The sequence below is a fragment of the Taudactylus pleione genome, unplaced genomic scaffold, assembly GCF_031769625.1.
Source record: "Taudactylus pleione unplaced genomic scaffold, aTauple2 ptg000044l, whole genome shotgun sequence".
Lineage (NCBI taxonomy): Eukaryota > Metazoa > Chordata > Amphibia > Anura > Myobatrachidae > Taudactylus > Taudactylus pleione.
The window spans coordinates 8,450,416-8,694,208 of record NW_028284446.1 but is presented as its reverse complement, the minus strand read 5'-3'; the positions used below and the strand labels follow the sequence as shown (position 1 = coordinate 8,694,208).

General features: G+C 45.1%; 1 protein-coding gene and 1 pseudogene across 1 annotated transcript; one reads left to right on the top strand and one right to left on the bottom strand.

Annotated features, from left to right (window-relative positions):
- Positions 1 to 651: 651 nt before the first annotated feature.
- Positions 652 to 113,667, bottom strand: LOC148537788 (calcium/calmodulin-dependent protein kinase type IV-like). The gene is made up of 11 exons (XM_088460376.1): positions 113,570 to 113,667; positions 107,055 to 107,133; positions 96,334 to 96,396; positions 92,007 to 92,089; positions 91,534 to 91,606; positions 68,043 to 68,133; positions 59,304 to 59,378; positions 56,418 to 56,493; positions 53,984 to 54,110; positions 40,522 to 40,674; positions 652 to 1,031 (listed from the first exon to the last, which is right to left on the bottom strand). The coding sequence occupies exons 1-11, from the start codon at positions 113,665 to 113,667 to the stop codon at positions 849 to 851; spliced, it is 1,101 nt and encodes a 366-aa protein (XP_088316502.1). The 3' UTR covers positions 652 to 848.
- LOC148537789 (uncharacterized) lies at positions 77,234 to 83,667 on the top strand (annotated as a pseudogene).
- Positions 113,668 to 243,793: the final 130,126 nt, after the last annotated feature.

Genomic DNA, 243,793 nt, shown 5'->3' with positions numbered 1-243,793 from the left:
TTTTAGTTCTTTTGGAGAAGAGCAATATATAAACAATATATGTACAATATATAAACATTTACTACTATTATTATCATCATAATTTTTTTTATGTTTAATTACATTTTTATTCTTCCCCAGCACACATGGGCCCTCATTCAGACCCGCTCGCAAGCAGGTCGATGGTGGGGCACTGCACACACAAGCCCCGTAGCGAGTGAGAAATTTACTCGCTCCGGGGCTCGCTACAAATGCCGCGGATGTTGATCGACAGCTCGCCCCATTTTGTAGGCGGAGAGGGGGGGGCTGGACAAACGGAGGCGTTCCTGAAGGAACGCCTGCCGTTTGTGGGCGGCCCTACTGACATCACTCGTGATGTCAGTAGTGAGCTTCCTGCTCTATTTGAGCAGGAAGCTCACTGGGGCCTGCGGAAGACGAGACCCTACCACAAGGGTCTCATCGCAAGCCCGATGGTCGCAATAATCGCGACCATCACCTGGCCGCTCGCAAACGCTGTGGGTGGTCACCCACAGGTTAGCGAGTGGCCTGGAGGCCGGTTAAAAAAAAAAAGCGGCCGCCCTCATTCAGAGCGAGCGCTCACTTTTTGCGAGCGCCTCTGAATGAGGTCCATGATTCTTAGAAAAAAAACAACAACAACAACTCCTGCTCTATACATAGCTGCCCTTAGTTTTGGTACATATAAAAGTTTACTATATCTCTCTTAGGTTGTGACAAAATCCTCCTTGCATCCTAAAATAAAAAAATAATACTATACAAATGTTGTGAGGTTGATTGTATTTGCCAGAAACGATGATCTTAGCTGCCCATTTCAATAAATGTCACTAGTGAGATCAGTGGATTCACCTGCTTCACAGGTTCACATGGGGGTCCACCAAGCTACTCTGACAGTCTTCATGTAAAGAGGAACCTCCAGACTCTGCATCTGAAATATCACATCTTTGGACATCATCTGAGTTTTCCATAGCTCTTGAGTTTTCAGAGTGATTGTGATTTCCTAAACGACTTGAAGCTACAACAGCTTTCATAGCAGCCTATGGAACATAACACACATATAAAATAATTTTGACAGTCTTTAGGATGTAAACCCCTCACATCAGGCAGTAGCAGATAATAACAAGGGTGATTGAGGCAATATTACTGGGTTACAAACCTTCCACATAACCCAGTGATACAAGTATGATCTTCACTGAAGGTTTAATCAGTTTGTAGTGTGGATCTGGCTATATAATCCAAATAACTTGAGAAGCTTATTGCACAATACTTCACAGTTATGATGTTTGCTATGTACATAATCTTAAAGTATATATTAATATGCTATAGATGAGGAGTGTGTTTGTATGTTCTATTGAAAATGTGAAACTAAAATTGTCTCACATTGGATATAATCATATGCATGTCATTGGGTGACCTACTAAGTTCTTCCCCTTGTAACAGCTTTACTGATTTACTGATATGTATAAATATTTGTAAGAAGAATAGGCTAAGAATGCACAACCTTACTCATGTTCTGAGAAAAGAATACATATTGTGATAGATTGCCTTCTCATTGGGACTGAAACAGTGATTCACATACATTACAAAACTGCTTTTTGCATGGTAGTAATGTCTCAGCCACTTAAGTCCTTCACCACTTTTTTCTCTCCCATTTATTGGAGCAATAGGATGAATACAATGCATCACTTCCTGGTAGATAAATAGCATAACAAAATTGGAACAAAGAAAAAACAGACATGAAGTGTTACCAAAACATTTATGTATTTGTCGCTTACATTGATTCCCTGCCTCTAGAATTTATCTAAAAAAGGATACCGTCCTAGACTCTATATGTAAAGTAGTCTCCAACCAGTTTATACTGAAAGCATTGAATAATTTGGCCTTAAAAAGATATATAAAGATTGATTATCCTTTTGGACTCACATGTGTAAAATGCATTTACGAGCCACTGTGGATACTATAAACAGCAACTTTTTTACTGTCTCCCAGAACCGAATGTTAGCCGGGGTGATCCTCCGTACAACCACTCTGCAGAGAGAGGAAGCTAACTCAATAAGCAAAATGACAAGAGTCAAAATGAGCAACCAACCCCCATAAATAATCAATAAGAGGATATTCCCACATACAGTGTAAAAACGTTGGGTTAAAGTCATGACATTTAGGGCAATCAGCAGAACTAGATAAGCCCATCAAAAATCTATGATGGGTAATAAGTAAATATTACAGAACAACCCTTGATACATACTAGATCAGACATGTCAAACATGCGGTCCAAATAAACATTTTATGCGGCCCGACAGTGTGGGCCCAAACATATATGATATGCGTCCCACCCCCCCTGCCAGCGGAGCTCCGATCGGGCAGTGTTTATTTAAAACTGGCAATGCTGGTCTCTGAAGCGATCAGACACTAAAGAAGCCGCTGATCGCTTCAGAGGCCAGCGTTCCCAGTGATGTAGCACGCAGATGACGTCACCCGCGTCTCCCGAGATGAGAGGAACCTGCGCCTGCCGCTCTGGATCTAATTAGATCCAGGCAGCGGCAGTGATGGCGTGGACTGGAGCGGTGCCCAGCAGCCACCGTAAAGAAAGATAAGTACTGCACAGGTAAGGGCCTGTTCTATACTGGGAGCGGGCACAACATAAGGTGCATTGCTAGGGGCACAGCATAAGGTGCACTACTAGGAGCGCTGCATTAGGGGCACTACTAGGGACATTGCTGGGGGCTCTGTATAAGGGGCATTATTGGGGGCACAGCATAAGGTGCACTGCATAATGGGCACAACTTCGGGGCATTGCAAAAGAGGCTCTAATACAGAGGGGGAATTGCATTGGTTTTTATTAATAATAAACCTTGAAAAATTGCATATGACTTTTTTTTTTTGTTGCGGCCCTCACACATAGCGATATTTTACCCGATCTGGACGATTCCGACACATTGGAATGACAGATCGTGTAAAATATGGCCAAATCCTGAGTAAATCATGAGTCCCCACTCACGATGCGATGCGCGTCCCCGCTGGTCGCACATCGCATCGTCAGATCTGCCGTGCAGTAGGGCAGATTTGACAATCTAGGAGGTGATGCACTGTGAAAGTCTGGATGCAGGAGAGAGCGTATGAAGATTGGACACCAAATCGTGTGCAGATCATGTGGAGATTGTGTGCAGAGCTGCCGGGGAGAGTTTCAAGGGAAATCGTACACATCGGCTGATCGTGTGCAGATCCCTATGTGTGTTGGCACCTTTAAGACCTTGAACATTCGGGCCGGTTGGTATTTTGAGTTTGACATGCTTGTACAAGATGATAGGGCGTGTTTACAATAAGAGATTTCTAGAGCTTATCTACAGTGAGTGTAGGAAATATTGTCAACCAAGAGGAAAGTCTAGTGCGTACATATTAGTGTAGTCAGTAGTAGTATGTAACAGTTTGTAATAAAGAGAAATAGCCTTTGCATCAGCTAAGGGGTGGGCCAGTAAAGATTCCAGCGGGTTAGACAAGTCATCGGGAAAAAGCACGAAACACTGAGCTCATGTTGTTATGTTCTGGGTTGTTTGTGGACCCGGGGTGGTAGCAGGAGCCATCACAGAAGCGGGTTTGAATATAAAACTAGGTTTGTTAATAGGTGCTTGAGTAGACATAAAATATGGCAGTAAATAAAAGTCCAGGTATATATAAACGTGGACTAGAGTTCTGTGGTGGGAGTAGTGGGTTAATGTCCAAGTAGAAACAATTAGAACTGTCCAGGTGTGCAGGTAGTGAGACTGGAATAATCAACCAGGTATGCAGGTAGTGATGCAGGAAAATAATAAGCCAGGTATGCAGGTAGTGAACTAAGGCAATGAGCAGGATGTCAGCAGGCACTCAGGTATGGGCAAGGGTGGTGGAGGAAGCGGGGCAGTCCAGCGGAAGCTAGGAGCTGACAGGCAGACTGGCAGACAGCGAATTAAACAGGAACAGGATAAGCACAGAGAACTCCCTCAGCTAGGCTGAGATACACGTTGCACTGGCAAAGAAGGAAGGCACTGACCCTTCCTAAATACCCCATGCCCTGCTGTTACTGGCCGGAGGGAACATGTGACTCACCAGGATTGGCCAGCCGCATCACATGGCCAGAAGGCAAAATGGCGGCGCCCATGCCAAACGGAATGGAGACGCCGCCAGGCCTTACCAGCGCAGAGTGACAACAGGCCCGCACAACAACGCGCGCAGCCAATGCCCCCCGCCAGACACCAGCTCTGCCACCAGACAGCCCGTGCCACAACGACCTCACAGGTAACACCCGCCTAGCGCCATGCTGAAATACCCTGGCCGTGACAGTACCCCCCCCTTTTGGGGTGGCCTCAGGACAGTCACCAGGCTTCTCCGGATGGGCAGAATGAAATCTGATGAGCGTGGGACCGTGGAAAACTCGAGCATCGGTCCAGCAACATTCCACTGGACCGTAACCTTTCCAGTCAAGCAAATACTGTAGATGACCTCTGCGTAGACGAGAGTCCAAGACCTGGGCGACCTCAAACTCAACTCCTCTCTCCGTCTGGACTCGAAGAGAAGCAGGTAGAGCACTGTGGAACCTATTCAGAACTAGGGGCTTTAATAAGGAAACATGGAAGGAATTAGGGATTTTTAGGTATGGGGGTAACTGTAGACGATAGGCCACTGGATTAATGACTTCTGTTATGGTGAAGGGACCAATGAAGCGTGGTGCAAATTTCATTGAAGGAACTCTCAGACGAAGATTCCGGGTAGACAACCAGACCTGGCTTCCAACTTGCATGCGTGGAACTATTCTACGCTTCCTATCGGCCTGGGTCTTATAGCGAGAGGATGCCTTCAGCAAATCAGACCGTACTTGAGTCCAGATGGCAGCAAAATTCTGCACTGTGTCCTCCACGGCCGGAACATCATAAATAGGCAGGCTTCGGAATTTGGGAACACGAGGATGAAGGCCATAAACAACCTGAAATGGCGTTTGGTTAGTTGACGAGTGGTAGGAAGCATTATGTGCAAACTCAGCCCAATTGTCCTGGGAAGATGTCATAAAAATTCTTAAAGTCTCTAGATCTTGATTAACTCTCTAGGTGGAGCCGTTACTTTGCGGATGGTAGGCCGTGGAAAGTTTAACTTCACTTGAAGAGCAGAACACAAAGCCCTCCAGAATTTTGCAGTAAACTGCACACCACGGTCAGAGACAATTTCAGCAGGAAGGCCATGAAGACGAAATATATTTTGGACGAACAACTGTGCCAGGTCAGGAGCAGAAGGTAACTTCTTCAAAGGTATATAGTGGACCATCTTATAGAATCGGTCTATTACAACCCAGATAGTATTGAAGCCTTGAGAGACTGGCAGGTCTGTGACGAAATCCATGGAGAGATGCGTCCATGGACGTGATGGAGTGGGTAGTGGAAGCAATTCCCCAGCTGGAGCTTGTCGTGATGATTTATGCTGGGCACAGGAGGAGGAGGAAGAGATAAAATCCATTATATCTACCTTCATAGAAGGCCACCAATAGTGTCTTTTCAGGAACTCCAAAGTCTTCCGAGTGCCTGAGTGCCCTGCGAAGCGAGAGGAATGTGCCCAAGTGAGAAGCCGCTTCCTTAATTCCAGGGCCACAAATGATTTTCCTGTAGGAGGCTGAACCTGTAATGTGGCGAAAACTCTTGATTCCAAGACAGTGGTATTGTTTTGATTTTAAGATTGATCATCACAGAGGAGAGATCTCAATAGGGCATCAGCCTTCTGATTAAGTGCTCCAGACCGGAAGGTCAGGGTGAACTGAAACCTGGCAAAGAATATTGCCCAGCGGGCCAAACGAGGACTCACACATTGAAGGTTTTTGAGAAATAGGAGATTTCTATGGTCCGTAAATACAGTAAATGGAAACTTAGCACCTTCTAGTAAATATCTCCATTCCTTCAACGCCAACTTTACAGCTAGTAGTTCTTGCTCACCTATTTTTAGAAAATTTAGAGAATTTTTTAGAAAAGAACCCACAAGGATGGACTCGATTGTCCTCATAACGTTGAGACAGGACTGCTCCCACAGCTTCAGATGATGCGTCTACTTCCAACAAAAAAGGCCTGTCCAGATCTGGTTGTCGAAGAACTGGTGCTGAGATAAAGGTCTGTTTTAGAAGATGAAACGCAGACTCTGCCTCAGGTGACCATTGGGCAGGATTAGCACCTTTGCGGGTCAAGGCTGTAATGGGAGCCAGCAATGTAGAAAATCCCTTAATGAAGCGTCTATAATAAATGGCGAAGCCCAACAATCTCTGGATGGCTTTCAGTGCCCAATCCAGAATTGCTTGTACCTTCTTGGGGTCCATTTCCAAACTGGAGCCAGAAATAACGTACTGTAGCCGAGAAAAAGTACACTGGGCACTCCAAAGACACACTTCTCCAGTTTGCAGTAAAGGTGGTTTTCTCTCAAACGGGTCAAAACTTCTTTAACATGTTCTTGATGTTTAGCCACAGAGGGTGAAAAAATCAGTATGTCATCCAGATAGACAACAACCGAAACATATAACAGATCCCGGAAAATCTCATTAACGAAACTCTGAAAGACAGCAGGGGCGTTGCACAATCCAAAAGGCATTACTAAATATTCAAAATGTCCATCTCTGGTATTAAAAGCGGTCTTCCATTCATCGCCAGCTCAAATACGAATGAGATTGTAAGCCCCTTTCAGATCTAATTTAGAAAAAATGACAGAGCCCTTGACCCTATCAAGCAACACAGTAATCAGGGGAACAGGGTATCGATTCTTTACAGAAATGTCATTAAGGCCTCGATAATCGATACATGGTCTTAAACCCCCGTCCTTCTTGCCAACGAAGAAAAATCCAGCTCCGGCAGGTGAAGTAGAGGGGCGAATGAACCCCTTTGCCAGGTTGTCCCGGATGTACTCGGTCATGGCTTGAGTCTCAGGCAAGGGCAGCGGATAGGTACGACCACGAGGTGGTATCTTATCAGGTATCAAATCAATTGGACAGTCCCATTCCCTATGAGGAGGTAAGATATTTGCTTGCTGCTCAGAGAACACGTAGGCGAACATCTGATATTCTTTGGGAATGGCAGAAGAAACTAATGGAACTGTCTTTCTTACAGGTCGAATTTTAGGAAGACAGGATTTCTGATAGTCCATACCCCATGACAGAATCTGCATAGAACTCCAATCTATCCTGGGATTATGTTGATGCAACCAGGGTAGACCAAGAACAATTTCATTAGAGGCCTCTGATATCACCAGGAATTTTAAGGACTCAGAATGAAGTGCGCCAATTCGGACCAATACTGGTTGAGTCTCCTTGGTGACTATCCCGTTAGTTAGAGGGCGTCAGTCTATAGAGGTCAGAGAGATGGCATGGTTGAGAGACAAACAAGGAATCTGAAATTTATCTATGAAACTAGACGTTATAAAATCTCCGGCTGCTCCCGAGTCAAGTAGAGCAGTAGCAAAGACAGGTTTGGGTTTAAGATCCAAAGCTAGAGTAATCGTGAAACCTTTAATTTTTGGAGACGGGCTCATAACTCCTAACTTGATGTCTCCAGGGTCAGTTAGGATTTGGCATTTCCCGGTTTATGGGGGCATGAGATCAGCAGGTGACCGGACTCTCCGCAGTACAGACAGAGGTTCTTTTGCATTCTTCTCTGACGTTCTTCTTTGGAGAGGTGTGTATGATTCACCTGCATAGGCTTCTCTTCAGTAGGAGAGGGAATGGGACGGGTAGAAATGGGGGCAATTGACCTTTGCCGGTCAGTTCTGTGTTTTTCAGCCTGACGTTCCCTGAAGCGTAGGTCAACTTTGATACACAACGAAATCATGTCGTTCAGATTAGTAGGAAGCTCTCAAGTGACTAGATCATCCTTTAGTCGGTCTGACAACCCATGCCAGAAGGCCGAGGTGAGGGCTTCCTCATTCCATTTGAGCTCTGATGCTAAAATTTTCATTTGCACGGCATATTGACTGACAGGATGGACCCCTTGTCTCAGTCTCATGATGTTTGATGATGCAGTACGCCCAGGTTCATCGAAAATCCTCCTGAAGGATGACACAAAGCCTGCGTAATTATCCAGCAGCGGATCTGAGCGCTCCCAGAGTGGGGAAGCCCATTCCAAGGCCTGGCCGGATAACAGAGAGACTATATAAGCCACTTTTGTTCTTGCAGTTAGAAAGTTGTCAGGCTGCAGGGTAAAATGTATGTCACACTGATTTAGGAATCCTCGGCAGAGTTTAGGGTTGCCGTCAAATTTACTTGGTAAAGGAAGACGTAAGCGGGGAGATGATCTGCCTCCTGTATTCCCAGACGCTGATGCGGATGTAGTTGCTGGTACTCCAGGGGTAGAAAAGGAAGTTTGCAAACTATCCTGTCGCTTAGACATCTCTTGCAAAAATTGTGCCATCTGATGCTGCATGTTTTCCAGATTTTCTAAACGACCAGAAATGCACCTGAACAAATCCACTCCTGATCCGTGGCCGGCTACATGGGGCCAGTGCAAACTGTTATGTTCTGGGTTGTTTGTGGACCCGGGGTGGTAGCAGGAGCGATCACAGAAGTGGGTTTGAATATAAAACAAGGTTTTTTAATAGGTGCTTGAGTAGACATAAAATATGGCAGTAAATAAAAGTCCAGGTATATAAAAACGTGCACTAGAGTTCTGTAGTGGGAGTAATGGGTTAATGTCCAAGTAGAAACAATTAGAACTGTCCAGGTGTGCAGGTAGTGAGACTGGAATAATCAACCAGGTATGCAGGTAGTGATGCAGGAAAATAATAAGCCAGGTATGCAGGTAGTGAACTAAGGCAAATGAGCAGGATGTCAGCAGGCTCAGGTATGGGCAAGGGTGGTGGAGGAAGCGGGGTAGTCCAGTTGAAGCTAGGAGCTGACAGGCAGACAGTGAATTACACAGGAACAGGATAAGCACAGAGAACTCCCTCTCAGCTAGGCTGAGATACACGTTGCACTGGCAAAGAAGGAAGGCACTGACCCTTTCTAAATACCCCATGCCGTGCTGTTACTGGCCGGAGGGAACATGTGACTCACCAGGATTGGCCAGCCGCATCACATGGCCAGAAGGCAAAATGGCGGCGCCCATGCCAAACGGAACGGAGACGCCGCCAGGCCTTACCAGCGCAGAGTGACAACGGGCCCGCACAACAACGCGCGCAGCCAAAGCCCCCCGCCAGACACCAGCTCTGCCACCAGACAGCCCGCACCACGACGACCTCACAGGTAACACCCGCCTAGCGCCATGCTGAAATACCCTGGCCGTGACACATGTAATGTCCTGAAATAGTGCTGAAGTTTGAGTCTTAGGAATAGACTATTTTTCTCTAATATTGTATATTCTAAGAGGCCTACAGGTTTTAATGTCAACCAAGGCATAGAGATTACAGATTCCTGTAAGAGTCCACAAAGAAAAAGGTAGAGAAGCTCCTCCTTTCTGAAACTCCAGTTCAGGACTAGTGATGACTATTAAAATTCAGGTAAAATGACAGACCTGTCAGATCCATTAGATTATGGATCACCTCATCTGCAAACTTCTGCCTATGAGAGTGGAGTACCAAAATTAGGTGTTTGGATAGTAGGAAAATGTAAAATGTGAGAGTCCATATAAAGATCTATGTAATGCAGCTAGTTCCTGACATATCACAAAATATAAGGATGGCTATATAATTTCAAATTAGGGAGAATAACACCACCATTACAGTATTTGTGGTCTGCTAAAACTTCAGCAAACCAATCCGCGGGCATTTATGATGCCATATAAAATTTTGAAAATCTCAATATAATAGCTTCTCATCACCTGTGGTTAAAAGAATGGGCAACATCTGTAAAGGGTAAAGAAGCTTGGGGTAGGAAATCATTTTAAGTAAATATATGTAATCCAAAGAAGACAGCATCAAGTGCTTACATCAAGATAATTCACCTAGCATGTCACAAATCACAGTCCTCATATTAAGGTCACACAAATCATGGATTTTCTGTGGTAAAGCAACCCCTAGGTAAGTCAAAGATTTAGCATTCTATTTAATCAGGATAATATGGCTCGAAGGAGGTCTAACTGCAGGACCTAAATACAGAGCATCTGGTTTTTCAGGATTAATTTTAAACCTGAACACCATTTGTAATGCAGATTGTAGTGTGATATTACTGACTGAAGTTGCATTGGGAATTCAGGCAATATCACAGGGATTTTATACAAATCCCTTGCAGGGACAGAGCTTGCGATAAAGCTCTGTCCCTGCGAATCCCTTCCGCACACTTATCACAGTATTTTTTGCAAAAAATACTGTGATAAGTGCCGACGTATGCACCGACCATCGCGGACCCCTCCTCCACCCCCCATCCCTTAATTACACTTACCTGTAGTCATCGATGCTCCGTTGATGTCCTCCGTGGCTCCGGTCAGTGCACTGGGACTCAGTCAGGTGATGACCGGGCACCAGTGCAGGCTGGGAGACCAGCTGAACAGAGGGAGGACATCACGGGAGCCCCGGTCCCTGGACTTTTTTTTTTCTTTTTTAAGCAGTGATCAGCATGTGGTCTGTTTAGACCACACAGTTGATCACTGGGGCCAGCTCCGGGCTCTGCTCTGCCCATTAGCAGAGCAGGAGTCCGGTAACCGGGAGAGACCCTGGATAACGCCACCTCCAGGTGGCGTTATTATCAGAGGGCTTTCTCCGGTATTTTTTCACAATTTATTTTTAGTAACTTTGGCCAGATCACATAAAAATAAGTGATAATTAGGGCTTGGAGTAGAATTTTACGAATTCTGCTGCAATTGCCCTGTAGTAACTTTAGGTGATACTAAAATAATGTGAAAAGGGTGTAAAAACACCCTTTTTCACTTTATTTTAGTAAAAATAATGTTAATACATAGAGCCCCAAGTCTGTTAATTGTTCCATGATGTTAGATATTGTGGTTTCAGAGTCAGCTATGTACAAAAGTAGATTGTCTGCAAACACCTGAATTTTAACCTCTCTGGAACCTAGTACTGCCTACAAAGCCATCCCAAGACTGTAACATACAAAGCAAAGGATCCAAGGCTATGTTAAATAATAAAAGAGAGGGATGTGCTATGATTTGTCTACTAAAATCATGTCGACAATCATCTGGTTTACATGAGAATTTCGACATGGATGATATGTAGACACAACGAATTTTAAAACAAACCATCCACAGTGGTCACTTACCTTCTCCCAATGGCAGCTTAAGCATCTTCTTTTGGGTCCCAGTAGCCATGTGACAGTAACCTCCAGTGGGGATCTCTGATGCTGGAGCATTCCGGTAAGTATTTCTCCCCGCATCCCTAATCCTCCTATTAGTCTCTACCGTAACATCCCTCCTCAGCCTAACCTTCCCGGCGGCACCTAACCATCGGCATCCTCAGCATGCTGACATTTTACATGGCGACAGTTCCTCTGTCCACATTATGAACATGGGGAATGGGGTATGTAGACCTAGCACTGGTATGAATTAATTTGTCATCTACCTTATATAGGTACTTAAAGTACATAAGGAAGCAGGTTACTCCCAGGAGTAAAACAATGGTGGAGAGAGGAACACATATGAGTGTGCAGAGTACTTCTAAAGTGGAGCACACTTGACATCAAACATTTAAGAGGTCTATTACATTAAATTTTATTAGTTTATTTACAAACATTTAGACCTACATCACACTTTTGACATATAAACAGAGTAACAAAAAGGACAAAATGTTATGGTGGGTTTTCACCCTGAGATAATTCAATAATGTAAATATTAACATGGATCTCAGTATAGCCCTGGGCGGATTGCCCTCAAACAGATAAATCTATAAGATTCTCAAAATGTAAAGGTGGGCACACACCTAGCAGATATATCTGCAGATCGAGTGATCTGCAGATATATCTGTAGATGATGGTCGCTGAACGACCATCATCTTCCAGGCAGTCTCGAGTTCTGCTGGCCGGGGGGTGGGTCCGCCCCACTCCCTGCAGCTGCTGCTGCATGTGTACGGGCGGTCCTTTTCAGGACACGTCAGGTCCCTAAAAATATCCACGATAAGTACCGGCGTTGGGCGTCACTTCGGGGCTAATAGGATAGCCCCGCTGCGATCAATTACAAGCGATACTTTAGCGCTGCTAATTAGATACCGCCCTTTCTTCTTCATCCACTAGGGGACACTGGAGGCTTAAAGACAGTGGGGTATAGACGTGTGCTGTGGGAGCTGGCACTTTAAAATTTAGAAGTGTGACTAGCTCCTCCCCCTCTATACCCCCCCACAAGCCCAGTCTTAGTTTGTGCCCGAGGCGAACTGGTAGTGTTTTTAACACTTCTCCTCAGAGTCTTTGATTTAGTTTTAGTAAGAGAGCTGCTGCGCTGAAATAAAGAAGAATACATATGAGGAACAGACAGGCAGTAGCTGCACTGCCTGCATCATTGGAGCTACTGGGGGGACCTGCTCGCAGTTCGCCTGTGGTCCCCGACTACAGAGACCACTGTCTCTTAAAGGGGGTTCCACATGCCGCTGCTTGTAGCACGCATAGAGGTCCCCCATTAGTCACACAGGTGAGGTGTGAGTATTCCCTGGCTCCCCGACTAGTGGGGTCGCCACGCTAACATAAAAGGCAGTATTTTCAGCAGCAGGCTGCTCCGAGTAGCGGGGCAGCCAAGCGGCATATACTCTGTGTGAGGTCTCCCTCTCCCTCACACAGCACGCTTATAGATTCAAGTTAAGTGCCATAGCGGGGGTGGTGGATCCTAGCTCCGGAGTCCTGCTCCTTCCTCCCAGCGGTAACAGTGCTTTTCTTGAAGGCGGCCATTACAGGGAGGGACACTGACTGCTGTAAGTAAACAGTGGGGTTTAGACTGGTCAGGAGAGCATTTAAGGCAGATAGTAACTACTTTTACTTATCAGTGGTTACTTCCTTCTATGCCTAGCATTTTTTAGCACTGCTAGGAGCGCTATTAGGGCAAGTGTGGCTCTCTCCTGCCTCTCTGTATCTTAGTTTCTACCTTTCAACCTTTTTCACTACACTTTACTGTTGTTTGTTTGGAGTCTGTATGTATCATGACTGGGAGGGGCTCTAAGGCATCTCAAAAGTCATTTACCTGCACAAAGTGTGCTGAAAAGTTTACACTGGGGCAGTCATCTAACTCCCTATTGTGTGACAATTGTGATCTTGAACAATAATCTTCAGGAATGTCAGATCCGCCATCTTGGATGGCGCAGGTTGCATCTCTCTCTGCTGAGCTGGAGGCTTCTTGGAAAGAGAGAGAGGCTTCCAGGTCAGCTGCTCTAGAGGACCCAGCATGTGCGCGATCCTTAGATAAATCTATGGATGGGATCACAAAAGCCATGGCTCTTTCCCGTACCACAACGGGATCCTCTCCACAGGTCTCAAACAAGAGACTGTTGCTCTCAGTCCTCCAATCGGAGGAGGATATGCCAGTTTTAGAGGAGGGCGAATATGCTCCATATTCGCATGAAGAGCTCCAGGAGGAGCCTGAGCCGGTGTCTGATGGGATAGATGCTTTAATTTCTGCAATCCACCAGGTATTGCAGATAAAGGAAGAGGAGACAAGCTACTGCATTTCCAATTTCATAAGAGCAGGATTCTCTTCTGATTTGAACATCCGGAAAAAAACATTTCAGATGTCTCGGCGGTTATTATCATTTTCCTGCAGCTAGCAGAAAATCTTGTGAGACTCCTCCTACAGTAGATCCGTCGGTGTTGCATCTGTCCTTGAAGACTATGCTACCGGTTCCTGGGGCCACATCTTTGAAGGAGACATCAGGCAGGAGATTTGAGAAAGGAGCTTATTCCGTTAGCAGAGCAGATAGGTGAAGCTGCGGCTTACCTTGGAGAGGCGTCCAAAGACGTTTGCAATATCGTCTCCAGGTCTTCAGCTCTGGCGATTTCTGTGCGCAGGGCGCTGTGGCTTAAACAATGGCAGGCGGATGCAGAATCAAAGAAAGCTGTGGAAGCACTTCCATTCACGGGAAGTGTATTATTTGGAGCGGAACTAGATAAATGGATTTCTCAGGCTACTGGGGGTAAATCCACTTATCTTCCATCTGCGGCTCCAACCCCTAGAAGATCTTACTCAGGACCCTCATTTTGGTCCTTTCGTGCTTCGGGGATGTTCCCATGCTCACTTCAGAGGAGGACCATCAACTTCCTGTGGTTCTAGAGGACGTGGCAGAGCTGCAACAACATCTACTCAACAGGAGTCCACTACCAAACTTAGTGCATGACGGGCTTCCCTCTCACCTGGGGGGCCCCAGAGTGGGGGCACGTCTTCGGGACTTCAGAGAAGTATGGTCTGAATCTTGTACAGACGCTTGGGTCTGGGATCTCATCACTCTGGGATACAAGCTTGTTTTTCAGTTTCAACCTCCACCTCGGTTTTTTTTACCACGGATTTACCAGTTTCCAACAACAGTAGTGTTGTATTACAAGAAGCAATAGACAAGCTTCTTTCTGCGAGAGTGGTGGTCAACGTTCCCAGGAATAAGACTGGAAAGGTTTTCTACTCCAGTCTCTTCGTGGTTCCAAAGCAGGGACGGCTTGGTCAGACATATTCTGAACTTGAAGGATCTCAGGACCTCATTCAGAGTCAATCGTTGCGGCCGCACGGTCGTAAGGGAAAAGGGGCCGGATATGCAAATGATGCACTCGCAAGTTGCATCGTTAAGATGGGATCGTTAGCTGGACGACCAAGGGGAGAATGCGGCCGTAAGACTAAAAATATGCCCCCTGCTCGTTCGCATTACACGTCATCTCCGGGAATATAAGGATTAATCAAGACCATCGGGAACCATCGGAGCTGGTCGCAGAGCTTAAGGTTGACCATACCCTCTCTTAAGCACTATGATCAAGTCAGTGTAAAATCCTCCCATGTCATGTGTGCTATGACACTACTTTGTTAATTATCCACTCCCATAAAACACCGTTTGCATAGTCAGGCACGCCTGCATTCGGATCTCAACACCCCCGTTCACAAGCACCTTCCCCTGTTACCACCCACAAACACCTCATCCTGTCACTCAAACTAACGACCTGGCCAAGTTCAAGGAGAGAGATATTTCCGATCGTAACAGCTAGTTTGCGCATGCGCATTGCGAATTTTACGCATGCGCAGTTTAGCGAACATCGGTGGCGTACAACCGTGTGGCCGCAACGACCGACTCTGAATGAGGTCCTCAATCCCTACCTGAGGATTTTCAAGTTCAAGATGGAGTCCCTTCAGTTGGTGGCATTCAGGCGTTTCTGAGATTCGCAGTTCGGAACTCACATTTCCAGTTTCAGGCCTTACTCTTAGGCTTATCATCAGCCCCCAGGGTATTCACGAAGGTCATGGCTGTGATGATGAGTCTCCTTCGGAAAAAAGGGATCACAATTATTCCTTCCCTGGATGATCTCCTGCTGAAGGCTCATTCCAGGGACCAATTACTGCAGAACATTGCAGTGACTCACAGGCTTCTCATTCGTCAGGCGGATCCTGAACTTTCCCAAGTCTCATCTGCAGCTGACACAAAGGCTACAGTTTCTGGGAATGATCATGGACACATTATGTCAGCGGGTGTTCCTCCCTCAGGAAAAGGCAACATCCATTCAAGAGATGGTGAGGACAGTCCTTCGACATCCTCAGGTATCGGTGCATATCTGCATTTGACTTCCATGGAAGATTTTTGTGGCATTCGAGGCCATTCCTTATAGACATTTTCACTCCAGGACGTTTCAGATAGAGCACATCTCACAATGGACAGGATCCCATCTTTCCCTTCACCAATGTGTAAGGTTAAGTCCCAGTACTCGGATATCCCTTCCCTGCTGGTTGAACTCGGCACACCTAATGGAGGGAAATTTAGATTCGGAGTGTGGGATTGGACTGTCCTCACCACAGATGTGAGTCTGAGAGGCTGGGGGGCAGTGATTCTGGAATACCACTTCCAAGGCCGCTGGACATTACAGGAAGCGAGTCTGCCGATAAACATATTGGAATTAAGGGCAGTGTTCTACGCTCTTCAGACAGCAGATCACCTGTTGTGGGGCCGAGCAGTCAGAGTCCAGTCGGACAATGCCACGACAGTGGCATACATAAACAGACAAGGTGGCACCAGAAGTCAGGCGGCTATAAAAGAAGTAAGCCAAATTCTAATTTGGGCAGAAAAGTTCACGATGGCAATTTCAATAGTCTTCATTCCGGGCGTTGAAAATTGGGAGGCAGACTACTTCAGCCGGCAGGACGTGCATCCAGGAGAATGGGCGCTACATCCTCAGGTTTTTCAACAGCTTGACCAATGGTGGGGTCTTCCGCAGGTCGACCTCATGGCATCCAGACAAAATCATCAACTGCCTCTCTTCTGCTCTCGGATGAGAGACCCAGAGGCAGTGGCAGTGGACGCACTGTCAAAGCCATGGCAGTTCCAATTTGTCTATATGTTCCCCCTATCCCTCTGATTCTGCAATGCATGAAAAGGGAGAGAGCCAAGGTTTTATTAGTGGCTCCGGATTGGCCTCGCAGAGCTTGCTATTCCAACCTTCAACTTCTGCTGATCGACGATTCATGGCTCCTACCTCTGAGAGAAGATCTCTTACTACAGGGTCCTTTAGTCTATCCAGACTTCAAGCGGCTATGTTTGACGACATGGCTGTTGAAAGGGCCATCTTAAGACATAGAGGGATCCCATCCAGGGTAATCCCAACTATGCTTCAAGCCTGGAAAGAGGTTACTTCAAAATATTACCACCATATTTGGAAATCTTATGTTTCATGGTGTGAACGGCGAGGGTCACCTCCTACAGAATTCAAACTAGCCAAATTTCTGCTTTTTCTGCAAGCAGGTTTCTCGGCTGGACTGCGCCTGGGTTCTCTAAAAGTTCAAATCTCAGCTCTTTCTTCCAGAAGAAGCTGGCCTTGATACCTGAGGTGCAGACTTCTGCAAGGTGTTATACGGCTACAACCACCCTTTGTTCCTCCTACGGCTCCATGGGATTTGGATCTCATCCTTTCCTTCTTACAGTCTTCTCTGTTCGAACCTTTGGAGTCTGTGGAGTTAAAATACCTTTCGTGGAAGGTAACACTTCTTCTCACGCTGACCTGAGCCAGGAGGGTGTCGGAACTGGGAGCTCTATCCTGTCGTCCTCCATACTTGGTATTTCATGCGGATAGAGCAGAACTCCATACAAGAATGGATTTCCTTCCAAAGGTGGTTTTGACTTTCCACATCAACCAATCTATTGTGGTACCGGTTCTTCCACAGGATTCACCTTCTTCAAGATCCTTGGATGTTGTTAGAGCTCTTCGGATCTATGTGGAGAGGACTGCAGCCATACATAAAACAGACGCTCTATTTGTTTTGTATGATGCTGCTCGTCCTGGATGGCCAGCTTCCAAACAGTCGCTGGCCCGCTGGATTCATCTGTCCATCAGACAGGCGTATGTGACCTCATCTAGGGAGCCTCCTCCTTCTATTACAGCACATTCCACTTGCTCAGTGGCTTCCTTGTGGGCGGCTACTCGCGGGGTTTCCATGGAGTTACTTTGCCAGGTGGCCACTTGGTCTGGCCGGCATAACTTTATCCGTTTTTATAGATTTTAAACATTTGCGGCCTCTGCAGCACAGTATGGCCGGTCTGCTTTGCAGGGTTCTCAGCGCTCTCCCGCCCGTGATGGAAGCTCTGGGACATCCCCACTGGCTTGAAGCCAGTGTCCCCTAGTGGATGAAGGAGAAAAACAGATTTTGGTACTTACCGATAAATCCACTTCTCTGATTCCATAGTGGACACTGGACACCCACCCTGCGCTGTTCTTTCCTGCCATGAGTGTGGTAATTTTATGACGGTTAGAGGACTGTTTGATGTCTCTTGTTGTGTTAATATTACTTCAAACTTCTAATTGTTCTGTGTACTTGTTTCGCCTCCTCCTCTTCCATTTGTTTTTTCCCAACTCTCCTCGGGCACAGTTTCCTAAGACTGGGCTTGTTAGTGGGTTTAGAGGGGGAGGAGCTAGTCACACTTCTAAAAATTTAAAGTGCCAGCTCCCACATAACACACGTCTATACCCCACTGTCTTGAAGTTTCCAGTGTCCCCTATGGAATCGGAGAAAGGTATTTATCGGTAAGTACCAAAATCCTGTTTTATCTCCAAAATTTTAATATGTAGTGATAACTGGTAGAGTATTAAGTATCAGCAGCAGTAGGCTCTGGCCCCAATCTATGCACTCTGTCAGTGATCATAGCGGTATTAGAGAGCACAACACCCAGTACCTGAGTTAAATCAAACTGTAGATAGTGTAGCAGGGCTAGACCCAGAACCATGCCAGGAATCCCTATAAACCTCAAATTATTATGACGACTCCTGTTTTCAAAGTCATCAGTATTATCAAGGAGTGACTTAAGGGAATCACTGGGGGAGATGTATTAACCGCCGAAGCGGCATCAGCGCACGATATGGGACTGCCACTGTGACTGCTGCGACCACATATCACTATACTGTTATTTCATTTCATCCCTCAGTCTAGGGGCAGCTGGGGCTGTTTGCAGCTGGGGTTAAAAACACCAAGTGTTAAATGCACAAAGTGTGATTACATAACAGTTAATCAAACAGTTGAACAAACATTGACCAACATCTAAGGTAATTTCAGATTACTGATTGCTTTAAAATTTTACTAAAAATAACAAACCTAAAACTCACCATGTACTACACATTTCTTTTTATCAACTCTTTCCTTTGTATTTTCTCTAAGGATTTAACATCCCTAACTCTCCCTGCATCTCCCCTCTCTGGGCACACTGCCGCCCTATTGAGTCACTCACCTCCTCTAAAAACTAATGAGCTTTCTTTTCATCAAAAATTGACAATTACAGCCTCATTGTGTCACTATAAAAAACTTTTACACACCTACAACTATATCTACTTATCCATCCTTCTGCTTTTATTATCTGGTGACATATCACCAAATCCAGGCCCCTCACACATACAGCAGATTTACTATGGAATATATATCCTGCAAACCTCACATGTCTCCCATCACCCTCCAAATCAATAAATGTGCCTTATAGAATTCACACTTGATCACAACTTATTATTTTACATCTGAACATCTCTTTACAATAACTGCTTTCACCAATTTCGACATTTACCTGAGACTGCTGGTTCACACGTTAACCACACTCTCTAAATAGCCCCACATGAAGTGGCTTCTGCCACCCGTCAGACTTCACGTAAACTGATATAACAGCCATGGCTCTCCACAAACACCTACAAAAACTGCCTCTTCAAGTAGAATGTCAGTGGCGTAAATCTTAATTCAAATGACTTCCACACATACTGTAAAAATATGAGATATGGTAAGAACTTACCCTTGTTATCTCTATTTCTACGAAGTCCATAGGGTTCCACAGGATACCTTGGGGTATAGGTGTGACGTCAGTCGCAGAGCACCAAAGAGTTAAGCTTTCAGCCTCCCAGGATGCACTAGGTCCCCCTCCTATACCCCGCCCCCGGGCCAAGGCACCTCAGTTAGTTACCAAGCCATAGGCCGGAGGAGGAGAAGGAAGAGAGAGAACAAAGATCTGGACACATACAAGAATCACATTCTCACCAGAGGGAGACGGAAAACCGGTGACCAGAGCAAAGCCCATCTGCAGCACAGGTGCGACAGGGCGGGAGTCCTGTGGAACCCTATGGACTTCGTAGAAATAGAGATAACAAGGGTAAGTTCTTACCATATCTCATATTTTCTACTTCAGGGTCCATAGGGTATCCACAGGATACCTTGGGGATGTCCCAAAGCAGTATCCTTTAAGGGTGGGGACGCTCCTGTGCAGAAAGGAGAATCCGCTGCCCGAAGGAAGCATCCTGAGAGGCGAAGGTGTCAAACCTGTAATACCTCACGAAGGTATGGACAGAAGACCACGTAGCAGCCTTGCAGATCTGAACTGCCGAGGCACCACGTCGAGCTGCCCACGAAGGACCCACAGACCTAGTGGAATGAGCCTTCAGAGAAGGAGGGACCGGTAGGCCTTCATGAAGATAAGCTTCAGAAATAGCCATACGGATCCAGGCTGCCAAAGTTTGCTTTGAAGCAGGCCAACCCTTTTTACGGAAGCCATAGAGGACAAACAAAGCGTCCGACTTCCTAAACGAAGAAGTGCTGTCAACATAAGTCCTTAAGGCCCGCACAACATCCAAAGAGGCCTCACCCACGGGAAAGACCCGGTGAGTTAAAGGCCGGAACAACTATTTCCTCGTTAACATGAAACTGGGAAACTACTTTGGGAAGAAACTCGGGCCGAGTGCGGAGCACTGCCCTGTTCCCATAAAAAACCAAGAAAGGGGGTCTACAAGAAAGAGCCCCTAACTCAGAAACACGTCTGACCGAAGCAATGGCCAGAAGGAAAACAGTCTTAGCTGTTAGCCATTTAAGATCCACTGAGCCCAGTGGTTCAAACGGCGGTCCTTGGAGAGCCCTCAGGACCACAGCCAAATCCCAAGGCGCCACAGGTGGAACAAAGGGCGGCTGAATGCGGAGAACACCCTGCATAAAGGTGCGCACATCCGGGATTGTAGCAATCCTACGGTGAAACCAGACAGATAGGGCCGAAACCTGTACCTTCAAAGAAGCAAGGCGAAGCCCATGATCTAGTCCCGCTTGCAGGAAAGCGAGAATCCGAGACAGACGAAACTCCCGCGGTGCATAACCTCTCGGTCGACACCACTGGAAGAACGTATGCCACACGCGATGGTATATCCTCACGGAAGACGGTTTCCGAGCTCGTAACATGGTACGCACCACAGAGCTGGAAAACCCCCGGGACCTCAGCATGGCCGTCTCAACAGCCACGCCGTCAAAGACAGCCGAGTCAGGTCCGGGTGAAGGCAAGGACCCTGAGACAGAAGGTCCGGTCGTAGCGGCAACCGCAGAGGACTGTCCACGGACAGACCCTGAAGGTCTGAGAACCAGTGCCGTCTGGGCCATGCGGGAGCTATCAACAGGAGCGTCCCTCCTTCCTGTTTGAATTTCCGGATTACCCGTGGAAGAAGGGAGACCGGAGGGAACAGCTATGCGAACCGGAACGTCCACCGGACGGACAGAGCATCCACCAGAGACGCCCCTTCGTCTCTTGTGCGAGACCCGTACACCGGCAACTTGTTGTTGTGCCGGGACGCCATGAGGTCGATTTCTGGAAGACCCCACCTGTCCACCAGTAGTTGAAAAACGTCCGGGTGCAGGGACCATTCCCCCGGATGAACGTCCTGGCGACTTAGAAAGTCCGCCTCCCAATTTAGCACTCCCGGGATGAAGACCGCTGATATGGCCGGAAGATTGCGCTCCGCCCAAACCAGGATCCGAGAGACCTCTACGAGAGCCGCCCGACTGCGAGTTCCTCCTTGCCTGTTTATGTAGGCCACGGTGGTAGCGTTGTCCGACTGGACCTGCACCGGGCGACCCTGGAGAAACCGCTGTGCCTGCTGGAGAGCATTGAAGACCGCACGGAGTTCCAAGATATTTATTGGAATCTCCGCTTCTGTCGGCGTCCACCTGCCCTGGAACAAGTGTGGACCCGAAACTGCTCCCCAGCCCCGAAGACTGGCGTCCGTTGTCAACAGGACCCAATTTGGAACCCAGAACGGACGTCCCTTGTTGAGGTGGGTCGTCTGTAACCACCACGCAAGGGACAGGCGAACCTCCTGGGTGAGCACAATCGTCTGGGACTTCAGAGACTGAGTCAGCCCGTTCCACTTGGACAGGATCAGGTGCTGCAGAGGTCTGGAGTGAAACTGGGCGTATTCCACCATGTCGAACACCGACACCATGGAGCCCAGTAACCTCATCGCCGAGTGTAAGGACACCCGGCGGCTGTGCAGGCAACTGCGCACCCTTGACTGTAAAGCAGAGATCTTGTCCTCCGTCACGAAGATCCTTTGCTGTCCCGAGTCCAATAAGGCTCCAAGATGCAGAATCCTCCGAGACGGGATTAGAGTGGACTTCTGCCAGTTGATTAGCCAGCCGTGCCGTTGCAGCAGTACAATGGTCAGGTCCAAGTGGCGTAACAGGAGCTCTGGAGATCCTGCCACCAATAACAGGTCGTCCAAATACGGCAACATGCGGACTCCCTGCAGCCGCAGAGAAGCCGCCATGACCGCCATCACCTTGGTGAAAACACGTGGTGCTGTTGCCAGGCCAAAAGGTAACGCCCGAAACTGGAAGTGGTCGCTGCGGATTGCAAACCTGAGGAACTGTTGATGGCGCAAAAGAATAGGGACATGCAGGTAAGCGTCCTGTATGTCCAATGACACCAAGTAGTCCCCAGGTTCCAGCGCCAGAATGATGGACCGTAGGGTCTCCATCCGAAACTTCGGGACCCGCAAAGACTTGTTGAGTGCTTTGAGGTTGAGAATCGGACGATATGACCCATTGGGTTTCTGTACCAAAAATAGATTTGAATAGAAACCCTGGCCCCTCTGGGAGAATGGAACAGCCACTATAACTCCAGCCTGGAGCATAGTGTGCAATACCTTCCGCAGCTCTGTAGCCTTGTTCCGGTCTGATGGGAGACCCGTGGTGAAGAAGCGAGCCGGGGGTCTGTGCCGGAAGGAGAGGGCGTATCCGTGGGAAACCACCTCCAGAACCCAAGTGTCTGTCGTAGTGGTCGACCAACACTGGGCGAACTGTAGCAGGCGGCCTCCCACCCTGGGATCCCCCAAAGGGAGGCCCGGACCGTCAGGCCGCAGGCTTGTCATCTAGCTTGGGGGCCGGACGTCTGGTACTCCATGCCTGCTTCCGGGGCTTGACCGATTTCTTAGGGCCAGCCTGTCGAGGAAACGACTGTGGTTTGGGCCTGCCCTGGGCCCTAGATGACCGAAAGGACGATGGTCCCGAACCAGAAGGAGCAGCGGCCGACGGGAGACAAGCAGATTTGGCTGCCGCCAGCGTGGCCACAATCTTATCCAGATCCGGACCGAAGAGAACTTCTCCGGTAAACGGCAACGCTTCCAGACCTTTCTTGGAATCTGCGTCCGCCTTCCAGGATCGCAGCCACAAGGTGCGACGAGCAGCCACCGCTGCTGAAGAAATTCTAGACACCAGAGTACTAATGTCTAGAGCCGCCTCGTTGATGTAGGTGGCCGAATCACAGAGATTGCCAATCAACTCCACCTGTTCGGCCGGACAGTCGGATTCAAAAGAAGCCTCTAATGAATCCGCCCAGCGCTCCATCGCACTGGCAACCCAGCAAATGGCCATAGCCGGCCGTGCTGCCCCCCCTGCAAGGGAATAAGCGGACTTCAGGCAGATTTCTACCTTGCGGTCCGTAGCATCCTTAAGGGAGGACATGGATGTCATCGGCAATGTGGCACTACGGACAAGACGGGTCACGTGAGAATCCACCTGTGGAGGGGATTCCCACTTAGCAAAATAATTATCCGCGAACGGATAAGCCACCGCCAGGCGTCTCTGCGGCTGGTATCTTTTGCCAGGTTGTTTCCACGCCTCCTCTAAATGGTCCACCAACTGACCCGAAAGAGGAAAGACTGTGGCATCGCCCTTCACATCTTTGAAAAAGGCATACTTAGATTTAGCCGCTGGGGGAACTTCGTCCTCAATCACCAAGGCTGTGCGGACCGCCCGAATAAGTCCAGGAATATATACTTTGGACTTAGCATCAGCGTCCTTAGTATGGAGAGGTTCCTGATCGTAAGGATCCAGAATCTCCCCATCATCAGACGTCCCTTCGTCATCCTCATAAGGAGCGGACAGAGACGCCACCGGCCTTTTATGAGGCCGCATCACAGACTCCCCTTGCAACACATCCGACAAGTGCTGTACAGAACTCGTCAGGGAGTTAACCCACGCTGGCTCCTGAGAACCCGGGAGCGGGGAAATAGGGAGACTGTGGGGTACCACCAATTGTCGTGGGAACCCCTGCATGGGTGACGACACCACAGACTGCTGGGACAAACCCATCGGAGTAAACGCGGGCTGCGGAGCTAACTGGCCCACTAAAGCTGTTAACGCCTGAGCGAAACAAGCCCAGGGCGGCTCCTGTACCGGTGCTGTAACCGTAATAGGCCGCGCCATGGACAAACACTGCCGGCAAAGGCCCTCCGCGCTACCCTCCCCCTCCGCTAACGGTACTTTGCACGTGGTACACTGTAGCCGGAGGGGAAAATCACTTTCAGACATGATGGCACCACGTATGTGACCTCTCTCACCAATTAAGTATTAAATAGGCGAGAGACCACCCTGCAGCACCGCACCGCAAGGGCTTTAGCAGAAGAACAGGGACAGTAATAAAGCTGACAGTTTAGAGAAGAAAAGTTACAGGCAGCGCTAGCACAGTCACATACAATGCAGAGAAATAACAATTCCTGCACTAACAGCGCTGATCACTCAACTACACAGACACAGGGCCTGGTAGGACACAGCGCTGCATACACAGACCTGAGCCACAGCGGAGGAGAGGTATGCGGGGGGACCCAGACCACGATGCTTCCATCCAGCGCTTCCAGCAGCGTTCACCATGCGTTCTGGAGAAGATGGCCGCCGAGGAGCAGAGAGGAGGCTGGCCTGGGGGAGGAGCGCTGCCACAGGACCAGTCGGCAGCATGCAGAGAGGGCTGTGTGCAGCGGGGGAGGCGCCGGCTGTGAGACAGGGAAGGCGCGCTCCCCTGGCATGCATTTAACCCCTGGGACGCCGCAGCGCTACTGCTCTGCTGCGGTCCGCTGTCCCAGGGGGTAGTGGAAGCGCAGGTTGGTCGCCTGGCTCCACGCTGCAGCCAGTCCCCAGGGAGCCCCCTGCCTGGGGACTTAGGACCATGTGATCAGCGGGGACCCACCGCGGGACCCCGCTGCTTACCTCTGTCCCCCTTGAATCCGGCCATGGTCCGGAGCATCTGGGGTCACCGCTAGCTGTGACCCCAGACGCCCACCAGCATCCCCGGATCAGTACCGGCGTTCTGGTACCGGCGGGGTGTAGGGAAGACAGCATGGACGTCAGGACTGACGGTCCATGCTGTTCATCCAGATGTGCAGCCACAGCTGCATGAAGAAGAAGCTTCAGGGGCTCTTCTAGCCCCCACTCCAACAGGTGCACCCGACTCCGGCCGGGCACCAAACTAAACTGAGGTGCCTTGGCCCGGGGGCGGGGTATAGGAGGGGGACCTAGTGCATCCTGGGAGGCTGAAAGCTTAACTCTTTGGTGCCCTGCGACTGACGTCACACCTATACCCCAAGGTATCCTGTGGATACCCTATGGACCCTGAAGTAGAAATAGGAATCCAGCCATCTGTCATCCTAACCCTCTGTCCCACGCTCACTGTCTACCCCATCTGTGTCACCCCTGTCTGTCCATCCCCTTTAGAATGTAAGCTCTCACGAGCAGGGCCCTCTATCCTCTTGTGCTTATCCTTTCTTTACTTATACTATCTGCTCTATACTCAATAGCACCTAACCCGTGTCTTTTGCCATCCTGCTTCTGTTGCAGCAGTGTTTATATACCATGTACTTGTCTTGTAGTGTCTTAAACTGTATGACACTGTTTTCTTGTTCTGTTCAACTGTTTATGTACTATGTTTCTGTACTATGTAAGGCGCTGCGGAACCCTTGTGGCGCCATATAAATAAAGGATAATAATAATAATACTGCTGCCTTTTTTTTCTCCGCTGAGAAATATTTAACTTGGGGCTCCTGTTCTGTTACCCTAAATATATATTTAAGTTTGTATTCGGAATTCCTTATATAGGATATAGGGCCTTATTCAGACCCGGTCGCAAGCACTGAGCGCTCGCAACTGGGTCGATGTTTGCCCACTGTGCATGCGCACGTCGGAGCCGGCTCTGATGTGCGCATGTGTGAGACCCGGCTAGCGACGGGCGCTCCGTCGCTACGGGTCTCGCACCAAAGGGGGCGAGCTGTCGATGGTGATTGACAGCTCGCCCCGTTTGGGAGGCGGGCAGGGGGGGTGGCCGGCCAAACGGAGGCGTTCCCGACGGAACGCTTGCCATTTGGGGGCGGCCCCACTGACATCAGCAATGATGTCAGTGGGGAGCTTCCTGCTCGATCAGAGCAGGGAGCTCCCTGGGGCTTGCGCTTGCCCAGACCCAACCTTAGGGTCTTGTCGCAAGCCCCGATGGTCGCGATGGTCTTGACCATCGCGACCATCACCCTGGTCGGTTGCTAAGCTGTGGGTGGTAACCCACAGCTTAGCTAGCGACCAGGAGGCCGCACTAAAAAAAAGAAGCGGCCGCCCTCATTCAGAGAGAGCGATCGCTTCTTGCGACTGCCTCTGAATGAAGGGCCATAGCGTGTATTCCATTTAGTTTGTTTTGATTATTGTGATATTGCTGCCATCCAGTGGCGAGTTTTGCGATTCCCCTTATTTATTTTTTTGCTCTCCACAACTCTCCTATTTTGGGACTTTTTTTCTGTGTTTAAGGACCGCAAGAGTTTGGGATTGCCTACTGCCTATTGCCGTCTGTTTTGGCTCTTTACTCTCTCCTGGCTGGACGTTTTATTCCTTTCTGCCTTATTTATTCGTTTCTCTATTTTCAGGTGATTTTTTTTGTGGGATTAATTTCTACTCACTTAATATTAGATATTGGTAATATATTGGTAATGTGCAGGAGGAGAACAGATGCCGTGCGCATGCGCACAGCATCTGTTCACTTTTGTACGGAGAGCCTGGGGGCTGCCCAGCATCTTGGAGAGTGCCGGGCACGCCCCCACAGTGATGTAAACGGGGGAAGCCGCGAGGCTCCGCCCCATTTTCCATAGGCACCACCCCTTTTACAGAAGCTTTGCCTATTCCTGATGCACACGCCTTCGGCACGCGACCTGTCCCTCCCCTGGATTCCTAAATGTTGGGAGGTATGTTTTATGTCATAGTCCCTCTACAATCTGTATTTTTTCTACTGCGGTTATCTTGGGTATGCACAAATATTTCACTATGACCAGAAAATCCATTAAGGGCACTGCCTCTCAGGCGAAGCCATCTACTTCCATGGTATCTTGCCCCTCTAATTCTCCTGGCCCTTCCATCACTCCCCCATCGTCACCCTTTTTGGCCTTGGGTGGGGATACTCGGCATTCTGTGGCTTTGGTCGCCCCGTCAGCTATGGGAGTGGCCCAGGAGATGATACTGGTCATTAAGCCCCTTATGGAGCAACAATTCAAAGAATTCAGTTCCACCCTTACATTGGTGGTTTCACAATTAGAGTCCCATACGCAGAGACTTGATGCAGTAGAACACTGCACAAGCGATGTGGAAGACATTGTGTCATCCCTCCAATCATCTTCCACCTCTCAAGGGGGATACTATTAAGGCTCTCCTAGATAAGATAGATGACTTGGAGAATAGAAACCGACAAAATAATCTCCGGTTTTTGGGTATCCCTGAAACTGAAGGGGTTAGCCTTGCTTGACTATTTACAAAATGATCTCAATAATGCCTTAGGCATAACTCAGGTGTCTCCTACTATTCATTCTTTTCCTCTTAAGTTTAGATTAATCTTTCCATAGATGTTATATTACTCATCACCCTTGTATTAATACTGCCAATTTTGTCTCTGTATTCAGTTTTTCTTTTTTTCCCTCTGGATGTTAATGTTATACAGGTTGAACATTCTGCCAGATGTAACCTATTCAGTGCACCCAAGATGGCTGCCTCAAATGGTGCTGACATTGGCAGGATGAGCAACTTGTGGATCTATTCATGCAGTACATATCGCACCACATGTTTCAGTAACCCGTATTTGTTCCTTGTATGATATCTTACACACTGTATCCTTCGTAGTGCGCCTAAGATGGCTGCCTCACCTGGTACACCTGTGGATAAGATAAAAAAAACTACTTGGATCTCCTGGCTATGTAAGGTCTCTGCTCTTAGATTTACAAGGCTGCAACTTCCCCATTTTGTGTTATCTTTCCTAAGTGTTACCTATTCCACCTAGTGTAACTTATGTAGCACGCCTAAAATGGCTGCCTGTCTTGGTACCCTTCATGAGTGGGATATATAACCCATGAAAGCTATTACTCAAAATGGCTCCACCAATCCTGCATTATGTCCCTCATGCCCATTATGTTGACTGTTTTCAGTTTGTTTTCTTCTTTCTGTAATACTAAACCCCTGAAATTGTTTTTGATGTTGTAAAGCGACTTTGAGTCCTGATGGAGAAAAGCGCTATATAAATAAAAATTATTAATATTATTATTATTATTATATTATGATTATTGAACGGGCACATTGGTTGGGACCTGAAAGATCTACCAGTGATTCTAGGCCAGGTGCAGAAATGGCTAAATATCTCAGCTTCAGAGATAAAGAGTTAGAGTTTCGTTCCTATAGACGTCAGGGCTCCCTGGTTATTGATGGCCACAAGCTTTTGCTTTTTCAGGATTTTTCGGCTGCAGTATCTCAGAAGAGGAAAGAATCCTCTCCACTGTGTAAAATTCAGTTCACTCTATTATTCCCCGCAAAATTGAAAGTTACTGTAGAACGAGTAGTCCGTATGTTCAATGATTTCAACAAAGCCAAGATGTACCTGCACTCTCTACTAGATCTGCTAGTCCAACAGGGTCAAATACTTGATGTACTCATTTTTTTAGCTCTTTGTTTATAAAAGAGGGTTATATATTGTTTTATTTTGCACAGTTATGTTGTGGGTTGAAAGATGCCCTTGGTTTTGGGTTCCACTTTTTCCCATTTTTGTTATTGTATTAATTTTATATGCTGTGGAAATGTGTATTATCATACATGTTTCCTCGTTTGAATGTTTGGAGGAAAAAAAATAGAAAATGGAGATTCTCAGAGCAAATTTATATGCTAATGGTTTTATTTTATTTTCGATATGTATATATTGTAAGGTCTGGATTTGGCAGGTGGCACCCCCTTTTTTCTTTTCTGGCTCTACCCCCCACTCGCTGGGATTGGTGGATAGCACAGTGGTTTACAGTATCTGCATTGGGTCACTTTTTAGATTGGGGGTAGCTAGAATAAATGACTGATTGCTGGTTCTGCCCCGTACTCTGCTGTCCATAATTCTATCCGCATAGTATCCTGGAATGTACATGGGTTAAATTCTCCTATTAAGCGAAGAAGAGTGGCTACACATCTTAAACACCTGGGATCAGATATCGCATTTTTATAGGAGACACATTGGGCAACCTCGGATAATATGTGTTTGCGCAGCTCCTGGATTAAGGAATGGGTCTCGTCTTCCTTTGCTACCAAAAAGAAAGATGTGGCTGTAGTATTTCACAAACGCTTAGATTATTCCATTATTGGTTCAGAATGTGATCCAGAGGGCCGATATATTTTGTTGGACGTGCTTTTACGAGGTGAACCTTATACTCTCCTCAATATATATGCCATAATTCCCCTAATTTGGATTTTTTCCGTGCAATCTCTAATTTACTTTTAGGTCGTCCCACTCCGAACCTGCTGTTGGGGCGAGATTTTAATAGTGTAGCTAATGAGACACTTGATCGCTTTGGATCCTCGTCCTCTTTAACACCGCTCGGACTGGGTGGCATAGGTTTATTAAGCTATTCCATGGTTTATTTGATATATGGAGACTCCTCAACCCTACTGACAGGTCCCACTCTTATCATTCTGGGTACACATGCCCTGATTCAGAGACGGACGCTCTGAAAGAGCGCTCGCTCTGAATCTGGCCGTTTTTGTTTTTTTTGTGCGGCCTTCTGGCCCCTCGCATAGCTGTGGGTGACCACCCACAGTTATTGCGAGTGGCCAGGATGATGGTCGTGATGGTCAAGACCATCGCAACCATAAGGCTTGCGACGAGACCCTTGTGGTAGGGTCTCATGGCTGCAAGCCCCAGAGAGCTTCTGGCTCTAATAGATCCGGAAGCTCTCTCACTGACATCATTGGTGATGTCAGTGGGGCCACCCACAAGCCATCCCCCCGACACGCCTACAAAACGGGGCGAACTGTCGATCAACATCGACAGCCGCCCCTTTTGCAGTGAGCCACAGAGTGAGAGATTTTCTCTCTCGCTCCGAGGCTTGCGCACACGCAGTGCGGCCGCTACACGTAGACAGAGCACACCATCGACCCGCTCGCGAGCGCTCAAGCGCTTGCGAGCGGGTCTGAAACAGGCCCACAGGTCTTTTTCATCAATTATTTACTAGTAGATGATAGATTGATTCCCTTAGTATTCTCTTGTGATATTCATAGTATAGTCATATCAGATCACGCTCCGGTTTCTTTGGATATTCAGACTAGGTTTTCTGGATTGTCGTGTGAGTTTTGGAGGCTTCCGTATTTTTTCTACCAATTTGACCACTTTAAACAATATCTTCATTCCAAATGGATGGAATTTGTTGATGACAATCTAGAACATTGTGAGGACTCTTCTCTTTTGAGAAACTTCAAAAGCGGTAATGAGGGGCCATATTCTGGTTTATCAAGCTAGGAAGAGATGGGAATATCGCAGTAAATATGATAGCTTGCATAGTGCTATGCATACAGCTTATGTTACCTATGAGACTGACCCCTCTGATAACAATTTCGAGGTTTATAAACAACATCGTTAATTGCTGGAGGGTTTCCTGTTGACCAATGCTCAGACCCATACAGATTATGCAAAAATCGCTACTATAGATGGGGCAATAGATCTGGGCATTTATTGGCTAATATGGTGAAATTACAACGTCCTCGTCAATCTATTAAGGCATTACGTAACCCTTCTACATCCGCCCGTTTGGTATCCACTCCTGATATAGTATCCACATTTCAGCGTTATTATGAGTCTTTGTATAGGTCCCCTCCAGAACTTCGATTCAGGATATTACAGAGATTGAGATCTCTGAGGTCATTTCCCATCTCCATACCATAATAATACATTTTCGATGTTTTTTCAGGGGAGTATTATAAGACGTTGCAGCCACAAATAGTCCCGTTTCTCACTACTCTGTATCAGGGTATATTGGAGGGCTGCCTCCATTATCCAAATTTTAATAGAGCATACACTATAGTTATACTCAAACCTTCTAAAGATCCAGAATTAGTTACATCCTATAGGCCTATTACACTTTTGAATCAGGATTTTAAAATATTGACCAAAATAATGGCCAATCTCCTCCAATTATTTTTACCTTGAATCCTAACACACTATCAGTTGGGATTCACACGTGGTAGATTTTCGGTAAAAGGGGTTAGAACAGCTCTAGCAGCTATAGTGTCTCACTCCAATTCCCCATCCCTTTTGGGAGCAATGCTTTTGAGCTTAGATGCAGAAAAGGCATTTGACACAGTGTCTTGGGGTCATTTGCTTTAAATCTTTGAGATACGTGATTTTGGTAGACCTTCCTAGGATCTGTTTCACTTTTTATATTGTTTGCCGATTACTACCCTGATAATTAATGGCACCTGTAGTTCCCCCATTACAATGATGAGGGGCACTAGACAATGATGTCCTTTATCACCATTGTTATTCAATATAGCTTTGGACCCATTACTGCGTATTCTAAACCTCCTGGACAGATTTTAAAGGTATTCTGGTGGGTTCCCAGGAGCTTAAAGTCCAAGCCTTTGCTGATGACTTATTACTTTATATCTCAGATCCACAACAGACCTTACCCAACATTTTTGATAAATTGTCAGATTTTGCTAAAGTATCTGGCTTTAATATTAATTAGGATAAGTCAGAAGCCCTGTATTTGGGTTCCATGGTGAAACCACACTGGGGTGACTTCTATCTGGTGGTGTGGGCTGCTACTTCCCTTAGATATCTGGGAATTGAATTACTACATTATATTAGGGACTTATATGATCTTAATATGAGGTCCCTTTTTCGAGAGTTAGTGGGTGAATTGTCCCGGTGGTGTCACCTTATGTTGTCTTATTTAGGTAGGATTAATTTATTAAAAATTATATCTTTCCCTAAACTCCTCTACCCCTTACAGATGTTGCCGATTTTGCTCTCACAGGTGGATGAAACATTTCGGGACTTTATCTGGAGGAATAAACATCCTCGAATTTCTGAAGCTCCAACAAACCCAGGTTAATGGAGAGGTTAATTTACCTAATTTAAAATTATATAGTCATGCTGGAGTTTTGAGATACATACGGAACTGGATGCACAGGACGGACTTATATACTGATTCAAAGCCTTGGTCTCTCCTACCTGTTCAGCACTTACTGGTGTTCCTCCATTCCCATAAACAAGAATAATCTGAGGATGTTATTAGTAATCCCCTACTGATGGATGCATGCCGAGTTTGGCACTTTGCTAGAAAGCAAAGGAATTTAAACTGTCATCATTCCCTCTTCCTTCCATTACTTTTAACCCCGAGTTTCAAAATAGGATGGCGTCTGCGCCTTCTCATTATGGCCTGATGGGGAGATTCCTTACTTCCGAGCATTGGTTGACACTGAAAACTATCGGCCCTATCGAGTGGCGGAATTAGTGGATAAATATGGATTACCTCAAACCCACTCTCTGGCGTTATATCAGGCACAACACTATGTGAGTTCCATGATACGGACTCTTTCCCCAGAAGATTGGTCCAACTCTTTGGATCTATTATTAACTAGACCTATGGGTGGAGGGGGGGCAATTTCTCTCCATTATAAAATTCTTCAGATTCCTTTAGACCGTTCTAAAATATCTACAGGGTTATCTACCTGGTGTACTGTATTCCCTCACATTACCATGGAAAGCCTGTTACGCTCATTCCTCTATTCTTAATCAGTGCTCTCATCCAGCATGTATAGAGAAATGTTCTATAACATTTAATCACAATGGATATCTTTCCCCCCACCGCAGGTTCCTGATGGGATTGTCAGATACTAGTGTTTGTGCTAAGTGTGGGGCTTCTGACGCAACCTGTATACATTGTATGTAGGAATGCCCCCTTATACATAGATTTTGGTAATCGGTCAACAGATTTGCATCTTGGTGTTTAGTTAATTATCTTCCGCTATCGGCGGAGTGAGGTTTTTTGGGTATCTTGCCACTGTCTGTTTTGGGTAGGGGAGATAGTAAAAAATTATTATTGATTATATAATCTGTGGCTCGTAAATGTATATTACAGATGTGGACCCATGCAGATCCCCCATCTGTTTCTTTATTCCGGGCTAAACTATTTTTGCTTTCCAAACGGATTGGCTAGAAACCACACTGTATAAAGAGACTAAGATAGCTGCTTTTTTCCAACTGTGGGAAAGTATTATAGACTCTGTTACATTGGTCTTACGACGCCAAATATATTTGTGCTTCCGAAATACTTCTTGGTACGAAACCCGGATTTTACTGGATGATCCGCGCCAGGTGGGATCTGTTTCTTTCTGAGTCTCCTCTCCCCTGTTTTATTTTATTGGTAAATTTTTAGGGGGGGTGTGCTTGCCATGTTTAGACTGCTTTGGATATTATGTGCCATTTTTTGTTTTTGCCTTTTGATGGAAATATTTTTCTGTACTTATAGTGTATTATTAATATATTGATACTCTTAATGGGTCTTTGTTCTATCTATTATTTATTTTGTTGTATGATATATGTGTAATGTATTATTGCTCTGATGAATAAAATACATGTTAAAAACAAGAAATTAAACAGTTTATAAATATATACAATTTACAATGACTATGTAAAAGTCCCATTTTTTATGATTAGTTTCTATGTGACATGATTAGTGAAAATTATTAGGTAGTCTCCGATAGTATGTAAATGTTGTCTAACTCAATTGATGGCCCAATGCTCAGATGATGAATTGCAAGTAATGTTTGTTGCATTTTATTTGTCATTTTAAGATATATTAATTTAATGTTCTCTTACCTATTTCAAAAAAAGATCTGCCCAACTGAGCTGTCACCATAACTTTGCTGAAAAATAAAGAACGTTAAAAGCGCTCAAGTAAAGGTGCAAGTAAAGTAAGAATATAGTGTTGTCCAATTGACATACAATAGTCACTTGTTTATAGTTCAACTGTTGTACATCCTTATTTTCTTTAGAGTCAGCAACCTGGTTTCTCCACTTGGTTTTTCACACTAATACCCCTCAGCATCAAAAGGCCATATAAGACAAAAAGAGGGGAGAATACATAGTGTAAAACCATAAAACATTTATTCAAAACAACATTAATAAAAAATGGTCGCGTACCATCCAAAACCTTTACAGAAAGGCACAGTTTTAGGCATATAGGGGTAAATTATCTGCTCCCCCTATTTGAGCAATACCTTCCCACAGTCAGGGTAGATGGCAGCAACACAGGATACAGTACCAACGCGTTTCAACCCAAATAAGGTCTTTTTCAAGGTGTGTTTTATTAAGAGAACTGACCAGGTTTTATACCCAAAGTGACTCCTCCCCTTCTTTAAGGGTTTTTTTTTTTTTTTTTTATACATCTCAGGTGTGTTGTTTCTAGTATCTGTGTACATTCTTATCCCTAAAAATAGACAGACTGCATTTCCTTACTGTGTAGTCCCCTCGTTTTTGCAAAATCCAAAAGTGCTCCGGATCGCAGATTTAAGCGGTGCGTTCCACGCCGTGGAACGCACAGTCAGTTGTGTTTTCATAGTCACGTGGTATTAACCACGTGACATCAGCCTGATACCAGGAGCGCAGCACGTCTTACACTGCTGACGCTGCGCTCCAAAGTCTCGTGTGGAACGCAGCGGGTATATCTCAACTAGCGCTGCGGTCCAGAGCCCGCCGTGTCACTTGACCTGTGTCTCGTATGGAGTGCATCGGATTTATCTCAATTAGCACTCACGTCACGTGATCTGTGGCAATGCATTACATTAGGACTTTTGGGGAATCCCTTTGTTGTAGCTTTCCCATATGTCCAATACGGGCCTATAAGATGAAATGATCGCTTCTTTACTAGTCTATACAGCAAGTTTATATCATTACTAGTCCATTTAGAGGAATTTTTTTCAATTTTGTTGGTTCAATTTCAAAGTATCTGTATATGACCCTTGATATGTCTTGTATTCCGCATAACAATACTATACCCAGTGGGAACACTGATCTACACTACCATTACATTATATCAATCCATTTCAACAATGAAGGTCACCTATACAATCCTTCGTTTTTTCAACCACACTTCATGCATATTTAAATAGTTGATTCAATACATACATTATAACATAAAGATAAAACATGTGTGGTAATATTCAAATCTATAGAGCATAAAAGGAGATATATAAAAAAATATATAATTAAAATATTAAAAATATTAGTAAAATATAATAATAACAGTCAAATAAAACAGTGATGAGAACATATGGTAAAATGGAATAAAACATAAGGTAAAAAGAAGTGAGGCTCCAATGAGGTCATATAAAATAATAAAATAATAAATATATATTATTTTATAAAAATATATTATTTTATAAAAACCACTTGAGTTCAAACTCGGAATTTAAACCGTATGGTTCGAGCGTTTTGGCTTCATATATATATTTCATCTCAGCTTTAGCCAAAAATGTTTCTAGTCCCTTGGTCCTCCAATTGCCTTCAACTTTTTTGATACCTTTAATATATCTTATTCCATTAGTGGAACTGTGGTGTTTTTCCAGAAAATGTTTGGATAATGTATGAGTCGTAACACCTCTCTTGATGTTTCGGAGGTGTTCTACCCATCTTACCCTGAGTTTTCTCGATGTTTTGCCTATGTATTGTAAACCACAATCACACTCTCTTACATATATGCAATTTGTGCTATTACACGTAATGAATTCATTTATCTTAAATGTTATCTCATTTGTGTTTGATTTGAATGCTTCAATTTTTGTAACTTGTTTAGTGTGCGTGGTACAAATACTACAGGAGCCGCATCTATGGAACCCTTTGGTTTTGATTCTCCCTGTTCTTTTCTCTGGTCTGGCACTTTTTACTAATTTATTCGTAATATTAGGTGCTCTTCTGTATGTAAAAATGGGTCTATCTGGAATGATATCTTTTAAAATTGGATCTTGTTGTAGTAAATGCCAATTCTTTTTAAATATGTTTTCCACTGACTTATATTTATTATTATAAGTGGTGATGAATGAAATCCTTGGTTTATTTGTGGAATTAATATTTGTTCCCTTTTTATATTGTATAAGGTCTTTCTGGGGAATATCCCTCACTTCTTTGATGGTATTTTCTATTTTCCTCCCATCATAACCTTTATCAATAAATTTGTTCTTCAGATTTCCTATTTGTTCATCAAAAATTTCCTTACTAGTACAGTTTCTACGGACCCTTCTAATTTGTCCCTTAGGAATATTTTTAAGCTATCTGGGATGATGGTGGCTCCTCATGTTAATATAGGAATTGCTGTCCGTAGGCTTTTCATAATTCCTAGTAGACAAACATTCACCTGTTTTACAAATAATAAGATCTAAAAAGTTAACCTCGTTAATATTAAAGTTAATGATATTTTAAAACTATTATTATTAAGATCATCACAGAAAAGTTTAAGGTCATGTGCGTTGCCACTCCAAATAAAAAAGATATCATCTATAAATCTTCGCCATATTAATATATTATTGCTATAGGCATTGTTATTCCATATTTTGAGATCCTCCCACCATCCCATAAAAAGGTTGGCATACGCCGGTGCCATTCTACTCCCCATTGCTGTGCCCTTTATTTGGAGATAATACTGTCCATTAAACCAAAAATAATTATTTTTTAGAATGAATTCAAGAGACTCTTTAATAAATTCAAGCTTGTCTCTATCAACATGTTCATGATTCTTCTTTATAGAATATTCTACCGCACTAATTCCCATCTGATGATCAATAATGGTATACAGAGATGATACGTCTGCTGTAACCAAAAAATACTGAGGAGTGACTTTTGTATCTCTTATGTTTTTGATCACATCTATGGTATCCTTAATATAAGACTTATTTTTAATGACTTCTGGTTGTAGAAGAAAGTCAATGTAATGAGTGAGGTTAGAAGTAATTGAATCAGTTCCAGCTATAATTGGACGGCCTGGGGGGTTATTGATATCTTTATGGATTTTTGGCAGAATGTATATGACGGGGAGTACAGGATGTTCCTTAATCAAATACTTTCTCTCCTGTGTTGTAATACTCCCTTTGTCCTCATACTTCTTAATCAACTCGATATAGTTTTTCTCTATTCGTTCTGTTGGGTTTCCTTTTAAAAGGGTATAAGTGGACCTATCACCAAGCTGTCTCAGAATCTCCTGATTGTATTGATCTGTGTCCATGATGACAATCCCACCCCCCTTGTCTGCTGGCTTTATTGTTATATTATGATTTTTCTCCAGACTCTGTAGGGTCTCATGCTCAGCTTTGGTGAGATTATACTCACTTGTTTGTTTCAAGTTGATTTTTTCAATTTCAGAGCACACTATTTTATTAAAGCTCTCCACAAAGCAGCCACGGCTAAAAGTTGGATTAAATGTGGACTTAGGTCTAAACATATTATTTCCTTCTTCATTAGTACGTGTCTTGATTAATAAAATATTTCTTTAATGACAAATTCCTAACAAACTTTTGTATGTCTATATAGGTGTCAAATTTGTTCAATTTATTGACTGGAGCAAATTTGAGTCCCTTTTTGAGGAGATTCACTTCGTCTTTTTGTAAAACGTGGGTACTAAGGTTATAAATTTTAGTTGTGTCTTTAGATTTATCATTTGTTTCATCAGTTGTGATCTGTTGAGTTCCATTATTACTCTTTAGTCAATTTTTTTGCCCTTTCCCCCTTTTACCTCTATGTGAGGGTTTCTTAGTTGTTCTTAATCCCACTTGTTTCTTCTCCTGTCCCTCTCCAAAAAAGCATCCCTATCCAATGGGTCATAGCGATTGGAGGTGGGAACATGTTTATGTGCTTGGAATAGATCGTTGTCTCTATTCCTCCAATTTATTTGGATAGGCCCATTATATCTATCTTTATATCTTCCTTGTGTATCTCTCCTAAATGTTTGACCTGTGAATTTCTCATGAAAATGAGAGTTATCTTCTCTATTATATCTCCTATCTATTTCATTATATGCTCTCCTTTTCTTTCTAAAATATGGAGTATTTTTTTTGTAATACTCTAGATTCCTCTTTCTAGTAAACCTGAGATTGGGAGTATATTGGAATCTGGCTGTGTGTATGGGGCAATCTTGCGGGGATTCAGGCTCTCCCTCACTAAGATTATTCTCTTTCTCTATATCCATATTGATAAGTATCTCTTTTTTATCTCTAATGTATTTCTTTTGTTTCCTGTTGATTAATTCTTTTTCTCTGCGTATAATTCTTGTTTCCATTTCACTTTCTAGATCCTTACACTCTTGTAATTCTCTGAATCGATCTATGAGTGCAGTGAGTTCGTTGATTTATTTCTCACTTTCCACAAGATCTGATCTTCTCTCTTTAATAATAAGATCCATTAATGAAAAAGCACATCTATCTAAAATGATCTGCCAGTCTTTCTCAAAATTATCATTTTTAGTTTTAAATGTGCATGGTTTCTGGATTTGTAATCCTTTGGGGATTAGATCTTCAGCTATATATCTCTCTAGAATTGCAATTTCCCACCAAATCTTACTTTCCAGAGTAAGTGCTCTCTCTAATTTTGATAATTTTGATGTTCTACCTCCGAAACATCAAGAGAGGAGTTACGACTCATACATTATCCAAACATTTTCTGGAAAAACACCACAGTTCCACTAATGGAATAAGATATATTAAAGGTATCAAAAAAGTTGAAGGCAATTGGAGGACCAAGGGACTAGAAACATTTTTGGCTAAAGCTGAGATGAAATATATATATGAAACCAAAACGCTCGAACCATACGGTTTAAATTCCGAGTTTGAACTCAAGTGGTTTTTATAAAATAATATATATTTATTATTTTATTATTTTATATGACCTCATTGGAGCCTCACTTCTTTTTACCTTATGTTTTATTCCATTTTACCATATGTTCTCATCACTGTTTTATTTGACTGTTATTATTATATTTTACTAATATTTTTAATATTTTATTTATATCGTTTTTTATATATCTCCTTTTATGCTCTATAGATTAGAATATTACCACACATGTTTTATCTTTATGTTATAATGTATGTATTGAATCAACTATTTAAATATGCATGAAGTGTGGTTGAAAAAACAAAGGATTGTATAGGTGACCTTCATTTTTTAAATGGATTGATATAATATAATGGTAGTGTAGATCAGTGTTCCCACTGGGTATAGTATTGTTATGCGGAATACAAGACATATCAAGGGTCATATACAGATACTTTGAAATTGAACCAACAAAATTGAAAAAAATTCCTCTAAATGGACTAGTAATGATATAAACTTGCTGTATAGACTAGTAAAGAAGCGATCATTTCATCTTATAGGCCCGTATTGGACATATGGGAAAGCTACAACAAAGGGATTCCCCAAAAGTCCTAATGTAACGCATTGCCACAGATCACGTGACGTGAGGGGCTTTGGAACGCAGTGCTAATTGAGATAAATCCGATGCACTCCATACGAGACACAGGTCAAGTGACACGGCGGGCTCTGGAACGCAGCGCTAGTTGAGATATACCCGCTGCGTTCCACACGAGACTTTGGAGCGCAGCGTCAGCAGTGTAAGACGTGCTGCGCTCCTGGTATCAGGCCGATGTCACGTGGTTAATACCACGTGACTATGAAAATACAACTGACTGTGCGTTCCACGTCGTGGAACGCACTACTTAAATCCGCGATCCGGAGCACTTTTGGATTTTGCAAAAACAAGGGGACTACACAGTAAGGAAATGCAGTCTGTCTATTTTTAGGGATAAGAATGTACACAGATACTAGAAACAACACACCTGAGATGTATAAAAAAAAAAAAAAAAAACCCTTAAAGAAGGGGAGGAGTCACTTTGGGTATAAAACCTGGTCAGTTCTCTTAACAAAACACACCTTGAAAAATACCTTATTTGGGTTGAAACGCGTTGGTGCTGTATCCTGTGTTGCTGCCATCTACCCTGACTGTGGGAAGGTATTGCTCAAATAGGGGGAGCAGATAATTTACCCCTATATGCCTAAAACTGTGCCTTTCTGTGAAGGTTTTGGATGGTACGCTACCATTTTTTATTAATGTTGTTTTGAATAAATGTTTTATGGTTTTACACTATGTATTCTCCCCTCTTTTTGTCTTATATGGCCTTTTGATGCTGAGGTGTATTAGTGTGAAAAACCAAGTGGAGAAACCAGGTTGCTGACTCTAAAGAAAATAAGGATGTACAACAGTTGAACTATAAACAAGTGACTATTTTATGTCAATTGGGCAACACTATATTCTTACTTTACTTGCACCTTTACTTGAGCGCTTTTAACGTTCTTTATTTTTGACCATACATACATCTGTGATTGGTGAATATCACATTGTGCAGCGTGGAGCGCGAACATCTATTTCTCTGTTTTACCATAACTTTGCTGTACAAGTTTGTGTGGTCAGGTGCGGCGTTAAAGTGTATTGAACCATCATATATTTCACACAATACCATAATTTACAGTGTTAGCCAATTGTAGCAATCATTTACTTAGGTTTGCAGGCCTCACCTTAAGCTTACGCCTAGCATTGAATTCTTGTAGTTTCTTTTGTGTGCGGTCCATGTGGGAAAATTTAGCAGCTCTTCCTGTTACCCATGGATGCTGCAAAGCCTGAGACACTGTTAGTCTCTTCTGTGGATCCAAAACAATCAGCTTCTTAATCTGCAATGATAATGTCCTTGTAAGGTTTACAGATCATAATTGTGCATTATATACTGAGCAGTGGCGTAACTAGGGCAGGGCGAGTGGGGTACGTGCCCTGGGCACCATGGCAAGGCCTGCAGAGGGGGGCGCCGCCGGCCAGGACATCGTACCCGCACGCCCTCCCCCGTACCACCATTGTGTCCTGAGTTTGGTTTTCAGCGAGCAGGCAAGTGTGCCTGCTGTTGGCTTGGCTGCCTGTAGGGGGAGCTGCAGTGGCGGCTCGCAGCCCCTCCTAGGCAGCCTTCCTATCAGCTCTATCCTCCCCTCCTCCTGATCTGCTGGAGTCCTGGACTAGAGCCAGAGCTGCCGGGTGAGGAGTGATTCTTCCCTCCCCGGCGCTCTTCATCTCCGCTGCCCGCTCTCACTACAGGTAAGGTCTTGGGAGAAGGGGGGAGGGTGGCTAATGGATCAACTGCTGCTGGGGGGAGGCTGTATTGGATGGCTAAACTGCCGCTGGATTTTGGGGGGGTGTTCATTTTTTATGTGGGGGGCTGCTGGCTGCATTTGTGTGTAAGTGTCTGTATAGGCTGTGTGTGTGTGTCTGTATGTAAGTGTCTCTGTATAGGCTGTGTGTGTGTGTGTCTGTATGTAAGTGTCTCTGTATAGGCTCTGTATGTAAGTGTCTCTGTATAGGCTGTGTGTGTGTGTGTGTCTCTGTATAGGCTCTGTATGTAAGTGTCTCTGTATAGGCTGTGTGTGTGTCTCTGTATAGGCTGTGTGTAATTGTCTCTGTATAGGCTGTGTGTGTGTGTGTCTCTGTATAGGCTCTGTATGTAAGTGTCTCTGTATAGGCTGTGTGTGTGTGTGTGTGTGTGTGTGTGTGTGTGTGTGTCTCTGTATAGGCTCTGTATGTAAGTGTCTCTGTATAGGCTGTGTGTGTGTCTCTGTATAGGCTGTGTGTAATTGTCTCTGTATAGGCTGTGTGCGTGTGTAATTGTCTCTGTATAGGTTGTGTGTGTGTAAGTGTCTCTGTATAGGCGTTGTGTGTGTTTCTGTATAGGCTGTGTGTGTGTGTGTGTAAGTATCTCTGTATAGGCGTTGTGCGTGTGTGTGTATATTTGTCAGTGTGTGTGTGTATATATGTGTCAGTGTTTGTGTGTATGCAGTGTTCGCAAAATACGCGTTACAGACAATGAAGGACTGTTTCTTAAATGAACGGGTCCTGTAGGAACGCGCTGTGTGCTTGCCGCCGCAGCAGCTGGGCCAATTACATCCTCAGCAGCTACCACACCAATCACCATGGGCGGCAGCGTCTTCTCCTCCAATCGGCATCAGAGTCTCCGCTTCGCGGTCACGTGACGCTGCCAGGCTTTCTCTACTCAAGATCTCTGCAGCACCGAATCCTGCCTCCTGTTCCCTGACACCCTGCACGCATACTGCGGGCAGCACTGACATGCAACACTGGCTGGCATGTGACACTGTGCGGCTACTGGCTAGGTGACTCAGGATCCCCCCTTCTCCTCCTGGGCCGATCCTCAGACCCCAGCTGTGTCCAATATTGTCTGCCGAGTTCATGGGCCCCAAGAACAGGCTGCCGGGTGCTTATGAGCTTGAAGTCTTCCCCAAGCTGCAAGTGTGTGTGGTGGGAACTTTCTGTGTGGTGCCAGGGTGCTCCCCCTGTGAGCCTTCTTTGCGATGCCACTATGTGTTGGGACCCTACTGTTTGGAAACAGGGTGCTGCCAGTGTAGTACCAGTGTGTGGTGGGACCCTTCTGTGCAGTGCCAGGGTTGTGCCATTGTGTTTTGGGACTCTTTCTGTGTAGTACCAGTGTGTGGTGGGAGAGGACCCTTCTGTGCAGTGCCATAGTGGTGCCATTGTGTTTTGGGACCCTTCGATTTGGTGCCAGTGTGTGATAGGGCCCTTCTGTCTGGTGCCAGTGTGCTGCCAGTGTTTGCTGGGATCCTGCTGTGTAGTGCTAGTGTTTGCTGAAACATGTTTGTGCAGTCCCAGGGTGCTTTCAATGTGTGGTGGGACCCTTCTGTCTAATGGCAGTGAAATGCAGTAACCCCTACTTGTCCCCCAGTACTGCATCAGCTGCTATTTACTCTTGCCCCAACCCTACCCCCAGCCCTGCCTGCCCCTTGTCTCCTCCTTGCCCCCCAAGCCCTGTCGCAACTGCTGTTTGCACCTACACCCTCCCTACCCCTAGCATTACCTGCCCTTACTTCCCTCTACCCTCAGCGCTACCCCATCTTCTCCCTGCCTTTACCCCCCCAGCTCTATCCCAACTGCTACTTGCCCTTAACCCCCTCTACCCCAACTGCTACCTGCCCCCAGCTATGTCGCGACTGCTGCCTGCCCTCACCCCCCATAATATGTGATGGGACCCAGAAACAGTGTAGGACCCCAATTTTCTAAAATGAGGGGTCTCCGGGACCCACAAATGTTTACGCTCAGCACGATCACTGGTATGTATATATTATATATATAATCTATATCAGAGTGTGTGTACGTGTCAGTATGTATGTGTGTGTGTATATATGTATATGTGTCAGTGTGTGTGTATATGTAAATGTGTCAGTATGTGTATATTTTCGGTGTGTATGTGTTAGTGTGTATCTATGGTAGTGTGTGTGTATGTCTGTGTCAGTGTGTATCTATGGCAGTGTGTGTATATGTCTGTGTGTATGTATGTGAGTGTGTCTGTGTGTTGAGAGACAACGCGGGGGGGATGTGATGGTGTGCTGAGAGTTGATGCAGGGGGGAGATGATGGTCTGCTGAGAGATGACACAGGGGGGGAGGCGATGGTGTGGCTAAGAAAAGATGACACAGAGGGAGATGATGGTTTGGCTGAGATGATGCAGTGAAATGATGGTGTGGCTGAGAGACGCAGAGGGAAGGAGTCTGGTTGAACTGCTATCGTATGATGATGATCTTGTTAATATTCCTACACAAACAGGCATCTTCCGGACAATGTGACCTACATGAATATTGAATACCGACTGAAGACGCCGTCGTCCCAGGGAGGATGTATTTCTTCAGAGGTTCCACAGTGTGAGAAACTACCATATAGGTAAGGTGCGTATGGAATAGAAAGGAATGTTTCCAGACTGACAAGAAATTGGTGGCGTGTCATGTTGGCCCGCCGTATTTTCAATAGCCACACCCCTTTCGGCATTTGACCACGCCCATTTTTGCCGCGCGCTAAACTTGGTGGGGGGCTCCAATCTTAAATTTGCCCTGGGCTCCGAAGACCCTAGTTACGCCACTGATACTGAGACAGGTTGTGCTAAAAAAACACAATTATACTTCAATAAAATTTACTGGAATTTACAGGATAAGTCCACCTCTGCAATGTGCCTAGTAGACCCTGAAGTGCATAACATCAGCCCCCTGAACTGTGATTCCCAAACTTGGATTAATGACATATCTGCCTTTAAATAGATAGTTCAGTAATTCAGTTCAGACATGCTTAGGGGAAAGCATTGTATTTATAAGTGAAGTTTATCTTCACATTCACCCTTTACACAGAACATTTGTAGATGTTTGTTCAGTCACAGATTGGGAAGCCAATCCCGAACCATTTTTTTTAATCCCGGGATTTGGTATTGAAAAAAATCTCAATCCCAGGATTGAGTTGAGCAATGAAATTATTATTCTACTTTTTTTAAGATAAAAATGGCCCAGCACAGGCTTATAGGAAAAAAATAAAACATTCATGCCCACTCCCCTCCAACACCACAGGAATAAAACAACTAATCTCATAGCGCCTCCCCCCCACCAAGCCAGCCCAGCAGCACCACACTAAGAAAAAAAAACATTAATTGACCCTCTAGACAGTGCGCACACAACCAGGACAGCCTCCGTTCTCTTGCCAGTCCTCTGTCCTCAGCCTCCTTCATATCAGTTGCACTTGCAGGGGGCCAGTGCAGTTAGACAGCAGCTGGCAGCTGAGCAGGTATGTAGAGGGTGGGAGTTGGCGTCGACAGTCCATCTAAGACTTAGAGGTTTATTTATCAAGTAGTAAATAACAGAGAAGTGGACCAGTGGAGAAGTTGTGAGCCACGCTGTGACCTTCACCAGTGTCACAGTCTGGCTCACAGCAGGCAGTGGCACATATGTGACCCACGGCACTCCAGTTTGCCCACCTCCGCTGGCGGGCAGGAGTGGCTGTTGAGGGGGTGGGCTGTCATGGGGCTGCGCAGCATGACCTCTGATGTCACACCTTCTGAGCCACACTACCATGAAGCCTGCCCAGCCCACCGCACATGCCTGCCCGCCGACCAGAGCAGCGCTAACTGAGCCTAAGTACTCAGTGCTGTCTGGCTGCAGTTCAATCCCGTAAATCCAGCGATTGGAAGCAACTTGATTGCACAAGAATATGACAGAACTGGATGAGCCAGTGGTGAAGCGAGTTGGAAATCTGCACTGAATATTACTAATGAGGGAATCCGCAGGAATACAGGAATAATCACACAGCAGGGCTGAGGACAATATTGCATTGGCAAGTGCTGTGTGCAGGAGGAGACCTTATATACCCCTAGCTAGGCAGGGATTGGGCAGGAGTTTCAGATGACTGTAGGGATACACTCAATTGGAAATTGAACAGTCCGCTAACAGTTACTGTCATAGCGATGCTCAGAACCCGGGCCTGGCGGGAGCCCTTCCACATGGGATGCCGGAGCACCGGACATGCAACTACCACCGGAGGCTGAAAGGACGGATCCCCCATGAGAGGAAGAAGGAGCACACCACTGCACCAGCAAGTGACATACGGCAGATCGGAGCCGCGAAAGAAGCCACAGCTGCAGAAGAGAGGAGGACACTCCGAACACTCCGGCATGCTGACTCAGACACCGCAGAGGTAAGTGCCTGATGCTATGGTTTCTAGGTGGGATTGTGACTCTCGTTGCTGTATGTTCTTGCTTATAGGGTTCTATTCTTGATGTAGTGGAAAACCTCTTTTTAACAGAAAACAGGGCTTTTCACTGCTTCGTTCTATTCAGGAAGCAGGTTACCATGGAGAAGTTGATCATTTCTCCTGCAGTAGTATGGGGAAAGCGACTCATAGAAGAATGGAAAGCTCAGTTTTCCGTTCCTCTGCTGTGTACAGATTCGCCATCTCAGGCGTAATCTGCACTTCAAAACTAAAACAGCAGGGAGGTTGAATACTTCTCTGTCCCTCTCCCAGCCCTTGCTACACCCCCTTTTTAGACCAGCGTCTTTTGCAGCAGATCTGACATAGATCAGAGGACCGCAGGAGAAGACAGGACCGCCAGAAGCCTGTTTATTGTTTTGCTTTGCCCCAAACATGTAACATGAATTACAACATAAAACAGCGGCTCCCAAATTTTGGATAGTTTTCCTGGACTTCTGGGAGACCAGTCTGCCCTTCTTGATTCCACCCACTGCCCCAGTGAAGTTGGCAGGGGCTTGATGATATGATTTGCAGCAAATTTCTTCATCATAGCCCACCCCACTCTGCACAATGGCATAAATCACATGATGTCTGTGTCTGGGATCCGAGGGTAATATATATATTATAAACATCTGCTGATGAAGCATTCGTGCATGTTTGTCTCCTGGAAACATTGTGATAATTTTATCCTAATATTATTATAATGAAGTATATCTTCTAACATTGATGTTCATTATATAGGAAGAAAACCATTTTTTTTTAATTAAAGACAGCTTTTCCTATGTGTCCAAATAGTAATTAGCAAGTAGGCATAACAAAGGTTTAGCTGCATTCCAATGGCAGCGACCAATCAGAGGAGTAAAATCATCAGCACTGATTATGAGGCAAGATGTATATATTATTAAAATAAATGTTTTGATCAACGTGTGACCTAAATGCCCATGCTTTATTATGGTGAATGCAGAGCTTCTGTGATTATTGTTTAAACAATGTGCTCACATACCACATGCACCCCAGATCTAGGAGTGCAGTGCACCCAATGTCTTTTGTGTACTTGATTTTTTTAAATTAATCTTTTTGTGATCACAATTTCTCATGCACCCAATTGTTAGCTCATTTATTTGAACTTGTCAGGTGCTGTCCTAGGTATGTTATGGCTGATATGCTTGGTGGATGTCTCACGTTTAAAAGCCTGTGTGCAGGTGAGCTTCAAACAAGGAAGCATGTCTCAAGTTTAATTCTAATATGATAGCAATTGCCATGTTTATAATTCTGAGTGATAGAGTAGGATCTTGCAGAATATTAGGGTCCCTTGATGGGGGCTGTAAGTTTAAATGTTTTGATCAAAATATGAACTAAGGGCCTCATTCTGTAAGGATCGTAATTGCAAAACTGCACGCAGGCTATAGATACTGTATATGATGAATGCCCGCAGGCAGCTTGGCAATTGCGATCCTTGCAGATATGGTAATGCAGCAGGAGGCATCACGCCTCCTGTGCATTACTTAACCGAGCTGCGTTGTCCAACGCAGCATCGGTTAATCTGCGTACCATTGGCCGGCTGTAGTGACCCATGGGGTCTCGCAGCCGGCCGCCGCAGATTAGGGGAAGAGGCCAGGAAATCTCCATCAACCGACGGAGATCCTGGCTTCTTCCCTCTGCCGCAACGACAAGCCTCCGTTTAGGGGAAACGGAGGGCATCGCTGCCCCCTCCCCGCCCACAAACAGCAGCAGACTGTTAATCACTAACAGTCTGCTGCCAGTTTGTGTGCAGTCTCGCACTCGTTCTGAACAGGCGCAGAACGGGTCTGGTGCCTGCGCAGATTCCCAAACTAAATCACCAGAGCTACTGTGATTTTTGTTAATGTGGTCACATAGCACATGCACCCCAGATCTAGGAGTGGCGAGTGCAGTGGGTCAATGCCATATATATAGCACCCACACACAATAATTGTGTAAGGTCTGTCCTGTTTTCTCAAAGTGCATGGAGTGGAAGCCAGGGCGCACACCCAAACAACTCCAACTGCAAGGGAGATGGGACTGATTTAGAAGAGGAGGCCCTGCTGCTGGGTATGGGGCAAGTATGGGAGACAGGAAGGGGGATTCAGAAGAGAGGGGGCCAGGCCCAGAGTGGAGGACATGGTCCAATAAACTAGTGTGTGTGTGTGTGTGTGTATATTATATGTATAAACACACACACACACTAATTGTTCAAGGGCTATTCTGTATCCTCAGTGCGCATTCAGAAGAAAGGGGGCCGGGCTGGACAGAGTGGAAGACATGGTCCAAAAAAGTAGAGTGTATATATATATATATATATATATATATATACATACATACATACATACATACATACACACACACACACACACACACACACACACACACATTATTTTAGCCCCGCCCCCTCCTTTTGGACCGCGATTCCCGGTGGTATTATCTGCTACCTTCTCATATCTGTCCGATGATGTGCAACAGCGTAAACATTGGGGACACCGGTGCAGATCGGGCAGCCATGCAGCTTCTGAGTAAGTCTGACCTGTCTTAAACACTGCGGCTCTCATGACATGCTGAGAGCTCCCATGCTGCGAAGATTGTAATGGCTAATTTGTGCACATCCATGAAACGGAGTTTAAAGTTAAACGGTCCCAAAACACCTGCGTTTGTCTAACTGCCCCCCATTACCTTCCCCAAACGCTGACTACCTGTCACTCACATTGCAAGTGAATATTCTGTGCGAGCCTAATCGCATGCACAATAGCTAACAATTGCTCAATCTGCGTAAACATTTGCATGTAGATCTGAATCACGCTCAATTACTCTATTATTCCTCAGAACATACAATAATTTTCCAAACTTCAACTGTCCAGATTTGGTTAGCTCAGAGCAGGGGCTTCTTAAGAGAGGAGGGGGCCTGTGTGCACTCCCCTGTGCAGGGCCACCTCCTCTCTTCACGGTGGCCGGCAGCTGACTGACACGGCTGGCCAGCCACCGGAGCATTAGTAGACTACGGGCACTAGAGTGTGCCCGAAGTCTAGTGCGCATGCACAGAACACCGGGAAAATGGCCGCGTGGCCATTATTCGGTGTTCTGAGCAGCACTGACACCCGAATCGGGACCACGGACAGGTAAGTTTAAAATAATATGGGTGCAGGGTGTGCGGTGCGTGGCCCCCCTGGACCCGGGGGCCCGTGTGCCCCGCACACACTGCACCCATTATAGATATGCCACTGGCTCAGAGGTTCCCAAACTCATTCCTCAAGGCACCCTGCCAGCCCAGCTTTTAAAGATACCCATGCTTGACCACAGGTGACTTAATTAGTACCTCAATCAATTTGATTTAACCACCTCTGCTTAACCATGAATATCTCTAAACCTGAACTGTTGGGGTGCCTTGAGGACCACATTTGGGAACCTCTGGTTTAGCCTGTGATACTGTAGCTTCAGTTTCCTGTTCCCAGCTAACAAACTGCTGCTGTAGCTTATTCACTTCCAGGTTTGCTGGCTGTGCTCTTCTGCATACCACTGGTTATTTTAGTTATTGTTGCCTTCCTGTCAGCTTGAACCTGTCACGATCCGGTGCAAGTGTTCCTCTGTGGAGGATGGTGTGCCGGGGGGTTCGGCTGACTAGGGAAGTGACTGTAGCTAGATCTCCTAGTTGCGGCTGAACCCAGGTTTGGCTAGACCTGCCCAGAGGCGCGGAGCCTAACTCACTTGGTGGTTTTCTCCAGTGACCCCTCCAACTGGGATTTGTTTTTCCGCTGCACCAAGTGAGCAGGTCGCGGCCGTCTGGACAGGTACCTGGGAATGGCAGGAGACCGGAAACTATATTAAATGAAGCAAATGCTAGAGCACTGGAGATAAACTGGATGCTTGAATATTAGAACAGAACAGAATACTGGAACACAATTAGAAATCCTGATCACAGGCTTGCATGAGATTACTGAGAAATGTACTGAGAATCGCTGAGAAATCCAGGTGCTGATTAGCACAGTAGCTCAGGGAGATGTGAACATTGGCTGATACTGGAGTTTGCTAAATATGCAGGTGCTGGCTGCACAGACAACCACAGAGCAGAGTGGACAAAGGCTTATTCTGGGAAAGCTAGAAATGCTGGTGCCGATTCGCACAGCAACACATGGAGACGTGGACACTGGCAAGTACTGGAGATTGCTAAATGTGCAGGTGCTGGATTACACAGACAAACATAGAGCAGACTGGGCACATGCATATACCGGGAATAGTCACATATGCAGGTGCAGATTTGCACAGAAAACACAGAGATGTAGACAGGCTGGGAGTGCTAAAAGGTGCAGCTGGGAGCTAATAGTAATAGCAGGTAATCTGACACCTCAGTGACACAGGGTAATAGCCACAGAACTAACAGCACTTAACAAGACACACAAACATAGAAAACATGAAAGACAGGATACTGGGAGAAAACTGATCTCTCAGACTGAGAATAGCATGGAAGCAAATACTGGAAACTTTAGAGAACCATGAACAGGCTGAGCAACACTCTGAAGGAAATAGCACAGAGCAACAGTGGTGAGTATCACAGGCACTGGAACAACGAAGTTGAACAGCAGCATCCTGTTCCTGTAGTCAGACTAAAATACCCCTGGGTAGCTGATCAGAGGATCAGCTGAGCGACCACAGGACAATCACTGGAAGAGACTAGTCAGGTGATATGAGCCAACATGGCTGCGCCCATGTCCGGCACCCCGGAAACCAGGACGCAGGCACGGAAGCCCTAGCGGCCCCCAGGGAGAATACTCAGTCACCACTCTCCTACACTCCCAGCGTCTGGACACCTAAGCCCAAGGAAACCAGCGCAGGGGTGAGTCGTGGCCGATCCCAGGCCACATCCTGACAGAACCAGTCTGGACAATCTCCCCTGACCTCTCATTAACGAGACATTTTCACCCACAGAACTGCTTTTGTACAATTATTGTTTTGTGCACCAGTCTCTACAAACTCCTTAAACCACCCCATTTTTAAACAAGAATCATTTTACAATCAAAGTCACTTAAATCACATATCTTTCCCATTCTAGTGTCTGGTCTGAACAAAAATGGAATCTCTAGGCCATAGGTTCTCAAACTCGGTCCTCAGGATCCCAAACAGTGCATGTTCTCCATGTCTCACAGAATCACAAGTGAAATTATTAGCTCCACATGTGGATCTTTTAAAATGTGTAAGTGAGTAATGATTACACCTATGCACCTTCTCGATGACCTGGAAAATGTGAATTATTTGGGGTCCTGAAGACCGAGGTCGAGAACCACTGCTCTAGACCATGGAGCTGATTCAGGGCCGCTCGCAAGCGAGCCAATGTTTGCGCACTGCGCATGTGCCGGGTCCGGGGTGCGCGAGCCCCGCTGAGCGACTGAAGTTCAGTCGCTACGGGCTCGCAACAATACAGGGGGCGGCTGTCGATGTTGATTGATAGCTTAGCCCGTTTCGTGGGCGGGTAGGGGGGGTGGCTGCACAAATGCAGGCATTCCCTTAGGAACGCCTGGCGTTTGTTGGGCGGTCCAACTGACATCACTGTTGATGTCAGTAGTGGACTTCCTGCTCTGTTAGAGCAGGAAGTCCTCTCGGCCTTGTGGCAGCTAGACCCTACCCCAGGGTTTCGCCGCAAGGCTGATGGTCGTGATTATCGCGATGGTCTCCAGCCCACACACACAAGCTGTGGGTGGTCACCCACAGCTTTGCGAGCAGCCGGAGACCAAAGAAAAAAAAATAAAAACACGCCCACATTCAGAGCGAGCGGCTCTGAATGAGCTCCAATGTGTGCATGCTTTTATGCATTGAGCTCCTGCCATATGATTGACTGATTAGATATTTGGATTAATAAGTGAATTAATAAGTACCTGATAAAATGGACACATAGGGCCAAATGTAATAGGGTGAGAGCTTAGAAAAAGTGAGAATTTAGCAGTAATCTCTCACATTGGTTGAGTTTTATCTTCATAATGGGAAAACATCTGGATGAGATTTTAAATTGTGAACGTTTTAGGAGTCTGAAAAACATGCGAGTTTGCTCTGTTGCTTTGTTTTCTATTATGTTGGGCCGAGTTTAAAAAGTGTGAGAAAACACTCACATTATCTAAACTCTCACCCTATTACATTTGGCCCTGAGTGCCTGATTCTGAGTTATGTGAAAGTCTGAATGCTGCTGAAACTGGTGATTTTTGGCAAACAAAACATGTAGTGCATCTCAGTGCAGCTCAAAGTGATTCTGAGCTGTACTCATTGCAGGATGGGTGCTACTAGGTGGCAACAGGGACATTCACAAGTAGAGAAGTAGACACGTGGGCGTGTAACCAGAGATGCTACTTATTCTGTGTCATGTGTATGTATTGCACACACTATTTACAGTCACATCTTCTGCACCTTGCAAGTAATAGTTGTAAGTGCGGTTATTAGTGATGACGGCTTCACATGGGGCCAGTGGGCTGGGGGTGGTGGTGCATTCACATAGATTCGAATGACTCAATATGTGTATATGGTCGCATAGGATGAAGCAAAGACAAGTCCAAGTTCAGATCCAAAAGGTCTGGTACACTAGAAGTGTAATTAACAGAGGCCCTGATTCAGAGCTGGACACTCTGACAGAGCGCTCGCTCTGAATCAGGGCCGTCCCTGCTCCCTTATGGAGCGGCCTCCTGGCCCCTCGCATAGCTGTGGGTGACCACCCACAGCTATAGCGAGCGGCCAAAATGATGGTCGCGATGGGGCTTGCGACGAGAGCCAAAAGCACTCCCACTGACATCACTAGTGATGTCAGTGGGGCCAGCCCCAGATGGTAGGCGTTCCCATGGGAACGCCTCCATCTGGGCAGCCACGCCCCCAGCACGCCCACCAAAGGGGGCGTGCTGTCAATCACCATCGACACCACGCCCCCTTTGGTGCGAGACCCATAACGACGGCTTGGCCGTCGTTATTCGGGTCTCGCTCATGCGCTCGACGGAGCCAGCTTCCTCATGCGCATGTGCACTTGGGCAACATCGACTCGCTTGCGAGCGCTCAGCGCTCGCGAGTGGGTATGAATCAGGCCCAGAGTCCAATTAACAGAGCAATGTTGGTCCACAGGAGGATCAGCAGGCAGAAAGAGTAGTCAAACTGGTAGCCAGAAGGTAACAAGTAATCTATCACTGGAGCAAGGTATACATGTCTGAAGTAACAGGATGCAATCACTTAACACTGACTGCTATGTGAGATTCAAATTTATGGCATTAGGGGTCGGGGGTCCAAATTTAGAATAATTCTGGCTTACGCATGCATGCCTTAGATTCCACTGACACAGAACACCGTCTCCCCTCCTGCAGCTGCAGACAATGGCGCGTGAAAGCCCAGGACCCGTATCTCTTGGCCAGCCTACTCAAGTAAGTGGCCCTGACTTCATAGGAGCATTGCAGAATATAACGCTGAGCCTGACATATACAGTATGCTTTTTAGCTTCTACTTACAATGAGCTCTAAATTATGCAAAGCAGAACACTCTACTATACCACAACATATCTAAAATAATAAGTCTTAAAAACAAGTTGTGTGTGTGCTCACAGTAGGCCTAATTCAGAGGTGGTTGAGGTGTCAATTTCGGTCACAAACGACCGACGTTTTCAGTCTGTGCATTCGTCAGAGCCGCACTGGGCATGTGTCACGATGGTCTTGTCTGGATTAGGATGCAGAGTGACCATTTTGGGCAGGCAACGGGGGAGTGGCGACTAAAATGCAGGCGTGTCAGGACCGTTTTGGGTGGTGTGTCGCAGTTAGCGACTGCATCCTTATATGTATCTATATGAATCTGTACTGGCCCAGCGGCTTAGTTGTGATTCTGAGAAACCATAAGTCAGAGGTCCAATGATGTGACCAACGTTCGTCCGATGCTGAATCTTTGTAAGCAAGCGGCAGATGTGAGAAGCCGGTGGTGAATATCTCTGTACTGTACAAAAGACAGGCTACAACATTTGCATTCTTCTTAGATCAGCTGCTTACGAAGACACAGCAGTGACGTGATTAGCGTCCACCTCTTAATCAAGTCCAGTGTTACGTATTGCACCAAACCACCCTTGGACAGGCTGTATGGGCTTGGGTTACATGCTTGATTTGGTTGGTTTATGGCATCAGTCTGGTCATCTTCCCTTTGCTTGGTATTGCTTTGCCAAACATGGAGGACAGAGCAGGAACCAAGAGAGTTTATTTATAAACCACATATTGATTTTAAAAATATAGTGAATGAAAGAAACAACTGATCACTTGATTATTATATGTAAGTCTGAGTATTTCAACACTAATAACGTTAATTCTTGCCTGGTCATTTTACATGGGTGATGTGTGATTTATCACTTGGAAATAATTAGCTAAATACATATTTAGGTGGCTACTTTTGTGTTTCTTACCAAGTCCTTGGCATTCAATGAGATTTCATCCCACCAGGGAGAAATGAACTCAAAGTCACAATTCAGGATCCTTCTGTACATGTACTGATCGCCCCTTGCATCAAAGAATGGTTCGAATCCACATAACCTATAAAGACCAGACATTTATATAGTTTACGTTATCATTATTAATGTGTATTGATTTGTCACTATTATTACTAAAAGAACACTGTGAGAATCAGAGTGAAGACATGTCTTCCTAAACCTGGGTATCCCCTCTATCTGATCTGCTTATTCAGCATGTACACTGAGGAGCTGATGCAGAGTTGAAGGCAAGTTGGCTGTAATTACACCCACACTGTGGGCCTGATTCAGAGCGGCTGATGTTTCCAGTATGCATGCTTCTCGATGGTTACCACTTTAAGATGCAGGCCGAAATTCAGCGCAGTGAGATTTATTTTCAGTTGGCTTTCCTGGGGGGTAATGGGGTGGCTAGCCAGACACGGGTGTGTCACGGTCTGGTACAATCTTCCATGTTGCATCCAATGGTGCGTCTTGGTGCGCGCCGCAGCCAGTGGCTGAGAATCGGTTGCGGCATTAGCATAAAGACACAGCCGCTATTGCAGAAAAAGAGCTGCGTCTGCGTGCACCTCTGTATCAGGCCATGTGTGAGCAGTTAAAGATACAGATATTCAGCCAAATGCAGACTTTCATGCATCTGTGTGACCGCACCGCCTCTATCCATACGCTTGATTTCATAGCCTTCATAATCTCACTGCACACCTGTACCAAGCCTATCCTTGGTGCAAAAGATGCTTGCATATGAAGCTGAATTGCATGTTGAAGCATGCGCTTGGCTATGGCGCATGCAAGTGCGTAAACACACAAGATACATCCACAAAACTGACTTGTGTTCAACTGTGCGTCGGCCCCTGAGTGTCTGTGTTTGTACACAGTATGGTTACACAGGTGCAGGGTCATATCGTCACTGTCACATACTTGTCAGTGTCCTGGATTCTCTACTTTTAAGTGTAAGTAAATATGGTTGATTGGTGGGTCACAAGACCCCAATGGCATGTCAAGATTTCTCACACAACAATTATCCAAATTCTGTGCAGTTCAATTGGATATTGATTTAATTCTGCAAATTGGAAAGCAAAAGCATATTGGGTATGGCCAGATGAATAGATGTATATGAAGATGAAACCTGCAGTGTGATTTTACAAAGAACAATCTAAGTAAGGTCAGACCTTGTGCAGCTGTGCGTGGTACTCAATGTTACAGATGGTTTTGCTATTTTGCAAAGTATTACAGATGTAATTAAGGGGATGTGGGCCTCCGTATGTTAGGCTGCGATTGCAAACAGCATATTTCGCAGTGGACTTGCGTGTGTAATCGCAGCTGCAATCGCAATAGTGACCCATAATGAATCAGGCCCTAGGTTTAATGATTCCAGTTGCTTTTGCTCATTATTAAAATAATTGTGAGTAAAATACTCTGTAAATGGCAGTTTTAGAGTATTTCCCACAAAATATAAGTATGCCTATGATGTATGTAGGGGACACATCAGCATCTTGGATATCTGCTGTTGTTCCCCCATTTCTGATCGCAATAGCAACCTCTGTAGGTTTCTATGGTGACTGCTATATTGTGAGATTTACCAAGCTCCATAGGATTACTCCCTGGTAATGGCTGCTCACACAGACCCCAAACTTCTTCATACATCACGGCTGTACATAGGGCCTAATTCAGAGGTGGATGCTAATGCAGCCGAGACTGCGTCGTTTTCCGCCGTGCGACTGCTTCTTTATGTTATTGACGCAACCAATGGGATTCACGCAGAGACACCCACTGGCTGTAGCATTTATCCGACACTGCATATTTAGACGCACCATTGGCTGCACCATCACATATTGCACCAGTCCTATGGAGGTGCAGAAGGTCCGTTTGAACATTGACGCCACAATCAGTGCATGCAACATGCCCACATCTGACTAGCCACCCCCTTGTTACCACACAGGAATGGCCATTGAACATGCCTCCAAATTTGTTCAGTGGCTCTTGGCGGTAACCATCAGGACACATGCATAGTGTTACTTGGACACACGGCTGAAAACATTGGGCGCTTGTGCCCAAAATCGACACTGCCTCTACCTCTGAATCAGGCCCATAATATCTAATTGTTACAATAAGTAGTGATAAGAATCTATAGTTATCGGGTCTAAAACCCAATAATTCATAAATAGGTCTTTGAAAAACTTTTTTTCTTTAATATGTCCGTGTCTGAATATAATTGTTGGGATGTCAGTATATACATATGAGATTTAGATGATATGGTCTTCACTGATACAATGAACAGAAAAGCATGATAACACAACTAATGTAGCTAGGATTACAGGATTGTCTTCAGTGTTTATTACAATACAATACAACACAACAACACAACAACTCTTACAGGATGTATGTAATGACTCCAACAGACCACATATCAACTTCTGAACCATAAGGGGAACCATGAAGAATTTCTGGCGCTGAAAGTAGAATTGAATGGAATAACGTGTAAGTTCAATTTTTTTCTCTCTTTCCAAAAGTATTATGTTTGAAATAATTCATGAATAATATCAGTTTAGCGAATATTGTACTAGAAATAAGTGTGATCAAGACAATTTAGAAGAGTGTGATCCTGTTCTAGCAATAAATAAAATAGGGGACCTACTTTAAGTGGAAATGCATTTAAAGTTAAAAAATAAAAAATCAATTGAAAAGAATAAACATTAAAAAACATAAATAAACTATATTGGTGTGTAAATACAAAATTTCAGTAAACATCAATTATGGAAAAAAGGGGTTGTTGTTTTTTTTTAAAGCTAAAAAGAACTTATATTGGACAGCAGTACAAATAATACAATTGGGATTTAAATCTTAATACAACAAAATAAGTTGCAGCCGCTACTGCATTAGCGTCCACCTCTGAATCAGCCATGATAGATTTATGTGCATTTTGGTAAATAATTCTTACGGTTAATGGCAGTAGATCATCCTCCAACTCTTGCATCCAAGACTGTTTCCGTGCTGCCAACACTCCTCAGGAACTTGCTCCACCGCCCTACAAGACTCTCTACCAGCCTGTAAGGCTTAAAATGTGCCCTGAAAACGCACCTGTTCATCAAAGCCCATCAAACTTCTCACAATCTTAACTCGTGCTCTCTGTCCGCCCTCCTTATCTCGTCCCAAGTCATCTCCCAGCTTACCGCAAATTCCCTAGACCAGTGGTTCTCAGGGCCTCATTCAGAGGCGGTCGTAGGATGCAAGCGGTCACTCAGAAATAGGGCGGCCACTTGCATCCTGAACGGCCGCCTCCATGTCGGTTGTTAGGCTGTGGGTTAACACCCACAGCTCTAACGACCGCTAAGGGAGATGGTTGCGATGGTCTAGGGTAGGGTCTCGTCAACCTTAAGCCCCAGGGAGCTTCCTGCTGTGTTTCAGCAGGAAGCTCCCCACTGACATCACTGGTGATGTCAGTGGGGCCGCCCCCAAACGGCTAGCGTTCCGGCGGGAATGCCACCGTTTGGGCAGGCACGCCCCCTGCCCACCCAGCAAACGGAGCAAGCTGTCAATCAACATCGACAGCTCGCTCCGTCTGGTTTGAGCCCGCTAACGACGGATCACCCGTCGTTAGCTGGGGTTCACGCATGCGCACGACGGAGCCATGATATTCAACCCCCCTCCTGATGGTGCCTCTTCAAGTATTGCCAGTATCACCTTCATGTATCGAAAAACTTAAATTGGAGAATCACACAATATAATCAGTGGCGGTTCTATGGGCAAGCAGGTCTATTGCCCAGGGCACTGTGGCCTGAGGGCGCGCCACAGTCACCCTACTCTTGCCCACTGTGGCGCCGCTGTCTGAGCCTTCAAGCTGGCAGCACCAAAGATGACCAACGCCTCCCTCCCACTGTCTCCCAGAATGCCTGTGACATCGTTGTGGCCGTGCCTGGCATCCTGGGATGCAGGGGAGAGAACTTTAGACCAAGATACGGAGAAGCAGCCTGCAAGACCAGGCCATGGAGGACCAGCCTTAACCTGGAGGGACACACAGGAGGAGGTGAGTTGCTGGGGGATTAGGTGGAGGTGAGTCGCTATGGGGAGGGACTGGGAATTAGGGGGAGGTGAGTTGCTGGGGGGAGGTGGGCCATTACAGTGTGGCATAATAGTGTAAAGAGCAATATAGTGTGGCCTAATGTGTAAGGGGCATTGCAGTGTGGCATAATGTGTAAAGGGCATTACAGTGTGTCATAATGTATTATAAATGGCATTACTGTGTGTGTGGCATAATGTGTAACAAAGGGCATTACTGTGTGTGTCATACTATGTAAGGGGCATTACTATGCGCAGCATAATGTGTAAAAGGCATTACTGTGTGTGGCATAATGTGTAAGGAGCATTACTGTGTGCGGCATACTGTGTAAGGGGCATTACTAGTGTTCCCGCTAGGCTAATTTAGCAGGGCACTGCGCCCTTCCCGATTTTAAAAGGGCAAAATGCACCATACAGATCCCTCCGCAACTGCCCGGCTCCTTCTGCCGGCAGGGGCTTTGTGCGCCTGTTGAACCCAAGTTCATGCAGGTACACTAGCAATGCTGATTCAGACTTGGCAGTGCTAATTTTTACTGCTAAAGAAGCAGCAGTGAAAGGATTCGTGGGACAGCTGATTTTCAGAATTTTATTTTAAAACGATGATGTTAATAATAGCTATTTAAACCTGATTCCGTATAAGTCTACAATTTTTTCTTTTTTATTCTAACCCTAATCTTCACCCTAACCCTCCCCTTGGTGCATAACCCTAATCGCTGGGGTAGGTGCCTGACCCTAACCATTTGCCTAACCCTCTGGTAAGTGCTTAACCCTAACCCTCCCTTCTGGTGCCTAACCCTTACCGTCAAGGTAGGTACCTAACTCTAACCGTTGGGGGTAAGTGCCTAACCCTAAGAAAAAAAAAAAAATGTGTCGACCATTTTAGTGTTGACCTTCTGACCCCATCGACCATTTGTAACTGTCGACCTTCTTCCATGTCGACCTTTAGTGTGTCGACCTTTTTGTCCCTGTCGACCTACAGTATTTGGTGTCTATCTAGACATTGTCTACCTTTTAACTGTTTATCTATAGTCTGTTTTCCGGTATTCTGAATGTCTGTAATAGACATACTTACTTTATTATTTACTTGACTCTTGAATAAAAAAATAAATTAATTATATAGATGTTCTAAATGTCTCTTATTAGATATTTACTTTTTACATTGACAGATACAAAGAACCTGTTGTACATTAGGTATTCTACTTACCACAGTAGCCTGGTGTTCCGCATACAGTCTTCATGGCTACTTGGTCATCAACAATTTTGGATAGGCCAAAGTCCGCTATTGCAATGAATAATAATTGTTGATTAATGTACAACACAAAAATGCTCAAAAGGCGAATTAGAGCTGTAATTTTCAGGACATGAAGAGACATTGGGCCTGATTCAGAGCCGCTCGTAAGCGGTCTCTCGTTCGCTCCGAGCGATGTTTGCCCAACTGCGCATGCGTACGGATCGTTATACGCATGCGCGAACCAGTCAGTGCGGTCGAAATTCATGTGCTCGCTAAATAGCGAATGACTGCTAATTTGAGTGACAGAATGAGGCGTATGGGGTTGTAACAGGGGAAGGTGCTTGAAAACGGGGAGTGGAGATCAGAACGCAGGCGTGCTTAAAGGTCAAAACGGGCGTTTCATGGGTGTGCATAATTAAAACAGCAGCGTCATTGACCACGTCACTGGGTTATTTTATAGCCAGAACTGCTCACAAGATTGTGGTAGCAAAAACCAACCACAAGAATAGCGAGCAGTTCATACGCTGGTCGATGTACTCGAATAATCTAATAAATAGCGGACATGACGTAGGATGTGAGCGGCCAGGGGGCGTATTTTTCAAAAAAACGACCGCAAGTTTTGTTAGCTCGTTCAGTCCTAGAGGCGTGTACAGACCGCAAAGAGCGAACGGTTCATTTGAATAGCCACCCCTATTTTCTGGACGAGCGAGCGCTAATTGCGTCCGGCTCTGAATCAGGCCCATTGAGTGTGACACTTGCAATAAGTTTTGTACTGTTTTTAGGATAAAGTAAAAATGACACTTAAAGTACGTTATTACTAGTTGTGTGCAAACCTAAAGTAAAACCATAGCACAAGCAGCAATTGATGTCTAATGGTTTAGTGCAACTTAGATAATGTGGATATGAGATTTAATAATAATAATCCTCTATGTTTTTGTTGATATGGTTGCTTGTCATGAATTTAAGTTTACATTTAAGACCTTGGTATAAACTGTAGTTGTTGTCATGCACAAAAATTCTTATGGCCGTATTCAATTGCTGGCGAATAAGCCGTTCTCTGCGAAAAGTTTTCAACGATAACGTCATTTCGACTGTCGGAAACATTCCGCCGTATTCAATTGCAAAGACTTTTCGCCGGTGTGAAACGTCTGCACCTTGTAACCAGCGGAAAAGATTCGCCTCTGAACGGAGGCGGAAAAAAGTGCTGAATTGGGGGTTTGAGGTGCAAAGTTGCGGGAATACACCCGCAGCCTTGGGACAGTCCCCTAAAGGTAAACTGCGTCAAAAAAAGTACAAAAATTACTTTAGATCACCCCCAAAACGTACTTTAGTTTTGGGGACAAACTTAAAAACTAGCGAAATACACTCCAGGGAGTCCCCCAAGTATGCCCAAGCTGTTTTTTGGATTGCAGGTGTTGCTGAAGGTGCATTTTTTTACGTTTTTTAAAAATGCACTTTAGCGATTTTTAACCATGCTTTTCCCCATTTTCACGTACCCCAAATTTGATGGGACTACTAATTTTTGCAAAAAAACCTGCTAAATGCTATTCTTCACCACTTGTGTAAAGACGCTAAATAGCACCAATTGAGAGAATTTAAGCACCCCGAATACCTTCAGCAGGGTTATTCGGGGTATCCATAGTGATCCCCCATGTCAGTGCATCTTTTGGGGGGGTGTCAGGATGATTTCCCCAAATCTGTCAGGCGAAAAGCGGTGACGAGCGCGATACTTTTCCGGAGGCAAAACAAGCGATGACGGCGAAATCTCTGGCATGCGAAAAGTTCGGGACTTTTCGTCGGCAATTGAATACAGCACTTTTCAAAACCACCATGTCTTTGGCGGTTTCACCTGCAGAACTTAAATAGGCAATAATATTAAATACAAAACCAAGTGTGCTTTGTAAGTAATATTAGCCTTAGGGGCACACGCTCGCAAAGGGTCATGGTTAAGTGTCAAGGGGGTGTTCCGCGAGTCACAGGGTCTGGCCTCGCAGCACACCCCCGTCTCTTCCCGGCTAAGCAGAGTGCACCGGCCCATCACTGCCGCAACCTCTTCCCTCCCCCTGAGGTCATACCATGAACTCCAGTGGAGGGGTGGAGGGCAGGGACACCTCCGAAACCCAGAAGGTGACTCCCGCTCTGTGCAGCGGCTCTGCATGTCTCGAGCAGGCCCTGAGGCCATCGGCCCTTCTGGCATTTGCCAGAAGTGCAAGATGGCCAGTCCAGCCAGGGCTCTTCTGTCCATAATGGTCTGATTCAGTGTTTCCTAAGCCCTGTCCTCAAGTTACACTGACAATCCAGGTATTAAGGATATTCATGCTCAAGCACAGATAACAAAATCAAAATGACTGAGGTACTGTTATGAAACACCCCTGTATATGTATAAGACCCCTAGAGCCTCCTACTGAGATATTCTACCTATAACAAACACCCGTTGTTCCCATAGAGTTGAATACACTCACTGGTGCTTAGGCGGCCGCCAGGTCTTAAGCTCAGGCACTAGGGTCTTATACAATACAAGGGTGATCACAGGATATTTGCTGGAGTAGATACAGAAACTTTACAGGGTCAGAGTAATTGCAGAATCAGAACCAGCATTCACAGGGTTAATTGCAGGACAGTTAGTATGGATAGCAAACAGGTTAATTAGCAGACAGCCACAATGATGCACACAGCAAGACTTGTATCAGCAGCACAGAATACAACACAGCATATATATATATATATATATATATATATATACACACACACACACTAGTGCAAGGCAAATATTTGTATATGCAGAAACACTACAGCAGAGATGATATTCACTGTGTCAGCATAGGTGTGCAAGACAGATATTCACTGTGTTGACTTGGTAATACTTGCAGTTGGTAGAAACAATAATTAAAGTTCCACAAGAACGTAGCAAACTGGGAACAGACACGGCTCAGCATATGCAGAGCAGGAGACCAGAGCACCGATATACATGGAACGAACCAGGCAGCAAAATAAATATAAGCTATCACCGGCAGGGAATGCTGTGAGTGAATGCAATATAACAGGAAGAGGAACCAATGCAACCATCCTAATTACAATACAACTGAACTGCACACACACTGATAGCTTGATTGCAAACTGGTTGCAGCTAAATGCTCCCACAATACTGACAGCTTCCCTGCTGCCTAGCAACAGCCCGGACTAGAAACTGCTGAGGCTGTCAGAAATCCTGGTAGCGGATTGTAACAGGTACTTATTAAGCCACTAGTGATCAAGCATGGATATCCTTAAAACCTGGGGGCCCATTCATCAACACTAACATAACGTTTTTAAGGACATTTTCCTTAATTACCGTTATTTTTGTATTTTAGTATCTCCTGGATAAGTCCGCCTGCTTTAATTTCCACACTCCCCGTACATTAGTATGGGGATACGGAAATTATGCTATTCATCAAATTCCGAAAATTATGTATTTTTGGAATTTGATGGAGTTACTATCCGCCACTGTGAGGTGGCATATAGTAGGTGACACTTACCTGTGTCAGCGTGGGCAGGTCCTCCTCTGCTCCCTCCCGCGCTTCCTGGTCTCTCTTCTGGCTCCGTTGGCTGTTCTGACACGTGTTCTCCAGGCCAGAGCCGGCCCTAGGCATAGGCATAATAAGCAAATGCCCAGGGCTGTGCCACGGTTCCCCCACCACCACCGACGCTGCATGCCCCTCCTCCCTACCCTGCTGTGGGCAGCGCAGTGGCAAGTTGAGCCGCCCAGGTCAGAATGAGTTTCTGGGCCTGATTCAGAGCCGGACGCTCTGAACGAGCGCCCGCTCTGAATCAGGGCGTGTTTTTTTTTTTACGAGGCGGCCTCGTGGACGCTCGCATAGCTGTGGGTTACCACCCACAGCTTATGCGAGCGTCCATGATGATGGTCGCGATGGTCAAGACCATCGCGACCATCGGGCTTGCGACGAGACCCTTGTGGTAGGGTCTCGTCTGCCGCAAGCCCTGGAGTGATTTTGGCTCTATCAGAGCCAAAATCACTCCCACTGACATCACTAGTGATGTCAGTGGGGCCGGACCCAGACGGTAGGCGTTCCCATGGGAACGCCTCCGTCTGGGCAGACACGCCCCCGGCACGCCCACCGAAGGGGGCGTGCTTGTCAATCACCATCGACAGCACGCCCCCTTTGGTGCGAGACCCATAACGACGGCTACCCCGTCGTTATTCGGGTCTCGCGCATGCGCACGACGGAGGCGCCTCCGTCGTGCGCATGCGCATTTGGGAAACATCGACCCGATTGCGAGCGCCCAGCGCTCGCGTGCGGGTCTGAATGAGACCCACTGTCCAGAAGCTCATTCTGGCTACAGGAGGAAACAAGATGGCCGCGGGAGGGCCTACTGCGCAGGCCCAGCCGCGTCCATTCCTCCCATGGGCCTTTGCGGAGCAGAGCCGTGACTGACACGGCTCTGCCTCCGCCTCCATAGGACCAGGAGCACGGCGGTAGTGTGGACCGCACATAAGTGCAGTCCGCACTTACACTGCCAGGAACAAACACACAGCCGCCGGCGCCGGCAGCTGTGTGTTTGTTTTATCAGCCGATGAGAGTCAGACAGACTCTCATCGGCTGCTGCGCCCACTGCCGGAGCCGGGCTTCCGGCTCCCGCAGTGGCTGATGGGAGATACATCATGACGTCTCTCCCATCATGCAGAGCGGGCCGGCGCGGGAGAATGCTGGACGGAGGAGCGGACGCCGGAGCGGGGAATAAGGTAAGTGGAATTTTTTTTTTTTTTCGTGTGTGTGCCTGTCGGGCACTGCTGGAAGGGGGGGGGACTACTACTACTAGGGGCACTGCTGGATGGGGGGGACTACTACTACTACTAGGGGCACTGCTGGAGGGGGGACTACTACCAGGGGCACTGCTGGGGAGGGACTACTACTAGGGGCATTGCTGGGGGACGACTATATATATATATATATATATATATATATATATATATACACACATACTGTATATACATACACACACATATAAATATATATATATATACATACACACACATACTGTATACACATACATATATATATATATACATATACACACACATACTGTATATACATACATACATATATACTGTGTGTATATATATATATATATATATATATATCTATATATATATATATGTATGTGTGCGTGTGTGTATATACATATATATATGTGTGTGTGTGTGTATATATATATATATATATATATATATATATATATACACATATACACACACACACATACATTCAGCCCGACACTCTGGATACATTTGCTGGTAATCTCGTGGGTGCCCTCCTAGCATAGTAAACAAATTCCTATACCGAGCTGAACAGCCCCTCAGGAAAAAAATAGGCGGCACTCCTCAGTTGTACCAAAGTGATATTCGGTCACAAATCACATCGGTTCTGTTGATGTTTCAAGACCCATTGGTTTTTTCATCATGACATGTCCTGATGAAAAGACAGATGGGTCTTAAAACGTCGACAGCACCTACTGAGGAGGGCCACCTGTTTTTTTCCTGAGGGGCTGTTCAGCTCGGTATGGGAAGTTGTTAGGGGGCACCAGTCCAAATTTTTCCTAGGGCACCAAATGGGCTAGGGCCGGCTCTGCTCCAGGCAGAAGGGTAGGGGGGGCACACAGAATGTAACAGCGCATGGGCACCACTGATTCCAGCTGCTGTAAGTTAGTGTAGAGAGGGAAAAGTATTTCCTGAGAAGCTGTCATCGCAGAAATGACAGCTTTTCGAAATAGATAGTTATAGGGAGGAGGAATGATGAATTCCTCCGGTAATTAGGTAGAACTCCATTCGGGTTCTAAACCTAATTACCTCCAGAGAAATTTTGGTTATGATGAATAGGCCACCTGGACTGGTAGGGTGCCTTGAGTATCGAGTTTGGGAAACTGCTCAAATTTAGACTTTTTTTTTTCCATGACAGATCAAAATCTATTTGTGAACTTTAAGATTTTAATCACTATCAATCTGTTTCCCTTTTTTTTTACATGCTTATATTCATGTTAATTTTTAAGATTTTCTATATTTTTTTGTATGACATCAAAATGCCATACATGTGGAACTTAAAAAAGAAGACAAAGTGAAAGACATATAGAGGAGTAGATGTCTTGTAGAAGAAATCAGGGACAGAGGATTACAATATGCATACATAACTAGGGAAAGTGCAATCATGTAAAATAATTGTGATAATTTGGGCTGATGAAAACACGCATTAATTTATAAGAATTATATATTGTCAGTGGGAAGTTCAGTTTAAACTAGAAACCACAAATTTTCTGCTTTGAGTTGGCTCAATATGCGGCATGCCAATATTCTGTGAGCGACTGCCGTTATATCTCCATGCTACATTACACTGTCAGCTGCTGTGACACTGTATCATAGTATTTTGAATGCAGATGCACCCGCATTTGCACACAGTGTATAGGCATTCCGCATATCATTTTAATCGCATCCCTGTGAGAATAAGACGCAATTAAAGAGAAAAGTTGCACTAAAATACGCTCTGCGCTTCCAAGTCATTCCATGGCATGGCGCGACTAAAAGTGCTGTTTAACACGCAAAGATGCTAGATGCATACCTCGCAACATGACCCTCTCCAGGAGGGACACAATGCTCTGGTCCTGGACTTCCCTGGTAATTTATGATTGGTGGAGGCTCCAGAGGTGGGGCTGCAGTACAGTCCAAAATTCAAATAGGGGAGTCACACCAACTGCCTGTGAGTCCCAGCCAGTGATGTTTGGCAGTGTGTGAAATGACAGTTGGTGTGGCTCCCCTATTTGAATTGTGAACTGTGCTGCAGCCCCGCCTCTTACCAGGGAAGTCCAGGACCAGAGCATTGTGTCCCTCTTGGAGAGGGTCATGTTGGGAGGTATGTAGATGTATGAGCACACATCTGTAAATGACCCGCAAAGATTGTAGCATTTTCAGTCCAGATGAAGAAGATAAATATAATGTCAGACATAACTTACTGCCTATATTCAGATAATAATATAGTTGAAGTATATACTCATTCTGGATTTGTAAATCTGAACAAACCCACAATCCTAAAACTAAACAACAAAAGTTCAAAGCATCCTTATATAAGTGATTAAACTGAAGTAGTATTCCTATATGTAGTATTTGTTTTGGAAAGTGAGTTTCTATAATCTGGCCATGTAGGCTGTCGTTCAAGTCTTTCATGTAAGTGGCTTATACTGACATGGCTAGTTGGCCCTTTCTATGTTCTGCCAATTGCACCAAAGCAACTAATTTGTGACTTTCTTTATCCTTTGTGCTAACAAGACTTGGATAATTTCTCCACCAAACTGTGGTAAGGGTGTTTAATCCTCCGTGCCCTTACAAAAGCACCAACTTTTGACATTCGTCATTTGAAAATCATGACACAGGGTCAGTCCTCTAATCTACCCAGGCCACATATCTGATCTACACATCAACATAATTAGGATGTAAGACCGTTTGTGCTGGGCCATCTCTATACCAAATCTAATACGATAAAGTCACACATGAAAATCTATGCTTTTTGCCACAGCTACATTTTGGTTTATGTGTATACCTGCCAACAGTCCATATTATTCCTGGACTTTGCAGATTCTGATGTATGAAAGAGGTGTGGTCTTCCTAATAATGGGTGTGGTGTTGACAGAGTGAGCATGCACGCACCATGCAACATAAGATTATGTAAATGTAGATGGTATAGGGGCATATTTTTTAATTATCGGGCTTAGACCCAATAATTATAATTACTTATCGCCGCTGTTCCTGGCAATAAGAAATTATGTATTGCTCGGATGTATTAATAATCATAGGGACAGGGGCTAATGCAATCCATTCAATTCTCCCTCAGGAGCCATGCGAACTAATGTGCATGTACGGTCTGCTGACCAAGCATGTGCAGTGAAGAGTGCTGGTGAGTGACCCAACGGCTAATGCCATCTGGAGTGTTTTTCAGCTACCAGGGCCAAGCACTGGAATGCATTCTGGAGCTTGGTAAATGCAGCAGAAAAGCAGCCCACATGGGGGTTGCTTTTGCAAGCAAAAATGGGCGACTGCAACAGATATCTCTGATTTGGCAGATAGTTATTATTTGCAAGCACCCCCCGAAAATATCTGTAAATAATAATTTATATATAGGCCCCTTAGAGTTTAGCTTATATTAAGGGCTTGATGCAGAGCTGAAAGCAAATTGGTCGTAAATTTCTCCAAAACCACGTAGACAGATATGTATATATTCCCTGTAAGCAAAGTTGTACACATCTTGCTTCTATTCATCATCATTATCATCATCTGTGTGCACTTGCACCAACCCTATCCTTGGGTAATAGATACAATAGATATGCCTCCAAAGTCCAAACAGGTGTATTTTGGCTCATGTTAAGGTCTGCATAGCCCGCAGTTGTATAGATACACTCTCATTGAGCTTTGCTTATGTGAGAACATTACACCTCTTCATATGTAAGTGTAGATACAATTTAAATGCATGCATCACCTGTACTTGGTACTCTCCTGGAGCATGCACATTGCAATATCATGCAAGATACACTCTGCAACAGTTGTATGTTCAACTCAGCATCAACCCTTATGGTTTATAGAGTATATTATAGATTTATATGCGATATTTTAAACATTTGCTTTATTACATGCACTAATTTGTTTATAGAATATGTCCATTGACATCACTTTACCAATTTTAAGAAGAGAATTTGGAGACAAGTCTGCATAGAGGAGATTCTCTGGTTTCAAGTCACGGTGAACTACCCCATTCGCATGTAGATACTGGAAATATAAAGAAAATATATTTACTTTATTCGTCCAAAACTGGTGTAAACCTTGAAATAGCAATGAGATTATATGTACATTGGTATTTCCTACCTCTCTGCTGCCTTTGTCCGCATTCTTGTCTTGCCAACTCTCCATACATGCAGGCCATTGCGCTACTACTTTTCTACATCTACTCCTGACACTGCACCCCACCCTCCTTCCCTTACCTAACATGAGTCACCCAATGATCTGGCCCCAATACCACCTGTACGCTGATTATACCGAAATTTCTCTCTCCTGCTTTGGCCTCTCCTCCTGTGTTTTCAGTTATCTATTGGACATGTCCTAGCTCTTCCTGAAACTTGATATGTATTAAGTTAACATGATTGCCTTGCCTTTCCCTGTATTCCTCCTCTCCTAACTTTCCCTCCTGTTCTTTGAAAGCAATACACTCTCCTTTGTCTCTCAAGTCCGCTGTCTGGGTGTCATCCTTGACTCCACCCTCTCCTTCACTCCCATATTGAATCCCACTCCTGCCAGTAACATCTGCATCTGTAAGGTCCATCCTTTTCTCACTTTCTAAGCATCACAAACTCTGATTCACTCTCCCATCATCTCTCGCTTTGATTACTGAAATTCTCTCTGGTCTTCCTAAGTCCACTCTATCCCCCTTCTCCTCCTAAATCTCTCCAGCATGCCAATGCCTACCTTATTTGTCTCTCTCGCTGCTCTACCTCAGCTTACCCACTCTGACAATTACTACAGTGGCTCTCTGGTTCCCACAGAATTTAGTTCAAACTCCTCACACTGACCTAAAAAGTCCTCAGCCACTCCTATCCCAACTATATCTATCAGAGTTACATACAGGTACAAGAACTTATAATGCCTGCAGCCCTCAAATGGGTCTGAACATGAGTTAGAAGTGAGAGAATGTTGTATAATGAGGTTAAAAAGCATTTATTATTGTGACGAGAGCAGGGCGTCAGACGGGTGTGTTACAGAATGCTGAGATTCAGAATGTCAAAATGGACAGGAGGTCAACATGTGAAATGTAGACATTGGCTTAATGTTGACAGTATGAATTTCATAATTTGGTTTATCAACCATGCGGTTTTCCATTGCTGAGGTAAGTATCCCCAACCCTAAAGTTAATTCTAATTACAGCCTAACCCTTAACCTAAGCCTAACCCTAAAATCGTTAAATAATCGGCTGTGGACATTCTACTCTGTCATTGTTGACATTCTGAGCATCGATATTTAGACCATGTCGATATTCCGAACGTATACCTGTCAGGCACAGCTGAAAATAAAGGTTAAACCCACATAGCATTCCTGAGGCAGGCTGGGCCGGGAGGAAGAGTTGCATCTGCCCCCATGAGCAAGTACAATTTTAGTGATTGACTGTGGGCCTGATTCAGAGACGGATGCTAATGAGATCGCAACTGCGTTTCTGTATGCAACGCAGTTGCAGAAATATGCTAATGTTAGCAAAGATCACCTGAGCATAAAGACGCCCACTACTGACTTCTCACCTGCGTGCGACTACGCATACCTACTTAAACATCAGTACCATTGAAGTTCATCGGCGGCCATTTTACCCTTGTGGAACGTCTGACCTGCCGCAGGCCAGGGAGCTCTTCAGCTACACAGAGCTGCATATGCAATTGTAGTGGCTAATTTTGAGCACATCCACGTAACAGCGTTAAAACGGCCAGGCACGCCTGCGTTTTGCTAACCACCCCCTGTCAACACCCCCAAACGGTCTATTTCTGTCAATCAATCTGCAGTGGGCCTACGTGATCTGCGTGAATGCATGGCGATCACACTGCTGCCTTCGCGCACGCACACTGTGATGCATGCGCAATGGCAATCACTCGATCTGCGTGCGATTTGTAGTTGCGTTCATCTCTGAATCAGGCCCTGTGTTAGGCCGGGTACACATCAGAATGATATGTATCCCAACCGACCCAATGCTGATAGAAGGATATATCGGGTGGATGTACATACTGCACGAGGCAGTGTACGGCCGCGCAATATACCCTTTCATCCTGCATTCACCTGCAAGCAGTCAGCGACGTCGTCCCATCTGATATGCAGCACATCAGATGGGACAATGTTACTGATGACGCATTTGAACGCACGATTGAGGGTACACACCGAACGATATGGATGATATATCGTTCCCATCCACGTCGGTACGATAAACTTTAATTTGATGGCTGTCATTTTTCAACCATTGATAAACAGTGCAAAAATCAGCGTTTTGACACCTTTTAAAAAATCTCCAGTACTTATGGCCACTACCAGCCTTCTGTATGCTACTGCTATCTCAGTTGTCACTTTTTGGGGGTCCAGGATAGTTTCTCCAATTTTTCATCTACTCCTTCCAGGTCGCATTATGTAGAATAGCCACACCCCCCCGCTGTGAGTACCACAAATGTGTATTTCTAATTGGATCTAGCATTTCTTTGGTGTGCAATGTCTGCAATTTTTCCAGAAACAAACTGGCATTTCCAAACTTTAGGGGGGGACGGACTACTGCTGGGGTACTACTAGGGGCACTGATGATGGTACTACTATGGGCACTGTGGACAGGGGCTGGCTGGCAACTTTTAGCCTGGGGGGCAAATGTATGCAGACGGCCCTGGCACAGGAGTAGCGTGTAGCCAGGGTGCCCAAAGAACGTGCGTGCGCGAGAGGACCCCCTTATGAAGGCCTCCAGTAGTGCCCCCAGTAGTGATCCCCCCTATGCAGTGCCTCTTATACAGTGCCCCCAGTAGTGGTTCCCCCTGTGCAATGCCCCTTGTGCCCCCAGTAGTAAGCCCCTTATATAGTGCCCCCAGTAGCAGTCCACCCCCCATGCAGTGCCCCCAATAGTGGTAACCCTTATGCAGTGCCCCTTAAATAGTGGCACCAGTTGTAGTCTCCCCCTATGCAGTACCCCAGTATTGCCCTTTTTATAGAGCCCCCAGCAGTGGTCCCTCGATGCAGTGCCCCCAGTGGTAGTCCCCTCTCCCCTATGTAGTGCCCCTAGTAGTAGTCCCCTAGTCCCCTCCCCCCTATGTAGTGCCCCTAGTAGTAGTCCCCTCCCCCCTATGCAGTGCCCCTAGTAGTTGTCCCCTCCCCTTGTAGTGCCCCTAGTAATAGCAGTCCCCCCTTGTAGTGCCCCTAGTAGTAGTAGTCCCCCCCTTGTAGTGCCCCCAGTAGTAGTTCCCCCAGTTGTAGCCCCCCCCTTGAAGTGCCCCCAGTAACAATCCCCAGTAGTGGTCTTCACCGTACAGTGCCGCCAGTAGTGGTCCCCCCTTGTAGTGCCCCCCCTTGTAGTGCCCCCAGTAGTGATATCCCCCTTGTAGTGCCCCCAGTAGTGGTCTCCCTCTTGTAGTGCCCCAGTACTGGTTCCCCCTTTGTAGGGCCCCCAGTATTAGTAGTCCCCCCCCCTTGTAATGCCTCCAGTATTGGTTCCCCCCTTGTAGTGCCTCCAGTAGTAGTAGTCCCCTCCTTGTAGTGCCTCCAGTAGTGGTTCCCCTATTGTAGTGCCCCCAGTAGTAGTAGCCCCCCCCTTGTAGTGCCCCCAGTGGTAGTAGTCCTCCACCTTGTATTGCCCCCATTAATAGTAGTCCCCCACTTGTATTGCCCCCAGTAGTAGTCCCCCCCTTGTAGTGCCCTCAGTATTAGTAGTCCCCCCCCTTGTAGTGCCCGCCCCTCCCCATTAGACACACGTAATACAAAAAATAAAAAAAACACTTACCTCAATCCCCGCCATCGCCATCCGCTCCTCCGTCTGTCCTTCCCGGGCTGGGCCGCTCTGCATTATGGGAGAGACGTCATGACATCATGACGCCTCTCCCATTGCCCACTGCAAGAGCCGGAAGATGGAGCGGCTCCTGCAGTGGGCGCAGCAGCAGCTAATGAGAGTCTGACAGACTCTCATTGGCTGCTGATCAAAACAAACACACAGCTGCCGGAGCCGGCGGCTGTGTGTTAGTCAGTGTAGCACTGACCGAACTCCGTCCGGTCAGCGCTACACACGCGGTGCAGCCTGTGTCACAGAGACACATGGCACCCTGCCCCCCGGCCCAGCCTGTGTGTTTGTCACTTGTGTAGCGCTGACCGAACTCCGTCCGGTCAGCGCTACACGCGGTGCAGTCTGTGTCACAGTGACACAGACTGCCCACGGCCCGCGGCCCGAATGACGCTGCGGCCCGGGGGGCAGAGTGCCATGTGCCCAGCGGGACCACTACTGGGGGCACTGCATAGGGAGGGCTGCTACTGGGGGGATTACTACTGGGGCACTGCTGGGGGGGAGACTACTACTGGGAGCACTGCATTGGGGGGACCACTACTGGGGGCACTGCACAGGGAGGGTTACTACTGGGGTCACTATATAAGGGGCACTGCATAGGTGGGGGGGCACTATATTGGGGGCAATGCATGGGGGGGACCACTACTGGGGGCACTGTATAAGGGCTTGTCTAGCTATCAAGGGTGGGGGCAGGGGGGGCGTAAGACTGAAGAAATGCCTAGGGTGCCAAGAAACCTTGCACCGGCCCTGCTTGCACCTAATAGGATTGAGCCCACTCTGTTTGATCAATGGCTGATTTTGTGAAGCTGATTGCTGCAGCATCATTACCCACCACATGTCTGCACTTTACTGGGGATTAAATTAGGGGAGGGGTGGACGTATGTAATTTGTCTGGAAAAATCTTATTTGAAGGGGCGAATTGGTAGGGTCTTAGGCCCTGATTTAGAGCCGAACGCTATTAGCGCTCGCTCGTTCAGAAAAAGGGGGTGGCTATTCAAATGAACCGTTCGCTCTTTGCGGTCTGTTGCCGCCTCTATGTCTGAACGAGCGAACAAAACATGCGGTCATTTTTTTTATAAAAACGCCCCCTGGCCGCTCGCATCATACGTCATGTCCGCTATTTATTAAATTAATTGAGTACATCGAACAGCGTATGAACTGCTCGCTATTCTTGTGGTTGGTTTTTCCTACCGCTATATTGCGAGCAGTTCTGACTATAAAACAACCAAGTGACGTGGTCAATGACGCTGCTGTATTAATTATGCACACCCATAAAACGCCCGTTTTGACCTTTAAGCACGCCTGCGTTCTGAATTCCACTCCCCATTTTCAAGCACCTTCCCCTGTTACCACCCACATACGCCTCCTCCTGTCACTCAAAATAGCAGGCATTCGCTATATAGCGAACAAACGATTTTCGTCCGCACTGACTGGTTTTCGTGCATGCGTATTACAAACCATACGCATGCGCAGATGGGCGAACATCGCTCGGAACGAGCGTACGGCCACTTACGAGCGGCTCTGAATGAGGTCCTGAATCCGGCTCTGATGCAGGAACACACAGGTTTTATTATTGGTCTGCCTTTCACTGATTTGTCTGGTTTGATAAAGTTAGAAAAACAGCCTGCTTTGCATTGCATGATGGTCTCCTAGGGGTAAATTTACTAAGGGTCGATTTTGTGTGAGTTTGCAAACTCAGGTGAGTTTAGGCATGTTTTTAATCTCGCAAAGACAAACTCGAGTGCGTTTGAAGTGAGTTTTCTTTTTTCACTGTTAAAACTCATGTGAGTTTGCAAACTCGAAAAAACTCACCATCGGCCAAAATAGGAAGAACTTTAGATGAAAAAGAAGCAACTCGCAAATTTACTAAGAATCGAGTTTCCAATCTCGTGTGAGATTGTAGCAAACTAACTGTAAAATAGAAGTTTCAAATAGACCACCTCCTGAGCTGCGAGTTTGGCAGAAACATACACAGATCAGTGTGATTTGTGTATATTTCTGCCTTTATATGTAATATAAAGTGTTTTTATTTAAAAAAAATTACATAGGGTCCTCCCCTAAAGCATAACCAGCCCCAGACTTGCTAGCAAGTCCTTGTTCCTAAAATTATGGGGAACAAAATGAATAGGGTTCCAACATAATTTAAGAACCAGCACCAGGCAGCAGGGTCAGACCTGGTTTTAAATATAGGGTTCAAAAAATTGCTTGAGGTTCACCCTATATTTAAAACCAGCTCCAGACCCTTTCTAGCGGGGGGACTGATGCCACAGCCAGGGGAGCCCTTTCACCGGGCCGCCCAGCCGCAGCATCAGCCCAGACCGCTACTCAGACCAGGCCAGGGATCCCTGGGGAGTTGGGGACCCCTCCAATAAAGGGGTCCCCCTGTCAAGGGCACCCCTGGTCGAGGCTGATAGCCTGGGGCTATCCCCGCCACCTGGGTGGTGGGTGGCGGGTTGATAGTGTAGATGTAGTGTGTAAAAATTAGAATAATTCACATTGTCATTACAGGTCCCAGCAAGCCTCCCCCGCATGCTGGTATTTGGAGAACCACAAGTACCAGCATGCGGGGCATTAAGGGCTTATTGGTACATGTAGTTCACCTATAAAGAAATGTGTAAAAAAACACAACACACACCATGAAAATAGTATTATTACATACATACATACATACTTACCTGTTCCCATATGTTCACGTCCCCTTCTCAACGTAAAGTATCCAATGGTTGTACCTGAAAAAAGATCCAAAACTCTCTTTTTGTCCCACGATGTTCGTCATACAAAGTGTTTTGTCCCACGATGTTCGTCATACAAAGTGTATTGTGAGTGATATGGCAGCGTGAAGACAAAATGGCGGCTGAATGAAACCATTGCTGATTGTTTTTATATAACTTTAATGCCTATAATGAAAATGTCTAATATGTGCAAACATTTCATTTTTTATGCAACCATTGCAAGATTTGCAAGGCTATAAGGAAGTATACCCAGCTGCATGCTATGTCTAGGCTTAAAATACCAGGTTGTGGTCGGCCATTTATCGGAATCTTGAGGAACATAGAAGTATATATAAATGTTAAACGTCCGTTTTGATGTCTGGATCATACACTCGTGAATAGGGCTACGTGACTATAATAATGAGATTGGATTTCTTCCAATTAGAGAGTAAAATAATTACTGATTGGCTTAGATCTTAGGGGAGTTCATGACAATTGTTTGAATCATTTGATTAGTTTATATGTAAATTCATTTTTGGTATATAATTTCTGTACAATGTATGAGCAGCTTGCAATGATGTACTGCCAGCTCTGTATGTGCGTACATAAAAATAAAATCTTCATCGTATATTTGATCATTCCGTGTCAATTTTGGAGGTCCCACCGAGATCATTCCAACATTGACACACGAAGAAGGAAGGCAGGCATGGGGCTAGGAGATTTGGACCAACTGTGGCCACAGGTCAGAACACGTTTTCTTGCTTCTGCTCTGAATTTTCTGCCTCAGGTCAGCTGCCTTTGTGTGTCATTGCTGGTTTGTGTCTTATTGAAGTCTTGTTAAAGACTGTAAGTATGGAACCAGTTTTATATAATTCTTAGATGTGATAAGATACATGCTTTAAGAAAATTGCAGTTTCTTTTGTTTGAAGAAATACATGTTTGCATTTTGCCTGCCATATCTTGCTAAATAAGGAAGTGAATTGTTGTGAGATGCCAGCAGAGTCTGGACAGGAACCAGAGTGAGGGGGGAAGCTACGGTTAACCTCCCACATGCTGGATAGTTAAGGGACATTCCCTATTGTGAAAACACTGTATACACTATAAAGCCGAGTTTAATAGTGTGTGTAACAAGTGTGCCTGTTCAGAGCCTTTTATCTGACAAGATAACGAGGTTTCCAAATAAGTGGAGTAATTTTCCTTAAATAGGGGAGCGACCCTGTTACCATTGTATTGGCTACTGTATGCTGGACTATAAAGAAAAGATAAGCCTTTACAATGGGACAAGGAAAATCCTCGGTGGATAAATCTCTAATTGAGATCCTGCATGGCAGTCCAGCAAGTGTGATGTATCAGGAGTATGGAGGTGTGACAGTAAAATTTCTCAGGAGATGGCATGCAAAATATACTGATATACCATTGGTTGGTACCTTTTGATATAGATAAGTGGAAGGGTTTAAGAGATAAATTGGGAAAAAGTAGAGGAAAGTGGGGATCCTATGCATTGTGGCTGAAAGCATCTAGATATACCCTTTCACAAGCCTATGTAGCACAATATTATATGAAGTAATTGACAGGGGAATTGTGCAAATAAAGCCCAAGCATGTTCCTTCTCAGATAAAACAGACAATGCCCTTAAAATGTTAGTGTCAGAAAATCCAGACCCATTAGAACATGCACTCCCTGCAGTAATGGCACTAGATGAACAACATTCCCCAGGTGCACCTGCTCTGGAATATGATAAAGCATTTCCCAAGGGTCTATAGAACCATAAAACACATGTATGTGATTACTATGTTAAAGGGGATGATGGCATTTGGAGGTTGCATTACAGATCAAGAGAGGACACAGATGGGGAAGGTGTATACACCTATAACCCAGATACAAACATATAAGACACCACATATACTGAGGAGGGCATAGATAATTAAGCACAGGCTTTACAAAGATACTTGTCCTTTGTAAAAAGAGATCTGATTCAAACATGAGACCATATTATGCTAACTTGAATCCATTGCATACAACACACTTTGGCCCTGATTCAGACCCGCTTGCTGCCTGAGGCAGCTCACAGGTCTGAAGGGTGTTTTTTTTTTTTTTCTGTCTAGCCTCCTGGCCGCTCGCTAAGCTGTGGGTGACCACCCACAGCTTTAGCGAGCGGCCAGGTGATGGTCGCGACAGTCGCGACCATCGGGGCATGCAACGAGACCCTTGTGGTAGGGTTTCGTCTGCCGCAAGCCCCAGTGAGCTTCTGGTTCTAATAGAGCCGGAAGCTCACCACTGACATCACTCGTGATATCAGTGGGGCCACCCCCAAATGGCAGGCGTTCCTTCGGGAACACCTCCGTTTGGCCAGCCACTCCCCCGACCCGCCTATCAAATGGGGCGAGCTGTCGATCAACATCGACAGCCGCCCCTTTTGGATGCGAGTGCCCGAGCGAGTGATTTCTCGCTTGCTCCGGGGCTCATGCACACGCAGTACGTGCGCACTGCCCGGCCATCGACCCGCTTGTGAGTGGGTCTGAATCAGGCCCTTTGTCCCTTCTCTCAATTTGATGATAGCTTTTACAGAGCAATTTCCATGCCAGCCTAACTGGGGAAAATCATGATGATTAAACAAAGTCCTACAGAATCAGCTCAGGAATATCGGGATAGGTTCAAATTCAAAACTGAAGTGCAAAATTATGGGAGAGTTGATGACATATTTGTACACAGGGCACTTGCTCCCATGCTAGAAATAAAAGCCAGGTTGATGACTACAAATGATCCACTATGGTGTAAGAAAGTCCCTGAGGACCTGGCGAGTTTAGCAGTTCATCATGAAGATAATTTGGTGTCAAAGAAAATTAACACAGAAACTAAGCTTATGAACCTACAGGTTGAAGCTGCCCAAGCCACTTATGATATGGCAAAACTACAGAGAAACATGAATAGTGGTACCAGTCGACAAGAAAAACAAATATATACAAATCACAGATCATTTGTTATAATTGTCAAAAGAAAGGACATTTTGCACGATATGAAATCCTATTTATATCTCTACGGCTGTTGGTGCCAAGTGGACGCACCTGGCGTATGATGAAACGCAAATGAGGATGAACAGTGTATGCAACGTGTGATGCATACGCAATACCTTCCTTTACTGTAACTCTAACAATATGCATAACAGTCTCTATCTTATTTCATAAATACAATGTGAATTACAGTGTAAAATATATCACAATATAATAACCTTATGTGAAAGGAAGTGAAAAACACACACACACACACACACACACACACACACACACACACACACACACACACACCAATTTCTGTGGCCCAAAGCACAAAAGTAAATATTGTATTGAAAGAATATATAACATTTATATTACAAGCAATTCAGTGGTACAATACAGTTCAAGAAAGAGTTACAATACCAGTATAACTTACATTCGCATGCGACCCCCTGGAATCCAGAGCTCAGTCGTCACCAGATGACTGGTAGAAATTCAGCTACTGGTTCCTGGATCAGGGGAGCGCATTCTTATACTGTTAAAATATGGGTGTGCCTAAGTTGTGACAAGTTGTGTCTCCTTACATTGGTCCAGGGGCGGGATGCTTCCAGTTCACTGGGGGTCATTGGCTGATTCAAGCAGTGGGTGATGCCTAGGCTCTGGGTGTTGTTTTACTGGAATTCACCACTGGATTCCCTCCAATAATTAGTTCAAATCAACCTACTGTTTTAAGCTATATTTGAACATAAAGCCGGCATTGCTAATATCTGTTTGCCACAATGTGTGATAATCTATTTGCAAACACTGGATTATTGCTAGCATAATTCTGCACATTTTGACCCCAGACATGATATTAATATATGGTTTTATCCCTGAACTATAATGTATTTTGTGAACCATAAACACTGGGATATATAATAATACATTGGACATGTAATATATATGTCTACTTCTTCCTATATACATATACTGAAATTTCTAAAGGGTAAGATAAAGGAAAGATTAGTTTTACACGAAATGCTTCAAAATGCATTTGGATATATCTAAGTTAACCAATCTCTCACGGCCTCAAGGGAAAACCTTGGTACTGCAGCTAGCTGGTATATTACTTGCAAAAAATCTAATATATCTCTAGGAATCTGAAGATTGAGAGACATCGCTAAAAACAACACATCTCTAATTGCTATTTTAAAATCACTGCACATATATATATATATATATATATTTATATATATATATATATATATATACACATATATATATATACATATATATTTCAATACACATATATAGTAGATGCATTTCTCTTACTTGTTTAACCATGGTTAGTAAACAAGTTTCCCTGCTTATCTCATAAGACAATGGACTGGTCACTGGTATACACAGGTGTGTGTGTAGGCAATACATATACTTAAGACCTGGAGTGATCATAAACTAGTTCATCCATTGTCCAGTTAGGGTCAGCTTTCTTGTACCACAAACACAGGGAATGTTGGTGAATAGAAATTGCACATTTTATGACACCATTGTTGTTTGTTCCAACCTGGGCCAGCAAACATTGATTTTATATCTCCTTGGGGGTTACTGGCTAAACTATAATTATCTATTACATTTGAAATCTGTAATACTAGGCTAGTTATTGCATAAGATTTTTGGATATAAGACATTATTTTTGTATTTAATATAAATCTGACTTTGACAACAACAATGTAGATCCCCTAAAAAGCCAGTGCAAACTCAGCAAGGAAAAAGTGTTATGGATAGTGATGAGGATCTGCAATGACGGGATGATGCAGTTCCCGTTGATACCATGAATTTGATATGTTGAGAGTCAAGAGAACCAACTATTGATTTAACAATTGGCTGCCTATACTCTTAGAATGAACATTGTAGCTTGCTGTAAATACATTGAGACAATAGGAAACATTTATGAACCAACTAACCATGAGTGGAGATCTTTTCTAGGAGCGACACTGCCAGCTGACAATGTTTAAACTGCCACCTGGGCAGCAATGGGCATTAACACAGATCACTCTGTATCTATCATGCGTAACATCTTGAATATTAATAACATTGTTTCTCAACTAATTATTCTATTCCCACAGAAAATTGACTCCCAGAAATGTTTAAAAGCTAGACAAACAAATCAAAATTTGGTAAGAAATTATTTCAAAAGGTCTGTATCAACTATGGACAGCAGCCATAATTCACAGTATCCAACTAAACGTTACACTTTAAATCAGTGGGTAATGAAAAATGGAGGTTAAAAGGCACGCTACAAGGACATACCAGATTATTTTGAAAGGAGTCCAACTCATGATGTTAACCCTTGTCAAAGCTCTCCACAGCACAGTGCAACTTATGATTAATGGACTGAGGGCCTGATTCAGACCCAGTTGCAAGTCGATGGTGGCCCAGAGCGCATGTGCACGACTGAGTCGGCTCCGTAGTGCGCATGAGCGAGACCCGGATAGCGACAGGCAAGCCATCGCTCCGGGTCTCGCACCAAAGGGGGCCTGCTGTTGATGTTGAGTGACAGCATGCCCCCTTTGGTGGGTGGGCCGGGGGAGTGGCTGCCCAAACGGAGGCGTTCCCATGTGAACGCCTCCATTTGGGGCCGGCCCCACTGACATAGATTCCGGCTCTGTTAGAGCCGAAATCTCTCTGGGGCTTGCGGCAACGAAACCCTACCACAAGGGTCTCGTCGCAAGCCCGATGGTCGCGATGGTCTTGACCGTCGTGACCATCTTCCTGGCTGCTCGCTATAGCTGTGGATGGTCACCCACAGCTATGCGAGTGGCCAGGAGGCCGCTCTAAAAAAAAAATAGCCCGGCCCTGATTCAGAGCGAGCGCTCTGTCAGAGCGTCCGGCTCTGAATCAGGGCCCGAGTTTTTTCTGCAATTACTTTGTTATAATTACTTAAGTTTTGAGAAATATTTTGATATTGTTTTATTTCTGGATACTTTTAAAACTTGATACCTATCCCAGAGGAGTGCGGGAACTGCCAGAACTGTGTATATTAACGTTAACAGGGTGTAAGTGGCCACCCAAGCATTTCCTGCAGCACCATTGTATTGGCGCGCTTATTTCATTGTGAATTATTTGTTATTAGCTTTTAAAGTTTTTTTTTTTTGCTATATGCTAAGTATATATTTACTTATGTGGTTTATTTTTTTGGTATATTTAGTATAACAGTAAAACTCCGGAGTATAATAATATGATTAATTAATTAAGAGGTACCTCTCGTAATGAATGCATTTAACAACCTTATGCAATTTTATATTTGCAAGTTAATAATTAAATGGTCATGATCAAGGTTTTAATGTGTTAATATGCCTAACCTATTACTATTTTCAGATTGATCCCTGTGGTTCTGCAATTGTTGTATTGGAGGGTCTCACACAGAAAACCCTTTTGCTTTCATTTTTAACACTAAAGCAAATTACCATATACCTCATTTGTAGAAAAATATTCTGTTACAGAAATATTGCCTTAAAGAAATGATTTAATTTACAACCTATCTGGGCAAGGAAAATGTCACTGTTGAATGACAGATGTCTTGGCATGATCGGGAGATTCCTGTCTTACTGAAAGTAAGCAGTGAAGTTGACGCTTACCTGTTGCATGGAAAGTGTTGCAGGTGTTGTTTAAAAGTTCTAAGGAATTTGCTTTTTTTTAGTTTATCTTTCTATTTTATGGATTGCAATGTAGATATTACTCTGGTCAAATGTGAAATTATAAACCCACTATCTTGTTACAGATTAATGAAACTATTGAGTTTCAGAGAAGGGAGTGGGGACAAGAAAAGTCTAACAGTTTAATATGTTAATAGTAGGATTGCAGCAGTATAATAATAATAATAATAATAATAATAATAATAATAATTGATACATGTAGTATATGTATAACAAGTGGGAAGATGTAAAGTAAACAGGCTTGTGGCGAAGCTCTGAAGGTAAGCCTGTCGCCCCCAAATTACTCTTGCAGGCATTGGCACAGATGTCCCATGGACTGACCCATGCAAGTAAGATGGCCATGATAAGTCTGATTCAGACTTACTGGTATGCTCCAGGTTCTGCACCAGAAGCAGCCAGATATTGCAACTCTTGTATTATCTGTTTACAGAAAAATGCAGGGTGATCAGTTAAGACAATACCTTCTCATATTCCCCAGACAACTGGTCCTTTCCAGATTATACAGATTGATTTCATTCAGCTTCCAAAGGTTAGAATGCTACAATATGCATTGGTTTGTGTGTGTGTGTTTTCGGGCTGGGTCAAAGCTTATTCTAAAAGGGTATTATGTTTCAGTATGTTTTGTTATATTTAGTCATGTTTTGACGTGTTTAGATAGCATAAATAAAAAATGCCAAAGAAATTGTTAAAATTTGTCTATAGGTATAGTACATTTTATATAATATTGTTGGACCAAGACACACATTACACTAGACTTATTTTTTTAGTCAAAATCTCGGAATAGAGCAACAGTTATATACCTCAATTAAAAAGAGAAATCCAAGGTTTTAATGAGACTAATAAAAAACAACTTTCTAACATATGCAAAGAGACTGATTTGCAGTGGCCGGAAGTTTTGATATTATTACATTCAATCAGAGTCACCCTTTAAGAAGAACTGAACATTTTCCCATTATGAGATACTGTATGGAAACAACTCAATATTATTTTGCAATATGAACTAAGTAAGAAAAATGACTTAACTGTGAATCATCTTATCATATTAAGTAATCAGCTAAATAAGATACAGACAGCTGTGATAAGCACACAACCAGTTCCTGTGGAAGGTGCTTGTCATATCCTAAACCCTGGTGATGAAGTAATGGTCAGGAATTTCCTGAGATCAGGCTCACTGACTGACCGGTGGGAAGGACCTTACCAAGTTTTACTGACAACTTCAATGGCTGTTAAGATAAAGGAGAAGACTGCATGGATCCACACCACGCATTGTAAAAGAGTCACTCCTCCTGAGACAGCCCAAGCAGAGGAGATTCTTCAAGACACAGCTTCAACACTCCGCCAGTGAAAGCAACAAGTGAGTGGTCTTTACGGGCACAATAAAAACCCTGTGACACTTGCCAACGCAGTAACTCTGAAGAGATACGCAACTCTAAAGAGTACTGTGAAGATCCGGACCATGCTGAACAGAGCAATGCTAATGTGTCCAAGGCCAGATTCAGGACTTCGGGGGTGCATTCTCTCCTGGGGAACTCTGATTGTATTGACTTTTGCTTTGGTTGAATTTTCCATGTACATGTCAATATTTACTGACAATGTGAAGAATGACACAGATATTCTACATAACATATCAAAGGGAAACACGACTGATATTTTCCATTCATACATTCGTGGTATGTCAAGTAAGAAGCGTGTCCGCAAAGTGTTTTTCCCTTATCTAGTATGTTTAGAAAATGTTATTTAATTTTTTTTTACTGTGATGGACCAAATGGTGGACGAATTGATTGTTTGTATTAGTCAGACAGTGGAGGAAGTTGCTCAAGATTAAGAAAGTGGTTTTACAGAATAGGATGGCATTAGAGCAGTTGTTGGCAGCAGAAGGTGGTACTTGTACAGTTGTAGGACAGGAATGTTGCACCTATATTAATGATAACAAAGCAGAGATTGCTGGACATTTGACGAAGGTGGCAGACATGCAGAAGGAATTATGGAAGATTGGAGGAGGAGCAGATGGTTGGGACCCTTGGGGATGGCTAGGTATAGGCATTACCAAACTAATTTCAGGAATTATACAGTACATTGTATTTGGGACCATGGTAATAGGTATAGCGTACATGAGTATCAAATGTGGGCCTACTATATTTGTATGATGTTGTAAAACGATACAGAAGATAGAAACACAGCATGAGATGACCATTGTGGTCATAGATGAGGAGACTCTGTTAGGTCTGGATTCATTGACAGAGGAGAGATCTCAGGTTCTGTATAGTGAAATGATGCAATCCTATGAAAGTCTACAAACAACACTGCCTGCTGATACATATCAGACTTTGTGCAATGAGGTGAGTTAGGTGATGAGGGAGGTAATAAAAATTATGATGAATATGTTACCCATGAATTAATTGCTAGCTTCAGCTAGCTATATTATTCCTTTCATAGCCACACCAGAAGGTTCATTTAAAATATAGGGACCCCCATTGTCTGGTACGGTGAGTATTAGCATACAATCCTATCCTTATCCAAGTTACCCGTCCCATTGGTGTATGTCTATCTACTCCTCCTTCGTGATTATTTGAGACGAAGCTTCTTGATTTGTGTATGTAGTATGCTCAATGAATGAGCAGAGAAGGGATTGATATGGCAGCGTGAAGACAAAATGGCGGCTGAGTGAAACCATTGCTGATTGTTTTTATATTACTATGCCTTTAATGATAATGTCTAATATGTGCACACATTTCACTCTTAATGCAACCATTGCAAGATTTGCAAGGTTATAAGGAAGCTGCATGCTATGTCTAGGCTTAAGGTTATGGTCGGCCATTTATCGGAATCTTGAGAAATATAGAAGTATGTATAAAGGTTAAACGCCTGTTTTGATGTCTGGATCATACACTCGTGATTAGGACTATAATAACAAGATTGGATTTCTTCCAATTAGGGGGTAAAATAATTACTGATTGGCTTAGATCTTAGGGGAGTGAAATAATGACAATTGTTTGAATCATTTGATTGGTTTATATGTAAATTCATTTTTGGTATATAATTTCTGTACAATCAATGTATGAGCAGCTTGCAATGATGTACTGCCAGCTCTGTACGTTCGTACATAAAATCTTCAAGGAGACTTCATCGTATATTTGATCATTTCCGTATCCGTGTGTCATAATTCCAGCGTATACAAGACCAGCGATCACAGTACGCCATTATTTGCTGAAGTAGGGCCATTCTTCCTGGGCTGAATGTTATTTCAGTTGTGGGCACCATTCCAGAGCATTAGATCAAGTCCGGGAGTCTGGGGGAGTAGCAGAAGAACCTAGCACTGCCCTGAACATATATGTACATATTGGCCTTGTTATGCACTGGATAATGTATTATTATATAGTATTAATAATTAGCCCTATTGATGGTCTATAGCAATGCACCACTAACTGTGCATGTTTTCCAGATCTCCTAGTTGGAGCACAGGTGTATTTATTACTGACTGACACGTTAAAAGATCCAGAGCAGGTGCTAATTATTTAATTTGTGATACTGAGAAGAACATGCAGCACTAGTAAAATTCGACAATATTACTATTTCTATTGTCATGGTGTGGGCTGCGGAGGTGGGTTTCCAGGCAACTGGAACCCCCCCTGCGTTTGCCTATGCTGAGACATGGGACCTGGATGCCAGACAAATGGGGGGTACTGGTGGCCCTAGAATGACATCAGCTCCCAGCTGTAGTATGTACCCCCCTGGCTTGGAAAAAAACTGTAGCATCCCTAAGGTGAGAGGTGGCAATGCCTGCTGAGAGATGCATCCATCCAGGGTGGAGTGGTCTAGGCTGCTCCTTGCACGGACACACAATGCATTATGATAATCAGAGGAGCAGCACCATTTGATATAACATCATGGTCGCTGACTGCAGTGGGAGAGAGAAGGTCTCCTCCCAACCTGGGGACTAGTGAGCAGAAGTTGTACGATGATGGGGGGATGAGGACACAGCAGTGGATGGCACAGAATCAGGGTGCTTACTGGCTGGGAGAGGACGCAGTGTTCCTAGTTGCTGCTCCTGAGTGGAGATGCACTTGGATGGCTCTCAGCATGTGGCAGGATCATTGGAAGTCCCTGCTGCAGCCGCTCTCCCTCTGCATACATATTTATATGCAGCGTCCTCCAGGGCCGCCATCAGGGGGGGACTGCGGGGACTCCAGTCCTGGGCCCGGAGAGAGATGGGGCCCGGGTAGCGGAGGTGTGAAATGCAGTGATTTGCGGTACCACACGTCACTGGTGGAATGCACCGGGGGCAGCCAAAGAAGTAAATAGACTTGGTGGCATTTAATACATGACGCCGGCCGCGAGCGAATCACAGCTCGCGGAATGGCAGCCAGCCAATCAGCAGCAGCCGCTGTTGATTGACTGCAGTTCCGCGAGCCAGAAACAGCTCGTGGAACAGCATCCAGCCAATCAATATATGTATTGTGATAACTTGGGGTAATTAGCTCGGTAGATTGGAGTCAGTGGTGCAGTGATTAGGTGCAGAATTAGAGTCCACACATGGCATTCCAGAAAAATAAAGAAAATGGTGCTTTACTTCAGCATGGTAATCAGGATACAAAAATAGAAAATAACAACCTAGCCCTCTCTTAGGGCACTAGCTCACTTCTTGAACCCTCTCTATCAAGGTACAGCTAGTCTGCCAATAAAGTCTCTGCCTGCTTCTCTGCAGGTCTATTGCCAGCTCCAGCCTGGCTTGGCTTGCACAGCTATACAAACACCATCAGTCTTTGTGGCCTTCCCTGTATCCTCCAGGTATACAGTAGGCCCTGGCTTCCTCAGATTGCAGCCCAGCTGCTTCAATGTCACACAGTCTGAGAGGTTTATTGTCCCCCAATGGCTCGCTTAGCTTCACTGGGCTCTCTAACTGCCACAGTCCCACATAGACTGTTTCCAACAGCAGCCTGACTGGTCTGCCTCCTCATCAGCCCACATCCTGAGCTCTCTCCACAAGGCAACCACAGGTGTCTCACAACTCAGTATTAAAACCCTGTGTGGAGGGAGCTCTACAACCCCACACAGAATCTGCTGCTCACCAACGCCACCTCTGGTGATGACACTGCCACAGTATATATATATATATATATATAAATTCACACACATATGTGTGGGTAAGTGCTGTTACGTTACTTGCTGTGCTGACACTTACATTTGCATGCTTTTAATTTAATATAGCCAAGCACAAAGCACCAGAGGCTTTTTTTTGTGTATGTATGTTTATATATATATATATATACACACACACACACACACACACACACACACAAAGCATCTTGTGCTTAGATATATTGAATTGAAAACATGCAAATAAAAATGTCAGCACAGCAAGTAATATAACAGAACTTATGAACGATTAATCTGTGCCCCAATAGGTTCAGCCCTCTCTGTCTCTCACCCCTTAAGTAGCTCCACCCACATCCACAGCTCCACCCACTTCTGCACCATGCCCCGGGGGGGCCCTGCCTAATTTGTCAGTACTGGGCCCCACCATTTCTGATGGCAGCCCTGGTGTCCTCCACACAAAGGCAGGGTCCCCTGCCCGCACACCAGCCTTCTCTGCCAGTTGAGCCCCTCCCAGACAGGCGTGCTTCCAGTGCCAGGTCAGGTGCAGGTGTCCGCCCAGTCCCCTGGAAAGGTGTCCATCGTGTCCCTGCCACGCCTGCAGAGGGGACAGACTCTAGCAGTGCTAGTCTCCAGCAGCAGCAGGGCAACTGTTGCAATGCTGCTGCTGGAAGAGCTGCTGATGGTGCCAGAGCTGGGTTGGAGCAGCTCTTGCTGAGGGGGCCCTGAGTGAGGAGGGTCCCTGTCCCCCCCCTTAATACAGCTCCTCTGAAAAAGCAGTGGTGTCCGCATACAGAGCCAAATCAGCAAAAGCAAAGACCCCTCAGGCTTACTGAGATCTTTCATCAGGTAGATGGTGTGGAGGGCTACTCCAGCTCCCCTGAGGGGGTGGCGCCTCTGCTGAGCAGAAAAATAGCTAAAAATAAACCTATATCTACAAAATAACCATTAAGGTAACAGACATTCTTTAAAGCTACCTTGTATCTGTACCCCTGCTCTGTCTGCATAAAGTATGTTATTTTAATATCAGTCCTGAATTTTATTGAGAGATTTGCTTATATGTGTCATATGTTTATTGTGCTCAGAAGTTTGCATGTGTGTGTGTGTGTGTGCACATGTTCCTATGTGTGCGTGAGTTGAAATACAAGCAAAAATGACTTTCTTTAAGTAATACTAACCCTTTCTCTGATTCTATTAAAATATTAAGTTAAACACAACTTACTCCAATTCGAGGAATGGATTATTATCTGTAATACTACATCTTATCGAACACATGAGCTACTTTGGGGAATTGTGTTTGGGTTCCTGATAGTATTTATTTAAACAGGTTGCTTATAGTCCACCACAAATCGCTGTATTAACCAACTACATAAAATATACTTCCCTTTAGATCATACTCATCGAGGTAGCATTTATTTTGATGTTCTATTATGCATATAATACAACTACTTTTGAACCTATATTTCACCTAAATACCACTGCTTTAACATATATGATAAAAAATTACAGATTTACTTTAATAATCAACTTTTGGTAAAAATTGGATTTGAAAAATGTTGTATTGTCCTTTTTGTGTGTTTATAGTAAGGAACTCACTTTAGGAGTAATATCTTCCCCTGTATTTTAACTAATTATTACTTTTAAAAATGTGTACCCTCAGTCATATGAAGATGGGTGGTAGAACTGCGCTCTCGTTGACCAGGGGGTGGTGTGTTGTGGTTTCGGGGTGCTGCACCTTTGTGTGGGAGTACCTTTCCCGCACTGAATACGTATGGGGGTAGGGGGGGTAAGGTGCGCTCTCCCTGCTAGTGGTGGTGATGGTGATGACTTGTGTGTGTTTGTGAGTGGTGTTAATTGGAATATTTCTTCTGGTGGTAGTGGTGTTTTGGGAGTGAGAAGGAGGGTGTGATTGGGTATGGAGTGTGGTTTGGTGTAATGTGAAAAAGGGGGATGGGATAGGATCGAAATGAGGCCAGCGAGACACAGTAGTTTGGGGCAAAATCTTTTATTGAGTAGTCATAATGCTGCTCAGTTGAGATCCCGCACAGCCAACATCACCAGTGACCAGCTCCATCCCGGTCACACCCTCCTTATCCCCCCCCCTGAACCGCACAGGAAGGAGCCCCATTAAAGGGTCCACATACCTCCCCAGTCTCATCACCACTCATCACTGAACCTCACCCACCTGCCCGGGATCTCAACTGAGCAGCATTGTGACTACTCAATAAAAGATTTTGCCTCAAACTACTGTGTCTCGCTGGCCTCATTTCGATCCTATCCCATCCCCCTTTTTCACATTACTCCAAACCACACTCCATACCCAATCACACCCTCCTTCTCACTCCCAAAACACCACTACCACCAGAAGAAATATTCCAATTAACACCACTCACAAACACACACAAATCATCACCATCACCACCACTAGCTACCCCCCCACCCCCATACCCTCAGTCATAGCTCACACTAGCAGCTGAGGCTGTAACTCACTGCAGAATACTCATAGAGATAAGAAGACACTGTGATCATCCCGCTGGGGCACCACCAAGGGGCTCATGAGCAAAGACAGCAGAGGATCCTAAGCAATAACAGTAGTCACAGTGAGTGCAAAAAACCACTGTCTTTCCTCAGCAACTCCTTTGTGGTCCCCCGGCAGTTTGAGGTGACCTGCAGTGAAGAATGTGAGATTTATAATTTACAATCCATGGCAGCAGGAGAGAAGACCGTGATCCAGGAGCCTCCCACGCTAGGCAACTAGCCATTAACATGCTGGAATTAAAGTTCTACTGCACATTCCAGAGCAGTAGCTAGGCAGTTTGTTGCCCTGTGCCAGAAAGAGCATTGGTGCCCCTCCATATTTTAAACAGGCATAGTGCACGGTAAAGACGTGCGCCAAAAATAAAGGGGGCGTGGACTCACTGGGACGGGATGTAGCCACACAAAAGTACCAATTCACATTACACTGCACATTAGTGTCCGTTATTCACATTATGCCACAAAGTAGTACCCCTTATACACATTATGCCACTTAGAGCCCCTTATACACATTACGCTACACAGTAATGCCCCTTATACATGTTATACCACCCAATCACAGCCCACACTGCCCCCCCCACAGTTAACTGCCCCCAATTACAGCCCACACTGCTCCCATCACACTGCCCTACTCTCACAACCCCCACTTATAGCTATTACTGCCCCCAATCACAGCCCACACTGTTCCCTGTCACATATCCCAATGCCCCCACTCTCACTGCATATAGCTATCAGTCCCTCAAATCACAGCCCACACTGTTCCCACTTATAGCTATCACTGCCCCCAATCACAGCCCACACTGCTCCTATCACACTGCCCCCACTCTCACAACCCCCACTTATAGCTATTACTGCCCCCAATCACAGCCCACACTGTTCCCTGTCACATATCCCAATGCCCCTACTCTCACTGCATATAGCTATCAGTCCCTCAAATCACAGCCCACACCATACGTGCCGACTATCTGGCTGCCCCTTCCGGGAGGGAGCAGCCAAATCGGCATTACTGGGGGGCGTGGCCAGCAAACGGGGGCGGGGGCGGCCAGATGACACATTTTGTGGGCGGAGCCACGCAAGCGCGTCATTTTGGCCCGATATTACAGGCAGTGTGAAGCAGGGGGCGGTGCCAAAATGACGCGAATCGCTTCACCGCCCCCCTTCGCTGCCGGGGTTTTGCAAACAATTGGGGTGGGACAGGAAGGGTCGGCGGCAGCCGGGAGACTTGCCTGCCTTCCCGGGAGGTCGGGAGCGGCACCCGATTTTCGGGAGGCTCCCGACCAAATCGGGAGGGTAGGTAAGTATGGCCCACACTGTTCCCACTTATAGCTATCACTGCCCTCAATCACAGCCCACACTGCCCCCCCTCACAGTTCACTGCCCCCAATTACAGCCCACACTGCTCCCATCACACTGCTCCCACTCTCACAACCCCCACTTATAGCTATTACTGCCCCCAATCACAGCCCACACTGTTCCCTGTCACATATCCCAATGCCCCCACTCTCACTGCATACAGCTATTAGTCCCTCAAATCACAGCCCACACTGTTCCCACTTATAGCTATCACTGCCCCCAATCACAGCCCACACTGCTCCCATCACACTGCCCCCACTCTCACAACCCCCACTTATAGCTATTACTGCCCCCAATCACAGCCCACACTGTTCCCTGTCACATATCCCAATGCCCCCACTCTCACTGCATATAGCTATCAGTCCCTCAAATCACAGCCCACACCATACGTGCCGACTATCTGGCTGCCCCTTCCGGGAGGGAGCAGCCATATCGGCATTACTGGGGGGCGTGGCCAGCAAACGGGGGCGGGGACGGCCAGATGACACATTTTGTGGGTGGAGCGGGGGGGCGGAGCCACACAAGCGCGTCATTTTGGCCCGATATTACAGGCAGTGTGAAGCAGGGGGCGGTGCCAAAATGACGCGAATCGCGTCACCGCCCCCCTTCGCTGCCGGGGTTTTGCAAACAATTGGAGTGGGACAGGAGGGGTCGGCGGCAGCCGGGAGACTTGCCTGCCTTCCCGGGAGGTCGGGAGCGGCACCCGATTTTCGGGAGGCTCCCGACCAAATCGGGAGGGTAGGTAAGTATGGCCCACACTGTTCCCACTTATAGCTATCACTGCCCTCAATCACAGCCCACACTGCTCCCCCCTCCCAGCTTACTGCCCTCCTCACACAGCCCCACTCATAGCTCACTGCCCTTCTCACACAACCCCCACTCATAGCTATCTCTGTCCCCAATCACATCCCCATACTGCTCCCACTCTCATGGCACCCCGCAAAGCTTACTGTCCTCCTCCCACTCCCTCCACTCATATTTCATTGCCCCCAACTCACTACGCACCACCCTTGTTACGGCCCTGGCACATATATAAGTATCTAACCCACCAATATCTGTTTGTGATTGCAGCTATACTATAAAATCTGAGAAATGAACGCGCTTTCAATGAAGGAGTAGTCTTGAAATAAAGGTAGCAGCACAATGTAGAAGAACGAAGTGTAACATTTCTTAGTAATAACATTTAAAACATTAACATGTCGTTGACTTAAAGCATAATAATCTCAACTCACGGCAACTGCTTCCAAGATCTGCTGTACAACACAGGCTGCATCCCGTTCACTGTAATATCCACGTTCTACAATCCTGGGCAGGAAAATGTGTGAATCAGTAAACAAAAACATTTTTTTTGTAAAATATTATAGATTTAAAATATATATTTTTGATTCACTTCAAAACAGAAAGTTGCATGCATACAGACGGTTTTTATCGGTCATAAACCCGGAAGTCAGTACTTCGCTTTAACAGCTCTACGTTGGAAGCAAAAAACACTGGTATGCATGTGAATAGGGATGGGATGTATTGCAATCTAATTCCCTGTCCTAAGCCTGATATGTAGCAAACATAGGAAGGGTAGAACTTCTTGATGATGGACTCTGACAGGCTGTTAACTGCTTCCTTCAAAATGAAAGTGGTTTCATGTAAGGGGTTGAGAGATCTTCTTGTATGACAGTGGCAGTTCTATTTAATATAATGGATCAATTACCTGTCAAATAGTTCTCCTCCTGTTACCAGCTCTAGAATCAGCACAATATCGGAGGGGGTTTCAAAGATATCTTTAAGTTTAATCTAAAACAAAGACAATTACTTGCTTAGATTATATTCATTCTTATGAACTTTCCTATAGGACAATTGTGAGGTAAAGTAAGAAAATAATTTTTAAATGCTAAGCAAAAACTAAAATGACTAAAAGTTTATACAAACTCCATTGCTCATGATCAGATTTGAGCAGGACAGCTTTTTTTGTTTTTGGCCCTACACATACAGCAATCTCTCAGTAAATTTGACAATGTGGTACAAATTGTGTGAAAAGTATTACATTTTCACACAGGAACTGTAATGTCTCCATCATCCGTTGTCTGTCCATATTCCAGTCATAACATACCACTGATACCTGCACAGCACAGCATACTAGGCCAATTTCCCAAGTCCGGGAAAAGTGGGCAATTCCCCCACAACTCAGTGGCCCGCAGAACTTACTTACGAAAGTTGGTGGGGCAATGATGCATGATGACCCGATTCACTATGAATCACATCACGGCCCCACCCCCAGCTACATAAAGTCAACAATCACAGCAAAACGTCATGGGGGTAGGAACTCTATGATGTGATTTGTAGTGCCCCGCCTCCATCCTGCCTATCTGGCCCTGTCCTATATAGGGAAGTGACCTGCACAGAAATATCAATAGGTGCTATAATAGTGGTGGCTGAATGCTTCTGCCTTACTGCAGATAGATGCTCTTTTCCTACCACCAGCTACACCACTACCACCAACTTACAATACTTCTCTCCGGGAGCAGCCTGGAGAGGAGATGCTGCTGACAGTTTCTGGGGGCGGGGCTGAACAGTCAATGCCATTAGGCCCCGCCCCTTCAAGGAAAGACCGTGATTCGTGGGGTTAAATGACACAATTCATGTAATTTTGTTCCCCTCCCCTCCCTACGAACCTGCAAATTCCCAGGAAAATCTCCCCATCTTGCCACTTCTCTAGGATCCCCTGTCTCTCTCTCTCTCTCTCTCTCTCTCTCTCTCTCTCTTTCTCAGCTCCTCACCAATAATGTCACTCCAGAGACTGACACTAAGGCAACGCACATGCAGTGAGTGCCTGACACTGGGATGTAGTCAGCATCCCAGCGTGCAGGATGGTGACAGCGTCAGGATCCCGGCTCCAGTATCTCGACCGCTGGCACTAGAGGGAGGGTTAGGTTTAGGGTGTGGGGAGGTTAGGTGTAGGCACTAGGGGGGGAGGTTAGGGTTAGGCACCGGGGAGCAAGGGTTAGGGTAGGGGTTAAGGTTAGTGGTAGTATACTTACATAGCGCTGTCGGAATTTTCACTGTCGGGATGCCGCTGTTGGTATTCTGACCAGCGGCATCCCGACCACTGGGAACTGCAGGGTTAAACATTGGAACCATCTGACCGTTGGTTCCGATGAAACATCAAATGATTCCTATCGCTAATTGTAAGCACCACTGAAGCAGGGACTGATTTGAATGACTACATATACTTTGTAAAGGGCTGCGGAATAGGTTTCTGCTATTATAAACATCTTAATATATAAATAAAAGTCATCATATGTTACTTATTTGCATCATGATTTCCTCAGTGTATAATGCTACATGATATATTGGTGATAAATAAAAGATAATAATTGTTTGCTGCCAGCTACAGGAAACCTACAGCATTTACAGAAAATGTCCTGCAATCAGAGCTGGATTTAACGACAGGCTGAGTAGGCTATAGCCTAGGGACCCCCACCACTATCCCACTAAGAGGAAACCCTCCACGCACAGCCAGCAGCCATGGGTGCATGTGACACTACAAGGTCCATGGATGAACTTTGAAGTATTGCTACTGTCCATGCTGCAGCATGGTCTACTAGTAACTACTCTGCCCCTCCCGGTCTTACCTTGACATCACAGCCCCACCCACAGGTGTTGTCGGCAGCAGGGAACTGCACACGCCTTTCCTTGGTACTGACCACGGCCTCAGCGCCTCCTATCAGCCTGGGGAAAGGGTAAGGTATATTTCCCCTTCACATTCTGTACCTGGAAGTGACGTAAGTGAGGGCAGAAGTGCAGTTTTCTGCCCATACTGTCCACCGTCCTCTTCTTCCTACAGCCAGTCTAGCGCTGTGCGTGTCTGGCTGTGACAACTCCAATTGTGACGCGGGCAGCAGGTGCTGAGCAGGGTGAGTGGGCCCAGCTTAGGCACAAGACCGCACCACCCTCACCTCTTTCCCTCAGCCAGCGCGGCCACTTTTAGACACTGAGCCTGCATTGGCTTTCATGCATCAGAGATAATGGGAACATTGTGGTGGGTGCGCTCGCCACTCTTGGGCTCGGTTTCTTGCTACGCTCACTACAAGATTATATTCCCCCCCTATGCCCACGTGGATGGTAGGGAATGACGTTGAACAGTAACTGATGACGTCAGGGTCAATCTACGGAAGGGGATCTAGCTGTAACCCTGGGGAAAGGATGGAGGCCCTAGGATCCCCCAGATAGAGCGATATTGGCAAACAAGAGGAATACCCCATCTTTCTGGGTTGAGCTTCTACACCAATGGGGTGTGCAGGCGGCTCAGAGTATCAGTATCACTTTTGCAGTGAATGCTATTGCATAAATGAGTCAAGCCAAGTGACTGGAATCTTATCTTGGGCTGTTGAACTTGTCTGTAGCTGCTGCTGTTGAGGGAGCACTGGTGAGCCCTCTGGCCCCTGTTGTAAAAGATGTCCCATCCAGCCACCACAACCAGATTAGTAACTATACTGGACAACCAATACAAGTCTGTGCCAGCAATGAAATAGAGGGCATCAAGTCAAGTACCACTGGCCGCAGCATAATCCTCACTACTTGAGGCAAAATACCCCTATACCCCATTATCTAGATACTCAGGTACCCTTCACTATTAGAGAAAGCCTCTTGTAAGCTGAACCAGATGGCATCCCCTATTAAAACATGTCACAGTATTAGTACTTACCAATTTTCTGTTTAAATTCTTTAAACTAATGATAAAATAGGCCATCAGTCTCTATTATCAATGGGCACCACATGCCCAGGTACTAGTCATGCTTAGAGGCAGGCTCCTTCAATCTCTATTATCAATGGGTACCACATGCCCAGGTACCAATCATGCTTAGAGGCAGGCTCCTTCAATCCCTTGTTACCCCACTACTGGAGGCAGAATTCTCCAAATGCCCAGGTAACTCTTACCACTGGAAGCAGACTTCTCTACATACCCAGGTACCTCTTGCCACCAGAGGCAGGTGCATACACATACCCTGGTTTACTGGTTTAAGAAAGGGGGGTTTCCTGCTGCGGGCCCCCCTTTTTCAGGGGGACCCCTACTGTCTGCCACTGACCAGATCACCGTTCTGCAGCCGCTGACAACTGTCACACTCTCATTGCCCTAGGTCCATAGGTCCCCCACACCTCCTCACACCTCCCATAGGTGCCCACACAGTCCTTAATCCAGCACTGTCTGCCGTGTTTGCATTTACCTGTGATGCTTCACTTTTAGTACAAAGCAATTGAGATACAAGTCTATTTAGTTTATGTGCTTATTGTTCTTTCTAGTCTCCTCTCTCCTTCCTGGCATGCAGCAAAGAACAGGTCATTCCAAAGAATTAAACACTATCAAATGTTGATTCTGGAAGCTTTAAGATGTGTGTTTTGACTGGAGTTGGTGTTGTTTTATGTTGAAAAAAAGTTATCTTCAGCTCCCTCATAGCCAGGCAAGGGCAACTAGGTGAATGTAGATATCAAGAAGGGCCCACATTTTATAAGCCGTATAAATGAGGAATATTTTGATCTTTTTATTTAAGCCTTCCAAAACCTCTTTAGGGTTAGGTACGGGATCCTGGCGGTCGGGATGTCTGCGGTCAGAATTCCGACCCAATTATGTAAGTGTCCTAACCCTAACTCTCCCCCTAACCCACCTTTCCTGCAGCCTAACCCTCTCCCCAACTGCAGCCTAACCCTAACTCTTCCGCTAATGCTTAGCCCCTAAACCTAATCCTCCCACTAACCCTAAAACTTATTGTTGGGATGCCAGTGGTCGGGATTCTGGTGCCAGGATTCCGAGTGCTGTCGGGATTCCGGCGTCCCAACCGCCCGGATGGTAACTACATCCCCCTCTTCATGTTGATCATACTAAAAACTGTTTTCTATTTTATACTGTATAAATGTTAGAGTTTGTAACAGGCTATTGCCTTGCCTTAAAAATACTGCATGTGACACAAGACAATTTATTACACTTTTTTTCCATTCTGCTGTCTATGACACTCTCTGCACTTGGAAAAAAGCATACTTACAATGTTAGGGTGTGATAGGCGAAGTAGAACTCCAATTTCAGTTCTTACAATTTTTTTGTCAATCTATAAAACAAATTAAGAAATGTATTTATATATTTACTCAGTTTGTGTAACAATGAAATATCTGTCGAAGCTGGATAATTGGCTGAGACAAGATCAGCTTAAAATTAGATCGTAAAGACGCCATCTTGCAACTGGCCGCAAGATGCCATTTTAGAAAATGAGATCGCAAGACGCCATTTTGCGAATGGCCGCCCAAGCGCCATTTTAGGTAAACTCACACTTAAGTACATATGGCGATATTACTTTTAGCATCATGCGATTGCATCTTTCACCATTTCTCGTACACACATTAATACGCACAATTGCGCTGTTAACTAGTCGCATATTAGCGAATGCATAAGATCCTGTATGAAAACGCTGTTTATTAGCTTCATGAGCACGCATCTGCCCCAAGTTAACTAGCGTCTTTATATCAAACCCCAAATACTTACACAGTACATATTCACATAAAAGGTCTCATAAGCTTTAAAGTATAAGATTCAAGTTTGTTCATTTATTATAATTGCTGAGAAATAAAGGTTATTTGGTAGCTAAGGTTTAATACATGATAAGTAAGTCATGTTTGATATTATACTGATCTGCACTCTTTCAACAGCATTTTGATATCGTCAGTGTGAAGATCGCAACATGCATTCTCAAATTATGGACCGTAGAGACTTAAAGCACCAAAATGTACATTATATGACCAACTGTTAGGATGTGCATGAGGCAGGAAACCAGAGACAACCAGTTGTTAGAGGCTGGACTGTGTCTATTTGAATCAACCTGTTAAATGCTCTGCAACAGATGCATCCTCCTGGGAACCAATGGCATCAGCGACAAGCCTCTCTATTGTGTTGTCTGTTTCTGTGAGAGTATAAACGTGTGTGTTGTGACCCCAGTCTGAGTCTTCTTGCTGAATGCTGATTGACGGGGGTTTCTTGCTGATGCCTACATCTGGTCCAGAAGCGCTGCGTATGTATAACTGTATTTGGGTCTGTATAATTCTTTGCGCTAAATTGTACTTAGATCATAGCGTGTAACTGACTGTACTTTTACTTGAAATATCACTTTGTGCTTTGGAACCACAGGTAAAAGGTCTGGAGTCTTTATTTACTATATGACTGCGTACGCAAAATAGCGTCATCCTTAGAGGTTTATAGGCAGGATATTAGAAGGTATAGGCAGGATATTAGAAGGTATAGGCAGGAGTGTATAGAGGTTCTAATTCAATATCCTTAGTTGGGGGCTGATAGTGAAGTCACTTACCTACTCACACGATACATATGGTTATAGATATCTCACCAAAGGGTGGAGTGGCAACATGCAGGGTTTACCTGCAACCGCTCGGTGCTGAGAAATCGCTACCTGTTTTCGTGTGAGCAGGGACGCTGACTAGAATCCAGGGACAAGAGAGGAAAAAAATTGTTTTCCTTTGTTGATAGAACCTTATGTTTAGAGGGGTGCCGCAGTATTGAGGACGCAGCTGAGTCGCAGTTTTGCACACAGTCAAGACGCACTTTTGTGTACGCAGCTAAAGGTTGTCATACGGTTGTGTGGTAGTCGCATTATTGTGTATGCAACTGGTCGCACAATAGTGTATACGTACTTCCGGTTGTGCTGCCACGTGTTTAAACAAAGCCGTTGAGGTTTACATTCTTTTCAATTGTTGTCAATATCTGGGTTAACGTGTATTTTTCTGCGCAGGAAAAAAGTGTGTAACAGTGAGTATTTGTTGGTAGGGGTAACTTGTTCCCTAAAGTTAGAGGTACCGTATGACCTTTAAGGGCTAAGTGCTAGCCGCTCAGTAAGCAGCTTACCGTTCTATACACAGTAGCAGGTGTACATGTTGTCTTTGTTGTAGAGAGGTGCGTGGAAGTAGCCGACTTAAACTTCCATAGGTGTGGAAGTTGCCTTCTTAAATCTTATCCGGGTGTGTGGAGTAGCCTTCTTCAAATCTTCACAGGTGTGTGGGCGCTGCCGTTTAAATTGTCCACAGGTAAGTGAAAGTATCTTGACTGTCTTTCACCAGTTTAAATCTTTATTGAAAAACGTAGGAGTTTTCTCAGAATGGGAGCCATGCAAACAATAGAGATGTTAGACAATGATGTGCTGCTAATGGAAGCTCCGCTTGGATCGGCCCGTCGTATTATGCATACTAAGTACGGTACTTATGCAATAAGGTATTGTGATGTATGGTTTAAAATGACGATGAAGAGTGTTAGACCGTTTCCCAGAATTGGTAGTTTTGATAAAGATGTATTAGATAATGTCCGGGACCACATCAGTCTGATGCGCTCCCGAGAGAAAAAGGTCAAATATTATGAATGTTTAAAGTTGTGGCAGCATGAAGGGGATGCGTGGCTTAAAAATGTGCAAGTGACGCAAACTAGCATTGCGAGCGCATTGCCAGAGAATACATCCGCGACGCAAAATTGCAATGCAGGTGAGTCGCAAAATGGCGTGCACGTGCAGCAAGGTAGTGTTGTGGAAAGTATTGCCAGCAGTTCACGCGCACCACCTCCACCTTATGTGGATGGAGCTGCAAGTACAGTTATCAAAAATACCCATAAAAATTTAACAAGCAATTTGTACCCTCTCTTAAGCAACCATAAAGAAAATGTTCATGATGTGGATGATGAGCCTATTGTAATGTCTGCCATTTCCCATGCTGTGCAAATGATAGATGCTGCACCACAACAATCACGAGTGGTGCCGCCATCTCCATCGGTAACAGTAAGGGAAGTGCTAGCCCCCTCTGCACCCGTAGAGGAAGTCGTTAATACCATACATAGCAGCAGCAGATTAAACCCCCAGCCAGGTAACAAGGTCAAAGGTAGCAGCGCTACCGGTCTGCATCCCATTCTGACAATAACTGTTCCGAATAGAAATGCAGATGCGAACGGTATAGTGCCCACGAGGGAAGTGGTAATGCATTGTCCTTGGACAAGAGCAGAACTGAATTCCATCATATATGATTTCCCCGATCCCAAAAAGGAACTAGCCAAATGTCAAAGATTTTTGAGGAATTTGGGTAGTTCTCATGAGCCAACTAATAAAGATTGGTGTGTGGTGTTAAGGGTCTGTCTACCACGCAATACCGACGTGACAAAATTTATCACGGATTGTGTATTGGATGGTGACGTTCCCTTAACAGACCAAGTAAACCAAGGTAACATTTCCCGCATTGTAACTCAATTGGGTATATATTTTCCGGTAGTAGTTAACTGGTACAAAATTTTCAATATAAAGCAAAAGGAGAGTGAATCTGCAGAAGATTATTGCGACCGGGCTCTGCAGTCTATCACCCAGTACGCTGGGATAGAAGATATTAAAGATAGCACTCACCACAGGGGAATGATAGTCACAGTACTCATGGACGGTCTTAAAGAAAACTTAAAGACTCGGGTTCAGACCTCACAACCTGGCTGGAGGGGAGTCACAATAGATACACTCATAGAATCTGCCATAGAACATGATAAGAACATCTCAAAGAAGAGAGAGACCCAGAGCGAAAAACTAATTGCTGTCAGTATCCAGGCTCTGGAAGGAATGACGGTAACATCATAGCCAGCAGACACACTTGCATCTACACACACACTTACACCTGAACAGTTATATGCCCTCACTAATCCCACGCAACAGCAAACACAGCTCTATTCTACTAATCCTACACATCCACAGGTCCCATACTACTCACAAACTTCATACCCCCCACAATACCCTTATCCTCCATATCCCTACCCATATCCATCACCTTTTCCCCCTGCTCAAACCTCACAACAACCCATTTCTTCATCCGATCCACGAACATGTTTTAATTGTAACCAGCAAGGACATTTAATTAGAAACTGCAGAGTAAAAAGGGTAGGACACTCAAATCAGGGAAAACCTGCATATCCCCATAAGGGATATGCACAGAGGCCAGCAAATATCCAGAAAGCACCAGCTCCAATTGTGGCCGTTAATGCTTTATTGGAGAAAGGTAGCCAATGCTAGGGGTCAGGTCATACCTGTAGTCTACAGATAGTCAGGTTAACGGGAAGTACTAGGGAAGAACCGGTCATGATGGTTGATGTAGCTGGTACTGAATATCCTTTTTTTGTAGACACAGGGGCGACCAGGTCAGTGATAAAATCTCCCGTTAATTTACAGGTGACCAACGAGACAGTACCAACAATGGGTGTAACAGGTAAAGCGCAACATTATCCTTTAACAAAGTCCACAGAGGTTACTATTGGGCCGTTGCATACCAGGCATTCTTTCCTTCTGGCTGCTGCGGCTCCTACTAACCTACTGGGTAGAGATTTGTTATGTAAGATGGGATGTGTCATATATTGCACCCCTGATGGTGTATTTCTAGATATCCCAGAAAGAGTTGCGCGGGATATGTTAGACACTCCCCAAAGGATAATGTATCACTCTACCAGCTTAAATGAAAATCCATCTCAGGTAGATCAAATGTCCCAAATTCCAGATTCCCTTTGGACTAAGGATGGACAGGACACTGGATTAATGGCAAACGTAAGCCCCATAATGGTAAATTTAAAAGGCGGTAGGCAAGCTCCAAAAATTCCCCAGTACCCACTAAAACAGGAGGTAGAATTAGGTTTTTTTCCAATAATTGAGCGATTATTACAACAGGGAATTGTAGCCAACAGTCCCATCTTCCCGGTGAAGAAGAGTGGTGGGAGGAGTTATAGGCTGGTACAAGACCTTAGAGGTGTTAATAAAGTAGTAGAGAGCCAATTCCCTGTAGTGCCAAATCCAGCTGTCATTCTTATGCAGATCCCTCCAAACGCAACCCATTTCACTGTCATTGACCTCTGTTCTGCTTTCTTCTCTGTGCCTCTCCACCCTGACTGTCAGTATTTATTCGCATTTACATACAGAGGTGTACAATATACATGGACACGGTTGCCCCAAGGTTTCATAGACAGCCCCAGTATCTTCTCCCAGGCCTTGCACGACTGTTTACAATCTTTTCAACCTGCCAATGGATCTGTTCTAATTCAATATGTGGATGATTTATTGCTATGCTCTGATTCGTTTGTGTCATGTTTGAATGATACTAAACTTTTGTTGCTTCATCTCTCGCAATCAGGACACAAGGTTGCTAAGGACAAACTACAGCCATGCCAATCCAGAGTAAAATATTTGGGACACTGCCTAACCCAGGGGTTACAACATCTCACAAATGATAGAATCCAGGCCATACAGAACATGACACTGCTGCAGAATCAACAGCAAATTCGTACCTTCTTGGGAATGTGTGGATACTGTAGAATGTGGATCCCAGGTTTTTCTATTTTGGCCTTGCCTTTGCAGGACTTAGGGCCTAATTCAGACCCGCTCGCGAGCGTAGGATGCTCGCAAGCGGGTCGATGGTGCCCTAATGTGCATGCGCACGACGAAGGGAGCTCCGTCGAGCGCATTCGCGAGACCCGCATAGCGACAGCCAAGCTGTTGCTATGGGTCTCGCACCAAAGGGGGCGTGCTGTCGATGGTGACTGACTGCACACCCCCTTTGGTGGGCGTGCCGGGGGCTTGGCTGCCAGACGGAGGCGTTCCCACGGGAACGCCTACCGTCTGGGCCAGCCCCACTGACATCACTAGTGATGTCAGTGGGAGTGATTTTGGCTCTGATAGATAGAGTAGTCCCAGAAGTTATGACCCTCACACATGTTGAAATGCTGGGTATACATAAAAACACACCATCACCATACTTTCACATGCAATATGAACACAGAGACAAACGAAATATGATACCTGGTGACATGCATAAAGCCACTCAGTTAATTAGTGAGACAACTGGCTTCCAAGTTTTAGTCGCACTGGATCTCACCAGGATCGCTCGGGGTACATTAAATTTTAGATATATTCAGGAACTTGCTAAATTGATAGATAATATCACCGAGATGTATGATGACACATTCAGGTATACAGGGAGAGAATTGCAAGCGTACAAGAAAGAACTGGTGCAACACAGGCTAGTGTAAAGTTATTTAACTGCTGTTACTGGAGGGTACTGCGTAACTTTGGCCACCCAATTTGGAGTAAAATGTTGCACCTATGTCACCAATGATACCAGCGACCCCAAGGAGGTGATAGACCGGAAGATGGATGAAATTCTGCAGCTAAAATGGGAGTTTCGTAAGAACCATAATGCTTCAGTGGCTGAAGTAGGGGAGAAGATAGAAGGATGGGTTTCATGGCTGAACCCAGTGAAATGGTTCTCAGTTCTAGGGGAATGGGTCCAGGAGGTAATCGCCAGCATAGGCAAATTCTTGATCCTTATACTGATTGTCATAATAATAATTGGCATATGTGTCCGGTGTGTTCCTATTGTATTGAAGTGTGGAAAATGTAAAAATAAAGTAAAACGAAAGAACGAAATTATGATGGTGGTCAGTAATGACAATATGAATACCGAGGTAAATATAGAACTGCATTACAACCCTGAACTAGGAAATACCATAATTTAACGTATTATATTTAGACCTGCATAGAATGTATTATTGAAATGTTATTTTAAAACACCTCAGATAATGTAAAGTCTCAAATTCCCCTTCAAGACTGCATTTATAGGACTGGTGTATCCCCACACCTTTCACATGATCTTCCAAGATCCGCGGTGTGCGTATAATAGTAGTTTTATGTCCCCACTCAGAGACAAATTATTGATCGATTAAGAACCACCTTGTGCCATCCCATAATAACACTAAATAATATATAAATGTAAGCCTAAATTAATTTTTAAAATCAGATTGTGATAGCATGTTGTTCGCTATCAAAGGGTGGACTGTCGAAGCTGGATAATTGGCTGATAAAAGATCAGCTTAAAATTAGATCGTAAAGACGCCATCTTGCGACTGGCCACAAGACGCCATTTTAGAAAATGAGATCGCAAGACGCCATTTTGCGAATGGCCACCCAAGCGACATTTTAGGTAAACTCACACTTAAGTACATATGGCGATATTACTATTAGCATCATGCGATTGCATCTTTCACCATTTTTCATACACACATTAATACGCACAATTGCGCTGTTAACTAGTCGCATATTAGCGAATGCATAAGATCCTGTATGAAAACGCTGTTTATTAGCTTCATGCGCACGCATCTGCCCCAAGTTAACTAGCGTCTTTATATCAAACCCCATATACTTACACAGTACATATTCACATAAAAGGTCTCATAAGCTTTAAAGTATAAGATTCAAGTTTGTTCATTTATTATAATTGCTGAGAAATAAAGGTTATTTGGTAGCTAAGGTTTAATACATGATAAGTAAGTCATGTTTGATATTATACTGATCTGCACTCGTTCAACAGAATTTTGATATCATCAGTGTGAAGATCGCAACATGCATTCTCAATTTATGGACCGCAGAGACTTAAAGCACCGAAATGTACATTATATGAGAAACTGATAGGATGAGCATGAGGCAGGAAACCAGAGACAACCAGTTGTTAGAGGCTGGACTGTGTCTATTTGAATCAACCTGTTAAATGCTCTGCAACAGATGCATCCTCCTGGGAACCAATGGCATCAGCGACAAGCCTCTCTATTGTGTTGTCTGTTTCTGTGAGAATATAAACGTGTGTGTTGTGACCCCAGTCTGGGTCTTCTTGCTGAATGCTGATTGACGGGGGTTTCTTGCTGATGCCTACATCTGGTCCAGAGCGCTGCGTATGTATAACTGTACTTGGGTCTGTATAATTCTTTGCGCTAAATTGTACTTAGATCATAGCGTGTAACTGACTGTACTATTACATGAAATATCACTTTGTGCTTTGGAACCACAGGTAAAAGGTCTGGAGTCTTTATTTACTATATGACTGCGTACGCAAAATAGCGTCATCCTTAGAGGTTTATAGGCAGGATATTAGAAGGTATAGGCAGGATATTAGAAGGTATAGGCAGGAGTGTATAGAGGTTCTAATTCAATATTCTTACATCCTAAATATTAAGCGCAAATTAAATCTACAGACTTGCCTTATGTAAAAAGCTATTATCAGGATTTATGCAGGGCCATATTAATGTATGGGCAATCTGGGCAATTGTCCAGGGCCCCACAATTCTATGGACCTTCGAACGGTGAGGGTTGGACCGAGGGGCATCTGCTTCCCACGCTGGTGGAACCGGAGCTTCTTGGGAGACAGGTAAAGAATGCTGCCCAGGTGCTCTGATTGTGAATTACACACAATCAGAGCTGCCAGGCAGCATTCTTTACCTGCCTCCCAGCCTGCAGCCAGATAGTGAATGGCTGTCAGCATGCTGATTCGTGGATGGCTGAAATTTTTCACCAATTAGAGTGCAGCATTCTCTACTTGCTTCCCAGCCTGTTGCCAGACAGTGAATGGCTGTCAGCATGCTGATTGGTGGATGACTGGAACTATCCACCAATCAGAGTGCAGCATTCTCTAGCTGCTTTCCAGACCGCAGCCACACAGACACATACATTGTGATACAACCAAAGGAAAAGTCTGGTGGACAGAAGCCAATTGGCAACATTGGCTCTTAGAGTACCTTATGAGAGGCTTATATAATGTGTGTCAGTTGCTAGTCTCAGTCTCTCACTACCTGGGGAGCAGGCAGCAAGCCTGTTGAGAAACACTATAAATACTGACTGTAAGTACTGTGCTAATACTATTGTTTTGTGAAGTATACCAATAACCTGGACTGGTGTCCTACTATTCACTGCTATGTGTCCCTCCACCAACGCGTTTCAATCAGCAATAGTGATCTTTTTCAAGGTGCATGGGACTTCAATAATCAGTTGAGCTCTAAATACCCTCCCCAATGAGGCCAAACATTACCAGCTGTGGAAAACGTCCTGTAACCTGTATAAGTCATTACTATATGAGTCTGCACTATACGTGACACAACAGGGAAATCGGAAGTTGACGATGCCGGAACCACGTGGAAGACTCGCGGCCGCGACCTGGATGGAATAATCACATGTATAGTGCAGACTCATATAGTAATGACTTATACAGGTTACAGGATGTTTTTCACAGCTGGTAATGTTTGGCCTCATTGGGGAGGGTATTTAGAGCTCAACTGATTATTGAAGTCCCATGCACCTTGAAAAAGATCACTATTGCTGATCGAAACGCATTGGTGGAGGGACTTTTATGGACATGGTATGGACTGATTTATGCCTGTATTTTTTTCGTCTTGGACATATTTGATTTGAGTCAGTGGTGGGGGGATAATCTGGATATCCAACTATACTGTACTTGAGCCCATTTATACCAACCTTTGTCCAATACTTGATTTTACAAGGAAAATCATTTCACTGTTTTTTAATTTTAATAATTTTCTTTAATAATTATCTTTGATACATGGTTCGTTCCTCTTCCTTTTTATGTTTAATACCTATATGAGGGGAGGACGAATCCTTTGGATGGTGGAAAAACCTTAAAGTTCCTTTTTTTTGAAAAGACAAAGAAACCTTGATGAGAATAAAGAACTCAAATTAATTGTGAGTGAAGGTATCCACCATCACATTGTGTAAAGTCTTTTGGAGTATCTTCTGGGGGAATTGTCTTGGACGGAAGGGAACGATATGTTTATATAACTCTTACTATATGTGAGTGGGGTACGCTCTGATAATACATCTTATATGGACTTTTGCGACCGTCTTTTTCATTTCATTTATGTGCAATAGACCCTGATTGTGCCATTCTTTTTGTCCTTCTTTTTTCTATATTGTGAAAACTTACCTCATATGAGCTGAAGCTCGAAGGGACTAAAAGGTGGACATCAACTATTACATCAAGGCAACACATAAGGGGTCTAAGTATCATTGTGTATTGATATGTTTTAAGCCAGCGCCGAACAACTGTTCTAAAAATACTTTTTGATTGTTGGTTATTTTATTTGGAGTGTGGTGAAGCTCCTTTTTTTGGAACGGTAAACTAGGCTGCAGGTTTTTATACGCGCACCTGTTAAAGGATCATAATTTTTTGTCTAAGGTTTGTTCTGTTTGGTATTGAGGTGTATGGGTCCTTTATAAATAGATTGCTCCTTGATCATCTTGATGGGCTCATTCATAGGTTAGGTGAAATGAAGTAATGTAAATCAAGTGTTACAACTGCTGTTTCTGACTATGGTAGGGCATATTGATATTAATGGCAGCCAGCCCCCGATGTCAAAGATTCCCTATCACCACAATTCACAGCAATAAGAAATCTTCGATTGCAGGAATGTATCAGTCGCCGTGTCAAGTACTTCGGCTCCATGCTGCACTACTGCGCATGCGCCGACTAGTCCCCCGTACATACATTCGGGTTATACTTAATACGCAAATATGCCTTCATAAATATGCTCCTATTTCACATGTATCTGAATTTTTCTGTTGACATTGAAGTGCAATAATGAGTGACTCTTAGCGATTGCACCTTTCACATGTTTTTGTTTCTATGTGAAATATAAAATGGGAAATACTAGGGGTATATTTACTAAAGTGACAGTTTTTCGAAGTGGAGATGTTGCCCATAGCAACCAATCAGATTATAACTATTATCTTCTAGAAGGTGCTAGAGAAATGTTAAGTAGAATGTGATTGGTTGCTATGGGCAACATCACCACTTCTAAAAACCAGCACTTTGGTAAATATACCCCCCAAGTGTGCAAATGTGTTACTGCATATTAGGCATAATTACTTACTGTTTTTTTCATTAACTTTGCAGCATAAGTCTTCCTTGTTCCTTTTTCTTCACATTTGAAAACAGTAGAAGTGGCTCCCCTGTACACAAACATTTTTGAAGAAAGGATTATTTAGTGAACTGACACAAAGCTATAGCATACTAGTACACAACAAATATTCATTCTCCTGTTGGCTGCAAATTAAGCTCAACCTGTGGGTGGCTAAACTGTATAGATCTTACTGTCAGCTGTACGCTGATCATCTGGGTCCCAGGAGGCTCCATTAGAGTGGCTGGCTGATGACCACACACATATTGCTAAAGCAGTCACAGGCTGATTGTGTTTTTTGCTGGTGAGAACTGAAATCTTTACAGATATCAATCGTTCTTAGCCATCTTTATTGGTGCCATTTCTGTCAAATATGTTCTAAATTGACCACAAATGAGGCAACCTTGTGACATGGATATTTTCATTCACCCATTAATAGCAGGGAGATGGCAGCCTTTTCATCACAAGGGATATTAAATGATCACTAAGTTCTAAAGATGTTACCTAACCCATAAAACTTGCAATATCATAAACAAATTTAGGCCTCCATTTACTAACAAGTTTTATCACCAAAACGAGTGATAAATGTCACTGTGTATGATAAATGGTGCTCCAGCCAATCAGCTCCCAACTGTCATTTTTCTAACAGTTGACAGTTGGGAGCTGATTGGCTGGAGCACCATTTATCATACACAGTGACATTTATCACTCGTTTTGGTGATAACACTCGTTAGTTAATGAGGCCCATAAAGTGTTAAATTCCCGTGAAACACTTTGCCCATTAAAATGAATGAGAGAAGCTCAGTCAATCGCAAAAAATATTTAAATGTTGGCCGCTTGTGATTGGCTGAATGACTATAAATTTATAGGCACATAGAAAACACTGTGGTGGGCAAAGCAATGAAATACCTCTGTGGACATGACTCGCCAAGACATGAAGATCCACAAATTCTAGCAATCCCTGGAACCTGTTATTCCACAAGCGCCAGCATGTCCTAGCAATCAATGGCCGCCAGGGCTTGCTGGGACTTGAACTTATTTTTGTAGATTTTCATGGTGATTTTGCAAATCACCATACATTTCCCCTGTTCTACACTTCATGATGCAGAAAACAATTATTTCTGTGATTATATGGAGATTTTTGGATGGAGATTTTCAAATTTTTTACTATAGTGTGAAAAAAATATGCAAACTTTAATAAGAGGTAGGTTATGAATTTGTACTGTTTGTTATATCATTTAAATACATCTATTAATTTCATAATATAGATGAAATATAATACTGTTCTCTCCATTAGATCATTTGCTGCAAAATGGTGGCAGCTTAATTATTAAAGGGGCTACACTACAGTTAGTGGTTTGCACTTTTTCACATGTGAATATACAGTGCATCCGGAAAGAATTCACAACGCTTCACTTTTTCCACATTTTGTTATTTCAAAATGGAATAAATTAATTTTTGTTCTCAAAATTCTACACACAATACCCCATGATGACAACGTGTAAAAAAATTTTTAGCGATTTTTGCAAATTTTATTTTAAAAAAACAAACTAAGAAATCACATGTACATAAGTATTCACAACCTTTTCTCAATACTTTGTTGATGCACCTTTGGCAGCAATTACAGCCTCAAGTCTTTTTGAATCTGATGCCACAAGCTTGGCAAACCTATCTTTGGGCAGTTTCGCCCATTCCTCTTTGCAGCACCTCTCAAGCTCCATCAGGTTGAATGGGAAGCGTCGGTGCACAGCCATTTTCAGATCTCTCCAGAGATGTTCAATTGGATTCAAGTCTGGGCTCTGGCTGGGCCACTCAAGGACATTCACAAAGTTGTCCTGAAGCCACTCCTTTGATATCTTGGCTGTGCGCTTAGGGTCGTTGTCCTGTTGAAGGAGGAACCATCACCCCAGTCTGAGGTCAAGAGCGCTCTGGAGCAGTTTTATCATCCAGGATGTCTCTGTACATTGCTGCATTCATCTTTCCCTCTATCCTGACTAGTCTCCCAGTTCCTGCCACTGAAAAACATCCCCACAGCATGATGCTGCCTCCACCATGCTTCACTGTAGGGATGATATTGGTCTAGTGATGAGCGTTGCCTGGTTTCCTCCAAACATAACGCCTGGCATTCACGCCAAAGAGTTCAATCTTTGTCTCATTATGGTCTGAGAGTCCTTCAGGTGCATTTTAGCACACTCCAGGTGGGCTGCCATGTGCTTTCTACTAAGGAGTAGCTGCTGTCTGACCACTCTACCATACAGGCCTGATTGATGGATTGCTGCAGAGATGGTTGTCCTTCTGGAAAGTTCTCCTCTCTTCACAGAGGAATACTGTAGCTCTGACAGAGTGACTATCGGGTTCTTTGTCACCTCCCTGACCAGGGCCCTTCTCCCCCAATCGCTCAGTTTAGACGGCCGGCCAACTCTAGGAAGAGTCCTGGTGGTTCCGAACTTTTTCCATTTACGGATGATGGAGGCCACTGTGGTCGTTGAGACTTTCAAAGCAGCAGATATTTTTCTGTACCCCTTCCCCAGATTTGTGCCTCGAGACAATTCTGTCTCGGAGGTCTACAGGCAATTCCTTGGACTGCATGCTTGGTTTGTGCTCTGACATGCACTGTCAAGTGTGGGACCTTATATAGACAGGTGTATGCCTTTCAAAATCATGTCCAATCAACTGATTTTACCACAGGTGGACTCCAATTAAGCTGTAGGAAAATCTCAAGGATGATCAGTGGAAACAGGATGCACCTGAGCTCAATTTTGAGCTTCATGGCAAAGGTCATGAATACTTATGTACATGTGATTTCTTAGTGGTTTTTTTTTTAATTACATTTGCAAAAATCTAAAAAAAACTTGTCATTATGGGGTATTGTGTGTAGTATTTTGAGGACAAAAATTAATTAATTCCATTTTGGAATAAGGCTGTAACATAACAAAATGTGGAAAAAGTAAAGCGCTGTGAATACTTTCCCGATGCACTGTATAAAGTGTGCAGCAATGCAGATGGGTCGATGAACAACCGCTATGCATGCAAGATTGTGTATACACATTATAAAATCCGCACAATATATTGTTCCGATCCGTGCTGGAAATATATATTGTAGAATATATTTTTTGTAGTGTGTACTAGTGTTCCTGCTAGGCTGTTTCAGTGGGGCGCCACACCCTGACGGATTTGAAGTAGCTAAAAAGCCCCCAGGCTTATAGCAACGCACCGCTGAAACAGCCGTCCTCACCTGCGGGCCGCAGTGTCTCGCAGGGGGAAAAGTTAAGGTGAAACCATCACTGGCGAGTGAATAGATGCACACGCCATCTCTATACACTGCAGTGAATGCTTGAGGGCCGCCTGGCATCTCTGTGAGTGCTGGACACCTCCACCACAATGATTAAAACGTAATATATCCCATTATCTAGTGACCACTCCCCTTTTACCAGCAGGCAGATGAGTGCCTTTCAGTGATAGCCGCCCTGCCCCCTGCCCACCCTAGAATGAACACTAGTGTGTACCCAGCTTAAAAGTCATCTATAAACCAAGTGTTACGGTTTCCTAGGCACACTCGGGTAAACCCGCTAGAACTCAAGCTACGAGGTCTTCCGCCAATTACAACCACCTGTTGTTCCCTTAGAACTCGTTACATTTACTGGTACTTAGGTGGCCGTCTAGACTTAAACTCAGAGTAATAGTGGTTTACACATGGGCCTAGGAAGACCAGAGTTTCTCGGAAGAGAGTAGGTACTTGATGGGAAATCATTTGATTAATACTGCCGGGTTTAAGATGCTACTTGGTAGTTGACAGCAAAAGAGCCGATGGTGCGGCTTGAGAGCTGGAGGTGCAGCTTTGTGAGCAGGTGATGCAGCTTAGAGAGCCGGTGTGGTTTGAGAGCCGGTGATGCGGCTTAAGAACTGGATGTGTGGCTTTGTGACCAAGTATTGTGACTTTTAGAACCGGTGTGGTTTGAGTACTGATAGTGCGGCTTGAGAGCTGATGGTGCGGCTTGAGAGCCGGTGGTGAAGCTTAAGAGCTGTAGACGCGGCTTCGTGAGGAGGTGAAGCAGTATTGAAAGGCGGTGATGCGGCTTGAGAGCTGGTGATGCGGCTTTGAAAGCCGGTGTGGCTTGAGAGACGGTGGTGCGGCTTGAGGGCCGGTGATGCGACTTGAGAGCCGCTGCTGTGGCTTTGGGTGTCGGTGGTGCGGCTTGAAGAGCTGGTGTGGCTGGAGAGCTGGTGGTGCAGCTTGAGAGCCGGAGGTGCGGCTTGAGAGCCAGTGATGCGGCTTTGAGAGCCAGTGTGGCTGGAGAGACGGTGGTGCGGCTTGAGAGCCGGAGATGCGGCTTTGAGAGCCGGTGTGGCTAGAGAGCCAGAGCAGCTTGGGAGCTGGTAAATGGAAGTCCGTGAGATATAGGACACAACAACACAGACCATCCGTAGAGCCGAGGGATCCAAAAGGAAACACTATAGTCGGCGAGGCGGCAAAAGACCAGCCAGAACAAATAAGGATGATATGTTGTGGTTCACATGTGGGTATGCAGTTGGGAAGCCGGCGGACCTAATCCCGACAGCCGGCTTCCCGACTGCTTTATCCCGGCGAGGGTTAAATGACAGGCGTCTAAATTTAGACGCCAGTCATTTTACCAACGCCGGGAGACCGGCGCCCGGCATTCCGATCGAAGTGATGCCGAGCGTGATAGCCGCGCGGGGGGGAGGGTTAGGTTTAGGGCTCCCGGGAGGGACTTAGGGTTAGGCACCCCCTGGGAGGCTAGGGTTAGGCTAGAGGAAGGGAGGGTTAGGCACCCCCGGGGGGTAATTAGGGTTAGGCACCCCCCCGGGGGACTTAGGTTTAGGCGATGGGGAAGGGGGGGTTAGGTTTAGGCACTTAGAGGGGGGAAGGTTAGGGTTAGGCACCCCTAAGGACGGTTAGGATTAGGGGGGGGGTTAGGTTAGTTAATACTTACCTTGGGATGATCAGGATTTTCAGCCATGTCGGCCAGCCGCTGTCGGGATTTGAACTGCCGGACTTGCGTCCGGCGGTAATTCATACCGATTCCCACATGTGACTTCCTGCGGCATCCGGATAGCGTAGCAACCGACGGAAGAACTCCAGGAGAAACATTGGCAGATGAAGGTATATTGCTGGGAAACAAGTCGTGGCCGCGACTTGTAACACCAAGTAGAAACTGTTAGTTAGCTGGACAAAATGAGAAAGTATTGGTAATCAACTCTCGGCACTATAGGGGATAGGGGAACTTTTTGCAATATATTATGTACCCTATACTGTACATTCTTTATGATGTTTGGATTTTGCAATATTGTCAATGTAGTTTCAACACAAAAAGTAAATGAAAAGAGACAACATAGTGTATTGTCCTAGGGATAGAAATGGCAGTATAAACGTCTCTATGTACCTTAACAAATGTTAGAGGAAAAGTAAGACAATCAAAATTTATTGATGTAGAAACAGGAACAAATAAAACATAAGCACATACAGAGCAATTGTCAAGTAAAACACACAAAATTCAGCTCATATAGAGCTGCTGTTTGCTGTTATTTACCACCCCATCACAGAGGAGACTTCTCAGTTATACTGTTTTTCCAGCTAAGTCCCGGATCTGACCCTAGATTTGGAACACAGGGCTCAATTCTGACCCGCTCGCTAGCTGCGTATGCTCACTCGATGCGTATGCAAATTCGGCTACGTTACAGCAAGGCAGTCGATCACACGGCAAGGCATAAGCACGCCCTTTATGTCTTGGCGTGCGATCGCTCTGTGTATGCAGATACCCACCAGCCTGTCTTAAGACACCAACTTGCATACGTCATCTCCAGGATGTGTATGCAACCATCGGGTACGATCGGAAGCGAACGAAGCGCTTGTGGTGGGCCATACCCTACCACAAGCACTGCGAGCACTTCAGTGCACAATCCAGCCAGGTGTCGTGTACTATGACGCTGCGTCTTAATTATGCATGCCTCTGAAACGGCATTGAGACGCTCAGGCATGCCTGCGTTCGCACCACCACTCCCCCCCTTTAAGACCAACCCCTGTCACCACCCACAAATGGCTTCTCCTGTCAGTCACTCGGCTGAGCAGTCTATGCGCAGCAAGCGTACGCTTCCCGATCGCTTGGACTGGATCGTGCACGCGCACTGCGATGCATGCGCACAATGCAAACATCGGCAGTCTGCGTGCTAGCGCTTCCTAGCGAGCGGGTCTGAATCGGGCCCACAGTTCCAAAACGGGTCAGACATAAAACAGACTCCTTTTCCACAGCAGCGCTGATCTGGGTTATTCCCGGATCTGCGCCATTCACACTGCAAGCGGGTGCAGTGGAACACTCCTCCCGGCACTTGGAGATTGCATCGATTGTTTTAGTATCCACCACTGAAAGTATAGAATCATGCCTAAATTGAAGTTGTAATACAAAGCACAGCCAGATGAGTCAGAAGATACATATAATCTGCTTCCTATTTCTTTGTGAGTTGCACAGTACCTTCCAAGTTCCTGTCCCAGAGTGTAGAAATGTTCAGATCCATTTTCTCGCTGAGATCCCTCTATCCAGTACATATCTTCTGGTCTGTAGGATAGCATCTTTATGTAGTTTCAAATATATTAATGACTGCTGGAAACATCCAACCTGAACAGGAAAAAGGTATTACATCTTATTTAACTAATGGCTGAGGGCCTGATTCAGACCCGCTCGCGAGCGCTGAGCGCTCGCAAGCGGGTCGATGTTGCCCAAGTGCGCATGCGCACGACGGAGGCGGCTCAGTGGTGCGCATGCGCGAGAACCGAATGACGACGGCCAAGCCGTCGTTATGGGTCTCGCACCAAAGGGGGCGTGCTGTCGATGGTGATTGACAGCATGCCCCCTTTGGTGGGCGTGCCGGGGGCGTGGCTGCCCAGACGGAGGCGTTCCCATGGGAATGCCTACCGTCTGGGGCCGGCCCCACTGACATCACTAGTGATGTCAGTGGGAGTGCTTTTGGCTCTGATAGAGCCAAAAGCACTCCAGGGCTTGCGGCAGCGAGACCCTACTGCAAGGGTCTCGTTGCAAGCCCGATGGTCGCGATGGTCTTGACCATCGCGACCATCATTTTGGCTGCTCGCTATAGCTGTGGGTGGTTGCTCTGAATCAGGGCCGTCCCTCTTCCTTTTTGGAGCGGCCTCCTGGCCGCTCGCATAGCTGTGGGTGGTCACCCAAAACAATGCGAGCGGCCTGGAGGCCGATCCAAAAAGGAGGAGGGACGGCCCTGATTCAGAGCGAGCGCTCTGTCAGAGAGTCCGGCTCTGAATCAGGGCCTGAGTATTAACTGTCCAGAATCAATTAAATGACAACCAAACCTAAAATACAAAATTACTTATGTAAAAGGTATAGATTTGTATCTATTCTTATCTACCTGAATGTTTGTAAAGCGCTCGTGCCCTACATTTTAATCTGGAGGGGGGGTCCAGGTGGGAGGTGTAGGGTACGTGCTGCCTTGACTTGCATCATCGCTTCACTTTGCCTCACTACTGAATTTTATGATATGTGCCAAAGAGCAGCAGCGAGATGGGATCATGATGACATAATTCACTGCAAATTGCGTCATTAAGCCCTTGGGCAGTGGAGTGGGCAGGATCCGGGAAGCAGATCTACCCTCTGGTGTCCGGGAGAGCTCCCTGAGATTAATGAGTTTCCCAGACATTGCGGGAGATGAGGCAAATATGACATAATGTACAATGTCATTTTCCACCTGAATGAAACACCCTTATTTGCACATATTCTGCATGAAATATTGTATATTTACAATGCAGCAACATATTCTGTGGCAGTGCACAAAAAGGAGGGTACTATAATAACTTTTAAAACAGCTTTTGACATTATATAACTTTGATTTATTGTCTTCCAGCTTATGAAATAAAACTTGCAGGTATTCCTCCATTATCTTGTCTCTGTAAAATAATGAACAGCAAGTTCTAGAGACAAATGCAGGTTCATTACTTTTACCATTTTATTTTATTTTTGTGTTAAGAAAGCTGTGACTTTTTTTTTTTTTTTTTTTTACCTAACTATATGTGTTTCTCCTTTTTGGAACAAATAAGGCCAATGTATGTGTTAGTTTTATTGTTAACTTGGTGTATCCTTTATCCAGCATGTTTCTATTTTATACATGTTTATTAACTGTCTTAATCCGTTCTAGCATGAGATTACGTTACATAATGCACTTTGCACATAATGGAGCCTGCACTAAGCGCTGTATTTAGTTTGGTGCATATAATCACTGTATTTGTGTAGTCCATGGGAAGGAATCGCTGCTCAATCTACAGTGTTCTAATATTAATTGTCAAAGAAATAAATGCAAATGAAACCTGGTTAGATGTTATATTTAAAATAGACAATGTTTTCCTGAAATGAGTAACACTTACTTGCTTCTCCTGTTTAGCTCATTTCATAATGTAGTTAAATATCTGATCATCCAATGAGTATGATGCAAGGATAAGAGCTGTTGTTCTCCTTTGTGACTTCTTCACTATAGTTTATCCATTCAGTGCTGTGGCCATTCTCTGCATATTTTCCTTCTCAAGAACCTATTTTCATAAATATATTGTCAATGTGTAGTTCTTTTATTGTTTTCTTCATATCCACTTGTTACTGATTCCCCAGAGGTACCAAGGTTTTCATCAGCAGAACACAGAATAGCACATCTCCATCCCTACACACCCTTAAAGTGCTCCTCCCTTCACCGTGACATATTTGATTGAGGATTGAATTAAGAGCTCTGGCTCCCTCCAGTGTACGTAGCTGGCATTACTACTTAAACTTCTTGAGCTACAATGCTGTTGCCTGCAGCAGAGGTTCCCAAACTTTTTTGAATCACGGTGCCGTAGAGTATCAGTATTGTTTTCACGGCACCCCTAAGCCAAACGTTTGTTATTGAGAAATTCTGAAAACATATAGTAAAGTAGTAAGGTGAAGTAGATTGTGCTTACCTGTCATCCATAGGCTCAGGTATGTGGTTGTGGACAGGTTTGAGCTTCTGTTTGTCTTCATATTTACATTACATTGACCATAAATAATTTGATTTGGTGCTGGACCACCAACCTGAGGCACCCCTGCAAGTGTCCCGAGGCACCCCAGGGTGCCACTGCACACAGTTTGGGAACCACTGGCCTACAGTATTTCATAGCATAGAATAAATAACAATTACAAAACTTTTTCAGCAATGTTTGTATATTTGATACTCAGCAATTAATAATTACACAGTCTGAAATCATTATTATTATTATTTTGGCCTCTGCCATTGTATATCTAACATTGTATGGAAATCACATAAGTGAAGATGGTAATCTATCAGGCATACATTGCTGCCCGCAGAGCCGACCCTAGCCAATTTGGTGCCCTAGGCAAAATTTTCAGTGCTGCCCCCTAGCAGATAACCCAACCACCAATCTAAGGCCCCCATTTATCTACGAAGCATAACCCCTTTAGCGATCATTAAAGGAATTATGCCTTCTTTTCTGGATTTAACATACAGCGGGAATCAAATATTACTGCTGTTGATCAAGCATCACTCTTGCTATCTTTTAGATGGCGAGTGTAATGCGGCCCCCATTGCCTGCAATGAGACTCAGTGCTGTTTTTACGGCTTCGACGAAGCCTTTCGGGCACTGCCGGGTCCCCGTGTTTTGCACATGCGCAGACGGACTGTTGCGTTTGCATATAACACCACAGCCCTGACGCTCCCAGCGTTAGGCAGCCAGCAGCCCAGCGGAGGAGGACTTCACAGGACCTCGCTGGAGTGTAAATACCAGTACATTTTTAGTTTGTATCACAGTGATACTAAACAAAAAATTGCGCTGGTGTTTATACGTGGACGCCAAAAATATCACAGTGGCATATATACAGTATATATATATATATATATATATATATATATATATATTTTATACACACAAAAGGTGCAATTAAAAGCTACACCTAACATTCTCCATGTATGTACACATTGTCTGTTTGTTTTGTTTTCATTTTTTGTTGCCTAGCAACGCACCCTTTACTCCGTTCATTCATTTTATTTGTTTCCCTTCTGTCCTTTTATGTTTGTGGTGTAGTGTCTAGTTACATCTCTGCAGACCCTTTCTTAATGTTTGTACATTTTCTTTTCTTTTGTATAGGCATACTGTGTTATTTTTGCCTATACAATGATCGCGTATTTCCCCCACCGGTGGGAGTGTCAGTTACCCGGTCAGGTGATGTCAACAAGGAGCACCAAGCTCCAGCAGCGTGTGACTTCATCACGCGCTCCAGGATGCTTGAGTTGCACATGGATGACGTCATCTGCGGGGAGGCACCAGCTGAGAGGCGGAAGTAGGACTGGTCTGCAGCAAACGCTATGTTTGTATAAAGGTATGTGGTTGTCACTTTTTTCACTGAAGTTCTTGATAAAAGTCGATAAGACTGAAACGTTGAATGAACGTTCCCTGAGTTGGAGTTATTCTTTCTTCACAAGACCCGTGAGTGCCACAGCATTGCTTTCTAAACAATAAGTATCCATATACTTCTGATGGTACCTGGGCATTTTGCTGTTCATGTGGAGTGCTAGCCCCATTTTGTTTTATATATATATCCATCTATCTATCCATCCATCTATCCATCCATCCATCCATCCATCCATCCATATACACGAAAGGTGCAATAAAAAGCATCTGAAACATTGATATAATCTTTTATTTATGTGAAATCTGAGGAGTGCAGCCCATGTCGTATATGTAAATATATTTATATATATATATATACACACATACATATATTAATGTTTGTGTGTATATACATATATAGTTATTTGAGGGAGTCATTGGTTCTAAACACCTATGGTACATGACACACACACACACACACACACACACACACACACACACACACACACACATATATATATTTCATTCAAAGGTTTTTGTTTATTTAAATTATTTTCAACATAGTAGATTAATACTGAAGACATCACAACTATGAAAGAACACATATGGAATTATGTTGTAAACAAAAAAGTGTTAACTAAATCAAAATATGTTTTATATTTTAGATTCCTCAAAGTAGCCCCCTTAAGCTTGGATGACAGCTTTGCACACTCTTGGCATTCTCTCAATCAGCTTCATGAGGTAGTCTCCTGGAATGGTTTTGAATTAATAGGTGTGCCTAGTCAAGAGTCAATCTGTGGAATTACTTGCCTTCCTAATGTGTTTGAGACCATCAGTTGTGTTGTGCAGAGGTAGGGTTAGTACACAGTGGACACCACTATTTGACTACTATTGTAATCCATATTTTTGGCACCAACCACTCAACTCAATAAAGAGAAACGACAGTCCATCATTACTTTAAGACATGAAGGTCAGTCGTTCAATTTCAAAAACTTTGAATGTATCCTCAAGTGCAATTGCAAAAACCATCAAATGCTATGATGAAACTGGCTCTCATGAGGACCGCCCCAGGAAAGGAAGACCAAGAGTTACTTCTGCTGCAGAGGATAAGTTCATTAGAGTTACCAGCCTCAGAAACCGCTACTTAACAGCACCTCAGATTAGAGACCACATAAAGTCTTCACAGAGTTCAAGTAGCAGACAAATCTCAACATCAACTGTGTTAGAGGAGACTGCGTTAATCAGGCCTTCTTGGTCGTATTGTAGCGAAGAAGCCACTACTAAGGATGAACAACAAGAAGAGAATTGTTTGGGCCAAGAAACACAAGGAATGGACATTAGACCAGTGGAAATCTGTACTTTGGTCTGATGAGTCCAAATTTGAGATTTGTGGTTCCAATCGCCGTGTCTTTGTGAGACACAGAGAAGGTGAGCGGATGGATTCTGCATGCGTGGTTCCCACTGTGAAGCATGGATGAGGAGGTGTGATGGTGCTTTGTTGGTGACTTATTCAAATTTCAAGGCACACTTAACCAGCAGGGCTACCACAGCATTCTGCAGCGCCATGCCATCCCATCTGGTTTGCGCTTACTGAGACCATCATTTGTTTTTCAACAAGACAATGACCCCAAACACACCTCCTGGGCTATGTAAGGGCTACTTGACCAAGAAGGAAAGGGATGGACTGCTGCATTAGATGACCTGGCCTCCACAATCACCCGATCTAAACCCAATTGAGCTGGGATGAGTTGGACCGCAGAGTGAAGGAAAAGCAGCCAACAAGTGCTCAGGCTTAATCCACGGCACTCAACCATCTGGGGTGCCCTTGGCATGTGACCACACCATCTACATAAAAAATATCATACAAACTCGGCACTCACATGCTTTTCAAACTGCAACTCCTTTGAACATAGGGAATGTTGGTTTCAAAATATTGCAATAATTTGTTAAGCTGACCACCGCTTCACGGTCATTCCCATCTGGGCAGGTGCTTATTAACTGATAGCCCTGGGTGTGGTCCTGTCTCTTTAAGGCAGGACCCAGTTTCATGTTTAAAATGTATGCAGCTTGAGCCAAAGGTGGCAGATCAAGTTCATTTATCTGAGAATCAGTGTAGGGACTGGCCAGATGGGAATGACCGTGAAGTGGTGGTCAGCTTAACAAATTATTGCAATATTTTGGAACCAACATTCCCTATGTTCAAAGGAGTTGCAGTTTGAAAAGCATGTGAGTGCCGAGTTTGTATGATATTTTTTATATATATATATATATATATATATATACACACACACACACACACGGATGCACATCCAGAGACCAAAGCTGACCCCTTTACACAAGCGCAGAAGCACAGCACTCCATGGACTTCAAGGAGATGACCACACCACAATGCATAATATTACCAACATTAAGCCTTGTGCTGTGATTAGTTCATTGAAGTCCATGGACTGCTGCCACTCTTCTGTATTTTACATATATATATTATAGATATGTATATATGTATATAAAATATATATAGATATATATATATACACATGACACAGCTGCTCAGCCTCCTCTCTGCCCACAGTGCCTACCTGCTTGAGCAGGTTACACCTACTTTTCGATGCAGTTAATGCTGCTGCTCTTGACGCCTGGTCCAAGGGCTGGGCGCTGGGCACTGCAGTGGCGGGCGGCGGGCCGGCGGCTTATCTGGAAGCAGAGGCATGAGGTCACTCACAGCTCTGCTCCGCAAAGGCACATGGGAGGAGTGGCCGCGGCTGCATGCCCTCCCATGGCCATCTTGTCTCCTACTGTAGCCAAGAGTTGTAATGAGCTTCTGTGCAGAAGCTCATTCTGACCTGGCTCACAGGCAGTCAGTACGTCACCTGACCGGCTGACTGCTGTACTGCCCGATCAGAGCTGAGCTGAGTTCCGATCGCGGCAGCAATGGGAGGGGGAGACAGCGGCGCGAAGGGGGGCAGCGTCGCAGAGGGGCGGGGGCAGTGTTAGAGCCCTGGAATGCCCCAAGGCATTCCAGTCACCCCTAGGCATTTGCTTAGAATGCCTATGCCTAGGGCCGACTCTGGCTGCCCGATACATCTCTTGTTGTTTCATCTGTAATAGCTACTATAAAAGAAAAAAATATTCATCAAATGCGCCACAAATCCCCCCCAATTCCATTCTTCACCACCTGCAAATACAAACATAAGGATATCCTTGGAATAAGTGAGGTATATGAGCCTTGTTTCATACAGAGACAAGTTTCACAGATGCACTGTATTTCTTTGCTGTTGCCTCTGACTTCAAGAAGCAGCAGATAGAAGCTTCTTACTTGTGAAGCTGTCGGTTACGGCTTCTCTATGTTAGCTTTAGATGGGAATGTTGCGCTTGGCCGTGATGTCATAGCCAGGCACCACACTTCCAATAAGGAGTTCCACGATCCAAGTCAGAGGAAATCAGAAAGAGGATGGAGAGGGTGTGCAGGAGCGCAGAGGATACTAATTACCTGGGTTTGTTGGAGGGGCTTGGCGGGGACCGACTTGCATTGCTGCTGAGGGGGACAAATGTATGACTTTGCAGCCTGTGGCACCATGTATAGTATAGTTTACATTTTTTTTGGAGAGGGCATTCAGTTTTTGGCGCCCCTGAGGTTGTGCGCAACACCTGAAAGGATAGGTGAGTTGCCATTTATTTCAAGTGGTCATAGCTCTGCTTGTTGATTTTGGAAATGGCTGATGACCTTGTTTCCCTGCAATACAGCTCTCACTTACTGGTTTCTCTGCGTTTGTCGAAGCTGATTAATTAAGTGAGACAAGTTCAGTTTAAAATGTAATCGCAGCGACGCCATCTTGCGAATGGCTGCAAGACTCCATTTTAGAAATGCGATCGCAAGACGCCATTTTGCGAATGGCCGCCTAAGCGCCATTTTAGGTGAACTCACAATATAGTACATGTGGCGATAGTTTTATTAGCACTATGCGATCGCTTCTTTACCCATTTTTCATACGCACAATTATACCCACAAGGGCGCTATTAAATAATTGCATATTAGCGAAAGCATGAGACTTAGTATGAAACCGCTGAAAAAGTAGCTTTATGCGCACGCATCTGCCCCAAATTATCTAGCGTCATTATATCAAACCCCGAATACTCACACACTACATAGTCGCACACAAGGTTCCATTAGCATCAAATTGTATGATTCAAGTTGGTTAAGTTAGTTTAAATGCTAAGAAATAGAGGTTTTTGATAACTAAGGTATTATACATGATAAGCAAGTTCTGATGCGTACGCTTTTTACAGCATCCCGGTGTTATCGGTGGAGAGATCGCATCATGCAAACTCAAGTTACAGATCGCAGAACTTACAAGCAACAAAATGTTTAGTTGATGGAATGTTACAGGAGGCGTTACCAGAAAGACTCCGGCTGTTAGAGGCAGGGAAAGTCTATTTGAAACAACCTGTTAAATGTGTCGTAACATATGCTTCTCCTCTGGGAACCAATGAGATCAGCAGGAAGTTCTCCCTTTGTCCTGTTTCAGTCTGGGGGGGAATAAATACATGTGTCCGAACACTGGTTTGCCAGTTCATGCTGAATTTTGGGTGAACTGAGGATATCTAGTCTGAGGTCTATCTCTGGGTCCAGAGGCGCAGCGTATGTATAACTGTACTTGGGTCTGTATTATTTCCTTTTATGCCTAACTTGTGTATGTATAGATTGCGTGTAACTGACTGTACTTTTACCTGAATAATACTTGTGCATTGGAAACACAGATTCCACTCCTGTCTTTATTTGCGGTTATACTGCGTACGCAATTAGCGTTCTGTTTAGAGGTTTTAGGCAGGGTTTTGTCTTAGAGGTTCTAGGCAGGTGAATCTTAGAGGTTTATAGGAAGGAATATACTAAAGGTTAATACTGATGATTCAACAGTTGGGGGCTCGTAGGTTTATCACACTATCTCATACACGATAACACTTGGTCAGTCCTCTCTCAGCAAAAGGGTGGAGGCGCCTTTTGAGAGACGCATTAGTCTTTCATTACCACAGTGTTGCTGAGAGCGTACTGCCGGTTATTGTGTAGAGGAAGCGCTGATCAGAATCCAGGGACAAGAGAGGAAAAAAAAAAAAGTTTTTGTTTTTCCTCTGTTGATAGAACCTTGTGTTTAGAGGGGTGCTGCAGTATTGCGTACGCAGCTAAAACGCATTTTTGCGTACGCAGTTAAAAAAAGTAATTATACGCTTGTGTGGTAGTCGCATAATTGTGTATGTGACCGATCGCACAATAGCGTATACGCACTTCCGGTTCTGCTGCCACGTGTTTGAACAAAGCCATTGAGGTTTACATTTTTTTTCTATCTACCAATATCTGGGTAAACGTTTATTTTCTGCGCAGAGAAAAAGTGTGTAACAGTGTGTGTATTGTTGGTAGGGGTAATTTATTCCCTAAAGTTAAGGGTACCGTATGATTCTTAAGGGCTAGGTGCAAGGGTTAGCCTAGTCGCTCGGTAAGCAGCTTTACCATTCTAAACACAGTAGCAGGTGTACATGTTGTCTTTGTTGTATAGAGGTGCGTGAGAGTGGCCGACATATAAACTCTCATAGGTCTGGAAGTTACCTTACTAAAGCTTATCCGGGTCTGGAAGTTGCCTGTTTCAAAACTTATCTAGGTGTGGAAGTGGCCTTACGAAATCTTATCCAGGTGTGTGGGCGCCGCCGACTTAAATCGTTCACAGGTAAGTGAAAGTATCTTGACTGTCTTTCACCAGTTTAAATTTTTATTGAAAAGCGTAGGAGTTGTCTCAGAATGGGAGCCACGCAAACAGTAGAAATGTTAAGCAATGATGTGCTGCTAATGGAGGCTCCGATTGGATCAGCCCGTCGTATTATGCATACTAAGTACGGTACTTATGCAATAAGGTATTGTGATATATGGTTTAATATGACGAGAAAGAGTGTTAGACCGTTTCCCAGAATTGGTAGTTTTGACAAAAATGTGTTAGATAATGTCCAGGATCACATCAGTATGGTGCGATCCCGAGAGAAAAAGATTAAGTATTTTGAATGTTTAAAACTATGGCAGCATGAAGGGGATGCTTGGCTTAAAAATGTGCAAACGACGCAAACTAGCGTTGCGAACACATTGCCAGAAAATACATCCACGACGCTGAGATGCAATACGGGCGAGCCGCAAATTGCTGCGCACGTGCGGCAAAGTAGCATCGTGGAGAGTATTGCCAGCAGTTCACGCTCACCTCCCCCACCTTATGTGGATGGAGGTGCAAGTACAGTTACCAAAAATACCAATAAAAATGTAACAAGTAATTTGTACCCCCTCTTAAGTAACCATAAAAAAAATGTTTATGATGTAGAAGATGAGCCTATTGTAATGTCTGCCATTTCCCATGCTGTACAAATGATAGATGCTGCATCACCACAATCACGGGTGGTGCCGCCATCTCCATCGGTAACAGCAAGGGAAGTGTTAATACACTCTGCACCCATTGAGGAAGTTGTTCATACCATAAGTAGCAGCAGAAGATTAAACCCCCAGCCAGGTAACCAGGTCAGAGGTGGCAACGCTGCCGGTCTGCATCCCATTCGGACAATAACTGTTCCAAATGGAAATGCGGATTCAAACGGTATAGTACCCACGAGGGAAGTAGTGATGCATTGTCCATGGACAAGGGCAGAACTAAATTCCATCATAAATGATTTCCCTGATCCAAAAAAGGAATTAGCCAAATGTCAAAGATTTTTGAGAAATTTGGGTAGTTCTCATGAGCCCACAAATAAAGATTGGCATGTAGTGTTAAGGGCCTGACTGCCACGCAATACCGACGTGACAAAATTTATCACGGACTGTGTATTGGATGGCGACGTTCCCTTAACAGACCAAGTAAACCAAGGTAACATTTCCCGCATTGTGACTCAATTGGGTATATATTTTCCAGTAGTAGTTAACTGGAACAAAATCTTCACAATCAAACAAAAAGAGAGTGAAACTGCAGAAGAATATTGCGACCGGGCTCTGCAGGCTATCACCCAGTACACTGGGATAAAAGAGATTAAAGATAGCATTCACCACAGGGGAATGATAGTCACGATATTAATGGATGGTTTCAAAGAGAATTTAAAAACTCGGGTTCAGACCTCACAGCCTGGCTGGCGGGGACTTACAATAGATAACTTCATAGAGTCTGCCATAGAACATGACAAAAACATCTCAAAAAAGAGGGAGACCCAGAGCGAAAAATTAATGGCTGTCAGTATACAAGCTCTGGAGAGAATGACGTTAACATCACAGCCAACAGACACGCTTGCACACACACTCATGTCAGAACAAGTTGCTCTCACTAACCCCACTCAACAACAAACACAACTCTATCCCACTAACCCAGTGCAACCACAGGTCCCAGGATATCCACCCACTTCTTTTCCCCCACAATACCCTTACGCTCCCTATCCTTACCCATATCCACCACCTTTGCCCTCTGCTCAAACTTCACAACAACACATGCTTTCACCTGAGTCACGGACATGTTTTAATTGCAAACAAACAGGACACTTAAGTAGAAACTGCACAGTAAAAAGAGTATGGACCCCACACCAAGGGAAACCTGGATATCCCCATAAGGGATATGCACAGAGATCAGCAAATATTCAGCAAGCACCAGCTCCAATTGTAGCCGTAAATGCTTTATTGGAGAATGGTAGCCAACGCTAGGGGTCAGGTCATACCTGTAGTCTACAGATAGTCAGGTTAACGGGAAGTACTAGGGAAGAACCGGTCTTGATGGTTGATGTAGCTGGTACTGAATATCCTTTTCTTGTAGACACAGGGGCGAAAAAGTCAGTGATGAAATCTCCCGTTAATTTACAGGTGACCAACGAGACAATACCAACAATGGGTGTGACAGGTAAAGTGGAACGTTATCCTTTAACAAGACCCGCAGAGGTTAGTATTGGGCCGTTGCATACCAGACATTCTTTTCATCTGGCTGCCGCGGCTCCTACTAACCTGCTGGGCAGAGATTTGTTATGTAAAATGGGATGTGTCATATATTGCACCCCTGATGGTGTATATTTAGATATCCCAGAGAGAATGGTATACGAGGTGCGGGATATGTTAGACACCCCACAAAGGATAATGTACCACTCTACAGTTTTAAAAGAAAATCCATCACAAGTAGATGAAATGTTGTTCCAAATTCCAGATTCCCTTTGGACAAAAGATGGACAGGACACTGGATTAATGGCAAACCTAAGCCCGGTAATGATACACTTAAAAAGCGGTAGGCAAGCTCCAAAAATTCCCCAGTGCCCACTAAAACAGGAAGTAGAACTAGGGGTGTTTCCAATAATCGAGCGATTATTGCAACAGGGAATTTTAGTTCGTACAGCTAGTGTAGCCAACAGTCCCATCTTTCCAGTAAAGAAGAGTGGTGGGAGGGGTTATAGGCTGGTGCAAGACCTTAGAGGTGTTAATAAGGTAGTAGAGAGCCAATTCCCTGTAGTGCCGAATCCAGCTGTCATCCTGATGCAGATCCCACCAAATGCAACCCATTTCACTGTCATTGACCTCTGTTCTGCTTTCTTCTCTGTGCCTCTCCACCCTGACTGTCAGTACCTATTCGCATTTACATACAGAGGTGTGCAATATACATGGACACGATTGCCCCAAGATTTCATAGACAGCCCCAGTATTTTCTCCCAGGCATTGCATGACTGTTTACAAGCTTTTCAACCTGCCAATGGATCAGTTCTAATTCAATATGTGGACGATTTATTGCTATGTTCTGACTCTTTTATGTCATGTGTGAATGATACTAAACTTTTGTTACTTCATCTCTCGCAAACAGGACACAAAGTGGTTAAGGACAAGTTACAACCGTGCCAGCCCAGAGTAAAATATTTGGGACACTGCCTAACCCAGGGGTTACGACATCTCACAAATGATAGAATCCAGGCCATACAAAACATGACACTGCCGCAGAATCAACAGCAAATTCGTTCCTTCTTGGGAATGTGTGGATATTGCCAAATGTGGATACCAGGTTTTGGCCATGCCTTTACAGGAACTAGTCTCTTCCTCAAAGCCCGATCGCGTCACACACACTGAGGAATCAGAACAGGCTTTTCTTAATCTTAAGGATAGCCTGACAAAAGCTCCTGCATTGGGAATACCCGATTATGAAAAACCTTTTGATTTATATTGTACGGAAGCCGATGGTTGTGCTGCAGGTGTCCTTACACAAAAACATGGTGATGCCAGTAGGCCCGTAGCATACTACAGTGCCCAATTGGACACGATAGCAAGATCACTCCCCACCTGTTTGAGAAGTGTAGCAGCTACCGCTTTATTGGTGAGTAAAAGTGAGGACGTAGTATTGGGCCATGATATGATTGTCTACACTCCCCATGCTGTATCTGCTCTGTTGAACTCAGCTCAAACCAGACACGTCTCCTCGGCTAGGTTCACCAAATGGGAACTAGCCCTAATCGCTCCTGCAAATATTACAGTTAAACGTTGCAGTACGCTGAATCCAGCAACATACCTGCCATATGTACAACATGATGTACAAAGGGTGGAAGGAGAGGAGTTGCTGGCGGGAGGGGAGTTCAGCAGACATGATGACACTCACGATTGTATGACATATCTGAATCAGACCTTTACTGCTAGACCTGACATACATGACACACCTTTAGAGAATGTGGATGTGACTTTCTATACGGATGGGAGTTGTCATAGACAAACAGACACAGGTGAATTATGTACAGGTTATGCTGTTGTAAATGACACAGACATCATGGAAGCTAAACCTCTTGGTCCTCCTCACTCAGCCCAGGTGGCAGAGTTAGTAGCACTGACTAGAGCATGTGAACTGGCAGCAGGCAAATCTGCTAACATTTACACTGACTCGAGGTACGCGTTCGGGGTGGTGCACGATTTTGGGGCTCTATGGCGTCTGAGAAATTTTATGACAGCAGCAGGCACACCAGTTGCACACTCCCGACACATAAAACATCTCTTAGAAGCAATCCAACTGCCCAAAGCAGTGGCAGTAATTAAATGCAAAGCCCACACATGTGAGGATGACCCAGTGTCACTGAGCAACAACAGAGCTGACGAAGCTGCAAAATGGGCAGCGGGGTTAAAAATACCTTCTCCAATTGAAACAATTATGTAATTCCAAACCATTGATATGCTGAAATTAATTGAGATGCAAAATTTGTGTTCAATCCAGGAAAAATCCATTTGGAAGTCCAAGGGATGTGGGCAAGAGTCCTCCGGGCTCTGGAGGGACGGACATGGTAAGCCAGTAGCCCCCAAGGCATATTACACCAGCCTGGCTGAAGCAGCACACGGTCTGACTCATCTAGGTAAACAGGGCATGTGCAAGTTGGTTAGGGCATACTGGTGCGCACTAGGGTTTTCTTCACAAGCAGAGAAGATAGCAATGTCCTGTCTGACCTGCTTGAGAAAGAACATAGGGAAAGCGATCACCCTACCGAACCATCCCACATTCCACCGACTGATGGACCTTTCCAGGTGATACAAATTGATTTCATCCAATTACCACCCTGCAGGAACCTTAAGTATGTATTAGTGTGCACAGACGTATTCTCTAACTGGGTTGAGGCCTACCCAGCAGCCACTAATACTGCTGCATTTACTGCCAAGAAAATAGTTCAGGAATTTGTATGCAGGTACGGTATCCCTAGAATCATCGAAAGTGATAGGGGTACCCATTTCACAGGTGATGTTTTCCAAAATATGTGTAAGCTGATGGGTATTAATAGCCGACTTCACACCCCCTACCGACCGCAAGCCAGTGCCAAGGTAGAGAGGATGAACGGGACTATTAAAAATAAGCTAAGTAAAATCATGGTGGAGACTGGACTAGGATGGCCAGAAGCTTTACCTTTGGTCCTACATAGTATAAGTACCACTCCTAGATTTCCTCTGAACCTGTCCCCATTTGAAATATTGTTTGGTAGACAACCTCATTTGATTATAAGTCCACAGGAAGATCTAAAGGGTAACAACGAGGTAACTGTGAAGTATCTTATATCAATGAGTAAGCAGTTAAAGCAACAGCAGCAGAAACTGAAATTGTTGTCCCATGATATGCCTGAAATGGACTGCCATGATGTTGAACCAGGAGAATATGTAATGATCCGAAATTTCTTACGTTCAGGTTGTTTGACTGATCGGTGGGAAGGTCCGTACCAGGTGCTGCTGACAAGTACTACATCTTTGAAGGTGGCCGAGAGAGATACCTGGGTCCATTCCACTCACTGTAAAAAGGTCAATCAACCGGTGGAGAAACAGGTCGGAGACAAAGCTGATAGTGTGGATCTGTCACTCGCGAGCTTGTTCCGGGAGGATTGAAAAGGGTTGTAGTGAGATACCTGAACTGAGAGAAATTTGCAGGTCTTGTTGTGACAATGGACGGGCCTGCTGTGTTCATTTTCATATTCTCTTTTAGAGTGTTCACCATCCTGGTCAGTTCGGGAATATCCAGTGTCTGTGATGGGGGACCGATTGAGGAAACAGGAGCTGATGGCAGTGCTGATGGAGTGGAGAAAGGAGGAGTGCAATGCCAATCAGGGGAGTGTCTGACCAATCTTAGTACTGTTATTGTTAAGAGAGCTGTCATTCCGGATACTCGGGGAAGGTGTGAAGGGTTATCGTCTGAAGATTCCTGTATTTGTGAGTTTTGTGGGTCCCTAGTTGATGAGAACTGTATTCAACGGTGCCAACCTAAATATAACCCGTACTGGGGAGGGTATCCTTTAGAGGATTATCACAGCATGGTAGGCAAAGTGTTAAATCAAACCGATTGCTGGGTATGTTCACATGTGCCACAGGGACAGCATAATGTAGGGTTGGTGCCATTTCCGCTGAATATCACAGAAATTTTAGAATTACAAAAGGGGAAAACATTGGATGGAAAATTCCTCTCATCCAAACCGCCTCATTTCAAACTCTATCAATTTCAAGTAGATAAATCGCTTTTGTGTTTAAACATAACTAACCCCAATAAACCCGAAGGTTGGGAAGTGACGGGGAATAATCAGACGATGACCTTCTCACAAAGAGCTGATAATGAGTCCATAAACTATGATCTGCTACGCTCAATTAAATCAAGTGGGAAATATTTTAGGTACCGGTATACATTGAGTTCCACCAAAGAAATGATTGGTAAAGTACCAGATGGTTATTGTGCTAAAATAATACAACCAGAAACTTGCATATACCAGATGGAAGAGCCTGAGATAGGATTGTTTGCAAGAGAAATGTGTTTAATGATAATGATGCATACCATTCCTTATATTCTCCCTGATAATGTATATTTTATATGTGGAAGAAAAGCGTATAAATGGCTCTCCCCGAGTTCCGAAGGTTTGCGTTATCTGGGAAGAGTAATCCCAGAAGTTATGACCCTCACACATGTTGAAATGTTGGGAATACATAAAAACACACCGTCACCATATCTTCACACACAATATGAACACAGAGGCAAGAGAAATATGATACCTGGTGATATGCATAAAGCCGCTCAGTTAATCAGTGAGACAACTGGCTTCCAAGTTTTAGTCGCCCTGGATCCCACCAGAATTGCTAGGGGTACATTAAATTTTAGATATATCCAGGAACTTGCTAAATTAATAGATAATATCACCGAGATGTACGATGACACATTCAGGTACACAGGGAGAGAATTGCAAGCGTACAAGAAAGAACTACTGCAACACAGGCTAGTGTTGAATTATTTAACTGCTGTTACTGGAGGGTATTACGTAACATTAGCCACCCAATTTGGAGTAAAGTGTTGCACTTATGTCACCAATGATAACAGCGACCCTAAGGAGGTGATAGACCAGAAGATGGATGAGATTCTGCAGCTAAAGTGGGAATTTCGTAAGAACCATAACGCATCAGTGGCTGAAGCAGGGGAAAAGATAGAAGGATGGGTGTCATGGCTGAACCCAGTGAAATGGTTCTCGTGTCTAGGAGAGTGGGTCCAGGAAGTGATTGCCAGCGTAGGCAAATTCTTGATCCTTATACTGATTGTCATCATAGTAATTGGCATATGCGTCCGGTGTGTTCCTATTGTGTTGAAGTGTGGAAAATGTGAAAACAGAGTGAAACGAAGGAATGAAACTATGATGGTGGTCAGAAATGATAATATGTATACCGAGGTAGATACAGAACTGCACTACAACCCTGAGCTAGGAAGTACCATCATTTAAATGTATAATATTTAGACATGCATAGAAGATATTATTGAAATGTTATCTATAGAACACCCAGACAATGAAAAGTCTCAAATTCCCCTTCAAAACTACTGTTATAAGACTGGTGCATTCCCACATCTGTCACATGATCTCCCAAGATCCGCGGTGTGCGTATAATAGTAGTTTTATGCCCCCGCCTAGAGACATATTGTTGATGGATTAAGAACCACCTTGTGCCATCCCATAATAACACTAAATAATATGTGAATGTAAGCCCAAAATAAATTTTTATAGCAGATTGTGATAGCATGTTGTTTGCTATCAAAGGGTGGACTGTCGAAGCTGAATAATTAAGTGAGACAAGTTCAGTTTAAAATTTAATCGCAGCGACGCCATCTTGCGAATGGCTGCAAGACTCCATTTTAGAAATGCGATCGCAAGACGCCATTTTGCGAATGGCCGCCTAAGCGCCATTTTAGGTGAACTCACAATATAGTACATGTGGCGATAGTTTTATTAGCACTATGCGATTGCTTCTTTCACCATTTTTCATACGCACAATTATACCCACAAGGGCGCTATTAAATAATCGCATATTAGCGAATGCATGAGACTTAGTATGAAACCGCTGAAAAAGTAGCTTTATGCGCACGCATCTGCCCCAAATTATCTAGCGTCATTATATCAAACCCCGAATACTCACACACTACATATTCACACACAAGGTTCCATTAGCATCAAATTGTATGATTCAAGTTGGTTAAGTTAGTTTAAATGCTAAGAAATAGAGGTTTTTGATAACTAAGGTATTATACATGATAAGCAAGGTGTGTTTGGTTTCGTTCTGATGCGTACGCTTTTTACAGCATCCCGATGTTATCGGTGGAGAGATCGCATCATGCAAACTCAAGTTACAGATCGCAGAACTTACAAGCAACAAAATGTTTAGTTGATGGAATGTTACAGGAGGCGTTACCAGAAAGACTCCGGCTGTTAGAGGCAGGGAAAGTCTATTTGAAACAACCTGTTAAATGTGTCGTAACATATGCTTCTCCTCTGGGAACCAATGAGATCAGCAGGAAGTTCTCCCTTTGTCCTGTTTCAGTCTGGGGGGGAATAAATACATGTGACCGAACACTGGTTTGCCACTTCATGCTGAATTTTGGGTGAACTGAGGATAACTAGTCTGAGGTCTATCTCTGGGTCCAGAGGCGCAGCGTATGTATAACTGTACTTGGGTCTGTATTATTTCCTTTTACGCCTAACTTGTGTATGTATAGATTGCGTGTAACTGACTGTACTTTTACCTGAATAATACTTGTGCGTTGGAAACACAGATTCCACTCCTGTCTTTATTTGCGGTTATACTGCGTACGCAATTAGCGTTCTGTTTAGAGGTTTTAGGCAGGGTTTTGTCTTAGAGGTTCTAGGCAGGTGAATCTTAGAGGTTTATAGGAAGGAATATACTAAAGGTTAATACTGACGATTCAACACGTTAGTCAGCGTCAGTCTTGTGACCATCCTGCTCTATAGCTTCTGAACACTGTCAAATCCAAGGTGACCAATGACTGTGACTCAGTTGTCAACATTGCATAACAGTGCTCTGTGTCAAGGATGTACAATTGCGGACATTGTGCCTGTAGCTATGATGGTCCCTTTTGATGAGACGAGAGCTAAATAAGCTTAAGACTATATGAGTCCTTAGTTTTTTGTAATTGGTTAGAATTTTGGTCAACTGTTGCTAGGTAGAGTAGTTTGAGGGGTTTATTTGGTTGGTTGGTTTCTGACCATGTGTGAGTTTTTGGGAGTGGTATATGTGGACCTTATAAGGCTGGTGTGCACCCAGAAACTTCCTTTCTGGATGGTGTTTGTCCCACAGTGCACATCTGGACAGTAACTGGTGACATTTATTTTGCTTTCACCTTGTTTGGGTGTTTTCTGTCACTTTTCTTTCTAACCTTTGCCTCCCTGTGTTTTTTCCTTTTATCCTCTCCTCCTCTAATTGTTTATTGTTCCACCCCCATCTGTTTCTTCACTCTTCACCCTCTGTCTACATGCCTCTCCCTAAGTTCTCTCCCCCCTTCCCATCCATTTCATGTACCCACCTACCTGTCCTCCCCCTCCTGCCTGGCGCCACGTCAGCACCCAGTGCTGCCTTTTCATCCCGGGGTCTCTACCCGGCCTTGAGCTCGGCCATGCACCCCGATGTACCTCACGCCGAGTTCCTCTCCTTCTTCAGGCAGCGGGCCCCGTCTCCCATGGGGTCGTCACCCTCCTTGGCATACCCCCTGATTCCTCTTGTGCATGCCAATGCTGCCAGCGGCTGCGGATGCTCTCGCGGATCTCCGACAGCAGCGTCCTGCCCTGCCTTCCGCTCGGGGGCTGCATTAGCCGTGGTGGCCATTTTCTTTCCTGGCCCTACCTCCCTACACGCAATGCCAGTCATTTTCCTTGCCTTGGGGCTACTTTTCTGGGGGGGTTCCTTTTCAAGCATCCTTTTTTCCCATGGGGTGGTTTGTCCCCCGCCCAGGGGCAGAAGTATGGGAGACAATGGAGGCGCCTGCCGCCGGGCGCCAGTGCTGGAAGGGCACCTCCTCCATCACCCATAATATATTTACCCCACTTAGGGCTGTAAATATGGGGTATAGGGGGCACTAAATGATAACTTGCCTCCGGGCGTCTGGGATGAACTTACGCCACTGCCCTCGCCTCCCTTCCCACGCCCTCCATTCCTGCCAGCTTACATCCCCAGCCTCTCCCCCTTTTCTTTGCCATCAGTTCTCCCATCTTTACCCTGCCTGGTCCTTCCAGTTTTTCCCCTGTTCCCAAACATCATTTTCCCACCTTACCCTAGCCCCGGTTCCTCCCTCCTTTTTCTACTTCGGCTGGACTCCATTCCATTATCAGCAATCCTCCCCCCCTCCCTTTATTTTCTCACCCTTACCCTTGTTTCCCATTATTCTGCGTCAGTTTTGCTGGTTTCCTGAAACCCCCCCCACCCCCCGGGTTCCTTGTCCGGAGCATTTTGCTTCATTGCATGTTGCAGCCCACCTTCACTCTCCCCAAGATATGTAGTTTTCACCACCTCTCCTCCTTTACCTCTTTCTCCTGCTGCACCTTCTCCTGTTTCTGCACTTCACCCATCTCTGGTTCCAGGTATCCCTGCTGTGGTGTACGGTGATTTAACATTATCTGTTTCTTGCCATAGTATTTTGTCTAGCGTTCCCACTATGACTTCTGCTGGTGATGGGATCTCGAGTGGAAGCGCGGTAGCAGGTATTGCCACGTGTGAGGTGATCATTGCCCCTGATGTTGCAGTGCCTGTGGATGGTGGTGATGGAATGCCGGGGTCGGCTGGTGGTGGGTCTGCTGTCCCTATTTTGCTGTTTAATTCCGATTCTTCAGGGTCTAGCAATAGTAGCTCTTCATCAGGGTAGCCGCCACGCCCGCGTAAATTGTTTAACATGGTTGCGCGGCGTTTGGTTAAGAAGGCAGCTAATCGTTAGTCAGCTCCTGTATCTATTGTGGCACCAGGTGAGGATTCTGGTATGGTGAACTGTGCTAATATGGCATTGGGCAGTGGTTTGCGTAAGTGAATTGAGGACAAGATCCACAAGAGTAAGTTTGTGGATGTTTTTCCATTATGGATATCCTTAGTAGAGGTCAAGAAACCTGGGGGCGGGTGAGGATTTCTTGCCTATCACCAATGGCTTAGTGGCATCCTGGTTCTTCGGCCTGCTACCTCGAAACTCGCCCTTAGGAACACAGTAATGTTATTAAACATATTCATTTGTGCATTTTATGTTTGTGAGATCCAGGGGCTTTGTTTGGAGAGATTACTACGAACAGTTTTGTTGGTAGCGGGACGGTTGGCTGGTTCTGCCACTGGGCCGTACGTCGTTTTAGGTGGGTTAGCAGTTACTTTGTAGGCTAAAGCGCCTGCGGAGTAGGCACAAGGAAGGCTAATCCTCCTTCTCGTGCAAGTGTGAGTGTGCTTACCAAGGGGAAATGTTTAGCATATAATTATTCTCGGTGTTCCCGGGGAGCTGGGTGTCGTTTTCGTCACCCCTGCCACGTATGTAATGGCAGTCACCCCACCAAAGACTTTAAATCAGGATCAAAGGGCAGTTCAAAGGGTAGGAGTGATGTTTCCGGAGTTGACATATAAGGTTTTCTCCCTGTGGTATTAGATGAGCTGTCTAAGTGGTTGGGCTGGTAAGAACCGTAACTAGACTTTTTGGTGCCATGTGCCAGAAAGAGCATTGATGCCCCCCTATTTTTCAATAGGGACATAAAGCACCCAAAAAAGGGGCATGGCCTCATGGAGGAGGGCCAGGAAAGAGATAGGGGAGTCCAGGAGATGCTCGGGATAAAATAAGAGGAAGCTACAAGTGAGAATGATAATAAACAGAAAAATTACAGGACCAAACAGTACCCCTTGGCACAGGTCGCACTACCCTAGTTACGGCCCTGGGGCTGGTATCCTTTGCGGGAGGACTCCCAATTTTTCTGGAGGTTTTTAGTGCGGGTTTCTTGTAGCTAGCACATTGCATGTGGTCACACCCCTCTCCCCCCCCCTCCCTGGAATTTGCGTTCGGCCAGAGTGCTTCCCCATATGGCATGACAGAATGTGTTTGCCGAAGTTGCTTTGGCCGTATGTCCGGGCCTTTTCCCATTCCCTCTTTGCCGGACCTGTGCATTTCCCCTCTCGGTGTCGTGCTTAAGCAGGTCCAGGATAATTTACGTTTATTTAGCATTTGTTGTGTCCTCATGGGGGCTCTGTGAACGATGCAATCCATCACTTGCTTTGCGCCAGGTTCAGTGCCAGTTATTCGATGTGGCACTTGCATTGATATAGGGTTCTGGTCCTGGGGCTTTGATGGCAAAATTAGATGTTATATCTGTTTCTTGCCTGCTGCTGTTACACCCTTAGTCCCAATGTTATCTGGGTTTAAGCAAAGATGAGCGGGTCTGGTTCCCTGAGAACCGGACCCACCCGAATTTCGGGGATCCGGGGCGATCCGAGTGCAGCTCAAATCTCCCTGCCTGCCCCGGATCCCTGACCCGAGGCAAAACCTTGTGACCCCTCTGTCGAGTCGCGAGGTTTTGTTTTCAGCGGGCTTAATGCTGATTGGCTGAGAGAGCCGTCTGTCACGGCTCTCAGCCAATCAGGTATAAGCCCATTGAAAACACTACAAAAGAGGAAAAAAAGATGGCGCCTGCCATCCCCCGCCACCTGACACTGCCGGCACCCCACGCTGCCGACACTACTGGCACTCCCACTGGCAGCATCCCCTTGTCACGGCTGGGTCTGAGTTAGGAGCCGGTGTGGAGACAGAGGACGTTAGTGGACCGGTTTGCTGGTACTGGAAGGAAGCTGGTTTCAAGGGGGTGCGAATCATGAATGATGAGACGACAAGAAGATCCGGACAGGTGCTGCAGAAGCGAAGGTTCGTCGGACCCGGGCACCGGAGTGGAGAACTAGGACCAGAGTCTCGAGGACGGCGGGCCCTCCTGGGAAGCAGGACAGAGAGCGACACACAGGAACTGGGGACAGCAGTAGACAAGCTGGAGCAGAACTGTGAATGCAGGCAGACTGTGACAACCTGCAGCGGATGGGAGCTCAGGAACTAACACACAGCTCACGCTGTGTACGACGTTGCACTGGCAAGGAAAGAGCGTGCAAGGCACTCTTAAGTACCATAGGTAGTGCAGGGATTGGCTGGAGCTCAGGAGCAAAGCAGGGATGGGATAGGCTACCCCCAGCTCACGTGTCTTCCGCAAGATGGCGGCGCCCAGCAGCCGCCGGTGAACACAGAGGCCCGCTGCCATCAGCCCCCCAGCGCCCGGATCACCTCCAGGAGCCGCCGTAGGAAGGACCCTGCCAGGGCGCCCGGACAGGTAAGGTCCGAGTGCTCCGTGGCAACGCCGCCCGGGTCGTGACACCCCTGCTGCAGACACCACCGCTGCGACACTCCTGCACTGCTGCCCAACATACTGAGGACACCGTCAGCGACCCCCACACTGCCGACACTCCCACAGTGAGGACACCACCAGCACCCCTGCACTGCTGACACAGTCAGCAAACCTGCACTGAGGACACCGCTGGCATCCCCGCACTGCCAACACAGCCGACACCGCCGGCACCCTGCATTGAGAACACCCCTGCACTGCCGACACAGTCAGCAAACCGGCACTAAGGACATCACTGGCACCCCTGCTTTGCCAACACCGCCAGCACCCTGCATTGAGAACTCCCCTGCACTGCCGACACAGTCAGCAAACCTGCAATGAGGACACCGCTGGCACTCCCGTTCTGCCGACACCGCTGGTACCCTTCACTGAGAACACTGCCAGCACTGCCATTCCATGTACTGAGGACACCGCCAGCAACTCCCGCACTGGCAACACAGTCAGCAAATCTGCAATGAGGACACCGCTGGCACCCCCGCACTGCCAACACAGCCAGCAAACCTGCACTAATGACACCGCTGGCACCCCCACACTGCCAACACAGTCAGCAAACCTGCACTAACACACCGCTGAACTGCCGACACAGCCAGCAAACCTACACTAAAGACACCGCTGGCACCCCCGCACTGCCGACATCACCAGTACCCTTCACTGAGGACACCGCTAGCAACCCCGCTCTGACGACACTGCTGTCACAGTAAGTGCACTATTGGTGTATCCAACCCACACTGTATAACACACTGTATCTGTTTTGGAAATTAGAAACTGAACTGCCACATGTTAGTGCCTCCCACTGTGTCACTTAGCTTAGTCAGCCAGCTAGCTGGATGCAACCTTTTGGACTTAACTAGCTTAAGCAAATAATATTGTGATGTCGTCAAAATTGATTGGAAATTACTGGAAATAAATGTTATTGAGGTTAATTATACTGTAGGAACAAAAACAGGCCCATTTTATGTGATTTTAGCTGTTTTTATGATTTTTTAAGAAAAAATCCAGATCCAAAACCAAAACACGAAAACAAAACACGGAGGTGAGTTTTTGGCAAAATCAATCCAGATCCAAAACCAGGGTAGATCCAGATCCAAAACCAAAACACGGGGGTCAGCGCACATCTCTAGTTTTAAGATGGATGGTCATTTTTTGTTGACAGGTGCCTTCCCATGGGCTGCGCTATCTTGTGTGCATATTTTGAAAAGTTTGGTACAGGCCATGTGGGAGCAGCGCATTATTTGGACGATTTTTGTTCATCGGCCCAACAGATAGCGCAATTTGTGGGGAGGTTTTGTTTTCTGTGGAGGCCCTTTTAGGGGTGAATGGCGTTGTAGTTGACTCGGACAAGGCGGAAGGCCCGATTTCCTGCTTGTCTTACCTTGAAATTGAAGTGGATTCATTTGCTGGGTGCTGCCGGTTGCCGGCTGATAAGGTGCAGTGGCTGCTAGTGTGATTCAGTGTTGTTTTACTTCTCGGCGGGTTATATTGCACCAGGTGCATTCGGTCCTAGGTAATTTAGTTTTGCTTGCCGGACTATACCGATGGGGCGGGTGTTTGCAGTTAGCTAGAGCGTGCTATTGCGGGGGTCTCCAACCCGCATTTCTGTGTCTGCCTTTCCAGGGAAATCCTGGTTGACCTGGGGGTGTGGGCTTAATTAATGTTGGATTTAAATTTTGGAGTTGATTTGGCCCTAGCAGCCGGTTGACAACGCTGAGTTACAGTTGTTCACTGATGCTGCTGGTTGAACTGACGTCAGAGCATTCATTCAATGGGACTGGTGCACTGCTCCATGGCCTGTGTCATGGATATCACGTGTCTTCTGGTCCAACCTGCTGTTATTGGAATTTTTCCAGTTATACTGTAGTTGCTGTGGATTTGTGGGATGATAAATTGTCTAACCGGAATATATCTTTTGGTGTGGTGAGCGAAGAGTGATGCATGCTATTTATAATCAGCCTTCTTCTTCCCCTATGGTGCTGAGTCTGTTGAGGTTTTTGGTTTTGCAATGTTTGCAGGCGATTATCGTTTTTAGGGCGGGACATGTGCCGGTCGTTGTGAATGAGATAGCGGTTTACCTATCCCATTTTTCAATTTGATTGGTTTCGGATGTTGGCCCTGAGGCTAATCCGATTGGGAAGACTTGTCCGTCTTCTGTCTGGCAGATTGTCGAGCCGGGCTATTTGGTCTGGCTCGGAGGTCCCTGGCTCCGCCTACTTTGCGGGTTTGTGAGGCAGCTTGGCTCTACTGGGAGACTTATAAGGTAGGTACCCTTCTGCGGGTAAGTCTCTAGATCAGCACTTGGTTGGGTTTGTGTGGTGTGATTATCAGAGGGGCCGCTCTGAGGTGGCCATGGCTTCCACCTTAGTGGGTATTGCTTTTTCTATCGCTTTCATTGGCAGTCTGACCCCACAAAGTCATTTGTGCCGTCTAAGACCCTTGAGGGTTGGGCTAAGGAAAGCCCCATGCTGGGTGATTCTCACCGCCCAATTGATGTGGCACTGCTGCAGTGTTTGGTAGGGGTGATTTCGTTGATTGTTTCTTCCGACTTGGAATCTGTTTTGTTCCAATTAGCATTTGCGCTAGTGAGCTTGTTGCGTCTAGGGAGAGGTCTGCTGACTCTGGGCTATTATTTTAGCAGTTGGTACTTCAGGCCGGGGCTGTCCTGTGCACAATCCCCCGGTCTAAAACTGATCAGTTGGGGCACGGGCATTGGGTTACCATCAGGCCTCATCATATTACTAAGATTTGCCCTTTGCTCTTGGCTGGTTTACATGCGGGTCTGCATCCGTCAGCCGGCTCGCAATGGTTATTGCATGCTGACTCCTCCCCTTTGACTAAGTTCCAGTTTGCTGCTGGGTTTAAGCACTGTTTGGGACAGTTGGGTTGGAATGTTTCACAATGTGGTACTCTTTCCGTATCGGCGCAGCTACTTGCGCAGCGGCCGGTAGGTTGCCTCAATCTGCCATTCAAGATATTGGTAGCTGGAGGTCATCCATCTATGTTAGATGTGATAAGCTTTAAGTTGTGTTTTTCCTACCCAGAAACGTTGTTTACCCGCCAGTTTTTGAATGGCTAGCATTCAAAAATTGAAGATGTGAAGGGATTTTTTTAACATTTCCTCCAAAAGGGCCGCAATTCAGTTGGCTTATTATTCACGGCTCAGGGGATGTTTTTTAGATTTTCTTCTTCGCTTGGGTATTGCTACTAACATTCTCCTTCTAGGTTATCACTCTATCATTTTTCTTATATATGTTCTATTACTGCAGCGTTTTAGTTCTGTTTGTTCTTTTATAGCTTTGTCCGTGTCTTCTGAGCAAGTGTGGCTTGTGGACCATTCATTTATTTATTGGTCTGAGGAGCATGGTATGGCAAGAAGGGCAGCACTGTTAGGTGGCCGTCAGGTTCGGTGGTTTTGGGGTCCGAGGTATGCAATAGTCGGCTCTTTTGGACCTTATGGTTTATCATGAGAAGTGCTATGGGCGCCCGGCATGGTTGGCGATTCACCTTGGAGGCAATGTTATTGGACAGTCAGGGGTATTGATCTGATCTTGCAGATGAAGGCTGACTTGGCCGACCTACGGTCGCTGTGCCCTGAGGTGTGCTTGGTGTGGTCAGATATTGTTCCTCACCATGCATGAATGGTTTCTAGAGACCTTTTGGCCTTGGATACGGCTTGCAGGAAGATTAAAAAAGCTGTTTCTCGTTTTGCCTCCGGGTCTGGTGGTTTGTTGGCATGGCACCCAAGTTTGCGGCTGATGGGGTGCATTTGTCAGAGTTATAGTAGGTGTGTGTTTGGGTGCTGTTTTTTTTTTTCATTTTTGTATGCGGGCTAGTGTTTTGGTTTGGGTGGCAGGCTGGGGTTCTTTGAATCTGGCATTAGCGGGAAGGTGCTACAAACCAGCAGCCAAGTAAAGTGTAAGAAAATGCTGTGGAGCACATTTCCTTTGAAGAGTCATAGTATAAAAGCTCAGGTTCATACAGTGCCTTCAATAAAAGCAAGTTATGACCATTTAACCAAAGCAGTCTGTGTCCGTGTCTTTATTTTAGTATAAGTTAGTTGTAAGTTGTTATATTGTTTTTAATTGCAATAAAGTTATGGACGCCTTAGATGAGATGAGAGCTGAATAAGCTTAAGACTATATAAGAGTCCTTAGTTTATTTTAATTGGTTAGAATTTTGGTCAACTGTTGCTAGGTAGAGTAGTTTGAGGGGCTTATTTGATTGGTTGGTTTCTAACCATGTGTAAGTTTTTGGGAATGGCATACAATATGTGGACTTAATAAGGCTGGTGTACGCCCAGCAACTTCCTTTCTGGACGGTGTTTGTCCCTCCCTCCCCTATCTCTTTCTTATGCTCTTTTTATGTTGTATACTTGCTAACACTATGTTGTATTATCATTTTGGGCGGGAAAGTGCTACAAGCCAGCGGCCACATAAGGTGTAAGAAAACGCTGTGGAGCACATTTCCTTTGAAGGTCATAGTATGGCCTACCTCTGCAGGAGGACTTTGGGCATCCATCTCTGAGGACACGCTCATACTATGCAATATTATAGGGAGTTGTGAATCTTCACAGCTCAGCTTACAATGACCACAGGGGAGCGTTTCAGTCGCTCCCTAATATTAGTTAAGTAATATATGGCTGGAGCTGAGTGTTTGTAGCATGCTTTGTTGCCTCCCAAAAGTAAATTAAAAGCTCAGGGTCATACCTTCAATAAAAGCAAGTTATGACCATTTAATCAAAGCAGTCTGTGTCATGTCTTTATTTTAGTATAAGTTAGTTGTAAGTTGTTATATTGTTTTTAATTGCAATAAAGTTATGGACACCTTACTGTTTCTCACAATGTACTTTCTTTAGCAAAGTGAACTCTGTGGCTTCTCTGTTCTAAGACACTGATGGCGATAAGATTTGTTCCCAGTTCCGCTACATAAAGCACATGTGGATCTCTGACTTTTGTTCTTGCCCCAATTTTTAAGCAAGTTTTAATTGTCCCAACTTTAGTAGCTGTAAGGACTTTGTGAGGATACGGGGTTCTCTCAATCACCCAGACACCGAGCAGATGAAAGCAAAGTGATGGTTTATTTTTCACGGCACACAGAAATAGGGAATATGCAATGGCAAGAGGTAAACACAGCGAACAGGCAATATGCAGGTAGCAGTCAATGACAGATGCAGTCCCCGTAAAGTATAAAGTTCCAGGACAAGTCCACAAAATAGCCAATGACACACAGTTTCACACAGTAGTAACTATCACAGTTCACACAGAAGTGATAGTGTATACGTCCACACAACCGTTTCCGGAATACCACACAGTCAAACTTACCACAGTTCACACAGCAGTGATAGAGTTCAAGTCCACACCGGAGAACGAAGATCTCCCCACAGGATTTTCCAGATGTATAAATCCACCCAAGCATTTTCGGGATACTACACAGTCGAAACTACCACCGTTCACACAGCAGTGATAGCCCATATGTCCACACAGGACTGCTCATGTGTTCCACTAAGCACCTTGGAAATGTTAACTCTTAGCCAAGGTCAGTGACTAACATGCGGAGCTGCCTTCGGTGACTTATTTTGAAAACTTCCAAGTTCCCACGGTCCTTGTGACCACCCAGGGGAGTTGCACCGTTTTCTGATTGGTGTGAGTCCCTTATACGGTAACTTCATCCTATCTCCGTCAGATATTACTACCTTGACGAACACCCGCTGGATTGGCTCCGTTCTGTCTGCTAGACTCCAGTGAGGGATAAAGGCAGGCAAATGAAAAGAGGTATAAGTCCTGAGTGTGAGTGTCACCTGTGGAGGTGGAAATTAATCCACAAGGTCGTTTGTTCTGTGAGGTGTTACATTGCTCTACTGGTTATGAATAAAACAGGCATATGGACAAGGGCTAAAAATCAAGGGCTAAAAAGTATTGCACATTACATTTTTAACACACATCTCATGTCCTCACAGACTTGATTACCAATTCCTTTTGATAGTGATAGTGTCACATTTGGTTAACTTTGTGAACCATTCCTCATTGCAGCTGAAATGCTATGTTGCACCTGAATCAATATACCAGTACTCCTTTATCTGGCTATATGTAATACTCAGAGCTGACTCATCTCTGCCATTGCATTTCTTGCTTTGTATAGGATTCACATTCTTTTGTTTGTACTTAATTGCTTTTTGACCTATCGTACGTCAATTATAACACTTTTCTAAATTTTTCTTTTTTGTATGCAATGCAGTTGTCTCAACATTCATATCACAGGGCACATGCTCCTGAAACTGTAATAACTTTGCTCTGACAGTGTTTATTGTTAACTTTGCTGTATTTGCCTCCAACACCACAACCAGGAAGTTAAACTCAGGCGTCAAGTTCTGCAGCATTGCTGTAGCAATCTCCTCATCATCCACTTGCACTCTAGTTGCTGAGAGACAGACATCATTTTGTCTATGCAATCACTCACACTGCTGCATTCAGTCAGTCAATTCTGTGTTATACAATACACGTCTTAAATATCCTCCTCATGAGACCTCCACACTGCTTGCAGTGCTGTCCACATTTCGTTTGCTTCCCATGTATTAGAGTACACATTTTGCTCTCTCTATATTCCACAACTTTTCACTTTTTAATCACATTTCCATAGCAGTCTTCCAGGTTGTATAACTTTCTGCACCTTTTAGCTTGATAAACCCCAATATAGGTGTAGCTAATGTAGTTATGTTTCTTACAACATAACTGTGCAGCTTCTGTACTCAACTTCACTCCTGCTATGCTGCACTCGAAACACTTTGTGCTGTCTTCTCTCTGTGCTCCTATGCAGTCTGCACTACACGTGTGCCTAATATGGTGTCTGTATACTGTCCTTGGTACTTTACACCTGTGTGTTGGTTTATTTAAGTATAGTAGGTACAGCATGCTCACTGTTACATGCAGAGCTTGAGCGAAGCAGGGTTCTCACCGGCTGGTGAGTGTATGCTGCAAATGGGTAGTGGTGCACGGATCTTCAACAGCTTTATGTGCAGGTATTAACCAAGTGTCCCATAAGAGCTAAGTAGGATACTTCTGTCTCAAATGGGTTCCGGACTGTAGATAGACAGTAATTAGTTAGACAATGTCTAGATAGACCCCAGATGTTAGACAGTCAATAGGTCGACAGGTACAAAAGGTCGACACACTAAAGGTTGCCATGTAAGAAGGTCGGCAGGTACAAATGGTCAACAGGGTCAAAAGGTCGACATGAAAATGGTCGACACAAAAATGATAGACACATGAATTTGTTTTGTTTTTTAGCTTTAGGGTTAGTCACTTACCAAGATGGTTAGGGTTAGGCACCAGGAGGGAGGGTTAGGCACTTACCGAAGGGTTAGAGTTAGGCACTAGAAGGGACGGCTAGGGTCAGGCACCTCCCCCGATGGTTAGGGTTAGGCACCAGGAGGGAGGGTTAGGCACTTACCGGAGGGTTAAGCACTAGAAGGGACAGTCAGGGTCAGGCACCTACCCTAATGGTTAGGTTTAGGCACCAGGATGGAGGGTTAGGGTTAGGCACCAAGGGGAGGGTTAGAGTTAGGGTGAAAATTAGGGCTAAAACCCCCCAAAAAACATGTCAACCATTTTTATGTCGACCATTTTCATGTTGACCTTTTGACCCTGTCGACCCTTTGTACCTATACAAAAATAAGGGAAAGGGGGAAGGGGAGTAACGACGCACAATCGGTAGTGGCGGTGCTCACTAGAGTTAAATACAATATTGGAAAAGACAAAAAAGAAGAAAAGAACTCTGTTTGCTGAGCACTCCTTAAGTTGATGAATAATGAAGAAAATTAAATCTTAACTTTTAATAAATATTCTCTAAAAAAGGAGATAAATATCATATGTATGCGTATTCAACATCCAATAGACATCAATCTATACAAAATGTGTTACACATATATGACACAACAAAACAAAAAATGTTTAACATAAAAAATTATTAAATCACTATAATTGCTGATAATGAAATTATGACAAAGCAGATCTCAATGTGATTTTCACTATCAAAATTTGTCCATCTTTTAATAGGGCAAAATATTTAGATCATTAATATGTATGCGCATAAATCTTAAGACAGCAATATCATGAAGTATTAGCACAAGCAATCTATTAATGTTATATATAATGCATCCAAGTGTACCCTTCGTTTCGTCATACCCTAATAAAGTGGCGGGCACAAATTGTAAGGAAGGTCAGGGTATAGAGCTACTACTCCTCATTCTACTGCTCTTCACCTGTGCAAGATGCTATCTGTGAGGAGTGAGAGATTACTGGAGAGCAGTTTACCCTTAGAAACAACAGCATAACAGGGACGTTACTCACATTTCATTTCTACTGTTAGGTGTCGTACTTGACGCATTGGACACTCAATGAGAGAACTACTCAATAGAGATTGTCTGCAGTTAATATAGGTAAAGAGAACATACTATTAGCAAAAAATGTTCGGGTATATCAGGTGAAAAAGCAGTACATCAGTCAAATAGGTGCATTTCTTACTCATATGGTTGCAAATAATAAAATTTGACCTTCGGTTCAATGTCTAAATGAACACCCTAAATATTAATAGTTTGAGCAACCAGAAAAAAACATCTATCCATTAGTGCAAAAACATTTATGGTACATAAAGTGGATTTCACAAAGGTTGCACTCATAATATTCAAAGAAAACAGATTACAGGGTAGTCTCAACTAAGATCACCAAACTGTGGGTCTGATTCAGACCCGGTCGCAAGCGCTGAGCACTCTCAACCGGGTCGATGGTGGCCCACAGCGCATGCGCACGACGGAGTAGGCTCCGTCGTGCGCATGCGTGAGACCTGGCTAGCGACAGGCAATCCGTCGCTCCGGGTCTTGCACCAAAGGGAGCGAGCTGTCGATGTTGAGCTCTCTGGGGCTTGCGACGAACGAGACCCTACCACAAGGGTCTCATCGCAAGCACGATGGTCGCGATGGTCTTGACCATCACAGCCATCATCATGGCTGCTCGCTATAGCTGTGGGTGGTCACCCACAGCTATGCGAGCGGCCAGGAGGCCGCTCCTAAAAAAAAAGCGCCCGCCATGATTCAGAGCGAGCACTCGCTTTTTGCGAGTGCCTCTGAAACAGGCCCTGTGTTTCTCTGAAAGATAACATTAAACCAAATCTGGTTTATATTTATTATTTATCTCCTATAAAGGCTAGAATCATGCTTCAGAAACATATATATCCTGTAAGAGCATCATATCAGGATTGCACAGTATTAGTAGATTGCAATGGATGACAGAAAAAAAGGTGTATGTTATTCACCAATCTATTATGTACCCACTATGCAACAAGTGGGTTACATAGAGATTGCACTCGTAATATTCAAAGAAGACAAATTACAGAGCAGTATCAACTTAGATCATGAAACTGTGTTTCTCTGAAAAATTATTTTCAGCAGATCGTATTTATATACATTACTAATCTCCTATTATAGGCTAGAATCATACTTGAAAGTCATATCCTGCAAAAACATCATTACACGATTGCACAGTATCGGCAGATCGCAAAGAGTGACAAAAGAAGAAATGTTATTCGCCTATCTACTATGTATCCACAATGCAACAATAAATGCAGTCTATCCTATTGGTGTCAGAGAAGGTATTATACATATGTCTTCTTCTCTGACACCAATTGGAGACTCTGCATTTATTGTTGCATAGATTTATGCGCATACATATTAATGATCTTAATATTTCGCCCTATTAAAAGATGGACAAATTTTGATAGTGAAAATCACATTGAGATCCGCTTTGTCATAATGTCATTATCAGCAATTATAGTGATTTAATAAATTTTTTATGTTAAACATTTTTTGTTTTGTTGTGTCATATATGTGTGTAACACATTTTGTATAGATTGATGTCAATTGGATGTTGAATACGCATACGTATGATATTTATCTCCTTTTTTAGAGAATATTTATTAAAAGTTAAGATGTAATTTTCTTCATTATTCATCAACTTAAGGAGTGCTCACCAAACAGAGTTCTATTCTTTTTTGTCTTGACCATTTGTACCTGTCGACCTTCTTACATGTCGACCTTTAGTGTGTCGACCTTTTGTAAACCATAAAATACAACCTTATAATCCAGCGCTTGTAGGAAATTCCAACATATGTTCAAGTAGTTCAGTTGTATAGTGTCAATCCATACACAAAGGGGAAGGAAAAAATAAAAAAGGGTGCTGGTTATAACAGTCCTTGAATATAATATATCACACCCTTGATGTAGATATAACAGTAGGTGAGAGAATAGTCCAAAATTCAAATAGTTTTCACAGTGTCCAGATTCCCAGATGCAGACACCTCACACGTGACTTGATTAGAAGCAGGTGCTCACATGTATGCTTACTTTGTATAAGCTCTGTATAGGCACGTAGCAGTTTCTTTATTTTCACCTCTAATATGTCCAAATAGTGGAACTCCACATCCGAATACATAGAGTCACAAAATAAAAAATCAAATCACTAAAACTATTGTGAAATATACAATAGTTTATAAAAATGAAGACACAATTAAACACATACCCTGTAGTGTATCCACTTATACTGAGGTGGAAGATGGAACCCAGCTATATCACCTATCAGGACAGTGGTTCACAAAGGGTGTGCAAATGATGTATAGCTAATGAGAAACTTTCAATGCATTTAGACACTCTGCGATGTCTTTCTCAAGATTCGTGTCTCTATAATCTAAAATAACAATACATGCCAATAAGACAAAAATATATTTAAAAAATCATTCCACTTAAGGAATAAAGCTGGCCACACACTAGACCAACTTACATCCAACCAGCCAACTTGTTGATTGGTTGGAATGAAAATCTGGTAACGTATGGGAGTAAATGATGATCAGCAATTTGCTCCTAAATGCCAGAAAACAGATGAAAATGGTCGTTCAGACAAGTTTGTTAAATGTTTGATCTAAACTATTTGTTCATACAACAGTTTTGGTCCATTTTCCAGCGTTTGGGAGCAATTTGCTGATTGTATACCTTACCAGATTTTCATTCCAACCTATCAACTAGTTGGCTGGTTGGACAGATAATCTTTAGATGTGTGGCCAGCTTAAAACTTGCCAAACAAGGACAAGTTATTCGACCAGGAATTTCACGGGTAGACACTGTAGATTGAAAGGGGGGTCACGACCAAATACCCAGGAGAAATTCCCGGGTCTGAGCAGGAAACTTCCCGGGTTGTATGTCTGAAAGGGGTATTAGATGAAACATGGCTGATAATTGAACAGATCATTAAAAAGTTCAGCTTCAATGGTGCAGGGACTGATGTTAATGATTGCATATTCTCTGTACAGAGCTGTGCAATGTGATTAAAATAATAATATCTCTATACTGTAATGTATGTTGCAAAATATGCTTCTTTGTTCAAGTATCATACATGCTTGGAACATTGCAAGATAGTCTTTATTGTAAGTAACCAGTACATGCATACTTCATAACATGTATGATTAACAGGATATAAGAGATTACACAGACATAACAGCACAGCTTAAACCACACATAGCTTCCAAGCATCTTAGGTAGTTTTTGTTATACTCCAACAGTTTTTACTATATTTGATTGCAATATACTTTATACATTTTAAGTATTCCATTTTTAATACATATTCAAATTATAGATATAAAAGTTAGATGAAAAGAATCTAAACTATCCAGAGACAAATCTTTAAAACCTGGGACTAACCCTGGAAAATGAGGACAGTCCGCAAAACTGAATCAACATACCTCTCTTCCCTTGTCTCAAAATATCTTCCATCTCAACCTTTGATAAATCTGAGGACTCAATTCAATTAGTTCCCCTCATGGCCCGATCTTACCCCAGACTTGTGGATTTTTGTACCCAACCTTATGGGCATATAGCCGCACTTACTCTGCTCCGAGGGGACTCACGGGTAATTGAACTGACCCTAAGAAATTCATCAACACTCATTACTGGCAGTGGTGTCACTAGGGGTGTGCGGGCCGCACCATCTCAGGGGATGACAGCAAAATAACAGATGGTGACCCACGAAAAGTGCTGCAGCTGTGATGGATGAAGTGCGCATCCACACTGTGCTGGGTCTTCCCGATGCAATGGGCAAGCCCCCAACGTGATGAAGACGGCACAAATCAGGGGGCATGGACTTGCAGGCACTAGGCCACATCCCCTTTTGCACCAGGTGACATCATCCAATGTGGTGCCTCTGATTACTGGCTCGTATTTTTGATTACAGGTCTTTAAGAGGGTTGCACCATTATTGTAGAATTCCACTCCACAAAAATGTGCACCAAAATGCAATAATTGACCCTTATCCTCCAGCATCAAACTCCTTTTTCCTCTTTAAATTGTTAATATCTGTAAATATCCAGTTTTTTTGGTTTCATTTCTATTTCTCTATAATCCAGTAAAGTGTTACAGATTGCTAAATGAATGCTAATAATTACAATGTCATATATGGGTTATTTTAATTGTCCACATATTAAGGAACTTGTTGAGCTTTATAATTACAATGGATAGCAAGACAGCTGATATGGGAAAACTTTATACTTCCCTTGCGGTCATAACTATGCACTGTGGGCCTGATTCAGAGCCGCTCGCTCTGACAGAGCGCTCGCTCTGAATCAGGGCCGGGCTTTTTTTTTTTGGAGCAGCCTCTTGGCCGCTCGCATAGCTGTGGGTGACCACCCACAGCTATTGCGAGCGGCCATGATGATGGTCGCAATGGTCAAGACCATCGCGATCATCGGGCTTGCGACAAGACCCTTGTGGTAGTGTCTTGTGACCGCAAGCCCCAGAGAGATTTCGGCTCTAACAGAGCCGGAATCTCTCCACTGATATCACTCGTGAATGCCTCCGTTTGGGCAGCCACCCCCCCTGGCCCACTCACCAAAGGGGGCGAGCTGTCACTCAACATCGACAGCTCGCCCCCTTTGGTGCGAGACCCGGAGCGACGGATTTCCCGTCGCTAGCCGGGTCTCGCACATACGCATGACAGAGCCGGCTCCGTCGTGTGCATGCGCTGTGGGCCACCATCGACCCAGTTGCGAGCGCTCAGCGCTTGTGACCGGGTCTGAATCAGGCCCTGTATTCAATTTATATACTTGGTAGTGGGGACATATAACACCTCTCTATGTTGGCTCCCTCACATATTTATTTGCACACTTCCCTGTCTGTGGTTGATATCATTGGCACAAATCCACTTTTTACCAACCAGATGTAGTGGCAATTCTACTTTGAACCATACTTACCTATTTTCCCAGAACAGCTGAGAGGCTCCCGAAAATTGAGTGTAGGCCCGGCCACCCAGATGAGAAGCAAGTCTCCCGGAGCCGGCCAAGGGCGCGATTCCAGCTGAACCGTGTCATTGTCACGTCATCACGCCCACCAGCCTGCCCACTTTGCCATGACATGCCCCCCTGCTGATGCCCCTCCAAAAGCAAGTATGGCCAATCCAACCCTGGCAGTCTCGAACTAGGGCTGTTTCAATAGAGGAGAGGGTTCGCTGTCTCATTTTTAAGTGAATTATTTACTTATGCACAGTGCTTTCCAGTGGGATTTCTACTGTACATGTGTGGTACCCTGGGTGTTGTAGTGGGCACAGATAAATTAGGTTTAGAAGGTATCTCACAGCTGAGACGGCAGCTCCAGCAGATCTACCTTCTCCTTTGGCAATGACTCCACAAGCTTTACCCACATCAGGCTGCAGCAGAGAGGCTAACCCCATACACACAGCAAAATTACATAATGTTGCAGCCTCTGTAAAGAGAATATTCAAGTAAATGTATTAAATGGGGTAGGAGATCGTAGATCCAGGACAGGTCACTGTATGAAATACATATATAGTAAGAGGAGATTACAGCACAATTGGTACTGTAATAATTTAAACTAGGACCTACCAGAGCTCAGTAAGACAGGCCCGACCTCTGACATGCGCTACCAGGGGCGGCCCTACCATTACACTGGGTACGCAGCTAAGTAAGGCGCCACACTGAGAAGGGTGCTGACTCTCACTGTGGTCTGTAACAGGCTGAGACTCTGAGGGTAGGAGGAGTGGACTTGAGTAGAGGGAAGGTGTGGCCATCACAATGCCTGCATATTCCATGTAACTTACTGGAAAGAGTGCAGTGCGGTTTCGAGGTGGCAGAGTGATGTTTGAAGACTTATCAGAAGAACCTTCCTTAGTGTCAGGAATCTGCATTCAGTGACATGGAACTTTCAGGCAGTGTGGTGACCACCCCATTCCCTCACCTCAGGTCCTCTCCTCCTGACCTCAGAGTCCCAGCCTGTCGATCACATGAGAAGCTCCACCCCTCCAGACGACATGAACTGAGGAACTGCTGCTGCTGAATTACTTCTTGGTGAAGGTTATTGATGTGTATGTGTGAGTATGTGGGGGGGAGGGTTATAAGTGCTGACAGAGTGAGTGAAAGTGTTAATGGATCCTGGGAAGGTGAAATGAGTAATGAATGGGTTAATCAGTACTGGATGGGGGAAATTATTAGGTGCTGAGTGGGGGTGCTAATGGGTGAATAAGTTGAATGGTGCTGTGTGGATCTTTATGGGAGCTGATAGAGTGTACGAAAGTGTAAATGTGTGCTGGGAGGGTGAAATGCTAATGGATTGGAGAGGAAAAGAGTGATGGATTTTCAGGGGGGGATTGATGGGTTCTTGAAGGAATGGTTTAATAGGGGTTAATTTATCTAGTGTTCCCGCAAGGCTGTTTTAGCGGGGGGCTGCGCCCTACCAGATTTTAATGGAGCAAAATGTGCCCTGCCCTGTGCTTTTCCCACCCGTGGGCTGCAGTGTCCTGTGTGTGGGAAAAGTTGCGGTGTCCAATCTCCGCCGGGTGAATAGATGCTGTGTGACATCTTTTCACTGTGAGGGGAGAGCTTGGGGGAAGCCCAGCACCCCTTCGTAAGTGCTGGGCAAATCCCCAAGTGTGATGAATCAGGGGCATTCCACAAGGACATGCCCCTCCATAGTCTGCCATACCCCCTTTTGGTGCATGCAGAGACTACCTGTCTGTACCCTCAGTGCCCTGCCCTGCCTGCGCTCTAGTGGGAACACTAATATTCATGGATTCTTGAATGGAATATGTGGTGGGAAGGTAATGGTTGTTCAATGGGTGATTGGATGCTGACAGGATGGGTAAATGGGTTTGCTGAGGGTAAATGGATGTCAATGGGGTTGGAGGTTAAAGGGCATATTGGGTGCTCTGAGTATGCAACAATGTTTACTAGATTTACAGATAGGATGTTTGATGTTTAGGTTCATGCCAGGTTGTATGAGTAGGGCGCTGCTCCATGCCCATTTTTTCAGATGAAAAATTGCACCATGACCCCTTTTGGAGCACCACGCTGTGCTCCGAACGAAAGTCATTTGGATTGGAGGAGGGTTGTGCCGTGCCGCCTCCCATACTGAGAAACTGGGTGTTGGGCTTGGATGCCAGGCTTCCCATGAAGATCTCTTCTGCTCTATGGGCATTTCGAAATATCGGCTCCACAGCCACCATGAATCCACACCACCTGCGCCAACCTTGTCTGAGGTAAACAGATGTATTTATATGTGCTATAGCATGATTAATAGATTGAAGACACCTTTATGTGGCATAATTATGTATTGCGGCACTGATTTGTGGTATAATTACAAATTGTGGCATATTTACATATTGGGCACTGATGTGTTGCAAAACCGCCTTGATAAATGGGGCACCAAAACCTATTCAGTGGAGTTGTAGATAAAAATGTCATCAGCATAGAGGTGAAACTAAAAGCTGAATGAGTCGATCATGTTAGGTGGTGTAAACACAGAAGAGCAATGGTCCAAGGTAAGAGGCTTAGGACAAATAGAGGAAGAGAAGGAGAACAGTCATCTGAAGAAGATCCTGAAGGAGATATCAGAGAAGTAGGAAGTAAGCTTGGAAATAAAGGACAGGGAAGTGAAGCATGATAAAGAGCAGAGGGTGTTCAACTGTGTCAAAAGGAGTGGAGAGATCAAGGAGTAGGAGCAAGGTGATGTGGTCCATCGATTTAGCCAACAATATATAACTTGTCATCTTGCTGAGGAGAATAGGCTTGGAGTAGAGAGGGTGGAAGCTCGATTGTAAAGGATCAAGGAGTAAGTGAACAGTGACTAAGGGGCCTATTCATCAAAACTAAACTAACATTTTTAAGGACATTTTCCTTAATTACCGTTATTTTAGTATTCATGAAGACACTTAACACAGGAGATTTCACTGATATCTCCTGGTTAAGTCCGCCTGCGTTATTTTCCACACTCCCTAGACATTAGTGTGGGGATATCGAAATTATGCTATTCATCAAATTCCGAAAATTATGTATTTTCGGAATTTGATGGAGTTACTATACGCCACTGTGAGGTGGCAAATAGCAGGTGACACTTACCTGTTTTCAGCTGGGGAGGTCTCCCGGCGTCTCCCTCCATCTTTGTGGTCCCTCCTCTGGCACCGGTGGCTGCTCTGACACTGTGTTCTCCCAACAGAACACAATAAAGTTTAGAAAAAAAACCCTTTTTTTCCCTAAACTATACTGTGTTCTGCCGAGAGAACACATATCAGCACAGCAGACGGAGGCGACTGCAGCGGCCAAGTAAGTCGGGGACAGGGGAGATGTGTGCGGAGGGGGGAGGGGGGGACACAAAATTACCGCAGCTGTAGGCAGTGCTGCACATGCGCTGGTTTTACGGAGGTATCAGCGCATGTGCAGCACTGATTCCAGCTGCAGTAAGTTAGTTTAGAGAGGGAAAACTATCTATTTCCTGAAAAGCTGTCATCGCAAAAATGACAGCTTTTCGAAATAGATAGTTATGGAGATGAGGAATGATGAATTCCTCCGGTAATTAGGTAGAACTCCATGCGAGTTCTAAACCTAATTACCTCCAGAGAAATTTTGGTTATGATGAATAGCCCCCTTAGTGTACTACTGTAGATGGTTGTAAACTAATGTTTGGGAAAAGGAATGGGCGTAAGAATTTGGGATCATAACTGGTCAGAGATGCCGGGTCAAGAGATGGTAACTCTACAATTGGAGTGATGGCCATGTGTTTGAAAGAGGAAGGGAAGATGCAGTAGAGAGGGACAAGTTAAAGATGTGGGTTAGGGAGCACCAGTGGTGCATAAATGATGAGAGAGGAAAAAGGTAGTATAATGAGTACCAAGGTTTAGGATAGAGAGAGGAAAAATAGTGGTAGAGAAAGGGAATAGAGGTAGACGGATGGCACATGTTAATAATGTCTGAGGAAAGTGGAGTAGAGAGGATGGAGAAAAGAGGACAGATCTCCTATGGGAGTAACAAGGGGGTAGAATAATAGGTAGAATGGTAAAAGATAGAGAGGATAGGTTTGTCAGTGGAATTTTTTTTGCAGAGCCGATATTTATGAAGATTGAGTGATTGTTTGCAATTGCGCATGTGCAAAAGCCGCACTGCGCATGCGCATTGCAATTATGCTCGTACAGAGGAACCACTCACAAAGTCAGTGACAGGTAGTCAGCGTTTAGGGTTGGTGACGGGGGGTGGTTAGAAGAACGCAGGTCTGTCTAATCATTTAAACGCTGTTTCATGAGGGTACAAAGGTGAACTGCAACGTTTGCAGCTGGTCAGATATGATATACAAACTGCATGGCTGCCCGATGTGCGTCGATGTTACCGATGTTTATGCTGTTGCACATTGTCAGATGGATATGAGAAGGCTGTAGTTGGTGTCCCTAAGCTCGTCTATGCTTTGGAAGATATTAGTATATTTTAGCATACCTCCCAACATTCAGCCATCCAGGGGAGGAACAGTTCGTGCGTCCGAAAACTGGCGTGGCTTCTGGAAAAGGGGCGGAGCCTCACAGCTTCACTTGTTTTCGTCACTATGGGGGCGTGCCCAGCACTCACCGAGATGCTGGACAGCCCCCAGGCTCTTCCTACACGAGTGAACAGATGCCGTGCGCATGCGCACGGCATCTGTTCTCCTCCTGCACACCCTCCCAACTTCCCCCCCACCGCGGGACACTGCGGCCCGCGGGTGGGACAGCGAGACAGTCCCAGATAAACGCTGGATGCGAGACAGTTGGGAGGTATGATATAGTAATGATGGGTGTTTTAAAGAACAAGGGCCCTATTATTCAAATATTTGCAGGATATTCTGCGAAAACACCTTTTTTCGGGGGTTACCTGCAAACATTAAGGATCCCCCGAACGTATGAAGGAGGTACCTGCGGTGGGTCCTGGTATTTTGCTGTTGCTGATCAGCAGCTGCAGAAATCTCAGCTGCCTATGCAGGGTGGGAGCGATCACACTGATTGCCCCATTATCTGGATTTGCCCTTGGCTGAGGAGCACACAGCACCCCCTGTGAAACACATGGCGCAGCAAATACTATCTTTCTACATTTTTTTTGTGTGTGAGTGGGTGTGGCAACACCTCTTTGCATTAGGTCACCCCCCATCTCCGAAAGTATCCAGGCCCAGCACAGCTCTATGTTTGATCAAAATCTATTGTGTAACAAATTGCAGCAGAAGGTGTCTGGCAGCTCCTTCCTGCATCTGCGATCCCAGTGCTGCAACCAAGGTCGCATCCTGAGGAAACCATCATTACCGATGGTCACGATGGTTGACCCTTTGGTCAGGCTTTATAAACTGAAGCCTTCTGCAGCCTCCCTGGGTCCTGACAGCCAGTAAGATCAGGAAGTCTGCATCCATGGATGCAGACCCTGGCCTTGCTACTTACGTAAAATGGGGTGATACCCCCCCTTTACCAAAAACGCAGGCCGTCCCCCCACCGCCCCACAAATGCCTCTGCCTGTCAATCAGACAGAAGCATAAGCGGGGCTGCAATCTCACAGGATCTGTCCTGCACATGCACAGAACGGTCCTGCACATGCGCAGATTCCCAATAATCGTGAATCTGCGTTAGGCTCCTTAACTGCGTCCTTTACTGAATTAGGGGTCTATTTACTAAGCAGTGTTAGGAGACAGAGTGAAAAGTGATAAGAAAGTGATAAGGTGCCAGCCAATCAGGTCCCAACTGTCATCTAACAGGCTGTGTTTGAAAAATGATAGTTGGGAGCTGATTGGCTGGCACCTTATCACTTTTCACTCTGTCTCCTAACACTGCTTAGTAAATAGACCCCTTAGGCCCTTAGTAACCATATTTAGCAAAGGAACGCCCTCACTTCACTCAAGTCCTGTCAGCCGGTGAACATTTCTGTGTCTGCGCAAATGCCACCATCTTGATCTACAAGCTATGTGCTTTAGAAGAATCTAGGTGCCCATGTGCAAATTGAAGGGCAAAGTGTACCAAACCATGACCATTCTGTGTTTTATAATGAAAACCTGTATTGTTTAAATCATTATTTCATTGGATTGATTTGTCACTCAAGTAAATGTGAACCTTGTCAGAAGTCAAACAGAGGTAATGGTAAATTACATGCCTTGTTAAATCATGTGGGGTGGCCTTTTACATTGATTTTAATGGTAAGTGTCATCTTAAACAATTTCATACCACAGATGATTTATCCTTGGTCTCAGCATGAATTTGTAGAGGGTTAAAGGGGCTCTTTAATCGATCCCTTTCCCCTGAAGTAAGTCTAGCTCATAAGCTGTCATTACACGACATGTGCTTTAATATAAACCTGTGATGTGCAGCGGATGTGAATGACCATCAAATATCATTTGTGCATTTAGCACGTACATCGGTCTGTAGGGCACCTCAGGTGTTAAATCACCAATTCATAAGGAATTATGATATGATTGTAGCTGCAACACCTTAGGAGGAGGTGTTGTGACGTCTGTCTGCTACAGATCTACAGCACTCCAGTGTCGCTGGTATATCCCAGCAGTGAAATGGTAAATATTTATAACACAGTTTGAATAAAACTCAATCTTCAAGTCAGACCATCCAAGAATTTAACAAAACAAATTACTAACTTGCTATTGTTTGCTTCATGGTTCACATATATTTATTTCAAATTTCATACAGTGAGATATATAAGCTTGAAACAAGCATTTATTTCAGATTTGTTCCATGGTTCAGATTTGCTGGATAAGTGAGAAATCAACCCAATGAAATAATGGGTAAGGAAGGATGACTGCAGCTGTGAGAATTGATATAACTGGTGGGCTGAAAATAGGACCATTTAGCCTGCAGTGAGAGATTAAACGGCAGAACTGCATCTACACTGTGTTTCTGTATCCTTGTACATCCCGATAAAATAGGACACAGCACGAAGTCTTTTGTTTCCTGATCTCCATTTCTGAGGCAGGTTATTGTTTTACTGTTCAGCCTGCCTGCAATGATCTACACCAATAATGCAGTCAGGTATAGCTATCTGATTCCCCACAGCTGCATATTATTACTTGTAGCTGTGTCCTAGATAATCAGCCTTCCATATCTCTAAAGTCTTGTGATTCACTTCAGCTTTTATTTTGTATTTATTTGTACTATGCATAGAAAGCCATATCGGAACACCAGCTGCATGATGCCACTGCCAATTAATATTAAATACTGAGTATCCTGGAGGAAAATATCCCCCAGCTAGTTTTCAGATACTGTGATAATTAGCCATTGGATATCCCTAAGAGTCTGTAACCTGTGTATTGTGGAACCAGCGATATACGTAAATGGGGCATTAACATGGTAAGGGTGGAGGATCAGTATCATTGTGGTGAAGAAAATAATTTCCCAACACTATGCTTTTTGTTCCAGGACTGATTTTACTTTACACAATCAGTGCTTGAGGCAGCCATCTGTCAGATGACACACTGGCTCTCTAGTAACAGTGGTTCCTCTTCATTTTTACTTCATTTCTCTTATGTCTTTCTTTTCTTATTGTCCATCTCTTCATTTATCAATCTGACTAGATAAAACAAATAACCAGATTCAGAAAATGCCTATTTCAGTAATTAAAAACAATGTCCACTCCATATTTTACTAAAAATTGTTTTAGGGATGTATTGGTTAAGTTTATAGTTAATGTGGAAATAATTGTCATTTTTTAATTGTTGCTTATTGCAGCTATATAAACCTGTGTTGGTCCAGACATTTATTAAATTATATATATACTCAGCTCACCTATTCTGGTGATACTGTCATGGAGTGCTAAGATTTACCTTATAGTTTAGGTTTTTAGTTAAATTAGTTAAAAATAAATAAAAATAATGTTTTAAACAACACAAACAAAATCACTGTGAAATTGAACATAGTACTTAATGTTGTTTTTTTGTAACATACATTTATACATGTTATGTCATATCCAGATTAGCAATGGGGCAGATGGAACTACAGCTCCAGGCCTCCAAATAAAAATAGGCCAATCATCATGACAGCATGATGACCAGCAGACTAGCTGGTCATATTGTCAGCCGGAAATAAGTATTAAAATTGTATTTCTCGCTTCCTCACAAAATTATGCATTTTTTTTTCTAGTTTTAAGTATTTAGGGGTCTATTCATCATCCCTTAATTTCTACCAAGTAGTTGAAAAGGTAAATTTTGACTTATTTTTGTAGAAATTAAGTGTCAGAGTTATTCATCATTCATGTAACGCAAGAGATATCACTGATATCTCCTGGTTACAATTCTCCCCTGATAATTTCCATACTTTAGTATGGGAATGTAGAAATTATGTAAGTCATCAAGTTCCAAAAAAGCATTTTTTTTAAAACTTGGTAGTGTAACTGTACGCCATTCTCCCCCGAAAGTGTTCCCAAGCTGCCGTTTACACGGCCAGCATCCCAGATGTTTCCTACCTGCTGTCGAAGTCAGATAATTGGATATGATCACTTGCAATTATTATCTGACGATTTAGTCATCTATGGTCTGATGACTAATTGCTTGGATGCTACTCTGCATCAGTGCAATTCCGATACGCACAAATATATATTTATATTACTACAAGGTTTAGTCAGAGTGTGGAAAACAGGTTTAATGTGTATGTCTGTGGGTGTTTGCATATGTTTTGAGAAACTCTGCATACTGATACAATATGCCTGTAACAAATAATTAAAATGTAACACAGATAGTGATATGATCAGAGAAGGGTTCTAAATGCAAAGTTAGGAATCATTGTAAGGAACCTGCAAATCATTAACTATTGTATACCTTTTGTTTGATACTACTGCTGTTCAAAGGAAATGGCATTTAGACTTTGAATAGGCAGAAGAAAAGCCTGTCACAAGCTACCAGACAAGGTGGCACAGCAAACAGCTGTGGGTCTCCCCCTGCTTAGAAAGAAACCTTTATTTACACCTTCGAATGTAGTTCAAGCAACTTATTAAAATATGTCAGAAATGGATAATATATATGAATCCATCACAAATACACTGAATTACATAACACACACACATAGACTTACATGCAAACACATACGCACCCACACATACGCGCAACGCAAACTAGCGAAACTACACAATATTCTCACACTTACACATACAATAACTTATAAAAAGGTTCCTTCACATTAAACGTAACATATAATTATGTTGTGAAATGTATGTATATGGTATTTAGGGTGTAGAATATTGTAGACAAGTCATGTTTAGTACCATTCTAAATCCCTGTTTATTTGCAGATCTCCGATTCTATTGGCAAGGAGACCGCATCATACGCCTGTAAGTTATGAATTATAGGTTAGAATGTATCTCTGTATGTAGTGTCTTTTTTATTAGTTCTTCGGCGGGAAAACCATACAAAGCAACATCTGAAGATCTGGGACATGAAGCAAGAACCAATGAGCATCTGTTATTCTGTGCCTTTGTTGTCTCTGAAACCTGTACCGAATATAGGCTTGTGAGCTGGGGCAGTAGTCAGTCATTTCTCCATATCCTTGGGTGACGGTGACCGCAGATTCAGGATTGAAATACTGCATACTGGGCCAGTGCGCACACGTATGTATCGGTTTGTACCTTTGTATTTACGTTCATTTTGCGCTAATTGTGTTAGATCTAAGCGTGTAACTTTCTTTTTATTGCAATATAACTTTTTGTGCTTTGGAACCACAATTGGATTGGAAAGCAATTATTTCTTATGCGACTTGTTGCGCTAAATAGCGACATTTTGGGTATATAGATTTAGGGGTATCGATACTGCCTGCGGCTACCAGCTCCACTTCTGTCCTTTCTGCCCTCTACACACAGCACCTGCATGAGGATTATTCACTCCGGGGGTCTCACCTCTCTACGCCGCCGAACGGGGGCCTCACATCTCACATTCCTGTGGGGGAGAGGGGGGCTTCGTGGCTGCAACGATAACCCTGCATTCACTCCCAGCCAAGCAGAAGGGCAGCAGCTGCCTGACATGTCACTGCCAGCTGGGCAGACCTGGCGGGGGTGCTCCACGGCTGCAGCAATCACCTGCCCTTCCCTTCCAACTGGGCAGACCCAGCAGTAGAAGGTCAGCAGCTGCCTGCCACGTTCCTGCCACCTGGGCAGACCCCTGAGGGAGTGTCTGTGTGTGTGGGGAGGCTCTGCGGCAGTAGCGATCACCCACATCCTGCTTTCCTTCCCAGCCAGGCAGACTCAGCAGCAGAGGGGTAGCAGTTGCCTGACATGTCCCTGCAGGGTACACGTACAGGTGCAAAAAGTCATGGATGCTGCTGCAGGTATGCCGAGAGGTTAATGAAACTTAACACACTTCCGAAAAGCTGTCTTTTCAGAAAGAGCAGCTTTTCAGAAGTGATAATTAAGTAAAGAAGCATGATGAATGCCTCTGATACTTACATTGAACTCGCAGCGAGTTCAATCCATAATTATCGCCACTTAATTTTTTTCATCATGAATAGGCGCCTTAAGGGTCTATTTATCATCACTTAATTTCTACAAAAGCAGGTGAAAGTGAACATTTTCACCTGCAATTGTAGAAATTAAGTGTCCGGGCCATTCATCAAGAATCTCCTGCTTACCTTTCTCAGCCCGGAATGCCCTGCTGTCCCCATACACTAGTATTGGGATGGAATTCATAAAGCTTAGAAAATACAATATTTTCGAACAGGCTTGTCTAACAGCAGTGTGGGCCCTGAGCAAAGCAACGTACTGGGGCCCCCACCCACCCATTCATGGGAAAAAAATGTAAATGGTCAATAAAATTAAACCCCCCTGCATGCCCATCAGACCTCCCACACATGCAGAGAGACTGTGTCTGGACCGGCGGATGAAGTGAAACTGGGACTGAGGTGAGTATTCGTCATGGCGGGGGAATGGGGTGGGGGAGGTTAGATCAGAATACAGTGCACCGGCGGCCGTCTTATAAAAATACCACAAATTTACCAACTGTCGGCGGCTGCAGGGGGGCGGGTTGGTGGGCCCCTACAAGCTTCAGGCCCTTGGGCAACTGCCTAACAAACCCAATGGAAGAGATGGCCCTGTTTTCGGAGCTTGACTGCAGGCAGGGCTGGATTAAGGGGGGGGGGGCACTGGGGGCATGCAGCCGCTGTCTAAGACATCTTTTACAGTCCCCAACGGCACCGCAGAGCAGTGCTGGGTTGACGGGCCGTCAGTGAACCAATGAGATTACAGGTTGCAGCCTGCGGCTCCCAGTGACTATATGGTGCACAGGCTGCAGGAAAGAGGCCGGGACTTGGAAGGAAGGGGCGGGCGCCGGGCACACCAAACACACAGCCGCATATGGAGACAGAGAGGGTGGAACATGCCACTGTGCAGCTCAGGGCGGCTGTGTGTGTGTATATATATATATATAAATTTATATACAGTATATGTGCATGTGTGTATATATATATATATATATATATATCTGGTATAGCTAGAAGTGGTATGCTTGTACTTTAACACAATAATTGGAGATGGGGTTGTGTGTCCCTATGGCCAAGTACCTGTTTTATTTTACCCCCTGGACAAGATAGGCTTTACCTACTGTATGCCTCTGCACTGTTTACACCTTTATTCGATATTTGCCTGCATGATACAAGTTTTTTGAGCGCTTATATCTGCTTCTTTACTGAGATTGTGTATTTATCATGTTGCATAGCAACTCTCGTTTAAAGTGCCCATTCGTTAACACTAGGGGTGAGCGGGTTCGGATTTCAGAAAGGTACCCGCGTCGGCGCCATTTTCTCACTCGGCTGTGGACAGTGAAGAGGGAGGGTGGGAGTTAGGGCTGGCTGGGCTGTGTAGTGTAGTGCAGTGTAGTGTTGTGCTGTGCTGCGCTGTGCTGCTGTTGTCCATAGGGGCTGTGTCCACTCCTTCAAAGTCCATAGGGGCTGGCTGGACTGTGTTGTGCAGTCAGTTGTCCATAGGGGCTGTGTCCACTCCAAAGTCCTGTGCAGTGTCCCAGTCCTAAAGGGTGCTGTAGTGTTGTCCAGGGGGTGCTCTGTCCGTCAGGGGTGCTCCCCCCAAATGCTAAAAAAAAAATTATTTTTTCTGTGTTTGTGAATTGTGTGCACCGTGGCTGCACGTGCATCAACAAAGGAGCAGCGCCAAGCGTGCGCCTGTGTCCCATAAGTAAAAGGCCAGCTGGCTTGTCCATTAAAGGGTGCTGTAACCCCCAAAGGGCACTCCAAACAAATAAAAAAATATATTTTTTCGTGTTTGTGAATTGTGTGCGCAGTAGAAGCATGTGCATCAACAAAGCAGTGCCAAGCGTGCGCCTGTGTCCCATAAATAAAGGGCCGGCTGGATTGACCGCTAAAGGATGCTGTAACCCCCAAAGGGCACTCCAAACAAAATAAAAATTTTTTTTCTGTGTTTGTGAATTGTGTGCACTGTGGCTGCACGTGCATCAACAAAGGAGCAGCGCCAAGCGTGCGCCTGTGTCCCATAAGTAAAAGGCCAGCTGGCTTGTCCGTTAAAGGGTGCTGTAACCCCCAAAGGGCACTCCAAACAAAATAAAAAAATATTTTCTGTGTTTGTGAATTGTGTGGGCTGTAGCTTCACGTGCATCAACAAAGGAGCAATGCCAAGCGTGCGCCTGTGTCCCATAAGTAAAGGGCCGGCTGGCTCATTTCTTAAAGGGTGGTGTAACCCACAAAGTGCACTAGTCTCCAACAAAAATAAAAAAATATTTTCTGTGTTTGTGTGCGCCTTAGCCGCACATATATATCAATATAACATAAATGGAGGACCAAACTTTCTCCGATAAAAATAAAATAGGGAAAGATCAAGAACCACTTCCTCCTAGTGCTGAAGCTGCTGCCACTAGTCATGACATAGACGATAACATACCATCAACGTCGCCTGCCAAGGCCGATGCCCAATGTCATAGTAGAGGGCACATACAATCCCAATTGACTAAGTTCAGGAAAATGACCTTGAAAAAAACATTGAAATCATCTGAAGAGAAACGTAAACTTGCCAATATGCCATTTACGACACGGAGTGGCAAGGAATGGCTAAGGTCTTTCCCTACATTCATGACTAGTGGTTCAGCTTCACATGACGATGGAAGCCCTCCTCCCACTAAAAATATCAAACGAGTTAAGCTGGCAAAAGCACAGCAAAGAACTGTGCATTCTAAGAAGATATCACAAATCCCCAAGGAGAGTCCAAGTGTGGTGGTGGTTGCGATGCCTGACCTTCCCAGCACTGGACAGGAAGAGGTGGCTCTTTCCACCATTTGCACGCCCCCTGCAAGTGCTGAAAGGAGCACCCACAGTCCACTTGCTGATATGCAAATTGAAGATGTCACTGTTGAAGTACAACAGGATGAGGATACTGGTGTAGCTGGCACTGAGGAGGAAGTTGGCGAGGAGGATTCTGATGGTGGTGTGGTTTGTTTAAATCAGGCTCCGGGGGAGACAGTTGTTGTCCGTGGGATGAAAAAACCCATCACGGTCATGCCTGGGCAGAAGACCAAACATTCCACCTCTTTGGTCTGGCAATATTTCTATCCAAATCCGGACAACAACTGTCTTGCCAAATGTACCATATGTAAAGGTGAAATAAGTAGGGGTAAGGACGTTAACCACCTAGGAACGTCCTCCCTTATACGGCACCTGCAGCACGTTCACAAAAAGTTACTGTCAAGTTCAGAAACTTTGGCTAAGACCGTAAGCAGTCCAGGGACACCTAAATCCCGTTGTCCTGTTGTATCCAAGCGCCTGCAAACCACACCGTCAACTCCCTCCTCGTCAATTTCCTCCTTAGTCAGGATCGGAAGTAGTCCTGCAGGCCATGTCTCTGGCATGACTGACTCTCCTATCCGGGATTCCTCCAGAGGATCCTGCATTGCTACGCCTCCTGCTGCCGCTGCTGCTGTTGCTGCTGCTGGGAGTCGTTCATCATCCCAGAGAGGAAGTAGGAACACCACTACTTTTACTAAACAATTGATCCTCCAACAGTCCTTAGCGAGGAGGATGAAGTACGACAGCAGTCATCCTGAAGCAAAACGTATAACTGAGGCCTTGACGGCTGTGTTGGTGTTAGACGTGCGTCCGGTATCCGCCATTAGTGCAGTGGGATTTAGACAATTGATGGAGGTAGTGTGTCCCCGGTTCCAAATCCCATCTAGATTCCACTTCACTAGGCAGGCGATACCGAGACTGTACAGAAACGTCAGAAAAAGTGTCCTCAGTGTCCTCAAAAATGCGGTTGTACCCAATGTCAACTTAACCACGGACATGTGGACAAGTGGAACAGGGCAGACTAAGGACTATATGACTGTGACAGCCCACTGGGTAGATGTATCACCTTACGCAGCAACAACAGCAGCGTCACCAGTAGCAGCATCTCAGAAACGCCAGCTCGTTCCAAGGCAGGCTACGCTGTGTATCACTGGTTTCAGTAAGAGGCACACCACCGACAACCTCTTAGAGAAACTGAGGGAAATCATCGCCCAGTGGCTTACCCCACTTAGACTCTCCTGGGGATTTGTGATATCTGACAACGCCACCAATATTGTGCGGGCATTACATCTGGGCAAATTCCAGCACGTCCCATGTTTTGCTCACACAATAAACTTGGTGGTGCAGAATTTTCTGAAAAGCGACAGGGGCGTGCAGGAGACGCTTTGGGTGGCCCGAAAAATTTCTGGCCAATTTCACCATTCAGCAACTGTGTGCCGAAGACTGGAGCACCAGCAAACACTCTTGAACCTGCCCCGCCATCACCTGAAGCAAGAGGTTGTGACGCGGTGGAACTCAACCCTCTATATGCTTCAGAGGATGGAGCAAAAGGCCATTCAAGCCTATACATCCACCTATGACATAGGTAAAGGAGGGGGTATGCACCTGACTCAAGCGCAGTGGAGAATGATTTCCGTGTTGTGCAAGGTTCTCCAACCCTTCGAACTTGCCACATGTGAAGTCAGTTCAGACACTGCCAGCTTGAGTCAGGTCATTCCCCTCATCAGGCTTTTGCAGAAGCAGCTGGAGAAAGTGAAGGAGGAGCTAAGACAGAGCGATTCCGCTCGGCATGTGGGACTTGTGGATGAAGCCCTTCATTCGCTTTGCCAGGATTCCAGGGTGGTCAATCTGTTGAAATCAGACCACTACATTTTGGCCACCGTGCTCGATCCTAGGTTTAAAGCCTATGTGGTGTCTCTCTTTCCGGCCGACACAAGCCTGCAGAGGTGCAAAGACCTGCTGGTGAAAACACTGTCAGCTGAAGCGGAACGTGACACGTCAACAGCTCCTTCTTCATTTTCTCCTCCGCAACTGGGGCTGCCAGGAAAAAACTTAGGTATCCTAAGCAACCCGCTGGAGGTGATGCAGGGCAGGCAGGACCAAGTTTGGACATCTGGTCCGGACTGAAGGACCTGGCAACAATTTCTGACATGTCTACTGTCACTGCATATGATACTGTCACCATTGACAGAATGGTGGAGGATTACATCGGTGACAGCATCCAAGTAGGCATGTCAGACAGTCCGTACCTGTACTGGCAGGAAAAAGAGGCAATTTGGAGGCCCCTGTACAAACTGGCTCTATTTTACCTGAGTTGCCCCCCCACCAGTGTGTACTCCGAAAGAGTGTTTAGTGCAGCCGGGAACCTTGTCAGCGAAAGGCGTAGGAGGCTGCTTCCACAAATTGTGGAGAAGATGATGTTCATAAAATTGAATTACCAACTCTTCCAGGGAGACCAGCCTCCAGAACGTACAGAGGGACCTGTGGTGGTGGATTCCAGCGGGGATGAGTTAATAGTCTGTGAGGATGAGGATGTACACAACACTGAAGAGTGTGAGGAATCGGTGGATGAGGAGGATGAGGACGACATCTTGCCTCCGTAGAGCCAGTTTGTGCAGGGACACATTAATTGCCAGCTTGTTTTGTGGGGGCCCAAACGAACCAATCATTTCAGCCACAGTCGTGTGGCAGACCCTGGTGCTGAAATGATTGGTTTGTTAAAGTGTGCATGTCCTGTTTATACAACATAAGGGTGGGTGGGAGGGCCCAAGGACAATTCCATCTTGCACCTCTTTTTTTTCTTTGCATTATGTACTGTTTGGGGCCTAGTTTTTCAAACTGCCATCCTGTCTGCCACTGCAGTGCCACTCCTAGATGGGCCACGTGTTTGTGTCGCCCACTCGTGTCGCTTAGCATAGCCTTTTGGACATAAAAACACTATTGTGAGGTGTGAGGTGTTCAGAATAGACTGGAAATGAGTGGAAATTAAGGTTATTGAGGTTAATAATAGCATAGGAGCAGAAAAACCAACACATTCTGTGATTTTAGCTGTTTTTATTCTTTTTTAAAAAAAAATACAGATCCAAAACACAAAACCCAGAACCCAAAACACGGAAGGGTTGTATTTGGCAAAACCAATCCAGATCCAAAACACGAAGAAAGATCCAGATCCAAAACCAAAACACGAAAAGTGGCCGGTGCACACCCCTCATTACAGCTAGTATCCTGAGTAGCTGGCCTGCTACAACCCAGTCCGTATCCTACATAGCAGGTTCAGCTACAATCCAGCTAAAATTATGAGTAGCTGGCCTGCTACAATCCAGATTTGTATCCTGTCTGATTCTGTGCACATCCAGCCTGTGGATGCATGTTGGAGCCAAATATATTCACCCCACCTGTGTCTGTACTAGGGGTGAGCGGGTTCGGATTTCTGAAATCCGAACCCCCCCGATCCCCCCCGATCCGAGTCCAATCCGAGTCAGGCTCGACTTTTCCCGCCTGACTCGGATCTGAAATCGAGGCAAAACGTCATCATCCCGCCTTCCGAGTCTCGCGGGTTTTGGATCCTATATAAGGTACCCGCGTCGGCGCCATTTTCTCACTCGGCTGTGGACAGTGAAGAAAGAGGGTGGGAGTTAGGGCTGGCTGGGCTGTGTAGTGTAGTGTAGTATAGTGCTGCTGTTGTCCACTACTTCAAAGTCCATAGGGGCTGGCTGTGTTGTGCTGTGCTGCTGTTGTTAATAGGGGCTGTGTCCACTACTTCAAAGTCCATAGGGGCTGGCTGGACTGTGTTGTGCAGTCAGTTCTCCATAGGGGCTGTGTCCACTCCAAAGTCCTGTGCAGTGTCCCAGTCCTAAAGGGGTGCTGTAGTGTTGTCCAGGGGGTGCTTTGTCCATCAGGGATGCTCCCCCCAAGTGCTAAAAAAATAATATATTTTCTGTGTTTGTGAATTGTGTGCGCAGTAGCCGCACGTGCATCAACAAAGTAGTGCCAAGCGTGCGCCTGTGTCATAAGTAAAGGGCCGGCTGGCTTGACCGTTAAAGGGTGCTGTAACCCCCAAAGTACACTCCACTCCAAACCAAAAAAATATATATTTTCTGTGTTTGTGAATTGTGTGCGCAGTAGCCGCACGTGCATCAACAAAGTAGTGCCAAGCGTGCGCCTGTGTCATAAGTAAAGGGCCGGCTGGCTTGACCGTTAAAGGGTGCTGTAACCCCCAAAGTACACTCCAGTCCAAACCAAAAAAATATATATTTTCTGTGTTTGTGAATTGTGTGCGCAGTAGCCGCACGTGCATCAACAAAGTAGTGCCAAGCGTGCGCCTGTGTCATAAGTAAAGGGCCGGCTGGCTTGACCGTTAAAGGGTGCTGTAACCCCCAATGTACACTCCAGTCCAAACAAAAAAAATATATATTTTCTGTGTTTGTGAATTGTGTGCGCAGTAGCCGCACGTGCAACAACAAAGTAGTGCCAAGCGTGCGCCTGTGTCATAAGTAAAGGGCCGGCTGGCTTGACCATTAAAGGGTGCTGTAACCCCCAAAGTACACTCCAGTCCAAACCAAAAAAAAAAATATTTTCTGTGTTTGTGAATTGTGTGCGCAGTAGCCGCACGTGCATCAACAAAGTAGTGCCAAGCGTGCGCCTGTGTCATAAGTAAAGGGCCGGCTGGCTTGACCGTTAAAGGGTGCTGTAACCCCCAAAGTACACTCCAGTCCAAACCAAAAAAAAAAATATTTTCTGTGTTTGTGAATTGTGTGCGCAGTAGCCGCACGTGCATCAACAAAGTAGTGCCAAGCGTGCGCCTGTGTCATAAGTAAAGGGCCGGCTGGCTTGACCGTTAAAGGGTGCTGTAACCCCCAAAGTACACTCCAGTCCAAACCAAAAAAATATATATTTTCTGTGTTTGTGAATTGTGTGCGCAGTAGCCGCACGTGCATCAACAAAGTAGTGCCAAGCGTGCGCCTGTGTCATAAGTAAAGGGCCGGCTGGCTTGACCGTTAAAGGGTGCTGTAAACCCCAAAGTACTCTCCAGTCCAAACCAAAAAAAAAATATTTTCTGTGTTTGTGAATTGTGTGCGCAGTAGCCGCACGTGCATCAACAAAGTAGTGCCAAGCGTGCGCCTGTGTCATAAGTAAAGGGCCGGCTGGCTTGACCGTTAAAGGGTGCTGTAACCCCCAAAAAACACTCCAGTCCAAACCAAAAAAATATATATTTTCTGTGTTTGTGAATTGTGTGCGCAGTAGCCGCACGTGCATCAACAAAGTAGTGCCAAGCGTGCGCCTGTGTCATAAGTAAAGGGCCGGCTGGCTTGACCGTTAAAGGGTGCTGTAACCCCCAAAGTACACTCCTGTCCAAACCAAAAAAAAAAATATTTTCTGTGTTTGTGAATTGTGTGCGCAGTAGCCGCACGTGCATCAACAAAGTAGTGCCAAGCGTGCGCCTGTGTCATAAGTAAAGGGCCGGCTGGCTTGACCGTTAAAGGGTGCTGTAACACCCAAAGTACACTCCAGTCCAAACCAAAAAAATATATATTTTCTGTGTTTGTGAATTGTGTGTGCAGTAGCCGCACGTGCATCAACAAAGTAGTGCCAAGCGTGCGCCTGTGTCATAAGTAAAGGGCCGGCTGGCTTGACCGTTAAAGGGTGCTGTAACCCCCAAAGTACACTCCAGTCCAAACCCCCAAAAAAAATATTTTCTGTGTTTGTGAATTGTGTGCGCAGTAGCCGCACGTGCATCAACAAAGTAGTGCCAAGCGTGCGCCTGTGTAATATGTAAAGGTCCGGCTGGCTTGGCCGTTAAAGGGTGCTGTAACCCCCAAAATACACTCCAGTCCAAACCAAAAAAATATATATTTTCTGTGTTTGTGAATTGTGTGCGCAGTAGCCGCACGTGCATCAACAAAGTAGTGCCAAGCGTGCGCCTGTGTCATAAGTAAAGGGCCGGCTGGCTTGACCGTTAAAGGGTGCTGTAACCCCCAAAGTACACTCCAGTCCAAACCAAAAAAAAAAATATTTTCTGTGTTTGTGAATTGTGTGCGCAGTAGCCGCACGTGCATCAACATAGTAGTGCCAAGCGTGCGCCTGTGTCATAAGTAAAGGTCCGGCTGGCTTGGCCGTTAAAGGGTGCTGTAACCCCCAAAATACACTCCAGTCCAAACCAAAAAAATATATATTTTCTGTGTTTGTGAATTGTGTGCGCAGTAGCCGCACGTGCATCAACAAAGTAGTGCCAAGCGTGCGCCTGTGTCATAAGTAAAGGGCCGGCTGGCTTGACCGTTAAAGGGTGCTGTAACCCCCAAAGTACACTCCAGTCCAAACCAAAAAAAAAAATATTTTCTGTGTTTGTGAATTGTGTGCGCAGTAGCCGCACGTGCATCAACAAAGTAGTGCCAAGCGTGCGCCTGTGTCATAAGTAAAGGGCCGGCTGGCTTGACCGTTAAAGGGTGCTGTAACCCCCAAAGTACACTCCAGTCCAAACCAAAAAAATATATATTTTCTGTGTTTGTGAATTGTGTGCGCAGTAGCCGCACGTGCATCAACAAAGGAGCAGCGCCAAGCGTGCACCTGTGTCCCATAAGTAAAGAGCCGGCTGGCTCATTTCTTAAAGGCTGGTGTAACCCACAAAGTGCACTACTCTCCAGCAAAAATAAAAAAATATCTTCTGTGTTTAGCCGCACGTATATATCAAATCGATATAACATAAATGGAGGACCAAACTTTCTCCGATAAAAATAAAATAGAGAAAGATCAAGAACCACTTCCTCCTAGTGCTGAAGCTGCTGCCACTAGTCATGACATAGACGATAACATGCCATCAACATCGTCTGCCAAGGCCGATGCCCAATGTCATAGTAGAGGGCACATACAATTCCAAATGACAAAGTTCAGGAAAATGACCTTGAAAAAAACATTTAAATCATCTGAAGAGAAACGTAAACTTACCAATATGCCATTTACGACACGGAGTGGCAAGGAACGGCTAAGGTCGATCCCTAGTATGTTCATGACTAGTGGTTCAGCTTCACATGACGATGGAAGCCCTCCTCCCACTAAAAAAATCAAAAGAGTTAAGCTGGCAAAAGCACAGCGAAGAACTGTGCTTTCTAAGAAGATATCACAAATCCCCAAGGAGAGTCCAAGTGTGGTGGTGGTTGCGATGCCTGACCTTCCCAGCACTGGACGGGAAGAGGTGGCTCTTTCCACCATTTGCATGCCCCCTGCAAGTGCTGAAAGGAGCACCCACAGTCCACTTGCTGATATGCAAATTGAAGATGTCACTGTTGAAGTACAACAGGATGAGGATACTGGTGTAGCTGGCGCTGAGGAGGAAGTTGGCGAGGAGGATTCTGATGGTGATGTGGTTTGTTTAAATCAGGCTCCGGGGGAGACAGTTGTTGTCCGTGGGATGAAAAAGCCCATCACGGTCATGCCTGGGCAGAAGACCAAACATTCCACCTCTTTGGTCTGGCAATATTTCTATCCAAATCCGGACAACTGTCTTGCCATATGTACCTTATGTAAAGGTGGAATAAGTAGGGGTAGGGACGTTAACCACCTAGGAACATCCTCCCTTATACGGCACCTGCAGCGCGTTCATAATAAGTTACTGTCAAGTTCAGAAACTTTGGCTAAGACCGTAAGCAGTCCAGGGACACCTAAATCCCGTTGTCCTGTTGTATCCAAGCGCCTGCAAACCACACCGTCAACTCCCTCTTCATCAATTTCCTCCTTAGTCAGGATCGGAAGTAGTCCTGCAGGCCATGTCACTGGCATGACTGACTCTCCTATCCGGGATTCCTCCGGAGGATCCTGCATTGCTACGCCTCCTGCTGCCGCTGCTGCTGTTGCTGCTGCTGGGAGTCATTCATCATCCCAGAGAGGAAGTAGGAACACCACTACTTTTACTAAACAATTGACCCTCCAACAGTCCTTAGCGAGGAGGATGAAGTACGACAGCAGTCATCCTGAAGCAAAACGTATAACTGAGGCCTTGACTGCTATGTTGGTGTTAGACGTGCGTCCGGTATCCGCCATTAGTGCAGTGGGATTTAGACAATTGCTGGAGGTAGTGTGTCCCCGGTTCCAAATCCCATCTAGATTCCACTTCACTAGGCAGGCGATACCGAGACTGTACAGAAACGTCAGAAAAAGTGTCCTCAGTGTCCTGAAAAATGCCGTTGTACCCAATGTCCACTTAAACACGGACATGTGGACAAGTGGAACAGGGCAGACTAAGGACTATATGACTGTGACAGCCCACTGGGTAGATGTATCACCTTACGCAACAACAGCAGCAGCGTCACCAGTCGCAGCATCTCAGAAACGCCAGCTTGTTCCAAGGCAGGCTACGCTGTGTATCACCGGTTTCAGTAAGAGGCACACCGCTGACAACCTCTTAGAGAAATGAGGGAAATCATCGCCCAGTGGCTTACCCCACTTAGACTCTCCTGGGGATTTGTGATATCTGACAACGCCACCAATATTGTGCGGGCATTACATCTGGGCAAATTCCAGCACGTCCCATGATTTGCTCACACAATAAACTTGGTGGTGCAGAATTTTCTGAAAAGTGACAGGGGCGTGCAGGAGACGCTTTGGGTGGTCCGAAAAATTTCAGGCCACTTTCGCCATTCAGCGACTGCGTGCCGAAGACTGGAGCACCAGCAAACACTCTTGAACCTGCCCCACCATCACCTGAAGCAAGAGGTTGTGACGCGGTGGAACTCAACCCTCTATATGCTTCAGAGGATGGAGGAGCAGCAAAAGGCCATTCAAGCCTATACATCCACCTATGACATAGGTAAAGGAGGGGGTATGCACCTGACTCAAGCGCAGTGGAGAATGATTTCCGTGTTGTGCAAGGTTCTCCAACCCTTCGAACTTGCCACACGTGAAGTCAGTTCAGACACTGCCAGCTTGAGTCAGGTCATTCCCCTCATCAGGCTTTTGCAGAAGCAGCTGGAGAAAGTGAAGGAGGAGCTAAGACGGAGCGATTCTGCTCAGCATGTGGGACTTGTGGATGAAGCCCTTCATTCGCTTTGCCAGGATTCCAGGGTGGTAAATCTGTTGAAATCAGACCACTACATTTTGGCCACCGTGCTCGATCCTAGGTTTAAAGCCTATGTGGTGTCTCTCTTTCCGGCCGACACAAGCCTGCAGAGGTGCAAAGACCTGCTGGTGAACACACTGTCAGCTGAAGCGGAACGTGACACGTCAACAGCTCCTTCTTCATTTTCTCCCGCAACTGGGGCTGCCAGGAAAAAACTTAGGTATCCTAAGCAACCCGCTGGCGGTGATGCAGGGCAGGCAGGACCAAGTTTGGACATCTGGTCCGGACTGAAGGACCTGGCAACAATTTCTGACATGTCTACTGTCACTGCATATGATACTGTCACCATTGACAGAATGGTGGAGGATTACATCGGTGACAGCATCCAAGTAGGCATGTCAGACAGTCCATACCTGTACTGACAGGAAAAAGAGGCAATTTGGAGGCCCCTGTACAAACTGGCTCTATTTTACCTGAGTTGCCCCCCCTCCAGTGTGTACTCCGAAAGAGTGTTTAGTGCAGCCGGGAACCTTGTCAGCGAAAGGCGTAGGAGGTTGCTTCCACAGAATGTGGAGAAGATGATGTTCATCAAAATGAATTATCAGCTCTTCCAGGGAGACCAGCCTCCAGAACGTACAGAGGGACCTGTGGTGGTGGATTCAAGTGGGGATGAGTTAATACTTTGTGAGGATGAGGATGTACACACTGAAGAGGGTGAGGAATCGGTGGATGAGGAGGATGAGGATGACATCTTGCCTCCGTAGAGCCAGTTTGTGCAGGGACACATTAATTGCCAGCTTGTTTTGTGGGGGCCAAAACGAACCCATCATTTCAGCCACAGTTGTGTGGCAGACCCTGGCGCTGAAATGATTGGTTTGTTAAAGTGTGCATGTCCTGTTTATACAACATAAGGGTGGGTGGGAGGGCCCAAGGACAATTCCATCTTGCACCTCTTTTTTTTCTTTGCATTATGTACAGTTTGGGGCCTAGTTTTTCAAACTGCCATCCTGTCTGCCACTGCAGTATCACGCCTAGATGGGTCACGTGTTTGTGCCGCCCACTCGTGTTGCTTAGCATAGTCATCCAGCTACCTCGGTGCAACCTTTTGGACATAAAAACTAGGGATGTGCAGGCTCGGATAGGTTCGAGTTTGCACGTGGAGTTCGGATTTTTCCCTCCAAAAAAACGGAACTCAGAACGAGGCAAAACGTCATCTTACATGGACGAACATCATCATTCCTGGACAAAAGACCAGGAATGATGATGTTCGTCCATGTAAGATGACGTTTTGCCTCGTTCTGAGTTCCGTTTTTTTGGAGGGAAAAATCCGAACTCCACGTGCAAACTCGAACCTATCCGAGCCTGCACATCCCTAATAAAAACACTATTGTGAGGTGTGAGGTGTTCAGAATAGACTGGAAATTAGTGGAAATTAAGGTTATTGAGGTTAATAATAGCATAGGAGCAGAAAAACCTACAAATTCTGTGATTTTAGCTGTTTTTATGCTTTTTTTCAAAAAAATACAGATCCAAAACACAAAACCCAGAACCCAAAACACGGAAGGGTGGTTTTGGCAAAACCAATCCAGATCCAAAACACGAAGAAAGATCCAGATCCAAAACCAAAACACAAAACACGAAAAGTGGCCGGTGCACACCCCTAGTCTGTACATTGCAAGTCTGCATTTTTATCTCTCAGATTATTCAGCAAGTCTACCAGTAGCAGACTCCAGTACACACATGCACCTGTTTGCTCCTACAGTTACTTTTGCCTTGCCTAGTCTATCTGCAATTAACTCCTACCTTGCCCGCTGCTATACTCCAGGTTAATTACTCTGTGGATCCCTGCCTATTTCATGAGCCCCATCAGTGAACTCTAGGGGTCTCATGCAAATAGTGCAGGTTCATCCCTAACAGTACAGTACTATGGGCCTGATTCAGTGCCGGACGCAATTAGCGCTCGCTCGTCCTGAAAATAGGGGTGGCTATTCAAATGAACCGTTCGCTGTTTGCTGTCTGTTCATGCCTCTAGGTCTGAACGAGCGAAAAAAACTTGCGGTCGTTTTTTGAGAAAATACGCCCCCTGGCCGCTCACATCCTACGTCATGTCCGCTATTTATTAGATTAATCGAGTACATCGACCAGGGTATGAACTGCTCGCTATTCTTGGGGTTGGTTTTTGCTACCACAATTTTGCGAGCAGTTCTGGCTATAAAAAAACCCAGTGACTTGGTCAATGACGCTGCTGTTTTAATTATGCACACCCATAAAACGCCCGTTTTGACCTTTAAGCACGCCTGCGTTCGGATCTCCACTCCTCGTTTTCAAGCACCTTCCCCTGTTACCACCCACATATGCCTCATTCTGTCACTGAAAATAGCAGGCATTCGCTATTTAGCGAACAAGCGATTTTTGGCCGCACTGACTGGTTCGCGCATGCGTATTACGATTCGTACGCATGCGCAGTTGGGCAAACATCGCTCGGAGCGAACGAGCGGACGCTTACCCGCGGCTCTGAATCAGGCCCTATGTTCCCCCACCGCCCCTTGTCTGTACTCTCCTCATACTGCTTATCCTTATCTGTAATATCCTAATAGTTCCCCCCTAGTCTGTATTCTCCTCATAGTGCTCTTGCTTATCTGTACTCTTCTCATACTGCCCATTCTTATCTGTACTCCCCTCATAGTCCCCCCTTGTCTGTACTCCCCTCATAGTCTCCCTTTGTCTGTACTCTCCTCACAGAGCCCATTCTATAGCTGGCAGTGCCGGAAGCCCCGTCTGTTTTTACTTGTGCAACAGTCTCACATAGTGATGAGGTCCTTTGTCTAGGGATGGCCATTGGTAGGTTAACCTTCGATAGTACAATTGGTGGTTGACATTGATGGTATAAAACTATCTGCTATGAACTATCAATGGTTTCATCCACCGTTTTAATACTGGCCAGGTTTATCAGGGAGTGGTGGCAGGGCTTTGCGGGTTTTGTCTATGGGTGGAGTTAAGCTCCATGTCCTGGCTCCTGGAAGGGAAAAAATCCATAGCTTGGCTCTGTGCCATCAATGGCAGCAAAACATTTGATTTCTACCATCGATAAAAAAAACATCAGCCATTGGTCCTTTGGTGATTAACCATTGATGTTTGTTAACCATCAATGGTAGATGGCCATCCCTACCCTTGTCAATTCAGTTCCAGCTGGCTGTGGCTAGAGCTCAATGGGTGGTGCAGTGGCCTGCCTGGGTGAGAGACCAAGGGCTCTATTTACTACAATCCGCATTTGTAATGCAGATTGTAGTGTGATATTACTGAGTGAATCCGCATTGCGAATTCAGGCAATATCACAGGGATTTACTACAAATCCCCTGCAGGGACAAACCTTACGAGAAGCTCTATCCCTGCGAATCCCCTCTGCACACTAGTCATGGTATTTTCGCAAAAAAAATACCGTGACTAGTGCCCCACGCATGTGCCGACCGGCCACCGCTGCTACCCCCCCGGCACTAAGTTCCGCCCTCGCGAACGCGGACCCCCCCTCCCCCAAGCGAACCCCCGTCTCCCTTAATTACACTTACCTGCATGATCTGGGCTCCGGTGATGTCTTCCATGTCCTCTGGTCAGGTGATATCACTGGGACCCGATCACCTGATGACCGGCCTGCAGTGCAGCATGGGAGACCAGCTGACCGGAGGGGAGACATCACCGGAGCCACGACTACCGGTCCCTGGAGTCAGGTAAGTTAATTTTCTTTTTACTTTTTTTTACACTGTATCAGCTTGTGGTCTGTGTCACTGGCTGCACCTGTATAGCAGTCCAGTGTCACATTGGACAGTGAGAGAGAGGAGACTGCTGCTGACCAATGTGCCACTGCACCTATGCTGCTATACAGGGGCAGCCAGCAGTAGTGGGTAGAAAGAAGTGTCCCCCTGGAGCTGCCCCACTATCCTCTGGAGCCGCCCACTGTGCTGAGCTTGAAGCGCCGTCAGACGCACAGTAATTTATGCAGGTTTCTTTTAAAGGGGGTGTGGCTACATTTCCATGAAATTGGACACATCCCACCATTACCCAGGCCCATCAGAGCTTTTGATGGGCCTGGCAAGAACTGCTAACGTCATCCTCAGATCACATTAGGTATCAGGGTCAAGCACTGAAAAACTAAGTTTCTCCAAGCATGATACATTTTTGGGATCTTCAAGATATTGCATCTGGACTTCCAGTGCATAGCATTGCACTGAAAGTTAGTGTTCCGCTCATGCTTCTGCGGAACTTCACTGCATCGGAACCCGACTTAAAGTCACTGCTCTACAGGAACCTAATTGAGGCACAGATTCTAACGGGATCCGGCGCAGGTGAAACTGTGTTTATACCAAGTATACCCCTTATCAGAGGAGTAGCGTGTAGCCAGGGTGCCTGGAGCATGTGCATGCTTTGGTGCCCACCTCAAGTGTTTCAGGGAGGAGGCGGGTCCATATGGGATTAAAGTAAAGAGATATAAAAATAAAAATTAGGGGCAGCCCCCTGTAGTAGTGCCCATATGCACTGCCCCTTGTAGTGGTGCCCATATGCAATGCCCCCTGTTGTGGTGCTCATATGCAGTGCCCCCTGTTGTGGTGCCCATATGTAGTGCCCCCTGTAGTTGTGCCCCTTAAAGTAGTGCTATTGTAACTCTGCCCCCCCATACTGTGCCCCGTGTAGTAGTGCCCATATGTAGTTCCCCCCTGTAGTGGTGCCCATATGCAGTACCCCTGTAGTGGTGCCCTTATGCAGTGGCCCCTGTATAGGTGCCCATATGCAGTGACCCCAGTAGTTATGCCCCTTAAAGTAGTGCCCCTGTAGTTCTGCCCCCCATACTGTGCCCCCTGTAATAGTGCCCATATGCAGTTCCCCCCTGTAGTGGTGCCCATATGCATTGCCCCCTGTAGTGGTGCCCTTATGCAGTGCCCCCTGTATAGGTGCCCATATGCAGAGCCCCAGTAGTGCCTCTGTAGTTCTGTTCCCCCCTGTAGTTCTGCCCCCTCCCTCCCCCCAGTACTTATCTGTCACCCGCGCACTGCATCACTGGGAACGCTGGCCTCTGAAGCAATCGGAGGCTTCCTTAGCCTCCGATCGCTTCAGAGGCCAGCGCTCACAGTTCAATGCTGGCACCCGGCAGGCTGTCAGCTAAGACAGCTGCCTGGTACACAGCAGCGCGCGGTTTCTTCGGACACATGTGGCGCCTGGAGCTTGCGCTCCACTGGAGCCACCCTCCCTATGCCCTTGCCCTTATCCCCAACAATTTTCCTTTTCAATTCAAGCGCCTGCAGTTTCCTGTAAGCATCTGCTTTGCTATGATGATCAACAAGTCGCAGGGACAAACGCTCAGGGCTGTAGGCGTAGATCTCAGGATCAGCTGCTTCTCCCATGGGCGGCTTTATGTGGCTTGCTCACTAGTTAGTAGCCCCAAGCATCTTTTTGTGTTAATCCCTGAAGGAAAAACTGCAAATATTTTTTACAAAGACATTTTGTGATCAATGTCTACAATATAAAATATACATCACAATATTAGATGCCACTATTGTCTTTGTAAAATTAGTTCCGCTGAGAAATAACAGACATCCACGCGAGCGAAGCTGCAGGAAAACGCTAGTGGATTGATAATTTGGCCCCTTACTCTAATTGATGATGAATATTCAAACAATTACACAGTCTTTCTACTAGTTTAAACCATGTATAATCCCATGGAATTAGCTGTAGGTACCTGAGCAAATCTACCCCAAGCAGTCTGAAGGTGAAACTGCAAGTATCATAAATTACACATACCATGCACTGAAATATCTTCTGCAATCCCTTATATATGCTTGAGATGAACTTGAAGTAGCAGTAAGTGCAGGAATAGGTGGAATGCTGCAGTCTGATTAAATAGCAATTGAGATGAACTTGAAGTGGCAGTAAATAAAGGTATCAGTGAAATGCTGCAGGAATAGGTGAAATGCTTCAGTCTGATTAAACAGCATTTTAAGATTAACTTGTAGAAGCAGTGAATGCAGGAATATGTGGAATTATTCCATTTGATTAAGCAGCAAATTGGGATGATGCAGAAATTAGTGGAAAGCTGCAGTCTGATTAAGGAGAACCCTGTTGAACTTGAATTAGCAGTGAATGCATAAATAGATGAAATGCTGCAGTCTGATTAAATAGCAATTTGAGATGAACTTGAATTAGCAGTGAATGCAGGAATAGATGAAATGCTGCAGTCTGATTAAATAGCAACTTGAGATGAACTTGAAGTAGCAGTGAATGCAGGAATAGGTGGAATGCTGCAGTCTGATTAAGCAGCAACTGGAGATGATCTTGAAGAAGCAGTAAAACCAAAAGTATGTGGGATGCTGCAGTCTCATTAAGCAGCAATTTGAGATGAACTTGAAGAAGCAGGAATAGGTGGAATGCTGCGATTTTATTAATCAGCAATTTAAGATGAACCTGACAGGGCCAGTTCTAGACCAAGTTGAGCCCAGGGCAAGAAGGTTGTTTGTTATTTCACCAGCATGGTGTAATGCCAATATTTACTGCTTTGTTTCCTTTAGAATTCAAAAGATACAACATTGGTCTCTCCGTGTTCTCTGCGGAAAGCACAGGCTGCGGCACAGAGGACAATTCTGCCTTACTTCTATCCACTGTGCAATGCAGAGGGGATGGAATAGATGTCTGCAAGGTAAACCTGTAACCTACTCCCCATTGTCATAATCCAAAACACAAATTGCACAGCATTCCCCCGGTTTCACTCTTGGTGATAATGCAGCATGGAAGTCTATTGAATTGTTGCGTCCAATGGCCGGCCGAGATATTATGCCTATTTTCAAATTGTAATGTCCAATGACCGGCTAAGATATTCTGCCAATTTTCAGCAAGTACCTGATGGTGTGGTGTGGGAGAGGCTGAATTGGCCCAGGGCTGGGGGTTGGTAGAGGCTGACTTGGCCCAGGGCTGGAGGTTGGTAGAGGCTGACTTGGCCCAGGACTGGGGCTTGGGAGAGGCTCATTTGTCCCAGTGCTGAGGTTTTGGCTTGGGCTCACAGTTATAATGCCTTCAGATTGCCCAGAATGTAGAGCAGGCTATGTTCTCATGGTTTGTGAGCGCCCATGATGCTGTGGAGATCGGCTCCTGCATCTAGCATTTTGCTGTCGATTCCTCATTTCAGCTCTTCTCCATTCTGATCGCAGCCTCTCATCATATATGATAGGATCATCTGAAAAGATATGTTAGCTATAATAACTACCCATAGATAACATGTAAACATCAAATTGTTGTTCAGTATCATGAACTACAGCAATAATAATTACATTTATTGGGCCTGATAGAGGGATAAATGTACGCTTGTTTGTGGAGGGGGTTTTGCATATTTTCGTACTCCAAATGCTCAAAAAATTGGTGACATCATGCAAGTACAGGCTATGCAAAGTGAGACATATCCTGATGATATGTACATTTTCAGGGTACATGGCTGGGAAGGAGCATTCTTGCAATTTATAGTACGCATAGTATAGTATATATCTTTCAGATATATTGGCGTCAGCTGTGCTGCAGGGCCGACCTGATATGTCAGTAAACGACGTCATTCACAGAAATATCGGGTGTACACACCCGCAGATGCACTTGCGATATATATCGTTCGTCGATAGAACTAGCGGTATATCGCCAAGTGTATCCCCTAGATTGTAAGCTCCTAGGAGCAGGGTCCTCCTCTCTACTGTCTCACAGCCCTCTTCTCTAGCACTTCAATGACAGCCTTCACCTGGTGCTGATTTGTTACTTGTGCTCTATTTAGGTTTTGGCTCCTGTATTGTAATGTTTTGTGTACCCTGTACTGACCTACTATTGATGTATGTACGGCGCTGTGGACTACTTGTGGCGCCCTATAAATAAATTGTAAAAATAATAATAAAGTGTGTACCCAGCATTAGACATGTGAGAAACGATTCTAAAAATTTAACTAAATACATATATGTCACAGTTTATATAAACAAGACACAAAAATTGTTAATGTATCAAAATATATATAGACAGTGATAGTGTTATGTCTATTCTGGGGAACCTTTACACGGATGTGTGGTGAGAAAATGAATGCCTAAGTCAGGGATGGGGAACCTCAGGTCCAGGGGCCGTATAAGGCCCCCGGAATCATTTGGTCTGGCCCTCTGAGCTTTTTTATGCTAGCCTCATGTGGCTAGCAGGATGCCTAGAATGGCACCCTGCAGCCAGAATCTATGCTGTAGTGCTGACTGGAGCATCCTTAAGACGCTTTAGACGGTCACTCGCTGCTCTTACAGCTCCCCGGAGCATCCTCAGGATGCATTGGGCATTGCTGTAATCACCGGCGATTGTGGCCACGCCCCCCTGTGACATCACATGGAGGGGGCGTGGCCTGCACTGGGCCCGCAAATAATGTTATATATATCAAAATGGCCCTTGGCAGAAAAAAGGTTCCCCACCCCTGGCCTAAGTATATAATAACTGGCATGAGAATAATCAGCACACTATAATAAGTTATAATCTGGGAGAGGAGTTTGAAAGACAAAAGCTGGGTACACACCTGTCTCGCGGGAAGGCCATTAGGCCAACCTACTGACCTATCTAACGATTAGTAACTGTATACACATTTACCAACTGTTTTGTTTTTGTCTAGGCAGTTAGGATTAATTTTTTTTAGTTGCAAAGGAATTGGTACAAAGTCACAGGTTAAACATAATGAAGCATTGCACATGTAACTCATATCTGACCTCTCAATTTAGAAATATATAAATGTATGTGCTATTATTATGTACAATGCATAAATGACACAAAGTGGGTGCTATTATTATGTAGCATTGTGACCACCAAAAAGCAGAGATGCCTTGGCATGACTGGTGGCTTAACCATATAACGATACTGACTTTAAACCTCTGAACAATCCTGCCTATACCGTCTAAACCTTTATACGCTCCTGCCTATACCTCCTAAGTTCACGCTATTTGCGTACGCAGTCATACAGTAAAATAAAAACCTTCAGACATTGAAATGTGTTTCCAATGCATAAAGTGTAATATTCAATATAAAAACAGTAGGTTACACACTGTGATCTAAAGACAATTTAGTGCAAGGAAATTATACAGACCCAAGGTACAGTTATACCTACGCACGCGCCCTGGAACCAGTTACCAACGTCAGCAAGAAACCTCCGTCAACAGCATCAGCAAGAAGACTCCAGATTGAAGTCTGTACGCACATTTATACCATTGCAGGGATTGGGAATACAATAGATAAGTTTGGCGTGATTCCATTGGTTCTTCTTAAAGTTGTCTTGGTTACAGGATCATTTATTGGACAATTTCAAATGGATACAAATGGTCTCCAACCTCCCTTTGTAACCTTTTTCTTGCCGTATGCAAATCTAAGCTGCTAACATTACACAGTACATTTTAGTGTTTTAACTCTCTACCGTCCGTAAATTGAGAATGCATGTTGCGATCTTCTCACCGATGATACCGGAAAGCTGTTGAGACAGAGTAGATCAGTATGACACTAAACACGGTTACTTATCATGTACTAAACCTTAGTTGTAGAAAACAGTCATTTCTTTACACGCTGGCATTGTGAATGAATCATGTAATAATAACCCTTTTGCGCTACGGAACTATTGCTTTAAGAGTATGTATGCAGACGCACAACGCTATTTAGTGTCGTTCTCCCACACTACTTAGCGAGCAACACTAAGCTGGAAAGGTATCTCTGAGTGTATGGGACTAAGGGCCTGATTCAGAGCCACTCGTTAACAGCAGTACGCTCGTTGCGTTCCGATGTTGAGAAAGCGCGCATGCGTCGGTGTAACACTGCGCATGTGCGTACGGCATATTGCGTTTTTTTGTCTCGTTCGTCAAATAGCGTACAGGAAGTGACATGTCAAATGTGATTGACAGAACAGGGCGATTTTGGGCGTTGACGGGGGTGGAGATGGAAAAACGCAGGCGTGGCGAGGCGTTTTTGGGGCGTACATACATTATCAGATGCGAACGTCAAATGTGTTCGTACCAACTCATACGTCACTGGATGATCCTCTTTCCGTTCAAAATGCTCGCACAGCTTAGGGTCTGGATTACTCGACCACATTGGCGATGGCCTTCTCCTCCGTCCCGGCCCTCCACGATGTTGCATCGATTAATCACGGCTTGTCAGAAAAACAATTAGTGTTGTATTGAAAACCGGCTTGGAATGTGTTTTGAAATCAGTTTTTTGGGTTAGCACAAAACCGTACGCAGGTAGAAATCAATGCTGCTAATGTCAGGATTACACAATCAATTAGCGTACATTTGTTGGTGTTTTTTTTGGGTTGATATTTGGTTTTTGGGCTATTGTAACAATAATGTCATCATGTTTGTGTGTTTTTTTCCATTTTGCTTTTGCCTGGAGAATTTGCATCCTTATGTAAATTTTAAAGTGTTCCTTAAAGAGCCCTTTTTTTTTTTTTTTGGTTAAATTTTGGGGGAGCTCGTTTTTGCCTTGTGGGCCAGGATTAAATGTAAACCATTTCTACAATAATGTCAGAATACAATGTCGAACATTTTTAAAAAATTTATTGGAAAATAAAAACATTTTCATGCACATTTTTGGCCCAAACATTTTTTGCAGTGTTATTCCCCAAATTTTTTTTAATTGTGCAAACATAAAAGGTATGGAAACTTAAAGCTAAAAATTAAAAACAATTCACAAGAAAGGAGAGGGAAGTTTTGGCCAGAAAGGAATATGGGGCAAGCACAGAAGGAGTGTGGGAAAAGTAGCCAGTGCTGTCAACGTTTTTCCCCCCGTTTGGCTGGGGGAGGGAGGGCGCCAGACCGGGTCCGGGATGTCATCGGGCTGGCCTGTCCAGAGGCAGATGTTGTGGCCTCTGGACTAGGCACAGGGCTAGGCACATTTGGAGGATTGGCTGATGTTGTGCCAGAGGTGGAGGATCCTGATGTTCCGGCAGGAAGGGAGGTCGGCTCCACCATGTGCTGGCGAACAAGCTGCTCCAGGGCATTGGCGATGCGGATGTTGGCCCTGGTATTTTCCGCCAGGACCTGACCAATGGTCATGTTGGCCGCAGCATTTTGCTCCAGGGCCTCAGCCACCCGTACCAGACTGGCGTCCATCCTCTGCAGAATCTCCGTATGGAAATCCGATTTAAAATTGAGTTCTGTGAGGAGGGACACTGCCTGCGAGGGGGATTGCCCTGGACTGGCTTATGCAGGGTCCTCAGCCGGATGTACTGGTTCCTCCCCTGCAGAGCCAGCAGAAATTCTGCGGCCAAGGCTCCCCTCTGGAGCAGACTCATCCGCCTGTGTCTCTGTTGGAAAAATGAGAAAATAGTCACATGAGAATCTACATATTGGCACAATAACATTTCAGAGTTGGTGACATCACACTATTTACCTTGGACAACATGAGGAGCCGCAAAGTCTGGCATGTCCGTATCCATGTTGGACACGCCAAACACCTCCACAGCCTGCACACACCCCTGTGCCAGCTCTTCTAAATCATTCAACTCCAATGACACAGGGGTGGGTCCCCCACCTGTACCCCTTGCATGCCTAGCCCTGTCCGCCAGTTTTTGCTTCAGGCGATATTTGAAGTCGGCCCATCTGTGGGTGAAATTGGAACCATTATCCTTTTGTTTTAAATGGGTTTTGGTTTTAGGGGGGTCAAGTTTTTACTTACCGCCGTTTGACATCCCGGGCTAGACGGACACTATCACCCACCCTATTGACAGCACTGGCTACCTCCTCCCACATTCTCCACTTCTGGCTTGCACTCATATTCCTGTCTGCCTGTGGCAGGATGTCCACACACTTCTGAACCAAAACCTCCATCTCCTTTCTTGTGAATTGTGGCTGCCTTTTCTTTTTGCCAGCTTTGGCCGGAATACTGGGCCCAGCAGCCTCTTCCATGTCATCCTCCTCACCTATTTGTTTAAATGTTGAGAATTTTAAGCTTCACAACTTGCACTATATTATGTTTCAAATTAATCATTGTTTTGAAATGCCTGAAATACTTACCGGCAGACTGTTGGCCATTGTTTCCCTGGTCTGTAGCCATGTCTTATCTCCAAACAAGAAATACACCAGAACGTTTTTTTGGGCTCGTGACGTATTTATACATGCGTCCTTATTTTTCGGCCGCATCATTGATTGTGCGTTCCTATGATCCCTCCTTAATTTGTGCGGGAAACTAAACACTATTCATGGCTTGGGGCGTCTCGAGTCGAGGTGGCGGTTGTTGGTTGTTGGAGGTTACGTTGGTCGGAATGGATTGTTGGCGGGTTTTGGATTTGGCGTTGTTGGGAGTTGTTTTTGGTTTGTCTTTTTCTTTAATTTTTTTCCGTTCGCTTTTTTTCTGGTGTTTTTTTTTTTGGCGTATATTTATTTGATAAGTTTATGGCCGTCTAACTTTTGTTCAATTTGTGTCTCCTTCTTTTCGTGAATTTTGGCTCGTTAATGTTTCCAATTTTCGCCTTTGTTAGGTTTCTTTTGGCTCTGCCCCAACGACCTTTTGATCCGGAGACTTATATATTCTCTATTGGTAAGTTTTTTTTTTCACTTGTTTATTAAATGTTCATGTTTGTATTTACGCAACTTTGTTTGACCTTACACTTTTAACCTTTGGTTTTGTTAGTCAGAAATATATGAAATAATTCGTGTTTTTATATCTGCGTATTTTTGGACTTGTATTTGCGAACTAATTAGCGCATTTTTATCTGTTTCTATTGTGACTTGTATTTGCGAACTAATTAGCGCATTTTTAAATGCTTATTTAGACCCGTGAAATTGGTTGTGTTTTCCCTTTAGGATTTGTTTAATACATTTGGGCCCAAATTGAGGTAGTCTGCGCACTGTCGTTTTGCTCTTTGCCCAAATGTGTGTTTCTCCCCTTTTATGTTTTGTCTTGCACCCAATTTAGATTTCTAAATGCCCACCCTAAATTGTTGCATTTTTAAATTGTGATTATTTATAGGTTTGGCCAATCATGACAATACCCCGGCATGTAAGCATCATTGGATTGTATCATCAAGCTAAGTAAAGTGTCATTTTTTTGGGGGGGGAAAAAGCCATACATTCAAATCTTGCCATTTCAGTTTGATCTTGGTCGGATTGTTCTGGCCATGCTCCCGGAAGCCGACCAACCTCAATCTCGTCCCAGGCGTAGGCATCGTAGGCGTGCAAGGCCCCAGATATATCGAACACATGTCACCCTTTTTGGAATGCCCGATGATGAGGTGTTAAGACGCTACCGTCTTCCGCCCAAAATCATCATAGACACTCTCTCATTAATAGAGAGTGATCTTGAGCGGCAAATTGACAGTCCTACAGCAATACCACCACTTACGCAATTTATGGCGGCGTTACATTTCTGTGCCTCAGGATCGTTTCAAACAACGGTGGGAATAGTGGCGGGAATCTCCCAATCCTCCTTTTCCCGGATCCTGAGGGCAGTGATGGTGGCACTTTTCAAGCACCTCCATCATTTTATTCAAATGTCTTTGGATATGAGTGCCCTTAGTGTGGCCAAGGCCAATTTTTACCAAATAGCTGGCTTCCCACACATCATAGGGGTTGTGGATGGTACTCACATACCACTTCAGCCTCCAGCACGGCTGGAGGCCATATTTCGCAACCGTAAACACTATCACTCCCTGAATGTAATGGTGGTATGTGATGTCTCCCTCCAGATCCTGTCCCTGAATGCAAAATTACCCGGAAGTGCACATGACTCATTCGTCATCCGGCAATCAGGGATATGGCACAAATTAAACAACCTACAAGCTGGTGATGCGTGGCTTCTGGGTAAGTGGAGACCTTTAGTACATAACAATGTTAAGCTTGATACACAGTGATCCTGATGTTGTCACTTCTTTTTCACAGGAGACAGTGGCTACCCTTGCACGCCCTGGCTGCTCACTCCTTATTTGGCTCCCACACCAGGGCCACAAAGTAATTTTAATGCCGCACTTACAGCCACCAGGCAAGTGGTGGAGCGCTGTATCGGCCTTTTAAAAGGCTGATTCAGATGCCTCCACTGCTCTGGTGGCGACCTCATGTATTTGCCGGATATGGTTTCGAAAATTGTGGTCCTGTGTGGGATATTTCACAACATCGCCATAAGAAGTGGTGTCTCAATGCAGCCAGAGGATGCCTTACCTGAGGATGGCCCCCCCGAGGTTTGTCGGAGGTCAGTATGTGGGGGGGCCATACGCGATGATGTGGTGGCCAGATATTTTAGGTAATTATTGGCAACACAACAGTGTTTAGACACAATGTGGTAAGGATTTTTGGAGAACATCTAATTATTTTCTTTTTTTTTCCACATCTTCTGTTTGATTTCATAATCTTTGGGACTCCAACGATGACTACTTCCTGCTACCCTAAAAAATCCTTCATGGGGACACATTGGATATATATTCTGGAACCCATATTGCAACGCAACATTTGTGGAATCATGTTGGCATGGTCCTTCGTCAACCAGTTCTTGATTTTTAATTTTTTTTTATCAAATGTTGTTTTATGGGTTGTATTTTTGTTTATCACTGTGTGTATTGTTTGTGAGTGAACACTTTGTTATTTTAGTTATGTTGTGAATAAATGTTTTGAGAGTGTAATTTCGGTCATTTTATTGCCCATTACAAGCAAGTGTAACCAGGTTCACCCACGTTAAAATTTAATAAGGGGTAACCCTGTAATGACGCAAGTTGAGCTAAATTTAAAGATGTTTTCTGGGTCAAAACCAACACCAAAAGGAATCCTGTACAATCAGTTGGCTTTCTAATCTCGGCCTAAGCAGGTTGCCCCCCAAATTGGAACCTGTAAAATGTAGTAATATATAAATTGTCAAACACAAAAAAAGGCCAATCAGATTGTTACTGTTAGGTGTTTCTTGTGCCTGTTTTCCTACAAAATACAACACACAATCTTAGTGACAATAATTGCAAATACTTGCTGGAAGAGTCTACTTATGTCAGTGTAAACAATCTCAGATTTGGAGACAAGGAATGAGACAGAACGTTAAGATTAAATTTTTATTGTAGACAACTATTTTTAAAGGATAAAAAAAAATTAGGGACGCAGGATGACAGACATATGGTCAAGGACCACCAGCAGCCCGATGACGTAGGCACGCATCCGTTCTACACATCCGGCTAAGTCCGCCATACGCCTCTGTTCCTCTGTGGGTTAGAAAAGTGTGGGGCTTAATACATTAAAAAACAAGCCAAACAAAGCTAACCAAAAATGACAATATTGTGACCAAAAGCAGAATTACCCCAAAAATACCAAGGCCCCAAAAATGGACCCCCCAAAAATTGCAAGAAAAAAAATCAGATTCTGACAGGTGTGATATGTGTATGGGGAAATCAGCAGTAAAAGGTAAAGACAAACAGAAATCTACACCAAATTCTCACAAACCACACAAAAAAAGGCACAGACACAGGATTACATACAAACAGTTTTTTCTAAAAACGAAAAAAAAAACAAAAACATACCGTTCAAAATAACGCCCGCTACAGAAGCCACTCCCTCGTCCTCCTCGGAGGTGCCAACATTCCCCAACGAGGTTGGTGGGGTGATTTGGGATTCAGGGGAGGGGGTAGTTACGAGAGGGGTGGTTGGAGGAGAGGGGGAATTGGGATGGAGGGGAAGGAGCCCCGAAACATCCTCAACAGGGTCTGTGCAGGCTGGGGAGGAGGGGGAAATACGGGAATTTTGGGGTGTGGATGTTTGGCTTGGGGTTGGGGAGAGGGGCAGAGAGCGCCGTCTTTGACGCCGATGACGCCGTAGTCTTCGCTCTGCCCCCAGAAGATGGGAAACAAATTGTGGTTATTTTCAACCCAGACCTAGTTAAACACTAATTTTTTAAAACACAAATATGTAAACATGGCCATGCAGATATGAGTACAATGAATAAATAGGACATACATGAAAACATGGCCATGCAGATATGAGTACAATGAATAAATAGGACATACATGAAAACATGGCCATGCAGATATGAATACAAAGAATAAAGAGGACATACATGAAAACATGGCCATGCAGATATGAATGCAAAGAATAAAGATGACATACATGAAAACATGGCCATGCAGATATGAATACAAAGAATAAAGAGGACATACATGAAAACATGGCCATGCAGATATGAATACAAAGTATAAAGAGGACATACATGAAAACATGGCCATGCACATATGAGTATAATGAATAAATAGGACATACATGAAAACATGGCCATGCACATATGAGTACAAAGATAAACATGAAAACCACAGTCACAAAAATGTACTTTCCGCGATCTGCATGCGAAAGCATGCCAGCAAGCGGGGCGTCCGCCGTTGCAGGTCGGACCACCTGCGCTCCAGCTGGCCGATCTGGCGGCGTGAGCCGAAGGAACGCAGGCGGCCACGTACCTCCGCATATGCGGAACGCTTTTCTCTATTGGTGATGGGGGGAGGCTGGCTGGTGATCCGCCTGTCCATGACCTCGGTTAACACCAGCAGCTCGCGCCTGGTGAATGCCGAGGCTCTCATGATGGCAATGGTGTATTTTCTAAAAATCATTTTTAATAAAGACCCGAAAATAAATTTGATTGGCTAATGTATTTGGGTAATTAACAGGACCAATTCTATTGGTTAGTGTATGAGTAATGTGTTCGACAGGGCCACAAATCTCTTGAGAGTTATGATAGGCTTGATGCAGTGACATGCGTAAGCAAATTTAAATAAAGAAATGAACCCAGGAAAATATGCGTGGTTACAAACAAATAAAACAAATGTTTAATTGGCTCAAACATGTATTTTGACAAAGAAAAGCGAATGTTTAAGCCGTACGTATTCTGCGGGTAAACACAAACACGGACAAGAGTAAAGTTTATTGCATTGTCCAAAAAAAAAACCCAATTAAGATAATTGATATATTGATTGGCATGATACGATTGAGGGAGGTAGGCAGAATAAAGGAGCAGGTAATCGGAATCTGACAGACCCACTTCCGGTTTGTACTTGTGCGTGCGTTCCCTTCAAGCCACATTGGGGATGTACGCTCGCTATTTGGCACGCTCGTTAGTTAGAGGAGGGGTCGGTAGAGTTTGGGGAGGAAGTTTAGATGCGTTCGAAAATACGAGCGAGTGCTTGAATTAACATATGTGTGTACGTACGCCGAACGTACGAACGGCCACTTGCGTCCGGGTCTGAATGAGGGCCTAAGTCGGTATTGGTTGTGTAGGGATCGTTAAAAAGCTGAACGTGCTAATAATTAGCTATTTTGCGTTGTGCACAGTTTATCATCACGTGTATGTGTTAATGTGAATGCAGGGAAAACACCTCTAATTTGCTACTTTTTAGTGCTGTTCATATTTAAGTCTGTGGTGATTTTAATATGTTGGAAAGTCATCTACGATAGTATGCTAATCTATTGCTATTCCTTTGCGATCGCAATGCTCTGGCAGCACTGCACAGGTTATGCCCACTTTACCTTACACACATCCGTAATACTTAGCAGAATAGTGAAACCATCAGTACAATCGAGTACCATTGCAGCCTCACGCACAGTTGCACAAGCCCTGACCTTACTCAGAAATTGCTAACAACCACGCACGCTATGAGACCTCAGGCTGCGTAGGCTGTCGCAATGTATAATTTATGCACACACCTGAAACGGCGTGCAAACGGACTGGCACGGCTGCGTTCCACAATCACCCCTCTCATCATCACCCACAAACAGCATTTCCTGTCAATCACTCTGCAATGGGTCTGCGTAGCCTCTGTGATCGCAGTCCTGATCGCAATTACTGGTTCGCGCGCGCACACTGCGATGCATGCACACTACACAACAGTCGGACGATTGCATGCGTATTAGCAACTGCGATCCAAGCTGAATCAGGCCTTTCATACACACTTCCATCACTCTCTGTCCTACCTCTCTAAGTGCAAGGAGCCATAAGCTCAAAGTGTCTACCAGCTGCCGTAAGGATAAATGAGTAAGAATATTTGTGTGTATGCGCTATAGAAAAAAATGCAATTTGCAGAAAAAAATTACCCACTTTATCCGAGCCCCATAATATGTTTCTAAATATAGGATTTATGTCCTAAACATCTGATAAATGCATTAATCAGTCTTATTCCTGCTCTTTGGCAGACCACTGTAGGAGAATGGATAGAGGGCCTGATTCACTACCGTACGTAACTGCTTTTACGAACACAATCGGCCTATTGTTTCGCACTGTGCATGCGTACACATAGCGATTGCAGGGACTACGCAGGTCCATCGCAGAGTGATTGACAGGAAGTGCCATTTGTGGAAGGTGAAACGCAGGTGTCCCAGTGCATTTGGATGCCGCTGCATGGGTGTGCATACATTTTTTTTAGGAACATAAACATATCTTATATCTGATGCAACTCACTACAAGGTTCAGCACTCACAGCATTTGTACTCCTTTGTATTGGCTTAGCCAGTGGCGTAACTACGGAGGGTGCAGGGGGTGCGGTTGCTATGGGGCCCGGCGGTTTAAGGGGCCCGCCGGCCCAGCGATCGCACCCCCTGCACCCTCCATTTGCTGGGCGCCCGCTGAGATTGTGTTACCAGCGGGCGCCCGGCTCCTTCTCTTCTCTCTCACCCCCCCAGCGCCAGCAGAACCCGGACGAGGGAGCTCACTCCTGAGCTCCGGCTTCCGGGTCCTGCAGTGCACTATGGGAGTGACGACATGACGTCACTCCCATAGTTCTGAGGAGCGGGCGCCGGGGATGGACATCAGCAGCAGGCACTGGAGCGGGCTTTAAGGTTAGTATGTTTTTTTATTTGTGTATGTCGGTGTGTGGCGGGGGGGCCTCACTACTGGGGGCATAATAAGGGGGCATTACAGGGGCCTGTCTCACTACTGGGGGCATAATATGGGGGGATAATAGGTGCTTTACTACGGGGGGCATAATATTTGTCACTACAGGGGGCATTACAGGGGCCTTACTACTGGTGTCACTGCAGGGGGCACTACTACAGGGGGCATTACTTTTAGGGGCATTATTACCAGGGGGCATTACTACAGGGGGCATTATTACTACTGGGGTCACTGCGTAAGGGGCACCATTACAGTGGCCATTGCATAAGGGACACCATTACAGTGGGCATTTAGGACCTCATTCAGAGGCGGTTGCACGGAGCGATTGGTCGTAGCGAGCAATATTTTTTTCAACTTCGCATGCGTGTACATGGCAGTGCGCGTGCGCAAGCCTGTCTTTCCGACCGCAATCCTCTTGCTCGTCAGTCACTACGAGGTCGTAGCTGTGATTGACATTTCGTGCCGTTTGTGGGTGGTTACAGGGGAAGGTGCTTGTGAACGGGGTTGTGGTGGTGCGGACCCTGGCGTGGTTGACCTTAAAAAGGGCATTTTAAGGGCGTGCATATATTACTGAGCGAGTCATCACACATGTCATCTCGTTGCAATAACAATGCTACTGCTCGCAGAGCTAAGGGTAGCCCAGGGTCTACCTTAAGCACTGCGAGTGCAGGCGATGGTTTCTGCCTCAACTGATGTCTGTAGGCAATTAACACTGTAACATGTGTTAATCGTGCTGACGTAGTTTGCCGCCTGCGACCGACTCTGAATTAGGCCGTAGAGATAGGAGGTGTGCTTTCATTATTGTGGGTGTTTCCGCGCTTACGATGTGTGTTGCGACTGAGCGCTCGTTTTGCATATTCTCGATCACTATGGGTGCTACCGATCGCTCCCGAGTGACCACCTCTGAATGAGGTCCTTAGTGTTTTAGGGGAACTACTGTGGGCAATATGTAAGACCTAAAAATGTTGCTATTGGGCCCAAAAAGTTCTAGTTACACCCCTGGGCTTAGCATATACTGGGCACGCTTGTTTCTACACTGACACTTGCAATTGAGCTAGGACAGAGTATAAACTCCCCCTGCAGTGCAACATGGTTTTGCCAAGATGCAAATTTGCTCCTTTTTGCTTTGTTCCTAGCTCCGCATAAGCCACATTGTCTCACAGTGTTATGCCTGAAGACTGACTGGACTTTTCCCCGGACGCATCTCCTCGCATTCTAGATGCTGACTAACTGACTTCTCTAATTAAAGACTACCCTAGCAGGGCCATAGGGAGGGGTGTGCAAGCTCCAGGGTGCAGGACACCCCTGTCATCCCTGACCTGGCCTCCCTGACCTGGTCCCGCGTAATTTCCACCATTAAAGAACCACCTAGGTGGAAGGCGATTTGCAACCAGCAGTGAAGTTCAACAAGCCATCATGTCCTGGCTTCAGGCGCTCGACACTGATTTCTTCTATACTAGGATAGATGCCTTAGTGTATCATTGGAACAAATGCTTAGACAAGTATGGGAACTATGTGGAAAAACAATCTGTACCAAGGCCAAACTATTGATTATTCTATATATTGTGGTGAGAGGGGTTGTTTCTCACCTTATTTTCCCACATTCCTGTGGGGTCAGCTCCCCCCAAGGGAGGCTGGAGTGAAGCCTGTGCATTCTATAGTAGCAGTGGAAGTGTGGAATGTCAGGTTTTCACAGTTGCACAAACCCAGCTGGAATAATCACTGGAGAATAGGGAGAGTTTAAAACTCTCATCTGCCTGAAGCTTTTTGCACTGATACCTGTTAGAGGTCAGTTAGTAGGCCAGAGTGTTGTGGTGCCAGGGACCAAGGGCTTTGCTGGGAGAGCATGGCCGATTGTGGCTGCAAGTCACTGCTGGCGGCTAATCACGAGGAGTGCTGGGACCTTTTATGTTTATTTGTTTATTTTCTGTATATTCCTGTGTTTCCAGGCCTAAGCCTGAGTATGCTATGTTACATTTGGTGGCCCGGACCGGGATCGAACCCGCAACCTTGGCGTTATCAGCACCAGTGACATTTTAGTGTGCCATAGATCACCTGCTGAGGCCACACCAGGGGTATGCTATAGCCTATCTAGACGACATTGTCATCTATACAGAAAATTGGGAAGAACACTTGCCCAAAGTCCAAGAAGTGCTAAACAGCTTAAGACAGAACTGGTTTATGACTAGTCCAGCCAAGTATACCATTGGACTTTCAGAGGCCAATTACTTAGGGTATGTGATTGGCATTGGACAAGTAAAACCCCAACTGCGGAAAGTGAAGGTGATTCAGTCCTGGCCAAGACCCTCCACCAAGAAACAAATTAGAACTTTCCTTGGACTGCTAGATTATTATCACCGTTTCAATTTCAATTTTGTGTCCAGAGGTTTATCCCTGACTGAGATCCTTAAGGAGGCTCAACCAGAAATAATTATCTGGGCCAAAACATCTGAAGCAGCCATGGTAAAATATGAAGATGGCACTGTGTTCCAAACTGGTTCTACAGTCACCGGATTTCCGAAAACCCTTTGTCCTGCAAACCAATGCCTCCATGACAGTCTTTGGAGCTGTTTTTTTCAGAGTCCATTGCGGGCAAAGAAAAGCCGATCCTCTACTTAAGTAGAAAGCTGTTGCCATGAGAAACAAAATGCGCCATAGTAGAGTTAGAGTGTTTGGCAATACAAATTCTCTTCCCAGAAGATAATACTTTATTAGTCATAGATCACTCACCAAAGAAGTTAACCCCAGAGTGACGCGCTGGTTCTTGACCATCCAGCAGTACAAGTTTGTCATACAGCATCGGCCAGGAGCTCAACATAGAAACACGGATGCGTTGACCCAGTGTAACGATTCCTGAAGGGAATCGACACCAATGACTGTAAAGTGGAGGATTTGGTAAGGAAATAGGTTGGGGGTACCCCTTGTAGACTGGAGATGATAACCACTGAAAGAAATAGGAAAGTCCAGCTACATCCTTGAGGGCTGGTGAGGTGTTACAGCCTTGAGGACTGGCAAGTCTGGGTGAGGAGCTGCCTTTGGGCTGAGAAGCAAGATGTGGCTTTGTCCGTGTAGCAGCCTTGAGGGCTAGTAAGCCTTGGTGAGAGGCAGCCTCTGGGCTGAATTGGATGCGGTTTTGGCCATGTAGCAGCCTTGAGGGCTGGTAGGCCTTTGCTAGAGGCAGCCTCTGGGCTGAATTGGATGCGGCTTTAGCCATGTAGCAGCCTTGAGGGCTGGTAGGCCTTGGCTGGTAGACGCTGTTGTTGGTGCACTTAATTGCACACTAAGGATACTGAGGTATGGCCTATGTCATACATACAAGATGGCGCCATGGATAGCTGCCTCAGTGCTGCTCTCCTTGTGCTGTCTGTTTATATGCCTGGTTCATCCGGTATCAGCAATGCTGCTTAAATATACAAGGGACGAGCTTATGGGGCTGAGTGATTTTACCTTAGCCCTGCCGTTCCTTGCCCGGCCAGAGGTTTTGGAGGTGGTAGCCGTAGGTGCAGCTGTCTTTTGCGGGTCCGGAGGTGCGGAGGCTGCCTGGAGTGTGCATGGAGGCGGGGAAGCTCCCTAGAGGATTAGAGGTGCTGAGAGTGGTGAAGCTAAGGCGGCTCTTGGTAGGGCTGGAAGGGGGAGCTGGAGGACTGAGTCAAGGACTCGGAAGCTGCTGCCAGAGTTGGTGCTGCCAGGGACTGGAGGTGTGGAGGAGGACACTTCTGTGGTTCCTAGCAGGTTGGTGGGGCCAGGCCATGTGGAGGGAGACATTGCTGCTGGAGGTGTGGAGGGGGACACTGTTGCTGTTCCTAACAGGTTGATGGGACCTGGTCATGTGGAGGGGACATTGTTGCTGTCTCTAGAAGGTTGGGGCCAGGACATGTGGCTTCTGGCAGAGCCAGAAGGAAGCACTGGAGGGGGAGGGGGAGGCGTGCTGAAGCCCTGGTAAGGTGGAGGAGGTGAGGGCATTGGTCTGCGCTCCCTGCTGTGTTCGTTCCCCGTGTAACAAAATGGATGAATTGCTGCTGCTTCTTGGTAGGTTGCAATTTCTGGGTTAGCTGTGTTATGCTTTACAGAAACTTGGCTGGGAGAGCATGTCTCTGAGAATTCATTGCAGCTGCTGGGATATGGGCTATACAGAGGAGACCGTGACCAGAAACTGTCTGGAAAAACAAGGGGAGGGGGAATTTGTTTCTATATTAATGAAGTTGGTATACGGATGTCATGGTATTATGCAGGTCATCCAACCCTCATTTGGAGTCCTTTTTTATTAACTGCAAACCTTTTTATTCATCAAGGGAGTTTGCCTCATTTATTTTGGGGTATATATCCCCCCGCAGGCTTGTGTTAATGAGGCTTTACAAAATCTAGCTGCCTCTATAATGGACATAGAGAAAAAGTGCCCAGACTCGCTGCTTATAATATTGGGTGATTTCAATAGAGCAAACCTAAGTCAAGAATTACCAAGGTATAAGCATCATATCAATTGTCCAATAAGGGATGCTAATGTATTAGATCATTGTTATACCATCTTGAAGGAGGCCTATCGTTCAATTCCCTTGGGTGGCACTGGGCCTCTCAGATCACTGTTTAGTCCAGTTGCTTCCAACCTGTAAGCAGAGAGTAAGATCTGTAAAGCCTGTGGTAAAGACAGTAAGGAAATGAACTAACGAGGCAAAATTGGATCTCCAGGCGTGTCTTGATTGCACTGACTGGAATGTTTTTGAAACTGCTGCTGTTGACCTGAATGAACTTGCTGATACTGTGTCATCATATATCAGTTTTTGTGAAGATATGTGTGTGCTGTCAAAAACATTTCGTAGCTTCAATAATGATAAACCTTGGTTTACGGCGAAGCTTAGGCGGCTTCAAAGGGCAAAGGAATAGGCTTATAGGAGTGGGGATAGGGTTCTCTATAATCAGGCTAGGAATACCCTATCTAAAGAGATTAAGGCGGGTAAGAGATGTTTTGCTGATAGATTAATTGAGAATGACTCTGTGTCAGTGTGGAGGGGTCTGCAGGCTGTCACTAATTATAGGAAGACACCTGTCCACCCTGTCATGAGCCAAGATTTGGCTGACGAGCTAAATGGCTTTTATGGAAGGTTCGAGGAATCTGACTTCATAATAGCTATTAATTCAGATCCCATTGTTCAATTAGAGGATCCTCTAGTTATTTCAACGGGAATGGTACCTGCAATTAGAGTGAGGATGGGGGATGTAGAAAAGTTGTTTAGAAGCCTGAGGTCCAGGAAAGCTCCTGGCCCAGATGGGGTATCACCATCAAGTTTAAAGATTTGTGCAGAACAGCTGGCACCAGTTTTTACGATAATTTTTAATTATTCTTAGGAATCATGTGTAGTTCCACTTGTTGGAAGTCTTCCATGATTGTTCCAGTACCAAAGAAATTCTCCGTAAAGGGGCTGAATGATTATAGACCAGTGGCGTTGACGTCTGTAATCATGAAAACGTTTGAGCGATTGTTGTTAACCCACCTGAAGGACACTACAAGGCCCCTATTGGACCCTCTGCAGTTTGCTTATCTGGCAAATAGGTCAGTAGATGGTGCAGTTAATATGGCATTGCATTATGTTCTTCAGCACTTGGATTTGCCAGGAACATACACAAGGGTATTGTTTGTGGACTTCAGCTCAGCGTTTAACACAATCATTCCACGTTTATTGTACCCCAAACTTGTTAGTTTGGGAGTCCCAGTGGGAATGGGTATGAAATACCGCCGGCCGCAGGCCGACATCAGCAGAGTTCCGAGCAGCAGAAGCCCGACAGTGCTGGAAATCCCGATCGTGGATAGGTGAGTATCTACTAACCTAACCTAACCCCCCTAACCCTCCTTAGGGGTGCCTAACCCTAACTTCCCCCCCAAGTGCCTCACCCTAATCCCCCCTCTAAGTGCCTAACCCTAACCACCCCCTTCCCCGCTGCCTAAACCTAAGTCCCGCGAGGGGGTGCCTAACCCTAAGTCCCCCCCAGGGGTGCCTAACCCTAACCCTCCCTCCCCCTAGCCTAACCCTAACCCTCCCGGGGGGGTGCCTAACCCTAAGTCCCCCCCGGGAGCCCTAACCTAACCCTCCCCCCCGCGGCTGTCCGCTCGGGGCGCCCGGCATCTCTACGATCCGGATGCCGGGCGCCAGTCTCCCGGCGTCGGGGAAATGCGGGCGTCTACATCTAGACGCCCGGCATTTCACCCTTGCCGGGATATGACAGTCGGGATGCCGGCTGCTGGTATTTAGGCAGTCGGCTTCCCGATTGCTTCCCGTCCCAGTGGCTACTTGCTGCTGGATTGTTAATTTCTTGGAGGACAGGAAGCAGCAGGTTAGGCTTGGGAAATTTACATCAAGTGTAGGGACGATTAGTATGGGGGTACCTCAAGAATGTGTCTGATGCTTTTCTCCATATCTATGAATGACTTCACTTCAAGTGATCCATCCGTGAAGCTCTTGAAATTTGTGGGTGATACCACGGTTAATGGCCTCATCCGGGATGGTGAGGAGTCCACTTATAGATGGTAGACTGAGCGGTGTAGTCGAAATAATCTAGAACTGAACCTGCTTAAGACGGTGGAAATGATAGTGGATTTTAGGAGGCACTCTCCTGTGGTGGCACTCTCCTGCCTCCACTCACTATTTTAGATAGTGTGGTCCCTGTGGTGGAAAACTAGGTTTCTGGGTACTGTGATATCCAGGGACTTGAAGTGGGTGTCCAACACAGATGCCATTGTTAAGAAGTCACAGCAAAGGTTGTATTTCTTGAGGCAGCTCAGGAAGTATAACTTGCCAAAAGAATTGTTAATTTTTTTATACGGCGATAAACCAGTCTGTTCTGTGTACATCGATCACTGTATGGTTTGGATCGATAACTAAACAAGAGAAGAACAGACTGGGCAGAGTGATTAGGGCAGCAGAAAGAATTATTGGTGTCAATCTGCCTCCTATTACAGAACTGTATCTAACTATTGTTGAAGGGTGAGCAAAAAATATTGTGGGGGATGGAATGCATCCCGGCTATGACTTGTTCCAGCGCCTCCCATCAGGCAGGTGTTATAGATCGTGTCGGGTTAAAACCACAAAGCACTAAAACAGCTTTTTTCCACAGGCAGTTATTGTAGGCAGTTATTGTGCTGAATAATCAGGGATTAGCCTAAGGAACAGTAGGGCTATGGCATCTGGGATGTCCTGTATTATTAGCAGATTTTTGTTTGTTCTTATGGGTGTGTGATGGTTGTTGTTTTTATGTTATGGGAGGAGAAGCTGCCAAAATGAATTCCTTGTATTTTATACTTGGCCAATAAAATCCGATTCCGATTCCAATGTCGCCGGGTTGACACAGGTGTTGGTGCACAGGATTGCTCAATTAGGACGCTGAGGTGTTGGTGCATTGGATTGTGCACTTAGGATGTTGAGGTGTTGGTGCATTGGATTGTGCACTTAGGATGTTGAGGTGCAGCCTATATCGCCGAGTTGACATAGGCATTGGTGCACTGGATTGCGCACTTAGGACAGCAGGAATGCACACTGTGTCACCTAGATGACACAAGTGGCAAACAGCAGATGTTATGCGGACTGTGCCGCCTGGATGGTACAAACGGCAGACAAGAATAAAGCAAACAGGAGCAATGGAACTTGACCAAAACAAACAGACTGGCCAAAACCAGAAACACATGGAAATGCTATCACTGGCATGCAGTGAAGGACTGGCCGCAACTTAACAGATACAGGGCACAATCAGAGCAAGCCCTGCAAGCCTCCTTAATGACAGACTCCTGCACCTGGCTTGTGCACACAGACAAGATAATCAATTAGTGGGCAGCTGATACTGCACAGAGACAGACAGTAATTACTGAACACATGAGATCAGCACACAGACAGACAGGAATAACTGCAGTGTCTCAATAGCAACTAAAATGATCTGCTAACTGCAGATCCTAACATTTGGAAGTTTGAGAAAGCTGAGTAGAGTAGGCCATCGTGAAAGAAGATGTGCGCTTTCCCAAGATTGGAAAACCGAAAGGGGGGAATGCGTGGTGTGTAACCAGTGTGTTAAATAATTAATTTCTACATAGGCATATAAGTTTGTAACACACAACCCTTTCTAGGCCCCATTGAGGTGTGAAGAAGATCATTGTATTCATATAGCTACAGTCTGCACATACTGGTTAGATATAACCTTTTGGGGTCAAACAAGACATAATTTGAGGGGCCTATACGTACCTGTCACTATCAGAGATGTATAATGAGCCATTCATAGCTTACATGGTCTTATCAGTAGACAGTGAGTCACATTCCATTGTAAGATGTGTAGAGAAGCTAAGTATTATGGGTAACTAATAGTGATGTCCATATTCTACATAAAGGAGCTTTGAAATAGAGCTTATCTCCAGACATTAGGATACGTTATTACTGTATTTCTTTGTCTGGTAGTATATAGTGCTTACGGAGCATGTGCAAGCGAGATAAGTTTGGTCAATGCTATGCCTGAACCAATAAGTGCTTGGCACAGTACCCAGTATGTAACTAATATGGGCTTAATATCCGGACAGCCACCACCCCAGACTAGGGTATATAAATCAGAGGTAGACAAAGGCTCTTAGCTCGTACAAGGATCTAAGACTGCAGTTAGGATGCCTTTGTATGTTAATTGTTTGTTTGTTACTTGTAAATAAAGTGAGTTCATTTGTACTCACTCATTTTGGTCACATGTGTACTATTTATTTCGATCAGATTGAAACCCACCGTTATGCAGTGGTGAGAGGGGTTGTCTCTCACCTGAATTGCCCACATTCCTGTGGGGTCAGCTCCCTCCAAAGGAGTCTGGAGTGGTGTCTGTGCATTCTACAGTAGCAGTGGAAGTGTGGAATTCCAGGTTTTCAGAGTTGCACAAACCCAGCTGGAATAATCATTGGAGAACAGGAAGAGTTAAAAACTCTCATCTGCCTGATGCTCTTTGCACTGATGCCTGTTAGAGGCCAGTTAGGAGCCAAAGTGTTGTGGTGCCAGGGACAAAGGGCTATGCTGGGAGAGCATGGCTAACTGCTGACTACTAAGCACGAGGAATGTTTATTTGTTTATTTTCTGAATGTACCCGTGTTTCCAGGCCTAAACCTGAGTATGCTAAAGTGTAGTGTCTGCTGCTATTAAAGGACATTGGTTTACTGAGTACCAGCCTCTCTTGAATCCTCATTTCTACACCCTGTGTTACAATATGTACAAGTTGAAGTAGTAGTTTCCGTCTTCATTAAGTCCCACTTTTCTTTTTTTGACCTTGCTGCTGCCATTTATTAATTGAGATATATTTATATCTATCAATATTTTTTGATAAACGCAATATTAGAGCTATAGCCATCTTTTTAGTTTTCATTTTTCTTTTTTGTCATATTAGGGCCATTAAAACTTTCTATGATATGGTAAGTAACCATCGCATAAAAAGAATTAGAGGAAAAACATTGCAATGGTTCATGCATTTGCAAAACCCATGTCTGCATATGTGTAACAGCCACCTGTGGCTACTCTTGATGTTAATCATCTGAATTCAGCTGTATTTTAATATCAGCAGTGATTGCTCTGAACTAAAATAATTATGGGTCCCGGAAACAACTCACTTGAAAAAAATTGGGGTCCTACTTCACTGTTTCTGGGTCCCATCACATATTATGGTGGTGAGGGCAGATAGCAATTGGGACAGTGCTGGGAGCAGGTAGCAGTTGGGGTAGAGGTGGTTAATGGCAAGCAGCAGTTGGGGTAGAGCTGGGGATAAAGGCAGAGAGAAGTTGGAGTAGAAATGGGGGTAGAGGAGAGTAAGGGCTGGCAGTACTGGGGGTGGGTAGGGAGGAGAAAAGTACAGACAGCAGTTGCGACAGTGCTGCGGGGCAAGTAGGGGGCTAGGGCAGGCACTGCTGGGGGTAGGGAAGGGGGCAAGGTTAGATAGCAACTGGTGCAGCACTGGGGGGCAAGGAGTGGGTTAGGGGCTTTCACTGGCATTGCACAGAAGGGTCCAACCACACACTGGCAGCACAGTGGGGATGTAGTCTGGAAGCCGACGGTCTAAATGCCAACCGCCGGCTTCCATACTACTTAATCCAGGCCAGGGCCGGATTAACAATGGGGCGGGTGGAGCTGCAGCTCCAGGCCCTCCCATGAAAATAGGCCCATACCACCAAGAAGGATCCGCTGGAGACAGGAATCTTTTTTTTTTTGCTGTCGGAACAAGCGTCCGTCCGATGTCCTACCCTTTCAAACCCCATCCCCAACAACCACCTGCAGTGCACACCCCCCCCCATCCTGGAAAACCTAGTCCTGGCTGCCTTGATTATGTATAGAGCGGCGCAGTAGAAGGCCTTCACAACCCCTCCCTGCGCCGCGTAGTGTGCCCTCAGCTCCTCCTCTTTGCCATGTGATGTCTAGCCACGTGACATCACATAGGCGCCGCCGCGCCGGGCTCTCGTGAGTGGTTGCTGGAATAAGGAGGAGACGGACCTGACACCACCAGCACTGACCTTCCTGTCAGTGCAGTGCCAGTGGGGAGAAGTCCCGTGGAAGCCGAAGGTGCAAGCATTGAAGAGGGGCCGAGGCAGAGGAAGAGACAAGAGAGAAGAAGGTAAGTGAACTACGGAGGGGGGTGCAGAGAGAGGGGGGAGGGGAGGAAGCAGAGGGGTGCAGAGAGGGGGGAAGGAATGAACACCATAATGTACACAAAGAGGGGTTCATGTTAATGGATACAGAAGGAGGAAGGACATAATGCAGACAGATGGGGGACCATAATGATAAACACAGAAGGGGGCATAATAATGGATACGGGAAGGCACATGAAAATTAACACAGGGGGGTGGCACAAACTAATGGACAGAGGTGGGGCATGATAAAGAACATAGAGGGGGGAACATAATAATGGACATGGTGGACGAAGACAATATTGGATACAGGGGGGATGGTGCATACTAATGGACACAGAGGGGAAATAAATAATAATGCACACAGATGGGGGACATAATAATAGAAACAGGGGGGCATAATAATGAACACAGGGGACACACACATAATAATGGATACAGAGGGGGTGCAGCACATCCTAATGACAATGTGGGGGCATAATAAAGAACACGGGGGAACATAATGAACACAGAGGGGGGGTGGGGCATACTAATGGACACAGAGGGGGAAGGACATAATAATGCACACAGATAGGGGGACATAATAGACACATAGGGGGGCATAATAATGGACACAGGGGGAAATGGCACATACTAATGTACACAGAGGGGGGAATAATAAATAACAGGGGGGACATAATAAAGGACACAGGGGGGAATGGCACATACTAATGTACAGAGGGGGGGACATAATAATGGACACAGGGGGTATGGCACATACTAATGTACAGAGGGGGGGGACATAATAATGGACATAGGGGGTATGGCACATACTAATACTAATGGACATTGACCGTGGGCATAATGAAGAACACACAGGGGGCATAATAATGGACACAGAGGGGGGAATAATAACACAGAGGGGGAACATAATAATGGACACGGGGGCATAATAATAGAGACAGAGGGGGTATGGCACACATTAATGGACACAGACTGAGGGCATAATAATGGACACAGGGGGGATGACACATACTAGTGAACAGAGAGGGGGGGCATAATAATGGACAAAGGGTGGGGGACACAATAATGGACACGGGGGACATAATAATGTACACATGGGGGGCAAAATAATGGACACAGAGGAGGGGGGGAGTACATAATAATAATGGACACAGGAAGGGGCAGCACAACACAGACCATACAGATCAGGGGGTAGCACAACACAGAACCAGGGGTATATCTAGGGGTCCGAGCGCCCCTGGCAAGCAAGGGACTGCCCCCCCCCCCTTTTGTCAGTTAGTTAACTGATATGGATAATATGAGATATGGTAAGAACTTACCCTTGTTATCTCTATTTCTACGAAGTCCATAGGGTTCCACAGGATACCTTGGGGTATAGGTGTGATGTCAGTTGCTGGGCACCATAGAGTTAAGCTTTTCAGCCTCCCAGGATGCACTAGGGTCCCCCTCCTATACCCCGCCCCTGAGCCAAGGCACCTCAGTTAGTTATCAAGCCATAGGCCGGAGGAGGAGAAGGAAGAGAGAGAAAAAAGATCTGGACACATACAAGAATCAAATTCTCACCAGAGGGAGATGGAAAACCGGTGACCAGAGCAAAGCCCATCTGCAGCACAGGTGCGACAGGGCGGGAGTCCTGTGGAACCCTATGGACTTCATAGAAATAGAGATAACAAGGGTAAGTTCTTACCATATCTCATATTTTCTACTTCAGGGTCCATAGGGTATCCACAGGATGGGTGGGGACGCTCCTGTGCAGAAAGGAGAATCCGCCGCCCGAAGGAAGCATCCTGAGAGGCGAAGGTGTCAAACCTGTAATACCTCACGAAGGTATGGACAGAGGACCACGTAGCAGCCTTGCAGATCTGAACTGCCGAGGCACCACGTCGAGCTGCCCACGAAGGACCCACAGACCTAGTGGAATGAGCATTCAGAGAAGGAGGAACCGGTAGGCCTTCATGAAGATAAGCTTCAGAAATAGCCATACGGATCCAGGCTGCCAAAGTTTGCTTTGAAGCAGGCCAACCCTTTTTACGGAAGCCATAGAGGACAAACAAAGCGTCCGACTTCCTAAACGAAGAAGTGCGGTCAACATAAGTCCTTAAGGCCCGCACAACATCCAAAGAGGCCTCACCCACGGAAAGACCCGGTGAGTTAAAGGCCGGAACAGCTATTTCCTCATTAACATGAAACTGGGAAACAACTTTGGGAAGAAACTCGGGCCGAGTGCGGAGCACTGCCCTGTTCCCATGAAAAACCAAGAAAGGGGGTCTACAAGAAAGAGCCCCTAACTCAGAAACACGTCTGGCCGAAGCAATGGCCAGAAGGAAAACAGTCTTAGCTGTTAGCCATTTAAGATCCACTGAGCCCAGTGGTTCAAACGGCGGTCCTTGGAGAGCCCTCAGGACCACAGCCAAATCCCAAGGCGCCACAGGTGGAACAAAGGGCGGCTGAATGCGGAGAACACCTTGCATAAAGGTGCGCACATCCGGGATTGTAGCAATCCTACGGTGAAACCAGACAGATAGGGCCGAAACCTGTACCTTCAAAGAAGCAAGGCGAAGCCCATGATCTAGTCCCGCTTGTAGGAAGGCGAGAATCCGAGACAGACGAAACTCCCGCGGTGCATAACCCATCGGTCGACACCACTGGAAGAACGTATGCCACACGCGATGGTATATCCTCGTGGAAGACGGTTTCCGAGCTCGCAACATGGTACGCACCACAGAGCTGGAAAACCCCCGGGACCTCAGCATGGCCGTCTCAACAGCCACGCCGTCAAAGACAGCCGAGTCAGGTCCGGGTGAAGACAAGGACCCTGAGACAGAAGGTCCGGTCGTAGCGGCAACCGCAGAGGACTGTCCACGGACAGACCCTGAAGGTCTGAGAACCAGTGCCATCTGGGCCACGCGGGAGCTATCAACAGGAGCGTCCCTCCTTCCTGTTTGAATTTCCGGATTACCCGTGGAAGAAGGGAGACCGGAGGAAACAGGTATGCGAACCGGAACGTCAGAGCATCCACCAGAGACGCCCCTTCGTCTCTTGTGCGAGACCCGTACACCGGCAACTTGTTGTTGTGCCGGGACGCCATGAGGTCGATCTCTGGAAGACCCCACCTGTCCACCAGTAGTTGAAAAAACGTCCGGGTGCAGGGACCATTCCCCCGGATGAATGTCCTGGCGACTTAGAAAGTCCGCCTCCCAATTTAGCACTCCCGGGATGAAGACCGCTGATATGGCCGGAAGATTGCGCTCCGCCCAAACCAGGATCCGAGAGACCTCTACGAGAGCCGCCCGACTGTGAGTTCCTCCTTGCCTGTTTATGTAGGCCACGGTGGTAGCGTTGTCCGACTGGACCTGCACCGGGTGACCCTGGAGAAACCGATGTGCCTGCTGGTGAGCATTGAAGACCGCACGGAGTTCCAAGATATTTATTGGAAGCTCCGCTTCTGTCGGCGTCCACCTGCCCTGGAACAAGTGTGGACCCGAAACTGCTCCCCAGCCCCGAAGACTGGCGCCCGTTGTCAACAGGACCCAATTGGGAACCCAGAATGGACGTCCCTTGTTGAGGTGGGTCGTCTGTAACCACCACGCAAGGGACATGCGAACCTCCGGGGTGATCACAATCATCTGGGACTTCAGAGACTGAGGCAGCCCGTTCCACTTGGACAGGATCAGGTGCTGCAGAGGTCTGGAGTGAAACTGGGCGTATTCCACCATGTCGAACACCGACACCATGGAGCCCAGTAACCTCATCGCCGAGTGTAGGGACACCCGGCGGCTGTGCAGACAACTGCGCACCCTTGACTGTAAGGCAGAGATCTTGTCCTCCGTCACGAAGATCCTTTGCTGTCCCGAGTCCAATAAGGCTCCAAGATGCAGAATCCTCCGAGACGGGATTAGAGTGGACTTCTGCCAGTTGATTAGCCAGCCGTGCCGTTGCAGCAATGCAATGGTCAGGTCCAAGTGGCGTAACAGGAGCTCTGGAGATCCTGCCACCAATAACAGGTCGTCCAAGTACGGCAACATGCGGACTCCCTGCAGCCGCAGAGAAGCCGCCATGACCGCCATCACCTTGGTGAAAACACATGGTGCAGTCGCCAGGCCAAAAGGTAACGCCCGAAACTGGAAGTGGTCGCTGCGGATTGCAAACCTGAGGAACTGTTGATGGCACAAAAGAATAGGGACATGCAGGTAAGCGTCCTGTATGTCCAATGACACCATGTAGTCCCCAGGTTCCAGCACCAGAATGATGGACCGTAGGGTCTCCATCCGAAATTTCGGAACCCGCAAAGACTTGTTGAGTGCTTTGAGGTTGAGAATCGGACGATACGACCCATTGGGTTTCTGTACCAAAAATAGATTTGAATAGAAACCCTGGCCCCTCTGGGAGAATGGAACAGGCACTATAACTCCAGCCTGGAGCATAGTGTGCAACACCTTCCGCAGTTCCGTAGCCTTGTTCCGGTCTGATGGTAGACCCGTGGTGAAGAATCGAGCCGGGGGTCTGTGCCGGAAGGAGAGGGCGTATCTGTGGGAAACCACCTCCAGAACCCAAGTGTCTGTCGTAGTGGCTGACCAACACTGGGTGAACTGCAGCAGGTGGCCTCCCATCCTGGGATCCCCCAAAGGGAGGCCCAGACCGTCAGGCTGCAGGCTTGTCATCTGGCTTGGGGGCTGGACGTCTGGTACTCCATGCCTGCTTCTGGGGCTTGGCCGATTTCTTAGGGCCAGCCTGTCGAGGAAACGACTGTGGTTTGGGCCTGCCCTGGGTCCTAGATGACCGAAAGGATGATGGTCCAGAACCAGAAGGAGCAGCGGCTGACGGGAGACAAGCCGATTTGGCTGCCGCCAGCGTGGCCACAATCTTATCCAGATCCGGACCGAAGAGAACTTCTCCGGTAAACGGCAACGCCTCCAGACCCTTTTTGGAATCTGCGTCCGCCTTCCAGGATCGCAGCCACAAGGTGCGACGAGCAGCCACCGCTGCTGAAGAAATTCTAGACACCAGAGTATTAATGTCTAGGGCCGCCTCATTGATATAAGTGGCCGAATCACGGAGATTACCAATCAACTCCGCCTGTTCGGCCGGACAGTCGGAATCAAAAGAAGCCTCTAATGAATCCGCCCAGCGCTCCATCGCTCTGGCAACCCAGCAAATGGCCATAGCCGGCCGCGCTGCCCCCCCCGCAAGGGAATAAGCGGACTTCAGGCAGATCTCCACCTTGCGGTCCGTAGCATCCTTAAGGGAGGACATAGATGGCATCGGCAATGTGGCACTACGGACAAGACGGGTCACGTGAGAATCCACCTGTGGAGGGGATTCCCACTTTGCAAAATAATTATCCGCGAACGGATAAGCCACCGCCAGACGACTCTGCGGCTGGTATCTTTTGCCAGGCTGTTTCCACGCCTCCTCTAAATGGTCTACCAACTGACCCGAAAGAGGAAAGACTGTGGCATCGCCCTTCACATCTTTGAAAAAGGCATACTTAGATTTAGCCGCTGGGGGAACTTCGTCCTCAATCACCAAGGCTGTGCGGACCGCCCGAATAAGTCCAGGAATATATACTTTGGACTTAGCATCAGCGTCCTTAGTATGGAGAGGTTCCTGATCGTAAGGATCCAGAATCTCCCCATCATCAGACGGCCCCTCGTCATCCTCATAAGGAGCCGACAGAGACGCCACCGGCCGTTTATGCGGCCGCATCACAGACTCCCCTTGCAACACATCCGACAAGTGCTGTACCGAACTCGTCAGGGAGTTAACCCACGCTGGCTCCTGAGAAACCGGGAGCGGGGAAATAGGGAGACTGTGGGGTACCACCAATTGTCGTGGGAAACCCTGCATGGGTGACGACACCACAGACTGCTGGGATAAACCCATCGGTGTAAACGCGGGCTGCGGAGCTAACTGGCCCACTAAGGCTGTAAGCGCCTGAGCGAAACAAGCCCAGGGTGGCTCCTGTACCGGTGCTGTAACCGTAAGAGGCCGCGCCATGGACACACACTGCCGGCAAAGGCCCTCCGCGCTACCCTCCCCCTCCGCTAACGGTACTTTACACGTAGTACACTGTAGCCGGAGGGGAAAATCACTTTCGGACATGATGGCACCACGTATGTGACCTCTCTCACCAATTATAACTTAAATAGGCGAGAGACCACCCTGCAGCACCGCACCGCAAGGGCTTAGCAGAAAGAACAGGGACAGTAATAAAGCTGACAGTTTAGAGAAAAGTTACAGGCAGCAGCGCTAGCACAGTCACATACAATGCAAAGAAGATCAATTCCTGCACTAACAGCGCTGATCACTCAACTACGCAGACACAGGGCCTGGTAGGACACAGCGCTGCATACACAGACCTGACCACAGCGGAGGAGAGGTATGCGGGGGGAGCCAGACCACGATGCTTCCGTCCAGCGCTTCCAGCAGCGTTCACCATGCGTTCAGGAGAAGATGGCCGCCGAGGAGCAGAGAGAAGGCTGGCCTGGGGGAGGAGCGCTGACACAGGGCCAGTCAGCACAGTGCAGAGAGGGCTGTGTGCAGCGGGGGAGGCGCCGGCTGTGAGACAGGGAAGGCGCGCTCCCCTGGCATGCATTTAACCCCTGGGACGCCGCAGCGCTACTGCTCTGCTGTGGTCCGCTGTCCCAGGGGGTAGTGGAAGCGCAGGTTGGTCGCCAGGCTCCATGCTGCAGCCAGTCCCAAGGGAGCCCCCTGCCTGGGGACTTAGGACCATGTGACCAGCGGGGACCCACCGTGGGACCCCGCTGCTTACCTTTGTCCCCCTTGGATCCAGCCATGGTCCGGAACATCTGGGGTCACCGCTAGCTGTGACCCCAGATGCTCACCAGCATCCCCGGATCGGTACCGGCATTCTGGTACCGGCGGGGGTGTAGGGAAGACAGCATGGATGTCAGGACTGACTGTCCATGCTGTACAACCAGATGTGCAGCCACAGCTGCACTGAAGAAAGCTTCAGGGGCTCTTCTAGCCCCCACTCCGACAGGTGCACCCGACTCCGGCCGGGCACCAAACTAAACTGAGGTGCCTTGGCTCGGGGGCGGGGTATAGGAGGGGGACCCTAGTGCATCCTGGGAGGCTGAAAAGCTTAACTCTATGGTGCCCAGTGACTGACGTCACACCTATACCCCAAGGTATCCTGTGGATACCCTATGGACCCTGAAGTAGAAATACTGTACCTAGCACTGCACATACATAGCACACATACTGTACATAGCACACACACACACATTGTACACACATACAGTGCACACACATACCTCGCACTGCACAAACATAGCACATACTGTACATGGCACACAACACACATATAGTATACACACATACCTAGCACTGCATATACATAGCACACACACACACATTGTAAACACATACCTGGCACTGCACATACATTGTACACTCATACCTGGCACTGCACATACATATACATAGCACACACACATTGCCAATACATATACATATAGCACACATACTGTACATGGCACACCACACACATACCTAGCACTGCACATACATAGCACACACATACTGTACATGGCACACCACACACAGAGATCATACAAACATACCTGGCACTGTACATACATATACATAGCACACCACACACACACATACAGTGCACACACATACGTAGCACTGCACCTACATGTACATGGCACAATACATAATTACATACCTGGGGCTTAGGAGAGGAGATCGGCAGTCGCAGCAACACATACTGGGGTAGATGTACGAAGCCTAGAAGCGGTATCAGCGCACTTTATGTGTGCTGATACCGCTTCTCCCCGATGTATGATCGGGGGTCTGGGCGGTAAATGACAGGAGAGCGCCCCTAGCATTATCGGCGCTGCTATCTACAAGATAGCAGCGCCGAGCAGTAGGGCCATGTACGAACGGTCATACCGCATGACCGTTCGGCAACCTGTAGCTGTTGTTATCGACAGCTACAGCCTGGCGTTAGCCTATCCCCACAGCAAGGACAGCGCTGTCCCTGCTGGGGCTGCTGCCGGCTCCAGGGCTGCATGCGGGGATCTCGCGATACTTGCGAGATCCCGCGCATGCTCAGTGGAGCCGGCCGGGACAGAGACACAGCGCATCAGCACTAGGCTGATGCGCTGCTGTCTCTAGCGGGTAGCGCCGGAGGGGGGAGTTAACGCTCCCCCACTCCGGCTGATGAGATGTTCTTACATCTCATCAGTAGTGCTTCCTGCTTCGCCTCGGTAAAAAGTCGAAGCAGGAAGTGGTATAGCGACACGTTAAGTGCCGCTATCATACATCTACTCCACTGTGAGGAGGGAGAGGGAGCAGCTGTGGCTGGGCATGCGCAGCAACTCCCCAGCTCCCTCTGACATTCGGAGTTCTCTGTAGCTGTGATCGCGACAGCGTTTGTCATTTGTGTTATGGAGACACAGCTGTCTCCATCTAAAAAATAAATAATAGGAATCATCGGTGGGTTTTAGCTGCGGGTGGCATTTGCCAGGGACACCGGCTGGTGGGGGGCCCCCACAGGCGCCCCTAGCAAGTGCCACCCTGGCCAATAGGAAGATACGCTCCTGCACAAAACATGCAGATGAGGAGGTAGCACATTACAGAACATACAGATGAGGGGGTAGCACATTACAGAACATACAGATGAGGGGGTAACACATTACAGAACATACAGATGAGGGGTTAGCACATTACAGAACATACAGATGAGGGGGCTGCACATTACAGAACATACAGATGAGGGGGCTGCACATTACAGAACATACAGATGAGGGGTTAGCACATTACAGAACATACAGATGAGGGGGTAGCACATTATAGAACATACAGATGAGGGGGCTGCACATTAGAGAACATACAGGTGAGGGGGCTGCACATTACAGAACATACAGATGAGGGGAAGCACATTACAGAACATACAGATGAGGGGGCTGCACATTACAGAACATACAGATGAGGGGGTAGCACATTACAGAACATGCAGATAAGGAGGTAGCACATTACATAACATACAAATGAGGGGGCTGCACATTACAGAACATACAGATGAGGGGGTAGCACATTACAGAACATGCAGATGAGGAGGTAGCACATTACAGAACATACAGATGAGGGGTGATAACGCCGGAATATGTGACCGTACATATTCCTTCAGCAATTCATGGATATATGCATGCTTATGTCTTTCATTATTTTCATTACAATTAAGAGTACATAGAAATGATTTAGAATATATATTAGTTGTAAGTTGCGGAGGACCGACATGTGTCGAATGGCCTCAGGCCTAGAGATGAGGTTTACCCTCTCTCTAAAGTAGGCAGGTGTGTGTCTGAAGCAACAAAGCAACAGTTATTATTGGTTAATAATATTGTTTAATCTAAAAGGTATAAGTGTTATTACGGAAATAGGTATAAATCAGAACTGTGGAAAACTATTTCTTTACTAGCCAAGACAGAATCATGGGTTAGTACTAACAGACTAGAAGACAGGATGTCTCAGATCTGTCTAAGCAAGAAGGGAGCTAATCAGAACAGCCTTCGCCTATAAGCGGTTACCAATATTTTGAGAACATAGAAAGGAGATAATATGTTTTAATCATAACAAAACCTATAATCAGTGAAATGTTTAGTGCGCATGAATATTGAATTAATTAATTAATATTCGCCATTTTAGAATATGTTAGTAGCAGAGAGGAAAAAGTATAAAAGATTGATCAAAAAGGGGAGGGGCAGGCAGTCGGGCTGAGCAGGAGAGATCGTAGGTCGTGAGAGTTGCGGGGCGCTGGGCTGTAAGTATAAACAGGGCTGACTGTCACCTTGTGCATCTCTGCTAGGCATTGCACATAGTCATTTTCTCACTGTTGCTGAACTTGTTTGTTTTTTTATGTTGTAAGTCTGCTTTGACATTAATACCATAATACATGTATAATTGATTTGCTTTTAGAGTAAAACATTGTCCTTTATTTTAAAGTTGGTATTGGTGTGAATTATTCCATTTCTTCTTATAATAAGTAAGGTTTAAAAATAATATCCAAAACACCTCGCGATTTCAGGGGGTAGCACATTACATAACATATAGATGAGGGGGTAGCACATTACAGAACATGCAGATGAGGGGGTAGCACATTACAGAACATATAGATGAGGGGGCTGCACATTACAGAACATATAGATGAGGGGGCTGCACATTACAGAACATACAGATGAGGGGGCTGCACATTACATAACATATAGATGAGGGGGCTGCACATTACATAACATATAGATGAGGGGGCTGCACATTACAGAACATATAGATGAGGGGGCTGCACATTACATAACATACAAATGAGGGGGCTGCACATTACAGAACATGCAGATGAGGGGGTAGCACATTACAGAACATATAGATGAGGGGGCTGCACATTACAGAACATATAGATGAGGGGGCTGCACATTACAGAACATATAGATGAGGGGGCTGCACATTACATAACATACAAATGAGGGGGCTGCACATTACAGAACATATAGATGAGGGGGTAGCACATTACAGAACATGCAGATGAGGGGGTAGCACATTACAGAACATGCAGATGAGGGGGTAGCACATTACAGAACATATAGATGAGGGGGCTGCACATTACAGAACATACAGATGAGGGGTTAGCACATTACAGAACATACAGATGAGGGGGTAGCACATTATAGAACATACAGATGAGGGGGTAGCACATTACAGAACATGCAGATAAGGAGGTAGCACATTACATAACATACAAATGAGGGGGCTGCACATTACAGAACATATAGATGAGGGGGCTGCACATTACATAACATACAGGTGAGGGGGCTGCACATTAGAGAACATACAGGTGAGGGGGCTGCACATTACAGAACATACAGATGAGGGGAAGCACATTACAGAACATACAGATGAGGGGGCTGCACATTACAGAACATACAGATGAGGGGGTAGCACATTACAGAACATGCAGATAAGGAGGTAGCACATTACATAACATACAAATGAGGGGGCTGCACATTACAGAACATATAGATGAGGGGGCTGCACATTACATAACATACAGGTGAGGGGGCTGCACATTAGAGAACATACAGGTGAGGGGGCTGCACATTACAGAACATACAGATGAGGGGAAGCACATTACAGAACATACAGATGAGGGGGCTGCACATTACAGAACATACAGATGAGGGGGTAGCACATTACAGAACATGCAGATAAGGAGGTAGCACATTACATAACATACAAATGAGGGGGCTGCACATTACAGAACATACAGATGAGGGGGTAGCACATTACAGAACATGCAGATGAGGAGGTAGCACATTACAGAACATACAGATGAGGGGTGATAACGCCGGAATATGTGACCGTACATATTCCTTCAGCAATTCATGGATATATGCATGCTTATGTCTTTCATTATTTTCATTACAATTAAGAGTACATAGAAATGATTTAGAATATATATTAGTTGTAAGTTGCGGAGGACCGACATGTGTCGAATGGCCTCAGGCCTAGAGATGAGGTTTACCCTCTCTCTAAAGTAGGCAGGTGTGTGTCTGAAGCAACAAAGCAACAGTTATTATTGGTTAATAATATTGTTTAATCTAAAAGGTATAAGTGTTATTACGGAAATAGGTATAAATCAGAACTGTGGAAAACTATTTCTTTACTAGCCAAGACAGAATCATGGGTTAGTACTAACAGACTAGAAGACAGGATGTCTCAGATCTGTCTAAGCAAGAAGGGAGCTAATCAGAACAGCCTTCGCCTATAAGCGGTCACCAATATTTTGAGAACATAGAAAGGAGATAATATGTTTTAATCATAACAAAACCTATAATCAGTGAAATGTTTGGTGCGCATGAATATTGAATTAATTAATTAATATTCGCCATTTTAGAATATGTTAGTAGCAGAGAGGAAAAAGTATAAAAGATTGATCAAAAAGGGGAGGGGCAGGCAGTCGGGCTGAGCAGGAGAGATCGTAGGTCGTGAGAGTTGCGGGGCGCTGGGCTGTAAGTATAAACAGGGCTGACTGTCACCTTGTGCATCTCTGCTAGGCATTGCACATAGTCATTTTCTCACTGTTGCTGAACTTGTTTGTTTTTTTATGTTGTAAGTCTGCTTTGACATTAATACCATAATACATGTATAATTGATTTGCTTTTAGAGTAAAACATTGTCCTTTATTTTAAAGTTGGTATTGGTGTGAATTATTCCATTTCTTCTTATAATAAGTAAGGTTTAAAAATAATATCCAAAACACCTCGCGATTTCAGGGGGTAGCACATTACATAACATATAGATGAGGGGGTAGCACATTACAGAACATGCAGATGAGGGGGTAGCACATTACAGAACATGCAGATGAGGGGGTAGCACATTACAGAACATATAGATGAGGGGGCTGCACATTACAGAACATATAGATGAGGGGGCTGCACATTACAGAACATATAGATGAGGGGGCTGCACATTACATAACATACAAATGAGGGGGCTGCACATTACAGAACATGCAGATGAGGGGGTAGCACATTACAGAACATATAGATGAGGGGGCTGCACATTACAGAACATATAGATGAGGGGGCTGCACATTACAGAACATATAGATGAGGGGGCTGCACATTACATAACATACAGGTGAGGGGGCTGCACATTAGAGAACATACAGGTGAGGGGGCTGCACATTACAGAACATACAGATGAGGGGAAGCACATTACAGAACATACAGATGAGGGGGCTGCACATTACAGAACATACAGATGAGGGGGTAGCACATTACAGAACATGCAGATAAGGAGGTAGCACATTACATAACATACAAATGAGGGGGCTGCACATTACAGAACATATAGATGAGGGGGCTGCACATTACATAACATACAGGTGAGGGGGCTGCACATTAGAGAACATACAGGTGAGGGGGCTGCACATTACAGAACATACAGATGAGGGGAAGCACATTACAGAACATACAGATGAGGGGGCTGCACATTACAGAACATACAGATGAGGGGGTAGCACATTACAGAACATGCAGATAAGGAGGTAGCACATTACATAACATACAAATGAGGGGGCTGCACATTACAGAACATACAGATGAGGGGGTAGCACATTACAGAACATGCAGATGAGGAGGTAGCACATTACAGAACATACAGATGAGGGGTGATAACGCCGGAATATGTGACCGTACATATTCCTTCAGCAATTCATGGATATATGCATGCTTATGTCTTTCATTATTTTCATTACAATTAAGAGTACATAGAAATGATTTAGAATATATATTAGTTGTAAGTTGCGGAGGACCGACATGTGTCGAATGGCCTCAGGCCTAGAGATGAGGTTTACCCTCTCTCTAAAGTAGGCAGGTGTGTGTCTGAAGCAACAAAGCAACAGTTATTATTGGTTAATAATATTGTTTAATCTAAAAGGTATAAGTGTTATTACGGAAATAGGTATAAATCAGAACTGTGGAAAACTATTTCTTTACTAGCCAAGACAGAATCATGGGTTAGTACTAACAGACTAGAAGACAGGATGTCTCAGATCTGTCTAAGCAAGAAGGGAGCTAATCAGAACAGCCTTCGCCTATAAGCGGTCACCAATATTTTGAGAACATAGAAAGGAGATAATATGTTTTAATCATAACAAAACCTATAATCAGTGAAATGTTTGGTGCGCATGAATATTGAATTAATTAATTAATATTCGCCATTTTAGAATATGTTAGTAGCAGAGAGGAAAAAGTATAAAAGATTGATCAAAAAGGGGAGGGGCAGGCAGTCGGGCTGAGCAGGAGAGATCGTAGGTCGTGAGAGTTGCGGGGCGCTGGGCTGTAAGTATAAACAGGGCTGACTGTCACCTTGTGCATCTCTGCTAGGCATTGCACATAGTCATTTTCTCACTGTTGCTGAACTTGTTTGTTTTTTTATGTTGTAAGTCTGCTTTGACATTAATACCATAATACATGTATAATTGATTTGCTTTTAGAGTAAAACATTGTCCTTTATTTTAAAGTTGGTATTGGTGTGAATTATTCCATTTCTTCTTATAATAAGTAAGGTTTAAAAATAATATCCAAAACACCTCGCGATTTCAGGGGGTAGCACATTACATAACATATAGATGAGGGGGTAGCACATTACAGAACATGCAGATGAGGGGGTAGCACATTACAGAACATGCAGATGAGGGGGTAGCACATTACAGAACATATAGATGAGGGGGCTGCACATTACAGAACATATAGATGAGGGGGCTGCACATTACAGAACATATAGATGAGGGGGCTGCACATTACATAACATACAAATGAGGGGGCTGCACATTACAGAACATGCAGATGAGGGGGTAGCACATTACAGAACATATAGATGAGGGGGCTGCACATTACAGAACATATAGATGAGGGGGCTGCACATTACAGAACATATAGATGAGGGGGCTGCACATTACATAACATACAGGTGAGGGGGCTGCACATTAGAGAACATACAGGTGAGGGGGCTGCACATTACAGAACATACAGATGAGGGGAAGCACATTACAGAACATACAGATGAGGGGGCTGCACATTACAGAACATACAGATGAGGGGGTAGCACATTACAGAACATGCAGATAAGGAGGTAGCACATTACATAACATACAAATGAGGGGGCTGCACATTACAGAACATATAGATGAGGGGGCTGCACATTACATAACATACAGGTGAGGGGGCTGCACATTAGAGAACATACAGGTGAGGGGGCTGCACATTACAGAACATACAGATGAGGGGAAGCACATTACAGAACATACAGATGAGGGGGCTGCACATTACAGAACATACAGATGAGGGGGTAGCACATTACAGAACATGCAGATAAGGAGGTAGCACATTACATAACATACAAATGAGGGGGCTGCACATTACAGAACATACAGATGAGGGGGTAGCACATTACAGAACATGCAGATGAGGAGGTAGCACATTACAGAACATACAGATGAGGGGTGATAACGCCGGAATATGTGACCGTACATATTCCTTCAGCAATTCATGGATATATGCATGCTTATGTCTTTCATTATTTTCATTACAATTAAGAGTACATAGAAATGATTTAGAATATATATTAGTTGTAAGTTGCGGAGGACCGACATGTGTCGAATGGCCTCAGGCCTAGAGATGAGGTTTACCCTCTCTCTAAAGTAGGCAGGTGTGTGTCTGAAGCAACAAAGCAACAGTTATTATTGGTTAATAATATTGTTTAATCTAAAAGGTATAAGTGTTATTACGGAAATAGGTATAAATCAGAACTGTGGAAAACTATTTCTTTACTAGCCAAGACAGAATCATGGGTTAGTACTAACAGACTAGAAGACAGGATGTCTCAGATCTGTCTAAGCAAGAAGGGAGCTAATCAGAACAGCCTTCGCCTATAAGCGGTCACCAATATTTTGAGAACATAGAAAGGAGATAATATGTTTTAATCATAACAAAACCTATAATCAGTGAAATGTTTGGTGCGCATGAATATTGAATTAATTAATTAATATTCGCCATTTTAGAATATGTTAGTAGCAGAGAGGAAAAAGTATAAAAGATTGATCAAAAAGGGGAGGGGCAGGCAGTCGGGCTGAGCAGGAGAGATCGTAGGTCGTGAGAGTTGCGGGGCGCTGGGCTGTAAGTATAAACAGGGCTGACTGTCACCTTGTGCATCTCTGCTAGGCATTGCACATAGTCATTTTCTCACTGTTGCTGAACTTGTTTGTTTTTTTATGTTGTAAGTCTGCTTTGACATTAATACCATAATACATGTATAATTGATTTGCTTTTAGAGTAAAACATTGTCCTTTATTTTAAAGTTGGTATTGGTGTGAATTATTCCATTTCTTCTTATAATAAGTAAGGTTTAAAAATAATATCCAAAACACCTCGCGATTTCAGTTGGAGGCCCCAGCGAGATACACCTGTTGACGCCCGCTGTATCGGTGATTGAGAGAGAGTGCACGGCAGTGAGTTATTTTGCTCATTAGATCATTTTTATTTTTAAAACGTGCAGTTTTTGTTTTTCTCTATGAAAGAGTGACGTATGATTGGTTGAATGACGTGTGTTTGGGCAATTGGCTGACCTTCACGGCAGCAGGGTCTGGAAAGAAGCCCACCCGAGTATCGCTTACGGCTTCCGCTTGGAGTTGGGGTTAGATTAGGGTCTTGTGTCAAAAAAAAAAAAGACACTAAAAAAAACCTGTAGACAGCAGTGTATGCAACTTGTGTGAGTGATCTATAACTTTTTTCCTCCTTAAAATAAATAAATAAAAGAGGGTGCGCATACTGTCTTTTACCTTTCCCCAGTCAACCCTACCTTTCCTCATTCTTCTATCTTTTTCTTTCATTGACAGCCCCATTGACAGGGACCCCTGATGTGTCTTAATTGTGCATATGTTGCTGTGCTAGAGTTAGTAAAGGATTTGATTACCATAGATGAGTTTTTTTAATATTTTATAATATATGCACTGTTGATTTGCTTTTCTTGGAGATAGAGGAGGTTTTAGGATTTCAATGCAATAGCGTCAGTAGAGAGTGATTTGCCATTTGATTAGGTTTTACCAGAAATTGAGGAAGGGGGTTTTGACGGAAGCAGTTCATTAGAATTGTTGTTTGATTTCTGGTTTCCAGAAATTGGAAATTGTAGTTGAGTAATTTTTTTCCTCTCTCCCCAGAAATTAGGGCAGTGCTACTGAGTTTTTGTTGATGGTTGCTTTTGTGGTTATAAATGAGAGATTTTAGTTTTAGTGTCAGCAGGGCATTAGGACGGAGGGCGTTTTGGTCGCCTGGCTTTTTCCCATTTTCCCCTGTAGTATCCTTGTATGAGAAGTGGAGTAGAGAGGCATGAATCTGGTTATGTGAATTGCGGGGTAATATTATAAACAAAGAAGAGAAATCCACGTGGTTAGTTATAAATTTACAGATACCTGATAACGAGGGCAGGTATAGACTTGTGTAATTAGAAGTGATGCAAAAGGTGTCCTGAACCCTAATAAAGGGGGACACAAGGTAATTGAAGTACTGAATCTGTTAACGAGGTCAGATCGTACCTGAGAGGTGTTTAGCCTGATAACGAAGGACAGCAAACACAGTTAGGGTAGTATTTTTGAGGATTTTATTTTGACAGACGTGTCAAGAAGAAGAAAACAGTTAATCTCATTTGGTTTTGAAAGGGCAGTATTGGTTAAAGTACTTGCATGGGATTGCAGTTTGGTTTTGTAAGTGATGGAAGGTATGAGCAAGTGATTTGAGGGTGAAGAGGTTGTGTGTAGCCTGTAAAAGGGTTGCAGAGTATAGGGAGGAGGGCGTGTGACGCACCTGGATGGTACTGGTCATTTGAATGAAGGTGAAGGAATTGGTTTGGTAAAAAACGGAAGATTGATGCTAGGGTAGTTTACCAAGTTGTATCGAATCCCACTAACCCGCCTGTGCTTAGGGAAGCTTCTTATTGCAGGTGTAACACTTGTGTGAGATGGAAAGACAGTATACCCCTTTCAGAATCAGGAGATTGGGTGTTTGGAGAATAGAAAATTTTATTTTTATTTCTAGCAAAAAGAAAAAAAGGTCTCTTATAATGACATCAAGTGAGTTACCGAGAGCTAAGGGGTTAACGAAGTCATTTAAAAAGAAATTGTTTAGAGCTTGGCAAGAGAAGGTAGGAGAAGAGGTTAATCCAATGAGAGACCTAGGAGAGAAAAGTGCTTATATGATTATGAAAGACAAGTACGGAGATGAGAGTGTGAGGTTTGCTGAAAAGCGAGATGACCAGATGGACCTCTGATCATTTCCCGATGGCAGGCACATTTAACCAGTCTGTTTTGGAGGCTTTAAAGGCAACAATCATTTTATCTAAGTTACTGAGGAATAGGGTTAAGCATTTGCAATGTCTTGCAGTATGGCAACAGGAGGCTAAGAGGTGGACACTAGTGGATCGGGGTGACAGTCAGCCAACAGCACCGGCGGCGCCCCCAGCTCTCACGGCTAGCCCGGCTGCCCCGCTTTTTAACATTTCCCCTTGCAAAACCCCCCTAACTGTACCTGCTTTTTCTCTTTACCCTGTGATACCTAAGGGTCTTTGATGAAGACAATGTTGATGTATTGCCTGAATTTGCTGCTATAGCTATGCTTGCGTATCCTAATCGACAATCTGGTTATGACCATTCCCAGGTAGTGCAGGGTGCATCAGGTGATGCTATTAAATCTGATTCGGATGATTCAGACCCTGATGTGGTGGTGGTTTAAGACGACGAAGCCCTTGTGTTGGATGATGCTCCTGATTCTGAGCGGAAAAAGAAATATGTTAAAAAAGTTTTAGTTACTGAGCCACAGAAAGTGCCTCATAAAAAGGACGAAATTGTCCCAGGTCCTTCAGCAGAATCTTTGATGATGCCCCTACGAACTATGTCCCTCCCAGGAGAAGGGCAAAATCCAGACCGAACGGTAATAATTGACGTTCCCTGGACGCGCACTGAGTTGCGCTCAATGCTTAATGAATTCCCTGATCCACGTAAGGATCTGACTGCATGTTGTCAATTTATTAAAAACATTGGGCATGCACATGAACCCACAAATAAAGATTGGAGATCATTGTTAGGTGCAGCATTACCAGATATGGTCGATATGAATACTGCTTGGGGCACTATGGGTATTGCTAATGATAACCGCTTACCTCCTGCAACTAATCTTACTGTCATAACCGGTATTTGTAATGCTTTGATGACTATGTTTCCCCCCAGAATGGATTGGCAAAAATTGTTCACTATTAAGCAGATACCACAGGAGTCGGTAAGAGATTACTGCCACAGGGCAATCACAGAGATGAAATCTTACACAGGTGTTGAGGACATACACACCAGTGTGGCTCATAGAGCATTGGTTGTAAGTGTGTTGGTGGAGGGACTGATTGAGCCTATTAAGACTAGATTACAGACTGAGAGCCCTGCATGGAGGGCTGAGACCCTGACAGTTATTACTGAACGGGCTATTTTACATGATGCTAATACAACCAGGCAAAAAGACACGCAGAAAGCTAAGTTATTAAATCTGCAGATACAAAATTTACAGAAAAAGCATGATGTGGATGTATATAACGCGAGTCCACATACCTCTATTGAGGATATGCGCCAACTCCAGAAGTATCAAGGATGGCATTCAGTACCATCAAGACTAAAACCCTGGGGAACCCGTCAGCGCATGCCTTTACCTGGTGCATGCTATAATTGTGGCCAACAGGGACACATTAGTCGATATTGTAAAGTCCCTGTGCGAGGGCGAGGCCCTGTATTTCAGGATGATCCCCCTTCACAAGAGACAGAGTGGGATCCTCGCATAGAGTTCCGTAGTAACCCTTGCAGATTTAAACCCTCACAACCCAAAAGGAGAGGTTTTTTTAACCCACATGCTGCCCCTTTCCAGCAAAGGCCTTTTCCCCCTTAATGAAGGGAGGGCCATGCCTGTGTTCAAAATGTTTTTTCTGTGGATCCAGTAACAGAATCATTTGTAGATCTTACCATACAGGGGGAGGATTACAAATTCTTGATTGACACAGGTTGTGCCAAATCGCTAATTAATGATTTACATGCTTTACCATTGTCAGCTAACACCATCTCCGCAGTGGGGGTGACTGGACAGTCACATAATTACCCTGTTACTTCTCCTGTAACAACAACGATAGGGCCTCTAACATGTGACCATGCTTTTATTCTAACTGAACAAGCACCAGTTAATTTATTGGGACGTGATTTGCTCATAAAAATGAACTGTGTGATTTATTGTACCCCGGATGGTATTTTCCTTGACATGCCTTATGAGGATCATCAGGCTCAATGTGCCCTGGATACCTTGCACTTGCCTAACCATTTAATGTTTGTAAGTACTTTGCAGTTTCCTGAAGTGGTTACCTGAATGTTGTCGCAGGTTCCTAAGCACCTTTGGACCACTGATCTACAGGAGGTTGGGCTCATGCATCAGGTAAATCCAGTACATATTGAACTGAAACCAAATGTGAGACTTCCACGGATTCCACAGTATCCCCTTAAACCAGAAGCAGAGATTGGTATCTTTCCAATCATACAAAGGTTTTTACAACAAGGTATAATTATTCGCACACATAGTCTATGCAATACTCCGTTGCTTCCTGTATCTAAACAAAATGGCCGCAGTTACCGAATATGTCAGGATTTGCGAGCCATTAATAAAATAGTGCAATCACAATTCCCGCTGGTGCCAAACCCTGCCACTATTTTAGTTCAAATTCCATCGCAGGCCACCCATTTCACTGTTGTAGATTTATGCTCAGCATTCTTCTCTATCCCGGTACATTCAGATAGTCAATACCTGTTTGCATTTACTTACAGAGGAGTCCAATGTACGTGGACTCGATTGAGTCAGGGGTTCATTCATAGCCCTAGTATCTTCTCTCAGGCATTACACGATTGTTTGGCAGGGTTCTTGCCACAAGGTAATTCAGTGCTGATTCAGTATGTTGATGACCTGTTGCTGTGTTCAAACTCTTTGCAGGAGTCTCTTACTGACACTTTTTTGTTGCTGCTATATCTTTCTGAGACAGGACATAGGGTTTCAAAGGATAAACTACAGCCCTGCCAGACCAAGGTAATTTATTTGGGTCATTGCCTTACAAAGGGGAAGCATCATCTTACACCAGAAAGGGTTGCGTTTTTTCTCAAGCACCCACTTCCTTGTAACCAAAAGCAGGTGCGTGCATTTTTAGGTCTTTGTGGATATTGTAGACAGTGAATCGCAGGATTTACGGCACTGGCCCTTCCACTTCAGTCCCTGGTTTCACAAAATCTCCCTGACAGAGTATAACATACTGACGAATCCATTGCAGCATTTGAGGCTCTTAAACAAGCATTATCAGAGGCACCAGCATTAGGTATTCCAGATTATACTAAGCCTTTCTGTCTCTTTTGTAATGAACAACAATCCGCTGCTTTGGGAGTTTTGACACAAAAACATGGGGGATCATATAGACCCATTGGGTATTATAGTTGTACACTTGACAGGGTGGCTTCCGCTTTACCCACATGTTTGAGAGCTGTAGCGGCTGCTGCAGCCTTAGTGGAGAAAGTGCAGGATATTGTATTGCAGCATCCCCTTACACTGTTTGTCCCTCATGCTGTTGCTTCTCTCATGAACTCCTCGCAGACACGACATGTCTCGAGTGCACGATTCACTCACTGGGAGGTCAAGCTCCTAGCTCCACCAAACCTGACCATTGTCAGGTGCGGAATGTTGAATCCTGCTACTCTGCTGCCTTATGTGACTCAAGAGTCCCAGAGGATGGAGTCCGGAGAGTATCAAGGTTTGGATCATGATTGTGAGAAATATTTGCAGCAAAATTTCTCCATCAGACCAGACATCTGTGACACACCACTGAGTGGAGCGGACCTTACACTCTACACGGATGGCAGTTGTCACAGGCAAAATGAAACAGGATTACTCTGTACGGGATATGCGGTAGTATCATACAGAAATTCTGGAGGCTGGTCCATTAGGCCCACCTCACTCAGCTCAGGTTGCGGAACTGGTGGCTCTTACCAGAGCCTGTCACCTGGCTGAGGGCCGGACGGTTAACATTTTTACAGACTCCAGATATGTTTATGGCGTCGTGCATGATTTTGGTATGATATGGGCTATGCGGGGATACTTGACTGCTTCGGGTGCCCGAATATCTCAAGCCGGACAAGTAAAAGAGCTTATTGAGGCTATACAACTCCCTGCCCAGGTAGCAGTTGTTAAGTGTCTAGCTCACACCTCATGAAATGACCCTGTGTCATTGGGTAACAAGAGGGCGGATGAAACCGCCAGAATGGCAGCTGTCGTGAATCACACCACTGTAAAAATATATATTTTTCAGACTATAGATCAGCAAAAGCTAATAGAAGTGCAGAAGGTATGCACTGCACAGGAACGTGCCATGTGGAGGATGAAGGGATGTGTGCAAGAGGGTGATGGTCTGTGGAGAGATGGTAAGGGTAGACCTGTGGCTCCTAGATCCCTCCTTCCAGCGCTGGCGGAAGCTGCCCATGGGATGACCCATGTAGGAAGAGAGGGAATGTGTAAAATTATTGGGAGCTACTGGTGTGCACCTGGGTTTTCATCTTACGCAGAGGGTAAGTCTCGCTCATGTCTCATCTGCCTAAGGGCGAATCCTGGGAAATCGATTCCCACAGAACCATCCCACATTCCTCCCTCCACTGGTCCGTTTCAAAGATTGCAGATTGATTTTATTCAAATGCCTAAAGTAAGAAATTTTCAGTATGTCTTAACAATAACCGATATGTTTTCAGGTTAGGTAGAAGCATTTCCCGCTGTCTCATGTACTGCGTCATTCACAGCAAAGAAATTGGTACAGGAATTTGTGTCTAGATATGGTATACCATTTGTAATTGAAAGTGATAGAGGTACACATTTTACAGGGAAGGTATTTCAAGCAATGTGTCAATATATGGGTATAAAAAGTAGCTTGCATACGCCATATCGACCTCAGGCGTCAGGGCGAATTGAACGAGTTAACATGACTATTAAAAATAAATTAGCTAAAATGGGTATGGAGACTGCCATGAATTGGCTGGAGGCTTTGCCCCTGGTTTTGTATAGCATCCGCACCACTCCGAAACGGCCACTTAACTTGTCACCTTATGAGATACTTTTTGGAAAACTGCCTAACATGATTGTAAGTCCAGCAGTAGACTTGTCATTGTCACATGATTTAACTATGGACTATGTTATACAATTCTCACAGCATCTGAAGCCGTTGCAAGAAAAGCAAGGAAAGCTTATGAAAGGACTCCCAGAGGGACCTTGTCATGATGTCCAGCCTGGAGACTATGTAATGGTGAGAAATTTCTTGCGTTCTAGTTGTCTCGTAGATAGGTGGCAAGGCCCGTTCCAGGTTCTGCTAACCACCTCGACGTCCCTAAAAGTGGCTGAAAAAGACAATTGGATTCATGCGGCACACTGCAAGAAGGTTTCCGACCCAGCGGTGAGGCCAGTTACAGCAAAAGGGGACGCAGATAAAGACATTGACTGTGGTTTGAATTTAATAAATCTATTTGGCGATGGGCCTGAATAAAGTCATAGTTCAAACAACCAAGATGAGGTTCACGGAATTGGGAAATATCCTTTGTGATGTTTCTGCGGGTTGTGAACAAAGAAAAAGAAAGATGGCTATCGGTGATCAAGTCTCTGTGTATTCATTGATTGGGACAATTATTTTTGTTGCATTTTTGAATTTTTTATTTTTGCATAAGGGCTGGCAAGCATTGGTGACGGATGAGGACGGTGTGGAGAGTTATCCTAAGGGTACTGCTGGGGTTATGATGATAGACTCCACTCCTGTTTTAAAATCCATGATTGTAGGGGACATCATAAAAGACACACACACTTCTTTTACTACTGATACTCCCAGGTATAGGTATGGATCAGAGGATGGTCCAAAGACAGAGGTAAAAATTCTTAAAATGGTTGAAAAGAAAATACAGGTAATTAAAAATTTAAATACTGCAACCTGGTACCTGGCAAAAGATCGAAGAAGAAGAGCCGTAGTAGAAGGGAAAAAATGTGTGTTGTCTCCAATTCCAAGGTGTATATGTGAATATTGTGGTCTAAATACAGAAACAAGGTGTGTACAATGGTGTAAATATAGTACCTCTATACAAACTGACACTTCTTCACTGGACACCTATCATGAGTTGATTGGGAAAACAATAAGGTTAACTGATTGTTGGGTATGCAGTCATCTACCATACCATTCAGGGAATGTTGGGTTAATGGCTATTCCACTACACTCAAATCAAACAACATTTCACTCGTTATGTGGAACCCACACACTTGAACCTTATAATGTGAATGGCTCCATGGGTTTAAAATTAACAAAGTATCAGAGGTATAACCAAGGTAATATTACATGCATTAACAAAAGGGTATGGGAAGAGGGAGCCGAAGGGACCTATTTGGGAACCAGTGTGTATAACACAGTCTTGCAGGAAGGTCCTTTTAAAACCAAACGTGACTGGGGAAAGGCTCTTTTAGAAATGATTAAATACACAAAACCTAACAATAAAGAATGTGTAAATGAATTGGTGAAATGTGTGATGGCAGAAGGAGTGTTGGGGTACAATAAAACATGCAGTCATCGTATGGTGGAGTGTGCACAGGAAAAAAAAGGTACAGATGAAAAGAGTGCCCGTTGCAATGTTCCTTATGATACTTTTTCAAACATATTGTCTAATAGACCATGGACATTGCCACAGGGGTTATATTACGTGTGTGGACAGATGGCTTATAAATGGTTACCGGTAAACTCTTTTGGAATATGCTTTATAGGAACATTGCTACCTGATGCAGTGGTAATTAAACATAAGGATCTAAAAGAAACATATATGCAACATTCACTCCCGGAAAAAGGGAAAAAGGGTAAAAAGGGAAATAAAAATAGTACATGAGAGGTACAGACAGCTTTTTTCATTGTCACAAGGGTACAAGGTTGGTTTGGGATTTGGTAATATAATAACATTTGGTACATGGGGAATAACTGCAAATCAAAGAATGATACAGGAACTAGGAGATCTAATAAATAATATCACAGACATATATGATGGTACTTTTAGATTTGTGGGAAGAGAACTTCAGGCCATAAAGACAGAATTAATGCAACATAGAATGGTGTTGGAGTATCTTACAGCGGCAACTTCAGGATATTGTGTGACATTACAGACGGTGTATGGGTTACAGTGTTGTACCTACATTACAAATTCTTCCAATGCAGAAGAAGTAATAAAAGAAAGGTTAAATGAAATTACTCAGGTAAAAAATGAATTTGCGGAACGAAATAAACGTGAAGGTGTGATTCCCGACAGTTGGTTCACCTGGTTGAACCCCAGCACGTGGTTTGGAAATTGGTTTGGCGACATTATGCACGCAATGGGAAGATTAATATTTTTTGTCATGATAATGTTGTTGATTTTCTATATATTAGTGAGATGCTTCAAGAAGATGTTCCAATGCATTAAGAAGAAATCAGATGATGCGACCTATGAGAGATATGAACTTTCTTCAGAGATATGAACTTTTTTCGGAGTTATGACCCCTCAAATTTCATGAGGATGGAACTGATAACGCCGGAATATGTGACCGTACATATTCCTTCAGCAATTCACGGATATATGCATGCTTATGTCTTTCATTATTTTCATTACAATTAAGAGTACATAGAAATGATTTAGAATATATATTAGTTGTAAGTTGCGGAGGACCGACATGTGTCGAATGGCCTCAGGCCTAGAGATGAGGTTTACCCTCTCTCTAAAGTAGGCAGGTGTGTGTCTGAAGCAATAAAGCAACAGTTATTATTGGTTAATATTGTTTAATCTAAAAGGTATAAGTGTTATTACGGAAATAGGTATAAATCAGAACTGTGGAAAACTATTTCTTTACTAGCCAAGACAGAATCATGGGTTAGTACTAACAGACTAGAAGACAGGATGTCTCAGATCTGTCTAAGCAAGAAGGGAGCTAATCAGAACAGCCTTCGCCTATAAGCGGTTACCAATATTTTGAGAACATAGAAAGGAGATAATATGTTTTAATCATAACAAAACCTATAATCAGTGAAATGTTTAGTGCGCATGAATATTGAATTAATTAATTAATATTCGCCATTTTAGAATATGTTAGTAGCAGAGAGGAAAAAGTATAAAAGATTGATCAAAAAGGGGAGGGGCAGGCAGTCGGGCTGAGCAGGAGAGATCGTAGGTCGTGAGAGTTGCGGGGCGCTGGGCTGTAAGTATAAACAGGGCTGACTGTCACCTTGTGCATCTCTGCTAGGCATTGCACATAGTCATTTTCTCACTGTTGCTGAACTTGTTTGTTTTTTTATGTTGTAAGTCTGCTTTGACATTAATACCATAATACATGTATAATTGATTTGCTTTTAGAGTAAAACATTGTCCTTTATTTTAAAGTTGGTATTGGTGTGAATTATTCCATTTCTTCTTATAATAAGTAAGGTTTAAAAATAATATCCAAAACACCTCGCGATTTCAGGGGGTAGCACATTACATAACATATAGATGAGGGGGTAGCACATTACAGAACATGCAGATGAGGGGGTAGCACATTACAGAACATATAGATGAGGGGGCTGCACATTACAGAACATATAGATGAGGGGGCTGCACATTACAGAACATATAGATGAGGGGGCTGCACATTACATAACATACAAATGAGGGGGCTGCACATTACATAACATACAAATGAGGGGGCTGCACATTACAGAACATATAGATGAGGGGGCTGCACATTACAGAACATATAGATGAGGGGGCTGCACATTACAGAACATATAGATGAGGGGGCTGCACATTACAGAACATATAGATGAGGGGGCTGCACATTACATAACATATAGATGAGGGGGCTGCACATTACAGAACATATAGATGAGGGGGCTGCACATTACATAACATACAAATGAGGGGGCTGCACATTACAGAACATGCAGATGAGGGGGTAGCACATTACAGAACATATAGATGAGGGGGCTGCACATTACAGAACATATAGATGAGGGGGCTGCACATTACAGAACATATAGATGAGGGGGCTGCACATTACATAACATACAAATGAGGGGGCTGCACATTACAGAACATATAGATGAGGGGGTAGCACATTACAGAACATGCAGATGAGGGGGTAGCACATTACAGAACATATAGATGAGGGGGCTGCACATTACAGAACATATAGATGAGGGGGCTGCACATTACAGAACATATAGATGAGGGGGCTGCACATTACAGAACATATAGATGAGGGGGCTGCACATTACATAACATACAAATGAGGGGGCTGCACATTACAGAACATATAGATGAGGGGGCTGCACATTACATAACATACAAATGAGGGGGCTGCACATTACAGAACATATAGATGAGGGGGTAGCACATTACAGAACATGCAGATGAGGGGGTAGCACATTACAGAACATATAGATGAGGGGGCTGCACATTACAGAACATGCAGATGAGGGGGCTGCACATTACAGAACATGCAGATGAGGAGGTAGCACATTACAGAACATACAGATGAGGAGGTAGCACATTACAGAACATACAGATGAGGGGGCTGCACATTACAGAACATACAGATGAGGAGGTAGCACATTACAGAACATACAGATGAGGGGGCTGCACATTACAGAACATACAGATGAGGGGGTAGGACATTACAGAACATACAGATGAGGGGGCTGCACATTACAAAACATACAGATGAGGGGGTAGCACATTACACAACATACAGATGAGGGGGTAGCACATTACAGAACATACAGATGAGGGGGTAGCACAACACAGGACATATAGATGAGGGGGTAGCACAACACAGGACATATAGAAGAGGGGGTAGCACAACACAGGACATACAGATGAGATGTGAGTGATGGGTATTTGTGTGTCTGTTATGTGGTCAGGGAACGATGTGAGTGAGGGGTATTTTGTGTGTCTGTTATGTGGTCAGGGTATGATGTGAGTGAGGGGTATTTTGTGTGTGTTATGTGGTCAGGGAATGATGTGAGTGAGGGGTATTTGTGTGTCTGTTATGTGGTCAGGGTATGATGTGACTGAGGGGTATTTGTGTGTCTGTTATGTGGTCAGGGTATGATGTGAGTGAGAGGTATTTGTGTGTCTGTTATGTGGTCAGGGTATGATGTGAGTGAGGGGTATTTATGTGTTATGTGGTCAGGGTATGATGTGAGTGAGGGGTATTTGTGTGTCTGTTATGTGGTCAGGGTATGATGTGAGTGAGGGGTATTTGTGTGTCTGTTATGTGGTCAGGGTATGATGTGAGTGAGGGGTATTTGTGTGTCTGTTATGTGGTCAGGGTATGTTGGCAGTGAGGGGTATTTGTGTGTCTGTTATGTGGTCAGGGTATGATGTGAGTGAGGGGTATTTGTGTGTCTGTTATGTTGTCAGGGTATGATGTGAGTGACGGGTATTTGTGTGTCTGTTATGTGGTCAGGGTATGATGTGAGGGGTATTTGTGTGTCTGTTATGTGGTCAGGGAATGATGTGAGTGAGGGGTATTTGTGTGTCTGTTATGTGGTCAGGGTATGATGTGAGTGAGGGGTATTTGTGTGTCTGTTATGTGGTCAGGGTATGTTGGCAGTGAGGGGTATTTGTGTGTCTGTTATGTGGTCAGGGTATGATGTGAGTGAGGGGTATTTGTGTGTCTGTTATGTTGTCAGGGTATGATGTGAGTGACGGGTATTTGTGTGTCTGTTATGTGGTCAGGGTATGATGTGAGGGGTATTTGTGTGTCTGTTATGTGGTCAGGGAATGATGTGAGTGAGGGGTATTTGTGTGTCTGTTATGTGGTCAGGGTATGATGTGAGTGAGGGGTATTTGTGTGTCTGTTATGTGGTCATGGTATGTTGGCAGTGAGGGGTATTTGTGTGTCTGTTATGTGGTCAGGGTATGATGTGAGTGAGGGGTATTTGTGTGTCTGTTATGTTGTCAGGGTATGATGTGAGTGACGGGTATTTGTGTGTCTGTTATGTGGTCAGGGTATGATGTGAGGGGTATTTGTGTGTCTGTTATGTGGTCAGGGAATGATGTGAGTGAGGGGTATTTGTGTGTCTGTTATGTGGTCAGGGAATGATGTGAGTGAGTGGTATTTTGTGTGTCTGTTATGTGGTCAGGGAATGCTGTGAGTGAGGGTATTTGTGTGTCTGTTATGTGGTCAGGGTATGATGTGAGTGAGGGGTATTTGTGTGTCTGTTATGTGGTCAGGGTATGATGTGAGTGAGGGGTATTTGTGTGTCTGTTATGTGGTCAGGGAATGATGTGAGTGAGGGGTATTTGTGTGTCTGTTATGTGGTCAGGGTATGTTGGGAGTGAGGGGTATTTGTGTGTCTGTTATGTGGTCAGGGTATGATGTGAGTGAGGGGTATTTGTGTGTCTGTTATGTGGTCAGGGTATGATGTGAGTGAGGGGTATTTGTGTGTCTGTTATGTGGTCAGGGTATGATGTGAGTGAGGGGTATTTGTGTGTTTGTTATGTGGTCAGGGTATGATGTGAGTGAGGGGTATTTGTGTGTCTGTTATGTGGTCAGGGCATGATGGAAGTGAGGGATATTTGTGTCTGCTATGTGGTTAGGGCATGATGTGAGTGAGGGTATTTGTGTGTGTTATATGGTGAGGACATGATATGAGTGGAGGGGTATTAGTGTGTCTTATGCGGACAGCCACATGGGGGGAGGGTTAGGTTTAGGGCTCCCGGGGGGGGACTTAGGGTTAGGCACCCCCCGGGAGGTTAGGGTTAGGCTAGGGGAAGGGAGGGTTAGGGTTAGGCACCCCTGGGGGGAAGTTAGGATTAGGCACCCCCCCGGGGGACTTAGATTTAGGAAGCGGGGAAGGGGGGTTAGGTTTAGGCACTTAGAGGGGGGGTTAGGGTTAGGCACAGGGGGGAAGGTTAGGGTTTGGCACCGCTAAGGAGGGTTAGGTTAGGTTAGTTGATACTTACCTTTAGGTCGATCGGGATTTCCTCATTTGTCGGGCAGCCACTGTCCGGAATTGAACCGCCGGCCATGCGGTAATAGATATCACACCCGCACGGTGGCACTGCACAGAAGGCACCCACTACACAATCGCACCACCCTGGCATTGCACAGAAGGGTCCCAACACTCATGGGCACAACAGAGCAGGGTCCAACTAACACAATGGAGAACACCTGGTGCAACACAAGGGGCCTCAGCTCACCCTGTTACCCCCATGTACCACATAGAGTGGCACCATCACACACTGGTAGCATCCTGGCATTGAACAGCAAAGGAGTGCCCCACCACACACTGACAGACCCAGGTAAGACAGCGGACACGGGTTAACATAAGATGTGCCCCCGGAGAGCGGCTATTCATACTACACATATGTATTTATATTAATTTTATTACATTTTTTTCCAGTAGAGATATGTTTGAAATGGACAGGACAATCCCCCATTGGCATTACCACCCACCTTCAACAGCGCATATGGGGCAAAATAATAAAGCATATACTATTTATATCTTTTTCTTATTTTAAACATATTTATTTTTCTCTTGCCTATGGCAGGAGAGCCTCAAATCAGTTCTGTGCCCAGTGCATACTCATTAGAGCAGCACCAGTTCTGTACCAGGCACATACCCACTAGAGCAGTACCAGTTCTGTGCCCAGCGCATACTAACTAAAAAACAGAAGTGGCCATCCAGAGTGAGGACTATTAAATTGCTGTGAAAAAAAATTACATGTAATACCACAATAAATGTAATTTTAATTACTACACACCTTAATTGTTTTTTGAGCAAGGTATGCAAACATGCAAATAAATTCTGAAACCGAGCCCCTGCTAAACGTCACCCAGAAATGAAGACACACCCAAACTTTATTGCATGTGTGCCGTGATGAGTAGGGAGGGGTACAAACCATGCTATGCAGATATGGCTGTAAGCACGAGTACATATTGTACATAATACATTTATATATATATATATATATATATATATATATATATTTTAGGGGTGTGCACCGGCCACTTTTCGTGTTCTGGTTTTGGATCTGGATTTTTCTTCGTGTTTTGGATCTGGATTGGTTTTGCCAAAACCATCCTTCCGTGTTTTGGGTTCTGGGTTTTGTGTTTTGGATCTGTATTTTTTTGAAAAAAAAAGCATAAAAACAGCTTAAATCACAGAATTTGTGGGTTTTTCTGCTCCTATGCAATTATGAACCTCAATAACCTTCATTTCCACTCATTTCCAGTCTATTCTGAACACCTCACAATATTGTTTTTATGTCCAAAAGATTGCACCGCGGTAGCTGGATGACTATGCTAAGCGACACGAGTGGGCGGCACAAACACGTGGCCCATCTAGGAGTGACACTGCAGTGGCAGACAGGATGGCAGTTTCAAAAACTAGGCCCCAAACAGTACATACTGCAAAGAAAAAAAGAGGTGCAAGATGGAATTGTCCTTGGACCCTCCCACCCACCCTTATGTTGTATAAATAGGACATGCACACTTTAACAAACCAATAATTTCAGCGCCAGGGTCTGCCACATGACTGTGGCTGAAATGATTGGTTCGTTTGGGCCCACACAAAACAAGCTGGCAATTAATGTGTCCCTGCACAAACTGGCTCTACGGAGGCAAGATGTCGTCCTCATCCTCCTCATCCACCGATTCCTTGGATAAAACAGGAAAAAGGGATTTAGGTGTCCCTGGACTGCTTACGGTCTTAGCCAAAGTTTCTGAACTTGACAGTAACTTTTTATGAACGCGCTGCAGGTGCTGTATAAGGGAGGATGTTCCTAGGTGGTTAATGTCCCTACCCCTACTTATTTCACCTTTACATATGGTACATATGGCAAGACAGTTGTTGTCCGGATTTGGATAGAAATATTGCCAGACCAAACAGGTGGAATGTTTGGTCTTCTGCTCAGGCATGACCGTGATGGGCTTTTTCATCCCACGGACAACAACTGTCTCCCCCGGAGCCTGATTTAAACAAACCACATCACCATCAGAATCCTCCTCGCCAACTTCCTCCTCAGTGCCAGCTACACCAGTATCCTCATCCTGTTGTACTTCAACAGTGACATCTTCAATTTGCATATCAGCAAGTGGACTGTGGGTGCTCCTTTCAGCACTTGCAGGGGGCGTGCAAATGGTGGAAAGAGCCACCTCTTCCCATCCAGTGCTGGGAAGGTCAGGCATCGCAACCGCCACCACACTTGGACTCTCCTTGGGGATTTGTGATATATTCTTAGAACGCACAGTTCTTTGCTGTGCTTTTGCCAGCTTAACTCATTTGATTTTTTTAGCGGGAGGAGGGTTTCCATCGTCATGTGAACCTGAACCACTAGTCATGAACGTAGGGAAAGACCTTAGCCATTCCTTGCCACTCCGTGTCGTAAATGGCATATTGGCAAGTTTACATTTCTCTTCAGATGATTTAAATGTTTTTTTCAAGGTCATTTTCCTGAACTTTGTCATTTGGGATTGTATGTGGCCTCTACTATGACAGTGGGCTTCGGCCTTGGCAGACGACGTTGATGGCATGTTATCGCCTTTGTCATGACTAGTGGCAGCAGCTTCAGCACTAGGAGGAAGTGGTTCTTGATCTTTCCCTATTTTATTTTTATCGGAGAAAGTTTGGTCCTCCATTTATGTTATATTGATATATACGTGCGGCTAAGGCGCACACAAACACAGAAAATATTTTTTTATTTTTGTTGGAGACTAGTGCACTTTGTGGGTTACACCACCCTTTAAGAAATGAGCCAGCCGGCCCTTTACTTATGGGACACAGGCGCACGCTTGGCGCTGCTCCTTTGTTGATGCACGTGCGGCTACTGCGCACACAATTCACAAACACAGAAAATATTTTTTTATTTGGTTTGGAGTGTACTTTGGGGGTTACAGCACCCTTTAACGGTCAAGCCAGCCAGCCCTTTACTTATGACACAGGCGCATGTTTGGTACTACTTTGTTGATGTACGTGCGGCTACTGCGCACACAATTCACAAACACAAAAAATATATTTTTTTATTTTGTTTGGAGTGCCCTTTGGGGGTTACAGCACCCTTTAACGGACAAGCCAGCCGGCCTTTTACTTATGGGACACAGGCGCACGCTTGGCGCTGCTCCTTCGCTGATGCAAGTGCAGCCACAGTGCACACAATTCACAAACACAGAATTTTTTTTTTAATTTTGTTTGGAGTGCCCTTTGGGGGTTACAGCACCCTTTAGCAGTCAATCCAGCCGGCCCTTTATTTATGGGACACAGGCGCACGCTTGGCACTACTTTGTTGATGCACGTGCGGCTATTGCGCACACAATTCACAAACACAAAAAAATATATTTTTTTATTTTGTTTGGAGTGCCCTTTGGGGGTTACAGCACCCTTTAGCGGTCAACCCAGCTGGCCCTTTATATATGGGACACAGGCGCACGCTTGGTACTACTTTGTTGATGCACGTGCGGCTACTGCGCACACAATTCACAAACAGAAAAAAATATATTTTTTTATTTTGTTTGGAGTGCCCTTTGGGGGTTACAGCACTGTTTAGCGGTCAATCCAGCCGGCCCTTTATTTATGGGACACAGGCGCACGCTTGGCACTACTTTGTTGATGCACGTGCGGCTACTGCGCACACAATTCACAAACACAAAAAAATATATTTTTTTATTTTGTTTGGAGTGCCCTTTGGGGGTTACAGCACCCTTTAGCGGTCAACCCAGCCGGCCCTTTATTTATGGGACACAGGCGCACGCTTGGTACTACTTTGTTGATGCACGTGCGGCTACTGCGCACACAATTCACAAACAGAAAAAAATATATTTTTTTATTTTGTTTGGAGTGTACTTTGGGGGTTACAGCACCCTTTAGCGGTCAATCCAGCCGGCCCTTTATTTATGGGACACAGGCGCACGCTTGGCACTACTTTGTTGATGCACGTGCGGCTACTGCGCACACAATTCACAAACACAGAAAATATTTTTTTATTTTGTTTGGAGTGTACTTTGGAGGTTACAGCACCCTTTAACGGTCAAGCCAGCTGGCCCTTTACTTATGACACAGGCGCACGCTTGGCACTACTTTGTTGATGCACGTGCGGCTACTGCGCACACAATTCACAAACACAGAAAATATTATTTTATTTGGTTTGGAGTGCACTTTGGGGGTTACAGCACCCTTTAATGGTCAAGCCAGCCGGCCCTTTAGTTATGACACAGGCGCACGCTTGGCACTACTTTGTTGATGCATGTGCGGCTACTGCGCACACAATTCACAAACACAGAAAAAATATATTTTTTTTTAGCACTTGGGGGGAGCCCCCCTGACGGACAGAGCACCCCCTGGACAACACTACAGCACCCCTTTAGGACTGGGACACTGCACAGGACTTTGGAGTGGACACAGCCCCTATGGACAACTGACTGCACAACACAGTCCAGCCAGCCCCTATGGACTTTGAAGTAGTGGACACAGCCCCTATGGACAACAGCAGCACAGCGCAGCACAACACTACTGTGCACTACACTACACTACACAGCCCAGTCAGCCCTAACTCCCACCCTCCCTCTTCACTGTCCACAGCCGAGTGAGAAAATGGCGCTGACGCGGGTACCTTATATAGGATCCAAAACCCGCGAGACCCGGAAGGCGGGATGATGACGTTTTGCCTCGATTTCAGATCCGAGTCAGGCGGGAAAAGTCGAGCCTGACTCGGATCAGCCTCGGATCGGGGGGGGCTCAGGGGGGTTTGGATTTCAGAAATCCGAACCCGCTCACCCATTATATATATATATATATATATATATATCGCTGTATATTTTATACTATATACACCTCCTGCATATTGTACATACTATATATATATATATATATATATATATATAACCTTGTACATTATATACTATATACACCACCTGCACATTATACATACTGTATATTATGCATATAGTATGTATAAAGTTGGGGCCAGATGTACTGGTGGTTTATCACCCACCAGTTTATCACTTTTCAGAGCTTAGTACATCTCCACCTAGGAGATGTATATAGTATATATAATGTAAAGGGGTATATCTACTATATAAAAATGAAAATTTGTCCTTCCGTCATTCTGTCTTTCTATAGAAATCCACAGTGTTTCGGGCAATATTATATGCAATATTATATGCTCATATTCAGTCAAATGCTTCAGAACTCATTGGACGGCGCTTCACAGTGCAGATGAACAATGACCCGAAGCATACTGCAAAAGTAACCAAAGAGTTTTTTAAGGCTAAAAAGTGGAATGTTATGCAATGGCCAAGTCAATCCCCTGACCTGAATCCGATTGAGCATGCATTTCACTTGATGAAGACAAAACTGAAAGGAAAATGCCCCAAGAACAAGCAGGAACTGAAGACATTTGCAGTAGAGGCCTGGCAGAGCATCACCAGGGATGAAACCCAGCGTCTGGTGATGTCTATGCGTTCCAGACTCCAGGCTGTAATTGCCTGCAAAGGAGTTGCAACAAAGTATTAAAAAGTGAAAGTTAGATTTAAGATTGTTTAGTTTGTCCCATTACTTTTGGCCCCTTAAAAAGTGGGTGGCACATATAGAAACCGTTGTAATTCCTACATCGTTCACCTGATTTGGATGTAATTGCCCTCAAATTAAATCGGAAAGTCTGCAGTTAAAGCACATCTTGTTTGTTTCATTTCAAAGCCATTGTGGTGGTGAATAGAGGCCAAAATATGAAAATTCTGTCAATGTCCCAATATTTATGCACCTGACTGTATATATAAAACAAATGAAGAGTGAGCGCCTTTAGTGCAAAACGATGTGATATCGAACCTTATTGTGTCCAAAATTCTTCTGAGAATTTCAGATGTCCTTGTGATAGTCTTTTCCTTGGAGAACCCTCATAAATATTCTCGTGATCAGTATATACAAGTAAGTGGGAGGGAAAAAAGGAAAGTACAATAGTGTAACTCTGATAACACAATATAAATTTGTGTTCTCATACAAACGTGAAAAAACTTAAATCAATAAATAATTGTGTTTCATACACCTTAATAAATGCCTCAAGGTGACCTGCACCAAAATAGTGAACAATAAATTATGCTCGTACCAGAGTTATATCATATTCATATGCAATACTCCAACTCCCACAGATTTTTCCTCATGTTGAAGGTACATGGGTAAATAGGGAGATATCAAAAAACAGCCTCTGATCATGTGGTAATATGAACAACATACACTTTAATAAAAATAACCACAACAAAAATGACTCGTACAATGCAGAAGAAAACAATCAGCTTATCTGTCTCAGATGTAGGAGGTGATCACAGGAACAGCCAATGCGTTTCGTCCCACTAGGATCTCTGGGGACTTCTTCAGGGGAATAGCTATATATATATATAATGTATAAAGTGCAGGGGGTGTATATAATATACAGTATATATGATGTACAGAATTGACATCCACATGGTGCATGTCACACAGCTCCTGCAGCACAGCCAGGAGCTGGCAGCAGTTCGGGCTGCCATCACTACTCACCCTGTTTCTTCCGCAACTTCATGTTCGGATGTAGCGGTGGGTGTGCAGTACAGGGCACTGGAGACGTTACATAAACACCAGCTGCATGTGTGTACGGCATGAGAGGAGGATCAGACTGCGCTGCCGTGAGTGAAGACAGAAACTAACGGCGGCCGACATGGGACAAACCTGAGGCTCAGAGGAAGGTGAAACTGGGCTGGCAGCTGCGGCGTGCACACACAGTGCATCCTCTAGGACCCAGCCACTTCTAAAAACTGGATCCCTTAGCGCCTGTAGCGTATAAATACGTGCTATAGCGCGTATTTTGTGATCACTGATCAGATGGCCATAGCTTCCACACCATTTCATGGTGCTTGCCACCAGAAATCTGCCATCAAATGATGAAAACACTACCGTCAGAAGAAACCCATTGAAAACAGTTAAACAGTTGAGTATCGCTGTCCATCCCTAAGGGGGTTTCCTTTTGTTCATGTGTAGACTCTCACATTACACTACTGTCGAAGCCGGATGATTGGTTAAGACAGAATCTGTTTAAAATCAAGAACTTCAAAACGCCATTTTGCGACTGGTCGCAAAATGGCCATTTTAGCTACAACTGAAAATAATCCTTACATTAAAATATTCAGTGATGACAAGATAGGTTTTTGTAGATTTGTCTGTAACACATAATCAAGAATACACAAAAACACTGATATACTCAGACAGAGTGAATTTGAAAACAATTGTTAGGGATTTAAGCTATCGTGAGCCATTGTAGGCATGGTATTTGATGGGGTTAAGCTAAATAAACCATTGTATTTAAGTCTGAGGCTTAAACAAATTAGCCTTACCTGTGTGATCTCATCAAGACTCGTTTGATCACGTGTAAACACATTGCCTGTCATTGTTGTAAGCCCAGTAAAGCAGAGAAATATATATATATATATATATATATATATTGAATTCATGATAAATACATGCATGCACATAGACAATCGCATGTGTATTCACAATGCATGCAAATATAGACACAATTACATGAAAAGGTTCCGCAGTAAAAAAGGTTATTACCCAAAGTTTTATTTATATTTACAATACTGTGAAATGTATGTTATATGATATTTATGGTTTAGTACATAATAAGTAGATCATATTTGGTGCCATTCTGATCTGCTGTGTATTTGCAGATCTCCGGTTCTATCGGTGGGGAAATCGCTACAAGCATCTGCAAGTTATGAACTATAGGGAATTAGGTGATAGAATGTACAATGTATGAAGTGTTCATTGCTTAGTTATGCAGCAGAAAAAAGTACACAAAGAGCCACTGGGAGGCTGAACTTCCCAAGTACAAACAGACCAATGAACTATGTTGTAACAGAAGACCAAAGAAGAAGAACCAATGTGAAGATGCCAGCTCATGCCTATTGTATTGCTTATCTTTGTTCGGGTACATAACCAGGCTCTCTGACCCTAGTTAGCTAGTCATATTTCTTGTTCCTGTGGCAGAGGTTTCATGTTGATGCCAGAATCTGGATTCAGAGCAACTGCGTATGTATCGATTGTACCATAGTTATTGTAACCTTTGCACATAGTGTCTAGATCATGTGCGATAATGTACCTTTTTCTTTTATGCCTAAATAATAACTTTTTGTGCTTCGGAACCACAATCTGAGTCAGAAGGTATTTATTTCTGTGTGCGACTATTCGCAACACTAATTAGCGTCATCTAAGGTTTAGAGGTTATAGGCAGGATTCCTTAGAGGTTGTAGGCAGGATTGCATAGAGGTATTAAGTAGGATATAACTGTTGGGGGCTCAGAGTGAAATCATGCTGCCACTTGTACGGTAACATATGGCATCGATATTGCAGCAAAAGGGTGGAGGCATCATAAGCAGGCAAGGACGCATACATCTTTGAAAAACTGCTACCACTGTGTTGCTGAGAGAGCGCTACCATCACCGTGTAAGAACAAGGTTCGCTGGTTAGAAACAGGGACTAAGAAGGAAGAGTGTGTTTTCCTTCGGTGCTAAAACAGTGTGTTAGGGGTAAGACACACATTAGCCTCTACACATTCTCTGTATTGCTGCCACATGTTTTAAAAGTCATTGTGTTTTGTAGTGTGATTACCTGTTCAAACATTTACATTGTGCTGCCATATTTTGGGAAATTTGTTTTATTTTTCTGTACAGAAATAGGGTAGCGATTGAAGTATGAATGCATGTGGGGGCTACTGTCTGTTAAGCCCAAAAAGATCGAGGTACTGTCTGTTAAACCTCAAGGTGTAAACTCAGTAGATGCCTGACGAGGCTACATAAACTACTGGGCCAGTGTGCAAAGCAGGTGCATTGTGGTTATCGGGAAATGAGGAGTTCTTCCCGGTCTGAACACCCAATAATCGTAAAAGTCCATTGATCAGGTAGGTTCCTTGGGCAGAGCGATCGGACCGCATGGTTTAGTGTAAATTGTGATTGTGAAGTGGGTGTTGTGGGAGTGAAACTGCTAGCAAGGTTAGGGGTTATTGGAATTTCTAAATGCTACCAGGGGGAGTAAACTGGAAGTAGGAAGTGGTGTGGTAAAACTTGAGACAATTTACCACGGGGAAAAAGAAATAACTCATAAAGTTAAGTTGTTTCCTTTCTTCACTTTTTGGCTATACTAATGGGAAACCGTTGTATAAGCTTGCAGAAGCGAGCAGTTGAAGCTTGTTAATACAGCCGCAAGTAGGGTAAGTACAATATGTGTTTATTCTGCTCCTCATTGTGCAAAGCTGACTGTGAACTTTAGAGTGGTTGGCTGTGCATAGCGGGAGGGAGTGAGTGAACGTTAAAATTGTTCACGGGTCGACGTTTTCCGTAAATTGCGTAACACTGTTTAAATATGGGTGCTAAGCAATCTCAAGTAAAGATCGATGAAGCGCTGCTGATGGAAGGGCCGCAGGGGTCAGCAAGGTATGTAATGTTTAAAAAGTATGGTGCTTATGCTACTATTGTAACATATGGGTCGTTATGACCAAGAAATGTAGAAAGCCTTTTCCCAAGATAGGTAGCTTTGATGCGGAAGTCTTCAACAATGTTAGGGACAGTATTTGCTTGGTTAGGTCTCAAAACAAAAGGGTAAAGTTTAATGATTGTTTGAAACTGTGGCAGCACAAGGGTAGCATATGGCAAAGCAGAGTGAACGCGACACAAATCAGCACCACGTGCAATGCGCAAGGGAGTGCGGGCACGACGCAAAACAGCATTGTGCACGTGACGCCCGGGAATGAGCATGCACTGCAAAGTAGCGTTGCCAAAGGTACTGTTAACGCACATGCACCACCGCCGCCCTATGCGGATAGTGGTGTTGGTACAATCGATCACAAAAAACATAAAAATGTAACAAGCAATTTGTACCCTCTTCTTAGTAACTATAAGGAACATGTTTATGATGCAGATGATGAACCTGTTGTAATATCTGCTCTCTCTAGCATGTTACATGCACCACCATCACACACACAGGTAGTAGTCCCACCAGCACCAGCAATGGAGGCAGCCTCATCATTGATAATACAGGAAACATTAACACCTGCAGCTAGTGAAGCTGCTAATCCCATACGTAGTAGTCAGAGGCTGAACCCTCAACCAGGTAATAAAGTCACGGTAATAGTGCATTAGGCATCCACCCCATCCGGATAATAACTGTTCCCAATGGGAATTCGGTCACTGAGGGTATAGTGCCCACAAGGGATATCACAATGCATTGTCCATGGACGAGGACTGAGTTACGATCCATAATTGTAGATTTCCCGGACCCTAGGAAGGATTTAGCAAGTTGCCAAAAATTTGTAAAGGATTTGGCTAATGCTCATGAGCCAACCAACAAGGATTGGCATGTCTTCCACACAATACCGACGTGAAAAAGTTATCACGGCCTGTGTATTGGATGGAGATGTTCCCACAACTGATGAAGGCAACCAAAATAATATAACTTGTATTGCAGATCAACTGGCCATATTTTTCCCTGTAGTAGTTAATTGGAGTAAAGTTTTTACAATTAAACAGAAGGAGAGTGAGTCTGCAGCAGATTATTTTAACCGAGCGCTGCAGACTAATACCCAATATACAGGCATAAATAATATTAAAGATAATACCCATTATAGGGAAATGACAGTTACAGTGCTTATGGACGGTCTTAAAGACGCCCTTAAGAGCAGGATTCAGACCTCACTTCCTGGGTGGAGGGGAATTACTGTGGACACACTCAGGGAAGCTGCAATTGAACATGACAAAAACATCCTTAAGAAGAGAGAAATGCAGAGCGAGAAATTAATGGCCATTAGTATTCAAGCTCTAGAAGTAATGCAAATACCACCGCAATGCACTTACCACACACGGCCAAAGTACACACACACACCACACAACCTCCAAACTCATACCCTCATACCCAACCTCAATCTTTTACCCAACCTCAATCTTCTCATACTTCTCTCCCTACACAACAACAACCTTTCAGCCCACGTCACATGAGGTGTTTCAGATGTAATCAGGAGGGCCACATAAGTAAGTTTTGTAAAGCAAATCAAGGGGGAGACCCACACCAAACAGTACAGCCACAGCTATCACCTGCTCACATCGTGGCCATGAATGCTGTTTTAGAAGAAGATAGTCAGCTCTAGGGGTCAGGTCATACCGGTAGTCTACAGCCAGTCAGGTTAACTGGGGATGCCAGGGAAGAGCCTGTAATGACAGTTAATGTAGCTGGTACTAAACATTCTTTTCTTGTAGACACAGGGGCGACCAGGTCAGTGTTAACTTTTCCATCCAATATACAGATAACAAACAAGACAGTACCAACAGTCGGTGTAATGGGAAGAGTGCAGCATTATCCTTTAACGGAACCCACAGAAATTACTATCGGTCCATTGCATACCAGGCATTCTTTTCTCCTGGCTGCAGCGGCTCCTACTAACTTATTGGGAAGAGATTTATTGTGTAAGATGGGATGTGTCATTTATTGTACCCCTGATGGTATATTTATGGATGTCCCAGAGAGATTTGCACATGAGGTGAGGGCTAATGTTTCACTCTACTGTTACAGATAAAACTCCATCCCAGGTAGAACAAATGTTAGCACAGATACCGAGTTCCCTATGAACTAAAGATGGACAGGACACTGGATTAATGGCAAACGTAGCTCCAGTAATGGTAAACCTAAAAAGCGGTAGGCAAGCTCCAAAAACTCCCCAGTACCCGTTAAAACCAGAGGTAGAATTTGGGATTTATTCCATAATTGAAAGGTTATTACAGCAGGGAATTTTAGTACGTACAGCAAGTGTAGCCAACAGTCCAATTTTTCCAGTAAAGAAGGCTGAGGGGAGGGATTACAGGCTAGTGCAAGACCTTAGAGGAATTAATAAAGTGGTTGAGAGCCAATTTCCCATAGTGTCAAATCCAGTTGTCATCCTTATGCAAATTCCAACAAGTGCCACTCATTTTACTGTCATAGACCTCTGTTCTGCTTTCTTCTCTGTCCCTTTACATCCTGACTGTCAGTACCTCTTTGCTTTCACATACAAGGGGGTACAATACACATGGACACGATTGCCCCAGGGTTTCATAGACAGCCCCAGTATCTTCTCCCAGGCCTCACACGACTGTTTGCAATCTTTTCATCCTGCCAATGGATCTGTTCTAATACAATATGTAGATGATTTATTGTTATGTTCTGATTTGTTTATGTCATGTTTGAATGATACAAAACTTTTGTTGCTTCATCTCTCACAAACAGGACACAAGGTTGCTAAGGACATATTACAGCCATGCCAGGCTAAGGTTAAATACTTAGGAC

What these genes read in the sequence shown, in the direction of transcription:
- LOC148537788 (XM_088460376.1), bottom strand. Translation starts at nt 113,667, where the DNA reads ATGCTATCCTACAGACCAGAAGATATGTACTGGATAGAGGGATCTCAG. An exon ending in CAAAGTTAATGAAAAAAACA is followed by an intron (nt 96,397 to 107,054) that starts GTAAGTAATTAT and finishes TTTGTTTTATAG; the next exon opens with ATTGACAAAAAAATTGTAAG. An exon ending in GGAGGAGAACTATTTGACAG is followed by an intron (nt 91,607 to 92,006) that starts GTAATTGATCCA and finishes TTTCCTGCCCAG; the next exon opens with GATTGTAGAACGTGGATATT.